The sequence below is a fragment of the Lacerta agilis genome, chromosome 6 (genome assembly GCF_009819535.1).
Source record: "Lacerta agilis isolate rLacAgi1 chromosome 6, rLacAgi1.pri, whole genome shotgun sequence".
Taxonomy (NCBI): domain Eukaryota; kingdom Metazoa; phylum Chordata; class Lepidosauria; order Squamata; family Lacertidae; genus Lacerta; species Lacerta agilis.
In genome coordinates, this window is record NC_046317.1 from 45,786,016 (window position 1) to 46,032,037 (window position 246,022).

At 45.7% G+C, this 246,022-nt stretch overlaps 9 protein-coding genes across 21 annotated transcripts in view; 4 read left to right on the forward strand and 5 right to left on the reverse strand.

Moving 5' to 3' along the window:
- Positions 1-4,756, forward strand: part of LOC117048480 (Krueppel-like factor 2) — a 5,105-nt gene extending 349 nt beyond the window's left edge. Inside the window, exons 2-4 of one of the 4 annotated variants that reach the window (XM_033152333.1) lie at positions 243-244; positions 1,528-2,507; positions 3,288-4,756. In XM_033152333.1, coding sequence (XP_033008224.1) covers positions 243-244; positions 1,528-2,507; positions 3,288-3,463 — 1,158 coding nt within the window. In that variant the 3' untranslated portion in view covers positions 3,464-4,756. The remainder of the gene's footprint in view (positions 1-242; positions 245-1,527; positions 2,508-3,287) is intronic. The other 3 variants (XM_033152337.1, XM_033152334.1, XM_033152335.1) reach the window with 3 other exon arrangements.
- Positions 4,757-48,884: 44,128 nt separating this feature from the next.
- On the forward strand, positions 48,885-106,103 carry SLC6A9 (solute carrier family 6 member 9). 2 transcript variants are annotated; one of them, XM_033152339.1, is made up of 14 exons: positions 48,885-49,175; positions 57,520-57,665; positions 92,480-92,636; positions 93,450-93,581; positions 94,811-95,066; positions 96,074-96,206; positions 96,913-97,047; positions 97,219-97,322; positions 98,058-98,295; positions 99,057-99,191; positions 99,303-99,402; positions 103,013-103,113; positions 103,456-103,626; positions 103,734-103,952. In XM_033152339.1, exons 2-14 carry the CDS (start codon positions 57,636-57,638, stop codon positions 103,950-103,952), a joined length of 1,911 nt encoding a protein of 636 aa, XP_033008230.1. In that variant the 5' UTR covers positions 48,885-49,175; positions 57,520-57,635. The 2 variants fall into 2 exon arrangements, with proteins under 2 accessions (XP_033008230.1, XP_033008229.1); XM_033152338.1 differs by lacking the exons at positions 48,885-49,175; positions 57,520-57,665 and adding an exon at positions 74,274-74,428 and having other exon boundaries at positions 103,734-106,103.
- Positions 106,054-120,235, reverse strand: CCDC24 (coiled-coil domain containing 24). 3 transcript variants are annotated; one of them, XM_033152340.1, is made up of 9 exons: positions 120,061-120,235; positions 118,728-118,916; positions 116,648-116,832; positions 114,225-114,332; positions 110,261-110,347; positions 109,223-109,277; positions 107,552-107,621; positions 107,216-107,336; positions 106,054-106,827 (listed from the first exon to the last, which is right to left on the reverse strand). In XM_033152340.1, the coding sequence occupies exons 2-9, from the start codon at positions 118,881-118,883 to the stop codon at positions 106,461-106,463; spliced, it is 1,149 nt and encodes a 382-aa protein (XP_033008231.1). In that variant the 5' UTR covers positions 118,884-118,916; positions 120,061-120,235; the 3' UTR covers positions 106,054-106,460. The 3 variants fall into 3 exon arrangements, with proteins under 3 accessions (XP_033008231.1, XP_033008232.1, XP_033008233.1); XM_033152341.1 differs by having other exon boundaries at positions 119,956-120,235; XM_033152342.1 differs by lacking the exon at positions 120,061-120,235 and having other exon boundaries at positions 118,727-118,869.
- A 373-nt stretch (positions 120,236-120,608) lies between these two features.
- On the forward strand, positions 120,609-125,188 carry LOC117048484 (von Willebrand factor C domain-containing protein 2-like). Its single transcript, XM_033152347.1, has 3 exons — positions 120,609-121,281; positions 123,801-123,930; positions 124,512-125,188. The coding sequence occupies exons 1-3, from the start codon at positions 120,928-120,930 to the stop codon at positions 124,694-124,696; spliced, it is 669 nt and encodes a 222-aa protein (XP_033008238.1). The 5' UTR covers positions 120,609-120,927; the 3' UTR covers positions 124,697-125,188.
- A 241-nt stretch (positions 125,189-125,429) lies between these two features.
- On the reverse strand, positions 125,430-140,658 carry B4GALT2 (beta-1,4-galactosyltransferase 2). 3 transcript variants are annotated; one of them, XM_033152343.1, is made up of 7 exons: positions 140,556-140,658; positions 132,796-133,172; positions 131,647-131,882; positions 130,495-130,685; positions 128,648-128,770; positions 128,134-128,238; positions 125,430-126,972 (listed from the first exon to the last, which is right to left on the reverse strand). In XM_033152343.1, exons 2-7 carry the CDS (start codon positions 133,103-133,105, stop codon positions 126,822-126,824), a joined length of 1,116 nt encoding a protein of 371 aa, XP_033008234.1. In that variant the 5' UTR covers positions 133,106-133,172; positions 140,556-140,658; the 3' UTR covers positions 125,430-126,821. The 3 variants fall into 3 exon arrangements, with proteins under 3 accessions (XP_033008234.1, XP_033008235.1, XP_033008236.1); XM_033152344.1 differs by lacking the exon at positions 140,556-140,658 and adding an exon at positions 136,119-136,139; XM_033152345.1 differs by lacking the exon at positions 128,648-128,770.
- A 6,932-nt stretch (positions 140,659-147,590) lies between these two features.
- ATP6V0B (ATPase H+ transporting V0 subunit b) lies at positions 147,591-162,355 on the reverse strand. The gene is made up of 8 exons (XM_033152349.1): positions 162,228-162,355; positions 153,380-153,428; positions 152,380-152,463; positions 151,607-151,684; positions 150,835-150,904; positions 150,186-150,237; positions 148,769-148,959; positions 147,591-147,945 (listed from the first exon to the last, which is right to left on the reverse strand). Exons 1-8 carry the CDS (start codon positions 162,292-162,294, stop codon positions 147,919-147,921), a joined length of 618 nt encoding a protein of 205 aa, XP_033008240.1. The 5' UTR covers positions 162,295-162,355; the 3' UTR covers positions 147,591-147,918.
- A 239-nt stretch (positions 162,356-162,594) lies between these two features.
- Positions 162,595-170,096, forward strand: DPH2 (diphthamide biosynthesis 2). Its single transcript, XM_033152348.1, has 7 exons — positions 162,595-162,717; positions 163,345-163,514; positions 164,619-164,731; positions 165,153-165,373; positions 166,238-166,870; positions 167,690-167,872; positions 168,248-170,096. The coding sequence occupies exons 2-7, from the start codon at positions 163,362-163,364 to the stop codon at positions 168,370-168,372; spliced, it is 1,428 nt and encodes a 475-aa protein (XP_033008239.1). The 5' UTR covers positions 162,595-162,717; positions 163,345-163,361; the 3' UTR covers positions 168,373-170,096.
- A 3,639-nt stretch (positions 170,097-173,735) lies between these two features.
- On the reverse strand, positions 173,736-215,484 carry IPO13 (importin 13). Of its 5 annotated transcripts, none has more exons than XM_033152351.1 (20): positions 215,159-215,484; positions 201,941-202,677; positions 192,843-192,983; positions 192,239-192,380; positions 190,116-190,282; positions 189,765-189,885; positions 187,852-187,999; positions 186,992-187,173; positions 185,995-186,021; positions 185,292-185,426; positions 184,771-184,914; positions 184,153-184,233; positions 183,636-183,773; positions 182,922-183,018; positions 181,380-181,432; positions 176,336-176,402; positions 175,998-176,056; positions 175,535-175,624; positions 174,981-175,162; positions 173,736-174,221 (listed from the first exon to the last, which is right to left on the reverse strand). In XM_033152351.1, exons 1-20 carry the CDS (start codon positions 215,231-215,233, stop codon positions 174,122-174,124), a joined length of 2,886 nt encoding a protein of 961 aa, XP_033008242.1. In that variant the 5' UTR covers positions 215,234-215,484; the 3' UTR covers positions 173,736-174,121. The 5 variants fall into 5 exon arrangements, with proteins under 5 accessions (XP_033008242.1, XP_033008244.1, XP_033008241.1 ...); XM_033152353.1 differs by having other exon boundaries at positions 173,736-174,218; positions 215,159-215,483; XM_033152350.1 differs by having other exon boundaries at positions 184,153-184,229; positions 184,767-184,914; positions 215,159-215,483.
- A 2,872-nt stretch (positions 215,485-218,356) lies between these two features.
- On the reverse strand, positions 218,357-226,405 carry ARTN (artemin). The gene is made up of 5 exons (XM_033152356.1): positions 225,929-226,405; positions 225,578-225,713; positions 221,523-221,613; positions 220,574-220,766; positions 218,357-220,259 (listed from the first exon to the last, which is right to left on the reverse strand). Exons 1-5 carry the CDS (start codon positions 226,275-226,277, stop codon positions 219,838-219,840), a joined length of 1,191 nt encoding a protein of 396 aa, XP_033008247.1. The 5' UTR covers positions 226,278-226,405; the 3' UTR covers positions 218,357-219,837.
- Between the last annotated feature and the right edge of the window lie 19,617 nt (positions 226,406-246,022).

The window sequence follows — 246,022 nt, forward strand, 5'->3', positions numbered from 1 at the left end:
CCCTTGGCCCCGGGGACAGTTTTCCCGTTCTTAATCGCCCCCCGTTGCTTCCCCTGCCGCCGCCAGGATCCAGATGTGTATTTTGGGTGGGGTGTTAGAAACTCTGTGCGGCGGCGCCTTGAGGCTGCACCCCACTTCTAATCTACCGGACTTTGCTGGGGAGGTTCCTGGTCTTTGCACTCGTAGGAGGATAAACTACCTTGGATCATATAAAAATGACACAGGTCCGGATCGGCTGCGAGCAATACGATTTTTCAACGATGTTAATTTAAAACTCTTGCCTGAGCTGTTTGGGGGCACCAACGTTATTGAGGTTTTCGCTTTAAAAAACAACAACAAACTTTCGAAATTGTCTTAGGAATTCTGGAGCGGCACATGCCTTAAAGTCAGCTCACAGCTGTGAGGCTAAAATACCGCACTCAGCCTCTTGGAGGACGGGCAGGATAAGAGAGAGTTTTATCCTGGTCCAGGAGTACGTGCAGAGAGTAAGGGTGGAGTTCCTGATCGGGCTGAATTGATGCCCGAATTGTTCGGTAGCAAAGTTAGCCCCTCACAGTTGGTGGAATTCCAACCAGCTTTGCGTCCCGATCCTGCACTGCGTTAGGCACCCCGAGGGGCAGTGGCGGCGCGTGCAAGCTCTGGTCGTTTAATAAAGAAACGTTGGGAGAGGGGCATTTTGAAGCCGAAAAGGGTGTCCCTACGAAAAAGGCTATTGGGGGAAGCGATTTTGAGCAGAAAAGCGTGGTAGTGGAGTAGGAAAGTGGTTAAGCATTGCTCTCCCCCCCTTTAAAATCTCCCTTTTCTTCTTAAAGGTCGTCACGGCTCCCTTATACGTATTTGCTTGTAAAACGTATTTTTGTCCCCACGGGAATTTCTGGGCGATCTAACAATTTAAAGGATAGCTAGAAACAAAAACACCTTGAGCATATTTTTGTGGGACTTTGAAAAGATGCAGGGATGAAGGTTTTTTTTTTTTTTTTTTTTTTGACGGCCGAGAAGTTTAAACTTAACTCTCCACGGGACGTTTTGGTAAAGACCGCCGTAATCTGCAAAGGACGGAGCGTACCAGTCATATTCCAGCGCGAGGGGCTTCTCGCTGAGCGGAACCAATCAAATATTGGGGCGGGGGCGGAGAGAGGGCGGGGCTAGTGGGGGTCAAGTCAATTAACTCCTCCATAATTAACTACATTCCAAGAGGAGATGGGTACATTTTGGAGAGATCAGGAAGCGATCCCGGCTCATTCCTGACTGGCGTACTAGACTGTGTAGACGCAGGATCCGCTCCTCCGAACCATAGCGAGGGGACCGGGTGGGATCCAGTGGAGCCTAGCAAAGTGGTATTAATTCGAAGTGATTTGAGTGCCAGGCGCGCCCTGCCCTTAAACTCATCGGAGAGGGAGGGTGAGCGCAACCCGTTTTTCAGGTTAGGGGGTGCTATAAATAGTGTCTGGATTTGGCTCCCCAGTAGCATGTTTGCGCCTGGCACGTTAACTCTTTTCCCGCCATAACCCCGCTGCTCCTATCCACGCAGCAGCAGAGGATCCCCACCCACGCGGAGGGCGCCGCGACCATCAAGAGGGAAGCGGACGAGCTGGGCAACTTCGTCGACCTGGAGTTCATCCTGGCGCACACCACGAACGGGCAGCCCACGGGGGTGGTGGCGCCCCCGCACCCCAACCCCAACTACCCGTTGCCCGAGACTCCCGAGAGCTGCGGCACCACCTACGACAGCGACAGCTCCAACTACCAGCAGCCCTCCAACAAGTTCGCCGCGTCCTACATGCCCAGCCCCGGTCACAGCTACATGGCCGAGCTCTTCACGCAGGACATGCAACAGCACCCGACGGCAGGGCCGGGCCCTTGCGAGCTGCAGCGGCGGGAATACACGGAGCTGCGCGCCCCTGGCTTGGCCCACGGTCACCCAGCCTTAGCTCGGGGCATATCCATGGAGCACCTGCGCGTCAAGCAGGAGCCGATGGACGGGCAGCCGTGCATGATGAGCGGCAGCCCGGATTGCCTGGGGCCCGCTCCTCTGGACCACAAGCCCCTTCTGATGCAGGCCATGATGCAGCACCAGCAGCCGCCCCTCCCGCAGCACGCGCCCTCCGGCTTCCCCAACGAGCAGATGAGCCCCGCGGCCCAGTGCCAGGTGGCTGGCGACGTGCACGCGCAGATGGGAGCCCCCCAGCATTACCCCCGGGGGCCCCACCTCTTTCCGCCCAACTTCGCCGGGCAGATGCAGCCCCAGTTCCGTGGACACTTCAGCGTCTTCCGGGAGTCCTTGAACGCGCACGCCCAGGGCCTGCACGGGCTGCTGGTCACGCCGCCCAATTCGCCCGTCTTGGATTACTATCCCCCGATGGGGCCCCCGGAGGAATGCAAGCCGAAGAGGGGCCGCAGGTCCTGGGCGCGCAAGCGCACGGCCACCCACAATTGCGAGTTCGCCGGCTGCGGCAAGACCTACACGAAGAGCTCACATCTCAAGGCGCACATGCGGACCCACACGGGTAAGGAGGGCGCAGGGCCCGGACAGGAGGGCGCGGGGTTGGGAGTGGAGTTAAGGGTCGCTGGGGGGTGGGGCGGGGATGCGGACCACCTCGGGTGGGTCGCTGGGGGGGGGGATGCCTCGGGTGGATGGATGTAGAGAAGCGGGCTCGCGGAGAAGGGCTCCTCAATAGGAGGAGCAGGGCGGGAGAAGCGCGGAGGTGTTTTGTCCCACCCCCCCAATGTGGGCGCACAGAGTGTAGCAATGTGGAGAATTGGACGCAGGGCAGACTCGCCGAGTGTGCGAAAACTGGCAGCAAACTCTGCCAGGCTGATCTTATATGACACTTGGGCGTGCTTTGGCTAATCGTGTGGCCCTGTCTTCCCGGGAATGTGCGGCTTGTGTACATGGGACGCTGCAGGAGCAGAGCTTGGCAGGACAGCGCCAGTGGGCTTTGTTGTTTTATTCCGCGAATTAAATTGTTTCTGGAAAGGCGCATGCAGTGCAATCCTGTGCATGTTGTTTGCCCGGAAGTTTGTTTGCAGAACTCTCCAGTTAAGAGCGCTGACTAGGTTGAACTAATGTTAATTTGATGTAAAGCGGTTATGTCCAATGTGGGACATCGTTGGGGCCAGTTTTCACTAGGGATGTGAGATCAGCGGAGAGCACATTCCCTGGAATAGACTCACTTGATCTTTTATTTGGGCGAGTGTTTGCCCCAGGGTGGGTGGAGACAGGGCCATTTGCACTCCTTTTCACCAGGCTAAAAAGTTCACCTTTCTCTCCTTTTCTGTTTTTCCAGGTGAGAAGCCTTATCACTGTAACTGGGAAGGCTGCGGCTGGAAATTTGCACGGTCAGATGAACTAACACGCCATTACCGCAAACACACTGGTGTCCGGCCCTTCCAGTGCCACCTATGTGACCGTGCCTTCTCCCGATCAGATCACCTGGCCCTGCACATGAAGAGGCATGTGTGAAGCATGGCCTGCTCCCTGGGGCACCTGGGTGGGATGTGGTAGGGATGAAGAAGAGGGGGATGGGACAGGACAACAGGGCAGGGATGCAAAGAGACTCTGAACTCTATTTATGAAGGGATGGAATATTTTCTTATTGGAAGAGGTAAATTATGTATATATTAGTAAAACATTTTAATATTTAAAGAGGAAACCCAGTTGGTTCTTCCATGAAAATATGGAAAACGTTTGTGTATTTAAGAGTGAATAGTTACACAGATCTAACTGCAGCAGAGTATATGAAAAATTGCACTGGAAATATTTGTGTGTGGGCACTATAATTGTGGCAGCATATCTCTGCCATTCCCATTCCAAATCTTCAGTGTGCACACAGCCATAGTACAAAGACTATGTCAATTGCCTCATGCGAGTTTAACTTTTTGATGTTTTGCTCTGTACAGTACAATGGTCTTTCTTTTTTATCTTCTAATGTAAAATGCTTGCTCTTGTCAAACTACCTTTTTATAGTAGGTATCCTTGAGGAAGAGAGGGACAAATTTTAACTTGCTGGCTCCTTTTGTTCAAAGGGATGGTGCCAAAAGGGACAGATCCAAAATGGTTGGCTTGAATTAAGTTACCCCAGTGAATTAAAACATCTGCATCTCATACCAAATTTTTTTTAATCAAATATAGATACTGGGGGGTGTTACCTCATGTTTTGCCAATGTATATAATGACCAGGGAAGGGACTAGAGGGAAGTCAACTTTTTTCTTTTTTCTAAAATGGTCACTTCTGGAACAGGCTGTAAAACCAAAATATAAACCCTGAACAAAAAGCAAAACTTATTCTGGAAGATTGCATGAGCTGAAGGGTTTCAAGGACCAATGTAGTGCAGGACAATCCTGCTGATACTTAACTCAGAAGCAAGTCCCATTTGAGTTTAATGGGACTAACAGCACAATCCATACATTCAAAAAAAGCCACATTGAGTTTAGCAAGTGTTCTAAGGTGGCCAAGCTGAAAATGAGGACAAGACTCCAGCACCTTTAATTAGTTGTATAGTTTAATAGTTGTAAGTTGTCACACAGGCTTACATCTTCTACACAGCTTTTATTAAGCAGAGGAATCCTGTCCTTTTTTTCAGCCAGTAACCCCAAAGTATACCTGGAGTTGCAATGTTATTTCCCCCCCCCCCCTTGTCCTGCTCAGGGATGCTGCTAAAGCATTGCCAAAAATGCCTTAACATTCAAATACATTTTTTCCCTGCAAAATTGAGATATCGCATACAGTGGTACCTTGGGTTACATACGCTTCAGGTTACATACGCTTCAGGTTACAAACTCCGCCAACCCAGAAATAACGCTTCAGGTTAAAAACTTTGCTTCAGGATAAGAACAGAAATTGTGCTCTGGCAGCACAACAGCAGCGGTAGGTCCCATTAGCTAAAGTGGTGCTTCAAGTTAAGAACAGTTTCAGGTTAAGAATGGACCTCCGGAACGAATTAAGTACTTAACCAGAGGTACCACTGTATTTATAGGCGAAACCTTGAAAAAGTTCCCATATAAAAGTATAAATGTGTACTACTTCGGTGCTGTCAACCAGCTAAATTTCTTGTGGATGCGATCTTTGCTTTCAAGGGAACAAGTCACACTGAATGCAGTGGGAGCCACTTTTAAATAAGTTTATATAGAATTGTGCTTTGGCTGGCTAACTGTACAATCCTATATGTTTACTGAAAAATAAATCCCACTTTTTCCCCCAGCAGGGCTTACTCCCATATAATCGTGCATAGTATTGCAACCAAACTGTTTTAGCTTTTAACTAACAAGAAGATGTCCATACATCTGCTTAGTTGCAATACCTCAAGGTGCTTTGTGAGAATGTAACATGATTTTCAACCTCTTGTCTTTGTAAATAGGAAAGAAAGCCATCTTTGCTTGCTTCTTAAACAAATGTGTAGGGCACGGAATGCTCCAAGACTCTTGTAGATTTATGAATTTAAGTAGTGACATTTTTTTGTAAAAGTACAACTGAAAACTATGGTTCTGTTCTTGCGGTCATTTGCCCTGAACGGCCTATTCCTTTGCTCAAACCAAAGATGCTGTTTGGATCATGAAAGCAATCTGTTCTACAAGGCTAATGATTTGGTTGATTAACTGATAACCTTTTAAAATCTGTTTTGGTGTCTCCTTCCAAAGGATGATCATGAAGCCAGGTACTGCTGCAGCTACAACCCCCCTCCTACAACTGCCACGGCAGCTTTTTTACTTTCGTTTTTTGTAAAGGGCATTTTTGTCCATTTCTGCTATACTTGAAACTTTCTTTCTGAAGAGAAAAGGACCCTCTCAATATGTAGCTCCTGCAAACAAGTTGTAATTCGTTTTTAAAAAATGCTGTACATGTAAATGTATTTTTTGTTTTTGTTGTTGTTTTTTATAGGCTGGGTAAATGACCTCAGCCCCTGGTATGTGCACTGCACCTCTCTGTATTATATTGTTAATTTTGTGTGTGTGTTTGGCTTGGGCCCATCGAGCAATCTACTGTGCAAAATGTTAGTTTTCTCTATATGCATACCTTTTAAAGATTGTTGATCTGATGCAAATAATAAAAAATCTGAACTAAAGTAGTTTATTTCGAACTTAACTGCAAAAAAAAAATGTGGGCAGGAGGACAGCATCTGAAATGGTGAGGTAGACATCTTTTAAAATAGGAAACTGCTCTTTGTTTCACAAGTTAGGTTTAAAAACAAGAGTGGGGGACCTATGGCCTTCCAGAAGTGGTTGGACTGAAACTCTTGTCATTCCCGATCCCTTGTGGCTGATAGGAGTTGGTAGTTCAATAACACTTGGACTAACAAAACCTGCAGATGTGCCAGTTTCAGTTTCCTCCCCATTTTGCTTGGGTGGCTAACACAGACGGAAATTGAGGTATGAAGTGGCCAGGTGCGAAGAGGGATAGGGTTCCTATGTCATTAATAGTTGTGTGGAAGTAAGTGGTGTTTATGTACCTGCAAAAATCCCCACTTTTACACACTTGTTAAAGGTGCAGGAGTCCCATCATTGCTTGCAGCTGGCCACTCTACTCAGGAACCAGGATTGTGTTTGCAGCTGTATTAAAAGGAAGCAAGGACTTCTGAGTCTCTGTGATGCCAGGTGGCTAGAGGACAGGTTCCTCCACAAATTCTATCAAGGCTGGGCATGGCCCATCCCTCTGGCTCAGCTGAGCTCCCCCACTGAATCTACTGGTAGTTTCACTCCTTGCTAGGCACAAAGGCTTCCTCTTTAAATTAATAAGGGTGACTAAGTTCTGGCAGGTCCCAAGCCCAACAAGCAGGTCTTTCTCCCTCCCTCCCACAGGCACTCATACTCATTTTAAGGGCTGGGCTTGTGCAAACTTGATGTGGAGCTATTAGCACAGGCAAAATGACTGTCCCAAACAAGATGGGTTTTATGAGCTGTGGCTGGAACTGGAGGCTACATCTGAACAGAGGAATCTGTAGGGATGATGGACTGTGGCTATCCACTCAGTCATGCTGGTGGAGGGAGCTTTTCTGTTGTAGATTACTTAGCTAGGTGCAGAATGGGAGGGTGTACATAGTGATCTGTCCTGAGAACTTTGCAGACTTGTAAGGGGTTTAAAATGAAGTAAGGGCAGCTATCCTGTGGGGGATATTCTAGGGCAGTGTTTTTCAACTACTGTTCCGCGGCACACAGATGTTGCCTGGTGTGCCGTGGGAAAAATTGAAAAATTACTTTATATATAGTCAATACAGGCACAGAGTTAATTTTTTTAACATTTTCTAATGGTGGTGTGCCTCGTGATTTTTTTCATGAAACAAGTGTGCCTTTGCCCAAAAAAGGTTGAAAAACACTGTTCTAGGGTAGCTGGTTGGTAGAGAGATCTGAAGAAAGCATGCAGTTAGTTGTGTGCATCTTACCAGCAAGGATAACCTTTACTCACTTCTTTGCTGTAACAAAGGGAGCTAGATTCTGCTCATGCTGATGGTGTAAATTTTATTTTGCCCTGCTGGAAGCATTTGAACTAGTTGTGACTCACTTAAATCTAGTGCTGACATGATTTTGGATTTGGTTAATCGCTAGCATATAACCTGATTTCAAACTAGCTAGTTTGGTGTGCAGATTGCTGGTTTTATACTTGTGTGCTGATAAACTAATTTGGTCCCTTGTGCGAAGCTTGGCCGCCTCTGCTTGAATTTTGAAATATGTTTGTCTGGCTGGATAAATGGAAGAAGATCTCGGCCTCAAATTAGATTTTCTAATAGATCCAGATTTGTGTGTGTGATACTTCTCCAAGGAGTGTCTTTGTTTACAGACCAGAGAAAGAGATGTGGGATAAGCTGAATACCTGATTAATCAGGCAAGTGTATGTGTGTGTGTTTGTGAAAGAGAGAGAGAGGGCACCACTGTTCTTGATATAGTTAAGCTTCTTGATTCCTACAAACATCCTGTAACACTTGAAGAGCTGGATTCAGAGTTTATCTCCCCTGCTCTCAGCAAATATCTGCAGCCTGCGATTATTGTTGGGGGAAAATTATGTGGAATGACAGATAATAGAATAAAAGAATCTTAGGGTTGGAAGGGACTCCAAGGGTCATCTAGTCCAATCCCCTGCAATGCAGGAATCTCATATAAAGCATCCATGACAGATGACCACCCAATCTCTGCTTAAAAGCCTCAAATGAAGGAGAGTCTACAACCTCCAGACGGAGACCACTCCAATGTCTAACAGCTCTTACTGTCAGAAAGTTCTTCCTGATGTTTAGTCGAAATACCCTCTTTTGTAACTTGAAGCTATTGGTTCGAGTCCTACCTTCCAGAGCAGGAGAAAAAAAGCTTGCTCCATCTTCCATGTGACAGCCCTTCAGATGCTTGAAGATGGCTATCATGTTTCCTCTCAGTATGCTCTTTTCCAGGCTAAACATTCCTAGCTCCTTCAGCCACTCCTCACAAGGCTTGGTTTCTAGACCCTTGATCATCTTGGTTGCTCTCCTCTGCACATGTTCCAGCTTGTCAACATCCTTCTGAAATTGTGCCCAAAATTGGACCCAGTGTTCCAGGTGTGGTCCAACCAAGGCAGAATAGAATGGAACTATTACTTCCCTTGATCTGGACACTATAGTTCTGTTGATGCAGCCTAGAATAACATTAGCCTTTTTTGTTTTTGTTTCTGCATCACATTGTTAAGCTAGTGATCTTTTTCACATGTACTACTGGCTAGCCAAGTGTTCCCCATCTTATAATTTGTGGCGCTGGTTCTTCCTGCCTAAGTGTAGAACCTTACATTTGTCCCTGTTGAAATTATTTTTGTTAGTTTTGGTTCAGTTCTCCCATCTGTTAAGGTAATCTTGAATTCTGATTCTGTCTTTAGCGGCACTGACTACCCCTCCCAGTTTGGTGTCAACTGCAGATTTGATAAGCATCCCTTGAATACCTTCATCTAAGTCATTTATAAAGATGTTGAACAACAACAGGCCCAGGACAACCTTGTGGCACCCCACTTGTCACTTTGCCCCCCAGGATGATGAGGAACCATTACTGAGCACTGTTTGGGTTTGGTCAGTCAACCAGCTACAAATCCACCTAACAATTACCTTGTTTAATCCACATTTACCAGCTTCTCCACAGGAATATCATGGGGGACTTTGTCAAAAGCCTTACTGAAATCTAGATACACTATGTCTACAGCATTCCTCTGATCCACCAAGCAAAAAAAGAAATGAGAGTCATCTGACACAGGGGCGTAGTCAGGATTTTTGTTGGGGGAAGAAAGCCTTTTTGTAGGGGAACCTTTTATATGTATTTTTTATTGATTTGGGGGGAGGGAAGCTACCCCTCCTTGCCCTGGCTTGACTATGCCCATGATCTGGCATGACTTGTTTTTGAGAAACCCACGTAAGTGTCAAGCTTACCGGTCGGTAGTTACCTGAGCTTTCTTCCCCCCCCCCCTTTTGAAGATGAGGACAACACCCTACTTTCCACAGCACTGTTACTTAGATCTTTGGTGGCATATTGCTCTGTTCATATATTTTGCAAGAGGGAATAAAGCATTTGTTCCCATAGTGTTTATAGCTTACTAGAGAGAAGGTGGTGTACCAAACAAAACTGAAAATGAGTGGGATACAAATATTTACTGTTTTAGGCAAGATGGTCAGGTGAAAACTCCCTAAGCTTCGGCTGCTGGAGCGTCTATTGTTCTGAAACTGCTTATACAGCTTCTAAAACTGAAATAGGCAGAGGTGTACCTAGGGTCCTTTGCACCTTTGGTAAGGAGCTGTATCAGCACTGGTGCCAGAAAAAACACTTTACCACAATAGCCACTGCAGAAATTACCAGTACTACATTTTACATGATTCAAGTACTCAAAGCATTCAGAGTGAGGGCAAGGTGAGTAGAAAGGGCAAATAATAATAATAATAATAATAATAATAATAATAATAATAATAATAAATAATGCACACCTTTGTGCCATGGTGCAACAAGGACAGGAAGCTTCTCTCGCATTTGATCTTGCACATATACATCATACACTCCATGATCTGATAAGTGATTCTTGTCCCACCCCTGGCTTGAGTCCCTGGTTGGGGCTGGTTTTGCCAACCCCTAGGTATGCCCCTGGAAATAGGACACAAGTCTAATGCTCAGATGGCATGATACTATCTAAAGAAAAAGCAGTACTAATGGGAATGTTATGTGTTGGGATGAAGGGGTGGTGGATTGAGTACAGCTATGCAAATTTGTGAAAGATTGGGGGGGGGGAGAAGACAGTACCAAGAGGAAGGGCCTACAGGCTTCTCATCTCCATCATCTTTGGTGATAATATAAGCTCCTGTTCTGTGGGGTAAGGGCAAATGAAAAAGCAACTAGCACGGCAATGCCCTAAGATGACAGAAAACATGAGTCACCTAGATATTGTGATGAGGCCTTGATCCTATAAACAGGGCAGAAAGAATCACAATACTTGGCCTCTGAGGTGTTGCTCGCTGAACTGGGGGGCGGGGATGTAATTCGAGTGGAACCAGCTCATCCTGCCCGCTTGCATACGTTACGTGATGGTCCAACAATTGCAAGCGAATGAGGCCCTTAGTGCAAATCATGAAGTGGCTGGTGTTCTCTGTGTTAGCTTTGTAAAAATCACAAACATGAGCTGCTTTGGGTGGAGTTAGTGTAGCAGTTCTGTATGCCTGCATGCAAGGTAGCCTCTAGGGAGCAGCACTTGTAGAACAAAAGCTAGAACTCAGTCGCTGGCAGGTCTTGATGCGAAGAGGCTGTACTATATCTTGTCTTAACTTCAATTACATTTCCAAAGTAGAATTATGCCCCCTTGTGATGCCTTTGTATAGTGTACTATCAACACAGTTTGATAAGAATGCTAGAATCGTATGCATTTCTTCTTTCCAAAAACAAGTCAGCAGTACACTACCCCAGTTGCCTGGGAGCAAGCCCTATTTAATTCTGACAGCCTTGGTTCTTCTGAGTAGTCATGTATAGGATTGCACTGTAAATAACTGTCCTGAGATGGAATAAGAAATTCACATAGGGGAGTTTGTTGGCATCCGCCTGTCTCAAGAGACCTTGGAGTGCACCTCTGGGGTTGAAGTCAAACCACTGCATTAGAAGCACTGGTGACCTCCCTGGGACGCAAGCCTGAGCAGTGTAGATGGAGGTCCTGGGCTGCACAGATGACAAGACCCCCCCCCTCAGTCTCACTGGTGTGGTCCAAAAGAAAGCAGAGCAGTACGTTTGGCATCAAGAGTTGCTAGAAGGAGGCATACAAGGCAACATCCAACCATCTTAGGGACTCTGCTTCAGATTTGTGTAGGCCTTTTCCTTAGCCTTTTCTTCTCCCGAAGATATCCCACAAGGCAGCGGAGGTTTAGGATCAGAGTTTTCCTCCTCCTAGATGGGTTACGTTCCGAGGTTGACGAGCCCCCTCTGCCCCTCGCTTCCCTCTACAGCATGTGCAGAAACCACCTTCTTGAGTGTTGGGCCCACTGTTGGTCTTGTCCACTCAATCTGCTGGAGCCTGTCTTCACATGCAGGGGTAATTCCCTTACTCACTGAGGGTTTAAGATCCATTGGCTACTGCTACCTGGTTTAGCCAGCCAGTCAAAACTGTTTACCAGGGTGTGGCTGATGTCACTTGCTGACAGCTTCCAGGACCCACAAGGTGAGAGCTGCGTTGGATGGGAACCAAAGGTGGAAAAACTACCCCAAAAGGAACATGACATGTCCCCCCACCCTTCCCCTAACACCCCATACACCCCAAGTAGGGGAGTAAAGAGACATAATTAACAATGGTTAGGCTGGATCATGCCAAAGGCCCATCTCCATCAGCATTCTGTTCCTACAAAGGTCAACCAGGTGCCTTTGAGAAGTCCACAAGCAGGACATGAGCACACCATAGCCATCTCCTGCTTGTGTTCCCCAGCAACACTGGGGATTCAGAGGCTTACGGACGCTGGTCCTGGAGGTAATACATAGTCATCACAATAGCCCTATCTTCCAAATTCCATGAGTCACCTGGCCACACAATTTCATCTTTGGCATCTCAATTTTCACATTATTCGGGATACTGAAAACACAAGCAGGCTACAAAGGATTCAAAAGACCTCTCCGGCTGGCTGAACTGAGCAGCAAGATGGCAAATGAGATTCAATTTAATAAAGTGATTTTTTTTGGGGGGGGGATAGCTTCACACATAGGCCAATGTGATCCAAAAAGGCAGTGGCTCACCATGAAAGGGAACTTGGTGGACAGCTCAAAGAAATGTTGACCCAGTGTGCTGTGGAGGTGGTGAATTCCATGCTAGGGATTATTAGGATGGGAATCAAAAACAAAACTGCCTGTAGCACAATGCCCTTATACAGATCTAAGCTGAGGGCACACTTGGAATACCGTGTACAGTTCTAGTTGCTGTAACTCAAAAGGGATATCTTAGAGTTTGGTGCAGGAATAGGCAACTAAAATTATCAGATGGTCAATCAAAGCACCTTGCATGGGAGGAAAGACTATGATGTCTGGAACTTTCTAACTTTTTTGGGGGGGGAGGTGACAAACAGCACAATCCTGACCATGTCAACTCAGAAGCAAGTCTTATTAACACTATGAAACACCTCACAAGTGGTGAATCACCGGGGGAACATGGGTTCACTAGCAACTTCTATAAAGCCACACCATGGCTCACTAAATTCAACAGCATGCTAGATGGAGGTACCATAGCTGATTCACGGCAGAAATAAAAAAATTGTGGCACTACGGACACCAGGTAAATGCCCTCTTCTAGTGGGCTCTTGCTGCCCAATAGAGAATATCAATCAGGACACTAAATTACTATCCTCAGTAATGGTTAACAGATTGCCCTCTAAAAGGACACCTATTTGACAGTGAAATTAGATCATGTATTTCTGTAAGTTCTGTGGGCTGTTACCTCAGACATTTCTTTATCTTTCCCTGACTCCTGTTAGACTCTGCATTGTGCAGCTGTTTAGACTGAAGTGTTGGCTCAGACAGTGGTGCCTGGTGCCTATTGGAACTGACAGGGCAAAAGGCCAATGGTACATGGAGCTGAAGTCAATGAGAGGTGGAACCAACTAATTCTCATTTTGCCTGCATTCCTATACGGACATCTATAATGGCAACACTGAGACTAAGGGCTCCTTTAGATGTCCTTTAGATGTCCATTAATGATTATGCGCACTCATGAAGGTCTTGGGATAGTTATGCACAAACCTGCTTTCAGCACAAGTTTTGTGGTGGACATACTATTTCATTTCCAGTCGGTGCCTGTCCTGTCCTTACCATGGAATCCTATACTTTTATTATGCCAAAGGTCCCAGGAAAAATATTTTTGTCTCACTTTTGTTGCACTATAGTGCAAGGGTGTCCTTCAAGATGTCAATAATGCAATAACATGGGGGAAGCACTGCAGAGCTACTAGTAAAGTGGAATGATATGCAGGTGGTCCAGTATAAATCTACCACTAATCTACTATTAATTATATGTTGTAGAATACACTCCCCCACACAGAGAAAACAGTCTGGAGAGACCCTATGAAGGAGGAAGCTAGCAGCTAGGTCCACCCCCTGGCCTGCTGGTAAGAAAACAGGCAGGTGGGGGCTGGGCAAGGGTAGGCTGAAGTTGTTGGAGCATTGCACTAGCTACCCTCACTGGACTCAAAGTATCTTCTTTCTCTGCTGAGGTCTTTAGCATGCCTCCCCAAGTTGAGACCTCTGCCCTGCTAGCAGAGGAGACTGGGTGCAAATTGTGATGTGACGCTAGCAAGGCAGAGGAAGGCTATGGAGTGACCATCCATAGGGCAATCTCTATTTGAGTGCAGCTTAGATCTGATAGCACCAAATGTGAACATCAGGCAGCAAGGGAGAGCTTGGAATTATCACTGCCCTGTGGACTCTGGTGCCCAAAGGCAAATGTTTCCTAAGGGTGAGGCCGGCCTGCTTCTCCATGTGCGTGCGTACGAGTGTGATACCCATGGCTTAATAATCTCAGCCTTCAATTTGTAATCTGATCAGAGCTGTAACACTGGGTAAATAGCAAAGGAAAAGCATGGCCACACACTCAAATTGTACAACTGGCATGTTTGTCCTACAGAGGTTTGCATTAAGGAATTAATTTCCATATACAGTTGTCTGGGAATTAGGGACCTTGGTATCGTAGACTGCATATGGGGGAACGGGAAGGTCAGCATTTTCTGTCCCTTGCAACCTTGAAACAGTTGCTGTGGAAGTATGCAACTATTTTAGATGTTTACTGTTTAATATGTTATTATTTTCAAAACTGTATGGCTTTAACACTGATGTATTGGCTGCCCTAGGCTCCTTTGAGAGGGAATAAGTTAAATTCAATCAAATCAAATCAAATCAAATCAATCAATTAATCAATCAATCAGTCAATAATTATTTGTCTTGATTTTCCAAGAACTGGCAACCAGAAGTGCTTTGATGAAGGGGCCCTGTTGACACCTCTCCTTGGATTCCCAGGTGCCTGAGGATTCCTGCAACAAGCTCCTTGTCCACATGAGCCTCTTCCTGCATTAAGGCTCCACTGGGTCCTGACACTTACATTACCCCGCCTTGCTCTCAGTCACCAGCCTCAGATCTGGCTGCATGGCCTTGTTGAGCATCTAGAAATGTACAGAAACGGTTGGGCAGAGAGGGAAGTGGAGGAGCACCAAAGGAGCTCAGCCTCTTGCTTAAATGCTCAGTTATCCAGAGCAACCACCAGAGGGCACTGTGCTCCTTTTGAGCCGACGCGGCTGGTAAGGCTGCCGGAGCGCGGAGTTACGTAACCCGGGAGCTCGCACTGCCCTCCCGCGTGGCTTTCAGCGCTTGCTAGGGAATGCCAGCTGGCGCAGGCTTCTGGTCAACCCCCCTCCCCTTGTGCTTTGCAGCCCCGTCCATTCCAGTTCAGTTTTTTAAAGTACATATTTTTATTGGTTTTCAATCCTGCGACAATGCAAGCCTACAAAATAAAATAAAATCCCAGCTCCGGCCTCCTGCAAACCTTTGCTCCTTGCTTTGACACAGTGTTACAGACAAACTGTAGTGGTTATTTTTCACAGGTGCTGGGAGACGCAGACATTTACGTGAAGACTTCTCTTACTCAAAGTTATAAGAAACTGCTCCATGTTTTATTGCAAGTGATGATCTAATTCGACTACAAGTCACATTTCATAAGCTGTTACTTCCACCCTGGGTATTACCCATTCTGCCCAGGTTGGACGGGGTGGTTTTTACCAGTGCTGTATGGCCCCAAACATAGGACCCAACTCCTTGGGGCGGAGGTCCCTTCGCTCACCACCTAAAATATTTGAGGGGGCCACTGCCTACAAAGTCAATGAACATTGCCATTCAAATGGTGTACATGCACCGTGTCGTGTGATCACTTGAGTTATACAATCAGAAGTTATTCTCAAATCAGCACCTCACAGGTAAACAAACTAGCGGCTACTATCAAGTTTTGTCTTACACACTTTGTTTTTGCAAATATAACAGGGGGCAAATAAACACTAATGACAGCAATTAAAAGCATTGCATCAATCCTAACTTAAACATACAGATTAACATAGGCAGTCTATGTGTTCAAAGAGGTGACAGAGTAAATCATAAGCTGAGTCCGACACCCCTCTGCCTCCATGGACGCAGAGACGCCAGTGATGGCATGAACAAGCTCACAGATCCAACCCACTCAAAGCGTGCCTGTTCCCTTGACCAGTTCTGGGAGTCTGCCTGCTTGCCACCCTAAGAGCTGGGCCTGTCCTGCTCTTCAAGCGGAAGGTGAACGGAGTGTGTTGCTTGTTGGATCAACGTCTTACTTTGCACTTAGCCACCTCTTGTGTACCTGCCACATTTTGTAACCCGTGTCTGGCCTGCGTACCCAATCTGATTTACTGATTAAAACCTGTGGTAAAACAACAACAACGCTGAGCTGGGAGTTCAAGTTCTTCATCTTGCAATGAGCACTAGGACACTTAGTCCTTAATTATTTTAGGCACTACAATACTTGCAAGCCTCAAATACTAGCTTTGCAGTGGCAGAAACTTTCTCTGCCCAACCCACTCTGATTCATTCTCTCCCTTGAAATGTTGGCCATACAGTCACTTTTCCCAGCTGGATGTCTTCTGTCCACCCTCCACCCTGATTTTCCCTGGGAGTTTGGGGTAACCAACTCAACATTTGTTGAAACTCTGCCTTACACTGGCCCAATTTGATAGAAAGGCATGAGGGGAAAGGCTGCGTTTCACCTCATGGCTGGCTCTTGGTACCATCTGGGGTGGGTGGGTGGGGGTATCATCCTGTAGGTGACACCCCCACCCACCCACCCCAAATTCTTGTGCAACCCACATCCCACTCAGCATTCACAATGGCCATGGATGCAATAGCTGGGGGGGAAACATGTTTTGCTAAGAACAATATGCTGCTGTTTGGATGCTTTGAAAATGTGGTATTTCTCCCACAACAGAAGTATTACCTTGAGGCAAGATGTCTGGACCATGCACAGCAAAGCAGCTAACTACTGTGAATATATTGTGCAGCAGTCCGATCATCTGGAAAAGCCCTGAATAATGCGAGAAGCTTGGGCAATTGTTCCACAAGCCCTGTCCTAAATAGTCTTGCTGAGAGCAGAGAGGGAAAACAGCATTTGAGTGAGGGGCTGATCTGGCTTTAATACTCAGTGGTGTGGATCCTGGAATGTGAGGATCGCGAAAGATGCTAGGAACAAAGGAAGCTGCCTTTTTATGAGTCAGGCCACTGGCCCATCTAGTTCAGGGTTGTCTACATGGACTGGCAGCAGCTCTCCAGGATTTCAGGCAGGGGACAGCCCTACTTGGAGATGCTGGGAATTGAACCTGGAACTCCCTGCATGCCAAACAGATGCTCTACCAATGAGCTATGGGCCTTCCTGAACATTGGAGGACTGCCAGGTACCGGAGAGAAGATACACATTGCAAAGGTTGCTAGGATCTCCTGGATCAAAAGAGTCATGAATTAAAGAGCTTAGTGAATGTGCCACAGATATGGACAGTGTAGCCAGGCATCCTTCACTCTTCCTGCTGCAGGACCCTCCTCTGCTTGGGCCACAGCATCTATGTTCTAAAAGCACAGCTGCAGCCATGTGCAGCTCACCCCTTGGGAACAGAGCCAGGGGGAGGGGACGGGTGCCAGCCCAGGAGAAAGCTGGAAACACATTTGTCCCGTGGGTTAATCCTGCCATTGCTAAATCATACCAATCTGCAAAAAGAAAGAAGTTGGAGGATGAGGAAAGTTCTTCAAGCAGAGTAGAAGGTGGAGGCGGTCTTTTTGAACTGCTGATTTCATAGGCAGTCAGAGGAGGAGAAAGTAGTAGTAGTAGTAGTAGTAGTAGTTATTTATTGAGTTTATATACCGCCCTATACCTGGAGGTCTCAGGGTGGTTCATAATCAGAATAAAAACAAACCAATAAAAACCCCACAGAAAAGAGCCACATTTTAAAAGGGTATAGGATGTTAAACAGATCAACCAAAGGCCTGGTTAAAAAGGAATGTTTTTGCCTGGCGCCTAAAGGTGTGCAGTGAAGGCACCAGGTGAACTTCCCTGGGGAGAGCATTCCACAAACGGGGAGCCACTGCAGATAAGGCCCATTCTTGTGTTGCCACCCTCCGGACCTCTCGAGGAGAAGGCACACAAAGGAAGGCCTCAGAAGATGATCTCAGGGCCCAGGTAGGTTCATATGGAAAGAGGCGGTCCTTGAGGTATTGCAGTCCTGAGCCGTTTAAGTTAGGAACTAAGATAAGGCAGATGGACCCTTGTCCAGGGAGGCACTGCTCAAATATCAACAGATAGATACAAATACAACAATGGAAATACAAAATACCGGTAATGCAAATACAAACAAAACAATTTATATAAATTCAGAACATTTCAACCATACTAAAAACCAAACACATGGCTCAGTGGGGATTTGAACCCAACTCCCCTTAGTCCTAGTTGGGTGACACGCTAATCACTACACCATGCTAGCTGTCTGAGTCTGATTCCTGGCCATCTCCTGTAAAAAGGACAAGGCTGCATGTAGTATGAAGCTTTACCGCCATCGTGAAGACAATGCTGAGCTGAATGTACAAGTGATCTGACCTGATAATATGACAGCTTCTTACAATTCATGTCCTTTCTGGTTAATACTGCTGGATCAGGCCCACTTTTGCACAGCCAACTGCACTTGTGCTTCTTCTGTTACAGAGAAAAGGCATGGGAACATGGAGACTTCAAAACTCAGAATCCCTCCCATCTCAGGGCCTGTTTGTCCCAGATGATTAAAGCTGCCTCCATTTTAAAAGAAACCGGGATATTCCTAAAATTAACCTGTCTGTATTTCACAGACAGTTCTTGTATTTGCTCCTCTGTGCCAAATGAAAGAGTCCTTGAGGCACCCAACTCTTCTGGCTTCCAGCCAAGTTCCTATGAGGTCTTCCTGAGCAGGCAGGTACTATGAGGGTAGCCAAATGCCAAGGACAAGGCTCCTGGGCCATTAATAGATGTAACAACAAAGACTCTTATAGCAGCTTAGAGACTAGCAGATTTATTGTGGCAAAGGTCTTGTGTCCTAAACCCACTTCATCAGATGCATGGTTCCTCAGTAGTGTACACATGTGGTACATGGGGGGATTAACAAACTATGTAACCAAAAGGCTGCAAAATGCAAGGAACACTATAACTGCTGTTGTAAATAATCACACTGCTATTTGAGTTTTGCATAGAAATGTTACAAACTATATATTTTTTATTCCATGGCCTTTTGGCTCCATGGTTTACAAGATTCTCCCCTCACCTCTATATATATGTGTGAGTGTGCACACGTAACATCTGGTGAAGTGGGCTCCTATAGACAAAACCTTATGCCACAATAAGTGTCTGAAGAAGTGTGCATGCACACGAAAGCTCATACCAAGAACAAACTTAGTTGGTCTCTAAGGTGCTACTGGAAGGAATTTTTTTTATTTTTTATTTTGTTTTCACAATAAATGTGTTAGTCTGAGGCACAATATTCCTGTTTTTCTTCTGACTGTAGCAGGCTGACACAGCTGCCTATCTTGGATTCAATACTAATTTAAAAGAGTGCCCTCAGTGTGCATAGTGCTTTACAGAGTGCAAGGGAACAAGTCCCTGCCCCAGAGACCTTACAGTCTAAAATCTGACACAGGTGAAGCTAACAGAGGAAGGAAATGGAGGCAGGTGTACTCAGGCAAGCAGTGGTTCCAGTTGTCTGTGTACTAGGCTGAGTTTCAGGAGGGCCTGGGAGCCTGTGGGTTATGCAAAAGGCTTCACAGCAAAGGTGGGTTTTGAAGAGGAATTTGATGGAAGGGAGAGGTGGCATCCCACAGAAAATCTGCGAGGCAGTTCCAAGCATACTGGGCAGCAAGGGAGAGTTGTGTAGACTGGCGATGCTTTTCTTATCCCTCCATGACAAGCTGAACATTCAAAACTTCCCCCTTCAACAAAGCTACTAAAATCACAGTCATTTTGTCCTCTTTTGCAATCTGTCAGTCATTTGTTCTGCAGGGAAAGGTTTGTAGCCTGCTATCTCTGTTGCGGTGTGTGGAGATACCTCCCCCTATTGGAGAGCAGTGATACTTCAGAGATCCAGCCTGATCTGATATACAGGTGTAAGATACCTGTATGTATGTTTGTGTGTGTCTCTGTGTGAAAGAAAGAATTTGCAAGGATTTTATAAGTATTAATGATCACAAGTATATTTTGATTGCCTTTCTGTTTGCACAATTAGAATAGTAAGACACTGGTTTTTGAAGTACTTAAAGGATGGGAGAGTGGTTTCAAACTGTTGCTTTCAGGACCATACTTGTGTCTTCATGAATCCTGAACTATATAACTTCTTATAGGTTTCTGGACAATTATCCCTTAACTGCTCCTTGAAGCAGTGGATTCATCTTTTTTTAAATCATCCTAACTAGATCATTAAAAACCGTTCAGTGTATGTTGAATTATCTTGAGAGCAGGTCCCTAAATGTGTGTGTGTAATCAGGGGCGTAGCTAGGTAAATTGGTACCCGGGGGCAAAAAAATTTTTGTCACCCCCCCCCCGCATCTCCATATGTAGCTAAAATAGTTTGATTTTGACCATTTACTGAACTGGATTGGGCTAGTACGTTGGCAACCTGAAATGCTCACATCCATTTCAGCAAGTCGGAAACACACCTTACTGTGTGGATTTCTGGCTGTTAGAAAAGGCAATGCAGCACATTTCCCTTCAGAATAGCCTATTCAGCTATTTTCCTTTCTACTTAAAAAAAAACAAAAAACTGTAATCTTTTGTAAGCAAACTATAACTTGAAACTTAGCCATAGGTTGTCTGCATTGCCCTGCAGAAGGTTTTCTCAATCCCTCTCCCTCCCCGCTCCACAGCCAGCGTTTGCTACAACCTGAGCCTTCTGGCTCCTTTGCTTGATGATCCGTGTTGTTGCTTGTGTCTTTTGCCGGGGCTGCTGAAACGGGTGGGGAGGGGAGAGAGAAAGACGCTGCACAACGGGGGGGGGGAGTTGATCTTCCGGAACTAGTAACTGTCACTCATGCATACCCTAAATTTTGGGAGGGGGGCGAGAGATTAAGGCAGCACTTTTCCTCCTGGTTTAATTGATAGCTATAAGATTAATAAGGCAAACCGCAGGAGGAGGCAAGCTGAACGTGATGAAAAAAGAAAGTATCGTGGAAGGAGACTTGCTGCAGAGCCGGTTTGAGACCTCTAATTCAGGAAAGAAAGGATCTCTAATTCAGGAAAGAAAGGATCTCTAATTCAGGAAAGAAAGGATCTCTCCTCCCCACCCCCCAGCACGCGTTACCCCGGCTTTGCTCCAAACAAATCCACCCCCTCCCCCCAAAAGTTGTCGTTTTACAAGCACCTGAAATCAGGTTTTGTTTTCGTTTTTTTTAAGAGAAACCTCTTAAATCGCCAGGGGTTTTTTTCTTTGTGGGGTGGGGGGGGGTTGAGAGGCAGTTGTGGGAAGGAGTTTGCAAAAGAGAAAAGTGGGAAAGTTGCCATTTGGGGATCTAGAGGGAACAGAAGCATGTAAAAGTAAAGACAGCAGCTTTGGGAGGAGAAACCTTCGAAATCTTTTTTTTAAAAAGGTTTGTGTGTGTTTCCTTTAAAGAAAGCCGGACGGGGTGGGGGGGGGGAGGGAGGCAACAGAAGAACCTCCATTCAGAGAGAAAAGGCAGGAAAGAAGTTGGATCTCTCTCGCAATGCTGCACAGAATGTTACCGAACAAAAGATCCTCTTCCCTGACTCCCTCACCTCTCGCTCGCTTTTGCATAGCTGAGTGCCTGGAAGGCATTTCTCATGCTTTTTTTGTCCCTCTTCTCTCCCCCCCCCCAAGTTGAACACTCTTTGCAAACACCGATCGGATACTCTCCATGCACACGAAAACACACACACACACACACACACACAAACCACCCGGTTCTCCACGAGGGCGCACCTTTCTCTGTTGAGAAAACAGACGGCAGTTTTACAAAAGAAAAAACCAAACCCCCGAGCAAAAAGAAAGAGAGGTTGGGGGGGGGGTGAGGACATATGCACCCCAGCAACTTCCCAGTTACTTTTCCTGGTCGCTTTCATTTTCTTCCTCGCAGCGTGGGCAGCCTCGGAAAAAGAAAAAATACAAAAGCAAGCTGCAGGCGCGCGGGACGAGGGGCGGGGCCAGCGAGGAGGCATCACGGGCCAGCCAGCCACTAGCGTGGCGCCGCGCTAGCCCGCCCCTCGCCTCCTCTCAGGGCCACCCCCCCCCCAGACCAGCAGCCTCGGAAGAAAAAGAAAAATACAAAAGAATACTGTAGGCGCGGGCTGGCTCTGGCTGCGTTGCTGATCGCGGGGGTGGGGCCAGCTCTGAGAGTGTCCCAGGGGAAAGCTAGCTGAGCCGGCTGAGAGGCTGAGAGAGCAGCGGCCGCCGGGCGATATAAAGCTAGCCACCGGTCGCACATTGGGCTCACGGATCGCGGCGAGGGTGGGGCTGGCCTCCCGCTTCACCCTCCCCAGGGGTTGAACTGGGGGCGTCCCGCCCCCATCGCCCCCCCATAGCGACGCCCCTGTGTGTAATAATAAAAAGCCATGTCAGCAAGAAGAGAACCAGAGAGTGGATTTGGGTGGTGGAGACAATCCTGTTTACTCTGCATCTTGTGTGCTCCCCCTGCTGGTTTGGGCAGTGGTGTACACACATCATATTAACCACAATATATATCAATCCTGTATCTATCCCGTCATTTCTTATGGAATTCTGCGTTTTGGTGTGCTTTCCCGCAAACCACCTTCAATGCAAATTGAGGAAAGGAACAACCTAGCAGCATTTGAAACTGGCAATGTGTACACAGCCTTATTCCGGGTTGTTTATTCTGATACAAAAGAACCGCCCAAGAGAGACCCAGGATGATCCAGCGGCAGGTGCTACCCACTGGGCCAAGGACTCCTTGCATGGGTGGAGCACCCCTCCCTATACTTAGCGCCGTGGACTCCATAAATCCTTCAAGGTAATTGGTGCCAGCTGCCAGCCCAGCTCAGATGCCTTCACCCCAGCTGCTGAGGCCCCCTTTGAGGCCCAGTCACATGATAGTGCTGCACTGGTTGGAGGTTATTTTGAGCAGCTGCAGAAAGCTCAGCTGTTGAGCTTCCCCACTGCAAGCAGGGCAAGGCAATGGATACAGACCCCTTGACTGGAAGCTCTTCATATTGTGCCCATCATAATGGGAAGGGGTTGCAAAGGATGGGCAAAGCCACCCAGGAGCAGAGAGGGTTAGGTTCTGTGCCCTCATCCAGGGGCTCCTTGGAATTGCTATGGAAATCACAGCACTTATTCAGTGTTCTAAAGCTAGTATTTTGAAGCTGCAAGAATGACAGTGCCTAGAATAATGAAGGACTGACTATCAAGAAGAAAACAATACAAGGATAAACTGTATGTATCTCAAGGAAAGGAAACTCGTAGCTCAATAGAAATATTATGCAATATTTCAGTGAATGCAATTGCTCAGATAACATGGTGGTTTCAGCCTCCCCAGATCTTGTATGACATAATCTCTGTAATTCTTACAACCTCCAAGTAGGCCAATGTTATTTTTCTCATAACGGTGGTGGGTGACTGAAAGGAACAGGAATTTGCCTAACAGCAGAATCCTATACATGTTTATTTAGAATCTTAGAACTATAGAGTTGGAAGGGACCCAATGGGTCATCTAGTCCAACCCCCTGCGATGAAGGATCACAGTTATTAAAAAAAAAAAACCCTGACAGATAGCCATCCAGCCTGTTAAAAAACCTCCAATGAAGGAGAACCCATCACCTTCCAAGGGAGTATATTCCACTCTCAAACAGCTCTGACTGCCAGAAAAAAATTCCCAATGTCTAGTCGGAATCTCCTTTCTTGTAATTTGAATCCATTGGTTCTGGTCCTACCCTCTGGAGCAGCAGAAAGCAAGCTTGCTCCACCTTCCATGTGACAGCCCTTTAGATACTTAGAGATAAGCTTCAGTGAGCTCTCATTGAGTCACTCCCAGGTACGCCAGTATAGAATTGCTGTGTAAGGCTCCCTAGTGATTTTGTGTCTAAAATGGAACCAAGGACACCCCAGTCATACCATCTCCTCATGTGAATGGTGTGTATCATTGCTGTGCTCACGTCCCTCATATGAGCAGCAGCACCCCACATATCTCTTTCCAAATGTATGGCACATTCCTGTGTGTGTTCATCTCCTTGCCCAACAAATGGTACCCACCCTTCCTGCCTCCAGAATAACTCCAGTTCACATCACACTTGAAGCTACTGCAGCTACTGTCCGGGACTCTTCAAATCAGTCTACAGAAAGACAAGAGATGGGATGCATTTCTGCTAACACAACTGCGGAACTGAAGGGGGAGGGAAATATGTGATGTGGTTGCTTCTGACCTCTGTTAGACCTGTTAGCCATTTTTCTTTCTGACAAGCTCCTTATGCCTTTAATATAGGGCTGGAGAACCTGTGTTGGTCCTCTAGGTATTGTTGGATTTCATCCCCAATCTTCCCCATCCAGCATGACTAATGGTGATCTCCAGCATCTGATAGGCCACAGATTCCCCAAACCTGTTCTAATAGCTGCAGAACTGCAGGATTCAGCAGGCAAAGCTGCTCTCGATGTTGAATCGCCATAGAGAGGGACAGTTTCACTTGTCCTTACTGGGGCTGGGCATGTTCCTGGTAAGTGCAAGATCTCTCACATTGCCTTCTTAGCACTTGTAGGATGACAGATCTTGTCATTCACTTCAGCACCAAAGCACACAAACATCCTGCACATGGTGTACAATTTTTCCTTTGTGGTAGTGTAGCTCCCTGCTTATGCTGAACACCAGCAGAACTTGCAACAGTTGGCAGGTTCACTATTCAATCCACATTTAAGAGGTGCTCTACAAACTGGAGAGGATTATGCTCATAGTACATGAAAAACGACAATTCATTTGATGGGAATAGAAAACTGCTACAAGCATAAGGGGGGAAAGGGGTTTCAGTTTCAGTTTTAAGTCTTTCAGTTTCAGTTTTAAGTCTTGCTACATAAACACAAGGCTAATACATTTTTAACAGACACAAGGCAAACAGCTTAACAGATAGAGATTTCCATGAAATGCTGCTGCGACTGCTGAGGGAGCAGTAGCTAAGCTAGCTACACTTGTTGATTTTGTGCTTGTTGTATACCTATTAGTAGCTGCAGGACCTTGTAGAAATCTAAAAGACAGTTCTAGACAAGACAAGGCTATCATGTGTGATGCCCCTTCACAACTGTCCATTCGGTGAAAAATGGACTGCCTCTGATTATAGATTCAGGTAGGTAGCCATGTTGGTTAGTCGTAGTCATAATAAATAACAAGATGAATGATCTTAAGACTGTCTTAAGATTCTTCTGAAAGATTCTTTTAAACACTGTCTTAAGACAAAAAGACTTGATTCTCTTAAGGGAGTTCTTTTTGGATCATCTTTTAATAATTGTTTTATTATCTTTCATCTTGTTAGTTCTTATGGCTCTGGTTATGACACTTAGCATATGGCTGCCATGCTTGAAAACGAGGGTGTGGTGGATCTTCTTGAATTATGGTTCCCAAATGGAAGCTCCCAATGGTGACCCCCATGCAGAGTGCTTATCTTCCGCTTTCTGAGCCAATAATTCTATTCACTTTGCCAGCAGAGGGCAGCAAAGAACATCAAGCCACAATTGAGCCTCTACCTGAGATCATGGGGTAAATAGGGTAGGCGTTTATAGGCATTGGTGCTTACAAAAAAGCTTGAGCAAGTAACACTGGAGGAATTTTGGTTGGGATACAGATTTTGTTCAAACTTCCCATAGCCATGTGCCTTCACCATGCTGACAAAATACAGCTATGATTGTCCTGTGACCACATGCATATCTTTACTCTAGCACCAGGATTATACTGATGTGTGCATGTGTATCTCAACAGCTTAAAACAGAGCGTTGTTCTGTGATGAAATACCGGTAGTATACCATCAGGACGTGCTCCTGTGCCTTTATCAGCTGCCTGGCAGGGAGAAATACAGCAGGGGGCATCTCCCCTAGGCACAGAGACAGGACAGAGGGGGCAAACTGCACATGTTAGATTTCTGCACAACATGCAGCAGTTAAAGGTCCAGGAGCCCTATCAGAAAAGAGGTGGCAATTTTACTATTCAACATATGGGGAAATGCTTTGCATTTGCTGGGTTAGGAAGGGCTCCAATAACAATGAAATCAGGGAAGTCTGCTTGCCACTGGCTAATCTAGCCCTGGGAAGTCAATGTGGTATGATGGTATCCTCCAACTTTTATCAGCCTCAGCCAGCAGGATTAGGGATGATGGGAGTGAATCGCCCACAATATCTGAAGGGCACCATGTTGGTTTCCTTCCTCTTCTCCAGGTGCCTATGCTAGCCATATAAACAAACTTCCCTGCTCCTTCTCACAGCTCTTCCTCCAAAGAGTCTCACAGCCTAAGAAGTGCTGCTGCAGTCCTTTCCCTGATGAAAGGAAAGGGCTGGGGGAGAGGAAGTATTATTGGGAAATATTTGTCTGGTATATTGCAAGAGTAGTAGGAGGAAACAAAGCCAACCTGCTGCTCATATATGAGCTTGTGAGTTGGGATTGATGTTTTCTTTGACTTAGATCTTATTGAGCCTGAGTTACACTATTCTGGTACCTCCAGTGGGAACAGAGCTTGAATTGTTCAACAACAAGTCTATGTCCACTGGGGCAATGGGGTTTTCTGCTCCTCTCATGAGGCCATGCTAAGTCATGCTGCCCAGATTCCTACTCCTATAAATTTTTACACCCTAGTAACCTCACCTAAATGACTGGTTTCATTTGGCTTGAGCCTACTGGCACCTTTGTTAGACCAGGTCTCATGACTCTCTATCTGCACGTAGCCTAAAGAAGTCTACTTGGCTAATTCAGTTTGCAATAGCTAGACCTTGCTTGTCTCCACTTTTTCCCAGTGCTTCACGGCACAATCCTATGCACATCTACTCATAAGTAAACCCCAGTGAGATTAATCAGGCTTACTCCCTGTGTAAGTGTGTATAGGATTTTTGCCTCCATCACCCACTCTGGAGTCTGTACCTCCCTTGTACTCCTTATGATACCAAGGCTGCAATCCTAGCATCTCCACTTACCTGGAACAGGAAGTAAGTCCCACTGAACTTGATGGGACTTAGACATGTAGTCTCCTGGCCATGCTCTTGACCAGGGATGGGAAGCCCCCCGGAAGATGCGGAGCTACAATTCCCATAATTCTTGGTCACTGGTCATGCTGGCTGGGGCTGATGGGAGTTAGAGCCCAGCAACATATGGATGGCTGTGTTTTCCCTATCCCCAGTCTTGGGTAACTTCCTGCTTCCTGACTGATTTATAGATACTTCTGGGCCCCTGACAGAATTAAGCAATCACTACTGGCATTCCATATTTCTGACGATGGTTAGCAGTCACAGCTGCAAGCAGAGAGAGAAGAGTGCAAAAATCTGTTACAGTAAAAAACAACAACCACAACTTGACATTTCTATTAAAACCAGTAGTTTAACAATCCACAATGCGGGGCTCCCAACAGAATGAAAGCTGGTAATTCTGTAGGGAAGCTGTAAAGTAGACTGTGTGGGGGAGCATGACTATGCCTAGTCAAGAAGGGGCAGTTCTGTCCTGTTCTGCATGCCTGTACTCCAAATAAGAAAGCCTCAAGTCTCTACATGAGAGACCATTAAAAGGATTGAGTGGTCTGAGACTTTAAAAAGAACTAAAGTTACGTAATTTCATTCAAACTGGCTGTTGCATCAGAAGGAATTTTGCTTTTTGTTGTTACTGTTTACTGTGGGCATGCCTGAGAGTTGCATCTCACAAAGCCTCCATTTAGGAACTAGTTCCAAAAGTAGAAACCAGCATATCTGATTTCTGATCAGGTTGGGGCGATGGGCACCAGCCACTAGGGTCTCTGCACAAAGCATTTTGATTGGTGGAGCACTGGAATTCCTGGCTCACAAATATTAAGGTGGGAGGCAAACCTAGGATCTCACCTGTACAGAAACATTCCCAAACACAGCTCTAGGGTGGCCAGGTTTAAAAAAGGAGACTAGGGCTCCTTCACCTTTAACTGTGCAGACATTTCAGCAGATGGAAGCTTGCAGGAGAAATTTCCTCTGCTACACAACTTTTGAAGGCGCAGGGACCCTGTCTGCCTTCTCACACAGATCCCATTCTGTTACAATGGAGCAGAGCCATTTTCCTGGGTAACAAAAGCCATAAGTTTCTGTTTTTTGCAGCAGCCACCATGATTCAGAAAGGAGTGTGGCTGAGCTAGGCAGATGATGGAAATGAGCTGAGATGGATAAAGCAGGGATGCAACGTCTGTGAGAGATAAATTTCAGAGGGACCTAAACAAGCTCAGGGAATGAGTTGTATGCTGACAAATGCAAATCAGTGTCAACTAATACAGAGTAAATGCACATTGGAGAGCATAATAAGAATTACTCGTGCGCATCACTGGGTCCTAAATTAATCAGAGCCAATCAGGGGGAAAGACCTGAGCATCTTTGTTTGCAGTTCAGTAATACAGAGATGCAGATGGAAATGAGGGGAGACAGTGGAAATACTTGTTAAGCCTAGAGCAGGCTTCCTCAACCTCGGCCCTCCAGATGTTTTGAGACTACAATTCCCATCATCCCTGACCACTGGTCCTGCTAGATAGGGATTGTAGAGGTTTGGAGCTTTTAGAGTTAACAAGCTCAACCAGATTGTCCCACCCACAGGAGGAAGAGCGTCACCGGATGCTCTGTGTACTGTTGTACTGTGTAATGTGATACTTTCTGTTTCTGTTGTCCGGAGAACGGAGAGAAGGGAGAAGCCACCAACATGGCTTGCGACTCTCCCGGAATGTAATGATTTATGCCTTGTAAAATAAAGCTTCTAGATTAGAAAGAAGCCGGACTCTGTTGTCTGTAATATGCTGGCATGCACACCCCCCGCTGCGTGAGAGAAGATAAGAAGATAACTCTGCTGATAGCACAGGTGAAGCAAGCAAGGAGAACGTACAGGAGAGGTACGTGCGCTGAAGGAAGCTTGCTGGACACCATTAGCGTGCAGAAGTTGGTTTGAAGCGTTTCCAACAATCAAAAACACTTCAGGTTATGGGAGTCCCATATTTGCGCTTGTTTATGATTCTGGACTGGTTCAGGAGCTGTTCTGAAGAGTTCCAGACTGTGTGTGCTTTGCCTCCCTGGTTTGGACTGTGATGGAGCATCCAGGGAAGTTTGCTTTGCCAGCAGGAGCATTCAGCAGTCTGCTGAATGGCTCAGGAGCCTAAAACCTGCTGCCAGAGGTTGGAGGGCAGCAGGGAAGCCCAGATCGAGGGCTGCAAAAGCAGTTGTACCTCTCTGGTGAAACCCCCATCTGTGGAGCCGGGTGAGAAGCTACAGATTCGTAAGTACGCTACCCCTGGGCAAGATGGAGGGAGCCATAGCATTCCCAGCAAGGAGGAGGGAAGCTTTTGTTTGCAAGCACCTCCAGCCTCACAGCTTCAATGCAGAGGGCTGTTCCCTGAGAGCGTTGATGTTTTGGCCAACGCCTGTGAGGAGGAAGGTCTGGCCAGTGCTTGTGAAGCCTGGAAGAAGACCCTAGCCCAGTTTCATGGGGCTGAGGGACTGGCTGCAGTGGCTTTGGAAGGCTTGCCCCCAGCTCGGCTTATGGCTGTTGAGAGGCAACAGTGCCATGGAAAGCAGGAGGGGGGCCAGATCGCCGTGGGCTTTGCTCCCAGAAAGGGAGGGGCTGTTTCCAAGTCTGAAGCCAGTGTAAAAAGTTTTGACTGTGGAGCTGTGTTTTGGCACGTAGCCTGCACCTGGTCTTTTGTTGACGTGCATGGCTGAAGATAAGGCCAAGGACATGACGTGTGGTACTGGCCATGAGAATCGCAACAGCTCTACCACAGCCCAGGCGGAAGAGGATGCCTACTGTTGTCGTGCAGTTACCGTGGCAACGAAAGCCAACCCTAGTGAGCTGCGTGTGGTGGTTGCCATCGTCATCGTCATCGTTCCTCCTGGTGGACATGTGAGGAACTGCGAGTCTCCTATAGAGCAGTTTGGAGAACTGACTGTTGGAGGCAAGAAAAGGCTTGACTTTTTGCTAACAGTCAAGGGACAGATCCAAGGGACAGAACTGGCGTTTTCTGTGGCTGTTGACATAACTCTGTATTTGTTTATGTCAAACCTTCTGTCCACTGTTTTTGCTGTTTGTTTTGTGCTTATCACCTGTTCTGCTTGCAGGGGCCAGAAGATGCTTCTACGCATGGAATGCAGCCAGGACGGGCTGTTTGCTGTCGAGGGGCCTCAAGCAAGAACAGCGGGAGGTGGCGCTGATGGAATGTTTGCTCAGCGCACCAGTGTGCCCGTGCACCACTTATGTTTGTGCCAGTGGTACCAAAGGCTGGCAAGTCGCCACTGGGACAGTGTGCTGAAGCAGCTTGAGTTCTCTGAAGGGTGCAAGTTAAGGGCATGTAACAGCTTTCTTGATTGCAGGGTTTGCAAGGTCGAGGAGTCGACATCCTGCTACCCCGCGTCTGAAAGGGAAACCACACGTCCCTTTTCCCTGGTTCATGTGGCTGTTTCTGAAGGGATGCCAGAAGCTAACCTGGGGGGAGCGTGTTGTTCTGAGTGTTTGGCTGATGCTTTCTCTCACCACATGTGGTCTGCGTTGCTCAAGGAGGCAACTGAGGCAGCACCACTGGTTGCAGTGGAACAGCAGGTTTCTACTGGAGTAGGCTGTTCCCAGGTCCTCAGTGAGAGGGGGAGTAAGCACAGTGTGACTAACCTGCTTTCTTCACAGGTATGTGGTCTTGCAGAGAGGCAGCAAAGGATGCTGCATGCTGCCACTGAAGACATGCTCTTGGATGCAGAGCTTCCACAAGGGTTCTGGGTGGAACTGGGTGGTACCAAGGTTCCGAAAGTGTTTTTCTGTGGGTACGAACCCAGCTTGCGTAGCTGGAGGTTAGTTAGCCCAGATAGTGACCAGACCCAGGTTCTAGTCAGCAGGAGTGCTGAATTCTTTGAGCAGAATGGATTGGAACACATCCCTAGAAGCCCTGATGTTCTGGATGGTCCTGTCAGTGATGGACAGGCAGATACGCCACCTGCTGGTGGCAGTGGTGGTCCAGGTGGATCAGCCCCAAGAGGGGGTATTGCTGTGGCTTTGGCACCTGCTAATGGCTCGGGCCGAGTTCCCGGCCATCACCAGGGTGCAGCGCAGCTAGTGGTGACTCCAAGGCAGCAGCCTGGGAGTGCACCCGCAACTCCTATGTCACGGACTAGGAGGCAGGCCACGCTTGGCGACTCTTTGTGTGGCAACTCTTCTCCAGGAGAGCCTGGCGCAGGTCTCGTCCCGGAGCAAGAGCAGGGTTCTTTGGCAGTGAAGCAGGAGCCCAAAGGCGCGTCAACGTCATCCTTAGGTGGTTCAGTTAGGATGCACGGGCGCAGCAAGTCTGTAGGTGAGATGCCTGACGTCAAGGATGTGCAGGTGGAATCCAGTGCAACTGGAGCAGAGGGAGAACCTGAGGTGGTATCACAGCAGTCTGCACGATCCACTGAAGGGATTCTGCCCGAAAGGTTCACGGCCACTAGCGTGAGTGCTTGTTTGGTTCAGTGTGAACCGGAGAGCCTTGTGAAGGTTCAATGGGTATCTCAAGGTGAGGCCCAGAAATGGCAGGATGCCATGGTAGAGCAGGTAAGCTCAATGAGGTCTTTGGGTGTGTGCACAACCACGACGCTGTCAGAAGGTCGTTGGGTGTACAGACTCAAGACGGCAGCAACTGGCGAGTTGCAGTGCGAGGCTAGGTCAGTACCCAGAGGTTTCACTCAGGAGGAGGGGGTCCATTGTTCTGAGGTACTGGACGCACCCTCTCTCAGAAGCGAAACCACGCGCATGCTGTTAGCGGTCGCGACTCAAAGCAGTTTTGAGGTAAGCCACTTTGGTTTGGATGCCTGTTTGGATTCCGACCTGGATGAGGAGAGGTACAAGGTACCTCCGCCAGGGTTCGAGGACAACGGGCCAAATCAGGTGTGGAGTTTGCACGAGGCAATCACTGGCTTGAAGGAGTCAGCCAGAGATTGGTCCTCAGGCGTGCAAGAAGCTTTGAGAAAGCTAGGTGTCAGCCAGAGTTGTGCTGATAGCTGCCTGTTTCTGGCAGGAGTAAGTCCAGAGCAGGAGCTAGTTCTGCAGTCCGGTGCGGACATGCTTTACCTGGTGGAGACCAGGGGACAGGTGCAACGGTTCGCAGAGGAGCTTGGTCAGTCTTTCCAGCTCAGGAACCTAAGCCCTGTTGGTGTTTACCTAGGTGTGCAGGTAGACAGAGCCGAAGACAGTAGTGTCTTGCTCAATCAGACTGGCAAGGTAGTGCAGTCGTTGAAGAAGTTCAGAGTGTCTGAATGTGCTAGTGTCAGAACACCCATGGAGACGTGTCTAGGTGAGGACAGTCAGACCGGGGAACGCTCTGAGTTCGAGAGCCCCGAGGTGTTTAGGTCAGCTCCTGGGAGGCTGTTGTTTCCTTCACAGTTGAGCAAAAACTGACATAGCAGTTGCTGTGGATCTGTTCAGCAAGGTGGCTGCAAATCCCAGCGTGCATGCCTGGAATGGCATGGTGAGAGTGCTCCAGAGTTTGCAGGAGACTAAGGAGTTTTGCCCGGAGTTGTCAGCTACCGGTGAGCCCCAGCTCACGCGCTGGTGCAACAGCGGTTGGGCAAATTCCGAGGACAGGAAATCTGTGTCTGAAATGGTTGTACAGTGTGGAGGAGCTCTAGGCGGGCTGAAGTCCCGGTGCCAGAGCCTCATTGCTCGTTCTCGTGCGGAAGCCAGGTACAGTGCGTTGTCAGTGCTTTGCAGGGAACTGGAGTTCTATAGGTGTTTGGTCCAAGAGATCTGCGTTCAGAGTTGCCTGCCCGTGATGGTTTGGGAGGACAACCAACTCTGTTTGTTAGTGGCAGAGTCTGGACAAGTCAAGGCCAGACCCAAACACCTAGACGTTCTCTTTCGAAACGTGTACGTTCAGACCGGCTTGGAGAAGCTGAAGTACTGTCCTGGTCAGGTGAACCAGAAGGTTGGGTTCACGAAGCCCCTGAGCTTCCAACGTCATGGGGAGTTCTGTGAGGGTTTGTGTGAGGTAAGCTGCAAGCTTACAACGCCCCTGTGTGCGGGACAAGAGGGGGTGTAGAGGTTTGGAGCTTTTAGAGTTAACAAGCTCAACCAGATTGTCCCACCCACAGGAGGAAGAGCGTCACCGGATGCTCTGTGTACTGTTGTACTGTGTAATGTGATACTTTCTGTTTCTGTTGTCCGGAGAACGGAGAGAAGGGAGAAGCCACCAACATGGCTTGCGACTCTCCCGGAATGTAATGATTTATGCCTTGTAAAATAAAGCTTCTAGATTAGAAAGAAGCCGGACTCTGTTGTCTGTAATATGCTGGCATGCACACCCCCCGCTGCGTGAGAGAAGATAAGAAGATAACTCTGCTGATAGCACAGGTGAAGCAAGCAAGGAGAACGTACAGGAGAGGTACGTGCGCTGAAGGAAGCTTGCTGGACACCATTAGCGTGCAGAAGTTGGTTTGAAGCGTTTCCAACAATCAAAAACACTTCAGGGATCATGGGAGTTGTAGGCCAAAAACATCTGGAGGGCAGAGTTTGAGGAAGCCTGGCCTAGAGGGTCAGTGTCAACTGGCCCTGCATTTCAGAACAGTAAGAGAGGAAATGGTACCCAGAGAGGCACTACCCCAATGGGGTCAGTATAAGAATCATGACTAGATGTTAACATTTCATAACGTTTTTGTTTGAACCCAAGTTCAAACCCAACAAGAAAGATTGGGGACCCATGGCATCAACTGGCAGGAATAGGGTGAGGTAGAATGAGCTTAGGTATTGAAAACATCTTCCCCCAAAATGACAGCAGCATAAAGGAATGTATTTCCACCTTTGATGGGAATGTGCTATGGTAGTCTCTTTTGAAGAACTGTGTTCATTGTGATTATCCAAATAACAGCATAGGCTTCATTGCCAGTGTCGTCACTGGCACTGTTAACCACCAGTAACAACTAGAACAGAGCTGGGAAAAAGAAGTTGAGCTGGATTTTTTCTTGATGTCTGCAAGATTATTACTCTCTAGGCACTGGAAATATTTGGAGGGTCTTTCTGCAAAGGCATGGTATCAAAGGCATGGTTTCTGCCAATTTTGCAGAAATCGACCCCTAAATTTAGGGGCCAAATAGCTTGCAAAATGTGTACATTAGTCAAAACTGCATATGAATCATCTACCGGTATTTAAAGGAGACATTTGCTCTAAAATGCTGCTGAATTTTTGTGAGGATTTTTTTTTTAAATCAGAAATTGCTGCAAGATGGTGGATTACTGAATTTAAGATTGGAAAAATGGGAAATGGAGAGGACAGAAATGGACAGATCCTTCTCTCCCTTGCACCCATCATGGCAGGAAACAGATACCAAGCAGGGTTACCTTATAGCATAAATCAGGTACCATATTAAAATGATTAAAAACAAACATTGGCCCAAAAGCAGCCATGGCAGCTTGCAGAGAAAAGCAACACAATTATGCTTTTGCAGCTCCTTCTTGCAGACAACAACCAGCCTGGCCCCTCTTGGAAATGATGTCTCTGAGCTCCCAGGTCTTCTCATTTTACAGAACGAAAATATCCTGGCAGGCACAAGTATATGTTTTCCAATATCTAACTGAAACACTTTTAATGAGCTCTGAATCATCTGTTATTCTACCCTAAATCTCCAGCTGTAACAAACTCTGTGATTTCACACCAATTAAAAGTGCTTCCGTCTCCAGAAGGGCGTGCCAATGGCTACTCTTTGGGTTCCGCTATGCATGCCTGTTGGATTGCAAAAACCGGATACAGCTGAAAGGTGCTTGTTTTGCTCTTCAGGTTGTGAATAGCTATGCATGCCTGGATATGTTTCAGTAATTCTTGGACTGGTAACTTCTCCATATCTTCCCATATGATCTTTCTCCTTCAAATGTGAGCTAGAACAGTATGTTAGGGCAGATGCATTTCACGTTTCCTTTATTTTCTTATAGATCTTAATTTTATGTTGTCCTCTGTTTTGAACAAACTTTCCCCTTTCAATATTGCGCCATTTTCTCCATTATTTAGAAACCCCAGCCTAGGCTAAACCCAAATAAACCTCAATCATCTTTATTTCTCTGCTATTTAGGACCAATGTAGATGATATATGAGAGGTCTTTAGCTGGATGTCAGTGTTATTTTTCAGCCCCCTTGAATCGCCCAATCTACTCTAAGCCCCAGAAAGGGTATTAACAGCTTTGTGGGCATGTGTGATTTCGCTCAAGGCAATGGTGTGTGCCACAGTCCTGATCCAATTTTGGGTAAGGCCAGGCTGTTTTTGAAAAAAGGTGTTGAGTTATCTGACCGTGGATTTACCAGTAGATTGGTCCCTACAGAACATTACAAAAGTAGAAGTTGGAGGCACGTGTTAAGCAAAATTAGGCTCAGAGCTAGCCTGATAATGGATAAAGTGAGATATGTACTCCTGTTGACAGACCGCAAGCAACACTCACCATAGACGGAATCCATGGTAGTTGCTTGCCTATCAAAAGAGGAGTGCATTCTTTGATTTAACTACAATACAGTGTATATACTAGTGAACTTTTGTAGCAACCTTTTTTGTACGGTTTCATTGGTGACAGGACTGTCATTGCACCATACCAATTGCTCCCCAGTTTAGATTGTTTGCCCTGTAATCTGGGAGAGCTAGTGTTGCTAAGGTCTGCTAGAATGAGTGGATGTAACTGTTCTCCAAATGCCTCTCTAGGAGAAGCAGAGCAGGAAAGGCAGCGGAACATGGAACCTAGTGTGGCTCGCACTCCAAATGCAATGCACATAAAGCGGGGGAAAGGCCACAGGTTCATGAAATGCATCCAGACCTTGCAGCCAACTTAACATTGGACCAACCAGCAAACTGGTTCTTCTGCATTCAGACCCTAGCTGCTGGCAGCTAGCATGTGCGGATTGGGTTGCACTGAGAAGAGAGAACTGCTCACATGCTCAGCACGTCAGCCACTGAGCTGTGGAGTTGGGTGTGAACCCCCTGCCCTAGCTGTTTAGTGAACTGGCAGTCAACACACAAAATCACAAGAGAAGCTGGCATGATACAGCCCCAATATGACATTCCAGTTAGAAAATTAGTTCCACCCAAAGCCCCCCCCCTCCGGGCGAGCAATTCTAGTGGGGGTGGGGCAGCTCAGTGAGCACCCAGCAGCCAGGTGTTCCAGTTTGCAGTGGGCCTTCTGGGCACACATAACTGGGGCCACAGCCAGCCACCTCTTCTGTTCACTAAAAATCTATAAAAATTCATAGCGAACTGAGGTTCTGTCTGCCCCTAACAAAAGGCCTGCCAGCGCTAACAAAAATCCTGGCCACGCCCATGGTTTACAGTACTCACTTTTCAGACATACCCTCCAACATTCCTCATATCATAGGCCCCAAATCATAGGCTGTCTTCTGAAGAACAATCAAACACAGGACTGAGTAGGAAAATCAAAGTAACCACAAGCACAGTCTGAGGGTGGAGTCCTTCGCTCCCAATACAGTGAAAACCTTAACGTTAACCCTGCAATTTCCCATCACAACTTTGCTCTCCTCTTAGGGCTCAGCAACACTTTTGCTTGACCTGTATTTTGATTATACTGAATACTCATTAATTCCACTGAGTCTGAGAGCTTTCCTCATTGTTCCATGGCTGGTTCCTTGAGAAAATCCTATCTTGCCTGCTGAATTGGATCTTATCAGATGCACAGAAAATCAGAAGAGAGATTTGGCTTAACTGAGCAGGCCAGGGTGGTATAGTGGTTAGAATGTCAGACTAGGGGGGGAGACCAGGGTTCAAATCCCCACATGGTCATGAAACTTGGGCCAGTCACTGCCTCTCAGCCTAACTTACCTCACAGGGTTGTTGTGGGGATTAAATGAGGAGGGGGAGAACCATGTACGCCACCTTGAGCTTCTTGGAGGAAAAGGTGGCATAGAATGCAATCAATAAATGCAATAAATAAGATTGGGATTTTGCAAGGCACAGTTGTGGAACAACGAGAAAAGCTTGCAGACATGGGGGAATTAATTGGTACAAAATATGATCAAAAGACCCCGATGTTGGGAAAGATGGAGGGCACAAGGAGAAGAGGACGACAGAGGATGAGATGGTTGGACAGTGTTCTTGAAGCTACTAACATGAGTTTGGCCAAACTGCGAGAGGCAGTGAAGGATAGGCGTGCCTGGCGTGCTCTGGTCCATGGGGTCACGAAGAGTCGGACACGACTGAACGACTGAACAACAACAACATGATCAAAATATGGGTCAAGCAAAAGTGTGGATGAGCCTTAAATTCACAACCTGAACATATTTCTACCCCCCCCCCCCCATAACTATGAGCTTTCCTTCCCTCACCCCCGGATAACACCCCTTCACAGAAGCAGACAACTTATCTGGTCTGAGGGGGTATCTGTCCATCACAGGGCCACTGGAAACTGGTGTTTCCTTATGGCATATTCTGCAACATGCATTGATGCAATAATAAGGCATTGGTGGTGGATTTATACTGGACCATCCATCCATCATTCTGCTTTGTTAGGTGTTTGGCAATGCTTCCCCAATGTTTACATATTGTTGTTGTCTGGAGGGACACTCTTATATCACAGCACAACAGAAAGGTGGTATACAAATTTAATAAATAAATAATAAATAAACAGAAGTGGGGTAAAAAATAAACCAGAACATTTCTGGTACAAAAATTTACAGAATTTCAGCAGAAAGCTATGGAACATGCATGGATTGGAAATGAAGCAATTTTCTAATCGTGTGACACAGATTTCCTAATCATTAAGTTCCTTGCTTTGTTTCAAGGCTCCCCCAAAATAACCACAGATTTGAATCAGAAAATGGAAGTAGCCACAAGAACAGTCTAATGGTGGAACCCTGTGATTCCAACCCAATTTTGTGACAACTTAAAATGTAATTCTGTATTTTCCTTTTACTATGTGTCATCTCTGTGTCTGCGTTGAAAGGAAGTGCAAGAAGGATCAATACGGACCAGCTGGGATGTTTGGGTGGTCGCAAGTTGTGTGGCTATGTTTGTATTTTCACATATATCAATATGACAACATTGAAGAGCTGCAGAATCTGGGAAACAAAGTGAAACAGAATGACAGGCAGAGCCCAATGGTAAAGACTTCCCTTTTTAGCAGTGAGCGCATTCATGCTTCTGCTTCTAATGCGGAAAGGAGCCATGTAAATGCCCAGTCATTGTGATTTTTCAAAAAGCCTGATCAATACAAACACGAAACAGAATGTTAGCAGAATGCTTCCAATGTTTTAACTCTGCTTTATAGAGTCAACACACAAGCTTACATTTTTGCTGTGCAGGTTTGACAGCATTGCAACACAGATCAAAGCGACACATTTCTGGTGTTCTGAAGAGGAAGGGGGAAAGAATCCCTGCCTCTTGTTACATGTATCATTTCAGGCACCCAGCACAAAAAGGTTACAAAGACGGGTTTGTGTCCTTATTTTGCATGCCATATTCTGCTTGCCAGCAGTACTGTCCAAGTCTTCCAGATTGTCAGCTTCACACTGCAGCAACCGTAAAAACATCCTGAGAATGCAGCAGGTGCTGGCCACAGGTTTCCAGTTCATTCTGGCAAGTAAGCAGTGTGTGAGAGAGTTTAACAGTATCAATACTGGTTACAAATCCGGGGTCACCAACCTTCTAGGTTCGGGGGCAAATTTGGATTTTGGAATAAGAGTCGTAGGTGACTCTTTGGGTCACTTCTCCATTCCACTCCCTCCCCCAGATCAGGACCCCTGCCCAAAATATAGTACATAGAATGAATCTGAACCTTGAAAAGCCCATAGAGCTGAAAGAAGAAATGAAAAAGAATGTCCCTATTCCAATTTCTCCCTTTCAAGGGAGAAAAAGGTATGGTTACTACCCTCCAATGGCATAGCAGTTGCCCTGGGTGCCAAATTCTTAGGGGTGCAAAATTTCAAAACAAAGAAAGAGAAAGTAGAAATAATAAATTTAAAATAGTGCACCCTCCCCATCACACAGAACATCTCCCAATGTTTGCTTGGGCAGATGGAGGAGCGGATTTGAGCAATGGCCAGTTCCCAAGGCACCCTCTGCATGGGCTTTAGAAAGATACCTGCTCCTAACCAATCCTCTGTCCCGCTCTCTGCCGTGCTTGATGCTCATGGGGCACCATGGCTGCCACTCGGTTAGGCTGCCAAGCTATTGCCCCATTGTTCTTATTGGTGGGTGGTGCTGAGGATACTTACCTTGCCCTGGGTGCTGACAACCCACATGACACCATTGCCACCCTCACACCTCATGACAAAGTGGGGCAATGAGTGGGAGAATGTGGACTAGAGATAGCCCTACTGATGCATTATTGAGTTTAAAATTTGAGTGTTTTCATATCTCATTTGTGAAGACGGAAGCAGAAAAGAATGCAATGAAACAAACAGTCTGGAAAGGGAGGGAGGGAGGGTGATTAACCACTGGCATAGATGGTTGCCTGTGCTTGGGCAGAGTCAGGTGCCATTGCCAGCCCTGTGGGGCTAATCCAGCCTTGCACAAAACTATCAGAACTGCCATGTGGTCACCAACTGGAAGCCTCCAATTTCCTCAGGTGCACTGAGAGATTTTTGAACTTACTCATTACAGAAAATGATCTACAGGAGTTCCCTACCTCAGACATTAATCGTTCTGCCCCGTTGTTCCTTCCGAAACCTCTCCTTTCAGGTGGCAACAATTGATCCATCCTAAGGACCAAATCTTCTACCTCGTTTCCTAGGCAACCAACAAGCTGCTTCTCTGGTAATATTAGAAGAGACAGCAATGACACTGAAGTAGTGACTGTTTTTATGGGAAATGTAGTGGCTGAGTTGCATTCATCATCATCTTAGCAGCATAAAAGAAGACACATCCCCAAACAAAACAGAACAGAAATGCAGGAACTAATAGACAATGAGGCAAGTAGCATGTGTGAAGGACTATGACTCAGAGGGCATCAATTCTTTCTTTGTTCCATATCCCCACGACATAATGGAGACACAAGTGGGAGTTGGCAGGGCATGCTAGCCTACCGTGTCCTTTCCTTTCAATATGCTGCCCCTCTTCACAAATGGACACATTAACAGTGGGCTTTTTTGTGCTGAATACAGCAATATGGCAGCCACTATTTCCACACACTGCATTTGCTACAGGCAAGCATCTCCTGCCATGAAAGCATTGGCCCTGCAAAATCTCTTAGTTCTGCCAGCCAGCATGGACTGTATCCTCAACGCTCTACAGGAGGAAATCCGTCAAGTGGATCTGGGAGTAATGAAAGCCTCATCAGCGGGAGGTCTGCACCAGCATGGTCACCCTGCAGGCTCTGTGAAAGACAAGATTATATCTGCCCCACTCCTTTAGAAATCTTACATACGGTAGTTCTGTGGGGTGTTGATCCCTAGCATCCAAATGTCACTGGAGATGAAGAGAGAGAGAGGGATGCACAAGGAGAGTTTGAACAGGGTAAAACAGATATGTCCTTGTTAGACACACATACAGATTTCTGTATATGGTTTTCCACTACAGTCTGGGGCTCTGCTGTCCATGTTAGGTGGGAGCATGCGGCTGCCTCAACAAAGCAGACTTCAGTAGTGTTCGATAGAGTTTTTGTTCTATTCCACAGGATCCGAAGGGGAAATCGTGCCCTGCTTAGTTGCAAACCTTTCCCCTCCTGCAGCACTCATTGTTATGGCAAGCACATGCACACCCAGTGGCAAACGCACAGCACTCAGGCTCTCTCCTGAGATATAGAGGCGATTGTCATCCCAGGGAGGATGGGCTTGCAGTCCTTTTGCTGGGAAGGCAGACACATGGCAGTGCTCCTGGGCATTGTGCTTGCAGCAGAGAGTGTGCCATGGCTGTCTCCGCACCGGCTGTCATTTCCAGAGGGTAGAGCTCAGCTCTGTCTGTGCAGCCTCAGCCTGGAGATCATTGCTGTGACAGGGCTGCCGATGGAAGACGTATGGGCAATTGGTGTGGGAGAAACCTTGAGCTCTCCAGGTTTGGGCTGTTTGTGCAGGAGAGTGCCAGCCAAGGGGAGACCAGAAAGGAGGGGCAGGGTCCCGAGAATGCTATAATTAGAGGAGGTAAGACAAGTACTTTTATTGGGATGAATTGCAAGAGTGTAGAAACCTCACAGTGCCCTTCCTCTGGAGGAATGGGAAGATGAAAGGCGAAGTTCAGGCCTTTCCATATGATGCAGTTAGCAAACTGAGCCCTTTAATCTTATCAAGTGGATCAGGTCCCCCTTGCTGCAAGATTAGAGAGCAACAAAACAAATGAAATACTTTTTATAAAGTGACTTCACACTTCCATCTTACATTTTACTGCTGTTTTAATTCATATTTTATTTAAAGTGTTTGATATTATTATTAGTATTTATTTATACTCTGCCTTTCCCCCCAACAGGGAAACTGTTTCAAGCCGATTGTCATGAGTGCTGCTAGTGGATTTGGAAGTTTTCTTTTCCCTGAAAGGTGAGATAGGGATGGTTTTTCAAACAAATAAATAAGATACCACCCACTCACAAGGAACACAGTCTAAACCAACAGGCCTGAGATGAAATACGTTCAGAACTACTCAAGGGCAAATGACATTTAGGCTGCAATATTATACACACTTACCTAGGAGTAAATCCCATTGGGGAAAACAGAGAAGACATGTACACAGCTGTGCTGTTTGAGTTCCTTCCTGCTTTATATGGCAAATATGTTTCTTTGGTGCAAGAGTGGATAGGAGGGTTCATAGAAACTTGAACAATATTGTGATACGAGCTCAGAAAGATAGAGTTATAAATGGTAAGGCACAGGTGAAACATATCTCATTTCCTGTCTCAGCTACAGGACCCAAGTGGTGCGAGTTGTTGTTGTTTGTTTTTTGTTTGCCTCTTTTTAAAGTGAATGATTTATAGCATATAAGTGTTTGGCTGTAAACTGGAAACCCCTCAATTAAAATCTTAATTTAGTCATGGTGCTCAGCTGCAGCTGTAAAGCACAGGACCTTCCCATCCTAGTTATAATATAATGATTAGAATTTACATAATGCTTTCCCTGAATGCTCAGTGTCATATCGGTACAAGAGACAGGGCCTTTTAAGTGGTAGCACCAATCTTTGGACCCACTGGGACCCCTCTCTTTATGCTTTAAGGTATGCAGAAAAACCTCTCTTATTACGTTTTGTGGGCTGCTGCTTTTATTTTGTTATGTGATTTTAGCGCTGTTATTATTCTACGTATTGTTCTTGTAACTTCTTGGTTGCATTATTTTTACAGTTTTTATGTTGTTTTTTAATACAAAATTGGAATATGAATGACACTTAAATAATGCTTAACTCTCTGGCTGGTGCTTATAATGAGGGGTTGAATGCAAGCAGCTTGCTATAAGCAGTAAATCCCTTCATTCTGCACCTTTATTTTAATCTACCCATCATCCTGTCTGAGTGCCCCAATACACTTTTCCCATTTCTCCAAAGCATTCTGTCTCTGCCCTCTTCCCTGCTGCCTCTCTAGACCAGGCATCAGCAAACTTTTTCAGCAGGGGGCCGGTCCACTGTCCCTCAGAACCCTATGAACGAATTCCTATGACCCACAAATAACCCAGAGATGCATTTTAAATAAAAGCACACATTCTACTCATGTAAAAACACCAGCCAGGCCCAACAAATAACCCAGAGATGCATTTTAAATAAAAGGACACATTCTACTCATGTAAAAACACGCTGGTTCCTGGACCGTCCGTGGGCCGGATTTAGAAGGTGATTGGGCCGCATCCGGCCCCCAGGCCTTAGTTTGGGGACCCCTGCTCTAGACCTTTCTGCCTTTTGTCCTTCAGTGAGACTTAACTCTCCTTTCCTGCTGCAGTCTCTGCTTGTCTTGTTTGGTATGTTTGCTATTTTATCCTCATAGGACTACAGCTAGGTTTATTTCCCAGAAATGGCAATTTACCTGGTGGGAGTGGCTTGAAAGAACAATATATGAGAAGGCACTTCTTAAGTATTTATGGTGGAGGGACACAGAATTACACACCCTGATAATGAAAAGCTGTTGTTGTTGCTTTTAAAAAAGAAACAATTGTTAATTTCTAGTGTACCGCAGCCCCATAGCTATGGGAGCAGGGGCAGACACTGACAATCTTTTGTAATTTGCCACCCTGTGTTCCAGGCCCCTTCCTTAATCTGGGGGAAAAGTAAGCTTCTAGTCCTTTTTATTTATAGAGATTTGCGGGAACATGTTTCAGAGAGTATTCTACCTAATTGCTCAGTATTGCACACTGAGATATTGCAGCTATCTCCAAGCTTAGAGAATGCCAAGAGAAATAGTCCTTTCATCACCATCATAAACAGCTTAACCTTAATTTGGGAGTGTGCTGCAAAGAAAACTAAACTAATTTCACCAGTAGCAAAGACATAAAGATCAGCCTCATTTGTATAGCAATACCTGTCAAATAATAAGTAAATCCCAGCCATATAAATATGCATCATCTAGTACTTTACAAGTGATCCATGATCGCTGTTCCTTGGACACCACATTAATTTCATTAATGTCAATCAGCATTTTGAAAAGTGGGGATAGTGATGACAATGTCTTAAAAGAACTATTTCCCCTGCTAGCACTGCTATTGTTCCGTGTGTGTGTGTGTGTGTGTGTGTGTGTGTGTTAATGGTTGAAATAAAAAAACAAATTAGTGATAACATGATGCCCTTTAACAGTACCCTAAACTTCCTTGACCCCGCTGTCATTCAGGCATTTGTCCAGCTGCCTGTCTGACTGACCGACCGTGTACTGCATGTCCAGTAGTGAATACGAAAGCATCTGAAGGAGGGATGTGTGTATACAAATATGTATCCTTTCAAACAGTGCAGCATTCATCACAAGGCATGCAATAGATACCCAAGAAACTTGTCTGCAACCATAAGTGTGAAACAGCCCTCAATCTCCCACAGCAGTATTTAACTGATGGCAATTAACACTCCATTTTTCTACCTGCAAATAGGGTGTATAATTTTGGAATGCATGTTTTGCTCTGTGTTAGAAAATTTTCCCCTAACAGGGAGAGACTTCTTGGCTTGGAGCTATCTCAGGCATTTCTGACAAGGAAATCACTGGATGCGCTATTGCACTAGTCTATTGGTGGTTTATTTTGGCGGTGCAAGTATGTCGGAGATATTCTATATAGTTCTGTTCCTGCCTTATGTGAGGTGAGGAGGAGAATGGACTCCCAAAAAACCAGTGCAAGGTTTCCTCCCCCACCCCTCCACATTTCCTTCTCTTAATCTTCTCATCCTGCTCTTTTTGTTTCCAGGGGAAACAGTTCCATACTTCTCCATCTCCCTTCACAAATGTTGCCCAAACCTTGCAAGGAGCAGTGTCATTCAGCTTGAACAAAGTAGTCCGGATGAGGACCATTCTGAACAATTCTGTTCTACTGAGCAGTACAAATGCAGGTTGCGATTGCTGAAATGGATCCCAAGTCTGTCCTTCAGCTTGTGTACTCACTGCATGGAAATCGGGGGGGGGGGGAACTGAATCTCCCTCCTGAAACGTCATGTCCTTTAAAGGAAAGCACACATTTCAGACAACGAGCTGCATTTTCCCCCTCCATTAGAAAAAAAATGTTATTCCAGCCCTATCTACCACTAGCACTTTTGCATCTGTTTGGAATGTTGTGGATATGCTACGGTTGTGCTACTGACATATACACCTATTAGCTGGCCTTCTGGACATCACTGATGCCCATTCATGCATGTCTCCTCCCCTGCAGGAATGCTCTGCTGTCTTGTGAAGTGTCTTTCTTCTTCTCACTCTTAATTTTTTGTTTTTCACTGCTCCCTCCCCTTCACCAGTGCTGCAGCTGTGTATGTTGTTGTTGTTGTTGTTGTTTGTTATTATTATTATTATTAAAAAGAAACTAAGAAGGACATTCACAGCAGAATGGTTAATTCCATTCCCCCAGCCCCACCATAAAAAATAACATATGAGGACAGGCTATTTCAAGTTAGCATTGCCTAGAGTGCATAGGTAAAGGTAAAGGGTAAATAGGTAAAGGGATGTAGGTGGCACTATGGTCTAAACCACTGAGCCTCTTGGGCCTGCCGATCAGAAGGTCGGCAGTTCAAATCCATGTGATGGGGTGAGCTCCCATTGCTCTGTCCCAGCTTCTGCCAACCTAGCAATTTGAAAGCACACCAGTGCAAGTACCGGTAGGTAAATATGTACTGGTGCAGCAGGAAGGTAAACAACGTTTCTGTGCACTCTGGCTTTCGTCACGGTGTTCCGTTGGGCCAGAAGTGGTTTAGCCATGCTGGCCACATGACCCGGAAAGCTGTCTGCGGAAAAAGGTGGCTCCCTTGGCCTGAAAGCAAGATGAGTGCTACACCCCATAGTCGCCTTTGACTAGACTTAACTGCCCAGGGGTCCTTTACCTTTACCTTTACCTAGCATGCTTAGTTAAATGATCACACAGATCCCTTGTTGGTCATCATGTGGAGATGCCCTGAGCCTTTAATCTTGCCTTCTAAAGAACTTCAAGTGTATGGCATAACCTGAAGCGCTGCAATGTTTGTTCCTATTTCTTTGTCAAATGCTTTTGATTGCCAGTCCTGCTAATACTGTATGTACCAAGCACCTGCTTCAACAGTTTCCTGAGATAAAGATCTAATCTTCTGCACTCATACAAACAGTCATTATATATCCCATTAGTTGTTCAGGAGCCAGTGGGGCTCCATTATTTGTGCTGCAGTGTGAGGTGTGCAAGCTTTAAGAGCTGGATCCTTTGGGGAGAGGTAGAAATCTGCCAACATGTGAGGTAAACACACTTCTTAAATATGATCTACTGCTATCCCAGAGGATAGCAGTAGATCATTTTCAAGAAGCAGTGGATTGTAACGTTCTGTTCTAAGAATGCAGGGAAAAGTATTATGAAATAGGCACTGATGTGGGAGCTGATCAGGAATGTGGGCTTGAAGCTGAGCAAAGGAAACAGTGGGGGCCACTCATGTGAAGGCTCCCTACCATGGGCATAGCCAGGATTTTTGTTAGGGGGGGGCAGAACCTCAGTTTGCTATGTATTTTTATTGACTTTTATTGATTAGGGGGCAGTTGATGCTCCCTGCCCCCCCCGGCTATGCCAATGCTCCCTACCACCATCAGGTCTGGAGGCCAAAGGACGCACACCCCCATACCCAACAAAGCTCTTTCACTTTCTGCAAATACCATCTTGGGGGGGGGGGAGTGAGAGATAAAGATCTGCTGTACTGAAAAAGGTAGATTGGGAAAAGTTCATCACTTCAAATACCTGCTTATGAGGGAGGGGGGATTTCTGGTGATTTCCATGATAAACTGAAATGTACGCTGCTCCTTCTTCCTTAATTTCCTCTTAGATAACGGGTGAAAAGCCTGCTTGTGTGCAAGCCCTACTCTTTTATTTATCTCAGAGATGGGAGATATGTGAATAAGCAGCTGCTACAAGTTTCTGCATGCAGTGTGTGCATGCTTATTCATTTATTCAGAAACCACAAGCTCAGTCGTAACTTTTATTTTCATGCTTCTTGCCCAGAAGGACAGGGTTAAAGGCCCTTTGCCTGCTCAGCAGTCTCATTATCCAGGTCAACAAACACAGAAAAAGTTTTTAAACCTCAACATGTATGTTCTCACATGCACAAACTGACTGCCAGTAGTGCCAGGGCTCCCTCTCCCCTCTCCCCCCCCGGCCCAACACTACTCTTTCTTTGCTCTTTGCTGCCCGTAGCAGCCATTTTGTGCTGGCACCCACAGCACATGTATCCTGGGCTGGCCCAAGACATTTTGCTGCTTGAGGCAAAACGGAAAATGGCGCCTCTGCCACAGCGGGCTCCTCCTCTTCCGCCAACCCTCTGCTGCCATGTCCCACCACAACCTGAGGCAATTGGAGGAGGCCCAGGCAAGCCCCAGAACACCAAAGGTGGAGAGAGAAAAGGAGGCCAGAGAGGAGAAGGTGGTGGCAGCCCCGCTCTTCCCAGGCTGTGCATGGGAGACAAGCACAGGAGGTGCGCTCCTAAGAGGTTTGGATCTGCTGCCCCTCCCAGCTGTCCCCAGCCTGCTGCCTGACCAAGGCTAATGGGTGGGTCAGTCTTCTTTGTCTCAATATATGAGTGCTGGCACCTCATTTTTTTAATACCAAAAAAGCACTGCATACTGCTGTGTCTGGCTGTTGGAACATACATGTCCCTGTCTAAACAGAGATTATGTATCTTTCAACATTGTGTTATACTTCTGCTGTGTGATTAAAAAGTGGCAAAAGGGTGGATTTTCCTACTTTCTCAACACACTTAAGCTGGGGTTCTTGTGAGTAGAGATGTAAAGTACTCTGCATAAGGTGCAAGAGCCACATGCCACATTGTACTCAAAACAGCCAATGGCTAAGCAGGAGTTGGCTACTTTGGAGTCTCCCTCTGAAATCCATCCCTGGTACAATTGTACAGCTGAGCCTTCAAACAGATTCTGCATAATAAAACAGAGGGACAGAAAGTAGTCTTCCTCCTCCCCTAAAGTGCTCATGATGTAAGGAAGAGATATGTTGACAGTGGTGGGGGAGGGAAGAGGCAGAGGTCAGTAGCAGGCGCTCTCTTGGTCAACAGGTTCCCCCCCCCCCTCCGTGACGCGAGGTGAAGCAGCACCAGCGACCTGTCACAGCGAGGATTGCTGGAATCCGTTACATTATTCACTGGCACTTGTGGCGCCTGTCCTATAAAAGAAATGCCACTTCAGTACAATGATGGCACCTGCATTTGCGGTGAGGGGGGTGGGAGAGGAAGCGTCACGAAACACTTCCTACTTGTTTTCTGGGGGACACTCTCACAGCCAGTTGCACCTTACTGCGGCTTAAGGGGGCTGGCAGGTGGGCGCCGAGAGTCAGGGGCGGAGGGAAGTCGACCCTGGGAACTTGTTTTGTTTTGTTTGGATCGATTAGCAGACTCTTTGGCTCAAAGCTGCGATCTTTGTCCTGGGATGGAGGCAGCTTTGCTTCCTGCCCCAAGCCCCCACCCGCAGGCCCGAGGGTGTGCCGGCAGGGGGCGGCAGCGCGCAAAATCCCTCGCTTCCTTGGCAAAGGAAAGAATCGCTGCCACGTAGCAACAGCACGCAAATCTCGAGCAAAATCTGTGGACCAATTTAACCGGGGGACGGGGGGACGGGGACGTTTCATACTCTGAGGCTAGGGTAGTGGGGGCTGCTCCATCCCTCCTCAAGTGGGCTCTTAACAGCACCTGGGGCAGTTCGTGCGTAGAAGGGAGCCCTGCGTATGTCTGAGGCGCAGACCAAGGCTGAGAAATGCGATCCTTTTGCTTGCAAGACCCAACAAGCCGGGTGCCCTCGGCCTTGGGCTGGAGAAGAAGATCGAGCACTCCTGGGAGAGCGGGCCCGAGATGATAGCGCAGGGCGGGGAAAACACGATGCTTCCAACAAGGCACGGCCAGCCGAGGCTGAGGAACCATCACTGGGATCATCAGGTAAGATGTGGCCCAAGACAACGAGGCTTTCCTAGAGAGCAACTTGAAGCCGGCTTAACATGTTTATTGTCGGCTTCGTCCGATGCATGACTGGAATGAGGACCTGAGGCACCTACAGCCGCTGTGCGGGGTCCATCTAAAGCACTTCGGGCGCGCGCGTTTTCTCTGGCATGTGCCTGTCCAAGGTGCTGCTCGGTGCGTGGGGGCTTCTCGGCTCTGCGAGCGGGAGCCCTAAGAGGGAGAGGCGCACATGTTGCCACGAGAAAATGTACGTGCCCCCAGCCGGCTCTCTGCGTTTATGTGTGTGTGAAAGAGAGAGCGCGGGTTGCGCCTGTGCCCCTTCGGAGTAGGCGCGTGGCCACGGCCATCTGTTTTGCTCTGCGCGATTCTTTTGTGCGTCCGCGCCCCCTGCGATCCGTGCGCGCCCGCCTGCGCGCCTCCAAGTCGGAGCAGGCCCTCGAGGTATATGTTTTCCCTGTCATGTGGTTGGCGGCGGTATTTATTGACACTGCGAGCGCGAGGAAGGGGGCCGCCTCTGGGGTCCCGCGGAACCGTCTCTCTCCGCCGCAACCAGGGCTCTGCACAGCCCCCTCCCCAGAGCCCCACGGCGCCGCGAGGCGGAGGCAGGGCGGGAGCGGGTCGGGGAAACAAATCGCCCCAATCAGCGAGCGGGGCGGGATCGGGCGGGGCGGAGCCGGCGAGGGAAGGCGGGACGTGCCTGCCGCTGTTGCTGCTGCTGCTGTTGCTGCTGCTGCTGCCGCCCCCTTGGAATCCTCTCCCAGAACTTTCATTAAAGTCTGCGTCCCCCCCGAGTCCGCGGCAGAAGAGGGACTGTTGGCTGCCACGCGCGGACACGCTGCTCCCTGGACGCGCGGCAGGCGAGCTCGCAGGGTGCGCGGCGGCGGCAGAGGGGGCGAGGCGAGGCCGAAGGAGTACGGTTCGGGCTGATGCAATTTTCTCAATAAGAGGATCCTCCACCTTGACAGCGCGCCTGAAGCCCGGGCGAGGCACCGGTGGGGAGCGGCGGGAGGAGACGGGAGCGGCATGGAGAGGGTAAGGCGCGAGCAGAGAGAAAGTGATCCTGGGGCTGGGTTTTGTTGAGACACGCGCGCCGGTGCGCGCGAGAGAAATGAAGGGGCGGGGAAAGCGTGGTAGAAAAACGTGGTGCCGCCGAGGAAACGCAGGCGAAGGTCCGGAGGCAGCGCAGCTTCCAGTGTGTTCCATCCGCCGCTGTCACTGGAGCTGCCTCGAGGCGAGACCGGTAGCGGGCAGACCTGCTCCGACCGCAGCCCCGGAGATGGGCTGTCAAAGGGTGTCCCGGACCCCTGAGCTTTACGGAAACCGCCACGCGGGAAGGGAGCGGGTGTGCGCGGCCTGTCTGAACGCCGCGGGTTTCTGGCCTGGGAGAGGTGAAGTTGCCGGGCGCTCCCGGGGGCGAGGGGATCCGCGCGCTGTAATTTTCCACCCCGGCATGTGCGGGGGCGGGGCGCGGAGCAGCTCCCACGTGGCAGCTGATGTAACCCCCCGTTTTCTTGCCCCCTCCGCTGCTTTTAAAGGGATCGCGCGCCCTCTCTGGGCCAGGTGTTTCGGACTTCTCTGGATTTCTTTTCACCCACTCTGTATGTGCCGGGGTGGTGGTCCTTCCTTCAACCGATGCTGTGGGTCAGTATTGTGTCATCATATAGAAAGTGGAGAATGGTGTGGATTTGGAGTTGAAGGAGTGACTTAATAGCACAGTTCCTTACATCAGCTTGGGGGTAGTATCAGTGAGAGGTTTTTGCCAGCATTTGTCAATGATGTGCCACCAGGATATTCTCTCCCCCTCTCTCTACCACACACACACACACACACACACCTGTCTCTGAGGGCTGATCATTATGCCGAAAAAGAACTTCCAGATTTTCACTCAACTTTGGGAGCCTAAACTTGCCTCACAGTAGATCCTGTGTCCTCTTTCTAGCTTGGCCACATGCCGACTTGTTGAATTACAAATCTGAACGTTAAAGGTGTTCAGGCAATAGGAAATCAATTAATGCAACAATGTACCAATGGTACATGGGGGGCGGAAATCCACACATAATTTACATATTGTTAATTGCAACAGGTTTGATGGCTGCAGACGACTTTGTTGAATGTGCTGCTAGCTTGCCACAATAAAGTGCGCCCAACTAAAACAAAGAGCCTAAATAATAGATTCAGTTTTAGGGATGGACTGAAAGGCACAAAGCTCACTTCACACTCAGAAATGGAGGGTGTTCAGTTACAAAGAGAGACTGAACAAACTTACAAAATTACTCCTTCTGAATAATCGAAACAACAAAGACCCTTGTGGCACCTTAAAGAATTACATGTTTATTGTGGGTCGGAGCTCACTTTGTCAAATGCCTGAAGTGAAATATATGTTGACCCTCCCTGAATACAGATGAAAGAAGAAAGCGGGGAATGAATGTATAATAATTTTTTGCTGTGAATTTTTTTTTTGTTTATGCTGCCCTGTGGAGTTCTAATTTTTACAAAAGAATCTGTAACAATGTTTTATTTCCAATTATGAGGAATAATGTTCCGCCAGATCTCATTGCACCCTCCATTTCAGCCCCTCAGCAAGACAGTACCAACACTCATGGGCTGGGATGTGGAAGAGTCACTAGCTTACATCCCAGATCAATGCTTCATTCTGAGACAGTCTCATCCATCCTTGAGATATAAGTGCAGGTTGCCCTGTTCTACATAACCATACTTGTGCTCACATGCGTGTCAGCACCAAGGTGTTTGCACCATTGAGATGTGGACGTTGCCAGTGTGGTTTGGATGCTCCTCAGTTTCCCAGCATCTGGGCTCAGCAGCTTGAATGGCCAGACACGTAATCCTAGGGCAATCTTCATTATTGTGTCGTGAATCAGTGGCAAGAGTAGAGATCTGATTACTGTTAAAATAACACTAGTTATTTTAAGTGTGATATAGTCCCGCCAGCTCTCAGAAGTTCCCTCCCACCAAAATCGTTGCTGACTCTTCCAAGGCAATTGACTTTCTTGCAGGACTTCTGATCCCCTTATAGTTGTGACGTACAGCTGCCGAAGGCTATTCAGTGAACCAAGACATGGTTGGCAGGAGTGTTCCCTCCACCAGGCCAAAATGCAGTGGGGGGGGGGGGAAGCTCCTTGTTCGGTCCCGTGGGCAGGGTGGGTCAGTCCACTTGAGAGAGAGAGAGAGAGAGAGAGAGAGAGAGAGTGGACAAAGTGGCTCTGAGAGAAAGTGCCATCCCTGGGCACAGCTTCCCTCGTGTCCCCTTTGTGAGATGTCCTGCTATTTTGCAGGGTTTCTTAATTGCACTTCCGTGCTTTTGGCATGGCAGAGCAGAAAAACTTTTCTGCATCCCAATTCGGTAGCTGCTTGTTGGCAGGACAAGAACTGCTCAAGTATGAAAAGGGAGCCATCGTTCCAGTGTCTATCTAGAGTGGGGGCAAGTTGCTCAAGCTTAGGAACAGGGTCGATTCCCTATCGCATAATGCCTTCTGTGTCACTTCATTCCTGTGCCTCCGCATAGAGCACACTTTTTTTTCCTTGTCTGATCCCTGACAGCTTGAGGGGTGTATCATTCACGTACTTCCTTATATTTAGGACACCGGAGCAGAAAGGGCCTCTGTTCCAGCTGCTCCTCAGGGTCCCTTTGGTTGCACAACGTCTCCTCTGGCCTCAAGAGTGTCCTTTGTTATGCTGCATTTTCACCTTGGGTCTTTGGCTAGTTCCTTGCTGCAAGCATAAGAGTGTGGTTATTATGGTGTCCTTCCTTGAAGTGAAATGAACATTTATTTGCAAGTGTGCACTGGGCAGGATCCTGAGGGCAATTTGTTTGCTAGGCTGGTGGTTTAAGCACCTTTCTGGTTGTGAGAGCCAGGCTGTGAAGCAGTAGAGAGGATTATCACTCATGCCTCATATTTTATGCTGGGCTTTGTTTCCTGGGTATAATGTTGTGGAGACTTCACCTTTTACCTGAAACAGGGCTGCTGAAAACTTATGTTTAGCAGCCACATATCCAAGACTGCATACTCTTGCATTTATTTATTTTTAAGAGAGAGATCTGCACCTGAGTTTGCCACAATTTGTGGTAGCAAGCATGTAAATAAGATTTGCACCTTTTGCATATCTCCATTTCCCTGATTTCCAAAGAGATTTGCAGTGCGCTGTCACGCTTCCTCCTGAACTCATAAAATCATGTGCTTATTTCCCTTCTGGTTTTGGGGACTTGGATGTTCAAGCTCATATTTGCCTTCAGAACTGCCAGAAATTTGCTTTCCACCCACCTCTTTATCAACAACAGCTAAAATTTGCAGGATGCTGAATTTTCTGGCTGCTTCTAAACTTACGTCTGTACATCTTATGTTGTATTTCTTCCTTCCTCCTCAGGAATTAATGATAATAATATGCCAACAAATTCAAACATCAAACAAGGGTTAGCCCAAGACATTTTGCTGCCTAAGTTGAAGAACATGAGAGCCTCAGTGCCACCTCTATCTGAAACTAACCAGATTGGTGACATATTAGCACCCTCCACTCTGCCTGGAGGTAGTTTAAGAGGTCTGGTGTGGGCTGTGTGGCACACGCAGAACTGCTGTCCAACCTTGCTGCTCCCCACATCCTAAATCTGCCACCTGAGGTGAACCCCTCTCTCTGCCTAACAGTATAGCTGGCCTTGTGTCCTGCCACTGCTACCTCTCTCTCCTCTTCCTCACTTGGCAGTTGTTCCCTCCCTGTGTTCTTCAGAAGCTCACTACTTGGAGGCCTAGAGATTGTATTGCACCATTTTTTTAAATGTTCCCTTTCCCAGCACACAAGATCACACCTTTATCATTTGCATTCAGCTGGAGTAATGATCACTCCTTCATTTAATGCTGCCAATCTCTAATACAAATTGAAACCCCACCTCATTGCAGCCAGCATGTTATAGTTATATGTTTAATGTACATCACATGCTGTGTTTGAATGCATTGTATTTAAAATGCTGTAAAGGGAAGTTTACCTTAGGCAAGAAGTTTCACTCCAGCAAAAGTGTCAGAGAAGGCTGATATTTTTGAATTGGTTCTTGTTAAAGATTGTCTTGTGTTGGAATACAAATAAATAAACAAGGAAAGTCTCCGCTTTCGATTCATGGACTTTTTCACATTTCATTTACATTTGGTATGAGACACTATTGTCATAGACACCGAATGGTTAGGGGAAAAGAGATGGAGGGAGATGGTGGGGGGGGGATAACGATCTTCCATTCTATTGCATAGTGTTTGCGCAAGGTTTTTGTGTCAGCATCACGTGTATAGGTCCTTTATTTATATATTTATTTGTATTGGCATTGTAGGAGATTAGAGGCTCCAGAGCTTGGTTGGTTGCAGTATGGTTTGTTTGTATCTGTGAGCAGTGTGTGTGTGTGTGTGTGTGTGTTGTTGGGTCAGATTAGCCATATTAGTTTGTATGCTGTTGGGGCAGGATAGGTTGTTGTCTTGTTGTGCTTTATATGTGATAAAGGGGAGCCACACCAGGGTGAAGGTGTCCTCGTTTGCTTGTCCACATACTTTGTTGTTGTTGTTCTTTTTTTATAAATGATTTTTATTATTTTAAACTATAACAACTACAAAAAATAAAAATAAATTCACATACATTCATCCGTTTTGGCTATTATAGCCGTGATTTCCCTCAGACCTTCCAAATGGCTTTCAAATTTCTATCTTAAATTCTATACTTCTTAAATCTATCATTGCTTAAAGTATCATTTACATATTAATCACTATACAATTCATAATTACAATAATATTTCTACATTTGTCTACAAAGCTTCTTGAAGTCCTATAAACGTATTCAATTGAGAATCATACTCTGGTTTCTCTTCAGATCGTATAAATCTTTCCCCTTTTACTTTGTTGTTGTTGTTCAGTCGTTCAGTCGTGTCTGACTCTTCGTGACCCCATGGACCAAAGCACGCCAGGCACCCCTATCCTTCACTGCCTCCCGCAGTCCACATACTACTTTAAGCTTAAGTCACTTACTCTAAGCAGTTAGAAATATTGTAACTAGACTGGAAGGACCTATAAGGAGTGAGCATAGACCACTGTTACAAAAATGTATGGGAAGCCACCCTACAAGAAGACTGATACTTCTTCATCCAATAAGGTAAACTACCGGTACCTGGTGATTCATCACAGAAGAGCTGCAGAGCTCTCACAGCAGGAAGCTGGAACTTGAGAAGCCAGCATGTGCTTCTTGGAGATAGCTGGCAGTAGCAGCAGTGGTTGCAAAGAAGCTCTGCAATGAAGAACAAGCATAGGATCTCTCTCTGAGTCCAGAGAGGGATAAGTTTTACTGAACTGCGTAAAGGACCAGTCCCCATTTCTTGTTTCCAATGTGTTACTTTTGTTATTTTGCAATGTTTATCTTATTTTAACTAGTATTTGAGATGGTTCTGCAGTAAAGCTTTGAAACTTATTCTTGTGGTGGAGAGAATTCATTTCTACACAAGTTCCAGGGCAGGGATTTCAATGACCAACTCCTAACACAGCACAGTGTGGTGACTAAATGACTAAGCTTTGAACCAGGAAGTCCCTTGTTAAATATGCCCTCTGCCATGGATTTGGTAGAGGATGTTGGACGAGGCATATTTTTCTCCAGTCTGCAGTACAGGGATAATAATACAGACTACCCTAGATGGCTGTTGTAAGGGCAACTGACAGCCGTGTATAAAGTGCTTTGAAAATTATACAATACTAAGTATGAATATAACCATGTCTCCAAAGAATGACATATTTTTGGGTGCCAGGCAAAAAACATTCCTCTTCTTTCAGGCCTTTCGCTAATTGTTTTTGGTCTGTCATTATGTTATATATTTTTGTGTTTTTATATTGTAAACCATCCTGTGATCTTTGGATGGAGGGTGGTGTTGAAATTTAATTAATAAAAATAAAATATGAATAAATGGGATGAGAGGCAAGTCCGTGTGCACATACTCACGAATCTTCTGTTCCAGTTCACTGTCTTTAACTATTCAGGAGCTTCACTTTAAAGTGTCCAGGAACCCAATGTGCCGTGTGGTATTGAGGTTGCCACCTCTGTCCTGGAGATTTTTTTTTGGGGGGGGGGAATGTGGCAGTGACCACCTCCTGTTTTTCTGTAGTGAATGTGCCAGCTGTTTAGTGGTTGTGTCACAATAAGATATCCAGGGCCCAGTTTTGTGTTCACAGTCCTGTTCACAGGAAGTGAAGCACAATTTGTTCAGCTTTATTGCTTGCTGAATACAATTAGCATCCATAGAATGTGAAGCAAAAGGATCTAGTCTTGTCCTGAAGCGGAAATGAAGCCCTGCCCCCTCCCATCCAACCCCATGGCTTGCTGCATTTCAACCAAACTAGTCAGTTCGCCATGTTGTTTATAAACACCTCTCTCTTTCGCCCTGCTCTACATTTGCAAAAACCCAAACCACACACATTAGCTTAATTATATTGGTTTTCATAATTTATATTTGATCGCAGATCCTGTGGTCCTGATGTTTTTTATTTAGTCGGTAGTGTTTCCGAATTTGGATTCTGAATTTTAATTCAATAATCTAGAGAGACTTAATGATAGTCTGTGTCTACTTTCTTGTTGCCGAGTTCTGCTTTCAGTGCCATTTTACCCTGGTACTCAGAGCCAAGTATATTAGGGAAGTGAAGAGAAGACCAGGACTCTGGTGTTCATGCTTACATGTGCACATTGCCCTAGCTGGAGCCCAGGTGAGGAGGATGAGGTGATGTTTCCTCCCTGGTGACCAGAAATGTCTGATGCAGCTAGGTCAGCCCCCTGGGGGGGGGAAGGGGCACCTGGGACCCACCATTGTAAGGCACAGGCAGAAGTGAATGCTCAGATAGGTCTGCTAGGAGCTGAGAAGACAGAATTACCAGGACTCTTTCCTTACAGTAGCTGTATCCTTGGAGTGATGGCTAAGTGCAGCGATAGTACATTAAAAAGAATTTTTGACACCACCCATCGCTGTGCGCATTTTTTTTGGGTGGTTGGTATTCAGTCTCCATGGGGTATTTGACCCCTGGCATTTAACATGAAGCTAGGCCATTGGAGTTGATTGTCTGAACAAAAGTCAATTCAGGTTTGCTTTCTCCAAGTCACCTTATCTGGAGTTGCATCACTGCAGAAGAGAGAAAAATGACTCGGAATTTGGGTCCCCTTTGTGTAAGACAGGAGATAAGAGCTTGCACACTTCATTCAGCTCCTTATCTCCCTGGCTCAGGCTCAGCCACCAGCAAGGTCCCTCAAAATACCCACCCTGTCCTCTCTCCATCCACCCTGTTCCCCATGTGCTACAGTTTATAGAGGCATCCTTTCATGCTCTGCCCCCTTCATGACCAACTACCAATTCAGTTTTGTTGCCGATATCTTACAAACTATCTTGGGCGATGCCTTTCCCTGCCACGGACAGACACACGGACACCATGGCTGTCCCTTTTTCGCTGCCTGGCAGTACCACCTGGTCTCTAGCACAATGGCAGAGCTGACCTGGCACGTGACTAGGTGCACCAGGGTGGAAGGCAATTGCCTCCCATCTGTGTCCTCAGTGGCAGCTGTGCCCCTGTGCGTGTTTGGTGCCCTGAAGACTTCCCCTGCCCTGAGCACTGGCTACGCTCTTTGCAGCCACGTGTGTGATTCTTGCAGCTTCTTCCCACTTCAGAGATGGCAATGGGCTGAAGGAACCAGGAATGACTGGGCAGATATATGTGCCTGCTAACACAAACTTGCATCCCCTCCCAGCCCTGCTCTCATTTTACCATCTTTGGGCATATGCTGAATGTAGACTGGGAAACGACAACGTAATTTTTGCTGTAAAAAGAGATGGTCCTTGCAAATGCACCAGTCTTGGTCACGTGTGTTTGTTCCCTTCATTGAAGATTTAGAGCAGGGGTAGCTACCCCTGGACCAGAGACCTGAGATCCAGCCATCTTCCCAAACCACCTTCCCCCCCCCCCTAATTTTGATGGCTGTTGCAAAAATGTAGTGCTGGTGGGGATGAAGTAAAGTAGACACAGAACTTGAGTGGTCAGGGAGGGTTCAAGCGCTCTGCTCAGCACCCTGATGGGGATGCAAATCTCTCTTTCTCTGGTCATCTGGTCAATCATTTGATGAGCAGAGATGGGCAATCACCCCCTCCTTCCACATTGATCATCTGGAGAAGGGAGCTCTGTGTGTGTGCATGTGAGAATGTGAGGTGACTGCAATTAGTATGTGGCCCCTACAGGACTGGCCAGGAGTGAATGGGACCCTCGAACCTCCTCCCCCCAAAAAAGTTTTGTCACCCCTAATTTAGAGGACAGGAGTCTTCTCTTGTTGTTTCATTTTCTCTAACCAGAGCCTGTTTTATTCTCCACAGCTTCCTGTCTCTTTGGTCTAATTTGCGCTTCTGTCTGAGCTCTCTGTGTAGCCTGGGAAGCCTAGCCATCAAGACGGACAGTTGGCAGCTGGGCGCTCACATCACGGCCCCCAACCATGGCAGAAAAATGCAGTGAGGGGTTGCTGGTGAGTTTGCGAGGAATATGTCAGGTTTGAGTTGACATATTCTGCCCCCTTGGAATGCGGGGGGGGGGGATCCATGGGTCTCGGTGGTCGGGGGGGGGGTGTCGGTGAGGAATTGTTACTTAATTTGTTTGCTGCTTTCCAAAGTGGCGCACTACATGAGAACGCAGGAATACACAGCACAGCAGCATTAGCGTAAACAGCTTAGTACCAATTCATTTCATTTCATAATACAGCAATCCCCACAAAAGGGGTCCGTTTCATTAATACTGTGCTGTTATAACATAGTACATTCATTTCAGAATAGGCGGTACAAATCATTAAAGCACAGTATCAATTTATATTATTTATCAGTTGTTAAAGCACCTTAAGCCAGAATTAGATAAAATAAAGCTTTCCAGTGCAGCCAGGTATTCATAAATAATATAGCCAGCAGGCAGTTCCTCAGATGTGTCAAGTGCAGGAAATCGCAGCCCTATATTTTACAGCTATCATATAAAAAAGTGTTAGGTGCAGATGCATCACAACAATCTTAAGCAGAAGGGCAGTGGTTATAGTCTGGGAATTTCCCAAACTAAGAAAGCACACTTGGCTGCCCTCAGATGTCTATGAAAAGTCATATAATTGTTTATCTCTTTGACATCTGACGGGAGGGCATTCCACAGGGCGGGCACAACTACGGAGAAGTCCTCATCCATCTGTCATATTTCCTCTTCCCCCAAATAGCTTGGGAAGTGGAAGGCAGGATGTGCCTTCCGCAGGTGTCTTTTACCAGAGCTAGGCTCTTCTCTTCTCTCATAGGTGGAGTGATGTTGCTTCCCTTAAAGCCCGCCCTCCCCCGCCCAAGTCATCAGACATTACCTGGGAAACATGTAGAGTTCAGCAGGTGGGAAATGTTAGCCCCCATCCACACTGCTGCGTTGTTTGTGTTTTGGATTTCTACATTTACTGAGAGCGAGGCTCCCAGGAGACGCCTGAAATAGCCTGCACCCCAGCCAGGGGGCACCGTGCCAGTTTCAGGCCTGGAACATGTGGGGGAAGGGGAGTTTGGATAGCTGCAACACACATACACCAAAGTCCCTTGCATTCCATCCATAGAGATTGCAGGTCTTCTCTTCTGCAGGATTTCACAGGCACGTTCATGCATTCCTTTACACATTCCCTCTCATGTGCTACTTTATATTAAAAACATTGTTTTGCAAACACGGAGCATTCGAACCCTGGCATTCATGCATACAGCACAGCACTGTATGATCTGTGACCCGCACACACTTATTTCCTCCCACAACTTTTTCATTCTACATGTCTGCATGTGTATTGGAATTGTTTTTACCGGTAGGTGTTTTAATTGTGCTATTGCTGCTCTGCTTGCTGACCTGCTGACTCTTTTTGGAGGAATGTCAAGATACACATGTAATAAATAATAATACACCAACGCATGCACAGACATCTATTCATACACACGTGTAAAGGAGTGTGCCCTTTGGATCATCTCTGTTCAACTGAATGTGATTCTGCTGATTAGAAACCAAGTCAGGTCAGCCAGCATTAATCAAAATGAAAGGAGATGATAAAGGGGAGAACCACCTGCCCAAGTGCTGTTCAGATTGGCTGGACCTGGACAGCAAAGGGTGTGTGCAAAAGTACTCAGATTCCCATATTTGCCTGGTTGTGGGACATTTTGGACCGTGCGCATTGTGTTAGAAAGCATCCCAGCAGGCCTGCAAATGTGTGCACATGCTTTCACATGCATAGGCACTAATAATGCTGCTCCTCTTTTGCTATATTGCAGTGCTCTTTGTGTGACATGGTATATAATGATTTGCACATCCTTGCCTTCTTCCCCTGACACAACTTTTATACTGTCGCTCAATGCTCTGGCTGCTACTTTTGTTTCTGGAGTCCTTTGTCAATCTTGTTTTGTGCCCTGGGGTGGGGAGAGGAGGGTGTGGTGGAGAGAGTCCAGCTTAGCTTTGGAGTATGACATATATTCCGAGTCAATCTTTAACCAATTCTGGGAGTCAATGTTGTCAAATGGGAAAGAGGATGTTTGCAGAGGCTACTAGGACAAGGGAAGGGGTTGGACTAGTAGATGATCCTTGGGATCCCTTCCAACTCTTATGATGGGAAGGTGAATCAGAAATGCCCCTGCATTTCACCCCTCCCAGTCACCTGGTGTTGAAGTTTCCTGCTTGCTCTCATGCAGTTCGTGTAGTGTCTCTAGGTCACTGGGGCAGCCACTCGGAGCATTCTGGCCACAGAGAAGAAGCTAATCCCCTCATTGAGCTGCCTAGACATAATTGAAATAGCAGCATAAACCCATCACCCACTAATCGCCTATCCCAAGACAGTAATAGTATCTCAGAGCCTGCAGCTTCTTTTTGAGGTCCAGGGAAAGAATGGGACAGCTCTCTCAGACACTTCTTTTTGATGGGGCTTGATTTGCTAATGTTCACATCCCCCAAAATACCAAATAAACATGACCTTGGCACAGGATGTCCCAGTCTGGGAACCACAAGCATTTCCAAGAAGAGACAAACAAGGGGTGGTAGTGGTGTCAATAGCACATAAAAACTCTGTTGGTCACCTCCCTCTCTCACCTCTTTGTGTCCTGTTCTCCACCCCCCCAGTTTGTCGTCTTGGGTAGTTCTCTTTCACCTGACGAGCGTTGGCATACTTGTGGTTGCATAGGATTTGCCCCCAGAAGAGAACATTTCCTAGCTTTTTCAAGGATTGTCTGTTACAAAGACGTAACTTTCATATCTCACAGCATTCAACAATTGTCATAATGCCTATTTCTGATAGGTAGTGCAGAGCAAGACAATGATGCAGTTGTGGGTGGGGGAATAGTTTTGGGCCACTTGCTTCTTTCGGGAGCCAGAGTAGCCAAGTCTTGTTCCCCATCTTGTTGCATGTTTACATGTGTCATGAAATTGGCTCTAGCAATAACTCTTGTTTGGGGCTCTTTGGGACAGAATCTTTGCAAAACGCCACTTATGCAGCTGCCCAATCCCTTTGCTCTATATTGGCTGTGGATTATCATAAAGGCAGTAGAGACTGGGAAGTGTTGTTGACACACAGTGAGATCCAGAAGTGCTAGTGATAATTAGCCTTGGATGGTCATTTCCATTCATTTGGCACTCTTTGCCGCCAACATCAGCTAGCAGTGCCTGGGGTTCTGATGTTTGGATGGATCAAATGCCCAGGTATGCCCAGAGGTGCCAACTTTGGTCTATTTACCTCTTACCCAAAGTGACATTGTGAGGATCAGTCTGACGCTGTGGAAAATTACAGTTTTTCAGCCTGTTGGGGAGATGGAGCAAGCTGGGCACAAAGCCACAAGTGAGATGATTGCCTGGGCCAGCGATGTCATTCACCCAAAGTGCTAGCATCTATTTTGTAGAATTGATCAGTGTTTCAAGAGCCAGGTTTACAGGTATCTGTGGTGCAATGGGGTTTCTCCATCTGGCCTCTGCCCAGTTCAATCAGCTACTAGGAAATCTGTGGGTACATAGTATTTCTGTCAATGGGGCTACAGTGTATTTCCTGCTTTCTAACGCTCTAGGACTAGGTGAAAGAAGGAACCATTCATTTTAAAACAGGGAGGAGGAGGAAGACAGGCCACTGAGAAGCATCTAGGTCTGCTCAGCTATTGAAGAACTGTGTGCTCATAGTTCTGTATGTGTATATAATGCTCCCCAAAGCTGGTGTGGATGTTTCTCCTCAAATTTCCTTGGTATTGGCGCTCTGACTCCAGCCCTTTTGAGTATGTGACTCTTAGTCCTGGACTAGCCTTGTTTTTTACTTTTCAGGGATGGCAGCAGTGCTTGCCTCAAACCCAGAGTTCTATACAATGTGTAAGAAAAAGTGAGGAACAGGATTGCAGCCTCATTCTATCTTTCTTTCTTTCAAAAAAAAACAAACCTTACAAAGTACCCATTGCTTTGTGACTTATAGTTTCCATACTCTCTAGAAAGATTGGACTTTTTCTGATAAGGAAAGTATGGGAAAATGCAAAGAAAATAAATCAGAATGAGCGCTCATTAAATAACCAATGTTGTCTGATTGCCCTACAAACATCAGGATGAATGTTCAGTGAGCAGGCTGTGTGGAAGCACCCAGCAATTACAGAAAAGAAGCAGAGATGGTAAGACAGGGAACGGTTATGGGTCAGGTGTTAACTCTACCTCTCAATGCTGTGCTGTGGAGCCAACTTATGGGGAATTTAATCAATCAAAGGGGTTAGGGGTGGGAATCTTGATACTGTATGGCATTCCTACCTCAAAGGGGTTGCTGCAGGCTGGGAAATGCTTTCAACTGCCTCAGGGAAAGGCAGTACAGTATCAACATTTTGGGAGTCCAATGCAGGGGTGAGGGCAAATGTGCCAGCAGGACATTTTTAGATCACTTGGTTCCTGCTCCCACTCCACAAGTTCTGCAAATGGGGCCATCATAGTACAGCTTGCAAACACCAGGATGTGGGCAGGACTTGGACCTGAGAAAAACAGCTCTGTCCTGCTGCTTCCTGAGTCCGGATGGACAAGACCTGGGCTCCAGCCAGCTACAGCATCCCTCCAGGCTGCCTGCAGGGGGATTGGGGCCCAGATAGTAAAGGGGGATGGCTAGTTATTGGGTTGGTGGAATCTGCAATAGTGTGTAATGGACTGCAGTACCTTTAATTCGGCTAGGAACCCTAATTCCCAGAGAGTGTCAGGAGACACAGTGAATCCTGGAGAGGGTACTAAGCAGAGTGAGAGAGAGGATGCCGAGCTCATGAGGCAGCTACCTTTTTCACTGGAACGGGGATCCATTCACAAATCCCCTTTGCTGCCCTGACACTGCCTGATGGGTGTGTGTGTGTGTGTGTGTTTTCTCCCATTGAGGGGGTGGCATTTCCCAACCCCCCAGCAGAAGTCAGTGCCAGACACTCTCTCACTTGCTCGTTTTTTAAGGACATTATGTTTTGTCCTTGGATTTGCCATTGCCTTTTGTTTGCACAGCAACCCCTGCCAGCGCCTCCTGACTCTTGGGCAGATTCCCTGGCTGCCTGGGGGCTTGCAGCATCTGCTGGGGGATTTTTGGGCAGCCGGGGTGGGTAAAGAGGGCAGGGGTGTCTGTGACATATACTGCAGTGATGACCCGGGTGGTTGTCTTCCACTTAGCTGTGGGGTTCAAGCCTAATGAGGGAATTTTACTTCTGGGTTTCAAGAGATTTAAGCCTGGCTCATGCCTGCCGGCCTCTGCCAAACCACCCCCGCTGTGGGTGCCGAGCCTTTACTAGGCTGCGGAAGCTCCTCTGGCTGGAATAATAAGGGGGGGAGCAGAAGGAGGGGGGGTTGGTGAGGATTTTCTGCCTGAGCAGCCCTGGAGAATTGAGGCCGGGCTGTCAGCGGGGCCTGAGAAAGTCGCCTGAGGATGTGTGTGTCTGGCACAGGCCTCTTTCTTTCCCTCCTTACCCACTTCCTTGCCCCATGTTCTTCCCCTACACCCATGACAGAGACGAGAGCTGCCACCTGTGAAAGAGGCAGCTGGACAGGACCCGGTCCCATCCTTTTGAAATGCACCTATCGTATCCTGAGGTGTTATATGTACCTGGCACGCCAGCCCTGTTGCTGATATTATTGTATTTTAATATTGTGTTGGAAGCCACCCAGAGTGGCTGGGGAGGCCCAGCTAGATGGGCGGAGTATAGATAATAAATTATTATTATTATTATTATTATTATTATTATTATTATTATTATTATTATTATTATTATTTTCAGTGTAATTGAGGGTGGATGAGGCTCAACTGCATCAAGTTGTCTGTCTGCTCAGGCAAAGGCTTCTGTCACCCAGTCCAACCCCTCAACCCCTCCAGCATGACCTGACACACATATTGAAGCCTTACACCACTCTTTTCAATGGGCTTCTAAGAGGTGCTCTGCTCTGCTTAATGGAATATTTGTGGGATCACCTTCTCTCTCTCTCTCTTTCCCCTGATCTGCATCAACTAAGTGGAAATTTAGAGAGAGTTGTTCGAAGCATTATCTGTGATGTGCCATAAGATTGCCTAGTCTCCCTAGTTACCACTTATCTATCTGTACTGTTGGTCAGTGTCCCACCAATGTATCTTCATCACACTGGCATTCCCTGGGGGTTCTGCAAATATGCTTGGCTGTTGTCATGCCATAGAACAAAGAATAAACATTTAATATGGAATACAATAGCTAAAATCCCAAGAATTCTAGTTTGCTTAAGAACGTGACCTAAGCACGCTTACTGGAAAAGAAGCTCCACTGAACATAATTGGATTTACTTTTGCGTAAGCATGCATATGATTGCACTGTTATTTTTTTAAAAATGGTGTTCAGGGAAGATGACCACTATATTTGAATTGCTAATAATAAAGAGTCTATGGTTTGAAATATACAGGGATTTCCACACATCTTGACTTTTAAATATTAGAAACTTTGTTAGAACTTTCCCCCCTTTCTTACTGGCAGGTTTTCCTCTGATAGATACCTGCTGCCATGCTGGTGGTGTTACTTTTCAGTAATGGCTTTTCAGCTTGCATGATTGCGGAGAGAAAAATTAAAAACATATGGTCCATATTTTAAAAAGCACAGAATACAGAACATACAGATGAGAACATTAGTGTTTAAGGATTCCAAAGGTCAAAACAACAATAAGCCTAACTTATCATACTCCTTACAGCTACACCCCACACCAAACTCCTGCATATATTCTCTCTCCCTCTTCACTTTTGTCTGAATCCCAACACTTCTTTACCATAAATAATTTAAGATAAAAAGCCAAGTTTTGCAAAAACCTTAAAAAATATTTTTCAGCCAAGTATGGACTCTGCTCACATAGGTTTATGCAAACTTTATTTTAATTAAGAAATTGTGGCATGTTGCTTGCAGAGTGTGGGAATTTTAGTGCACAGTTATCGATTACAACCATGCTCTCATCTCAGTTCTTGTTCCCCTCTGTTTGATGGTGATGATAGAGAATGGAGTATTTGCCAGTGCTGAAGAACCAGATGTTCCAGCACCACTATGCCTGAGTTTTCTTTCTTTCTTTCTTTCTTTCTTTCTTTCTTTCTTTCTTTCTTTCTTTCTTATTAGTTTATTAAAAGTTTGTTTGTGTTACAAAACAAACAGATAAAAAGGGACAGGTACATCTGTTGCCTCCAATTTCACTTTGTAGTCTTTTTCACAGTTGATTTACATTTAGTGAGAGACACTTTTGTCATAGACATATTCCTTTTGGGGGAAATGGGAGAGGGGATGCCTGCGTTTCCTGATGTTGCATGCTCAAGGTGTATTTAAGTGCAGAAAGCCAGCATCCTTGGTGCCCCTCCTTGCTTTGATATGCTTTTAATAAGCAAATACACATCCTCCTATCCCTGCAGTTACATTGATTTGGATAATAAATGGACTGCACTGGAATAGTAGTTTATATTAATGTTGGCCTCTCCATCCCCCAGGATAGAACACACACCCCAGCATTGAACACACACATTCTTCTTCTTTGAACTTCAGATTTTGAAGTTGTATGAAAACACTGGTAGCTTGAAGATACTACTTTCACACTTTTCTTCACATGGGAGACCTGGAACAGAAAAAAGTGAAGCTTTCCTTCCTGATTAAAGCAAAATAATTCTTTGGGATTAAGGGGGGAAAGCACCCTGGGCGTATTGAACAACTTCAAGCTGATCAGGGTTCCTAATGGTATGATATATGAGTGGAATATGGCTTATTTTGGCATAAATTTCCACTGCCAGGTTTCTCCCAGAGAATTTAAAGCATGTAAAAACAAATAAGGTGATTAGATCTGTTTCTATTGGTTTAGCAAGCTGCCCTTCGAATCATGCTAAAACTTTCATCTGCCTGAGAAGAGTGTTGTATTATTTCCAGTGGTTGCATATTTCTTTACCGCACAAAAGTTGGTCTAATAAAAGGTTTCACCTTTGGGCTATGCTCACTTCTAACTCCTAAGAAACTTGACTGAATATAGTTGCACATATGTGGATTATCTAATCTCCATATATACAATTTCAAATCAGCATATTTAATCTTCCTAAGATGCTTCATATATTGTCAACAGTATAGGATTGGATCCAGGCTCAATCCTGTTTAGAGTAGACCCATTTAAATCAATGGAACTAAATCTTCTAAAACTAACTGAATATGCAAACATCCTTCTTTGGATTTTTGCATTAATAGGGCTATTTCTTAGTGGGAGTTTTCCAATAAAGAACCAATGGATAAGTACAGGGGCTTATCCATTGGGGCTCTATTTTTAGTTATTTTCTAAAAGGCACTGTATAGCTCCTATTCCAAATGAATTTTTCCAGCTCTTGGATTTTGTTTTTTAAAAAATAATCTACAGTTGTAGCCACAATCATATCTTGTGAAAATTGTTTCTGTAAGTTATTTGTACATTAAGGCTGACATCCCATACCTCCCTAGGACTAAGCCCCATTGAACTGAGTAGAACTTACTTCTGAGTAAATATGCATAGGATTGCTCTGTAACTTGTACTTTCTGACGAACACTGCACAGAGCAAGTCCTTCTAATACACTTTGCCAAAAGTTTTGTATCTTGCAATGGCAATGAAATATCACTGAACCGAAATTGATCAAAGGTTTCTAATCTTCTAATCCTATCTTTGTCCACAAGAGGTTACACAGACAAAAGATTCCATAGCAGCCAAACTTGTTGACCAATTTGTATTTGCTTCTTACCATTGAATTCTATGTTGCTGTGTTGGGCGTGGGTTGAATGTTTGAGCATCTTCTGGTCTGACTTTCACAGTGGTTCAGGAAGGCTGCGATTCACAGGTTGGGAGTATGTTCGGGTTTTAAGTTTTGATCTTGCTGAGCATTGCTGGCTGCTTTACTAAAGCTACATGAGAAATGGGAAACTCTTCTTTTTCTTGAAGGGAAGTGTCCCAAGACCTGTCATCAACTGCTGTTGTGGGAGTTCCCATACATTCAGAAAAGCTGTTGCATAAGTTTATTCACTTATTTCAGTTGGTTTCACATCCACGAAGTGGTAACACTGACTGAATGTGTTGTTAGAGAATGAGATACAGTATATGCATGATGGGTTGGTGGGGCTCACCTCACCTCAGTCGCATTGTTGCTGCTTCCTGGGAGGTAGAGGGTGAGGGATGAGGTGATGAGCTTATTTTAAAATAGAAATGGCATGCCCCTCTACTGTCTCTCTCAGTGTTATAGGTGAAATTATCGCCCTACACATAAACAGTGAGGTATGTACCCATACCCCATCTGTCTGTAATGGAATATGTAGTACTTGTTTGCAGCTCCCCCATTCACACTGTACAACAGAAATGGCAGGACCCTTTACTGTCCCTTTTTCAGAAGATGGGTGAAGTTATGGCCAGATTTTCAGTTCACAGCATTCACCTGCATTCTGAGTAATTCATTGGAAGCCTGGCCGTAGAAAAATGTCAACTGAAGTTTAGATTGTTTTACTCAGTTGTGTGACCAATTTTTATTTTATTTGTTTTAAGATTTGTATCCATCTTTACCTTTACATGAAACACGTGATGGCTAATGTATTCAAAATATAAAACATATACATTTTTAAAATTGTGTAAAATTACAGAAACAATTTCTGGGGTGGGGAAGGCAAAACAAAAGCTCATAATAAGCATGGTGAAGGCTTCCTAGAACAAGAAAAGTATCTAAAAGAGTGGAAAATAAAAAAGAGGGTGAGTGAAATATCCTAGGGAACAGCAATCCACATTGTGGGTGCCACGGCAGAAAAGGCCCCTTCTTTTGTTTTCACCCGCTGTACTTCTGAAGATGAGAGGCCATGAGGAACAGGATCTCCCACTGAACATAGAAGCTGGGTGGGTTCTTATGGGAGGAGGCAGTCCATTAGGTATCTGCGAGTGCAGCCCAAATCCCCACCCCTCTGGCAGGGCTGTGCAGAGCAGCGGAGCCACAGCGGCATCTGCAGCCCAGCTGCTCACAGTGGTGGCAGTACACATATGGATGGGGGGGGCATGGAGGAGGATTGAGTCTGATGTCATCAGGTGGCGGCAGCAAGATCCAGCAGATTCTAGGCCAGTGCAGCTCCACTACCTCACTGCTCTTGGAACACCCAGGTTCTGGGGATTTCAATTGGCTGCTGCTGGTGCAGACACTGCCAGTGGGCAGTTACTCCAGTGGAAGGCTAAGCTGACATCAGTGCTGAGTCAAAAGGAGCTCCACTCTATCCAACCCCGCCATAGCCATGCCCAAGAGGGGTTTTGATTGCTGTCTAGCCCCAAACCATCAATGACTTTAAAGGCAATAGTCAGCCCTTTGGATTGTGCCTGGAAGCAAACTGGTACCCAGTGTACTTTGTACAAAAGAGGAGTTGCATGTCCCGAATAAACCAGCACTTGTTAAGTCTAGCTCCTGCATTTTGAACTACCAGCTGATGTCTCCAGGTAGCTCTGTGTATGCATTACATTTATCCAGTATAGATGCAACTAAGGTTGTGGCCAGATTTATTCCCTTCCTGTTGAACCTTTGGTCAGGGCCTGTTCTCTTCCTTCAGATGCTGAGCCTGAGAATAAATATGTGCCTAGGAATTTAAAACACCTCCAAAGCTTGCTCCCACTCTTCCTGGGTTCCTGCAGGGTGTATGTATCCTTGTCGTGGACACAACTGAAAAACTGGGAGTAAGAAGGGCATGCCAGAAACTCTGACCTGCTTTAAGGTGATATACCAGTGGGGGTCAGGAGAAGAGATGTGCAAATCCCTTGGTATGAAGGGGGGGGTGCTGTTGTGAATGCATGGAAACCAAAAGGTGCAAGCCGTGTGTGTGTGTGTGTGTGTGTACACAGGGGAATTGTTCTAAACAATTGAGCTAAGTCTGCAACTGAAAGAATCTTTTGTGGAGAGTTTCAGTATACATTCATTTAGTCTTTATACATGTTCATTGGCAGATAATACACCTGAGCACACCCCGTTGTACCTGTAGTAGGTCACTGCAACACCCACCAACACCCCAAAGATGTCCAGAGATAGGTACATGGCCCTGTAACACAGTTATTGAGATGTAGATTGACATAGTACATGATGTGACTTTAAGGAGATTATTGGACCACCGAGACTAGCAAAGAACACCATGGTCCTGAGCAGCGATAGTAGGTGACATGGACTTGTACACCATGATTCCTGCGCTGGATTTATCTCCAAGGGAAAGATAAGAAGTGACAGCAAAGGGACTCAAAGATGGAACCCCAAACCCAGTGTGAGGCTCTTCTGTGATATGACACAAATACTTGTGTGGTAGTTTTAAATGGAAAGTTGCTCTCTTTCCTGCTTTATAAGTTTGTTATTGTAAATGGTTTAAGGTAGAATACAGTAAAGTCTTTGTACATACTTCCAATTTAGAAGAATGACTAAGCTTCCATTCAGATCAAGATTTTTTAGCCAGGCTGGGTTTCCTGAGACTGACCCATCCAGGATTTATGTAGCCCTTGCAGAACACGGTTGTTCTAGTTTGAGATGTTTGAGCATGTTCCTTCTGTGTGCTGGTCATAAGTATCTCCCATTAAAAATAAGCCATCCCCAAGAGCACAATTTCACCCGGCAGTTTGGTGTCTGATTTCCTGAAATGTACGACATTTTTTATCTGCATGGAAAGCGTTTTCATTCTGCCAATTGTATTTTTCCTTCTTTGCATTAGAATGAATGTAACTAAAAAGAATGAATGTGTCTCCTTTGCCCTTTGCTTTTATATCTGACATAGGATTCCTATCCTGCCTAGCTCCACCTTCTGGCTGAATTAGACTCTGTTGCTGGCATGACCCTCAATCTGCCTTTTGCAGCTGTGGTGGCAAGTAGGTTTTGCGGAGTGGGACTTACTGGTTCTAAGCTAGTATTGCATGCCGACTGCCCCCACGCGTGGCAGCAAGTGACAGCTTATAACTGGACCATGCCTTGTCCATGTGTAGCAATGGCAGCCCCCCAGACCCCATCTGGTCTCTTCCCCCCCTTCTCCACACTTCCATGCCATGTTCTGCTGTCTCATTCATGCCTCATTGGGCTCCTTGGACGTTGATGCTCAGGAAACAGCTGGGGTGCTTGGAGCCATAGGAGGGGAGGTGGTGAGGCTTAGCATTCTATCAAAAGCAGCAAAGACAACAAGAGCGTCCCTAAAGAACAAGGCAGGTCAGACTGAGTCCAAAAGGGGGAGACTGAGAATCAAGTTCTTGGTGCCCCTATGAGGAGCCCAGGTTGGAGAAAATGGAAGACATTTGTTGTGCTATCTTAACTTCCCCTCTTTTCTGCTGCTCATTGTTGTCACCAGATGGTCAGCTCAGTGCATGATGACTTCATAAATGGTTACCATGGAGATGGGTTTGATGACATCAAGAGGAAGGGAGAGCAGCAGCAGGATGTGGCATGTGGTTCTTGGAGGAAAGGCAACCTGGGATGGCTCTGTGGGATCACATGTCCCTAAAGCAGTTTCGCCAATCTGGTGCCCTCCAGCCGATGGGATTTGTAGTCCAAAACATCTGGAAGGCACCAGGCTGGTGAGGTCTGCAGTGTTCTATAGGCTTCCCTTTCCACTTGGATAAGTTGTTGCTCTTTTCCCTTTGCATCTCAAGATAGTGGGATAAAGGTTCAGAAAGTTAATCTAAGCATATCTGGTTCATCCACCCAAAGAGCCAGAACCGACCTAAGATGAGGCATTGTTAAAACATGGTGGGGATTAGGATATATTTAGCAGCACTGCACATTTGCAGAGAGGATTGCACCCTGCCTTCCTGCACCCTGATACCACTGTGGTACAAAGTCAGAAGGTCTCAGTGAGGAGTGGAATGGTTTAAGGCAATGAGTGATAGCTAGTTTTACTCAGTGTCTACTCTGAGCAAAACCCAGACTCACATATAGGAAAGAGTTTTACACCAGGTCAGTCCATCTAGCTCAGTATGGTCAACAAGGATTGGCAGAGGTTCTCTAGGGTTTCAGGCAGAGATCTTTCTCTGCCTTGCCTGGAGAGGCCAGGAATTGAACCTGGGACTGTCAGCATGCAAAGCTTGGGCTTTGCCACTATGCTATAGCCCTTCTATACTGGAAGGAGAACCTGCAGGCAGGGGTATTGCTGAACCCCAGGTTTTTTGCAATGGGCTCTGGATCTCCTACTCCTTTGCCTCTTTTTTTTGGGGGGGGGGTCTTTTTAAAAACAAGTTTGCATATAGGACAGCTGGGCACACTGCAGAGTTCACTACCAGTGAACCCACTACCTTAGTCACCTGCTACCTTAGTTTCCCATAAATATCTATACATTTAAGTTAGCATATGGAGATTGAATGCAAATTTATGTCATGAACCCATGTCTCCAGCAATATGCCTGCATAAAGGTTTCCATTTATTTATTTATTTAAATTTGCATATTGCTCTATACCTGTAGGTCTCAGGGCAGTTCGCAACACAAAGTTACAATATACAAAGCAAAAAAATTGTAAGAAAAATAATTAAAGCACAAAATACATGATTAAAATAATCAAAACAATAAACAGCTGTGATGTATAGACACTAATAAACAATACACTCCCCTACAAAAGCCCCTAAACAATGCTCCAGCCCACCCACAAATACAAATAGAAAAATCCAAATTAACATATAACATTTAAAAACAATTTAAAACAACCCCAACTTCCCAGTAAAACAGCACCCATCCAAGTTAAAACCACACCTCCATGAACTTGAACACAAGGGGGCTGGCTCACACCCTCGTTCCACCCCCACAATGCTGTCACCAAAGGGATAACTCCCCACCCCTAGACAGGCAGGCTTCATAGGGCTGCCCCAGCACTGGTCTTCCACCTGCGACCTCGAACCTACCGTCTTGTCATAGTTCTCGGTATTCTCTGAGTGGCAGAGCTACCTGGCCAAGGCATGGCTACAGAACACATGCAAACATCCAAGGGTGGCAAGGAGAAAGAGGAACCTTGGCTCTCACAATCAAGCCTTCGACACCAGTCCAGGCCCTGTGCTAGATAGCTGTATCCTAAGCAGACTGTGGTGCTATATACAGGCCCCTGCAGTGGGGCAGGCGGCTGCATACATTTGCCATTGACCTTGGGGGGCTAAGCTGGCTGTGGGGCAGGACCTACACTGTCATGCCAAGAACTAGACTCAAGCCTGGCTACACACACACACACACACACACACACACACACACACACACACACAAGTCTCAGAGCTGTCTCTTTACAGCTCTGGCTTCTTCTCAGCTCTGTGACTGGCTGGGCTTTTTGGGATGCCCTACAACAGGTGGGTGCAGGCAGAAGTCCCTATAAGGCCAGGGGTGTGTGCCAAGCCAAGACTTAAATAGCTCAGCAAGGAATACTGTATGTGAGCACTGTGAATGAGTTGTTATGAAATCTGTTTGGGCCCAGGATGCCTACCTCTGCAAACTCCAGCAAGACTGTAATCCTGTGCCAGGTATTACTGCCTCCAAGGAGCCGGGCCAGGCTGAAAGCACAGGCGCTGAGCCCGCACTGGGCTTGGGGGGGGGCGGGGAGGCGGAAGCGGGTGGAGTCTCCCCCACTGCAGGAGTAAGAAAAACTTAAGCCTTTCCTGGCTGCCTTTCCCTCTTGGCGCCCGGCTGCTTGCCCAAGCGCTGTGGGGTCTGCACCCATCTGTGAGGCAGCCCCCCTTCTAGTGCTAGCTAATTGAAAGGGAGGGGCAGCCAACAGCTGGATGCTGCTAATGAGGCCTCATTAAGCCAAGGTCAGGCTGAGCTGGCTCTTTCACCACACTGAGTGCCTGCTGGGCAAATGGGAAAGGGTTGTGCCACTATTGGATGTAAAGCGGAGCAAGAGGCCCTACATGCACCTTCAGCCCTGCATCCCAGAGTTCTCTCCATTTCCAAATTGGGGGGGGGAGTTATTTGCATGTCAGAGTTGGGGATGTTGGGGAGGAGCTGTAGCTCAGTGGTAGAAAAATTGCTTTGCATTGCAGAAGGTCACAGGTTCAATCCCTGGGAAAGGCAGGAGGGGGATCTAGGTGGACCAATGGTCTGACTTGATCATAGGATTGTAGAGTTGCAAAGGACCCTAAGGATCATCGCAAGTTGATAAATAGGTACTGCTGCAGCAGTAAGGCAAATGGTGTTTCCATGCGCTCTGGCTTGTGTCACTGTGTTTCATTGCTGCAGAAGCGGTTTAGTCATGCTGGCCACATGACCTGGAAAACCATCTGTGGGCAAACGCCGGCTCCTTCGTCCTGAAAGTGAGATGAGCCATCGTCACCTTTGACTGGACTTAACTGTCCAGGGGTCCTGTAGTCCAACTCCCTGCAATGCAGCTGCCCCAAACAGGGATCGAACCTGCAACTTTGGCAGTATCAGCACCATGCTCTAACAACTGAGCTATCCAGATGTTGCTAAATGATATACGGCAGCTTTCCATGTTGCTGTGCATGCAAGACTCAGCTTCAGGTAAGCCAGATCCCTGCCCTGGAGCTGTTTGCTGCATCTCTACCTGAAGGTGCTTATAGCCCTGAGACTGCTGGCTCTACAGACAAGTGGATATAATGGGAAGCATTATATGGGAACCATTTGCATAGAAAAGGTACCCAGTTCAGTCCCCAGCATCTCCAGGTAGAGATGGAAAAGTGTTCTGGCTGAAACCTTAAAGAGTTGCTAATAGTTGAGTGTAGACACTACACAGCTAGATAGACCAATGGCCTGGCTTTGGTATATGGCAGCTTCCTAGGTCCTGGTTCAGTGGGATCTGAATACTGAATGCTGGGAAGGAATGAGCCACACTTGGAAGATGAAGTGCATCCATGCCTCTCAAGAGCAATTCCACATTGGACCCTTGGAAAGCAAATGGAAATGGGCTGTACGACCTCCAGGCTCATTTTGCTTGGTTTAGTCATGCTGGCCAAATATGTCCTGACACTGCCTTGCACCCTCCAGCTTCATTTGTTTGTAGCCTGAAAGCATGTGGAATTTGCTGGGATTCCACGCTCTTTTTTTTTTGTTTTTTTTGTTCCCTCTGAGTCTTTACCTCATTCATGTTTGTTCATCATTTACCAAGTACACTTTCTGCAGCGGGACAAATAGCCTAAGGGTGATTTAGATCAGGGGAAATGCTTTGAGCGAGAGGGGTTGCATGCTGCCTCTCACAGCAGTTCTGCCCTGATCCAATCTTAAATGAAAACCAAAGCACTGGAAGATCCAACTGCAGATCTCCCAGATAACACGACGAGCTTCCCCTGTCTAGGTTATCACTTGTTGGGGGGGGAGCCACCTTTTGTGCACGCCTTACATTTAAAGCACATTAAAAGTAGCTCATTAAGGGTGCTGGGAATCGCAGCTCTGTGAATGGATAAGCTATGGTTCCCAGGATTTGGTGTGTGTGTGTGTAGTGTTTTAAATGTGTGGTGTGTATGTTAATAGCAGAGGAAATGGGTGATCCTAGGTCCTTCTGGGAGTGTGGGTTCCTCTGTGTGTGTGAGAGAGACATGATTGCAGCAGTAGAGGAGGGCCATGTGGCTGGGTATGGAATGTTGGCGGGTGCTGGGCAGCGCGGTGCTGGGCACTGGGCAGGCGGGGGCAGCATGGTGCTGGGAGAACTGAGCTGAGAGTAATGCCAAGTTCATGAGGGAGAGGCAAGCACATTATCGCCCCAGTAGCAGCGGGGCTGGATGTGAAGGAGGCAGCAAATAGCCACAGCTCTAGCAACGCCCCAGGATACCGGGAATGAGCAGCCAAGGGGTTCCCTGCCCCCAAGAGCAGGTCAGTGGGGAATCTTCCCTAAAGCCCTAAAGTGAGGGGGAGGGGAGGGAAGGCATTTTCCAATGGGGGAGGAAGGGTGTGTGTGTGTGTGTGTGTGTGTGTTCCACAAAGAAGCGAGGGGGTCCTGTTGCTGCAGCTGCCACAGCAAGTTAAAAGAGGGGGTAAAGGGGAGAAGTTAATGCCGGAGACTCAATGAAAGCTGGTAACCACACACTCTCAAAGCCTCTTTGTGCTGGCTCCCGGGGAGACAGCGCAAAGAGGTGAGGAATTGCCAAGCTCAATGTGACTCAGGCATCACTGCCAGGCTGTTTCTCATGAGGGTGAAGATGCATAAAACAGTTTGGGGGCTCCAGCCCATAAACATACAGGAGAGTGGAGGTGGTGGGCTGCTGCTTGGCTGCCATTCCATCTGCTTTATGAAGCCAGAAAGTCTGCATTAAAGGTTGGTTATGGTTGTAGGTGTGAGTGAATAAACTTTTGTGGCTGCACGTGTGCATTATCCCCCCCGCTGTGGACTTCAGTAAGGTGGCCTTTTCCTTCTTGAGGGCTCTAGCCCTTGTTTTCTTGTAGTGATCCCTTCCGTCACCTTATGGTGTGTGTGTTGCCCGGTAGCAGGAAATGCTTTCCAGCACTTCTCAGGCCCTACACCTTTGGGGTCACCATTGTACCCTCACAGCTTATATACATTAAATTACATTTGCCAGCTGGAGGTGTGGGGAGCTGCTGTGTTTCCCCGTGGCCTCTAGAGAGAGCCAGAGAACAGCATTTACTGTATGAGGGGCTGTAAAGGCCATGTAGCTATTGGTAACTCCACTTCCTGCTCGCTTTAGCGCAGGGATGGAGAACCTCTGGCCCACGGACCAAACTTGGCTCACCAGAGGTTCCAATATGGCCAGCTGCCCCACATCTGATGTCATATATGATGTTAGGTGTGGGGCAGGTAAGATGCAGCTGCCAATGCACAGGAACCTTGAAGTGCACTCCTCATTGTGAATTAGCAAGGGAAACAGGCTTGCCCACCACCAATTTGTGGATCGGAAGCCTACTGGATTGGCTGCATGTGGTGCTTTGAAGTCATAGCTTTGAGACTTCAAAGCACCAAATCTCTTGTGCAGTCAGGTGATTGACAGGTGGGAAGCCTCACGCATCTGTCAAATTTGGCCTGTGAGGCTAGATCAGATCCTGCTAAGGATCTGGCCCATGGAGCCAAGATGTTTCCCATCACTTTTCTTAGTAACACCTGTCCAGAGCTTTTGATGCTCTGTGTGGAGTAAAGGGGAAGTTTAAACACTGAAGCACTAATTGCTCTGCTGGGACAGTGTCTGTGGTCAGGGGTTTGAACAAGGAATTTATCTGAGCCTTTGAACAGAGGCATTCCTGAAACAGATTGCAGGATCCATGCTCTCAGTAACTTTTTAAAAGTGAAAACAACTAAAAGCAAGAAGAAAAGGTGTCAACAAGGCCGGCCCTACCATTAGACAGAGTGAGGTGACTGTCTCAGTTACCAGGTGCTGGGGTGCAATGACAGCAGCCCCTTGGGTATTCCTCCTGGTGAGTTCCCAGGCCATACCATTTTGTTGACGACAATGCTGCATGTGCCTTGTGACCTGTCCTGCAACCACAGAAGTGGTCTGCTGCTCTCAGGTAAGGTGGACACTATATCATTGCTAGTATTGAAATAAGATTTAAATGCTAGTCTAGTTGGCTTCTGTACATGGAATGGTGAGACGCCATTTTGTCCTTTGCCTCAGGCAGCAAAATGTCTTGCATCAGCCACAAGCAAACAATACCTTTATATGCATGGCTTTCAACACAAAGTATAGTATACTGTAGGTTGAATAGTCATATTTTGGTTATTTGTCAGCAGCAAATTTAAAAGAGAGGAAATTGAACCTTTTAAAGAATGTATTAATACTGACTTGGTTATACTATCATTTTCACAAGAGATATCAATACTAGCAAGAAACTTCAAATACTGGAAGCCAGCTGCAATTTATAAGTTCTACAACTTGGTTTGCAGTAAGGGGAACACAGCATTTTTGCACTTCTAAAAGAAGTCCCACAGCCAGCAAGATTGACTTAAAAAAATGAAAATCACATTCAGTTCCCTTAGTTTTGGATGTACTAAGAAATATACTATGAAACTTTAAATGAAGTATCAGAATGACTACAAGTACAAAAGAAAAATAAACTCATTAATTAAGATTATTGGGGTTGGGACCCGTTACTGGTTTTTTCTTATAGCACCTCAGAACAGGTTTCACCTTTCTAGGAACTGTCTCTAAAAAATGGAACACCAACTTCACCAAATCTCAACACCTGCAAGCAAATGTATTGCTTGCATCACAACCAGAGCCATCGTGATTAGGATACCCCCTCCTCTCCCTTCGGCAAAGACTTTTGGGTTTCCATTGCTACTTTTGAATCGGTCTTGACTGCACCCTTCCAAAGGCAAGAGCCTAAACCAGGGATGGGGAACCCAGGAGTGGATCTGCTACAAAACTGATGATGTTTAAACTTCAGGGCCCCCAATCCCAGAGGGACCCCCAGAAGCGACTTTCATCCACATTGCTTTAAAAAAATGGGTCTAGTAGACTCAATTTGAGTCGCATGGCTCAAATTGACTATTTATTTGTTTTTGTATATATTTCTCAGAGTTTTGAGAGTCAGTAGCAAAGATATTGTAAAGATTGTAAACAACCCAACTGAAGAAGATAACAGTGGTTATCCAGACCTAATTGCTGGTTGCAAAGGGGCTCCCATAACAATTCAAGCTTCAGGGCCCTAAAAATTAAGGCCTGCCACTGGGCCCACCAAATAATTCCTGCACTGCAACTCATCCCTGACCATTGGATATGTTGTCTGGGGTTGATGGGAGTTGTAGTCCAGCATCTGGAGAGCCACAAATTGCCTGTACGTGGGCTAAACCTTGACTAAGTTAATCCCACCTGCCCAAAATCCCTGGATGGTCACAGTGTGTGTTATCTTCCAACCCGACTTGTGGGGCTCCGATACTGCAGTCGATTTCCCTGCTGTTGCACTGAAGGTGCTGTTCTATCCCATTTAAAGGAGGTCTCAGGCCAGATGGATTGTTGTTGCAGCTTGTGGATGGGTTGGAGTGAGGAGAGTTGAGTGCTGCGTCCCCGGCTCACTCCTTTATGCCTCTTTTAAAACCTCAGTTTGCCTTTTTATTTTTATCCTGCATTTGATGGGTTGATGCATAGATTTAATCAGGTCATATGTTTTACCCTCAGTTGCTTTCTGTAGCAATTTAAGGTTCAGCCTGGGTGCCAGATGGAGTCCAAACCGTTGTTATAGTCAGTGAAGCAGACAAATAATTTCTGTGATTAAAAAGAAGTTTGCTCATCAGTACATGAAGGGAGGGAGGGACATCACAATTGGTGACTTCTTTTGTAGTGTGGAGCAACATTTCCTTTCAAAGGTTTATCCAAAGTGAGATTTCTGATTTGATGAACTTGCTACAGATCATACAGGTGGTTCTGTAGCTGCTTTGGGGTCATGGGTTGCATAATGAATTCATCCTGCTCCTAGCTCAAAACTATGTTTGAATTGCACTGGGCCAAATGGAATTCAATGTCACCTTGTAGAGCTGTGTATGTATATAGAACTTGTGGTGGCATAACTCTTATTTTTGGATACACAACCTCAGTTCCTTATTCTTTTCTACCTATTTTGGCTATTCTTGGCATGCTGGACAGTGCTACTTTGACACAAGCCTTTGATTTGCTGCCTCTGTCCATTCAACAGGCTCCCTTTAGTTCAACATCCATTAAACCATACAGTATTTTGAATTAAGAGGGTGGTAATATAAGCAAGGGACCCAGGTGGCACTGTGGGTTAAACCACAGAGTCTAGGGCTTGCTGATCAGAAGGTCGGCGGTTTGAATCCCTGCCACGGGGTGAGCTCCCGTTGCTCGGTCCCAGCTCCTGCCCACCTAGCAGTTCGAAAGCATGTCAAAGTGCAAGTAAATAAATAGGGACTGCTGCAGTCGGAAGGTAAACGTCGTTTCCGTGCACTGCTCTGGTTCGTCAGAAGCGGCTTTGTCATGCTGGCCACATGACCCGGAAGCTGTCTGCGGACAAACGCCGGCTCCCTCTGCCTATAGAGCGAGATGAGCGCCGCAACCCCAGAGTCGGACACGACTGGACCTGATGGTCAGGGTTCCCTTTACCTTTACCTAATATAAGCAAATAATTTATGGAGGAAATATATAGAATAGTGTTGAGGTAAGCTTACAGAGAAGCACCAGAGTGACAGGAATCAATCTTGAGGCAAGATGAAAGCCCCATCACAGGGAGTGAATTTGAAGAGCAATTTAGGGGTGACAGATTTTCTCCAAAATATGCTGCCCCTGGACCCTAACTTTAAGAGCTCTAGCCCCTGAATGGGCAGGTGGGAAAGTGCCTCCAAGATGGCACCAATGATGCACATGGCAAGCACGTTTTGTTTTTTTAGTCATCCATCTAGGGCAACCTTCCCCAATCTGTAGCCCTCTGGATGTTAGTAGACAATAATGTCCACTCTCCTCACCATGGGCCATTCTGGCTGAGACTTATGGGAGTTACAGTCCCACACATCTAGAGGCTAGCAGGCTGAGGAAGGCTGATTGATCTATGTAATCTTTTTTCCAAAGTGCCGCCACCCTATAGCAATTCCAGAGAAGGATGAGGCAGAGAAAACATCCCTCCTAGGAAAGCAGCTTGTCTCTTCCATCCCCGCAATTCATTGCCTAGCACCGTTTTGGAAGTGCTGCTCCCTACGCCAGAAGGATTCAAGTTTGGGCGCAAATGAAATGAGAAGCCCCCCCCCCCCAGTGCTCATACTTGATATGTGTTGGAGAAGGAGAAAATCTATAGAATGATAGTGAATGCAGTCTAAAGGTTGTAGCAAAAGAAGGCTAAGAAAAGAAAAGATCAGCCCTGTCCATCAAACGCTGAATACTACAGTATTTAATTTGATGCTAGAATTCACTATTCTTAATGTTGACTTCTCACTGGCATAATAATCCACTCTTTCAACATCTCCTCCTGATTCAGGCATCTCCCTCCAATTAAAGATACTTTCACATATTGTGTGAATAGCATCTATTATGTTATTTTATTTTATTACACTTATATCCCTCCTTTCTTCTATCATGGGATCCAAGGAGGCATGCATGTAGTTCTCAGGCAATCCAGCCACAAACCTGTTTAGCATCAGCCAAGTGGTGCCCTCCTGTGCGTTCAGAACACACCAGGAGACCCATAGACTTCTGGGTAGCAGCACCTCTGCTGGGTGTCCCATGTGACTTTTACTAGAATGTTTGGGCTTCAGACTGAAACATAGAACCCTCAATAAGTTAAGAAAGGTCATCTCCCCTCTGTCCCATTGTATATTGAGTACAACACTGATTCAGTGCAATAAAGGTGAAGATGATCATGGGGGATCTTTGGCCAGCAAGGCTGGGGAAATTGGGAATAGTTTTTCTGGTAATATCTGCTGCTTTCTCTTTTCCTCCTGACTTTCACTAGAATATTTAGAAACACACACGTTGTGCAGCTCCTAGCCTAGGACGAACATTCTGTACCCAATCTCTACCCACTGGCACTCCAAAATGATCTTCCCTGTTCCCTTTGGTACTGAGGGCATCATGTTGTGAACAGTTTGAATCCAGCATGCTCTAGGCTTCTTGTTGTTGATATAAGCTGAGCAGCTAGTTGTCTTCTTGCCTGCACTGCCCCAGAGTTGGAGGCTTTGTGGGGTAATGAGTGGGGGTCAGGTGAGGCTCCAGTTGACTCAAGCAATGAGTGAGCTGGGATCAAAAGAGGGATTTCCCTTGGCTCCTAGCTAAGCCTTCCTTGCCACCTGGCTTCTAGCCCAGACCTGCTTCTCTTCCTTCACCACCGCAAGGGCAGCATGTCCCTTGGGAACCACTTGCCGGAAGGGGCTGTGCAGCTGACAGGAGCTTCTCTAGCATAAATCCTGATGCCTGATTGAAGCCTCCTTCTGGAAGCAGCCCAGTGGCCTTACAAGCTCAGCCATGAGGCCCATCAGTTGAGCCAACAGGTGAATTAGCATAAGAAAGGTAGCTCTTGCCAGGGAGTCCTGATGGATGAGCATGAGGTGGTATAAGAACTTCCTTCCCCTTCTCATGCCTATGAAATCCTGCTGTGTCTCTAGGAGAAACCATGGGTGATTCTCTGATCTGTGTCATCACTTGGGTCAAATTCAGTATGTATTTGTACCACATTTGCTATGCAACTGAGGACTCGTCTACACTTCCGCACTTCCGCTTGTCCCATGCCTGGAAAACATGGGTCTGAGTGGTTTTGCCTGTGCCCCACAACTTCCTGAAAGCCTGCTGTTTAGTGATAAATCGGAGCAAATGTCAATCTAGACAAAAACCCAACTGACGTTTGCTCCAATTCAGCAGTAAAGATTGGGTTTCCTCAAGGGCAAGCAGCAGGGCATGTGGAAGTGTGATTGAGTCCTGACTTGTAGGAGGATGCAAAATCATGCATATATGTGAATGTAGATGCACACACACCTTTTCTTGAATTCACCAGCATTGTAAGTAAAAAGTGAAGTTTGTGGTACTTTCCCCTTTTGTGCTTTGTTAGAGCAAGAAGAGAGAGAAGCAGGTTAATGGCATCCACGGGGATTCAGGGTAAATGGCTCCCCTAGTTCTGCCACCTCAAACTATTGCTCAGGATCAGTTCCAACATGGCTCTGGCTGAATATGAAAACATTTGCAGCATTTGCTTTTGTCCATTGAGGCATTGGTGTTTCCGCAATAATCACAAATAGTGAGGAAAGGTATAGTACCACACTCATATGGGGATAGTGGCAGCACCAGGAAGAATCTATATTCAGGAGCACACCAGGGATAAAGAGCCTTCCTTGAGAGGTGAAAATGCATTTCCCCCCCTCAAGTAACCACAACATTTCAGTAATGGGAGAGAGGCAAGCTAAATGTCTGGAGAATGGTGACTGTTTGCACCCACTCCTGGTGCCCTGCCTATGTGTGGGGCAGAAATCCAAACTTAACAAACAGCATTTAAAGAGTGCTCACAGTTCTGCCAGAGGTAGAATTTGGTAGTAACCTGTGCTTCCACAGAAGACCAAGAACTTGGTAGCTTTCAGCATGATTGTCTGGCACTTAAGGTGAACTTTGTGATACATTTATACCTGCACAAAAGCATCTTGCACCAATATAGTGTGATGAAATAACTGCACCATGTCATTACAGGAGGCCCCTGTGCATGCATACTGAAACCAACGACATCACAGAGCTTTAAAGAGAAATTGTAGTATAAAACCACCAAATTCATCAAGGGGTTCAGTGCTATAATTTGTTGACTGAATTGGAAATTTGGAACAATGTTTATTTGTTTATCACACTCTGTGTGCTACCTAGCTTACAAATGTCAGGGTTTCTGTGTTATCAGCAACAACTGTTTTGTAAATTACCACTGTTAATTACACAATTTATTACTACCTCTGGCATCAGCATTTGTAATTCTTCAAACTACCTCCCCCCGCCACCCCCAAATAAACATGTGAAGATATACAGTACCTGCAACTTTATGCACTTGATGAAATCAACTGTAGTCCACAAACGTTTATGCTGTAATTCTCTCTATTAATTTGTTGTCCTTTAAGATGCCACAAGACCCTTTTGTTATTGTTGCAATAGATTAAGACAGATCCCACTCTAGAACTGCCAAGTACAAAGTCAGAACAGAAGCTTGGAATCATATGATAATGAAAGTGTGTGTGTCTGCCTACCAGCTTGTTTTAGACTTTTCATTTTTATTCCACATGCATGTCCATATATATATATATTTCACACTGCTAGGTCATCTTAAAAGCCAACATTTCTCTGAGAATGGGAATTGCTGTTTTGCTTTGAGATTCCAGCAGTGGTATTTGGATGGGTGGCGTTTGTTTGTGTGTGCTTGTGTGCACATGTGAACTTGCATATGCATGGGTCTAGTAATTTTGTCTTCCCCCTAATATTAACAAGGGCCTTTTGATGGTCTGCGATAGGCAGATTTGTGTGCCCGATGCACATTTATAGACAGAACTCTGCTTTCTGAGAATTTGGCCTTGTTCAGATATTGTAATACTGTGCTTTTCAGGATTTCTCTCTCTCTCTCGCCTTCATGGTTGCAAAGAAAAGCATAGGAAAATATGTGCAAAATCAGGCATGCATGCATACATGCATCCTAGGATCTGTCGAGGGACCACGCTCATAGTACCATAGTGCCTTTCGTGTCGATTAGATGAGGGCACATGGCACACCAACCAGGTGGACCATGCAGTATCATATAGAAGACAATGGTTCAATTCAAATGTGAAAATCTGGGTCCAGTAAATCATGGTTTGTTGGAACAAGAATCAATCATGTGTCTGAATGCTTCCGCTTTCCTTCTCCTCCTCTTCGTTCTTCCCCCACCCCTCACTCATGGACTTTAATTCAGTACTACTTAAGTTATTAAATTGGTGGCATCCGAAGCATGATGTCCAAACTAAGAAACTGTGGTTTGAATAATCCCTACAAACCAGGATAGCAGTCCATGGTTTGTTATCCTGCTTGACAGGGATCGCTCAAATGATCATTTCCTAGTTCATATATTGTTGGAAACTCATTCAGAAAACAAGGAAATGTTGAATTAAGGAAGAGAAAAGGGAAGAGGCAGGAGTCTGTGTTCTCATAGCTTATTCTTTGGTTTGTTGGACCAGGGTTGTTGTTGTTGTTGCTGCTATTTTTTAATTTATGAATCACTTTCTTATGTCTGATCCAAGCCAGCAAATGGAATCCTCCTCCACAAGTATAGAAAGGTGTGTGGAACTTTCCCCCTAGAAGCTGGTATAGCTGTTCCTTCCCCTACTGGGTTAACCTCTTGCTGCCCCTAGGAATACCCAGCAACTCATTCTTCCCCAGGGTCCCATACATGGTTCTTCTCCTATGCGCCCCCCCCCCCCGGAGGTTCTTATACCCTTGGATCTGGAGGATGAATGAACTGCTGGATGCTTCCTGAGGAGGCTTGGCAGGCCTTGGATGGGAATGTATGAGCAGGCTGTATTGCTGCATGCCCTGGCAATGTGATGAGAGCCTGTTACAAGGGAGCCCGGCTGGCAAAATGGGGAAAAACAAAATAATGTTAAAAAACAAAATAAAATAACCATGGAGAAACAGTGCTCTTCTATACAGTAACTACCAGCCCTTGTTTCTGGAAAGTTCTGTATAAAAGTATTCAACTAAGTGATTTTACACATATGTATAGAAAGAATGTCAAACAGAATAATTAACTTCACCATTGAAAGCTGCATGACCATATATGCTCCTAGGTAGTATAAAGCTGAGGCAGAATTTACTATAAAATATATAGAATTTCATTGACTTTCATCTGTTTAGTATATATATACTTGCTGAGTAAATACATGAATTAGAAAGCTGGAAACTTTATTTAAAGCACTGATTTAAATCAGCCCTTGTCCTTGGAGGATATCATTATAAATCTTCCAAAACAGTGAAACATTCTGTCTGTATGGGACAGGTAAAATTGCTGACACCAATACAAGATTTGGCCAGACCCACCAAATACCTGTTTTCTTGCCAAGACAGTTTTCCTTCATGAAAAGTCCACTGATTTAATTTTTGACTCACTGTGGGAGCCAATTCACATGTCTTCCTCTAATAAGGGAATGTGTGGCCCATTCCTGCCCTGCTATAGCCACTGCTTGTCTTGGCTGCCCAAAAATGGCAGGGTTGGTAGTTTCTTCCAGTAGCTGACAGAAAGGCAGTGGTGACGGAGGATTAGCCTCGGTACTCACCTCCCCCTTAGAAGTAGTAGCTGAAGCAGTGGAGGACCGATTCCCTGTATTTCCTCCTCAGGGAGGTGAAATGAACTGGTCCAAAGTTTGCAGAGTGGCTTGATCCTAACATGCTAAGAAGCAGCATTGTATGCTGGGAGTTGCCCAAGTCAATAGGCTACTTCCATGAGTTTCACTCCAGCCTTCTCTTTGAGCTCCTGTTGGGAGTTCTCTGCCCAAGAGACCACCACGTGGCCAGAGTTAACTGAGCTCCCATTAATTAAGCAGAACAGAAGCCTCATTAGTGCTCGCTTTGCAATTCAAGTTGGATTAGGCTACTCAGAGTGAGCAGCATGCTTTAAGAAGTCAGCCATGGAGGATCTGACCTGCAGCCAACTATAGTGCTGCCCTTACTCTTGAGATGCTGTTCCTTTGGCCATGGAAAACTGTGTACCAGCTAGGACAGCTGAACTGGTAGGACAAACTAGGACCATTTTTCTTCATAGCCTGATGGTGTAGAGAGTCATTCTTTAATGTCAAGCTGGCACAAGTAGAATATAAAGGATAGCGGCAGTTGTGTTGTGTGATACCCTGGAGCTTCATGTTACAGTACTAGAACATCATAAACTGCCATCCTATTCAGAAACCACTGGGAGGATGAGAACACTTCAACCACCCAGATCACTGTTACTGACCTTCTTGAGCAAAGGAACTTCAGAGGGAGACTTCCAGCATGAAACTGCTGAACTGTAATTTATGAAAAGTTCAGTTCTCTCACCTGTGCCAGAATCGAGCAACAGTAGCTCATCTTACCACATTGTTAATTAGTTTACTAATTATTAGTGAGAGGATTTGTGTGTTGGCCATACACACCAATTTGTGCAGCGATTTGACAAAGTTTTAGTGTAAAAAAAAACAACAACCCGTATTCGTGGTATATTTATTTCCGGGCAGTTGTGAACAGGAGTCAACTTTCATTCTTGGCTTTACATTTTTGGTTTATTTCATGGAAACAAATCAGAACTCCACTCCCAACAGCATTATTGTGGCATGCAGACACAGCTGATATACATACATGCACTCTGAGAGAGGACCCCCCCCCCCCAGCAGCAAATGCAGGATAACGCTTCATGCATTTGATAAAGTGGACTCTATTCCACAGGTCTTTTTCTTGCTGTTTTTGCTGCAACAGCCTGACACAGCTACCGCACCACTACGACTCCTTATGGGGAAGGCTACCAGGCTGTGTATCTAACTCCTTGCAAAGTGCTGTGTAGCCAGGCTGGCAACCCCATTAACTGCGCCAGCGAACGTGCCACGCGGTCACATGTGGCTGCCGCCTGAACATCTCGTCCCAAGCCCATGCTCAGGGAACATGAATGGCCGCAAGCGCCCGGCAAGGACTCGATCAATGCAGAAGGAATGGGGGGCAGAGCGGGAGGGGAGCTGGGAACGCACTCGTTGCTTGATTTACAGCATCTGGACTCCCTGCTTCCGCGGGTGAGAGAAAGGGAGGGGGTGCTAGCACTTCCTCTCTCTGCCCCAGATTCCCTGCTGTGCCCTGGTGAAAGGCCTATTGGTCTAAGTGGAAAAGCACTGAGGAGCCTCTGCTGTCTATTGTGTCACACATCTTACAAAGCCAAAGAAAGAAGCTTCCTTCAGGTGGGTACAGACCCAGAACCTTAATAGGAAACTTGGCACGAAAGCCAGGAGCGGATAACCTGTTATTGCTCCAATATCCTCAGATTGTCTTTGTGGGGACTCTTTGAGATAAAATTACACATACACAATCATCCACGTGGGCTGGAGCTGCTAGCCCAGGTCTGATATGGTGAGATACCTGCCTTTTTATCAGAATCCAGTGAGCGAACATTTAGTTTTCCTGACATGCTCCACTGCTGACCTGGAAGCTGCTTCTCTTCAACATGAAAATGTTAAAGAGAGATGTCAGCAGCTGAAAGGACTGAATCAGAACTTATTAAGAAGTTTTCTTGTATCCGTTTGGGCGTAAATAGACACAGCAGTTCCTGTCCCAGTATAGTTTGCTAATTAACAATGCTAGGATGGTTGTATTTTTACTAGTTACTGGTGTTGTGAATGCTGCTGCTCTCCCCATCCCCATTTAAGTTCAATTCAATCTTTGCATATACTTTTTGCATTTTATTGCCATTCCACTCCACTGGTGGTTCTTCTTCTTCTTCTTTTTGCTATGCACAGTGTGAGTGTGTGGTGTATATACAGTACCAAATGAGGATAATACTTAGTGTCATAATAAATTGGTTCAGTCTTTAAGATGCCACAAGGCACTTTGTTGGTTTTGCTGCAACAGATTAACAGAACTGCCCCTCCGGAAGCTGCATTTATGCAGTAACAGCTTGACTGTATCTGGAGGGAGAAGGCTGTTTGGTTAAGAGTAGCCACCCATATTAAAGACCCCGTGTGGCAGGGCTGGTTTAGCCTTCAGCCAAAAGGCACCAAGGGGAAGTTGCTGGCAATGCTCAGGCCATCAACCTTATCCCTCTGTAAGGAAACCCTGCAAGGCTATTTGCACATACCTAGATGCATGTGTACACATGTATATGTGCAGGTATGTAACAGTTACACACATACTTTTCTGTAAACAAGCATGCAGAGAAACCTTGGGACAAATATGCATAAATACATGTATCTCACTGCTAGTCTTGGAACGCTCTGGGGCTCTGTTCATATTCTGTTTCTCATTTCAGAATTGGTGGAGGAGAGGCAACATCTGTTAAAGGTCATATTGTGCCACAGCTCTTTAAAAGTGCCATATTCTCTGCCCCTAAAACACAAACATCCCCCATAAGAGCAGCGCTTGGAACTGCTGGGTCAAACGTTGCCATGATGCAGGATTGTCACTTGGCCTGACTCCCTTGTCTTGCAACTATGGTTGGGATGCATTCTGTATGCGCAAAGTGTTTGCTGATCTTCCCTCTTTGCATTTGCTCCTCCAAGACTCCACTTATCATGAGAAAATGACTTCAAGCCTCTCTTGTGTCAAGGGTGGATGTGAAGAATACAGAAAAAAGATTGGGATAAGGATATTAGGATGTGGTCTTACTCCCTGCTTGCCACTGGGAAATGTATACCTTTGGCTGTGTACATACCATACTTTTAAAACACCCCCTAAGGATAATGGGAAGTGTAGTTTGCCCCTCATAGAGCTACACTTCTCAGTACCCTTAACCAACTACAGCTGCCAGGATTCTTTTGGGGTGCTATAAATGTATTGTGTGTGCGGTCTTTTCTTTGGAGACAGGTTGTGTGCAGGGTCTCCCTGTGCCCCATGGAGATCCTTGGAGGTGTTCCTGCAGGTTGCCACCGAGTCCCCATGATGCCACAACCCCCACTCTGGCTTCCATGGCCAGGGCTCACAGCAGAGGTCACTTCTAGCAGGCGTGGCTCTCCCATACCCTGCCAGTCCCCCCAGTTAGCGCAGCAGATGGCTCCTTGGCAGCTCTGTGCCAGAGCGGCTGCTGGCTCTAATTGAATGACACGGTTAGGTGCACAACTCGCCGGCTGCCAGCCCCCTCCCATCCCAGTGGCAGGAGGCAAAGCTGAAACGACGGCTTCCATTTGCTGAGTGCTCACAGCAATTGTTTGCGATCAGCGGGCAGCCACGTGCGCCTACGTGGAGTGTGCTGCGTGCACCAGGGGGAGAGCAAAGGAGGTGCATCCACAGGAGAGGCTCCTGCGAAATGCTCCTGCTGGCAGCCTGTTCATCTCGGAGCTCCCGAGAAGTAGTAGGGTTCCTCAGCAAAGCATCCTGGAACATGGGGCAGGGGCAGGCTTCTGGATCCTCAGCCATGAACAGGAGGGCCCAAGTACTCCTTTCCTAGGACACCCACTTTTTCTTTACAATACCCTCTTTTCTCCTTTCCTGTAGTAAAGCTGACCTTTCTCATAAGCACTGAAGTGTAGCACCCTCTTCCTAACACACCAGCAACTGGAGGGATCATTGGCTGGGTGTGAGGTGCAAACGACAGGAGCCAATGTGAGTTTCTCAGAAGATAAAAGGAAATGCTTTGGGCCCTCATGAGAAGCAGCAGCATTTGGTTGGGGAGGTTTAAACCCAGGGTTGGGGAAACCTGTGGCTAAACTACAAACCCCAGCGTCCCTGGTTGAGGATGGTGGGAATTGTGGCTCTGCAGTGTCTGCCCCTGGTTTAAACAGCGAAGATGCAAAAGCTGCTAGCACAGGGCTGATCATCCATCCATAAAACCAAGGGATTCTAGGATGTTCCAGCTGCATCACCCTGCTCCCAATCTTTGCTTATTGACAGATCACTCCTTCAACTGGAAAGAAAGAGCTCCGTCATGGTTTATTTAATTGCTTATGAATAATAAGTGAAATATATTTGCATTTAGAATGAGATTATACAGAATATAGTAGATTATTAATAATCATACCGTATATGTATTCGAACAATAATAATACTGATATATCTATGGTAGTGTAACGGATTATATTTAGTGTATCCTATGTCTCTTCTTATTATGTTTTAATTTTTTGGCTTTCTTTTTATTTGTACTTCTCTCTCTCTCTTCTCTTTTATCACTATATTTTCTCTATAACTGAAATTTTCTTAATAAGATGTTAATAATTTTACGAGTGGCAGTTGAAAGAGGAGTCTTCGCAAATTGCTGACCCAGCTTACTTCAAATTTTGATTTACCCCTCTAGCAAAAGGGATATATTACAAACCTTAAGAATCACGAATCCTGTAGGCTGTTTATGTTAGCTAGATTTAATATGTTCCCCTCCATGATGGTAAGAGGAAGGTATTTAGCTCTCCCAAAATCTGAATGTTTCTGTAAATGCAGTAAGAAGGAACCTGATACATTGGATCATATTTTCTTCTCTTGTAATTTTGGCACTAACTCTAGAAGTCAATTATTAGATGTCTTACAAATGGATAGACCGATCTCTACGCTTCCAGCTATTCAAACACTGTTGTCGGACAGTAATGATAAAATCACTTCAATAGTAGCCAAATTTTTAAGCTCAGTCCATACAGAAAGACTAATTCATTACAAAGAGGATTAGGAGATTTCAACTAAATAGTAATGCGGCATTATTATATTGTTGTATCATTTATATCAATTGATGTTTTAACTAAGGATTATTATGAGAAGTTTGAAGTTATTTTTTTTACGGACTAGTATTGAATTTTAGAGTTAAAGATTTAATTAATACAAGCCTTATTTTGTTGAGCTCATATTTTATACATTTTATACATAATATCTATTCGAAAAGGTTTGGTTTGTTATGCCTAATAGAGGTTATTGAATATTTACCCCTCAAGTACGTAGGCAAGCGAACTAACAATCACTTAAGTCTCATGCAGGAAAGCTTAACCCAGAAGCATTTCCAGGTGGTGTCCCATCTCTCAGTAGGAGGAGGGGGCAAGGTACAGGCAGTAGCCGGCAGAGAAATATTGCTCCAGAGCACAGCCAGATGTGCCCCATCTGCTCTAAGGGAAGAGAAGCCAGGCTTTGTTGTTGACACAGCACATCTCCCTTTCCTTTGATCTGAAGGCTGCCATTGTTATCCTTGGGCAGTACAGGGAACTGGTGGTGCCAGGATGGAGCTAGATGCACAAAAGCTCCATTTTTGTCTTGCGGAAAGCAGCTACGCTTGATGACAGCATCCTGTCCTCTTTGGTGCTTGGGCTTCTTCTGTGTGGGGCTGAGTGCTTCCAGCCAGACTTGGAAGTCGTACTGTTCCAGAGGTAGCTCAGACTGTGGCTCTGTCAATGCTGCTGCGGCAAGTAGCCTCTGTTCCTCCCCCTGCCCCTTAGGGGATAGAGAAATTGGGGGCATGTCTAAGGCTTGGGCTAGCATTGGACCCATTTGGAAGGGGAACTCTAGGGTGATGGGACAAGATTGTTTAGTATCATTTATTTTCTCTGACAGACCTTAAAGGACTCGGTATGATTAAGGAGGACTGAGGCTCCCTCTCCTGGCGATGTCCTTTTACTACAGCAATAACAGCCTTCCTGAGCCTGTCACAGATAGACACACCGTGGGCACTTCCTTCCAGATGACCTGTTTACTAAGCATTCGCCCTGATTTGTTTGCAGGGAGACAACAGCACAACATTGGCTATTTAATGACCATTGGTTCAGAATTGTTTTTGGGGAGATTAGATGACATTGCGTCAAAGCAAGTGTTTCTCTCTCCCCCCCCCCCACTCTCTAGTGCATTCTCCCCACCAGTTTCCAGTCTTACAGGGATGAAGCTGGCTTGTCACGCAAGTTATAACTGTGCAACCCAAATTTGCTGATGCACATGTTGTTTTTGGCCCCAGATGGGGGGTGGGGGTGGGGGGTGGAACGGGCTTACATGTGACTCAGTCCTCATGCAAACGGGGAATTGCCTGTAGTCCATGTACCATTATATGTTCTTAATAGAACAACTCTCACTTATGTGCTGAAAGGTCAGATATAGTCATTCCCCACTTTTATTGTGAGTACAAAAGGGAGTTAACATCTATAAAAAAGGCAATTTAGTGATGCCATGTAAACATCCATAGACTATACAGTGACATGGCAATTTAGTGATGCCATGTAAACATGGCATCACTAAATGCTCAGTGGGCATATTCTGAATTAGCTACCAAGAGTCAAAGAGAGGATCCAGTTTTCCTCTTGAGATTGCCAGGAACAAGCATGAGTATATTTCTGTTCCTTCTTCACACAAAACATAGTTAACATTGGGCATTCCCTATCACAGGATACAGTAATGGTCAGTGGCTTATAGGGCTTTGTAAAGGGCGATAAATTATTACAGGATGTGAAGTCTCAACAGCAGTCGTTCACAATGGCTTAGATCAGTGGTTTCTAACCAGTGTGCCGTGGCACCCAGGGGTGCCTTGAATGATGGCCAGGGGTGCTGCGGGCAACACTGGCCTCTGCCCCTCTTTCCTTCCCGCCCTCCTCTGATGCCCTCCCACATCTGCCTCCCAAAGGCTTGCACAGCTGTTTGTTGAGGCCCTGGCTACAAGCTGGTCAGGCAAATGGTGCCTCTGGGGCTGGCCAGGAGGTGCTGGTTGCCAGGAGCCTCAGAATAAACAAGCAAGTGGATGAGGGAGCCCAGCCAGCCAGTCTGCCAGCCCTTGCTGTTGGGAATGGACAGACAATTGGGAGGCCAGACTGGCAGGCAGGTGCTGCGCTGGCCTTTCTTGTGCTTGCTGTTTCCAAGGCCTGCCTGGGAGCCGAGTGCCCTGTGCTGAAGGGGAGCCTTTCTGCCATGCAGGCCCAGGGGCTCCCGCTGCTGCCACTGCTGCCTCCCAATGTAAGGTGCTGCCCAGAGGACTCCCAAGGAGAGGGGAGCACAGAGGAGGCTGAGGGAAAACTCCACAAGGGAGGGTGTTCAAAAAAGGGTGAGAGACTGCCAGCTCTGCAAGCATGGGGTGACATAACTGGGTTCCCCTGAGCCCCACAGAGGTGCCACAGAAGGAATGTAGTTGGTCAAGGGAGCCGTGCACTCAAGAAGGTTGAAAATGTCTGGCTTAAATGAAACCTCCACATGGAGAGTTCATTCATGAAGTAATGAAAGAAATCATTCAGATAAATCTGTAAGTATCAGGTGCCAGGGGCAAAACAACAGGTATCTTCATGAAGCCCCCTTCCTGGCTTGTGGGCTTCCCAAAGCAATTGGGCTGGCCACTGATGGAAGCAGTATACTGGGCTAGGTGGGGCTTTTCCTGATGCCCTGATGAGATTAGCTTCCCTGCCAGTGAGTAAAGGGATCTGCTTGCCTTTCCTGTGGCCTCTTGTGCTCCATCAGTAGGCAGGCAGAGGGAGCAGGCACAGAGGCTCCTTTGTGCTGACTCCTCTTATGCCTGCTTTGTATGGGCTGCAGCTGCCAGCTTCCCTACAGCCTGACCCAGGACTATTCATCTGGGCAGGCAGGGGGTAGCAGCCCCCTTAGCATAATCAAACTCTCCGCCCCCTGCCTGCTTTCCCTCCAGCTGGGGAAGGGGAGTGACTTTAAACCACCAGCAGCACAAGCACCCAGAGTTGAAGAAGGGTGTGTGTGGGTGTGTGGGTGTCCTGTTTTGTTATCTTCCTGTTGCCCGTTCTAAAGCTCCTCTCTTTGTGGGAAGACCTTACAGGACCGACAGTAGGGGAGACCCAGAAGGAGGGAAAAGGATAACTTACCTCCACCCACCCCCTGTCTGCAATAACTGACTGTCCTCTTCTGGCAGAATGGTGCTGTGCCTGGCGAGACGTCTAAGCGAGACGAGAACCTCAAGCGTGGCAACTGGGGCAACCAGATCGAGTTTATTCTCACGAGCGTTGGCTACGCTGTCGGGCTTGGCAATGTATGGCGCTTCCCTTACCTCTGCTATCGCAATGGGGGAGGTGAGTATTAGCCAGGGAAGGGTGCGTGCAGCACATGAGGAGAGATAGGACCCACTCTGCATTTCACTTGCTGACAGTCCTGACTCTGATGCTGTCTGGGGCTAGAGCATGTGCAGTGTTGCAAATAGCAGGGTAGGAGTGATTCCCTGCCCCCAGCCAGTACTAAACCCAGTGCTCTGGCATAGCACTGATGTGTGTGTGTTTGTGTGTGGTGGGAATTGCAGTGCTGTGTCCTGCTAGTTCCGGGATGCAACTTTGTCCCCACAGTCCAGGGTGTATCCTAGGAGCTTCATACACAACTATCTGGTGAGTATAGGGCTCCCCCTGCAGGAGAAGACAGGGATTCCTTGCCACAGTCTGGGCAGCTTTCTCCCCACACATAATATGACACCTGGGGCAAATCTCTGCATTTCTTAAGGGGTTTGAAGCTCCTTTTCCACTGGCTTGAAGCACAGGAAGTTGCCTTGTACTAAGTCCAACTATTTATCCATCTAGCCCAGTGTGCCAGGTAGAAGAGGTCTTTCCTCGGGTGTGACGTAGTGGTTCAGAGTGTCAGACTAGGACATGGGGAAACCAGGGCTCAAATCCCCACTTGACCATGAAGCTCACTGAGTGACCTTAGGCCAATCACTGCCTCTGAGCCTAACCTACTTCACGGGGGGGGAGGGGTTAAAAGAGGAAAAAGTGGGATATAAGTACAACAAATGAATATTACATCCCATCTTGAGCTTTTTCACATCGAGATGCTGAAGCATGTGCTCTTCCCCTAAGCTATGGTTCCTCTCCGGTGCTCATTTCCTCTTCTGTCTCCAGGTGCCTTCATGTTCCCCTACTTCATCATGTTGGTGTTCTGTGGGATCCCCCTCTTCTTCATGGAGCTCTCGTTCGGACAGTTTGCTAGCCAGGGCTGCCTTGGTGTCTGGAGAATTAGCCCCATGTTCAAAGGTGAGAGGCAGCACATTCAGTGCATACATTCTTTTTAAAAAATAGAATTTTATTAGATTTTCAACAATATAACAAAAACATAAAAATAACTGACACTACACACTATAACAATTTTTTTTACAAAAATACAAAATACAAAAATCAACAAAGAAAAAGAAAATAACGACAAAAAAAACAACTATAATCACTGTGATCATTCAATCCTTAACATTGTTAGCTGACTTCCTCATGTCCTCTCCTTCTGCGTTCATTGTATAACATTGTTAGTAATTTCTTAACATTATATAATCATCAGTAACACCTTATCTATTTTCCATAACTGTAGCCTAACATATCTTCTAGTTCAATTCTCAGATACTAATCTTAGCATGAATTTTCAAATAGTCTTTAAATTTCTTCCAATCTTTCTGTACCGCTTCGTCCCTCTGGTCTTGGAGTTTCCCAGTCAGTTCTGTCAGTGCATACATTCTGTCCGGTTATTGTGCTACAAACACATTTGCAGTCCGCATCCTCTGCTCCCCATGTGTGGGTAGAGATTCGTGCGCACATTTCCCTCTGAAATGCAGGCTCCTGCACAACAGCTTTACTTTGTTGGTAAAAGGCCTGATTAAAGGACGACTGGCAACCAAATTGGTACAGTATTTGCATTTCAACTGGAGTTGCTAGGAGCAAAATCGATTTAAAGACAAACAGATAATCAGTATTTTGGGGCAGTGGACCTTCGGCATCTCTGGGCAGGATTAGTTCAAAAGCAAAATTCAGAACATGTAATACTGCACATGTAATATTGCTTCATTTTCATCGTGCTTAGTCTAATCTGTTGTAGGTGCATGAGACCATGCAGGGCGTGGTGTAGTGTCTGTGCAGCCAGTGTGCTCCCTCCACCTGCATCCCACGTGCCTTATTGCAGTTGTGCCTAGTTGTGTTAGTGAACCAGGGAGGGCAGGCAGCAGCATGATGTGCGAAAGAGGTGGGCAGGCATGCAGGCCTGAGTGCTGACTAGGCAGAAAGCTGACATCTTGGTACGTTAAATAATAAATAAACAAATTGCCTAACCAGGCCCAAATTGTGCTGCAGTTTGTCAGCCTGTGCCTTACATCCGCAGCCTTGGTGTTTGTGTGTCCATACTTGCACAGGCCATGTACTTTATTTGGCTGCAAACTCCCATTCCTAGACACCTTAGAGCTCTCCCCCTTGCAACTTGTGCTCACGCTTTGCTTTCCCTCCAGGTGTTGGGTATGGTATGATGGTTGTGTCCAGCTACATTGGAATCTACTACAACGTTGTGATCTGCATCGCCTTCTATTATTTCTTCTCATCAATGACACGGGTGCTGCCCTGGACGTACTGCGGCAACTACTGGAACACACCTGATTGCGCTGGTGTGTTGGACGTTACCAATGGCTCAGATGGATCATCGCTCAACTTCACACAACTCTTTAACCAGACGGTCAAGCGCACGAGCCCCAGTGAGGAATATTGGAGGTGATGATGATGGAGGGGGGCAAATGGGTGTGGGATGAAGAGGGAACCAGCTTGTCAGTCGGGAACTGAGGGCCTGCCTCACAAGAGGACAAGCTAACCACCATGGACACATCTTAGTTCAAATATGGCAGATGGAGATCATGGCCTTATTTTTACCTTCCCTAAGTTGTTAAGGATGTTACCAAAACCTTCCGGGCCTGGGATCACTGGGTGGTTCTAGGGGAGGTTGCATATTGGAGAGATGTTGCCCCAAATAGGCACCAAGCACAGACGTTTTGAATGCAGCTGTCCTGAAAGTTTCATGGGTCATCAGAATGAATGTGGGGAAACCTCTTATTTGCTATTAATGACAGGAGAGTGTCTAAGGATTAGCAGCCAGAGGCAAGCACATCTGGAAAATTAGAAGGCAGGCTCGCTATTGCTGAGCCAAGGAATGGAGATAGTAGGTGTGAATATGAGCCTGCAGCATTTTCACTTTAAAAGTTCAAAACCATCCTGTGTATTTTGCCTCTTGAATTAGAAGATTGGAACAGAATATATGTTGAGGATTATTTTTATATTAATCTTCTGATTGACCTCAGCTGCAGTCGGGCCCTGAAATGTTTATTATATTGTGAGGAGGGTTATAAATGGACTGTTCCCATAGGAATCTGAGAGATGCTTGTGATATTTTTTTTTTTATGTCTCATGATGCAAGTGGTCTAGAAATAACCAAAACCTTGAGGCTAGTACTAAATTGTGTGCATTCATTCACCCACTCACTTGCTTGCTTCCTTATGCACAGGTTCCTATCTCCCATTTTCAACTGTTTGTTCAAAGCAGCTAATGTCATAAGGCCATTACGCCAGCATTTAACATAATAGGCTGTCACTCCTGGCATTGTGGGCAGCCCTGATGTCTGGGGTTGGACCTTTTGGTGGGGGCAGGTTGGGTAGGTGCAGATTGGTTGGGGTGTGTTTTCTGGAGCACATAAGAACTCTGGTTTGTGCTGCTGTCTTCTTCCCCAGGCGGTATGTGCTGAAGCTGTCGGATGACATTGGGAACCTGGGCGAGGTGCGACTCCCTCTTCTGGGTTGTCTGGGCGTCTCTTGGGTTGTCGTCTTCCTCTGCCTCATCAGGGGTGTCAAGTCCTCAGGAAAAGCAAGTAGTGTTCCTTCTCTTCTAACTTCTCCATGGAAACCCAAAGCATGACGACCTCTCCAGGCCTCCAACATGGCTTACCCAATGCCTGCAAACATTCTACCCCTCCTCTCTTATCCAAGCCTAACAACTTGCTTGTGAGAAATGTTTACTTCAGAACTGCCCTTCTAGATCCTTAGGAAGAGGCTGAGCTGTGTGCCCAGTGCTTAGACATTGACTAAGCAGGGTACACGAATTCATGATATAGGCAGAAAAATCATGCTGCCTAACAGACTGTTGGTACTAAAGCAGTGTTTCTCAAAGTGGGTCTCCAGCTGCTGTTGGCCTACAACTCCCGCCATCCCTAGCTAGCAGGACCAGTGGTCTGAGATGATGGGAGCTGTAGTCCAACAACAGCTGGAGATGCAAGTTTGAGAAACGTCGTACTAAAGCAACGTTCAACAATAGCAGTAGCAGTAAAAGTTAAGTTGCAAGCCTGTTGCGACTGACACTGTGATGGAACTAAGGTTTCAGGGGAAGAAGACGTCTTTGTCCAGTTGCTGGAAACCATCGGCAGATACAGTGCTCTTGTGCTCAGGTCCTACATGAGGGTTTCCCACAAGCATCTGAGTGGCCACAGTGACAACAGAATGCTGGGCAGGATGCCATTAGCCTGATCCAGCTGACTCCTCTAATGTTCTTATCCAACTTTCCTTTTGACTCCCAGGTTGTGTATTTCACGGCAACCTTCCCGTACGTGGTGCTGACAATCTTATTTGTGCGGGGGATAACCCTTGAAGGAGCCGTTACCGGGATCATGTACTATCTGACACCGCAGTGGGACAAAATTCTTGATGCAAAGGTACTTGTGTGGAATGCCGGATAGGCTCGAGCTGTTGCCCCCGGGACATGATCTCTGGGATTTCATGATCGCACCACCTCTTCCCCTCCCCTCCTTACCATAGGAGTTTGGGGGCTTGTGTAAACTAGGCAATGAGCTGTGCTGGTAATTCCCTTTCCTTGTCTTTGGTAGGTATGGGGAGATGCGGCTTCCCAGATCTTCTATTCATTGGGATGTGCCTGGGGTGGACTTATCACCATGGCATCGTATAACAAGTTCCACAACAACTGCTACAGGTAAGATTCATTCTATAAGCAATCCAGAAAGGATGCTCAAACTGTTGGCGTGGCATAGTTCTTGTCTCTGGAAGGTGTCTATAGGGAGGTGCAGGAATCACAGTGGATCTCTGGCCACTACCCCTTCCATTTTGAGGTGCTCGATTTTAGATGCTGCCCATTTTCAAGTTGTTGCATGAAACCATGAAGTCTAAGGACTTGACTTCTTCACCAGAGCCTTAACAAAACATATAGGGCAAGGGTGGCTAACCTGTGGTCCTCCAGACGTTGTTGACCGCCAGCTCCCATCAGCCCCAGCCAGCATGGCCAATGGTCAGGGATGGTTTACTCCAAGGGCCACAGATTAGCTACCCCTAATATAGGGCATGTGTTCAGAATTAAACATGGTGGACTAGTTACCTCTTACATATTTCAGCCACTTTTTTGTTAAGGGAAATAAGAGGTGATTTTCCCTACTCTTTTTAAAATTTAAATTTTTTGTTCCTCCAGAAATCAGAGCTGCTTACTTGGGGCTCTACAGGGGGTCTCTGGTGATACTGTTGAGAGTTAGAAGTGCTTAGCTTTAGAGAAGGCAAGGTACATGAGATACCTTGAATCCATTCACTTGACCTTTTCCTCATTCATTCAGTGATTTTTTTCATGGATGAAATAATCTCTCCTCTCCACCTTCAAGGCTCATTCTTTGAACCTTTTCCTGGTGTCTCATAATGTGGCATGTCCTCCCACTTCCAACAGGGACAGCATCATCATCAGCATCACCAACTGCGCCACAAGTGTCTATGCAGGCTTCGTCATCTTCTCCATCCTTGGCTTCATGGCCAATCATCTAGGTGTGGATGTTTCCAAGGTGGCTGACCATGGTCCTGGCTTGGCCTTCGTGGCATATCCAGAGGCACTGACACTACTTCCTATCTCGCCCCTTTGGTCTGTTCTCTTCTTCTTCATGCTCATCCTGCTGGGGCTGGGAACGCAGGTAATCATGGAAATCGACCCATCAGATATTGTAGGGTGGGAGAGAGGGTATAGGCACCTATGTAGAACAGACACACTTGCAATTGGGGCAGTTTAGTAATGGAGGGCTTGGTATGTGAGAGTGGGCACTGGTGTCAGAGGCATTGCAGAGCTGGGTGGTGGAGAGTTCAACAAAAATCACCTGGGGCACTGCATCAGAAATGAATTCTCCTTTTTCCAGACTGGGTAGAGCAAGCTGAGTCACATGCTTAGGGACTAGGGATAGGTAGCCAAGCTGGTTGCATCCAGATGTTTTGGACTACAAATTTCCCATGAGGCCCAGCTGACATGGCCAGTGGTCAACAATGGTAAGAATTGGAATCTTAACAACATCTGAAAGGCATCTCTTTGGCTATCCCTACTGCAGACAGAAAAGTTACATTATTATTATTTTTAAAAACTTATTATTATCATTATAATCATGTATTTATTTATATCACAGCTTTTACCCTGACTCAATGTGGCTTACAGATAAAATAAGAACAGATAAGAATGATGTTATATAAAATGTTATTCGTGCCCACGTTGTCCCAAAGAACAAAGAAAGCATATTTGATCTCAGGCTGTGGGCCTCTTCTCAAGCAGTCCAGATCCTCACCCTGAAAGTGTATTAGAACTGGTTCAGGTGGAGCAGGCCCCGTTGCTAAAGGGGATGGATGGAGAGGTTGAAGCCATCTCAACATTCCTCACGCCCTGTTTCTCCTTGTTCAATTCTCTCCTTAGTTCTGCCTCCTGGAGACTCTGGTCACAGCCATCGTGGATGAAATAGGGAATGAGTGGATCATCCGTCGGAAAACCTTTGTGACTCTAGGTGTGGCTATAGTGGGCTTTCTTCTAGGGATTCCACTCACTACACAGGTATGGGGCACAGGGAGAGGGGGCATTCTTAGTCTGGAAAATCAACCCTTACTGAGCTGAGGGCAATAGGACTTGCCGATACTGACAGCTTTCCTTCCCTCCATTCTCCAGGCTGGCATCTACTGGCTGTTGTTAATGGACAACTATGCAGCAAGCTTTTCACTTGTCGTTATTTCGTGCATCATGTGTGTCTCTATCATGTACATCTATGGTAAGTATCCTGAGAGTTGCCTGGAAGCTTCTTCTGGGGTAGCCAGTCAAGATGTGGGCCATTTGCACTTCATCCTTTTTAGAAGCTATGTCAGGAATAAGCTGGGCAGCGATTGGCATTCCAAATCAGAATTGGTCAGGGTATTCCACAGTCCAACAAAACCTTTCACTGGTAGTCAAGACTACCAAGACATCTTCCTTCTGTCTGCAGTGTGACTGACAGATAGGAACCCTAGAATTGTTAGGGAAATTGAATAAATTATATTCAACAAGAAAAAAGGGACACTAACAATATGGATTCTAATATCATAGCTATCCAAAGAGGCACCAAACAAGGATGCCCACTATCTCCCTTTTTATTCATCCTGGCTCTGGAACCTTTAGCAGTTCGAATCCGAGCAGCCACAGACATCAAGGGAGCAGAAATAAAAGGCAAAACCTACAAATTAGGGCTCTTTGCAGATGACCTAATGGTCACAACACCAGACCCCATAAACACAACAACCTCCCTAATCAGAGAACTCAACACATTTGCAATGGTGTCGGGCCTGCAGGTAAACTATGCAAAGTCAGAAGCTATGTGCTTCAATACCCCTCCCCACACCCAAAAGAACTAGCTAACATCACCAAGTTAAAACTTTGCTACACCAAGTTCAGATACCTAGGGGTACAAATAACCAGAAACCTCAATAAATTATACCTCCACAACTACAAGCCCCTGTGGTGACAAATAAACAAAGACCTAAAGAGATGGAACAACATGAACTTCACTCTCTGACAAAATAGCCATGATCAAAATGACCACCCTCCTGAAACTAACCTACCTATTCCAAACCCTCCCAATCTGGATTCCCCAAACCCAACTCCACAGATGGCAGAGAAAACTGCACTCTTTTATCTTCTCACACAAAAAACCAAGAATAAGCCCCAAATATCTGCACCTCCCCTCAGAGGGAGGATGGGGAATCCCCAACATAGAAGCATATTACATTGCCAACCAAGTACGCCACATAATCTCATATATACTAGAAGACAAAATAATGGGTACACCTGGAGAGGGACACAATTGAAAACACCTGCACCACAGCATACCCATTCCTCCCAAACAAACTAAGGAGAATTCCCACAACACTTAACAGGTACATACAGACCATGCTTAAAGCATGGAAAGCAGAAAGAGGCAAACTGTCCCCATTCCCATCCCCACTAACTCCCCTGGCACACCACCTACTATTCCATCATGTCGCACAAAACCTCCAGATAAAAACCTGGCAAACCAAAGGCTTACACCGCCTAACAGACTTCTATAAAAATAGCAAACCCCTGTCAACACAAGAAATACAAGACAAACTAGAAGACACCCAAATCCTCTGGTTAACACACCACCAATTACATGTCCTCTTAAACAACCCAGTAGTAAAATCAGCAGCAACTAGGCCCTGACAACCTTCAAAAACCTCTTCCTAACAACAAAGGGACATGGCAAAGGGATGGCATCTGCAATATACAAAATACTACTTCATAATCCCATGAACTCCCTAGACGTAATCAAAAAACAGTGGGAAGATGACATAGGCTATGAGATTAACCCCACTCGGTGGACCAGAATGTGGTCTAAACCCCCCTTTAAATCCATATCAACGAAAAGGAAATAACTCACTCTGAAACTCACTAACATGTGGTACCTAACACCAAGGAAACTAGTGCTAATACGCCCAGGAGCCTCACCAAAATGCTGGAGAGGGTGCACCTCCACAGGCACATACCTCCACATGTGGTGGGAGTGCCCCAAAATCCAACTATTCTGGGCAACAGTCATACGAGAAATATGTAAAATAACTAAGCAAGTATTAGAAATCACCCCAGAATTGGCCCTACTAAACATCTTCCAAGACAATAATGCCCACTTACACCACCAAGTACTCATAACCCACCTACTCTCAGCAACCAGAAACATCATAACCAGACACTGGAGAGACCTGTCAGGAGTAAGCATAGACCAATGGTACCAAATAGTATGGGAAACAGCCCTACTAGAAAAATTAACCAATAAACTGAACCTGACACAGGGACAAATAGAAGATGCCTTCACCCCTGCATGGCTCCCCTTTATCACATACACAGCCCAACAAGATAACGACCAGAATCCACCAAAAGCATACAAATCAATATGGCTAACCTGATTCAAAACTCCCACCCACCCCACTCACTCATGAAAACAAAGTTCACCACAGCCAGTCACAAACAAGCAACTACACCCTAGGCCAACCCCAACTTCTCTCACCAGCAAAGGAACACAAGCAAATAGCGAAGAGAACCTACATAAACGACGCTGACACAAAACCCCACACATACATTAAAATAGACCCCACCCCCACCCACCATGGCCCCCTCCACCTCTTCCCTCCTTTTTTCCCTAATGTAACATAGTCTCAACAAATGAAACTGACCTGTAGAAAATGTAACTTGAAAAAAAAGAGACATTGCACATACTTTTGTAAACTAAGAAATCTTTAATAAAAAAATACTTTTAAAAAACACACACATAAGAAAAAGCGACTGTGGTACCCCTGGGAGGGAAATCAGCAAACTCTCTGATCATTCTTGGCTTGTGAAACCTTCACCATAGATTAGTTTCTCCAGACTAACGATGAAGGCAATGTTTTCCCTAGTCTCCAAATCCATATAGGAGTAACGTCACTCAGGCAGGGCGATATGGATTCTGTTGAAGATAACATGTCCAACAAGGCTTGTACCAATGGTCAGTTTGGTGAGGCACTTGCTGAGGTCCAAGATGCTGGGCTGATCTCCCATTTGCCAGTGAGAGAAATGCTTGTTGCTAGGAAAATAAACTGTGCAAGAGCAGGCCTGGTGTCAGCTGAGGCCTCAGTATTATTTCTTGGCCCACCATTGCTGATGGCTGCTATGGATCCTCTATGCCTTTCAGCTGGGACTGCAGGCAGCAATATATCATCACCACAATTTATTGATCACCTTCTTAAACCACTGGGTCTTAAGGCAATGTACACTTAAAATAATTAAAAGCAATTAAAAACACAATGACAATACATACAATTAAAACCCTAAGGAGTGGACACTCTTGTAAACAGCTATTTATCCAGCTGGGAAAGTCTTTGCATTCTGCACTGTGCCCTAGAGCTACATCAGGCACCCAGGAGCATTGTGGGAAATTACAAGGGTGTCTCCTAGTCCTAGCTGTCTGTGGAAGTTGGCCAACTAGAGGGCCCAGTTCCCACTCACCCCCCACAAAAGAAACAAAACCCTGGAGCTGGCTGTATGCAAGGGTTGAGCTCCATTGTCTCATCCAGGTCCTCTCCCATGAAGGAGTTGGAAACTCTGGGGCAAACTCTGACTATCTGGTGCTCTGCTTCCTCTGTCAAAGCAGGGAGAGTCTGTGGAATCATGATGTGGGGTGAGGAGAGAGACCCATCACACTGGGAGAGAGTGCACAATCTACAATGTGGAGTCCCACAGACACCCTACTACACACAACAGGGCCCATGAAAACCTGCAGCTGGCCCTGGTGCCCAATTACAATGTCCCTTGTTCACACCACTCCTCTGACCACCCTTTGCCTCTGCTCCACACAGGGCACCGGAACTACTTCAAGGACATTGAGATGATGCTGGGCTTCCCACCACCCATGTTCTTCCAAATCTGCTGGAGATTCATCTCTCCTGTTATCATATTTGTGAGTGTGTGGCGAGAACACTGCCAGTGAGAGGGGGCTAGAATGGGAGGGAGAGGACTGTGAACAGCCACTCGCATATGAGGAGGGGGGAGACATTAAGTAGCACACCAGTACAGGAGAGAACAGTGCCAAAGAAGAAGACAAGGGAAATACCAACGAGGAAGAACTACATCTGCAAAGGAAAGAGGGGTTCCCAAAGATGCAGTGAGTGTAACATTGGGCATAAGCGTAACCAGTATGAAGGACAGGAGGGTGTGGAATTAGGGCAGTTGCCTGATGCCACCTCCCCCTTGCTCCCCTTGGGCTTTGTATCACTCAGTCTTCTTTCCCCTCTCTCCTCAGTTCATCCTCGTGTTCACAGTGATCCAGTACCGACCGATCTCCTACAATACCTATGTGTACCCCACCTGGGCCATCTCCATCGGTTTCCTTATGGCGCTCTCGTCGGTCATCTGCATCCCTATCTATGCCGTGTTCTGTGTGATGCGCTCAGAAGGGGACTCGCTGATGCAGGTGAGGCTGTCCGTGAGCAGGCTAACTGAGCGCCCCCTGCCTTGGATCCCAGTGGCCAAGGGCTTTGAATCCACTAACCTGCCCCCTTGCCTCCTGTCTACCTGCAGCGTTTGAAAAATGCTACCCGTCCCAGCCGCGAGTGGGGCCCAGCCCTTATGGAGCACCGGAAAGGTCGCTATGCGCCAGTACTCAGCTCCTCCACAGAGTCCCAGCTGGAGGTGCAGCTGCTGAACCCTGAGAAGCCCAAGAGCGACGAGGCTGGCGTGGCAGTTGCCATCACCGTGGGAACCAACGGCTCTACCCACAGCCAGGACTCCAAGATCTGAACATGAGCCTGGGAGGCAGGGCAGGGAGCCCTCCTTGCACCTCCCCTCTCCCACCTGCCCTGGTCCTCCCAACCCTACTCTGCTCAGATATATGACAGCGCCCCCCACTGGGTGGGGGAGCCCTGGCTCCAGGGCTGCACCGGACTCTGGGGGAGGGGATGTGAGTTCCAACCCCACCCACCTCATTAGTGCCCCCGTGCCATCTTGTAACCCTCATGTTTACAGTCATGTTTGGATGGCCCCAATTCGCAACCAGGACCAGGGTCAGGGGTGGGGAGGGTGTGCACTGGCTGAAACGTTGGGGGTGCCTTGGGAAACGGCACCAGGAGGAGGGTCGGTTGGAGCCTCGCTGGCTCAGCAACCCCTTTGGGGGTGGATTCTGGCAGCTGCACCTGGGCCCAGGGGGTCTGGTATCTATTGGGGGTGGTATGCCCCACACTGCCCTGGATCAGGGCCCTGGGGACTGGCCCCACAGATAAGTAAATGGGGGACTGGGGTGGGGGGAGGGCAAGAGGGTTGGTCGTAATTGTAAATGTTAATCTTGACATTCTAGGCATCGCTTGGCCACAGGCTAGGCAGCCTTCAGCTAGGCTGTTGCCCCTGCGAGGGCTCTTCCAGAGATGCACTTAAGACTGCACCTCTCCCCCCCCCCAACCAATGCACATACCTCCCCAGCTTCCCCACCTAGGAAAGGAAAGCTAGCTTCCCCAGCACTTACCAATTTGCACTTCTCACCATGGCCTCCCATGATAAGAAATGTTCCTGCTAGAAACTATGTATTGAATTTGGCAGGTTAATGATTGGCGTGGGTGGGTAGGGGTCAGGAGAGGGCATGGGAGGATCACAACTCAATGAACAAAAATATGCACTTGTCTCCCTCCTGATCTTAATATTGAGCCTTATTTGCACACCATCCAGAATCGCACACCTGTAGAGTGAAATGTAAGCAAACAGCATCTCTCATAAATAGAAAAAAGGGACAGCTGAGAGGCTGGATGCACCGTATTACCATGACAGACATCTCGGGCAACGCCACAGACTCTGGGCAGCACATGCAGCCCGCTGGACAGATTTTGCCCAGGTGTGCATTCTTGGTCTAGACAGCATCTTCTGGATGCTTCCCCCAAGCCTGTTATTCTGAAGCACTTTTCTACACTCTTCCCCGAAGAGGAATAAATTAATTTGAATGGGGTCTCCAAAAAGGAAAGAGACCATTTGGACCTAGCCCTGCCTCATCCCACAGGGAAAGGGACAGAGCCAACCATGGTGCTAAGAGCAGATGATGTGCCACGTCCTGCCCACACCATTGCAGGTGGGAAAGACACACACACACAAAGAAAAAGCACAAGCTTCCCTAAAGGCTATCCTGGCCAGGCCTGGGTTCCACGTGGCCCACTTCTCCACTAGTGGTGGGGGAAGAAACTGCTAGCTTCATGGTGAAGCTTTGGAGAAGTTGGCCATAGGCACCAGCCCCGTCTCCAGCTGCAAGGCTTTTCTCCCTAACACAAAGCAGGGCCTGTGCTGCCTCAGATGGGTAGGAGGTACTAATGGTTCCGTCTTCCGGCCTCACTGTCCCGTGTTTCCATTTCAGTGTTGCTGCCTGCACTTTACCCCCTAGAAACGCCTGGGTGGAGGAGACAGGAGACCCCGGCAGCCACAACCCTGTCTTTTACCCCAATGCCAATTCACTTAACCAATGCCAAACAGTGCATGTTGGGGGGCGCCCCTCAGCTCCCAGCCGTGCACGATTGCTGCGGTGTAGCCATGGTGCCAACAGCAAGGGCACACCTGGCTCCTACCCACGTGGTACCTGCTCCAGCCAGTGGCATGGGCATAGCAGCCAGCGTTCCAAGTGCCAAACGTCTGCATCGTGAGCAGCAGTTAAGAGGGAGAGGGGGGACAGATGGCTCCATGCCATGATGGTACTTTCACCCTAAGCCTCCAGCCCCTGGACCTTCCCTCCTCTGCGCCAAGGCTGCACTATTTAATGCATGGTTCCGTGTCTGTCCTTTCCTCCTGTGTCGAAGGCGGCAGCTAGCATTGCCGCCTCATCGTTCATAGCAATAATTGTGACGCGTCTCCCATACTGTGACTCTTCCAGTTGTAGATTTTTAAAGTCTGATAGATTTTAATGAAATTTATATTCCTGAACCTTGGGTGGTACAGTTCTTTGGCATGCGTGGAGGAATGGGGAAGGTGTGGGTTGGGTTCACAGCCTCACTGCCACAAGGCCCACTGCCCTGTGTTGTGGACAAGAAGGAGAAGAAGCATCTCACTGGCATGAGTCCCACTTGCAAGTAGTTTATCTGCATTCATGGGTTGGGGAGGTTGTATATATGCATTTCTTTGCCTTTTTGCTTTCCCTGGAATCCCATTGACCCTGTTCACAAGGATGAGCAAAAGGCAACAGCAGCAACTCTTGAGGCACAGGATGCTGCAGGGCTGGGTCCCCTGCAGCATGGGAGTGGGAAGTGACGTACTTAAGGGAAGGTGGCAGCTATCTGTTCCCTAGCTGGGTCCTTTGCATCGTAGCAGCCGAGTGCGAGGGCAGAAGCGGGGCACTGGGCATGGCTCTGTAGGAGGTTTGGGGTGGAAGACATCCAACCCTGCTACTGCCAACCCGCAGGCTGAAGCAATCCTGCCCCCTTTCAGAGGCACTGGCAGCACAGGTCTGGGCAGCAGAACATCATTGTCCTTCCTGGCTTGGTTGGGTTCCTCACCATCTCGCTGTGGCCATCCATAGGACCCTCGTGCTGAGTGGCCCCGCCGGGGTAGTGCCTGATGGCATAAAGAAGAAGTCTGGTCTCTGAGAGTTGGTGAAGAAGCAGGACTGATCTCTCCAAAGCTTGGTCCTTTTGCCACGCCTCTTAAACCACTGTGAAAGGAAAGGAAGGGGTTACTAAGAAGCAGGAGGTGTTGCCCAAGCATCTTTCTGTGTAAAGCATCGAGGACAGAAAAGCCTTAGTCACTGCAGCAGAACTAATGGGTCCCACACAAAACAAACTTCAGAATTTTTACTTAAAATATGGCAGGGATGCTAGAGACCATACAGCACAGCAAGCCAGCATGGTGCCCCCTCTAGATGTTAGACTCCCAACAGCCCCACCTGGAGGGCACACGTTGGTGACCCCTGCCATAGAATAATAAACCAACCCTGAACAATCCTTGTACCTCTCTGCTGCAGGTGCCAGTTTGAGAGCTGCCCCTCAGTTATAATATTATGCAGCTTCATGGTATCAAGGCTTTGGGGCTTGCAGGCTTACCTGAATTGCGGCTGGTAGCTGCTACTCCCAAGATGTTTCGACATCAGGGAAGGGCTGGTGCCTAGCTTAGGCTGGCTTAGCTGCAAATCCCGTTCCATGGCGCGCTTCTCCTCTTGTAATTCTGTGGAGAGAAGACCCTATTTCATGGGGATTGGGGGAGGCAACAATCATGAAGAGCATTGGGGCTGGCACTCACAAAGAGACCATGCCCCAATCCCATTGCAAACACCACTCCTTGGCAACACCAGCCTAAAGATGATGGCTATAGGCACCATGATGCTGCATCCCTTCCCCAATTCCCAGCCTGGCCTTATCTGACACTCGGTTTCTGCATACCAGCCATGGTGGGTTCATGTGTTGCCTCTAGCAGCTCTGTAGCATGCTGATGCGCCTCCTCCAGTTGGCACTGTGGAACATGAAAAATGCTATAGGAAACACAACACAGAAGAAAGAAGCTGCTCCTTTAACTATACCATTTCTTTTAAAGATGTACATGTCTCTGCTTAAAGGTTTTCCTCCTGATGGAAAGTCTTCCCGTATTAAATAACTTACTTTTCCTCCCAGCCTTCTGGTTGCCCCAGTCACTGCAGAAAGCTAATGGATAGGCACCAGCATATCCAGTCCCTTCAGCTGATGATGCTCTTTCATATTCTTCTGGAAAATAGTCTGTCAGGTTGCTGACTTAGAAACATAGTGGGCTGATTTAATAGGCTGTCATTTGTTAGAGGTTTATAAGCAGAGGCTAAATGGCCACTTCTCAGAGATGCTGTAGCAGTGGATAGCCTACATTGCCGGAGGTTGGAGTAGATCAGGGGTCAGAAAACTTTTTCGGCAGGGGGCCAGTCCACTGTCCCTCAGACCTTCTGGGGGGGCGGACTATATTTTGGGGGGGAAATGAACGAATTCCTATGCCCCACAAATGCATTTTAAATAAAAGGACACATTCTACTCATGCAAAAACACGCTGATTCCCGGACTGTCCGCGGGCTGGATTTAGAAGGCGATTGGGCCACATCCAGCCGCCGGGCCTTAGTTTGGGGACCCATGGAGTAGATGATCATTGGGACTAGATGATCATTCCAATTGCAGTTCTACGATTCTTTTGACCCCGATTCCGCAGTCACAAGTCACTGTGATTTCATAACTTGGCAGCTCTCAGCACTATGGGTGTACTGCCGCAAAGGTGTGTTTGTTACAACAACAACAACAACAACAACAACAACAACAACAACAACAACAACAACAACAAGACACTGGTGACAGGAAGTACTCTTGCAGCAGTCCTGCAGTCCAATGTGATGGTGTTTTCACATCCAAATCATCATAACAGTTTTCCTGGCACATCTTTCCTTAGCCCCTCCCTGTCTCTCAGATTTCGGAAGAAAACAAAAAGCTAGCTATTTGGGCAGTTGTAGAACTGGTATGGAAGCCAAAGACTCTTGTCACTCCTCTCTTGATGAACTCAAGAGTTCTGACCCAAGGCCTCCCCACACTCTGTTCTAACCCAGGCTGCCATAGCCATGGGAACAGCTTTGTAGATACATCTCTGAGACCAAGCTCCTGTGTACATGGGCAGGAGGAAAGACCTGGGAGCGGTTAATACTAGAACTTGGGTCCATCCAATGAAGACGATGGTTGCAAGATTCAGGACAAACAAAAGTAACTATGGAATTTGCCCCTATGAAATGTAGGGATGGGTGCCAACTTAGATGACTTGCCGTGGGGATGTCCTGCATGCAAGTTTCCTATAAGCATCTGTGAGAACAGGGTGCTAGACTAGATGGGGCTTTGGTCAGATCCCACAGAGCCTTGCCTCTGTTCTTACACAATAGTCTAGAAGAGCTGAGGAAATGTTGCCACAGATGCTCCACCCAAGCTGCAACACAAACCACTCTCACAGACCTATTGGCCAAAACTTGAAGCAGATGCTTGGAAGCGCATGGGAGAAACACTGCTTATGAGGAACTCTAGAGACCCTCCTTGAGATGAGAAGGGTTCGGTCCTTACCTGTAAATAAGGGATGTATCTTTCCAGATCACAGCACTCATCCTCTAGCAAGGTTCTAGGAAAAATAGTACAGCCAGTGAGACCCATAGAAGTTGACACATTTGGGAAAGAAAACAATTGCCAGCATTGCAGACTTGGTGTCTCCACATCTTCCTCACTTTTTGTTTACGTTCCCAATGTGGGAGCTGGCAGTTCAAATGAAAGTTAGATGTGAGGATAGCCACCATTTGCTTGCAGTGGCAACTCAGGTTGCTAGGGATGAGAAGAGAAAACCACGCTACTTTGAAGCAGTTCGTAACTAGGCACAAGTATCTCTAATGCCGACAGTGTTTCTAAACCTTGTTTTGTACTCTGCTGCTCTCCTTGTTCAGAGTTCCCCAAGTTCCTGGCTGGTGAACACTTCCTGGGATGTCTGGGGGTGGACTTCAGCAAGCTCCCTTCAATAACTATACATACTGCCTGGAATATGCAGGATGCCCAGTGACACAAGATGGAAGAATCTTCACAAAGCCCTTTGTGTGTTCCCCACTGGAGACTGCACTGGGAGCCAAGACTATGTATGGCTCAGACACCACACTCCTGTGTTGCTTCTTGACCTTCTCTTGAGGTTCCCACCTTTTTATGCTATGCCTTTCCCACCAAGTTCTGCTACAATTGTTGTTTGATCTGCTTCACTCTTTGCAATTACACAGAGCAAAATGTGCCATAAAAATTATATCTGCACCCAGAGAAAGTTTGGAAAAAGACTTTTGCCCCTCCTTGTCATCATGATTGTGGTATAGACCAGACTAGGAGACAGCTGGTGGGGAGGGTTAGATGGTCAAATACAAGCTGCTTGGGTCCATCTGCACACATTTTCACACAATGCCATCCCCAGCTTCCCTTCTGTCTCTGCAGTGAGTTTACTGTTCTCAGCCACAAGGTATTCTATTTTATCTGCCTTCCAGATACCTGCAACGGATACCTCTAACCCTCTTGTGCCTTCTTCCCTCTTACAACATTTGTGCAAATAAGAAGCCTAATAGAGCAAAAACTTACCGAAGTTGAGAGGCTACCTCACTGATATGGGCAATATTCAGTTTATTACAGAAGGATTCCAGATTAGCGGTTCTGGAGAATAATGGCCTAAGGAAACAGAAATTGGGTGAGACTTGCATTTTCCTGTGACCAGATGGGCTTGAAGCCTGCAACTGGGCATTCCTGCACTAAACAAAGCTTGAATGAGACACTGGCACAAGGATCATGTAACAAAATTTGGTTGGGGATGTCAGTCATTTTATTTCCAGGACCCCTAGTCTCTTTCAGTGAGTTTTACTCCCATCCTCTCTGTATGGCTGTCACAGGACAGGGATTGATCAAACTAAACTAGCATGCCTCTTGGAACTCAGACACAGAACATTAAAATCACAGACCACGCCCCAGTAGAAGCAACACTCATAATAGGAGAGGAAGCACAAACTACCCAATCATGGTCCTTCAGCCCCATCCTAACCACAAACGAACTACCTAGAGAGTCTCTTGAAAACTCTCCAAAACTACTTTAAGGACAATGATGGGGATGACATTGCAACCTCCCTCCTCTGGGACACAATGAAAGTGGTCATCAGAAGTGCCTACATAAAGGAGAGGGCATCCCTTAAAAAACAAACTTTCTCGAAAATTGGTAAATTAGAACAAGACATTTCAACCTTGTTATCACACTACAAGCTTTTACGAATATGGAGGGAAGAACTCCAGACTATTAGCAAACAGATGCAGGAAAAAATCACTCAAAACAAGTATACACTGTGTATGTCACTATAAAAGACAGTAGCGTTAACATCCTCCACCAAAGAAATAACCTCAGAATTTTACACCAACCTATACACCTCCCGCAGCCCACCTGAACAGGAAATCAGAAGATTCCTAACAGGGCTGACCATGCCAACCTTAACTGCAGAGGAACAAAAATTCATGGAGAGAGAGAAACACCATCGAAAACATCCCCACAACAACACACCCATTTCTCCAAAACAAACTAAAGAAAATCCCCACAACACTCACGCAATCAAAGAACAATGGGAGCATGACATAGGCTATGAAATTAACCCCACCCAATGGACTAGAATGTGGTCTATACCTCCCTTGAAGTCCATACCAGCCAAAAGAAGGGAACTCACTCTGAAACTCACCTACAGGTGGTACTTAACACCATGGAAACTGGAGCTGATATGCCCAGGAACCTCACCAAGATGTTTGAGAGGCTGCACCTCTGCAGGCACATACCTCCACACATGGTGGAAATGCCCTATAATCCAACCCTTCTGGACAGCACTCCTACAACAGATATGCAAAATAACTAAACAGGTGTTAGAACTCACCCCAGAACTGGCCCTACTGAACATCTTCCAAGATCATATTGGCCACTCACATTATAGAGATTTTATAAACCACCTACTCTCAGCAACCAGAAGCCTCATAGCCAGACACTGGAGAGACCTGTTGGGAGTAAACATGAACCAATGGTATCAAATTGTATGGGAAATGGCCTTGCTAGAAAAGCTAACCAATAAACTGAAACTGGCACGGGAAAAATAGAAGAAAACACCTTCACCCCAGTATGGTTCCCCTTTATCACAGCCCAACAAGACAATGACAAGAATCCACCAACAGCATACGAATCAACCTGGCTTACCTGACCCAACGAGCCCTACCCCACTTACAAATGCAAACAAACCCCACTGCAGACAACCAGACAACCAACCACACCCTGCTCCCCAATACATCTCACTACCAAGGAAATGTAATAATGAATAGAAAGAGAACCTACCCAGTTGATGCTGACACAGAACCCCACACATATACTACACAAAAGAATATAAGCCTCACCACACCACCCCTCCTCTCCCCCCTCTTCTTCCCCAACCTTATACTGTACTCAACACTAATGTCTCACAGCAAATGTAACTGACTTGTAATAAAGAATGTACAACCTGAAAATAGAGACAAGGCATTTTTTACTTTTGTAAACCAAGAAAATCTTTTTAAAAATAAATAAATTAAAAAAAAATAATAAGTCACAGCCCAGGAATTACAAGCCACAAGAACAGCATTACCAGCTTTAATGCAGGCACCTAAACTTGGAGTTGCTATCTTCATTTTGCCACAGATTTTGATCTAGGTAAGCAAGCGTACCTGGTGGATACATACTAGCTGAATAAGCAAATAGACCTGAGACTGCTATTAAGTCTCTGGGATCTTAATCTATGGGATACCCAAATGCATATCTAAACATTTTATCTAAAGCTATTATGGGGATTTAGGCCTAAACTCTTGAATCCTCAAGATAAGTATATTCTTAAACAAAAGGAAATGTGCATTTAGGAAAACAAAAGCAAGCTTAAAATCAGACATATAAGAAAAACAACACATGCTAACACATTACTGCCCTGGTTTTAGGTGTGATAGGGGTTGGTCAAGAGGATACTGCTGTGAAAAAGGTAAATTCTATGTTGTGGATCATTAGGAAATAAAAGTGATGATATCATAAAGCCATTATACAAATTGATTGTGAGACCACACTTGGAGTACTGTGTACAGTTCAGGCTGCCTCACCTCAAAAAGGAAAAGGTTCAGAAAAGAGTTACCAAAATGGTCAAAGGGGTGGAGCAACTCCCCTATGAGGAAAGGTTACAAGATTTGGGGCTTTTTAGTTAAGATGAAAGGCAAATAAATGGATATATGACAGTAGTGTAAGATTATGCATGGTATGGAGGAAGAGGATAGGGAGAAAAAATTGCCCCTCTCAAAATGCAGTACTAGAACCCAGGGCCATCCAATGAAACTGAATGTTGGAAGATTCAGCAAAAGACAAAAGAAAGTACTTCTTCACACAGCACACAGCTGAACTTATGGAATTCACTCCCACAAAATGTAGTGATGGCCACCAACTAAGTTGGCTCTAAAATATTATTACAAATCAGAAGTGCCAGCTTGGCCCCACAACCGTGGGTGTCCAGGGCTGTGGGTGCCATGCAGTGTGCATGGCCCTGGCACCAAAATTTGTGGGTGCCTGGCCACTTCATGAGGAATTTTGTGGGTGCTCTGGCACCCAGGGAGTTGGCACCTATAATACAAATTCATGGAAGATAAGGTTATCAGTGGCTACTTGCTGTGATGGCTATGTTCTGCCTCCACTGACAGAGGCAATGTGCCTCTGAATACCAGTTGCTGGTAATCACAAGTGAGAAGACCGCTGTTGCAGTAGGTCCAGATTATAGGCTTTCCATAGACACCTGGCTGGCCATTGTGAGAGCAGGATGCAGGAATAGATGGGCCTTTGGATTGATCCAGCACAGCTCTGTTGATGTTATTTTATGGTTAGCACAAGTTATTAGTCTATCTTTAGACTGCTCTTAGTTTCTTCAACTAGATATAAAAGGAAAACATACTAGGGGTGGGATTCACCTAACCATCTCTGTCAATGGAAGCCCTGCACAAAGATTTCTGCTTGCTCAATGGGTCTCCCCACCCAACCCCATTGATATTGCTCCATCTTTGCTGGCTGAGTCTGTAATTTCACAGCCTCTCTGACTTAACATTAAGGTTCTATCTAAAATGGAGACTTATAATTTAAGTGGGCACACCACTGCTAATTCTACATATGCATAATATGCATATCTATATAAATAATACAAGCACATTTCTAGATTAATACCACAATGGGACTGAAACCAGCATGGAGGCCAACTCATTGAAAGTACCCACTCCTGGAACTTGTATGAGGATCAAATGGGATAATAGTGATCAGCCCCAAATTGGCCATAGATGCAAAAAGAACCAATCACTGTTAGGTTTCTATGTCTATGGCATATGGCAGTCTGTGATGTTAGGCTTCCTACAGACAAAATCAGTCCTGGATTCTGAGACCTCCTGTGGTGATACAGTTCATGGTGTTCTGGGTAAGAACAAGTCACAGCCCAGAAGCTTATTGTGTGGAGGCTGCAGCTTCCTTCAGTCTTACCTGACTAGGGCACTGCTCCCAGATGAAGACTGACTATTGCCAGCATTTGCCTTCAGTGCAAAGGTGACCACATGAGGGCTGTATTTAGCGATAGCACAATCTTGGTTTCTGTGAAGCAGAAAAAGTACAGCCATAAGGCAATTGTTCATCCCCAGTCACTGGGCTGACAAGGACAAGAAAAGACCAGTTTGTGGCAGTGCTGGGTCACAAAACCACCCAGTAGCTGGAATGAATAGAACCCTACTTTCCATACCAAGTAGACCACAAAAGTACTTTGACACAGAACCAATAGAACACATACTGTATTATGTGGTAGGGAGACTGAGGCAAAAATTTGATGCCAGCCCCCAGTCCTTTCCCTGCCTTCCCGGAGCCAGCTACTGTAAGTAAAACAACAGGCTTTGGGAGGGTCCTAGAGCACTCCAGAGAAGCACTAATTAGGCTCTGGGCAGGAGACAGCAGGACTCTAGGACCCTGCCAGAGTCTTTACACCTCCTTCGCTAAGCCTTGCTTATCTGGCTTTGGGAAGGCAGCATGAGGACTGGGGAGGGTGTCAAGTGATGCATGCAGCCCTCGCGCCATGCATTGGACCACCCAGTTCTAGGCAGTACACAGGGAGCCAACCCTGTGCTCATGTCAATGTAGGGAAATTCAACAAGAGGGGAGCTTTTTGAAAGTAAGTAAACAAATGCAGAATTTCAGGTTGTGACTGAGAGATAGTAGAAAGGTTTGAAGGGTGTGAAGGGATTCTCCAATACGGCAACATGGTACAAACAACTCCAGCATGAGGAGTTTGAGAGCTCATCCCTTACTAGCCAGCCTGTTCTAATCCATACCTTCACTGAGCTATTCATTGGTTACACAGGGCTAAGGCAGGGAGCAAATCCTCAGGCAAGGGTTCCAGCAGGTGCTGATCCCAGTGCTCACTCGGATGAATGCTCACTTTGAACTTGGAGGTGAGACATAATCCCAGCCTCAGGCTATGGACTGAACACACCATAAAAAACAAACACACTAGCAGGACTGGCATTCTTGATAGAGGTGCTCAACAATGTGATTCCTACATGATGTAAGGGAGCTAAGTGGGAATGACAAATGCTACATGGTTGAGCCCCAAAGAATGGGAATGTAAGGCTGGAATTAATTCTACAGATAAAAAAGACTAGAGACACACACAAACTGGCAAGCTGCACTTGAATGGGGAGCGCAAGTTACAGATGGAGGTGTATGGTGCAAACATATGTTTGGCACAAGTTATTTTTGCTGGACATTGGCCATCTGAGTGACAATCATGTTGAAACTATACTGGAACTGCCAATTAAATTGCATTGGAACGGATATTTCCTAGTAGGCATTTCTGGAACAGTCACCCTTAGAAGGCAAAGGGAGATCCCAACAGTGGAAGAATGGCAGATGAAGTTAATGGATTACATGGAACTCGCAGAACTGACCGCTAGAATCCGAGACCAGAGGGAGGAGAAGGTGTCGCAGGATTGGAAAAAATTTAAGGACTATTTTGTTAAATCTGAAAAATTGAATATTTGAGCAGAATTAAGCAAAAGATTGGCTTTAGCAGGCTAATGTTAGATAAAATTGCATAGAAGAAACTTTTGGTGAATGATTTAATTGTTAAAGAATATTTTAAGATATTGTGTTTAAGTTATGATTTATATTGGATTAAGTATACTTAAGAGTATTAAGAAATACAGTAAATGTTAAGGGAAGAAGATATAAAGTTACCTATAACGTATATATGATTTTGAAGGCAGTGGAGGGAACAGGGGAAGTCCCCTAGTAGAGAAGCTAGAAACAAGAAAAATACAAAGATAGGTGTTTGTTAAGGTTTGTATGTTTTTCTTTATGCTTGTTGATATTGTTATTGTCTTTATTGTGTTTATATATTGTGTTTTTATTGTGTTTATGTTTATGTTTATGTTGTGTTTTTTCTTTGTTTTATTGGAAAATAATAAAAAATCTTTTAAAAAAAATAGAAGGCAAAGGGAGAAAGAATACTGCATCAATAGTGTAAATATATAGTTTAGTCACTAGGTGGCACTGGACTTATTTATATCTGAGTGGAATCAGAGGTTTTCCCCATCCTGTTCTTGTTGAAGAGAGACAATCAAGTTATTGTCTAGCCTCCTAATTGATTTGTCCCATGAAACTCTAAGCCTCTCATAACAAATAGTTATGGCTTCCTCAATCTAGACTGCTTTGGCCAAAAGATGATATAAAACTCACCCATTCCACACACATAAATACCACCAGCCACGTCAGTTGGAAACTAATGGGCTCTTATATCAAATAGGCTTCAGGTCTTAAGATATTCTGCTTGCTTTTTTTCTTTCCCTACTACCTGCTCCCCCTCAACTCAGCCCTTACCGGTAATTCTCTCAAGTCCCTTCTCTTCCAATCTCCAGTACCTGCCCTCCTGTGATGCCTTCTGCTGCAGGCCAATTAGAAGAAGGCGGATCTCCTCCCTCACCAGCTCCTTGAGATTGGGGGGAGCTGCCAGCAAGGCCCAGCTGTCAGCCGCTTGCAGTGGGCTTTGTTCCACTCCAAGGCAGCCTGACTGCAACTCCTGATGGAATTCCAACAGTGTCCGCACCTGTAAATAGGGAAGGAGTTGGACTGCATTAGGGACAGTGCATAGCCACATGCAGAAATTCACACATGTGCACATTGACACAAACTGCATAACTTTCACATAATCTTGCCTCCACCCTCCACCTCCTCAAATGATGAAGCACTGACATAACCTAAAAATACAAGTTGCACTCCCATTCCCAATATTGCTATTCTGCACATCTGGAAACCAAGCCAGGTGCCTGCCTGCCTGCCTGCCTGCCTGCAAGAAAAGAAAACCAATACCTAGCCATGGGTTAATTACTCACCTGATGGTAGACATTTCATAAAGGCCACAGTCAGGGAACTGACAACTTTTCAGAAGTATGTCATGTACCAAAGTATGTCATGTACCAAAGGAATAAAAGATGCCTCAAATGTGGAAAATGTGTGTGAGAGCACACTGAATTCAGTAAAATGTTGCATCTGCCCAAAGACTGGGAACAGACTATGAGGCTATTAGTTTATGTGAAGAATATTTTAAGGTTAAGAGTGAAGCTTTTAGGATATTTTTTTAAAAAAAAAACCTTTAGCAGAAAGCGGGCAAAGTTGCCTGCAGAAGGTAAGAACACCAGCCAGGACACTGTCATTCCAATGTAGTTGACAAGAGGGCACTGCATTGTTGCCATCTGTACACTCCATAAAAGGTGCAAAGCTGCAGACAGCCCACCCACAATCATTCCCTCCCTCCCCCCATGAGGAAAGTCAAGGTCATGCCGCAAAAATATCTGCAGGATATTTGTAAGGCAAGTGAGTGCCAGAACTCCCTTTCTGGCCCCACACATCCACAAGAGGAACGTTATGGTACAGCTGCTTCCCTGGCCGGCCTCTCGGATATCCAACTGGGGAGGGGAGTAGAGACACATACAAGAACACAGCAGGGAGACAGGCAGTACCTGAGCCACATTTATTGATGAAGCTGTAATAGATAGCCAGGTGAGAGACCCCATAAAGGCTGGGGAGGGGTTACTGGTCACAACATTGGGAGTGGGCGTGGGGGCTGGATCTCAAGCAAAGCTCTAACATCAAGAAGTGATAGAGAGAAAAAGGTGCCATCTGGTCAGGGTGTGCTGTGCTTGCTCTTCTGGTTTCAGGAGGAGGTAAGGCAATTACCATGTGAAAAGCCTCTGGGATGCTTACTGTTCTTCTCAGCTGCAGTCAGGGCCATGCTGAATAAAGAAAGGGCATGAATGGCTGGAGGAGAACAAAGGGCCTGGAATAGCATGGATTAGGGGCTCTGGCCAAGCATTAGGAACCAGCTGAGCTGGGAGCTGGCAAATGGGGACCTTGTCAAACAGGGAGGGGGTGGTTGCAACATTTTATCCCCTCCTTGCCGTGCCTTCTCAGATATGCTTTCCTTTCACTGATATTAAACAGCACTCAAAGCAGATGTAAGTGGCAAACCAGAGGCTTTCTCCATACAAGATTATTGTACACATGAATGCCACTCTATATGAAAATGCATGTATGCCAAAACTAGTGGCCAGTGCTCAGTGGAAGGGGGCTTAATACAATTTATAAGCCCTCCCTTAGCTCCAGTCAATTTTAGCACTCAGTCCACTCCACTAAATCTATAGACATTGTTATGGAAAAGTCCAGGTGTGAGGCTACTCAGCCACCTGGCTCGTGGGGCAGGAGCTGGCGGACTTTGCGGAGCAAAAGGAGCCCAGCCACCAGCAGAGCCCTTTCATCAGTCAAACCCCCTTACAAAATTTGTGCTGCCTCCTTAGCTGATGAGACCTAGATTTGATGCTTTATTCAGATACCCCTTTGTCACCAGCCACTTCTAAATTGTGTAGTAAGAGGGGTGGTTTGTTTGTTTGTTCTGCTCTTTTGTGAATCATTTTGAATAGGAGATCCAGTATTTCGGTACTTAACCTCAGCATGAAGTTCCAAGCTCCGTTCCACAAGGCCATGACCCAAGATAGCTTTCGCCTCAAGCCTCTCACTGGGTGCTAATTGTTCCTCTACCATTCTCCAGAGTGATGGTACCAACTGCAAAGGTTCCTCAGATACACCAGACAAGGGCAACATGGGTGCTGTAATTCAATTCCACGATAAATGAGGCTTTAAAGGGAAAAAAATGATTGTGCCAATGAGACAGTGAGTAGAAGCTCCACATCACAACTACTCGGTGCTACATGCAGTGGTGCACCTAGGTAATTTTAGACACTGAACTTAATGGTTTTACACATGGGCTGCTGCCCTCCCAAGATACACAAATATTATTGAAAAGCATTGAAAGTATTCAATTATCTGAGGTTCGGGGGGGGGCCAACAGAAGCCTGGCCCCCCGCAATGTCCTATTTATGAGGTATTTTTACCCATGATTTCCCAAGAAAAGCTCAACAACTTTGTCCCTCCCCAACATCCATGGTTTTACACCACTCTCCCATTAGACAGCCACACATACAGTACTACATTTGTCAGTTGTCAGTTGTAAGGTAAGCCATTCCCATGTTTTACAACTGCTCCTACATTCCTGATACATTAGCACAATAGATAAATGGTTGTGAAATACTCTGAGCATGTACAGTTTCACATTCTAAACTCACTTAAGTCATAGCACTAGCATTACAGGAATACAATGGAATTTGCTTCTGCTGCCCTGATGTTAAACACATTTATTGGGGGGGGGCACCAAGGGTAAAAGTAAAAAATAGAATCGAGTGCCATGTACATGCCTGGCTAACCACCCTCTGACTAAAACTGTTGTAGAAAATAAGGATGCCGCTGTGACTACCATCAGCCCCAATAGACCACAACATGCCCATGCCAGCCCAGGTGCTGCCACAGGTCGTTTGTTCCTGACTCTATCACCTGACACTCTCTAGATGGCCATTTGAGGCACCCCATTTTTGTGGGGCTCTGTACTTTCCCCCTGAGTTGCACTACTGTCTACAAATCATGTTACTTGCACTCACCTTTCTCCTACGTTGGCCACCAGAGAATAAGTGCATATAATTTTTCCTGCTCCCCATATACCAAATTCATCCCCTCACATTAACCTCCAGAGCCACACTAATTCCCGTTAATCGTTATAGCCCCAAATGTAACCTATTGCCCATTATCCCTCCCCATAGTTGCTCCCCAGTACTTAATTCACCTACGTCTCGTCCCACCGAGCCCACTTCCGCCCCAGACCTTTTACTCTTCCCACACTTCCTCACTCCCTACGGACTCACGGACATAACTCTGCGGTAGCCCTCACCTGCGACACCGGGCGGAGGGGCGGAGGGCCAGGCGTCTTGCCCTATCCGATCCCCCTCCACCCTCTGCCCCTTCCAACTCTCTGGAATATAAACTCGCCGTCTCCATGGAAACGCCCCACCGCGTTCCTCTGAAGCCTCGCCTCTTAAAGGAGCCGTGTCCAGGAGGCAGACAGGATGTCGGTCGAGCGCGGAGACGGGGATCCCGGGGGAAGGAAGCGTGTGTGTTGAAGCTCTTGGCGCGCCCGCGCATGCACCCAAGCAATCGGAGGTAAAGAGCCAGTTTTCATCCGGGAGGGGTCCCACTGGCTTTACGCCTTGGCAACAGTACAGTATTGAGAAACTTCTTTCTTTGCCCATTAATGTTCCTAGGAATGGGGCGGGGGGCGGGGAGAGAGAGAGAGAGAAAGAGATCCAGCGCTGCGCGTGTTTTGGAGGCCACGGAGACTGGGAACTGGGGAGACGCAGCATTCGCTCCCCGGACGAGTGTTCGAGGGGTTTGGAGGGGGAGCGAGCCGGACATGAAGAGGAGAGCACAGTGGACTTAGCAGGTTTTTCCTGAGGTGCAGATAGAGGGCAAGGTCCCTCCCACCGCCTCGGTCCCGCCCGCTCCGTTGGGGAGGGGGTGCTGTGCCCCTGGGCGGGCTCGGGTTGCAAGAAGGGGCGGGCCGGGCCGGGCGGCGGCTGCACAAAGGCCGAGGCACACCAGGGCGGTTCTTAGCCGCAGCTTCAGCAGGCAACCTCCCGGCGGGACCCCGCGGGCGGCGTTGGGGCGGATTGGATGCCCACTTTCCCCACCAGCTCTCCTCCGCTTCGCTCCCCTACTGCTGCTGCTGCTGCTGCTCTGCTCCACCCTCTCGCCAACTCCCATGCCCGGCACCTGTCCCTCGAGTTCAGCGATGCCCTTTCCGTTGGCACAGCTGAGCTTAGCGCTGCTGCTGCTGCTGACTCTGGTGCCCATCCCAGGACAGGCAGGGCCAGTGACCACGTGCGATGCCAACGGGAGCCTGTACTACGTTGGGGAGTGGTATTTCCTGGACAGTGACCACTGCACCCAGTGCGAGTGCACAGAGGAGGGGCCCGCCTGCGCCCGCACGGACTGCACCGCTCTGCCACCTGCCTGCATTCACGTCAGCCACTACCCCAGCGACTGCTGCCCACGCTGCGAAAGGGTTGGCTGTGAGCACCGTGGACAAGTGTATGAGCTGGGGCAGCATTTCCAGGTAAGGCATTCACGGGAGAATTAGGCAAAGGGGTGGGATGGGGGTGGCATGAGAAGGAATCTAGAGCCAGGTGGGCAGGGATGGATGGGTGATGGATGGGCAAAGTGAAGATATTCAAAAGCAGGAGAAAAGGCGAATGCTCCTGAAAAAGGCACTGTCTGAGAATCGCAAGTGGTCACTTCTGTTTCTTAAATCTTGTTCTGAAAGGGAAGCCTAGGCAGGAGAGTAAGAGACTGGAAGCAGGAATGCTGGCTGTGTCTTTATAGTTTGTTCAGGCTACTGGCTCAAGCAAAAGAAAATACAAACAAAACTAATAAATTACATTTTTCCAAAGTGGGTGAGAAGCACCAAATCAAAAGTGCTCTATGAAGCTGGAAGTGCTCTTAAGATGTTCCCATAAAATCAAAGCTTTGATAATTCAAAAGGCAATTTTATTGGCTGTAGCTGAGCATCCTTTGACTAAGTGAATTTCATTTTCATCCATTTCTTAGGCCTGACATTGACCAGTTCAGCACCTTGCTTCTGGCTATTGTCTGTTGCTGCCAAAAATGTGTGTAGTTTATTTTAGGACCTGAGTCAGACAAAACAATCTCTAGCATGGCTTACTTGGACAATTGAGGGTGGGTGGGGAAAGGAGTATTTTTGGCACTAAGCCTGCACTAGCCAAAGGGAGTCAAATTCTGGCCCTGAGGCTCCAGGTGGAAGATCAAAGCCCTCCATTCCTGGGCTCCATGCCTCTTTGGATAGCATGAATTGAGTGTTTGCAAAAATAAGTGTATTGATGAAGAAAGGACCAGTTGCTACATATAGTCAAAGGATGAGCAGTGGGGTCTTCCTAGGTGAATTGTCTGTTACCTAAACACCAAATTTACTATTGTGTGTCTGTTTGATGACTGATCTCTCTTAGCCTGTCCCATTTACCCAGACACAAAATTCTATTGAAAGGTACACAGAAAGTAAATGCTTTCTGCAAAGCCATATTGAGCCATAATTCCCCCCCCCCCATAGTAACTTTATTATGGCCAACCAAAATATCATAAAATAGCAAGCAAGCTTTTGATTATCCAGAACCATTCAGCTGGGGCCTAACTTGCCCTAAAATACTTTGCTCAGCCAAAGCTTCTCAGCTCTTTACTAGGGGTGGCCAGATTTTGCTCTAGGTCCAGAACATCTGGGTTGTGGATACAGTAATATAGGGCTGCTTTCCAGATCCTCCTGGAACTAGGTTATCTCGCATTTGCTTACAAGCAAGACAAGTGCTGTAGCTCGAGAGAGAGAAAAGTTAAATAATTAGGAAGTGTAAACACTTTCCTTTGTGCTGTAGGTTTATAGTAAGATTTGTAATAAGAACAAGATATCAACTTGCCAGTGAAGTTGGGCAGTCTCCTTCCCTGGAGTTATAAAGATGATCATGGACAATTATATCATTAAGATATGATTTCTGGGGTTAAATGTTGATGTCATCTTCCAGCTTTGTTATTTTAAAGTATTGTGACGAGTGACCTAGAGCAAGTGACCAATGTTTTTATTTGCAACCACTTGAAATTCAGTGGAGCCCAGTCTTTATCATCACTCACCCTGAAGGTGTGAAATCAGACAACCAACCTATTAGTTCAGGAGGGAGGGAATTTGACAGAAGGTAGAATCTTGGAACTTTCCCCTTAGGGCAGAGAACAAAGGCATATGGCTTGGCTAGAATTAGCTTCATGTTTTGCAAGTGAGAAGGCGAATGAGAGGTGAGGTGCTGCAATTGACTTCAGTATCCTTTGCTGGATATTTTAAGGAGGAGCTTGATTGGGTAAATGGGTTCCAAAACACATTCATGGGCCTTTTTAGCATATTGGGATCCCTGATGGTCCTGCACTACTGGGGACAATCTCTCACACACTCACTGTTTTCTCTATTCAACATTTTCTTATGACCAGTCAGTTTCCCAAGCAGCCAGTCGCATGATTATTTGAGAGTAATCTTGAGTTGGCCAGAGCTGACAAGATATACAAAGTCAAGGGAGATTGGGACAGAAGCTTTTTCTCTCTCGTTATCAATTCTTGGTTGATAGTGCCATCTGATGGTATAATCCCAGTACTGCCATGGCTATACATTCAGTTTGGAATGCTTCTTCACACATTACAAAAAAAGAAGATAATGGTGGGCCTTATAAAGGTGAAACTCGAAAAATTAGAATATCGTGGAAAAGTCCATAGCTACTGGAGTTTAATATATGAGATAGACTCATGACATGCAAAGCGAGATATGTCAAGCCTTTGTTTGTTATAATTATCCACTGTAAAGGGGGAGGGAAAGAGGGTAGCAGAGGAGGTGCCCTACCCACTTTGACTCTGGACCAGCACACCACTGGCATGCAATTCTCAAGGGAATGCAATTCTCAGAAAAGAATAAGCTTCTGCACCACTGATGCAAAATAGTTCTGGAGCTGCATCATCATCATAACCGTGTGCTCCGTGCTGCTGTCCGCGTAAAGCTGCCTTGCTTTATTGACCAATATTTGTCTCTCACAGCCCTCAGAGTGCGAGCAGTGTACCTGTGACCTAGATGGCATCGCTCGTTGCCTAGTGGCAGACTGTGCCCCTCCACCCTGCGTCAATCCCGTCTACGAGAAGGGCCACTGCTGCCCCACCTGCGAGGATGGTGAGAAAGACACACCTTCACAGCAAGGGACAAATGTTCCACTTTAAGCTGTCCAGAAGGGGGAGAGAACTTTGTCCGTCTTGCTGTTCAGGGCCCCTGTCCTAATGGAGCTGGGAAGTGAGAGGAATTGGGCCAAGCTGACCAAGACACAAGCTTGCTTAACTGAACAGGAAGCCTCCTACTTAGAAATGATGGGGGGGACCTGGTAGCCCCCACCTCATCTTGAAGGATTTGGCAGGTGTTTGGCCTTAGTGTTAGAGGAGAGGCTCCCCCCAAAATGAAAAATGTCCTCCTCGTACAAAAGCAGCTTCTAGCACAGAACCTGTGGACGAACAGGCACTAGGTGAGCTCCCGGGAGAGGATAGGGGTGCAAGGCTGGAGTAATAATAATAATAATAAATAATAATAATAATAATTTTATTATTTATACTCCACCCACCTGGCTGGGTTGCCCCAGCTACTAGGGACTCCCCCGCCTACACATGTACTCTTAAACTGCTTGCCATTTCTGCTTCTAAGATTCATGATGAGACTTCTGCAAACAATGGCAGACTCTAATACACGGACATGTCTCTCCACAGGGCCCAACTGCTACGTGGATGGGAGCCAGCGACGCGTAATTCCTGCTGGGGAGAGCATATGGGTGGGGCCCTGCACCCGTTGCCGCTGTCATGACGGCCAGGATGCCGGTTACTGGGAAGGAAACCGCTTAGCTAAATGCGAGCGGCTACGGGGATGCCGGGCTACAGGTGCACATCACACCTGAGCTGCTCCAAACACCAAACAATTCCTGGGCCAGCCATTCTTCAGCACCTGCAAGGCTTCTGCTTATGCAGACAAGCCCTAGTGTGCCCTTACACCCGGCTCTGGCCCAACTCCTTCAACCATACACATAAGCAATTGCCAGTCGCAGCCCCCTTTCCAGATCTACCCCCTTTCCCTTGACAATGTCTAGAGTTATTACGCAGGGGAGTAGCTGATATGAGAAAGCCTGTTTTATTTAGGATGGGTGGGCAACCTGTGGCCATTCAGATACAGTTGGACTCTCAGCTCCCATCAGCTGTAGCCAGCATGGCTAATGGTCAGGAATAATTCAGCCACATCTAGAGAGCCAGAGGTTCCCCATATGATTTAGGGAATCACCCCTCAACTACCACCACATTCCCACTCCAGCTTCAACTAAACATAGCATCTTTTGCTACTATTTAACAGTTTTTCTGTGCGTGTGAGAGCATCAATAAAAGAACCTTGTAGAATAGATCTCTCTTGTCTTCTGGGCTGAGTAACTATGTCCAGAGTTTCCCGGGCCAGAACACCCAGTCCCTGCTTTAAACAAACATGTTGGGGAAGCACAATGAGGTGCCATTCGTTTGGAATCTAATTTAATTCTTCATTTTGTATCTTGCCAAGATGAGCACAAGGAGGGGAGGCTGCAGATAGCATAAACCTGCAGTGTTGCCCCTATCCACAGACCCCACCTGAATCCCATAGGCAAGGAGTCTCCCAAGTTTTGAAACTTTATTGAATACAAAAGTCTGATCATAGTGACCAGTGCTGCATTCACCATAGGCTTGAAAAGGGATCAAAACATTCAAATGTACAAAAGTCACCAACACCTGGGCTGTGCAACACGCTGATGCCTGGCTTCAAGCCTGGCCCAGCTGCCACCCCAAAGTGGACCAGTGCAGGAGATTCTACCTGCCAGGCACCATAACCAGAGATGAGGGACACCAGCAGCTTCCTAGCTCCAGGAATTAGGCACACGGCCACCATGTGTCATGAGCAGACAGTCAGAACCAAGGGCCTGGCCTCAGGTGGTGGCAGCTTGACAAAGAGGGCACGATGAGTGGTCAACGGCAGGTTGCCTGGCAGATGGCGGGAAGGTTGATTGGTGAGTGGGGGTTGGTATGGGGTAAGTGGGTTGGATGTGAGAGGTAGGGGACAGGCAGCAAGAAGCCAACTTAACCTTCCTCTGTTCTGTAGCTATGGCCATAAGCCCATCGGTGCCTGTAAAAAAAGAGAAGCCAGCCCACACCAGAGGGTAGGCTAAACCATGCCATTTTGATTCCACCCTTGCTGAGAAGTGAAGCACACACCGCCCAACCAATATTCCCCATTCACAGACAGAAGAGCAAACACTGCTAGGAAGAATGACCTGTTGTCCCTTGACAGACAGGCTACCTGTCACACTAACCCAGGAAGCACTCAAGTATTCTAATGAGGGTTTTGTATAAAACGCCCCTGTGTTACTGGAGCCAGAAGTGACACCCAGGGCCCAGCAGGGGGACAGCACCAAGCTATGAATGGAGGTGGGCAGTGGCCAGGCCCATTAGAGCTTCTCCTTTGGAAGAGCTTCTCAGCTGGGTACGAGTGAACCACCTGGACACCTTGCGAGCTGGCGTTTGTCGTAAGGCCAGGCCACCCCCTGGAAGGAAGGCTCAAACGGCACTCCTGCGCACTGAGGGGAAAGGAAAACAACTACCTGTACTGTACTTCCGGGATCCTTAAGGGATGCCACTCTGTGAAAAGTTCTGGGAGAGGATAGGGAGGTTCAAGAACCTGCACAAGGTTTCTCTGCTCTCGGTGCCTTCCAACCAGGAGTGGGGCTTGGCTGTGCCCAGGACCCCTAAGCGCTGCGCCAGGCACCATGACACACTCACACTTCCTCCCCAACCTGTGAAGGGCACTGTGGAGAACTGACTAGTGATCAGGAGATGGGCTTCAGCCAAAGGCTGGGGCAAGGCAAAGATGTATTCTTGGCCTTTCCCGCATCCCCACAAAGGAGACAGACAGCTCCTCCAAGCCAGGACACAGTCCTCTGAACCAGTCAGGGCTGGGATCCGCACAGCTCCTCATGCATGGGGCCATGGGCAGAGCCAGGCAGCAAAGAGTCAGCCCCGAGGGGGGCGTGGTGGTGGGCGGCCAATCTCCACGGTTACATTGGTGTACATGGGACGACGAACCACCTCCACCAGGCGGTACTGAAGCGAGCCAATGCCATCGCGTTTCATGGTCACCTTGGTATTCTGGATTTTGGTGAACCTGCCAGGAGAACCAGAGAGAAACTCATCTTACACATGAAAGTAGGCAGTTAGATTAATTCAAGTTAAACCTACAAGCCATTCCTTGATGTATGGAATAGAGCAGGCTTCCTCAACCTCAGCCCTCCAGATGTTTCAAGACTACAATTCCCATCATCCCTGACCCCTGGTCCTGCTAGCTAGCGATTATGGGAGTTGTAGGCCAAAAACATCTGGAGGGCTGAGTTTGAGGAAGCCTGGAATAGAGAGTCTAATGACAGCTCAGGCCACTTGGAAGGATTTTGGGTAGAGCCTTACGTGACATTATCCACGCACAATAAAGCAATTTCTTATGTCAGATTTCCAGCATACAAAGCACTGTGGGACTTCCAAAATGAAATTGTGTCTTCTGAACATATGAACAGACAGTCACCATGCACAGCCCTTCCAGATTGAAAGTCCCAAGTAACAAAGTTAGCTTCTCCACCCAGAGCTCAGCTGTAAAACAACAGTCCCTATCAAATGGTATAGCAAGGTTGCAAAGTGTGATGGTGTCATAGGATCCTGGAGGGCCATGGATGGTGACTGCATTTAGTTCTCATGATGGGTGATTACTACCACTACACAACCACCTCAAGTGGAATGTTAGGGTCTCATGAAAGAAGGTTTAGTGTATTGCCCTGGAACCATGCCAGCTGTGGCTTTTCTCTGGTTCCAGACAATAAATATTAGGGCACAGGACAGGAGTCCCTTTCTCTTTCCTTGCCTAGCACTAGCAGAACATAGATTTAACCAAACACACCTGGTGCATGGTTGGGACTCTGATTCATGTCTGTGTCTCTTAGAAGTAAGAGGCAGAGAATGGAATTAAAACGGGGGGTGGGGTCAGAAAGAGAGGAATGCACACGCAGTAACAGAAAACACTCTCTGGAGGAAGGCTAAGGCTCATGGACATTCTACAGGGCGGCAAACAAATGTGGTCCCTCTCTCCTCGTGAGGTGTACTGAGTAGTATGCTATAAAAGGGAAGAGGCGTCTGGAAGATTATTTTCCATTGGAAATCAGGCTTGAAAGCCATTATGTGCCCTGGAAAATGGTGCAGAAATTTTGTGGGAGCTTTCCATCTCCTTATGTAGCTTGCAATGGACTAGGTAGGGAGCTAGCAAGCACATTGACTCTCTCACCGCTGGGGATTGGGCTCGTTGTGTCGGTCACGCTCGTGCTTGATCATGCGGTAGCGCCCAATGCGGGCATCAGGACGTGACACTTTCATGCCGTTAAGCGAGATCCTGTGCAAAGAAAAAGTGCAGCTCAAAGATCAGCAGACAGGTGGGGGGCAAACTCTAAATAAAGCAGGAGTTAGTCCTCACCCTCCAGTCCTCAGCACCCCCAACCCCATCTGGCTTTCAGGGTATTGGCTCCCCAGGCCTTCTATTTGGCCCTGCCTGTTATGTGCTGGGGAATACCTACCTGCCTATGTCCCCCTCTCTCAGATTTGGGAGCATTGTTACAGAAAAGGCAGGTGTTGCATACTGCCAACTGCCATTTGCACAGCTATCTAACCCCAGAAGAGAATGCTGTTCCCTGCCACTCAGCACATTCCCAGGACACACCACATGGAAAAACAGACTACATGGCTACTACAACCAACTTGCAGAGAACAAGTTCTGGCTAGGCTTGGCCCAGCCTCTCACGCACCGGTTAAAGATGTCGTCATCTTCCCCACCCCAGCCCCAGTACTCGTTAGGGAAGCCATTGATCTTCAGAAACTGTGTCTTGCTCAGGCCAGAGACACCTCCGAAGTAGCCAGAGTATGGCAGCCTGCAGAGGACAAGCAGGAGAGATGGGAATCAGTCAAGCCACGAATGGGTTCAGGAGCACAGAACCTGGGTGGTCCAAGCTACACCTGACACAGTCTAAATCCCAGTTTCCAAATCAGCCATGTGATGTCACCCATTGTTCCCACTGCATCAGGTCTCTCCTAAATCCTTCCCATTTCCCTTCTCCTTAGCTGGAATGCAGGATTCCATTTTATACACACTGTTCCTCCTCCGTCTCCTTTTGCCCAGTTTGGCAGTTAAGAATATAGTCAACACAGAACGTTCACGTGTGGATCCTGTCTGCTTGTTTACATCACCTTCATACAGGTTTTGCAAGTGCCCATTCCATAATGTAGTATCACAAGGACTTCCCTGGAGTATTTCATCTAGTCATATAAGAGGCAGCAAAGTTTAAATTAGGGGTGTGCACCAAACAGAAGATTCAGTTTGGACCTTGAGTCAGTACTTCAGAAAACAACATACCTCAGTCCCAAGTGCTTCAGAGTCTGAGTTGGGAAAAACAAGATTTCATTTCCCCTCATTCACTATTGGGTTGTTGTTGTTTTTTAAGCTATACCTTCCCCCCTTTTTACAGTGGATAAAATTTGCGGCACATTAGCCACTCCACAGTGGATTCAGCCAGCCAAATAGTTCCAGGGTGGGGCTTTTTCTGTCAGGTACCTTTGAAATTTGATGGGTTTTTTTTTTTAAAGGAAACTTTCCCCCCTCCCCCACTATTGGATGAAATTTGCAGGCACCAGAGCCTCCAAGGAAGATAAATCCTGTCAAATTTCTGAATGATAGCTTCATTGGTTTTCCCACAAGGACAGCCTTCACAGTTTGGGGATGGGTAAAAAGTGTCCACTTAAACTTCCCATGTCTTTTGAGCGCAATTGTTCGGAAAGCAGACATGAAAGAGGTTTCCCTAGGTATGAAACTTGCCAATGGCAGACAAATTGGTTCAATTTTTTGTGAACTAGGTACTTTTAAAGTTAATCTTGGGAGTCAGGGGACAAAACTAAAAGGGATTCCCTTTTCCTCCCAACAAAGCACTGGGGTTGAAGACTCCAGGTGAACTCATTCCCTCTCTGGTTACAAGCTTGACCTGTCAGTCACAACAGAATCCTCACCCCCTCCCCCTTACCCTGGCATTTGTTCTACTTCAGCCATTCCACCACCCTTGTGTTTTCCTTATACACTAAGGTTAGCTACATTAGTTTTGCTTTCAGCAGACAATTGTCAGAGTAGTCACGGTGCCATGAGGCACTTTGGGAAATCCCCACTTTGTCTCTGGATCCCTGAAGAGGTTCCACTTTGTCTCGGACAATCCGAGAATCCCTGCAAAGCACCCTGCTTTGGCTTGGGATTCATCCAAAGCTGTTGTATATCCCTACTTTTAAGTACAAAAACCCTGCAAATGATGAAGAAATGTGGCATGGTAGTCTTAAGAATGGGGGAGGTTCCTGTACTGCAATCTAGATAAGAAACACATTTCACAGCTTGCAGGTCCCCACAAGGTCCAAGCCACACAGAATGAGAGCACACACTGCAGGATATTTCTCCCCATACGGTCTCCAACAAGGCAGTTTCAATCATGCTACATTGGCAAGGTAAATTATGTGTGCAATAAAGTCATATATTCCTCCTTCCATTTTGCCTCTGACACTCTGAACAATTTCAAGGGGCCACTGGCATCTCAAAAAAGATCAAAGTGCACAAACTCACCGGAAGCCAAACTTATCCATGGCAACAGCAAAGTGCCGGGGTTGGTCATAGCAGCGATAGAGATTCCGGTCATCCATGGGCACCAGGTCAACATCGCTGAAGATGAAGCAGTCATAGCTCTCATCATCTCGAAGGGCTTCTAGGAAGCCCACATTCAACAGCTTAGCTCGGTTAAAGGTGTCTTCACCAAACTGTATGGAAAGATAATGAAGGACAGGGTCACATCAACTGCCACGACCCTGCCAGCGTGGTGTAGTGGTTAAGAGCGGTAGATTCGTAATCTGGGGAACCGGGTTCGTGTCTACACTCCTCCACATGCAGCTGCTGGGTGACCTTGGGCTAGTCACACTTCTCTGAAGTCTCTCAGCCCCACTCACCTCACAGAGTGTTTGTTGTGGGGGAGGAAGGGAAAGGAGAATGTTAGCCGCTTTGAGACTCCTTCGGGTAGTGAAAAGCGGGATATCAAATCCAAACTCTTCTTCTTCTTCTTCTTCTTCTTCTTCTTCTTCTTCTTCTTCTTCTTCTTCCTCTTACCTGATGCAGCTGGCCGACCTCTCTTTCGTTACATTTCATTGTGAATAACATTCTATTTTTTCCCTATTTTTTCCTAGAACTGTTCTATCTCCCTTTATAGATCTTGCAAAGTCCCACCAACTGTATTTCAGGTTTATTGTCATGTCAGAGAGCAGGCCTGGTTGGTTTTTTTTTAAAACGAGAAGCAAGTGAGAAGCATCTACATCACATTCCACAATTACCATAGGTGCAAAGTTCATGGTGCATTGTAAGGCCCACACTCTGCTTCCCCCACAAAGCTGGAAACATTTGCTTCCAATCAGAACAGAGAGGCATATATTCATGAAAACTAACTTACCGCTTTCCCTTATCAGGTTCCTCTCAAGGGAACCAGACAGCACTATGTTCTAAACCCAACCATCTTGCTCTCTTCTGCACCTGTGGTGCTATTAGGACAGAACTCTGGGTCAGATATCCAGGCCCCCTACCCCTTCTGCTTTGGAGCACAGCAGGGCTGGAACACCATATTTTGAAGTAATGCACATTACCATCTGAAGGGGATGCCCATGAGACCATTCAGTCCAGAATGCACAATGAGCCAACTGCACCACTGCCCCCACATTATCATTCCCTACGCACCTGGTTAATTATATAGATGCCGTAAGACACCTTCTGGCGCCGTAGAATCGGGTGCAGGTAGTGCAGCCAGTACTTGAGGTGGTGCTCCCGGTGCCGGAACGGAATAAGGATGGCCACCTTCTGGCGAGGCACACAGTCTGGGGGAGAGTACTTGCCGCCCTCCCGCACATCTGGGTTTTCCCGTTGCACCCGCTCCATGCTCATGGGAGTGCTGAACTCGATAAGGAGCCGGCCCACTGCAGGAGAAAGGACTCCATTATCTATGCACCAGCCACAGCCTTATGACTTACCCAAACAGCTCATGTCCCTTTCACTAGCCAATTTGGCAGGGCACTGCCCAGAAAAAAATCAGCAAAGAAACCGAAAAACCAAAACATTTATCAAGCACAGAGACAGCAAACAGTCAAAGCAGAGTTAACTCAAATACCCAGCTAAGTGATTCAGAGTTAACAGGAAAGGTTGCTGCTTGTTGCAGATTGCATTGTTTAATAAAAGTTTTAGCCCCAGTTAAATATCAGTACCAAAGCTTGTGCTTCAACTCTTTATTCACCTGTCAGGAATAAGGGTATTAAGTTCTCTATACCTTAAATGTTTTGCCCCCTAGGGTGAGGAGATGGTCTACTTTGGTCTTCACCAACCAGGTGCTCTCCAGATGTTTTTGCGCTACAAGTTTCATCAGCCACAGCCATGTTGTAGTCCAATACAACTGGAGGGCATCAGGTGAGCGAAAGCTGGTCTACTTCATGGATTCATTAGAAGAGATCAGCATAAGAAGGAGCTAACCCTTGTAGCCCCTACTAAGCCATGTCTGTGCAGAAGCTGAGCCCTTTCCCCAATTACTTGTAGCCCACTTGCAGAAAGGCACCAGCTAGGTACAGTGGGCCTGGGAAAGAGACAAGGATGTTAAGAGGCCATTGGGGCCCACAATTTGCAATACCATGCCTGTTCTGCAGATTCCTAGATCTTCTAGTTCCTATTATCAGGAGCCAAAGCCACTTGACATATTTGCATTGACAGGCAGCAGAGATAGGGAAACAGCAGGTGGCAAGCATGGCACAAATAAACCCAATAACTGCAATACAGTTTCACCACTAAAGGGCCTTCTGCAGGACACGGCATGAGGCAGATAGAGCTGATCTGTAATCTTACCTAGGCCAGGAGGCATCTCTGGGCAAGGTGGTAAGGGCTTCTCGGTGACAGTGCTGTTGATACTGACGGACTTCACACTCGGGGCCAGGAGCTCAGGGCCCAGAGGCCCGGCGGTCCCATTAGGCCGAGAAACGTTGACGTAGGGCAGAGTGCGGGAGGAGTTGCGCATATTGAAGCGGCTGAAAAAGTCCAGGCGCTGGGCGTAGACATCAAAGTAGAGGATCATGATGATGAGAAAGTGCAGTAAACATAAGAGCAGCACAGCTTTGCAGATCCTCTCCAGGGTCACTCCCACCAGCAATCTGCTCATCTTCTGGGCACAGGCCAGCCAGCATCAGGGGGGCACAGTGTAGGGGACTCTGGCCCAGGCACCAAGCCTGTTTGGGAAAGATGGAGGAGTGAGGAAATACATCTTCCCTACCAGCAGCACCCACCAAACACTCTAAGATTCATGGCTTCATAAGAGTACAGTGTGTTAAAGGCAAGCAAGTACTACCCTTTCTGTCTTCCCCACAAATTTTGGGCATGTTTCATGGGGAAAGGGTGGCTATCCTATCACTACCATCACCCACAACCTGCAGAATGACTATGCATGCTTACACTATGGCACTGATTCCAGTCTAAGTAGATGAGCTTTTTCAATCTAATAACTCTCCTGACATTCTATCTCCCCCTATAAAGAAATGTTGGCAAATGGGCAAGAAGCAGCCCAGCCAAAGAAACAAAAACAAAAGAGATGAAAGGCTGGCACTCAACAAGGGGTTATTAAGAAGGAAGGAGAGGGCTTTCCACTTGCCAGCACTGATATCCTCCTGCCCTTAACATCAGAAATGAAAGAAGGGCAGATGTCCCTTGAGCTTTGGGGAGGGCAGACATAGGAATCAAGAGGTGAATGATCCAAGTTAGGCACTGCATCCCTTTCCAGGGATCAGGGCCTGTCTTATCTCTCCAACAGCAACTCAGATACCAGCTCTGGAATTAGACCTTTACCACACCACACCAGCACCCCACCACGCCTCCTTCAATTATCCTTTGCTCCCTCAAAGATCTACAGCCTGCACATACAGACATGACAGATAACACAGATCAATCATCCTCTTATCAGAAAAAGGCACCAGTTCCACAGCATTTGGAAGGGAACAATTCTCAACAGGAGCTTTATTTAAGAGGGGCTGTTCCACTTTCACTTGGAAGTCCTGCTGTCCCATGCTGGAGTCCCTTTTTTATGTGTAGGGGATAAAAAAGGCAAGCTAAGGCACAATTGCACACATGTAAAGAGTATCTGATCTTATCCTTATCAGCAGGATCCCCCCGGATCTATGACAACGAATTTGTAGGATTATAGCAGAAAGCAGGCAGAAAGAATAGAACGCAGAGCAGGGCTGCAGTCCTAGCCCCACTTATCTGGGAGTAAGCCCCACTGTGTTTAATAGGACTTACTTCTGAATAGAGGGACGCGGGTAGCGCTGTGGTCTAAACCACTGAGCCGAGGGCTTGCCAATCGGAAGGTCGGCAGTTTGAAAGCACATCAAAGTGCAAGTAGATAAATAGGTACCGCTCCGTGCGCTGCTCTGGTTCACCAGAAGCGGCTTAGTCATGCTGGCCACATGATCCAGAAGCTGTCTGCGGACAAACGCCGGCTCCCTCAGCCTATAGAGTAAGGTGAGCACACAACCCCAGAGTCATCCGCAACTGGACCTAACAATCAGGGATACCTATACCTTTACCTCTGAATAGGAATGGTTAGGATGGCACTCTTAGGATTCCCAAGGAGTCTGAAGTCTAACCAGAGAAGTAAATTTTCGGGAAATATTGAAGCCATGATGGAAAAACCCAGGGTTTTTTTCCACCACTACCTCAAAACAGACATTTCTGGGGACCCTGAAACATTTGCAATACTTTTTAAATGCACTATGCACATTGAGGGGTGTTAGGGGAGGAGGAGTACCTCTGGCAGGGGACTCGTAATGCTCTTTCTGGGAAAGTTTGTCCACCTTTGGTTCCCACCCTGTGCTCAGCTCTCACCTGTGGCTCCTATATAGGCTGTCAGAATGTGACAGTGGCACACTCCGGGAAATGGCTTCAACTGGCCGGCTAAACCCAGGTAAGGGTGGCCAATGGATTCAATTCAATTTCTCGGTAAGTTAAGGACTTCCCCTGCATGCAAAGACAGGCTCTGATATGTTCAGCAGAAGAGACCAATAGTGGGCCAAATGGTCAAGAAGGCTGTAAGGAACCTAGCATCTTTTTGGTTCTGCCAGTTTATGAGGAGCAGGCAAAACACTATACAGAGAGAATAAATCATCAACATTATAGCAAAACAAAGAATATTATTGTCTCTTCCAGTCCTCCACAGTGTCAAGCAGACATAAGCACTCAATTCCATAAAAAGAACTCAGAGGGGAAAGGGGGATGACCAAGACTCAATGGATACTACATGGAATTTAATCAGTCTCATTTTCAGAGCTATTGTCATCAGTTTCTGCTTCTTAATATCTGTTATCCTATTTATCAGAGACTTCTAAAACCTCTACTTTCTCCACTCACACCCACAGTCCTTTGAAGCCCAGGCAAGAGGACAGAAACAAACCCAACAACTATGCCAACAAGAGGAAGCCCACAAGCAAAGTAATTGAATCCTTCTCATGTCAATTGCAGTGCCTCACAGAGGTAGCAATGCAACTTGCTTTTGCACTTGAGAATTGTACTTTCAGTGTTCAACTCATGACTTGCTTATTCCAATATTGTATGGATCTTGTACTGTAGAAAGTCTTACATAAAAGTCTTCCTATTATGTAGTTTTTAGAAATCATTTTGGGGAGTAAAACTCTATCCACCATTCCAAAAGAAAATGTTTCCTAAGCCTATTTTTTCAATTTTGGGGCGCAGGGGAAGGCTTTTTGGTGTGGAACTGTTTCCCCGCCCAGACCTTCACAATCCCTGTCAGGGAAAAGTGCAGGGTATAAATATATCATCATCATCATCATCATCATCATCATCTCAAGTTACTGTATGTGAAATATCAGCTTACAAATAATAATAAACCTGCTCCTTTAATTAATTTTAGCAGTTTGAAATGTTAGGAAGTACTGAACACGGGACTGTGAGTAAGTAGGTTTTGTTAGAACAGGGGTGGAGAACTTTTGGCCCTCCTGATGTTGCTGAAATACAATTCCCATAATCCCTGTCCACTGTCCATTTCTGTGCTGGAGCTGATGGGACTGGTAGTTCAGAAACATCTGGAGGGCCAGGGGTTCTGCATCCCTGTGTTAGAAGAAGAATAAAGTCTCTATAACAATAGATTTATTTATTTGGAGTCTTACCTTATGCCAAAGTCAAACATTTCACTGCACTCACTGCCATTGATGGAAGGAAATAGGAGTTTTCAAGTAACTACTTCAGGCACCACGACAAAGCATCTGGCTCTCAGCTTAATACAGAGGAAAGTTATAATAAGCTGTTTCATTCAGGCAAATGCTGGGCTAATCACAAAGCATTTAGCACGTCAGACAGCTGCATATTCAGTACATTCACCCACATACCTTAATCCCATAAAACCTCTTTCATCCTTTGTGACTGAAACAGCAGACTTTCTATGCCTTACTACTGTATTATAGAGTTCTATGACCCTCACAAAAAGGGAAGAAGCCAATAGCTCTCTCCTTACATGGGGTAGGCAGTGAATAACAGAATCACAGAACTGTAGAGTTGGAAGGGACCACAAGGATCATCTATTCTAGTCCAACCACCTGCAATGCAGGAATCTTTCACCCAACGTGGGGCTCGAACCCTTGACCCTGACTCTGAGATGAGTCTCATGCTCCTCCAATTGAGCTGTCAGAATAAATTTTGGTAGTGGGTGTGGGAGTGGTCACTCTTTCCAAAATATGTATGCACAAGAAAACACTTATGTATTCATTTTACAACAATCAGTTGATCATCACTACTTCCCTTCTGCCTCCAAATTCACAATAACTGTGGGCAGTGTCCAACGCTCTGTTCCACTGGTACAAAAGACCTTGTGCTAATGGAATGGAACCTCCTCTCCCATTCAGCTCCACATGCACTCTCAAAATCAGCTCTGGAGGATTGGAGAACCCTCTGGAGAAGATTTTGGGGGCACACCAGGAGTAGGAGAAGAAACAGAAGTGCCACTGTGCCAGCAGGACTCTGTTGATGCTGCTTTGGATGCAACCCTAACAGATAGGAATCTTCACTTCATCCAGGTCTAGGTCACACAAACAACAGATTAAATTGTAAAACTCTTCCTAAAGATCTGTCATCTGACCTGAAGGTTTGGAGAGAGGCTGAATGCTTTCCCATGGGGAAAAATGCACCCACAAAGTAACATAAATGTCAGGGAAAGCATGGACTTCTCCCAAACATCCACATTTCTATGTACAGGGAGTTTTTATATCAGCTGTGAACTACGGGTTGAAAAGAGTTGAACTAAAACAACAGCGTTCACACAAACCACAGCTTTTCACAACTTCTGAAAACATGCTGGGACATTATTAGGGGGTAGAACAGAAGTATTGAGTCCTGGATCTTTTGCACTAGGCCCTAGATCTCTTGTGTCTCCCCCTTTTTTCAAAATCATTTTGCTTGCAGGGTGGCTTTCCCTTTGAAAGAGAGCCTAAATTTACACCTACACATGAATGGAAATTAACATATGCAAATATATATCATGGGCATGTCCACTGAGTATTTTAAGGTCCTAGCAATGCCCCTAAGTATGTTTATTGTGAATGCAGCAGAGTGGAAAAAGGATTTATAAGGCACTCTCATTTAAATTTAACCTTGCATGTCCCAAACATCCTACTTACTTGCTCCAGGACACAGTGAGGAAAGTGCAATGAGAGGAACAATATAAACAACTGAGCTGAAGCAACAATTCCCATTCCAGAGATTTACACATCTCATCTGCCACTACAGTACACCCAACAAAGCATACACTAAGGAGAGCTCAAGAGCAGAAGACAACATAGCCAGGGGAATTCTGATGGTGCAGGAGATGAATGAAGCCCCATACAAATTTGCATATTCCTTGCCAAACCAACCGACACCAGCACCACTGCTGTATATGGGTCATGCTCCAAGTAGAAGCGGGCTGCAGAGCACATCACACTGGTCTCAGGGCCATGTAGCTTCCTAACAGTTCGCAATGGGCTGGGTGCACTTGCTCTACTCAACCACATTGCAGAGCTGGAATCTCAAAAGTAGCCATTTCTCAGAACGTGTGCCAGGATGGCATCCCAGTGCCTTGCTGAGTCTGCTGGAGGAATAAACTCACCAGAGTTTGCTCTATTTGTGGTGAAGATAACAAGGCCTTGCTTAAGTGGAAGGGTGTGGGGAACCTCAGAGGCAGTTTTATGGTAGCGCAACCAGTTTGGCCACACTAGGCACTGGCACCGCAGGGGGCGCCACAACAGTGATGTAGAACGGGGCACGAGAGGTGGGGGGCACCAAAGTTTAGCATCACACGGTGCCACTGAAATTTGGGGATCCAAAGTCTGCCACTAGGAACCTGAAGATTAAGAAAACCAGTCCAGACACATCCTTGTTCACATTAAGATGGCTCCTCTTAAGGAACAAAATAACTCAAAACAGAATATGTGGATACACATTGGCATCATAGAACCACCATGTTCTACCTGTTAACCAGATGTCTCTTGTCCTAAAGCAGCCCTCGTCGAGCTAGCACCCTCCAAAGTTCTGAACTATAACTCCCAAACAGCTCTAGATGGCACATGCTAGCTGGACCTGGTGGAAGTTGTAGTCCATAATGCAATTCCTTCAAAATTATGGCTTTGCTGCACTCTGGCTAGTGGAGTGGGTGACAAAGGAATATAATTATCTCCTCCCAGGAGCTTTGCTGGTCTCCGAGTTCATCCTCAGATACTTCCTTTGCCAACCTACATCCACTGCATTCAAGAAAACCCCTGGCCTTCTCTCACACAAGAGGATGAGAAACAGAGGCAGAAGTCAGAAACTGCTTAAGTTGGCAACTTGGCCCATGTGTCAGAGACAGCTCATCTCAGGGGCAAGAAAGACTATTTGTGAAGCTAGTACACATTGCAGGAGCCCATTAGCCACCATCTTATTCCTAGGATATTATCTTCAGCAGCCTCTTGAATGAGATGGCATCCCAGGTCTGCCTGTGTTTTCCCTCACAGGAGTCTCTCCATTCCTTTCCCCTCGATTAAGTATGTAGCTGGATATCCCATTGTACAAACAAAGTGCAGGCAAGCTGTGCAAAATACAAGTTAGCAAAGCTGGAGAGATGGGCTTTTGCAATGTTAACAATCCACTAATGGAGCCAGACTGCAGCTGGGCTGCTCCTTGGCTGTGAATAATTTATCTGGAAATTCAGTCTTGTCTTCTGCCTGATGATCACCAGAGAGCAGACACCAATGTTTATACAATTTGTGGGCATAAAAAAATATCCAGGTTTTAACTGGAGTCAGAAAACATAGCCTCGGGTCAATAATGTTCCTTGCTGACCTGACTTGGCATAAGCATCCCTAACAGTTACCTGTTTTGGAAAGTTACTATCTGTAAAAACAGGAAAGTGAAACATTCGTAAATGGTGCCTGCAGGAAGGCACAGGCAGCACAGAGCCCCCTGCTTCCCAGGCTATATATAGTGCTAGCCCCTAGTCCCATATGGGCTCCCAAGGGGCAACAAAACCAGTTGGCTGAAGAGAAGCCCATGGGGAAGCTCTGGGAAAGGTAAGTGGATGCCAGCCAAGGGTTGCTGTTGTGTGTGTGTTTATTCCAGCTCTTCCTTTTTTGCAAAACTGATCCAAAAGACAGCAACAAGGCCATTCTGTTCCACACAGAGCACACAGCCTGGTAAACATATACAAGCTCCATTATTTTTCCCCTGGGCTGCCTTGGCTGTGAGGTCCCTCGTTCCTAAAAGCAGCTGCCCCTTTCCTTTTCCTAAGAGAAAGGCTACATTGTTTCTTCATGGACCCCCCTGCCTGGAACAGGAAATCCCCCGTCTTGTCAGGAACCTAAAACGGGTAGAAGAACCTCAAAAGCGACCCGGCCCAGAGGCGGAGGGGCTGAGAACAAGCTTGTGCAGCAGGTGCCAGAGCGCCCCCCTCCCCAATTCCCAGGCGGCCCAGACACAGCCCCAGCCTTTCTCTGCTCGAAGAAGCGCCTTGGGGATTGTGCAGGAGCCATCTTGGGGGAGGGGGAGCGAGGTTGGCTGGGGGAGGGGCTCAAGTGCCAGAATCCTAGAGATACGCGCAGACAGACATTCAGAGGCACACCTTTACTCTCGCCCACGTACCTGCTTGTAAACAGACATTCGTGCAACAATGTTATCTAGCGACACGCATCTACGCTGCACCCCCCCCTCGAGAACTGGTACACGCGAGTCTGAGAGCATCCATCCGCGCCTCTCAACACACCTATGCCCAAGCCCATCGGTCCACACAATGCCCAGTTTGCTCAGGGGTGGGTGATCAGACGAAACATGGCTGAGGTGCCGGAGGAAGTGCCCCGCCTGGGGATGCGCCCCTGAACCCCAGGGGTTGGTGCAGGTGATGGAGGCGCCGAGAGGAGCCGTGTGAGGAGGACCACGAAGACAGCAGACCTGCTGGAAACACACCCAGCCCCTTCTCCGACAACAAAAGGAGGCTGCCGTCTCTCTCTTCGCCCACCCGCCCGTGATGGGTGCAGCCCCTCTCGGCTCCCCGCGCCCGAACAGCGGACTCCCTTCCCTGCTCGGCCCCGCTCGCTCCAGCTCACCGCCTGCTCGTTCCCGGCCGCGCCGTGCGCTCGTGGTGCCGCTGTCTCTCGGCGCCCGGGCCGGGCGGCTCAGGGGACGGCGCGGCGGCTCCCCCGGCCCCAGCCCAGCCCGGCCCGGCCTCAGAGCGGGCGGCTGCCCGGCCAGCTGCAACAGCGGCTCCTGCGCCCCATCCCGGGCAGCACAGCGGAGCCCAGGCAGGACGACGAGCAGGAGCCCACACCCGGGAGCGGATCAGGCCTGCTTGGGTGCGCCGGCAGCTCCGCCTCCTGCGCGCTCAGCGCCGCCCCTGCCAGCTCCGGCCAGCCATTCCCAGCCAGCCCGCTCCCCAGGCCGCCGTCTCCGCCGCCGCCGCCGCCCTCATCAGCCCCGTTTAGTGCAACAGGACGGGGGGCTGCTCTCCAAGAAGTCACGTGGGAGATTAGGGAACGCGGAGAGAACGTCTTCGGGATTGGTGGAGATCACAGGTTCCTCGCCGGCTCTCAGTCCCGATCAGAGAAGAAGATCCTAGGGAGTGGGGAGTACCCATTCGTCACACATGCACTCCAGCCAAGGCATGAATCCCACCACCCAGGGGTGATGATACTCACCTGAAGAGTGAACCAGCGATGTATTGACCTCCTCTGCCGATCTTTGATGTATTTCGTACTTGTTTTGTGAATCTCATGTTATTGTTGATTTTATGCTGTTCGTCGCCATGATATTTTCCCATAATGTCAACTGTACACACCATATTGCAAATAAAATAAATAGAATCGCATATATTAAATGTTGTGGGCTCAGCTCCATGGGACACACACATTTTTAGTCGTGGGTGCAACAAGGGAACGGGTTTGACTGCATACATAATGCATCTCCCTCCCTTCTAAATACCTCCCTCCTTTTTCTCACTTTTGAACTGAGCAGCAGGGCTCCCAGGTAGATGCAGGGTCCAGGCACGCAGAATGCTAGGCCCCTCACTTACAAAGGTACACTGAACATGAGGAGTCAGGTTGCCACATCTAAAAAAAGAAGGGACATTTAGTTGGTATTCCAAAATTAATGATGTTTTGTGTGGTTGTGAGTTTTTGACATGCGAGATAGAGTGGTGGCCGGCCCATCTGTTCTTTCCACAGAGCTCGCCACCCTGACCCATTTTCTGTAGCACTGTGGTTCATCGTAGGCCACTTACTAGTCCTGCCCACCATGTTTTAAGCTAGAATAGGGTGTTACTTAGGTTAACCAAAACCAGCAGGGAGCCTGAGCCCAACTGACGAAATGCAGCAAACAAGGAAGTTTGGGCCTCCTTCCAATCTGCAGCTCTCTAGAATTTTTTTTAATTTTTTTTAAATCTCGCTTTTAAGATTCCTTTCAAGTCTGGGGTACTGCAAAAGCAAAGGGGAAGGTCATTCCATTCCCTGTTGCTTCTCCACTCTTCTCTGAATTTGGCATATAAATGGTCAGGTGGCAAGTTGCTAAGCACATCTGTTGAGGCCCTGTGATAGTGCTAACTGAATATTTCCACTAAATGTGGCTTCACATGACCTGCCTCTCAGCAGGGTTTTATAGCCAGAAATGTAAGATGTGTCTGTCACCATGTTGGTGCTTGGTTAGGCAACTTGGAAACGAAGTGGAGATGCAAGGAAAATTCATGCTGCCGAAGGCATGATAGGTTGGTGCCAATGCTCCCCACAGAAGCGGCACACAGAAGTCACACTTCTAGGCATGCTGGAGTAGAACAAAACCCAGCAAGAGGCAGTTGCCTCTCCCTGAAGCAATCTCTGTATTAATAAGAATTTTGGGCTATCACTTGGGTAAGGGGGTGCATAATCAGACCCATGGAGTTTGGGTAGGGGATAGATAGATAGACAGACAGACAGCCCAAAAGATTTTCAGTCATCCTCTTCCATCTTTGGACGAACTTTATACCTCCTGTTGTCTCAAAAAAGCAAACAACATTTTACAGGATTCATCCCATCCTGGATATAGTCTGTTTGCACGGTTGCATTCGGGCAAGAGATACAGAACAATTAAATCAAGAACGAATATGACTAAAAAACATTTTTATCCAAGAGCTATAACTATTTTAAATGCTGTAACCAAATGATATGATCTTTGGGGAGTCGTGATAGATGGTATGTATGTGTATGTGTGGTTGTAAATGTATAAATGTCTCTGTGTGGCTGTAAATGTGGGATGGCATTCAATTTTGTTGTACTACGTACAATGACAATAAAGTATCTATCTATCTATCTATCTATCTATCTATCTATCTATCTATCTATCTATCTATCTATCTATCTATCTCTATGTGTTTAGGAGACTGTTATCCAACACTGTGTCCGCTAGTGCACTGTCACCTTCCTACCTGGCATGGACCATTCAAACGTTCTCTGCCTTTGTCTGTCTGTCTGCCCCCCCCCCACCAGTTCTGTTCCATTTGTGACTCCTTCCTCCCAAAGTTTATCTTTCCAGCTGTGCTATAGAATGCTTTTCGGATACAAGTGGAGATACATTTCCAGGTAACTGTGAAATGAACAGAACCTTCATCATAAAGGACATTCTAGGAGAGAAGGAGCTCATTAAATGAGAATATGGTTTGGAAGAGATGCTACATGTTAACAGTGGTGAGAGGCCCAGGAAATCTGAATGATGAACTTGTCATAGTTACATATATTTATTACAAATGCATCTTTCTTTTTATTTCATCTCTGTATCCTTTTTTTTTTTTAAAGGATTGAACTTTAACTTGGGTAAACTATGACAGAGCTAATGGAACATCACCCTTCCTGAACATTTTTGAGCTGAGACAAGCAAATAAATGCCACTTGTTTGTATGTTAAGCTTCAGAATGGCTATTCTTGCAACTACACAGGTAGGCCTTGGGAAGAACTCACAATAAACAGCACTAACTTAGCAGTGGCAGTCCAAGGTTCTTATTTTTCTCTAATTGGTATCTTTTCAGTTGGAAATGCTAATTATTGAACCTGGGACATTCTGCATGCAAAACACAGTTTTCCTCCAGGGAACTATAACCTCTGCCAATAGGGCCATGCTGCTGTTGCCAACACAGTGCCATTAAAACTAGCCTCCAAAATCTCCACACCCTAATACCCTCAAGAATCATCAGGAAGTATTGTCTGTTCCTCACTAGAATTTGGAGCACCCTGTAAGTTCTGAACAAAGGGCTTCTTTTGTTTTTCTCCCCTCTGAGCCACCCAGCCCCGCCCAGGCTTCCCCTCCAACTATCATGTAACGTAACCTGATGAGCTCGGTGCTTCCAGGCACTCTGCAAGCCATGCCAACATTCTTGCCCAAGCACATCTGAGCTCCTTCAGTCCCAGTGCAATATTGCGGGGCTCATGTGTTTTATTATTCTCTCTCTGTGTGAGAGCTGTCAAGCTCCCCAGCTCTTCTTTACAGCTTTGCATGCCAGCCTAGTGCCTCGATCTGATAATCTTTACCTTCCTACCACACCCAGCAACTTGCATACTCATTAAGTGGGAGCCAGGATACAAATATCCTGGAAGACTCTCCCCGCAACACCCACCCACGATGCTACAAGGATCCCTGCCAGTTCATTAGTCTGATGAGCCAGCTTGGCTCCTTATGCCGGGCACTCTACAAACATCCAAAGTGAGTGGATTTTCTGCATCTTACAGCAGATTTGCAGGGATGTGGCAGACTCACCCAGGGAGCCAACACTAAGCCAGCAAAAGCACTGTGGTTGTACTTAAGCCTCCTAGAGAGGAAAAATGGAGGACTTCACTTTCACTCCTTGTGCAGGCTCAGGCCCAGTGTGCACCACCTCAGAGGTCATCCACATGACACACAGGACCTCATGGCACTAAGGAAAGAAACCCCCTCAGAAAAGTGGTGTGGCAAGATTCCTGAGGACAACAGCTCCTAACATAGTGCTAGGAAGCAACACAATTTCAGTGTAGGAAAAAACACAGCAGGTGGCAGGTGGGGACTACAGAAAGGGCCTTCACCATTTTAGCACATCACTGGAATGCTTTCCCAAGAAAGCACACCTAGCGCCAACTACAATGCCTTTTTGATATGACCCACATAGCCTTTTAATTTCCTAGACTTTTTATTTTCCTAGCCTTTTAAATATCAGTTGAAGTGTTTTGTAGTTTGCTGCTGTTTTTATTTTCAAGCATTTGATTGTGCTGCCACTTCCATTGTTCACTAGTCGGAATCTGTTCTTCTTTTAAGCTGCTTTTATTACCATCAGCCTGGCACATAGCAGACAATGCAGGAGACACGTTTGTTAAATAGAGAGAATTATCTGCAGCACAGAAAGCAATGGGTGTGCCAGGGTTATGCATCTGCAAGATAAGCCACCCCAAGGCAGTAGCTGCAACATGTTTTGAGGGGGTAAATGTGGAGCTGCAGGGTAGCAGGCCCTATCCATGCCACATAACAGCAACCTGTCCTGATCTGAATCTGAAGGAAGCCTCACAACTTCTCCGGCATATTTCCAATGAGAATAAAGCCAAACTAGCCCATTTCTTGGAAAACTCACAGTTACTATGATTTCGCATATGGCAATCAGAATGTAGGTGGTTTGGATCAAGAGTCATCTTGTGATACTTACTGCTCACCCAATGACTGTATTTAAATACACAGAAGTGGGGTATGCAAAATCAAGGACCAGAGGTTACATGTACAGGTCAAATTTTGAGTTATTATCTATGTAAAGCAAGGTTCCCTGAGCTGCAATTACAACAAGAACAACATTAAGAGTATGAATTGCAGGCAAACAAAGCCATCACAAGTAACTGGGATGCAGACCTTGAAGAGACTTGTTATACATATCTCAGTGCTTAAGAAATGTTGTGCAGGGACCATCGGGCTGCATTCGAAAGCAGGTAAGTCTCGTGGCGCAGCTTAAAGGTTAGAACAATAAATCCATCATCCCCACCTATAGCATCTCCAGTTCATGTTAAGGCTATTCTTAACATTGTTTTGTGATTTGTCTAGTGTTTGTCTTTTGAAATCCGTTTTGCCCCACAGCAAGATGTTAGGCTTGTCAGTTATCAAGCTGAACTGAAATTTGAGGCTCTATGTCCTCTAAATTTACACAAGCCATCACATCTAGCTATCAAAACATGTACAGATCTGAACTGAAGGAAACGTCCTTGACAGAGCCATTTACTGGAGGGCTTCTTCCACCACCTGACCTACATCATTTTTAAAACACTAAATGAATCAATCTCAGTCAGCCTATGAGAGAGCATCGGGGTATCATCAACATAAAGATGATGTTCTCTATCTTTTGATGCCTTTTATAACCACATGCTGATAAAGCTAGTTTGACAATCAAATTATGGATAGCAAGGGAACACGCAACCCCATCTGGTAGCCCTGCTCCAGCTTATATGGGTCAGAACTTGCCCCACTAGCAATGTTCTTAAAAGCTTTATTTAGATGAACACCTGTTATGTCATTGAGAAGTGCCGAGAGTGTCCCACAGGAGCATCTTTGCCTTCAGAACAAACAGCAGAATGGCTCACACATGTAAATTCAAGTGTTTTTACTCAGAGTAGTGGGAAACGTGGAAAAGAGGCTAAATATACAGTTGTCAAAAGTGTTTCAGGAAATCTCCCGGGGGGGGGGGGGCTCTGTCCCAGCAAGAAACCCAAAAGGTGACACTAAACACCATGCCACATATTTTTTTAGTTCCTGTAGAAAAATAAGCACAGCTCTGTTGCTCTCCAAATCAGAACTGTTCTGAGCCAATCAGAACATTGAAGACTTGCTGTAAATAATGAAATAACAAACAAACAGAATGTTTTCTTTTTTTATATATTCCTTAAAACAAGAATATATCACAATACCCCCCTCCCATTTGACTATCTAAACTTTGCAGGGAAAATAACAAATTTTGCTGCCTCTTTCCTCCCACCCTTACAGTTTCCAGGTAAGGCTGGCATGGGATTGGATTACAGATGGAAAATCCTTCTCAGGGCTTAAGCTATAAGATCTTTAGATTCATCCTACCATAAGAAGTGTTTCCCCTTCTGCAATGTGACTCTCTGGCTTCCAATTTTCAGCTAAGTTTTGCTTTAACTGAAAACTGCCTTTGGCAACTCCCAAGATAGGATACAAATACAGTTTTGTAAATCAATAAGCTTCATGATTCTAGGACTGCAAAACTACCCACCCCTGGGAAGAGGTAGCAGAAATACTCTTTACCCTGGCAGAGGGAACCTCCAACCCATGGGGGTCCAGTGTTAGAAACTCAGATATATAATTTCATTTCTATACTACATTCTAAAGGAAAAAAAACCCTTAAAGTTTACAACACTTCAAAACATCAGGGTTCAAATCCCCAATCAAGTCATGAAGCTCACTGGTTGACCTTGGGGCCAGTTACAGCCTTTGCATCTACCTCACAGGCTCTATCAAACCTCTGAGTGATTTGCAGTCACTCAGCAGGGCTTTTCAACTATCAGTTGTCTAAAGGAAATAACAAAATGACCTTTCCCATCTAAATTTGGCCACTGAAATGATTAAAGTTACGCAGGAGAAGATCTGGGCAAAAGGACTATGAGCTCCGTTCTAGTACTAAAAACCAATTCCTAGGATTCAAAATGGGCTCAGAGGAACCTCTTCAAAAAAAATATCTATATTTTGCCCCTGGTTAGTAGATTTTGGATTCCAGTTAAAAAAACAAAGACAATCAGATAAGCCTGAAGTTTGCCCACCCCTGCACTGAGCAGTTTGATGAACAGCGGGCACACTACAGAGAAACAGCAACTATTAATCACAGTACAAGACATTTCCCATAATTAGTTTTAATTAACCAATCATTTGTGAAGTTTCAGGGAACAAAAAAAAAAAAAAAAAACCAACCACAACTTTTAGCTCCTATGCACCCCTTCAGTATGGAACAAATGTGCCTAGGAGGGCACCTCCCATAGCCTGCAGAGCCAAAGCTTCAGCCAGTACCACTGGCTGTTCCAGAAAATGTGGACTGTCAGAGGCAGCAGGAGCTGGGGTAGCAGGAGGGGCACAGCAGCACGGGGCGCACAAGGAAGGGAAACTACTTGGGACACGGATGAGTTTATTTCACAGAACATGGCATTGCTGTTGGCAGTGATTGCCATAAAGAGTACAAGGGCTGGAAGACTCTAGGCTCCTTCTCCTAGGTCCATCCAGCCCCATTCTTCAGGGGAAGTGGAGCAGGAAAGGATGGAAGGAAAGGAGGACAGATTCTTTCTCACACACACATCAATTGGTCAGGTTCTTCCATGGCATCGCAGGGTAAGATCACGGGAATAAATTTATACACCAAGCTCCATCCCAAGCCAACAGAAGACATTAAATAAATATGTACAGAGTCTGCAGCTGGCAGACAGGCTGGTGGCAAAGGGCTTAGTCGCCCATTTTCACTTTAGACACCTGCAAAAGACAAAAAGGAAAGAAGGTAAGAACACACACGCGCCATGAATTAAGCTCCCCTACGTACCCCCACTATCGCCAAGAATAGTGCCAGGATTTGTTCTTGGCTTAAGAGTGTTTGGAGTGAAACAAACAGCAACCCCTAGGCCAGGAATGGTGGTTTGTTGCTCCTGCTGACTAGAAGGGAGGAGCAAATTGTGAGCCTTCTGTGCCTTCACAGTAAACCATTAACTACCAATTACGGACTGTGAAATGCAAACTGGGCATGCTATCATATTTGTCGCATGTTGTACCTTTTAAACACTGCAAATGCATCCACCTGAGTGTACATGATCATGAGGAAATATGGCTGTTCAGGACAAGTGCACAGAGCAGCAGACAAAAGCCAGGGGCAATAGTTGTGGAGAGGGAGGCTGAAGAGACAGGGCCACAGTGGATCTTATGTGACCTGGAAGCTCATTGTCATTGAAGAAGGCTGAAGGTTGAGCCAAACACACACATTAAAGACCTTGCCTCTTCCTTGCCCTGAAGTAGGGTTGGCTTGGGGGTTTCCTAAAGCAACACCAGCACCATTAGATAACTACCTAACCTACCAAACTAGTAAATACTGGGTGCAACACAACTTAAGAGTAGATGAGAGCCCATTTGAAAGAACAAATCAGTTTTGAAATTCTTTTTTGTTTTGCTAATCTGCAGAGAACAGTCTAGGCATGACTACTGGCATTTCCAAACCTTCATCCTCTCTAAATTTTTCCTTCTACCTCTGCTTAGGAGGTGGGAATGGGCAAGACTGTCTGGGGATAGCAAGGCCGTAGGGACTCACCTGCAGGATAGCCACGATGACTCCAAAGAGTCCGATGGCACTGCCAAAGATTTCCACGATGAGGATCTTGACAAAGAGGCTGGCATTCTGGGCATCTGCCAATGCTGCACCACTGCCCACAATGCCCACACATATACCACAGAAGAGATTGGAGAGGCCCACAGTCAAGCCTGCCCCAAACATGGAGTAACCTATGGGAGGAAAGAGTATTAGGAATGGGCGGCACCCAGTTATATTTTCAGTTGATGATCACTGCAGGCCTGACAGACTGGCCTCTGAGACTGACTGTTAGGATGAAGGCCCTTATGTTTTCTTCTAAGCCTGTCCTTGTTATGCATATACCTGTGCTAGGCCTGAAATTATCTGCAGATGGAAATAAGGTAACAAGAAATTGTAACTATTCCCCCCCCCCAAACTCACACACAAAATGATTTTTCCTTCTGCCCTTGCTTATGAAGAAAAGGTGCATGTTATGTATATTATCCCTTGTTTTCTATATGCAAACCTTTTAATCCACAAATAAAATAAACCAGTTCTTAGGAATTTAGTGGAACTCTGGTGCAAGGGCTCCTTATTTATTGGAGAAAGCTTTCCCTGTCACCCTCCCTCACCATACCTTAATCATGAACCAGACTACTGTGTTCAGATTTACAAAGTTTAAAGGTCACTCAGGGGAAATGCAGCAGAGCAAAGAGTGGTGACAGTAACACCACCTAACCAGAACAATGGCTATATGGTATTTATTGATTGATTGAGCACTAGAAAGCCTCCCAGGCCACAGGGTGGTATTAGATGCCACAATTCTAAAGACTTTGGGACAGGATACAGACAAAGACAGCATCTTGGCGCAGCTCACACCTCACTCAGGCTTGCATCTGTGGCATGCCACAAGAATAGCATCGCAACTATAGGCATCCAAGAGGACAGCTACTGCCAGAAAACATGTCAAGATGTGTCGGTCTCTTCTGTGATGACAAAAGACGATATACCCACCACCCCAGGGTGACAGCACAGATATAGTTGGCACATCAGATACTGCAACATGGCAGTAGGGAGCTTTGCAAAGCCAGAAAACCAACTAGAGATAATACATATACCCCCTGCTTATCAGACAATGTTTGGTGGCCTATGAAAAAAGCTATCCTACTGCAGCTGAACTTGTGCCGAGACACAATTCAACTAGGGAAGGGCTGCAGCTCAGAGGTAGAGCAGGTTCCAGGTTCAATATTTGATGCATCTAAGTAGGGCTGGCAGCCCCTGAGAAGCTGCTGCCAGTCAGTGTCAAGAACACTGGCCTTGATGGACTTGCTATAAGGCAGCTTCCTAGGTCTCCTACGTAACAAGGGGCGCCTGATGATATCGCAAGGGCAAGAACCATTCTGCCTGCCTATCCCCAGTCCCCACAAACCCAGCCTACCTGCATGGTAGTTCTGGGGGCCAATCTCCTTAGGGGTTCTGCCCGTAAATTGCTGTAAGGAAAGGAAGGATTTTAATAAGCAACTCTCTGACAAAGACATTAGATGTGGCATTAAGGCACGTCACTGTAGATAGGAACTATCCAGACTTGAGTTGAAAGAAACTCGTACCCTTTTCAGAATTACTGCAGGGGAAGAGGGAGCTGAGAGGACTGCGGCCCACTGAGGTGCCTCATTCCTCATGAGCTCATAACTCTAAACATCTGCCAGGGGCAGGTTAACCTTGCTCCAAGGTCTTGGGCAATCTATGGCTCAGTAGTGGGATTTATCCCAGGTGAAAATAACTCCTCTTTCTCCCTATTGCTCTGTGTCAATACTAGCCCCTGCTTCAAGAGCAATTAGTCAGGTCTTGTTCTCCCCTACAAGGATAGAAAACTTTTGCTCAAAGGCATGAGCCAGGATTGCCTCCTGCAACTGGGCTTCTACCCAGCATAGCACTTGGCTCCACAGTTGCCTGGACTCCATCAATACCTCTCTGATTACCTTCTTTGCCCTCCTCTGTTTGGCAACAGCTCAGCTCCCTTCAAATCAGACACCGTGGAGCATGGCCAAGAGCTAGACTTGGCACACAACCGTGCCCCCCCCCATTACCTCAGCCATGTTGGTGATAACGATGGCCATGATGATTCCATAGATGGCCACAGCTTCACAAAAGATGATGCTGCCAGGAGAAAACATAGATTAGCAGCTGCAACTTCTCAAGGCTGACAATGTGGGCATGGGACCAGGGAACGAGAGAGGGAGGAATGGGCTGGCCTCCAACGGCACATCTACCTCTGGGCACCCTTCTTGGCTTCCCAACCACCTCCTTCCTTCCCCTGGCTAACTAGGAACGAGGTGGTAACCTTGCAGATGAGGCAGCAGCCTGAGAAGGACCAGACAACCAAGGAAGCAGCAAGTTTCAAAGCACACCTTGTTCCCCCAAAAGGAAAGCTGATTCATTTGTTTAAAGTCTTTGCTTGACACTTGTTTCTGAGCATAGGCAAAGCCTGGCCCAAAGCAGATCCTTCCACAAGGTCCTCACACTCCTATTCTCACACCCCACCCATTAAGCCAGGGGTGAGGAACAGGTAATGTACTGCACTAGAGGGGATTTTATTTATTTGCTTTTCCTTTGTATTTTGCTGTGCCCAGTTCATCTTTTGCCCTGCAAGCATTGAGGGTCCCCACACCTGTGCTAGATCAAACTCAATGCCTAGCTCTCACAAGGATTTTAGGGTACATAGAAGCCAATTCAGGGATGTACAATTTTTAAAATCTGTGCAGCAGGAAACAAGGCATATCAAGGATGGACGAGTGAGCTCTTGGACTTTTGTAGTACCTATACCTGTGGAATATATGCTGAACAAGGGGGTCCTCTCACCTGACCAGATTTTTGGTTTTGATCCTAGGTGCTTTGACACCACCGCCGAGGATGCTGGATCCAGTAATGTAAATGCCCCTGAAAAAATAGTTACAGAAGCAGTTAGAGGAGTGGTACTTCATAGGCAGCAAAGGGGAGGAATGGCTTGCTTAGATTGCACCCTGCCAAAATCATTTTATTTATTCATTAATGCCCAGCACTACATTTATTTAAGTACACTTATATCCTGATTTTCTTCCATCATAGAAGTCAAGGTGGTGTACGTGAAGCTAGGTGAGGTTTATTGAATCCCAAAAGTCCCAGGGTGATTTACATCAATAATAGAATACAGTAATGAAACCACACAAGCATATTAAAAATGCAGGCAGAGTAAGGGGAATATCCAATCATTGGTGCTTCCCAAATGCCCAGGGAAACAAAATTGTATCTGTCTGGTACTTGAACTATGACAGAATTGCTGCCATGCTCCATAGATGGGGAGCTACAATAAAAAAGCCATTTTCTCTCATCACCACTCTTTGAGTCTGCCTTTGATGCATCAGGCAGAAAAGGGTCTCAGATGACAATCCCAGGGTTCAGGCAGAGTCTGGGGATCTCCCTCCAGGCACCGACCAGACACAGACCTTTGGTGAAGTGGCTGCATCATGTGCCCTCAGATTGTGCCTTGGGACTAACCCCCAAAAATGGAAGCCCAAAGTAGGGCTCAGCAGTATTGGCTAAGGAATAATGTCCATTAACAGATTGCTAGGGGCTGGGAGAGATGAAGTACTCACCAGGCAGCACCCACCACTGACAATGAGATGGCCAGCCCAATGCCCAGGTTGGACCACAAGAACGGCGAGGTCTCTGTCAGGAACCTGTACATAGAGGAATTACCTTATGAATACTCTATTCCTTTCTCCATCATAGCATCAAGTCATAGCTCCCGCAGGGAAGAAGCAGCCCTAGTCAAACCAATCCATCCCATTTCTGGACAGAACTTGGTCAGGTCAGTCTACCCATCCTACACAATTGGTAAGTGGTAAAAGAGAGCTAACATCTGCTGCCCAGGGTGGCAGCCAGAAGGCCTTGCCTCTTCAACAGTAACTAGGAGACTTCATAACCCATTAGAAAAGGTGTTATTTGTTATAATTTGGGTTACAAAATAACACTGTAGAAAAGTTGTGCTGAACCCAAGCAACACTAGGAAAGGAGGTCCATGAAAGCAGGGTGAGCTAGAGACTTGCTTAAGATGCTGTTCAATACAGCACTCTTCGGGCAGCTCTAGGACTAGCAAAGCAGGATATGGGTCACGGCAAGTCCTCTAATCCTATACCATACTACTAATCCTATACCATTAAGACTGGTGGGTGCATGAAGAAGCATCCATTTTCAGGCCCAAGCAATAGTCCAGGAACACAGAAAAAAGTGCTCAAAAAAACGTTCAAGATGCGTGTACGGATGTGCCAACAGAATCTGAGCAGCACAGGGCCTGTAACCTAGCTAAGCACAGGGACAAGTGGCTTGCAGGGGAAGAGGAGAGGCAGCCAGCTGACCTGCAGGCAAAATGAGGCAATTAGCAGCATCGACTAGTGAAATGGGACACTGCCATCAATACTGGAGCAGAGCACTGTTGGGCTTTCAGTAGTAATTCACACGCATGGAAAAGAAAACGCGAAGGCAAATTACTGCTTTTCCTCATGCTCTCTTCCCCAAATATTGCTGAAAACACCAATAAGCCACTGTTCCCCATGCTACTCCAACCCCAGCCTCTAGGAAAAAGTGCCATCTTACCATGCTATATCGAAACGGAAGCCAAGGTCAAATATTGTGTAGCAGATTCCTGAAAAACAAAAGAAACACAGAATGATTCCGCCTTTTGTCTTGGACTCCTCAAAGCTCAATCTGTGATGCTCACACCTTGCCAGCGGTGCTGAACCCCCCACAGGGAGAGCAGAAAGGGGGTGGGCTTTATATAGTCTTCATACAGCTTACACCACAAATTGCCCCTTTCCAAATCACCTCTTTCATGGGGAAACTATCACTTATGCCTTTCTGTTGTGCTCTGTTTAACAAGACCCAAAAGGTCACTACATACTAGAAATAAGAGACAGTGCTAGAAAAGGACTCCTATCCTACAGGCTTCCTTCTAGCAAACTTTTTTTTTAATCCTTTCAGCACTAACAGGAAGTCTTGCCCCTCTCTGTTCCAGGGTAGCCAATGCGAGCATCCTCTAGATGCTGCACAACTCCAGTTCTCATCATCTCCAGTCAGTAGTGCAAAAATAACACGTGAGGTACCATACTGGCTACCTCACTTTTTATCTTCTGAGTGCTGCAGCACTGACCCACATAGGAATACAACACCTTGGATCTCAAACAATCACTTTTGACTTCTGCCAGCCCCATGCAGAAGCCAGGCTCAGTCAAAGGCGAGATAACAGCCACCAATGTATGGGCAGGATGTTCTGTGTAGCTATGATGGAAACTTCCTAATGGCACAATTGGCAGTTATAGAAAAACTCAAAAGAGAGATGCAGCCATTCCACCTATCATTAAAGTATCATTGTCTATATCTATCCTCAAAATCCAAACAACAGCTGCTGATATAACACACTGGCTTGGGTAGCAAGTTATTCAGATCTTTATCTTTCTCAATATTTAGAAAGTTTCAGTTTACTGGAAAATTATAAGGTAGATCTCCTATGATAGCCTATAAAGAAGTCACAGGTATTTTGGAGGCAGAGAATATGGCCTTTTATCCCTATATTCATAATTTGACTCTACTGTACAAAAAGAAAATGCAATGTTCAGAGAGATAATGGCTGTGAACTCAGGTTAAAAAACCAACTACCCTAGTATCATCTTTCATTAGTGCATATAGTCAAATTATTTTATGACAAACTGAAAAAGAAACTTACAAAAATTCTGTGGAAGTACAGACATTTTTATTTACAAAAAGGTCAGTGTTTTCGTTGAATTTAAGGGGAAACTGCTATAACATGGCAATTCAGTGGCATCTTATGCCACAGAAATGTGTAAACCAGATACTGGGGACCTTTTAGCATCAGAAAAAAAACATTTTCTCTGCAGGTAGTGGAATTGTATAAGAACTAGAGGATTTGGGAAATGCTAGTGGGACTGATAAAATGAAATATAGCTGCTATTTGATCCTCCTTCTTTTGAATTTTGTAACAGAAGAATATGTGAAAGATTGCATGAGCTGATTTCAAATTTATTGGTTGCTGCACAGTTGATTTATGCCAAACAATGGGAAGCACAATCTACTGGTATATCATCAGGGAAGGATCAGTGACAGACTGGGAACCATCTTATCTAGCCAAAATGTTGGCTTTCAGGAGAAACAATATAATTTCTAAAATAAATATGGAGCAGGGTGATTTAATATAATGCTTAATGAATCTATAAATCTATAGATTTTCCAATTTTACTGTGTGCAGTAATGGAAACGCTTTTCTGCCCCACTACAATTTTTCTGTAGGTATAAATGAAAATCTTTCTTAGTTTAATATTCATTGAAATATTAAGTTTATGTATAAAAAATAAAATGCCCATGTTCACACAGCTAACTGGAAGGGCATAGCCCCTTTGTGGTAGCCCTAATGGACATTGCTATGAAAAAAAGTTATCTAATTGCTGCAGTCTGAAGCACATCCATCTGTGACACTACTCGTGACCAACCCAAATAAGCAAAGTTATTCATGAAGTCTTTGTATAATCAGTCACTCTTTTATGTGATGTTCCCTACCACCTCACCTGTGGAATGCTCTTTTTAGGGAGATGCGCCTGTCACCATCTTTGTCAGTTTTTAGGCCTAGCAAGCCAAGACCTTTGGTTAATTAATGTTGCCTCCTATGGTGGTGCCCATCTTTTAATGGGGTGGATAGGACTTGGTCCTTATTAATTTGTTGATGAATGTTCATTTTATGTACTATATATTCTCGCTGTTTAAAACTTTTCTGGCTTTAAATGGTTTTTATGTGTTGTAATTTACTTTGTCAAGTTGCTTTGAGACTTTTTATTGCATAAAGTGACCGATAAATGAAATGTTATTATTATTATTCATCATCATCATTCTTTATTCGACCGTTAGTCAGAAAAAAACATTTATCCATACAAAATTAAAACAGTTATTATTATTATTATTATTATTATTATTAATAACAATACCAAAAGGATCCCCAGCAGCTTTCATTCTTAGATAAGCAACAATGCTATACCTTCACATCCATAGCAATCCTGGCTCTAGGAGCCTTTTTTCATCCAAAAACTATTTCCTCCTTTTAAAGGGCCAGATGAAGAACACGCATGGGGAAGAAAACCAGCTGTGAAAAAGTTAGCAGCACCACATACTACAGACAAGAAGGGAAAATCACCTGCACAACCTCAGACTGGGAAGCAGAGTGGAAGAAGATGAGTCAATGACATGTTGATGGGAACTGTATTTCAGGATATATGAATAGAATATGATGGGGCAGTCACAGGATGCAAATGTTCCACTTGCCAGGTCCAGGCAGAACTATCCTACTGTGAGCCTGACAATTTGAAAAAAGACACAGACAGACACAGAGGTGGGAAGGAGCTGAGAAAGAAAGAGCAAGGCTGCAGAAACAGAGCATCATGGGGCTGGATAGAGAACAAGTGAGCCACAGAACTGGGGAAGAAAGGATAGACTGGCTCCCATGGAGAATAACTAAAGAGAGAATGCAAGTACAGTACGTGACCCTTTGATCTATTTTTAAAAAATAGCGTTGACATTAGGAAGTGTTAGACAACAAGGCAGTTCAACAGAGGGTGTGAAGTCCCTATCAGTAGACATTGTAGATATAATACACCACCCAAAAACAAGTCTGGTAGAATTAACCATGTATGGGGAAGCGGAAGAAAGTGGGTCAGGCAACTGGAGACTCTATTCAATGGCTCAGAGCTCATCAGGGTCATATTCACATCCCCGTGACCAGAAGCCTATCTGCTCACAGGTGTGCAGCCTGCTCCAAGCAACAGCTTTAAGCCCCAGGCACTGCCAGCTCCAGACCCTTCACTCAGTAGCAGCAGACTCTGATCTCAGAAAAAATTGGCACCAGGAGCCGACAGCCTGCTGCCTTTCCCTGCAAATGCAGGCTTTGAAAGCAACACTGGAGATAGAGATAATGGGCATATACACCCTACACCCAGGGAGAGTTACACTCTTCCTGACACTTAGGTAAGAACTAGGAGCAGAAAATATTCAAATCTGTATGCTGTGCAAGTTAATAGACTATGCACAAGGGGTGGGGAGCGGGGCTCCATGAAGGCAAAGTGTTCTTTTGGGGCAACCCAAGTGAAGGTTGGAAAAGAGGGGAGTGAGGCATAGCACCCTTCCTCGCCAAGCCATGCCACCAACACTGAGAGAGTTAACATAAGGTATAACCCGTTGCCATTTTGAAAGAGGTGGCATTTTGTATTAACTGCACTATGCAGTCTTCTTTACAAAAAGTAGTCAAACCCAGCAGTTACAAACCAAGATGTGGAATGGAAAATTTACCAGTGATTTATTTTTCCGTCAAACCCCTGCCCCCATTTTGTAAGTTGGATGCAAACTGTAAACACAGGCAGGCTTGCCAATGCCCAAGTTTTTTTTGCTTTGTTTACAAAATATTAGAAAAATGAACATGCTAAATTGGGAGTGTAATAAAAGTTTCCAACACAAACTGAATTATCTCCAGTGTAAATTAGCCTAATAGCATAAGAAAGTTTTCCAGAAAGGTATCTAATTCAAAAATTTCTGGAAGATCCACACTACAGTACTGGTTACAAAATATCAAAAAGCATAGCTAGAGCCTTCCTCTCCAGAAAAACCTGCCTGTCGAAAAATAAGACAGGGTTTAAGGGTACTTTTAGACACCTAGCGGTAACTAGTTTGATGCAGTGACTGTCACTCCTGTCTAATAGAGGTAGGGCTGCCCCACATAGTAGCACCTGTTCATTTAGTTAACAACATATACAGCTTGGTGTTGTGTTAATAACATCACTGCCCAAAGCTCCACATTATATTCAGTTCAATATATTTTAAGAAAAGACACCACAAACATCAAATTATATTCTACTATTCACCAAACATATAACCCAAGACACAACAAGGTGTTAGTGGAATATGTTGGAAATGTGGGGAAACAGTTGCGGGCTATATTAATGTCTATGAGACAAAATTAGGAATTTGGTGGGAAAGACCACTAGATGCATTTATATTATTATATTTGCATATTACATACTTATAAACCTGCTAATAATTTTTCTGGAATATCCTAATGAAGATGTGAGATTAGAACATGGAAATTTATTTGGGTTTTATTAGCTGCTGCCAAAATATATATTTTGGAAGTGAAATGGTATATTCCAATCATTTCAACAGAATGAGAATGGTTTGATAGAATTTGGTATCATGCTACAGTAATGAAATTAAAGAGAAATAGTACAATTAAGCAAAAGTAGACAAAGAAATGGGACAATTTGAGAACTTATGGTCCCCCTTTGGTAATGTAGAAAATTAGATCAACTAGCATTAAGTAAAGCTTTTTCTCTGGTTATAATAATTTATTGCATAAAATATAGCTATTTTTTATTTTATTATATCAATGCTATATTTTAATGCATACTGATTTACAAGTAAATTTTAAATCTGGCAAATATTAGCTCAAAATTCTCTTTACCAATGGCTTCATGCTAAGCAGCATTAATTCAAACATCCTAGGGATGGTGGGCAACCTTGGCATATCCCACTGAGTGCAAGAACCCTACTAAAACAGAGGAATTCTTGTAATCCATCCCAAGTCTTTACAACATGGTAGGAATTAGGAAAACATATCAGTAATTCTAGCTGCCCTCATTTACTACAAGAGCATCATTCAGAAACAGTAGACAATGTGAACTTTGAAGTCAGCAATCCGGTATTTGAAGGCATCCCAACAATGGAGGAATACAGGAATGGAAAGGCACAATAAGACAAAGCACAGCTGAATGGTAGTTTACTCACACTGCTTCAAGGATCTTCTTTACATGCTGCAGGAGAACCCAAGGGCCAAAAATGAACCCCAAGGACACCTCTACTTTTCTTCACAAGAAAAGTGTGCAGTAAACTGGCAAAAGAAGCTTCCTGTCCTTATGCGGATTTGTTCATTGCTTTCTCAGTGGATACTGGCTAGGACAATCCCTCTCTATATTCCAAATCAATTTGTACTATAAGCAGTAGAAAATACACTCAGTAGACTGGAGAGTCTCTTTCTATACTTTCAGAAGGGGAGAAAATTCCATGGCACCCTGTGAGGCCTAACAGGAAGTGGGCGAAAGATTCCCACCCAGAGTTCTGGTCTCTACTTTTCAGATCCACAATGCTGATCTTGATATGTTACTTCCAATAGGACCAGCTCCAGATTTTTGTCTCTTGCTTGAAGTGTCACAATTAATGTTTTTTACCCTTGCAATAGTAGTCATTCACTTTCCCCCTCCTTGCTTTCTATTACAAGCATGTAACACATAGCAAGAATGGAATATGCAATTGCAAAGAAAGGAAGCAAACTACCGGTACCACTTTCAGGCCCAATCCTATTTTGGAATGCGTTATTTCAGGATACTGGTAGCATTTTTTCAGAGTTGTTTTACCCAATGCAGTGCTGCAGCAAATTGATGAAAATACACTACTTTCTGTAAAACTCCTAGAGGTACAGGAGCCCTCTTAAAATTTGGGCCAGATAGTATAAAAAGCAACACAAACCTTGGAAATATTCATTGTCTATCCTACCTCTGTAAGTCCAAGACCAAATGGTTCATCATCTTGCCAGAAGACATGAGTGACACCCTTGTATGCAGTGCATGTAAAAGGTTTTTAAAGCTAAATTTGGGGGAAATTAACTCCCCCCCCTGACAACCCATACAAAGTCCCAAAATTGTTAGGGGACACTATGGAAAACCAGGTTAAGTGTAGTTTATTACACAAAGTAGAGTTGGCACAACAGCAAACTGACCAATGAAGCCATGATTCTGCTGATGCTTTGAGAACTGGCCTGTACAACTGATATTATTAATCGTTTAACAATGATTAAAAAAGAAAAATGTAATGGTGTTTTGTGCATAAAACCTAGAGAATAATTTTTCAGTAAATCCTTCACATTTAAGATTGTGATCCTAAAGGTTAAGATCCGAAACCTTTAAGACTCTTCAAAGTTATTAATCATTTGATCACATTTGAGAAGTTAAGTGACTGTTTTGCAACAGTTGCCCAAAGCTACCATAAAAAAGAAGAGACAGCACAGTGAATAAACCTCCTTTCATCACACTGCTTCTTCCCTATAGTAGCAAGGTCAAATGACCCCCCCCCCCCCTGAGTACGGTTACATACATCATTTATTCATTCAAGTGGTGCTCTGCTCTGCTTCCTCTCCAATAAGTTTAGTCATGAGGCAGAACACTAAAGTACTGTTATAGGAAAGAGATCTTCACTGTCCCTTCCAGATATATATTGGGATGGGGTAAGATATTTCTACCTCTGTAGCCCATCTATAGGTCAAATAACTTCTCACATTATGGGACAGACGTCTTATGACTTGGAGCACATTCCTTTCTGCCCACAGTCCCCAGCCACCAGTCTGACAAACCCTAGCTCAGATGCATGAATGTCCCAAAGTTATAACAGAATCATGCTTGGTTCAGGGTCCACAGAGGCCAAGACAGGCAGATACTCAGGGACCCACCATGAGGAATCTATGCTCACATCCTACTGAAAAGAAAGGAAAATGTTAACTTCCTCCCTGGTACAGCTGTAGTAATCATGGCTAGAAAAGGAGAAGTTCTGTTCTTCTCATCCATGCTGATCTGAAAGAGGAAACAAGAGTCACACTTACCACTGGAAAAGTAGCCAAAAAAGGGGGGGGGGGCAGAAGAACCCTGGCTGCAAATAAGATATAAGGAAGAAGGAGAAAAGGAAATGGAGTACTGTTTAAGTAGAGTGGGACACCTGAGCAAACTGCTTAGTCCCTACAGGAACCAGTAAGAAACTCTCTGCTTCTAAGCACAGTCTGTGTCCAGCTGGTAAAATGACCTTAAAGGAACTGAGTTTGAATCAGAAGGTCAGAGCTTAGTTTGCTGTTTGTCATTCCTCAACCCTGACTGGTGAAGTCTTAACCAAATCAGCTGGGCTAATCCAGTTGAAGCCACCAACAGCTTCCAGAGAGCTGGGACAGGACTGTTGTAGGACAACTGCTCCAAAGCTTGTGGACAAAACAAACCGAAGGGGGCGGGGAAGAGTCCACTGAACACCCTTTGCATGGTTTATCATGTTTTCCCCAACAGTGTTAATGCTTTTTTGGTTCCCAATAAATTGCAACCACACAACACAAGAACAAATATATGATTCAACTCATATGATGGAGGACTTTCTGAACTGCTCCTTGTTTAGAATAAGGATGCAGCATACCTGCATGGGCTCACCAAGAACAAATGTATCACCTGAACAAATGTAGAGACTACCAGAAAATGCAAAGATCTCTCCAGCAAGAATGAATCCAGGCTATTGGTGAGCCAAGTCTCCTTCATAGATCTGCACATGCAGAACTTCTTACCAACGCTAGGATGGTTAACAACGAAACCATGATTAACAATGAAACCAATGTTTGGTGGTGAGGGAAAAGATATATATCAACATTAAGACCCAGTAATCCTGCAAATGTATAAACATTTACGCAGCTAGTCAGGAGTTCATTAAAGTGCAATTGCTTTTATACCAAAGATAACCAAGGGACAGCAGCTTCAGACTCTGCCACAGGTCCCCTGGTTCCAAGGCTACACCCTCTAGTAAGAGGAAGTCCATGCTCAAACTTCACCATGCAAGAAAAGGAAACGACACTGCACTTTTAGAAAGTTCCTCCAAATGCACTTCTTTTGATTTACTTTCAGACATCAAAATGCCATTGGTGTGCACAGCATCAAAATTCACAGCAAGCACTGAGCAGCCATTAAGAAAGCCTTTCCCCACCCCTCGCCTTTTCACTGCTTTCACAGATCAGGAAGCAAACTGAGCACCACCGAGCCCAATACTGTATGGTGGAAGTGTGGAGTCGTCTCTTAAACTATTTTTATTTTTGAGACGAAGGATGTGGAGAACAAGAGGTGGGCCTGCCGTGGGAAACCCACATGCGCGGGCCCCTCCGGAAACCTTCCCTATGAGAAGGTCAAGGACAAGGAGAACAAAGTACAGTATCTTCCGGACCACCCCCTGAAGACAAAACGGGTCTCCCCGCGCAAGCAGGAGGATGCGAGTCTCCCCTCTGTAGGGATGTCGCCTCGCCCCCCAGCTCAGATAACAGTCTGACGGACCAACTAGGGTAGGGCAAGGCAGCACCGCGGATCAAGAAGCACCCAAAAACATTCGCTGAGCCTGGAGGGCGGCATCCCACCCCAGCGCCCCAGGTGTGCTCTCTCCCGCCCTGCGCCCCGCGCCTGCCCACGACAAGCCATTTCCCACAGGCCACAGCCATTTCCTTTGCGTATAACCGCACACAGCCCCGGCGAAGGGAGGGGAGACGAGGAGTTCGGCAAAGCGGCGTTGGCCCTCGCAGCGGCGCTCCCAATTCCCCGTTCAAAGCACTAACCGATGCCGGTGATGGTGGCGGCCGCGGTCAGCCCCAGTCCCGAATACAGCAGCGCGAGCCCGGACATGGCGGCGGCGGCGGCGGCGGCGAGTCCTCAGCACCGACCAAACGCGACCGGGAATCACCTGACCTACAGAATGACTGGAACTACCCTCCACGTGATCAAACCAAGTTTATCTGACGCCTCTCGCCGGCTGGTTAATTGGTCGGATCGGAAGAGGGCGAAACTCCAGCCCCTACAATGCACCGCGCTGATAGGCTTCCCGTTTATTCTACTTTTCCGAGGGCCTTGCTATGTCGGGATCTTTTATTGGCTGCAAAGCTTCCCGCTAATGACGTAGGAGAGCGAGAGAGAAAAAGAGAAGCGTAGCGATAGGAAAAAAGACGCGTCCCGATAGGGGAAAGGAGCGTGGCGTTCTCATTGGGTGCCTTTAACCCCACCCAGGAAGTGTATTGGTGGCCATGTGGTGGATGTTGGGGGTTCCTCTAGGTGAGTAGAGTGACAGTAACGGGGCACAGTAGTTAATGTTTCTTATGGCGGGCGGGCAGGGGGATACAACTGTTTTGTATGCAAAGGGATTCCAGATTTAATTCCTGGCATTTCCAGGTAAGGTTGAGAAATGCTTCTGCCCGAAATGCCAGTCAGTCTTCTTGAGGACATGGAGCTAGAGCAGGCATAGGCAAACTCGGCACTCCAGATGTTTTGGGACTACAACTCCCATCATCCCTAGCTAACAGGACCAGTGGTCAGGGGTGATGGAAATTGTAGTTTCAAAACATCTGGAGAGCCGAGTTTGCCTATGCCTGAACTAGAGAGACCGGTGGTCTTTGTGTAAGGAGCCTTCCTGAGTTCTGCTGTTTCCCAGGCCATTTTCTGGTCTCTCTCCAAACCCATTTCAGTGCATGTTTCTGAACGAAGGAGGCATTCTAGTCAGTGTTAGTGATTAGAGGCACAGATACAAAGGGTTTTAGGTATGTCGGTTCCCTACTGATTCATACAGAATCTGATCCTGTAAATGTGACCTTGGAGAAGTGAAGCTCAGGACCATTCTCATTCAGCATATTGCTAGTAGTGGGATATTGCTATGTGGACAAGCATCACCTTGTATTTTTGTAGTTTGGATATAGGCCACCATGGCAACAGCATTCAGCAGTGATGGTGCTGAGGTTATGCAGCGGGCCGTGATTCCTGCTGAAGCAAGTGGACGTCCCCCAAGCACCAGGCTGGAAGAGTTCTATGAACTGGAGAGAGCAGCTGCATTTGTATCTGATAATGGCTTCACTAAGGTGAGATGGTAGTTTGCCCTCTGCCAGAAAGCTGCAGGCTTGAATGTCAGTTCTTCCCCTAGAGTTAGTGGACATTCCCCCCCCCCCACCAATAATCAAGTATTGGGGCACTAAATATGGGGGACTTTTAAAAAGTTTTGTTTACTAAGTATGTCAAACAAATAAATATGTAGAAGTAGCTCACACACTACAGTATTTAAGGCAGAGATGTGGAATCCTCCCCCAAGGGCCACATCTCCCAGGGGGAACATGCCAGCGATGGGAGAGCTGAGGCCGCCCAACACACATCTCTTCTCCCCCCACCTTTTCCTTTTCACCAGTGATGTGAAGTGGACTTTTTGGTGCTTTATTTTTCCACAAGGAAACAATATGTTTCATAAGGTCACAATCAACAATGAATGGATGCTAGTTGCAAATACAGCATTAGGCAAACTTGGCAGTTTCAAGTTTTTAGCTCTTGTTTGCTAAATACAAGTAAAATAAAAATACCAAATTAGACCATTCTCTAGGGCAGGTATTCTTCAACCTTTTCAGACCTAAGACCCACTTTTAACACCAACATACATATGGAAACCTATTTCTTAATCTTTTATCATATATTTGCATGGTGGTCATGCTTCTGTTGTGACCCATATTGGATCAGGCCGTGACCCACCAGTGGGTCCAAGTCCACCTGTTGAAGGCCAGTGTTCTAGGGCATCACATATTGCCCTATTCACACTGTCCTAATTTTCGAAGAATTTTTTTCCAGTTCAGAATTGACTGGCAAACCCCCACTACTGCTTACACATGTATGTCCATCCATTCTATTCTCTCTCCCCACATATTCTTTTTTTGCTTTTGCTCTTTGCCCTTCCCTGCTGCAATTAAGCTTAGAAGAAATTCATTTCACTAAGTATGCACGTTTTTGAGGGATTCACAATGCAGATGGGGTAAATTAACCCTTTCCCCAGTGCTGCCACCCTCACCCTTCAAACCCCTCCCCCCATGGCAATTGTAGATGGGACCTTTTTCTTGGAAGCCTAATTCCCCAGGAAACCCACAGCACTGCTAGCTGTGTACAGTGGACATGTCCTGAATAATTATCTTGGATTTGTTTTGTAGGTTGCTCTTCAGTTCCCCGATGAACTCTTGCCAGATTCAGCAAGCCTTGCTAGCAAGATGGAAGCAGCAACTGGCGCCAAAATGTACATTCTGGGGGACACGTCATACGGCAGGTGAGGTCACAGAAGGAACCTCATTCCACATAAACACACGATAGAAGCTCAGGCCGTAGTCCTATAGACACTTGGGAGTAAGCTTCATTGAAAACATGGAACTTAGTGCTGAGAACATGCATAGGACTGTACTGCAGGCTTGCATTTTCAAGGGGTTCTGTAGTAATATGTCAGAGAGTAGGACTTTGGGATCATTAGTTGCACCCCAGTTCCTGCATCTTGGGTGTTGGTAACAGAGTATTTTTCCCATCGGCTGTCAGGCCTAGGGCTCCTTGCACGCTGAGTGAGCTGGTGACAGGGGAAATCCAGTCACTACAATGGCAACCCATTTACTACAAAGGAAGCATTTTTCTGCATGCTAGAGGTGGTAGGTGTTTTGAGGAAAGCCGCCCTCCACAGCTAATGCTGTTGCTTTCTTTAGCTGTTGCGTGGATGAAGTGGCAGCAGAGCACGTGGGCGCTGAGGCTGTGGTGCACTACGGCCCTGCCTGCTTGAGTCCCTGCCGCAAGCTGCCCGTGCTCCATGTGTTTGGCCGCAAACAGCTAGACGTGGCACGCTGCACAGAAGTCTTCCGGGAGTTGCATCCAGACCCTCTAGCTCATGTGGTTGTGCTGAATGAAGTGGCCTATTTTCATTCTCTTGGTGAGACCATGGGGATCACAATGTGGGTGGTGGGTGGTATTCAAGAGATACATTAGGCCAGGATGGGAAAAAGCTACAGTGGGCATCCTCTAACCTCAAACAGTACTCCCCATGCCAGTCCTGCCTTTTATGCCTTATCTGCCTTTCCAATGTTACCCAGTCCCAGCTTTTAACACTCCTCTACTATCCTCAGGGCTGGATTAACCAGGAAATGCCTATTTCTCTCCATGCTCCCCACCTCATTTGCCACTAGGATACTAGTTTGTAGTTTCCTCAACAATAACATTCTTCACAGCAAAGCTAATAGACCTGCATGCTAATGTTCAAAGGCAAAACCACATAAATTAATTAGTGCAGTTTACTCCTTTGTAGTTTGAATGAACTAGGAATGTGGTCAGTTAATGCATAAATACCCAGGAGGAATTACAGATACCTGCCAAAGAGGCTTTTATAAGTTCTATGATTCTATGAAAGTGAGAAAAGTCAAAACAATACTCCTGTGAATGTTCCAATTTATATTTCTAATTTGGGGGCTGGAGTGGTTGTTCTCTTTTAAAGGACCACAGAAGTAATCTTTCCTTGTAATATTAGCTTTCAGTTAACTCCTCTCTGTTTACATCCTTTAAATCAGGGATGGGGAACCTATTGCTCTCCAGATGTTGTTGGACTAGAACTCTCATTATCCCTGACCACTGGCTATGCTGCATGAAGCTGATAGTTCCCCATCACAGCTTTAAACTTAGTGTCTAGCACAAGGCCCCTTTCCTGTCCATGGAAGAGGCCTGCTGAGTATTTGGAACAGTGAGAAGTGTGTGACTGTTACTGTCTCTAAACTGAATGACTTTTCATCACTTTTCCCCACAGATAACCTGGTCTCTCAGCTGCACCCCATTTATCCCAATGTAGTTTTCTCTCAACTGGATAACAAGGAACTTCAGCCAGTTCCTGGGCTGGTGCAGAAATTTGGGCGGCACTTTGTAGTGGACAGTCAGCATGGTCTTGACAACTACGCCATGTTCTACGTGGGTTGTGAAGGCCCAGAACTCACAAACTTCATGCTGAGCTGGAACCGGTGCCCCTTCAGCTCCTTTAATCCTCAGACAGGACAAGGCCGACGGGAAACATTGGATGTGAACCGGGCTCTGAGGCGACGCCTCTATCTAGTGGAGCGGGCACGGGATGCTCAAGTAGTGGGCATTGTGGTGGGCACTCTTGGTGTGGCAGACTACTTGTCTGTTCTGGAGCATCTGCGAGGAATCATTCAGCAGGCAGGCAAACGGGCCTATACCTTGGCTGTGGGTAAACCCAACCCTGCAAAGCTGGCAAACTTTCTAGAGGTGGACATTTTTGTGTTGGTAGCCTGCCCACAGAACTCTTTGCTTGATTCAGCTGACTTCTACCGGCCTGTGGTCACACCCTACGAGCTGGAGATGGCATGCAATCCAGCACGGACCTGGACAGGCAGCTATGTCACAGATTTCCGTCACCTCCTACCAGGTAATACTAGGTTTCAAAACTGGAGAAATGAGTAGAGGCAGCAACCAGTGAGCTCCTTTCACACCAGACTCTTGAAGCTGCTGCCTCTGAGCACTGGAAATTATGTTTGGTCACACACTTCCAAAATTCTCTCTGCAGGCATAAGGGTTTGAAAGTTGCTTTATTATAATGATAACTTGAGTCTCATGATGAATTGCAATTTCAGACTCATAAAAGCTGCACAGCTCTACCAATGCTCTTGGGCCTGCCCTGAAGGCATAGTCTGCTGCAGCAGCAATGACCATAAAGTTCCCTACACCCACACAAAGACAGACTAGCGGCAGGGAATAATTTCTACATTGGGGAGAATTCAAATACATAGGGTTGTATCCAAAATAGTAACACGTCCTGTCAGTGCAGTGGAGAAGTTCCATTGTGCAACCAATTGGGCTATGCGTACCTCCCATAGTCCTCTCCACATCTGCCATATGAAATGGTGGCCAATGAAGGGTTGCACCTCACAGTGGCCAGTGGGGGTGATGTTGCTCACCTGGCTTCCCCATGCCATGCATTGCTGCCAGTGACCAAGAGGGGAAAGGGCAAGGCAGTGGGGAGCTCAGCAAGGTATAGGTGCAGGAGAGGAAGCATCAGAGTAGGTATGCTCTTATCAAGTTTCCCAACCTCTCAGTAACAAGCAGCATGTTGGGAAGCCAGGTGAGCAATGCCAACCCCACCCACTGCTGTTTTTCCATGTGCTAATTCTGCACCTCTTGATCATCCTTAGGTGATTCTGGATGGGCCAAGCTTAGCTCTTACTCTTTCCCTTGCTGTTGCCTGCAGGAGCATGTGAGCACACCCCTTTCCCAGACAAGGTTTCAGAGGCTGACAGTGAACCCAGCATTTCACTCATCACCGGCGAGCTACGCTCAACTTGTCTTTATACAGCACCGGACCCAGAGCTAAGCTCTAGCACTTCTGTGACCTGCCGCAGCTATATGCATATGGCTGAGAGTAGCCCAGCAGGTATGTGTCTGAGGGGTTGGGAACGGATTATGTTAACGGTCCACACAAATGCTGGCAAATCTCATCTGATATGACCTTTCTTGTGACTAATGGTTGTTCTTGGGAGATGAAAATGGCCGTTTTGAAGTCTGTTATGTGATGAATGTTTCAAAGGTTTATGCTAGTGTCAGAATAGCAATTAGCAGCCTAGTCGCCTTCCTCCATTTACAGTTGTAGTAATGAGTGGGGCAGTGGGCCCCATGGGCTCTCTCATCCATAACCTTGAATATACTGTAAGCTCTGTTCCTTTCCAGAGTGATGTCTGGAATTCAGTTTGGAGAAATCATTTATGCCATGATCATTGCTCTTCTGTTTTTTGTTTGTTTTTTGTCTTAGCCTCATTTTTGGAGTCACGAAGCTGGCGGGGGCTGGAGCAGCAGCTGGGGCAGTCAGCAGTCACAAAAGCTGTGGCTGGACGACGAGGGATTGCCATTGCATATGAAGATGAGCCTTCTGGATGACAGTACCAGCCGGGCCATGCTGAGAAAAAGCTGCCTTCCCTTTCTGCATCTAGATGAGATAACCAAACATGGCTTTTATCACAACCTTCTTCCTCTTACCCACAACTAGACACATGTGTAAGGCAAGGAATATCACTTTCCCTGGCCTGGACATTTCTCTTGGTGGATGGACAGATCAACATTTTAACTGGCTGACATCTACAATACAGTAGTTCCCCCAAATGGTGTTTTTTGTTAAGAAGCTAAGTAAACCTGTTCTTCTCATGGTGCTCTGAATTGTGCTGGTGTTTATCTGTGCACATAAAGCAGCCCTAGGCTAAGAGTGACAGCACAGTAGACTTGGGATTCTGTTGGGGGAACAGGGGTGTGTAGCATTGCAGCTTAATTCACATGTGAAATTATACCACAGATCCCTATTTATCCAACTTCCACTGGCAAGTGGAAGTTACAGTTAGCTATAACTTAGGGCGCTCTTGGAAGCCAATCGTGCCCCTACATGCCCAGGCTCTGCCATATTCTCTTACTACATGGGAAAAGCAGATAGAGTGTGATTGAGGAGGGAGGGCAGGTTTCTATACTCTGGTTGAACCTTGAGCTAATCCACACCATCCAGTGTTAAAGGTGTAACTAGAAGTCAGGAAAAGTTTTCCTATCGAGGATAGGATTTTGTATCCTCGAGGAGTAAGATTTGCTGATAGCATTAGGAATTGAATTTTAGGACTCAGAAGCAAGAACCAGGCTTTGAATAGCTGGGGTATAATAAGAATCATATGATAAAGAGTCAGTATAGTGGGTAGAGTGCTGAACAGGACTTGGGAGACCAGGGTTCATATCCCCACTCAGCCATGAAGCTCACTGGGTGATCTTGGGCCACTCAACTCACTACAACCCTGTAAGGTAGGTTGAAGGTAAAATGGGGAGAAGTATATATACCTCCTTGATATCTCTTTGGAGGAAAGGCAGGATACAAATATAATAAATAAATAAGAACAGCCTTGCTGCATTAAACCAAAGGCCCATCTAGTCTAGGATCCTGTTTCCCACAGTGGGCAACCACATACCCACACCTATGGGAAGCACACAAGAACATGAGAGGCAATGGCATCCTACAGAAACAAGTAGAAATGGAGTCCAATAGTTCTCCATAGAGTTATGCTCCTACAAAATATGCATTATCTGCTGAACTAGAGGTTACATATTTTGCAGCTCTTTGGAGTTTAAAAGCACAGAATGAAAAAAGGGGTGGGTGTTGATCTGTGTTAGAGAAAGAGTTTTGTACTAGCACCTTTCCTCCCAGCAGCAGGATAGGGTATGTTTATCCACTCGTCATTTCCAACCCACAAGCATAAGTCATTGACATCCTTAGATGTGTACCATCCAATATAATGCTCAAAAGTTATTTCTGTTGAACATGACTATATGGTATTACCTATCAAGCTGAAAGGAGAAACATCATTCCAGATCCTAATAGAGAAGAAAAATATAACACAGCTGGCACTGTGTTGTGTAGACATCTGCCATCCAATTAGGAATCAAAACAGCATTGAGCACAAGGTACAAGATGTACCAGGTAAGGGATATATGCATCCCTTAAGTCAAGAACCTACTTCAGTTAAAGCTAGTAACATTTTTAAGACTTAGAATAATTTGCCAATTAAAAAAAAACATTTTTAAACACTACTTGTAGACCTTGCTATGCCAAATAAAGTTCTATTTTAAATCCATTGGCATCCTTCCTTTCTCCTTATTTGGGCCACTTTTCTGAAGCTTTAATACACCCAAATCAACTTCTTGTTTATCAGATAATAGGAGAGCCAATGTATGCTGTGCACATTACAGCCCACCTGGCCAATGCTTTTAGTATCTGGCTGTGTACGTATGATCCCTGGGGTGGGGGCTTGTGATACATACCAGCAAAAAAGAAAAGTCATAGGAGTGGGAGAGATAGTAACTGGGAGAATGGGAACCTCCAGAAATGAGCACAGTCAGCTAGCATAAAACAGCACAGGGTAGTACAGAGAAGTAAGACTAGCTTATACCCAGTGTTCAAAACTCCCATTGTTCTAGGCACATTTTGTGACAGGGAATTCCATTAGTGCAAGTAGCTTCTGAGCTCTGGGTGCAGTACTGCGCCTAAGATTTCAGATTAAAACTGCAGAGTGGAAGGAAAGGAGGACCTTTTTCTGCCTCCCCACTTCCAGCTACTCTCTGAAGACTGGAGAAGAGACCCTCTTAAGAATATTAGTGGGGTAGGCAGTGGAAGGACTAGACCATGTGAAAAATGAATATAATATTTTAGCTCCAGTTCATTCATTTTCAGCTTTGCATTCTTGTTACAAAAAAAGTGCACCTAGACATTCCGTTGTTGCGCCATACCCTAAGTTTAAGGTGCCATTTAGCTCCTACCTTTCATATTTCGGTTTCTAACACTGCTTATACCATGTCATAGCTGCTTTCCTGGTGCTCCTGCTCACCTGCTGCTGCTGTTATAAGAGTTTGCTGAAATGATGAGCATCCTGTAGCAGGCCAAGGCCCTAGAAGCTGCTAGGTGAATTGTTTTACACCAGGGTGGCTAACCATTGGCCCTTCAGGTGTTGTTGAACTACAATTCCCACAAGCCCCAGCCAGCATGGCCATTAGTCAGGTGTAATGGTAGCCCATCATAATTAGGAGGGCACCACATTGGCTATTCCTGTTTTACGCAGCCACCCGCTATGTAGAGAAGTCACACAACACCTATACCCTTCACACATAGTCCAAAAAGTGAAGAAAGAGACCATTGCATAGCAATAGCTTAAGAATTATAGACAGAAAGGCTAAGATAGACAGGAGTGGGACAAACAAGAATACTGAATAACCAAGGAAGTATGCAACTCCATAAGCCATACTACAAAATGCAGCATAACTGCAGAGAAGCCATGTTTAGACATGACCACTGCTCCGAATCTCCATAAGTTTGTTTCCTCTGAACACTAGTAGATACTATTGTGTTCAGAGGAAACAAACATCACCTCAACGTTCCATTCTCCAACTGCCATGCCATACCAGACCAAAGAAAGAAAGAAAGAAAAGCACAAGAAAGGTATAACGGGCAGTCTTTTGCACAAGCTAGAAATGATTATGTTGCTTTTTGCTCCATGCTGCAAAGTAAAATTCAGTTCCATGGCCTCTTACAGTCTCTTGCTTGTACCTTCTATTCTACTTATACCACCTATGAAGACGTGGGTCAAGTGCTGTGCACAATGCAAGCTCATCAGTCAAGGTTCTGGGCAGCAGTTGCATAGGTATCAGGTTCCAGAAAGCAGCAACATCATATGCTAAGCCCTGTAGCAGCCCATCACAACACTTACCAGTGATCGATACCTTTCCTAATAAGGCAAAGTGTGGAGTGCTTAGATAAGCAGCATGGAAGTAAGAGCTTCAAATAAATAACTGAAAGGTACAGCACACAGCCTCAAAGTGCTACTTTTTAAAGGAATGTTTCAGTGCAAAGAACACCAAGCAGAAACACTGAAATCAGTGGAGAAAGAGAAGGCGCAGCAAAGCACCACATGCCCAAACCTAGAAGGCACATTCTCTGCCAAGCACTGCTTATTTTGTGCATTAATGTAGATACTTCTCTTTACTGGGGTGTAATCATGGCCACTGCTATAGAACATAGCTGTCAACCTTTCTCTTTTTTTTGCGGGAAATTCCCTTGCATTGGGAAATAGCAGGGAGGGTTGACAGCTATGTATATAGAAATACCAGAGTACTGCTTTTTCCCTAAAATAGCCAACTGTACTTTGTTCTTTCCATGAGCATTTTGAAGGTTTCACAGTTATTCAAGATAAGCCACCAAGCCATCTTATAGATTACTTAATTACAGATCACTACTCCAATTTCTGATCAAAACACATAAACTACTTGGTTGCATTGATTAGTTTAACATTAAGTCCACATTTCATGTGAAGATTTCTGATGTAATTTGACTTTTTTAACCAGTGAAAGCAGTTACTTAACAAGCCAGGATTACACAAAATGCTTATCTTGTTTCCAGATTCAAAGTACGGTACTTCATCTGCCTGAACTGGAACAACCCTTACTTGGAAAAAAATACGGTATGCCCTATTCACTTTTCAAGACTTAACCTAGAACAGTGCATTGTCAGTATGCTACTTTTTGCATTTACTTAAAATGCCTGATTTTGTTTCGGTTTCTGTTGTCCCATAAGCATATTCTTCTCCAAGAACATGTTTTGCCTTAGAAATGCAGAAGCTCCAGCTGATGTCTGCATAAACCTCTAGTACAGCAGTTCTCAAACTTTTTTTTTCACAGACCACTTGGAAAATGCTGTGGAGGGTGCAGGGCTCAGCCAGCTACTTTTTTGTTTTATAACTCATACTCTAAATAACTGCAGTCTTTTATTTCTAATGCGATGGATATGCCTGTTTTTTGTGAGCAAAGTTCTGTGAAGTCCACCTCCATCATCAGAAAATATAAAGTGCAGGGCCAAGTACAGATACTTTTGACCACTCCACAAATCACCTCAATGGAGCCTGCAAATGTGTTTGAGAACTTCTGCTCCAGTACTTACCACACTGGTATCTGCTATTGTTATTTAGATGGTTCAGTGGTTACTTTGGTAAGCTCTTGTTAAATAGAAAAGATTGACTAAGGTTCAAGCCATTTCAACCTGCTCTTATGTAAACTGAGCTTCACTACCTAGGGTTAGGAAACATTACAGCAAGTCCCAAGTTAGGAACCTCCTCATGTCGTATGGAGAGGTAAGACTGAAACTAGCCCTGGAGTCATTCTGAATTGCACATTTGCTCAACCTGGTTAGTCTCCAAACCTGCAATACCAACAGTCTCCCATATGAAAATGATTTGCTCCTCTTCCATCCTTCCACCATAAACAGTAGCACACTCTCAGATCCATTGTCACATCTTGATCTTCAGCTGCAGAAGCAACCAGGGACATTTTTCATCAGAGTGCGTAAAGGTGGCTGCAACCCTTTTAAATGAACCTAGAAACTATCATTCATATTATAGGCTAGTATGATGATATGCCTTCCACGGGATGCTCCTATAGATTGTTGCCTGCAACAAGAAAATTTGAACTGGTTATGCAATTTTGCCAGCACACCAAGAAATGTAAAAGCTGGCAGGTATGCTTGCTTCTGAGAAGCTAACTTTGATTCTTTCCAATACTTTGTTACAGAATTTGGATTTCTTCTTTGTCCAAAACGACATCATACTCTTCTTTATTACCCGGCTAGGGCAGCTAGAAGTGCAACTGCAGCTGCTACAGCTTTTTACCCTCCCCTGCCCAATATTGTCCAAAAGTTACGTTTCCTCCCCCAATTCACCAAACACCACAGCTTAGAAATAGCCTTAATATAATTCAAGGCTGCAGGGCCTTCCACTTCAGTCAGACACAAGCTGCCTCATGCAGGGCAAAGGCAGACTCTTTAGGAACAGACAATACCACAGATATGTCTACAGGAGTGTGCCGGGAAAACAAGGGGCAATCATTGCACCAGTCTAGCAGGGGGAGGAAATCTCCTCAGCTCCAGCCTGTGCTCCAAGTCCTTGTAGCCTGCTGCCTCTGAACATGCAGGAGGGATGGACAAACAGCTCATTCTTGAGAGGAGCAGCCTCAGCAGGTTAGTTGCAGTTATTGTCCTATGAGCTGGTTCAATAGCAGCGTTAGGCAGGGGCAGGTAGCCAGCAGATCTGTTCATGCTCCTGTTTTGCTACATGGCCCCTCAGTAGTCTGCTGTGTATTCGGTACCATGCAGTCCTCGGCACAGCAGCGTGAACTCCTTTACCATCTCCTTCACACGCCGTTTGTTCACACGCTCTCTGCTAACACAGAAAAAGAATGATGAAAGGCTGGTATACTGTATAAGAGTGGTGAATGAGTCACTTAAAAAAAAATCCAGAGCTGAGTCAGATGTTCGCATACACAAGGGCACCACCCAGTGCCAAACCCATGGAATCCTTAGCACTGAGAGCTGGGCACTGCATACATGCTCTGCACAGCTACTATAATCATTGCTACCCTCCATTAAGACATCCTCTTTTAAACAACTCATGTTCCTGTTCTGCAAATTATCATTCACCAATGCATCTCAGTTAATCGGTGGCTGGATTAATCTAGTGAATCCTGCTCTTCCAGCCGTAAGAATACAAGAAGAGCCTGGCGGAACAGGCCAATGGCCCAATACAGCAGGCTCTGTTTATGTTCCTGTTATAATAATTATTAAATGCTGGTGAATTCATGGGTGTTTACATGGAGTAGCAGTGGCTTAAAGGAGAAACCAAAGCAACACCAAGATAGGTAGCATGTTAACATGTTACCCTTTTCTATTTACCTCTACTTTATATAAATACCTTGAACCTTTCTGAAAATCTTAATTAATTTACTAAAAAATAAAAAAATAAGCAAGCTCTTTAATGTAGAAGATTCTGGGGAGGACTGTTGAACCTGAGGAAATGCTCAGTATCTATCATGATCACTCATGACAATTTGGGGGCATAGACAGAAAGCTGAAGAGCCAAGAAACCCCCTCACACATCTTCCCCAACTCGGTCTTCCAGAAAAGTCTTGAAGAGAAAGTTCACCTGAGAATTTGCTGGCTGAAGATTTCCTTTTGTTCAGGGCTGACACGGGCTGATGGAAAACCATCCTGTTGCATCACTTCCTTTATCCAGACACTCAAGTAACTGAAGCAGTGCTTGTTGAGAGCAAAGAGGATCTCAGCAAAGTGATCCATCAAGTTGCGTGCGGCTTGGCCACCTACACCCTGCAGATGGAGCAAATCCAGTTAACACCAGACAATAATCCTCCCAGGAGACTGCACTGCAGGAGGGAGCATTACATTACAGACCTAAGAAGGCTCCAGCAGATTGCATCAAGGGCTTCAGCATTTTTAAAAAGGAAGTGGCCAAGGTGGCACACTTGCTTGGGAGTAAGCGCCACTGAACTTAGTGGAACACACTTCCAAGTAAGACACGAAATACTAGATCAGGCTGCAAATCATTCAGGGATATTCTGGTTAGAAGGGAGCTAAATTAATAAAACATACTGGAATAAGTCAGCTTATCTGTGAGCATGGCTCCTTCCAGTTATTCCTTCTAATTGTCCCTGACTTAGCTTGAAAAGCCCCACTCCTTACCTCAAGCACAGCCTGCAGCAGCATTTTGCCATTCTCATGTACCACTTGTCCCACCGGTGGAATCTCGCCACAACGTGGCAATAACTCAGTCTGTAAGAAACAGTGAGAAGGAGTTGATGCAAACTGTATTGCTATAACTCAGATATATAGCCATCTATCTCCAGTCCCATGTGAGAGACTAGCACATTCCTGTATACATGTCCAAACAGAGTGGAGGCATATACAGTTAGGAGAAATTGCCTCCATACAAAAAATCCCAACTGCAAAAGAAAATAAAAAGGCCCAAGTGGCAACTTATGAAAGGAGAAGCTCCTTTCTGGAATTTGGAGGAGGCTCCCTCTCACCAGTTCTTTGGTGCTTCTCCATCCTGTCCAAGCACAAGTGCTTCCAAGCCACTTGGCCCAAACACAACTCTGCCTGTACCATTGGCCAATGGCAGATCCAGCAAAAGCAAAACACTCACAAAAAAGCCACAGGCAGCTTTCACAGTTGGTGCTTCAGGGAACTTCAAGGAGATCACACCTAGAGAGAAAGCAACACTTCAGGACTCAGCTAACACAATTCAAATCTTTCCACGGGAGCAGGGAAGGAAAGGAGCCTTCCCTTCTCCAAGCACAAGGACTTTACATGGAGCTTCAGCTGGTCTGATTTGAGGGGTGTTTCTACATCAAACATGCAGGCTATTGTCATACATCTGAACCTTTAAGGAACACTGCCTCATTTGGTTAAATCAGCTTTCCCAATTGCATCAAGGGAGCTCATTTTTTTTATAGCTTAGGCTTACGGGGCCTGCCTACTCACCACAATGGAATACTGCTTTGACATCCAGGCTGCTACACAGGAACAGGTCAGGTTTCCGTTTGAGTGCCTGCAAGGTACACACACATACACAGACAATAAACACAGCTCTGGCAAGCCAGGGGCAAAAAATGCCACAGAATAGCTCCCTGGCCAAGACCCCCATGTGCACTTACCTGGCCATCAGCCATGGTGCACAGTAAGTCAGATATGGCAGGAAGGGAAAGAACATAAGTAGGACACTTCTGAAGTCAAGGGCATCAAGGACTCCAGGTAATTAAGAGCCTCTGAAGACACATGTAATTGAAACATTACCTAGAAACAACCTACTAGGATTCCTACTTTGCTACAAATGAAGAAAGCCAGAGATGTGGGAATTCCTTTCTACACCTTCAGGAAAGGGGGCTCATCTAGTTTCAGTATTCCTGTTAAACTACAAAAAGGCTGATTTTACTTGTGACTTAATATAAATATTGCTGCCAGGCAGCTTATTTCAGCACCATAGACAGCAAGCACAGGCAAGAATTTTGCAAGCTTATCCATTTCAGCACCATGGACAGCAGTTTCTCCACTGTTACTTCCATTCCTAAGGGACCTAAACATCTGCTCCGCCATGGCATTCACAAAAGAAGGTGAGACCTATTAACAAACAGGGCCCTAAACAACTTATACTCCCACATAGCTATGTGAAGTATGTGCTTTGTCAATGAAGCACAATCTTCCAGGGCTTCAGAAGTATTGCTTGTTGTACCTGCAACTTGATACCGATCGTTGCAATGACTAGCTTCCAAAGCTTTGCATTCTCAGTTTCCACTCTACATGCCTTGATTGTCCACTTGTTCATCACCCAGGTGGAAGGAACAAAGAGAGTTAAGGACAGGGCTGTAATTCAGTGGCAGAGCATCTGCCTTGCACACTGAAGCTCTCAGGTACAATTTCTGACATCTGCAGGTAGGGCTAGGGGTGTCCCCTGCCTGAAACCTGGGAGAGCCACTACCAGTCAGTGTAGACAATACTGAGCTACATGGACCAATTGTTTGACTTGGTGTAAGGCATCTTCCTAAGATCCAATGTTATGTCCCTTTCTGGCACGCAATGGTAAATATCTGTCTGATGCTAATCTGCAGGGTTTTCAATGGCTCTGTATTGCAAAGGCTACTGTTAAAACTGCTACGGAATATTGCTAATACTCTAAAGTTTTAAAAATGATTTTTATTCCATCACCATCCTTCCAAGTACATTTTTACATATTGAGGGACAGATTCAACTAATGAGCCCCACTAGTGGAACTAGCACAATGGGGCTTCCCCTCTTTCCTCTCCCTGCACCCAAATTGGCTGGAGAGGGGCCAGGAGACCCTCCAAAACAGCCTGCAGGAGGAAGAGAGGGGCATCATTCCATATGGCAAGATGAAATGCTTGCTTTAACAGAATGATTGCCATAGTGCTATGTTGAATTCCTCCCACAATGTGTTACAGCCAACTAAGTGGAAACAGATTTGCTTAGTACACAGTGCATTGTGAGCCATCAGTATAGAAACAGATAAAAAGGCCAATTAAATCAAATGTCTGAGCCCACACATCTTTGTATTCCATTACTGAAACATTTGCTCATATCCAAAGTGATGCAAATTTAACCACACAGAATAAATTATATTAATACCTATACAGGTTTCAATAAACAATTTAGCTGATATACCACATAATGACAGCCAGTTAACGGAAACTCAGTGCTAGCTCACAATATGCTCATGACTTGACACTAACCCTTTGTCTCTCTCAACAACTACCTTTGTATCAAAGCAACCTTATGGTGGTGCGCTAAAACTAGGACCTCTAAGAACATATTTAAAATTTTCATCTAAACACCTATGCTAGAGGAATGACTCTAGTGTTCTGACATTTTAAGCAATTAAAATTGTTCCACCAAAAGATCATTCTTTTGCTTCTCCCTTTCCTCTTCACTTCATTTTTTCTTCTACATGGTAGTACACAAACACAATTTCAGGGAAGTTCAAATGTATATTTAAGCCTAGGCTGCCAGTCTTCTGATTTAGGGATAATGTAGGCATTAGTAGGGCAATACTTGCAAATCAAGATGATTTGATTTTTGAACAAAGAAAGGAAAATTGTATATATTCTTGCATAATTCTGCCCACAGACACAACATTATGTTTCACAATGTACTAGTCCACGTGAATGGACAAGCAGTGTTGTTACATACTCAATGGTCTTCTCATTTTAGCAAACTGACCCTTCTGCTAGGCCTGAATTCTAGTCTCACTAGATGGCTTCAAAGAAAATGCATGCCTGATGCTGATGTTGTGAAGAATTTTCCTACTGATTTGTCTCCACACTAAGCGTGAGGGGAGAACATTCCCCTGGTATTTCAGACTTCTCACATACTCCTATATCCAGGGTCTTTTAACTTGGTTTATGGGACAGAACAAGCCTGGACATGGGCCACCAGTTGGAAAGGTTAAACAAACAGCAAATGTTAACATAGGTCTTCTAGGGCATTGCCAATTTAGGCATACTCCAAGAGAGAAGGGTATAGGGGACATTCTGCCAACGAGACACCGTCAGCAAATTATAGGAAACTGGCAGGCTGCAGAAGTTTCACTTTCAAATGCAACCCAGTCCTCTTTGCCTCATACAGAATCCAGAACCATGTGTAGTTTGGAACCATGTTACCTCAAGGGTCATATTCTCCCATATGAATCCACTCTGCCTCTTTTGTTTTAATTATTATAGTTGAGTTCTTGCTCCAAGTACTACAGGTGTATGTAGGCTGGTAGCCACAAAGAGTATGACTCTTTGGGTGATGGCATCCTGTCCTTGGAAGTATCTCTCTAGAGAGTCAGCTAAGATGCATTTTGGTGTATGGCCCAAACATCTTTTTAGCAAGGCAGTTGGAAGATGAAGAGTTTCAAATGCTGGACCACCGTAATTAATCTTTTAGTTACAAGTGTTTCAAATATTGCTTCAGAATTTTATTGTATCTTATTGTAAGCTGTTTTGTGGGTCTGGCGGACCAGGAGGTAGTATTTTATTTTTTACTCAAAGAATGAATGAAAGTGCTAATGACTATTTGGGGAGTAACCAGTATATCAGCTGCCTCTCTCTCCTCTTTTTTTTGGGGGGGGGGGTGTTAAGCTTTAATGTGAACGCTGAGAGATAGCAAAAGTGCAATGGGACTTAGGCTCACAGATGAAGTAGAATAAGAGACAATGAGAATGCAAGTGACCCCAAGATGCAGGGTGCAGTGTCTCCAGACCACCAGCTTTCACATCTCCAAAAGAAGTGGTGAAAAACATACTGGGCACTAGTAGCTAAATCAGCCCAAACCCAGGCAACTTCTAATTTGAGCTTCTCTCAAATTATATGGAGGGCAAACAAACAATATTTATTCAACCAAGGGAGGAAAGCGTGTGTATGTGTGTATATATGCAAGAGAGGAAGACATACAATATAAAAAGGTATTAATAGCATTGTTTTGAGTCCACTGAAACACTACTGCTTTAATTTCCAGCGTGGGCCAAACTATGGCACCCACTGTCCCAGCCACAGTGCTGTATTTTTTTTTAACTCTTCAGGATGAATATTGGCTAGTGATTAGGTCTCATCTGGATGCAGTCCGACAGAAGATCTGGGGATCCCAAGTTGTTCCATGTCTAACTGCTGGAAGCATGAGCTACTGTAGGGCTTTCAACTGTGTCTGTGGATGCTCCAGGGGCTTCTCCTAGTCCCCTCTCTTCACATCTCCCATTCCAACTACATTTTCCTTCATCTGGCTAAAGCTACTCCCTACCCCCATCCCAGGATGAAATTGTTCTAACCCTCTCCTGAGAACATGGTTCCACCATAGGAACCCACCTATATAACTAATTTCAGTATTTGATATTTAACTGTACATTGATAGCTGACATCCCCTTAACATGATGACAAAACAAGAATAAGAACTTTAAAGGGTGGCATTTTAATTTTGCAGTTTGCTGTTGTCAAATTTCAGAATTTTCTGGAAGTTTGTTACTGTGTTACTGAAAAGAAGTGTGAGATTTACAGTAACATATTACCGTAGCAACATTGCGTCCCATATTTGCATCTGTATTAACTGCCACAAGGGGGAGCTGAGCACTCAGACACTTCCCCCATCACAGTATACAGAAACTCCATTAGGCAACAATAAACCAGAGCCAAAGAGAGAGCATCTTACTACAGTCAGGAGATCAATACCTAAGATCCCACCCCATTCTGCTCCATCAGTTCTTAGTGCTGCAGCTTATTTTCAGTCTAGGGATTGCTCATTCAAATCCACTTGCTGGGGGTGCTTCATCCTTCACTTACTCCAGGGAATGATACCCACCAGCCCCTGCTGTTTGTATTCCACCACCACTGCTCTGCCCTGCCCTGTGCATGATGTCATTACAGCATTAGAGACAGAGCTCTATGAAAGATTCACAATCTGGGGGAAAAACAAAACACCAGACACAGGAAGCCTTGGCAGAAATGTTGGAGTGCAGAAGGGTTTGGGGGTCAAACATGGGAGACAAGGCTCATCTGCTATTCTTGCCCATTAGATCAGCTGCCCCTCCCAGATCCACCAAGTTACTGAATACATCACTCCTACCTAATAAACAGAAACTATGGACTTGCCAGCATTTGTTAAGAAGTCAGAGTCACTTCAGACAAGCACACAGATCTGTACCAGGACTGGAATGCTGCTGCCAGAGCACTTGAACTACATTTACCATTTTTCAGCAGCCCCCTCCTGGGCAAGGCCACACCACATGACCTGAAAACAAACCCAACCTACAAGCCTTGTTGCATCACTAGGTATTGCCCCTTGGGGAATGGAAAGGGCAAACTCACACCTATGAAAAAGGAGAATGTTTTGTTTTCAACTTCCACGGAAACAGATGGAGAAACTCGATATTCAACTAAAAGGAAAAAACGTTGTCAACAGAAAGCTAAAAATAGGTTTAAATTGAATTAAAAAAGAGAAAGAGAGAGAACAGAAAGTGAATGAATAAGAAACTAAAACACACCTGTGCCAGGAGTTGCATAAATGAATCAACAATATCAGGATGATCCCTGGGCCCTAAAAATATAATAAAGATGTAACTGAAGAGAAAAATCATACAAACAGCAACTCAACATCATATAGTTATGTGATACAGAAAGAATTTACAAGTGAAAACAGGAGTAAGGGAAGGAAGGGGAGGGTGCAAGGGGGTGGGTTGAGGAGGGCAGGCACATGAGCAGCTTGAAGCAAGTTAAAGAAACAAAACATACAAAAATCATGGAGCTTGGAAACCCAAGAACAGAAAGAAAGTGCAAAGGAATAGGCCTGTGCCCAGAGTCCCCTGCCAAGCACCAAGGATAGGAAGGGGAGAGCTCATTGCACCCTAGCAGGGGAAGAGAGAAGCAGGAGCTAACTGGACACCAGCTTCATGTGGAGAACGAACACATTTGAACTGGATACATGTTATCATGATTTACTTGGTCCTGAAAGACAACTCCAGAGTCAAACAACAAATCCAGTATTGACATGGAGTAGGCACAAAGTCTTGGAAATCCACTAGAGTGCCGGATGGACAGTCCCAACACAGTATTTTCCTAACAACCATGTCCACATGCCTGCCTAGTTGGGAGGAACCCAACTTTCTGGCATTTTCTGCAGGGAAAGGCCAGCGTGGTTGCTGGTAAGCATACTTCCATTCCACAAAACAGAAAGCCTTGTGGCATTATAAATTTAACAAATTTATCATCACATAAGCTTTCCCGGATCTGTGAGAATTCTCTTCCTCCATGTTGGCTATTGCCTGACCCAGTCAGGCAGTAACAGGGCATCACTCCAAGTACTAGTTGCTCCCCATCAATTCTGAGTTCAAACAAGGACCTGGAGAAGGAAGCAGATACCCCACCAACCATGCTGACTGGATCTGTACATGTATTCCAAGCTTTTCATCTTAGCTGGGGTCAACATGGAGTCAATATGGCAGTTCCATGCAAAGACAAGTCCGAACACTTGCTGGGAATTTCACAGAGCTGTAAAAGGAATCCTTTGAGCCGGAGAACCAGGGAGATAGGATACAGAGTCCACATGACAAATGTTTTATTTAGGCCACAGGAAAAAAAAACCCTGATGAATATGGTTGACTCCATAAGGAGTAGTGATGGGGTTAACTGAAAGACATTACAACACACTCCTGAGTGATTCTTGCTTTCTACTCAGAGCCGACTGCTCTCATCTTCCTCTGGGGGCCCTAACCCAGGAATCTGACAGGGGGAGGGCACATTTCCCATCATGAAGGACAGGAGAAGGGGGGGAAATGGCAGCACTACTGTCCACTCAGGCACTGATACCTGAGGAGAAGCAAGCCAGAGAGTCCACCTCAGCAAGAGCTTTTCATCTTCATCTGTACCAGCTAAAAGCTTCTGGAACTGAACGAGCACGGCCATGACCTGAGGAAGATGCCCCCCCCCACCTGCACACACCTTATAGTCGAGTCTGAACAGCTGAAACCAGGAACAGCAGTTTTCAACGTGGCAGCCTCACAAGAGTGAAGGTGCCCAAGCACACGTACCTTGCTGAAACAGTGTTAGCGTAACTGATGTGACGAGCAGAAAGAGCGCCTTGATGGGTGGGAAATGGGCAGGCTCATGGGCAAAGATGTGAACCAGCTGGGGATATAAAATACAAAGGAGACTGAAGCCAGAGCAGTCTGGTACGCCCCATTCCATCCCATATTTGTAGCCCCTAGCTATGCCCCTTGTAAGTCCAGGTGCCTGTTCTCTGTCTGAAAACATCAACAAGACCCTTGCTGCTAACACAGCAAAAGAGACAGAGACCAGCTGGCATAGGAACACTACAGTAGCTTCTCAGATATATGCACACACATGCAAGTACAGTGGTACCTCTGGTTACATACTTAATTCGTTCCGGAGGTCCGTTCTTAACCTGAAACTGTTCTTAACCTGAAGCATCACTTTAGCTAATGGGACCTCCTGCTGCCGCTGCGCAGCCAGAGCACAATTTCTGTTCTTATCCTGAAGCAAAGTTCTTAACCTGAAGCATTATTTCTGGGTTAGCGGAGTATGTAACCTGAAGCGTATGTAACCTGAGGTACCACTGTACACAATTCGTGTGTATGGAGGATAACACATTTTGAGCAATATCTGTGCTTGAACAAAACAAAGGAGACAAGCTAAAGATACTAAGTGGGTAGGAATTACTCAACAGATTATCAGCCTCCATTGTAAACTTAGTAGCTTCCAGGAATTCTAGTACTTAGACTTACCTGTCGAGTGAGATCAATGGCAGATGCCTGAGGAATGGTGCTATACATCTGGCCCAGCATCTCACACAGTTGAGGCACCATGGGTGCAAAGTCATCCAGGAGGGTCTTCACAGACTTTTCAAAAATGGAGCACACAGACTGTGGGAAGAGGAAGGGCTGCGTCAAGGGAGGAATGGTTAAATAACTTGTTCCTCAGCTAAATATCTATTGATTCTGTACTTCGCCTTTCCTCAAAGAAGCCTGAGGTACCATATAGTTTCCTCCACGCACCTCCAATTCAGTTCTGTGAGTTAAGTTTGGCATGTTCGGCCAAACTCCTAAGCCTAAAATTAGAATACCAAATTGAACAGAATGTGGAAATCAACTGAAAAGAGAGACTTATCCAACATCACAAACATACCTTCTTCAAGTTCTGCCAACAACCACCAGTGCTAACCTGCGAATCTCCTATCTAACTATAGCTATGTGGGCAAAGTGTGTGTGGTTTGCTTGTTTTTTAACCTAGAAGATGCATTACCTCCACAACCTGGGCATCATTCAGCCACTTGCTGAGCACTTTCTGGATAAGCTGGAAGACTTGCTGCAGCACCATCACTACCTAGAGGAAGAAGATAGAAGATAATTACAAAACTGACTTGGTCTACCACAGTTTGAGGAGGAGGAGAGAGCTCATGACCATTCAGATCCAGGGATGAAAAGATGTTATTAGAGGCCTCTCTAGAGACTGCTCCACAACTCATATTATGCCAGAGTAGTTTTCAAAAGTCTCACAATACCAGATGTGCAGCTGCCCTCACTTCTTTTTAAAAGCGAACACCAAGAAAATATACACAATTGAAAGGACATTCTGACCTCTCTTCTGATCACTCAGTAGTCACGTCAAACAGCTCACAATCTGCGGTGATGAAATAGCTAATCTACGCAGGCTCATTCCAATAGTTAAGGGAACACACACACAGTGCTATGTTATACACCATCCATTTTCACAACCCTTCAACCATTCTATGCTACTGCCCATCAAGAGTTAGAAGAAGCTGCCTACAGTTACATGGCAGGGAAGAGGCACAGCCATCTAAATGTGGAGTTGTATGCCCTAATGTATAAAAAGATATACAGAGACACATGTGACACCCACCGGATTGGGGCCCTGAGGCACTGGCAGCTTCTTGACCTCTGAGCTCTCATGATCATCATCATGATGACTGATGTCCAATGTGGTGAAGAGGTTGGAGAGCAAGCCCAGGATGTGGATGATGGCCAGCTTGTTGGAGGGGTTTGGCTGCAAGGCAAGGCATCACTATAGCGGTTACAGTAGACCCAAGATATGGGCCACTCACATCAGATGTCCCAGGCTGGCAGCAAGAACGGACAGCACAACTGTGAAGCATAGTCTAGTGATTGATTCCCCACCCCCAGCCAATTCTCACCCACTCCGTTCTTGACTCCAGAAGCAAAATGGAAAACAGGGCAGGGGGGAGGAATTTAAAAACTAGAGGACAGAGAGAAACAATGATAGGCTTGCAAGACCAGGTAGGTACAGTTAAAACAAGGCACAACTTGCAACAAAGAAGAGTAGAGTTTTACACACAACAGGCTCTATTCTTTCTTAAAAGAAGGTTGGCAAACAGCCACCACCAGGCAAGTGAAGTAGCTCACCGTTTCATCAGCCAGCTTCTCCAGCTGCTGGATGTAAGGAGTAATCAGTGAGTGCAGATTCTTCAAGATCTCCTCCACTTGGAGGGCAGACAGCAAGAAGCCCAGAGCTTGCATCAGCCACATGCACTGACTTGTCTGAGGGCAGAACAAGATGGACAACATTCTTAGCTTCTCCTATTATCCTCAGAAAGTCATGCTACACTACATCTCAGTTGGAGTTTATTCTCCCTCTATTCTTCGTCAACTCCAAGGTTTAAGTCTTAGCTATGCCTTCTGGAAGTCTCAACACAGAAACCTGTGTTTAGTGCCAGAACTTAGCACCAAAATAGCCATTGTCAGAGCCCTGAGTCACAGATAAACACAAATAAGACTCTTTCATGCAGCTTTGGAATGCTTGGAATCATAACAGATGTCTATCTAAACTAGGAAAGAGAAACATGTGACTCTACAGATGCTGTTGGATTCTGACTCCTAACAGCCCTTGCCTGCAAGGTCAATGGCCAGCAACTTCTGGTGGGTCACAGGTTCCCCACTCCTAATCAAAATTCTGTTTGGGAGACATGCACCCAATTTCACCAATCCCTCTAATCCTCCTCTCATTGACTGGAATGCTCAATACTTCGGAAATAATAACTTGATAGGTAACCATATATTCCGTGCACTCTTTGACCCTCTGTACCAAGGAGGAGTATAAGTATCTTACCTTGTGAATCTGCTTCATTAGCACATCCTACAGAAGGAAAGATGTGAGAAAGTGAATACTCGTCCCACAACAGAAACATTTAACAATGCTCCAACCACAATATCAACTGACAACTCTGGGAGGCAAACACTGATCTGGAGCATGGGCACTGTGACATTTCAAGGAAAAGTGGATAAGCAAGAGAAGGCTAACTCCCTTCTGATTAACTTAAGCTTGGCCCCTTCCATACATGCATTTAAGAGGGCCTTGAAAAGCTCTCTACTGCTTTTCCTGAAGAGTGTTAAAGACTTGTATGATTCAGAGCAGCTTTCTCATAGTAGTTGTACACCTGTCTGATGTACCTATTGTTATCTTACATCAATCTTTTTACATACTGGTGAGGCCTTGACCTTAAAATGCAGCTTATAAATATCCGAATAAATAATCAATAAGCACCCTCTCCCTCCTACAGTGAAAGCCAACCCTTCTCAAGGATGCTTCATAATGGATAAGTAGTCATCAGTGATTCATTATAGGCAGTGGTTTCATATAGCTTGTCTTCCAAGCTCCATAATGTGAGCAACAAGGGTCAACAGTTCTGCTTCCTCCACACACCCTGCAAGCATAATTTTTCCTCTTCTAGCAGGAAATGTGAAGGGGAAACCAAAGACTGCATTTAGTTAAGCAGAAAGCTGAGCTGAATCTTGACCAAATTTCCACTGCAGAAGTAGCTCAAAGTCAATCCACCTTGCTAGCTGCCTAGACAGATGAACACATATCTTCAAACTGATATTCGTTATTTTAATTGATACATGCAATCAGAATTCCCATTCTAACAATGTGCAATAAATATTTACCCCACTAAATCTCTCTCTCACACACAGATATCCTGCTCAGAATGTTCCTACTGCTCTAAGCCCTGTTGAATGACCTCTCCTTTATGTACAGCTCAAAACTAGTCAGTCATTTAACCATGTTCTCATAGAACCGTGTATCCTTAGACCATTATTTCAGTTACCTGAGAGACAGCAACTATGTTGGCAGCATAGGGAGGCAAGTCATACTTGCATTCACGGCAGATTTTCTTAAGGGTTGAGACACTAGAGATGGACAACTCAGGATTGCCCAGAGCCTGTAGCACCAGGGGTAAGACGTTGTTGATCATGACAGGGTGGTCAGCCAGCCACTCTGAAAGTGCTCCTAGAAAGACAGAAAATGCAGAGTCAGGAGCTGCTCTGTGTAATGTGCCAAATGCTATCAGTACAGCCCGCAAAAAGCAAAGAAGCACCCCATCAGTATTTAGTTATTTAAAAGCATTACTAAACCACTTCAGTAAAGGTCTAAGCAACGTACAAAAATACAGCAATAAACAGGATCATAAAAACAGCTAGTGCAGTTCCCTCAGCACAGGTGCACTATGCGCACGTCAAGGTGCTCCATTCAAAAAACTGGCTGTAACATTCTTCACCAGATAGAGCTTCTAAACCATCTCAAGGAAGCCCCACATGGACTACTGTAATTTCAGGCATTAGGAATCTATTCAGTCCAAGGGCCACATTTCCTCGCTGCCAACCTTCCAGGAGCTACATGCTGGGGTGGGGGACTAAAAAAAATAAATTGCCCCATTCTGTTTTGGCCACACTCAAAGCTGGCACACATATACACATAGCAGAGACAATACAAGGCTTTTTGCAGCCTAATTGTAGCATAGGCTTGGGCAAGGAGAGGGTTCTGTGGACTGGATGAAGAGGCGCCACAGGCCACATCCAGCCTATGGACTGCTGGTTCCATAGTGTTGTAAGACCTCAACAGCCTGAGGTTCTTTGGGTTAACCTTCCTTTTCAGCACCCATTCCCTTCCCATACCCAGTCTTCTTACCAATAGTGAACATAACCGTATCTGCAAGCTGCACATTGCTGATGCTGATGTGAGGAATGAGCCCAATAAGGCCAGGCACTACATCCGAGTAGTTTACATCTATTGTTTCTGCGATGGACTGGAACCCATAAAGCAAAGCTTCTGTGTGCTGCCAGAGAAAAAGATTTCATTCTTGAGCCCAGGCCGAACTCTAATGGCATAGATATTTATTATTTATTTATTAAATATATATACCTCCCTTCATCCGATTTGCAACATGGACTCAGGTTGGTCCTGAATTTTACAAAGGGTGGTTCAAACACCACTACCCAAATGAACAGTGATATATAAATATTTTAAATTTAATCAAACTTGAAGGCAATGAAGGCAGAGACACAGTATGTTGAAAAAGTCCCCAACCTAGATTTCATTTTTACAAAAAATAGGCAGGGCTAACTTCCATAGAAAGTTATGATGAGTTGTTGATCCTTTACACTTAGTAGCACAAAATAATAATTGTTTCACCAGTAAGCTTTTTGCAGGGGCATCGTATCTAGTGAGTCAAATTCTTCAGGTCAAGGAACCCCTTTGCCCAGCAACATAAAGCACCTGCTATCCTTCAGTGCAACCCCAACTAGACATCCTGAAAGCGCTTGGCTATATAACACACAGGGCTCATCCACACTTCCACTTGTCCCATGCCTTGAAAGCATGGGTCCAAGAGGTTTTCCACTTGTCCCATTTGTCTCACCACTTTCCATGGGAACAAACACCAATCTGCAGAAAAATCGATTGGCGTCTGCTGATTCAGCAGTAAAAAGTGGGATTCCTGGGGAGAAAGGGGCGGGGCAAGTGCAAGTGTGGATGAGCTCATTGTGTAGTCTCTCCCCTTCCTGCACCTGCAAGAGGAGGCAGGATACACCTGCATCCATGCTTCCTCTCACCAAGGGCTATTCTAGCAAGATATGTACTGCTGAGGCTGCAACATACTTAGTATGCTGGAGTGCTGGTATGTTTGCTACTGTTTTAAGGCTTCCAGGTACGTGGACTGTAAATCATGGCTAGGCTGGGTGTTTGCTTGACTGTCACATTGATGAACGAGGAGCCCCTGCGGTCACTGGTCCTTGACGCCCATCACTGTTTGCTGTGCCAGTAACACACTGTCAACATGTCAAGGTGAACAGATACATTCTGATTAGCTGCCACACAGAGACCTCTAGCCTGGCATTACCACCCATCATGGTACAGGAGACATATCTAAGAATCATTCAGCATCTTTCAGCAAACCGTAAAGGCAGATTTTCTTTGTAACACTGGAGGTAGTGGGACAACTATACTCTCAATTTTCCCAGTACAGAAACCTAACTTGTAAACTATATAAAAACATGTGGTAACACAAACCCTATGGTAAGGAAAAATAGATGTAATTGAGCATGCATTTGTGGATTCTGCAATCCTGCTGTCAGATATCTTGCATAATTTGGTCGCTGCCACACAGTGATGAGAGGTGTGCCAGAATGCTTGCAAAAACCACCAGCAGTGTCTAACACTAGGAGAGAAATCAGCAAGCTGGAAGTTGGGGCATCAAAGCAATCCTTCAGTCCCAATTTTATAAGTCACCAACTCAGATGTACACTACAAGGAAGAGGTTGACACATTTCAGACCCATTCAACACTTCTAACAACGTTTTGGAGTTTTGTGACTTTGGATTGCCCTTCCACACAAACTGCTCTGAGATTAAACAGTTGGCTCTTCTAACCAAGACACTCTGCACCTTCACTTTACCTTAGCACCTCTCTTCCCCAATGCTCTCTCCCCAGGTCTAACCAGGACTAGTACCATCCTTTCTTAAAAATCTGTAGCATCTTCAGCCTCTGTGCTTGCTGCATTCCTCTAGCTTGTGTTCCTTTTGAGGGTGGAGCTCTCCACTCACCTGCCATGAAGATGGCTGCTCTGTGTTGGTCAAGAGGCGACCTAGCTTGTCATATAAGCTGCTCAACAGCTCTGCTCCAAGCATTTCATACACATACATCAAGGTGTCAGAGATGTCCACTCTGAGGAAATTAGCAAATGAGCAATAGAAAAAAAGAGTTACAAAACACTCCCACATTACCAAACAGCAACTAGATAGAAATTGTTGAAACAGTTATAGCCCATAGCCAAATCAGGGCAAGTTCAATGTTTACTCCCATTAATGAAGCATGATCAACTTCCCCTTTCTGCAGATTAAAAGCATTGCACAACAACTGAATGCTAAGGGATATGATTAGGCAAAAGGTCATACCGGTATATCCGAAATTGCTCCTTTTCATCAGAGGACCAGCAGCTGTACTCTTCATCAGAGGGAAACTGTGCCTTGTGCAGGAGCACATCCACCAGCTGGAAATAGACAGGCCGATAAACCTGCTGATACATGGCCTGTTTTTCTGGATCAAAAGAGAGGATGTCATCCTGCAAAGAAAAAGATCATTCATCAAGTGGAGGTTGGAAAAATCAGCCCTGAACTCCAGCAATCATGTTGATGTTAACACAATCAGTCCCCCAAGCATTTTGATGTGATGGGGGGGGGAATCACCTCTCATTGCTGTTGAATCTCTATATGGGAAACCCAGAAATGACATTTTAGAGTCAAGTTACTCCACTCAAATATTCTCCTTATGTCAGGTCACTTTCTCTGTAGTATCATTCCTTCTCAACACATTGACATCAACTAGACAAGTACAGAAGCCATCACAGGCTGGTAAAGCAGCTGACCATGTCTGCCTTCTTCTACTTTTAGTGACCAACACCTTGTTCTTTCCTTTAGAGACAGTTTTAGCCAGGTAAGGAATAAATCCATCCCCTACAGTATAGCAATGTCTGCTCCAAGAAGAAAGCTGAGTATTCCTATGCTGCTCATGGCTGGCATGGACAAGGTTACCTTATAAGCTAGGCTGATGCAAAAACAGATGTAAAGAAAAGAAAAGAAAAGAAAAGTAAGAAGGGGTTCTGGGTTACTGAATACAATCCTGGAGCTTCACTAAACCTCTGATTCAAGATTCTTCCACTAGGCAGAGCTTATGAAGGAAATAGAAAAGGATGATCCTGGGTTGCCTGGCACAAAATTACCAAAGGTTTTGGGAACCCACTGGAAACTGCAAAGGTGTGTACTGGTGTGGGTTAGACCATGCAGAAAAAGTCTTCTGCTGTCTCTCTGCTCTGCTCTTGAGCAGCCTATAAAAGATGCTGCTTCAGTTTTGTTCCCTTCATTAGGAACAATGTGCCTGTGGACTCAAGCACTGCACCAGTCACACACTGAGACAATGCATGACCTCATCTCATTTCAAGCTGGCACCCAGAGAAGCAGCAGCTCAACAGCTAGCCTTGCTCTTGGGCAGTGCAGGAGTATGTCAGGCTAATTTGCCATGCTAATGAAGCTTCTGGGCTCCAAGGAAGTGTGGGGGTGGGGAGGGCAAGTCAGACCAGGCTGCACTGCTTCAAGGACTGTGTCTCAGCATAGCAGCAAGCATACACAACAACAGACAAATCTGCATCTGCATTAATTGTGCTTGGAACTGGGAATAGCAGCACTTTGCCTGTCAAGACAGAGAACAAACTTGGTCTTCTTCCATAGCTGAACAAAGCTATTATCTGTAAGGCTCTTCCAATAAGGCCACTGATGCACTATTGGTTACTCTAGTAAAGAAACACCTTGCCACCACTAGACAGCAAACTAAATGGAGCTCTCTTCCTGTCAAAACAGGGTACTCACAGTCAAGTTGTTCTCTAGCAGAAAGAGAGGAAGATGATAAATCTGCCTCATAGCGAATAATTTGATTCGTGTAATGAAGTGTTTAGTTTACACACTTCTTGAAGAAGGTGGAGTCTGAGCTGCAAATAAATACCTGCAGCACCTAAAAGGAGTTTAAGGCTCACAAGTATATCTGAGCATCTTCTCTGTTGCCACAGGACATATTACTGGAGCACAACCATGTTTATACACCATGTTTATACAGTGAAACATGGACAGAGATTTAAGTGAGCAGAATTACTTTACATCATTGTCACTCACTCTAGCCTTCAATATATACATGCAAGAATGCAAGAATTTCCACTTTATTAAGCACAGAGCATACATCAAGTTTGGCCTCGGAGCTTCTAGTGGACAATTCCAGAACATTCCATTATACTCAATCCAGAGCCAATATCTATATAGTCTACATCACAAGTGCTTGCATATGCAGAACAATTAGTGTAATTGTCATCAACAACTTTAGTGTGCTAGCTATTAGCCTTGCCAACTTTTTCATGTAGAGACATGCAGAACCGCTAGTACAAGCACATGCCTGGCACCAAGTACAAGGCAGAGAACAAACCTATAAAGATGGCACTGAAGAAGTCCACTTCATGAAGGTGGCTAACACTTACCTGAAGTGTATACCAGAAAGTGAGTGTAAGTGAACTCGTGGTCTCATTGACAGGATAGTGTCCTGGGATCCCAGTGCAGAACATGATCATGTTAACCAGTGCTAGGAAGCTCTGCCAGTGGTCCACTTGGTCCAAGAGAGCTCTGTGGGAGATAGTAGGCACACTGCATCAGGAATTGGCTCTGCCATTGCAGGTGCATAGAAACAGCAGACACCCCACATTTTGGGAAAATACAGTACAACACTATATGCACTATACCCTCTACAGCGGGCACCCCCAAACTCGGTCCTCCAGCTGTTTTGGGACTACAACTCCCATCATCCCTAGCTAACAGGACCAGTGGTCAGGGATGATGGGAACTGTAGTCCCAAAACAGCTGGAGGGCCAAGTCTGGCCACGCCTGGCATAGTATCTCTACTATCATGCACAGATACATTAGCATCCATATGACGCTTTGGATCTTTGAGCTGCTTTAGAATGAGGTTTGGGAGACTTATAGGCTGCTTAGCTACAAAGAAACCTAGTAGGGCAGAGGGAACTCTCCCCAAAATAGCTCCGCTTTCTACTGATCATTGCTATCAGATTCCATCACCATGCTCCTCACCTGGAATGATTCTCCCCCAGGGCAACTGCAATGCGGCAGATCCCATGAGATGTCTCCATATCCCTGCTCTGAACTGCTTGACGTAGTTGTTCCTGGAGTCCCAGAACAGGTGGGATGAGCTTCAGAAGAGTATTCACATACCTGCCAAGGGAGAGAGGAGATGGGAGGCTTTATGCCTATATAGTCTCCTAAAATAATGAACCTTCAATCACAAATGTAAGATGACTGCTGCTGAATCAAGCCAGATATCAGTTTTGCCCAGCCTTCCATTTCCCATGCTGCCCAACCAGATGCTTCAGGAAGCTCATAAGCAAGGGATGAAGGTAACAGTCCTGTTCTGCAATTTGCTCTGGAGCAACTGTACTCAGAGTTATATTATCTGTGAACCTGGAGTTTCTGTTAAATACTATTGCTACTGACCTTTCATAGACCATTTCCCCCCATGAAGGTGGCCTCTCTCTTGCACCAGTGAATTCCACAAGTTAGTTGTGCACTGTGTCTATCCTCAATTTGCCAATCAATAGTGAGTGACCCTGAGTGTTGGGAGGAAGAAAAAAAATTCTCCACCACACAACTCATGATTTTATTTTATTTTTTGAAGCTCTATCATCCTCTTCTTGTCTTTTATCTAAATACAAAAGTCCCAAACACCAAGGGCATCTTACACAGACCCCTCCCCCACAACTCTGAAAGTGCCTACATCAGTCAGAAAACCCAAGCCAACTGTAAAGAGTGTATTTTGTTATCTCTAGGCTTGTCACATGCAAACTACTGTCACATTAACCAACACATCAATCCCCATTTTGCCTCTTGGATGTGCAATTTTTCAGATAAGAGATTTGCTATACCTCTTAAATGATTCTTCCTGGGACAGAAAACTGATAACTTACATTAAATGGCCTTCTCTTCCACAACAAACCTTTCAAAATTCCTGATCTACAGGTCTTGTAAGCTAACAAACACTGCTGAGAGAACTTTCATGATGAAGAGTCCTGTAGCACCTTAAAGACTAACTCATGACACGAGCCTACATGAAATACCTGAAGGTGGCCCAGATAGGAAGTAGGTTTGTATACCCCATGGAAGAGAAAGTATTGTACAGTAAGGCCAAGACAACAGAATATAACATATCCTGGTCCCAATAAAGCCTAAGCACAGTAATATCTGCTGAGCGCAGATGAACACATAACCAAGTTAGATGCATTCTTTTCCCCTGATGAATGCCAAAGGAACCAGCTCACACTAAGTTGTGTCCTGTCTGCTCAAGATGAAACCATGATTGTAAAACGTCATGGGAGGCAGTGAGGTAGCCATCAACAATCCCTTTTCATACCAAAAGATAATGGAAAGTGTAAAATTCGCTAACAAACATCACGTCCTAGCCATCTTTTGAATCCTGTTAGTAGGACAATTGTCCCAGAACACTGAAACATTTACTCACTAGTTCTGAAGGTTGCCATTTTAATTTTTTTTGTTTGAAGCCACTTATTTTCTACATAGGATAACATACACAGATTTGTAGGCAGATGACAGAACATATCTCATGGAAGTTGAACAAGTGAAACAATGTTGTGAGAGGTAGGCTTCACAATATCAGTCTACTTTGTTAAGTTCTAACATGATTCTGGTGATGATATCATCATCATCATTATACTGCATGCTAGAAGAGTAACTGATTGTTTAGGACACATGCTAAAACCTAGAAAATAGGGTGCTGAAAAGGGCTGGAGCAACATTAATTTTCTGAGGCCATTTCAAATTAGTTTCCAGCTTGGTTTTGGAACTGAAACTGTCTTAGTCTCCCTTATGTGTGATCTATGCCAAGGGAATGAGACCCTGCTAATTCAACTATACACCTCATGACTTTCAACACTATTGACATTGCTATCCTTCTAGACTGGCTGCACTGGGGGGGGGGGTATCAGGGGAACCACACTTTGGCGATTCCATACCAACCTGAATCATCAGTTCTAGAAGGTCATGGTGCTGGACTGTTGCTGTGACCAATGACAGTCATGCCACATTGTTCCACAGAACTCTAGTCTGCCCTTCCCATGTTATACCAACATCTATTTGGGAATGGGGAACCAGTGGTTCTCCAGATGTTGAAGTACAGCTCCCATCACCCCTGACCATTACACACACTGGCTGGGACTGATGTGAGTTGGGAGCCCACCAACATCAGAAGGGCCATGTGTTCTTTATTCCTGATCTACATGAAACTACTGAGTGAGATTTGAGAATTTAGGGCACACTTGACACCCACCTCTATCATTTTTTCTTCTAATTCAGCTGGTGCTGTGGCCTGTAAAAGTGCTGAATTGGTGCCTGGAACCAGTAATCGGCTGCATGAGGACCAATGTACTGAAGCTCAATCATGACAAGTTAGAAATTCTATTGGTAGGTGGTTTGCCTGCCTTAATAGATTGGATCCACAGCCTGGAGGTGCTATGAGATCTAGCCTTATTTCTGGATGCCCAAGTAACCTCAGTGGTACCAAATACCTTTTACTACTCTAGGCTGGTACAACCAAGCTACCGGTAATCACAATTATTCTTGCTCTAGGAAAATCCCATCCAGATTAGTGCAATATATTGTATGGGCTGACCTTGAAGAGTTTGGAAGTCAGTTAGTAACCTAGTTGCCATATTTTGCACTACTTGGGATGAGATACATGGAACACATCTTGCCAGTCTTAAAACAACTGCACTGGCGCCTGCATTGATTTCCAGAGCAAATTCACTGTGCTATTTAAAGATCTAAACAGCTTGGGATGAAGATACCTCAGTAACTACTTCCTCCCACATGAACCAGCCAGGGTTTTAAGATCCTCTGAGGCTTTTTGTGCCCTCCCCCATCTGAAGCAAGATGGATGGTGATGCACAACGGGGCCTTTTCTACTGTGATGCCCTGTCTCTGTAATGCTCTCCCCAGGAGGTCAGCCTGGGCTAATTTTACTTTCCATACCAAATGAGGATCTTTTCATTCAGCCATACACTTTAGTGTCTTTTAGTCTCAAATGATGGTTTTATCTGGCTTTTGTTTTCCCCCTGCTGTTTATGTTCATTGTCATTGTACTTTAATTGAAGCATGTTATTTTAAATGATTTATACAAACTGCTTTCTGAGGGTTATCTAAACACTTAAAATAATGAGCACACACTAGATACCAGGATCAAAAAATATAACTCTGGTGGAGATGCAGCTGTGCATTTCCCTCTCACCACACACACCACTAAATATACGAGGTGGGTGCCCATACATGCACAAGCCCAATTGCACAGGCAGGAGCATAGGAAACTGCCTTATACCAAGTCAGACCACTGGCCCATCTAGCTCAGTACTGTCTACACTGACTAGCAGCAGCTCTCGAAGGTTTGAGCAAGGAGACATTTCTGGCTCTAGCTGGAAATGTCTGGGATTGAACCTGGGACCTTTTTGATAACAACAATAATTTCATTATTTATTATTTATTCCCCAGCCACTCTGGGTGGCTTCCAGCACATATAAAACATAGTAAAGCATTAAACATTATAAACTTCCTGATACAGGGCTGCCTTCAGATGTCTTTTAAAAGTTCTGTAGTTCTTTATGCAAGGCAGATGCTCTGCCACTGAGATATGGCCCTTAAACCTCAACCAATACACAAATGTAAAGGACTTTTTGTTTTTGCTGCAAAAATTCAACATCACTACTCTTCTGGAATTAACCAGCTACAGGTGAATCTAAAATTTGAAGTCAGATTTTAAGGGTGAGTGGGTTCTGCTCAAACTTCAGGGGAAAATAATCTGGATATGGTTTCCCTGTTCTGGCTTCCCTGGTCTACCCACAGTGCTCAGTGCTTGTCCTTCATTCTGTATAGTTCTATTACCCCATAACATTTCACAAAGTCAACATTTTCATGCATTCAGGATGAAACATATTCTGATATGGAATACAAATTTAAAGCTGTATGCCATTCACAGAATTTATTCCATCTGAAGAATCTGTTGGTAAGGGGGAGGGGGGAGGCTGAAAGAGTCAAGACCCTTGAATATCCATTTCCTAAAATCAAAAGTACAATGCTCGCACAGTGGTCTCCTGGGGGCATCCAGGCAGCTACTGCCTCCTTGAGCACAGCAGCATTCCAGCACCATATAAGCAATTTCATGCCTGTCAATCTCCCTGCTGCTGCCAATAAGTGATTGTAACCATGACAACAAGCACAGAGGAAATGGAGGGGAAGAGCAAAGGATGGCCCCCAGAGAGAGGCTGTGCTGGCGGCTAATCGGCCAGCTGTCAGTTACCTGGCTACTGAGGCATATTATCTGGAGACACAGCTATTCTGCACTCGCATACCTGCCCCCACCGCACATGCAGCCCATAGATACAGGTGGAAGAACACACCAATGTGCATGCATGCAGCACTAAACAGTTCAAAGGCCATCCATATGCTAACATCACCTTCAAGGCCGAGTTCTGCACTGGAGACCCAATTCCTCCATCATTTTTTAAAGCTCTCAGGACAATTAGGACCACCCTCATATCAATTTACTTGGGACATATCACGGAATGCCAGGTTTTAGTTGGAAAGCAGCCTAAGCGAGTAGACAGATGCCCATCTACCCACAGTCAGTAGGCATATAATATCCTGCAAAGGGGAAAGTATGTGGTCAAATCACTGGTGTTTAGAAGCCTGGGGTAGAGAGGTCAGGCTTCTCAATAAGCTGCAAATGTAGGAAGAAGGCAGTATTTATGCCCCGAGGGGCAACTCAAATAAATCCAGTTCTGCATTGCTGTGTGCAAAAACTGAAGTGGATGGAGGAGGGGAAGTGCGCCAGCTCCAGTGGTTGCTGACAACAGAAAAGCATGTGCATCAAGGCTGCCAGCAAGCATCCACAGACAATGCAATGGGGGGGGAGGGGGCAGCAGCACACTCCAAGCAACTGCCATAAAAAGAGAGAGGTCAAGGAAGATTCTTAGGAGCAACAGAGACTGAAAGGAGAAACAGAGCTTAATCCTGTTGATCCAGCCAGAATTATATTGCTATTCAGCTTCCTCTCATTTCTCACTGCTCTCTACTGAAAACAATGACACAGCATGCACACACACAAGCCTTGTTGCTCCCACCCTAGAAAGCTTATACAAGCACCTAATGGCACCCAGTGTCTATCATTTTGAGCTTCTACACACAAGCTTACTTATTCCCAAAGGTAGTGAGTGCTTCTGTTGTAACCTATGGTTAAAACATTAAAGACTGAATGACTGAGAGTGAGTGCCAGTGCTATTCTGTGGCCTGTATTCTGATCCCTGAAATGCATAGTTATGATGCAAACAGTGAAAGAGCAATGGAATGGTATATTTGCTAGTGATGTGTTTTAAGTTTCTTTTGAACTTGCTTAAGCTCTTATTTTGGGGACGGATAGACAGGGAGAAAACCTTCTCAAGGCACAATGCAAAAATTATAAGAATGCTTCATAAAAGCTAGTCTATTTAAAAAATAATGAACATTCAGCCAACCCAAAGCTAAACAGACTCCCTCAGAAGGTGGTAGACCTTCCTTCACTGAAGGTTTGTAAGCAGAAGCTGGATGGTCATATGTCATGGATGCTTCAGTTGAGATTCCTGGATTGCAGGGGGTTGGACTAGATGATCTTCAGGGTCCCTTCTAACTCTACACTTGTATGATTCTATAAAATAACTAAAATACAGTCTAAAATAACCAGCTATAGCATGAAGCAAAACAGAGTCTCAAGCAAAGGCCAGTGAGAACAGATTGCCTTTTAGTGCTCTCCTAATTGCTTATAGGGTTGATGATTTATGAACCCTGACAAGGAAATATTCCAGAAGTGCAGAGCCACCACAAAAGGCCCCCCCCCCATCTCTCTCATGTAGTGGCTGCTACAGGCAACATGGCACCTATGAAGGCTTCCAGTGATGCCACTGGGCAGGTGCCCTAAACTCAGCTTTCATAAATAAATAAAAAAGTCTCTATGAGCAAAATGTGCAGATACCTTCTAAGTGATTTCAGTGAAATAAGAGTGGTATGACTACCTTGTATATTTTTCCTGGTACTAAAGAATGCTCCTTGTCGTCATTACACAGAAATTACATCTGTGTATGTGTGATCTCCATAATTCCTCATGGTAAGTATAAGGTAAAGGTAAAGGGACCCCTGACCATTAGGTCTAGTTGTGGACAACTCTGGGGTTGCGGTGCTCATCTCGCTTTAGTGGCCGAGGGAGCCGGCGTACAGCTTCCGGGTCATGTGGCCAGCATGACTAAGCTGCTTCTGGCAAACCAGAGCAGCACATGGAAATGTCATTTACCTTCCCGCCGGTGCGGTACCTATTTATCTACTTGCACTTTGACGTGCTTTCGAACTGCTAGGTTGGCAGGAGCTGGGACCGAGCAACAGGAGCTCACCCTATCGCAGGGATTCGAACCGCCGACCTTCTGATCGGCAAGTCCTAGGCTCTGTGATTTAGACCACAGCACCACCCATGTCCCAAGTATAAGGTAGTTGGGGTATTTGTCTTTCTGTATGTACCACTTTGGTGTATCTAGTAGTGGCTGAACCGCTTCAAATCATGTAACTAGGACATAGATTCCTTGCCACATCTAAATTAGTCCTTGCTAGTGGTTTCTAAGTCATTCAGCAGATTGAGTTTAAATAAATGATGGATGGTAACAGTAAGCATAATTCAGAATTTAATATTACTGCTAAAGAGGATTAACAAATTCCTTTTCTGGTCCATTTTGAATAGGTTGCAATCAACTTAGTGCTAAGGGAATTGTTCCATCAGCACAAGCATTTATGCTTATCTGACAAACAATCTTCCCCCCCCCCCACACTGTTGTGGGGGTTCTTCTAACCCTCTGAAGTAGATCTGGGGATGGTACAAGGGTATATGATGGGGGAGGGGAGAAGGGAGAAGTTTCATTGTACTTGTTGCACTGGCTCCTGCTGGAGCAACGGTTTAGTTGAATATGGCCCAGTGTCACAACACACTTGAATACAAGTGAAATAATTACTTTACTATACACCTGGCTTTATAATTCTAATTTGGCAACCACTAAGAAAATGCAAGAGACTATAAAGGTGATTACCGGTATCCAATGTTAGCCATACTCATTGAGTAGACCCACTGAAATCAATGGGCTTGTCCACTGATTTCAATGGGTCTATTAAGAGTATGGCTAAATTGAATCACCACTCTAAGATCTAAACTCATGCACATGCAACCAATACTCATCCAGATCTCTCATAAGAACTGCATAGAATGAGGCATTACAGCAGGGATGGGAAAACTTCCTCAGCCCAAAGGCCATATCTCTCATAGGCAACCTTCCAGGGGTTGCATGCCAGTAGTAAATAGGGTCAGAGGCAAAAGTGAACAAAGCAACAGCTGTGACTTTGTACAATAGACCATATTCCAGCTATGCAAAAGTCAGGTTTTTACACATCCACACCCATTTCTCCATTCCCCATCCAGGCAAAAGACATTATCAATCACAGTTCAAGGACACATTTCAGCCCCCGCAAAAAGCACTTGAGGAGGGAGCGGAGTACAGCTGATGAGAGGTGTGGCCTGGGGAAGGAGTCTGGCCTGAGCAGCATCTTGAGGGCCAGATAGAGAGACCTGGAGGGTCTCATTTGGCCTCCGGGTTTAAGATCCCAACTCCTGCTCTACTTCAACCATGGGGAAATTGTTCTATTGCACCTTTATTCTTATGAAAAATGTATTTTTGAAATCTAACCCAAGTCTATTCTATTACCACTTACGGCCAATGTTTCTCTTTTTTCCAGCAGCACTGGTAAATAGTGGTTTACTCTGCCATCCTTTTAGATATTTGAACACTGGTATCATGTTCCCTATAATTTTCTTTTATCTAAATTGAGCATGTTATACATTTCCAAGCCTATAATATCTGTTGTCATGAATAGTTCTGCCACCTGAAGAACCACAGCACTCATTTCCTTAAAAACAAAACAAAAAAACAACATTTGTTGATGAGCCTGTGGGCAAGGCCTCTAGCTCCCAGACATCAAGGATGTAATCTGTACTATGAACAAATACAGTCAGGGAAGGAGGGGTGTTGGGAGTAGGGAAGGAAAGAGAGGAGAGGAAAGGAGATAGGAAGCAAACTACTTGTATATCACAGGCTCTGCCTGCTAACAAAAACTTCCCAATTATGTTTGCACCCAGAACCACACCCAGAACCACACCAATATTCTAGCTCTGCAAGTGATTAACAGATTTTGAAACAGACAGATAGTCCTGGACAACTCCCCTACTCACTTAGATTCCATACTGTGCCCAGAGGGGTTACTGAATTAATGCACACCAGTGATCCTCTACAGAAAAAGGTGATTTCCTCCATTCATGACCACCTTTCATATCACACAAGAAAAAGAACTACAACCAACAGCTACATCAAATGAATTAACAGAGAGGTGATTTAAGACCTGGATGAAGGCACAATGCAAGATTCTAATGGGTAGAGGCCCAAAGCTGAGCTGTCTGGCCACTCCATGAACCCTCTTAAAGCTTATGAGAGGATGCATGACATCCTTCCCTAGTTGAAATTAGAACAGAACCAAGAGATGCTCTTGTAGATTGGCTGTGGCTACAGAATGTGTTTTGAAGCTTGGTAGAATTCTGTCTCACAAGAATCAACCACTTGTGATTATTTAAAAGTTAGTAAGACTAGTTTTAGCTTAATTTCGGTTCTGGTAATTCTGTTCTTATTGGTTGGTTTTAGCTTAATTTCAGCACTAGGTAATTCTGTTTTTATTGGTTGATATGTAGTAACTAAAAACAGAAGTCCACAAAAGGTTGGTGCTTGCTTGCCAATGGTTGCGCCAATTCAAGAGTTCCTCGATCTCCTCCCTCGCACCCCATCTTCAAGAAGACCTGCAAAATTTATGTACTGTCCATGGATATGAAACTCTACACAAGTGCACTATATAACCTCTTTGTTGGAATCAGAGTGTGGTTGAGAAAGCTGATTGAAAGTTCTGTCAATATAGGTTCTCCCCTTGATTGCTGCATGTGGAAACAGTCAGCTTACAGGGGAGGCTGCACAACTGACCCACAATGTGGAACCAAAACTTACCTCTGAGCATCAGGCTGGGAAATGGCATTGACAATGGCCTCCACAGCTGTATCAAAGAGTTCTGGATCACGCAAGGAGGTGAAGGCTGCCTGGATCAAGTTCTCACACTCCATCAGGGGAATCTCTAGCTGTACCCAGCTTGAGAAGCACTTCAGCACCTTCTGTTTAATGAAGCTGGGAGAGTCTTGTTGCTGTAGTAATTGCTCTAGCAGGGGGAAGACAGAACTGCACTCCTGTGCCAAGACACTACGCACCTGCCCCTTACGGTACTGAGGCAGGCGGCTGGTTTGGAACTCCTCAGGCAGAACAGTCAGCAGCTCTAAGAGTGCCAGGCAGCGTGCTCGCCCATCAACATTAGAGTCCTCTGCCTGAAACATGCGCACCATGTCAGCAACAGCACATGGCCAGGCCTCTGGCATCATGTTTAGTGCCAACGAAGCCAATGCCACACAAAGCCGGGTAAGCACAATCTTGGAACCACTAGCAAAACGAGTTATTTGGCTGAAGAGCTGTGACTTGAGGCTTTCGTACTGGTCAGCTGGGATGTCATTCCAGTAGCGTGAAATCTTGATGTGGAGGGCACTGGCCCCAAAGTACTGGATCTCAGGCACCTTGTCCATATCGAGAAGTAGCCAACTGAAGTGCCAGGCTTGTGGTGAGACTTGGGCTTGCATCAACCATTTCTGAGCCAGATTCTTGTTTTCAATGTTGGGGTCATAATACAACTGGTGGAGTGCCTAGAAGGCAGAAAATAACAACTTAGCCACTATTTTATATATGCTTGTATGACAGTAAAAAGCCAAATCCAGATCCCTTACTGTTAGGTACCTGGTTAATGAAATGTTAACTCTCCATATTACAAAAAGAGTAACACCCCTGCTTTCTCATTCTTTAGATCAGAAGAGGGCAAATATGGTTGGGTGGGGACAATACTACAAATAGCCATACAATCAGGCACAACACAGCAGTTGGGGACTGGTAAAAGTCTCAATTGCCCTCAACAGAAGAAATTCAGGATAAGGGGATTCTAAGTCAGTGAACAGAAAGTGTTAATTACTATTTCAGACCTTTAATGCTGTAATAATATCCTTCCACAATGAAGAACTAACTAGATGTGAAAGCAGCAGCCTCATGTTTTAGAACTAGGAATGGTGGAGAACAAATATAAGGGAGCAGCAATTTAATGAGGAAAAGAGGGAAATAGAAGAAGTTGCTGAACACTTCCTCTGCCCTAGCTGCTTATTTCTAAGTTGGGTTCCAAAACATGAAGAGAGAAAAGTACTTGGGTGGCAATTCTGAGACAGAAGATTCAGAACCCCCTTTCTATTATCTGCTTCTTTACGTTAGAATCACCTCCACTCCATCCCTTGCTTAATACCTGTTCATCATGGTGCTGTCACAACTAGGTGAACCCAGTTTTTGGTGCCACTTTGCTGAACACACAATGCAATATTCCCCACCAAGCAAACCCTTTTATTTCTGTATTTTACATATGGGAATAACAGTCTGGTCCACCTTGGTAGTGGATGTTTCCTGGATATATTGAGTTATAGCTAAGGGCTACTCCACACTTGTCCAATGCCTAGAAAGCACAGGTCTGAAAGGTTTTCCACTTGTCCCATGCTTTCTAAGCATGTGTCCAGGCGGTTTTCCATTTGCCCTACCACTTTCTCTGGGAAAACCCACTCTTCACTGCTGAATCAGAGCAAACGTCAATCTGCGGAAAACTCGACTGACATCTGCTCCAATGCAGTGGCAATGAGAGGGTTTCCCCCAGAGGAAGCAGAGGGGCAAATGGAAGTGTGAACGAGCCCTGAAGTTCACTTTCTTTACATAGCCAGTAAATTCTTCCCTACATAGCTACTGGCAGTAAATTCTTTTCTGTCTCTCACTCAGAAAAGCTGTGCACCTGCCCATCAGAGGCAAGCTGTAGCAGTCACTCAAAACAACTCCTTGTACCTTGTGGCAGACTGCCAGTACCGGTAAGTTAACAGTTAAGCCAAGGGTGGTTTGATTTGTCCACTAGTTTTCTGCTGAAGAAACAGAGAGGTTTGAATGGGTGCAAAACCTATTTGCAACTCATGTCACAAACCTGTCTTTGTGAAAAAGGAACAACTCAATAGGCCCTCAAAGATACATTTTTGGAAGTGAGGTTATCTGAATTTTGGGTTCAGGTTACCAAAATTACTCAGCTACTATTGAGTATCCTGAGCTTGCCAATGAAGCAAAATCTGTGCTGCTGCCATTTGATGGTGCATATATTTGCAAGACAGGTTTTTCAGCAATAACTACTATGAAGACAGTATAAATACAGTATACATACTATAAATACAGTAGCCATCTATGTATCAATAACGATGAGACTATGTTTGACAACCATCAATCCCCACATTGATCTACTCATTAGCGAAGTGGAAGCTCAGCCATCACACTTATACTTTCCAAAATGGACTTTATTGTGAATAAAGTTATTTAAAATATTCCTAGTTCAAAATATCTAATACTGCTTGCGTAATAGAATATTTTAAAATATTTTTAATAGCTCATGAAGCAATATTCTGTAATCAGGTGACTGGTGGTTACATTCCCATAAAAAACTGAGTATCTCTGTAAGAATTATAAATATTTCAACAAGTTCCATATTAATAGGGGCATTAAGTAAATTTTTGCTTGGATGCCTCAAATAATGGTTATAAAATAGGCAAACGTGCAGTTAAAATGCATGAAACCGACAGCTGTTGAAGACCTAAGGTACAAAACTCATGTGACACTAATTCAGTGGATCACCATACCAAATAAATAGTGGATCATCATACTAAAAAGGTTGGGAACCATTGCTTTGAACAAAACAAAATGCTGAAAAACAGAGACCACAAAACTGATTAGTTTTATCAAATGTAAAAGCAAGAAGTCTCTAAACATAAATGCAAATATTTTAATGGGTAAGTATAGCAAAGGAAAAAATACAATATGAAGTCATATAGCTACAGATGTTTTAAGCAGCGCCTACAAAGAAAAGCTTCAGGCTGCTGATCAACGAATGCATTGTACAGCCATGGCCTGACCTTCTGTCAGGTTCTCCACAAATTGCAGAGTAATCAGTGATATTTCTCAAGATGTGGCACGGACTGCACTCAGTCCTTGTACAAATATGTAGCAGACTACAAACACACATAAAATTCCTATTAACTACTGAACTTTATACTAGGTTCCCATGCAGCCAGAATCTATTGAAATATAAGGGTTAAAATTATTTATATTTTTGATCAAGGAGTGTCGTTAGGTAAGATTCTTAGGAGCCTCAAACACCAAAACAGAAAGCAGAGTTTGACAGCTTTCATGAAGGAGGACAGTAAACTATGCCCATTTGTATTTGGATTGGTGCTATATAAGTTGTCCATTGTGGTCTGGAGTAAGATGTAAACTGAGAGACAACCAAATTTGTAGATGATGCCAAATTATTCAGGATGGTGAAATCTCAGCAAAACTGAAGAGCTCCAGGATGCTGTCCCTAGCTGGATGAATTGGCAACAAAATGGCAGCTAAAATCCAACATTAATAAGTACATGAATAAACATTACACCACTTGGGCTTTCAGTTTGCTCACACACTTACTGTATGTAGTCAGCACATAACTAAGACAGTCACAGAAACACACATGAGCTCAATTGCTGAATAAACTAAACCATATTACAGTCTCCCTACACAAGTGTCTCATGACTTGACCTGCTGAGACTTCAAAACCTCCAGATAATGCATCTGAAAGTAACAGCATGCGTATGTCCCTGCCTCTAGACAACAGAAGCAAGGGCATTGTAGGGATCTTTCAAAGGAGCATTTTAAAAGTGGCAATAATGGTTTCTCAAGCCTCAGACCAGCTTTATGGGTTCAACACCATAAGGAGTTGGCATACAGCATTCAATCCTGTGACTAAAGAAATGGATGCAGAATGGAGTGTTGTAAGAAAGCCTGAAATACTGTGCTATTCTTGGGCCAATAGAAATGACAAAGTTTGTAACGTTATATCTTGTAAGCAGCCCAGCATGCACAGAACTTTCAGTGCAACAGAGTGAGGTCTCGCCAACAAATGAACACTGCTGGGAAAGAACTCGCCTAATGAACACCACACAACATGGTATACTAATAGTTCAACTGATGAGACAACACTATTGACACCCTGAACCTTAACCAGAGATCTGAAACAGGATTCATTTCTTTCCTCTGACCTCTCAAGCAGATTGCACTGGGTGTATCCCCAGTTTGCTTTATTAAAGGAGCATGAATGAAAATGTAACATATCAGGTTTTGATGTTTAAGTAGCAGCAGCAACTGCCACGAGCTCAGTGTCCCTGGTGCAGTGCTTCCTCCTTCCAGGCCTCCTCTGAGCTTTTGAAGAGTAAGAAAATAGCAGTTTGTCTCCTTGACAGCACCATGTAAATAACAGCAAGCTGAATTCTCAAAGTCCCAGAGACTAAGTGAGAAGAGGAGTTCCAGCAGATATCAACAATTAAAGATAGCATGAGTACATGAGGCCACTCCAGGTTAGTGAACACACAAAACCCATCCCGTGTTCCTATACAATATTTCTCCCTGGAATTGCATCAAAATGTGATGCCATTGTTTGAGACATACTTCTTGCTCCATCAAACTGAAGTGAATAGAGACCAAAATGATGACACTGTGCACACTCAGAGGATATGACCTCATAATCCAATGACCTACCCCTAGCAACCCCAATGGCTGCTGACTCTGCAGTGACTACCACTCCTCACCTCCTGGAAGGCATTCTGGGTTGCTTTCCTTTCAGTCCTGTCCAAAGCACCCAATACCTTGATCTCCTGAACAGCACAGCCAATTGCCACCAAGCAACAGGAACCATAGCAACCAGAGCATCATCTGTTCATTCAAGCAAAGTCCTAGCCCTCTCCACTATGGCGTAGAGGGCACAGGCAATCTACATAGGAGGCGGAAAGGTTGCTGAGCATTGCCCTGGTTCTGCAGTACTGAGCGCAGTCAGCTGCAACCACAGTCTCAGTTCTGTCACAATGCAGGCATGAACATAACTGGCATTTTCCTCCCACCCACTTGAGCCAAATATTGATGGGCCCATATTATAGAGTTCTGTGCCAACCAAGCCGCCAGACATGTTTGCCAGCAGCCAATAACATCCTTCAACACGTCAAAAACATTGCTAGCATTACCCACTGCCTTCAACCCCCACAGTATGCAACATACTGTCACCCCAAAGACAGTAAAGTACATAACAGAGGAAGATGGGCCAGCCTTCAGCACCAACAGACCAACAGCTTAGAAGACTAGATGGTAGTGATGGTATTACTTAGAATGTTTGTACCCAGTCTTCACAGAAAAGGCTTGCAGAACAGCTTACATACAGTACAATTAATTAAAACAAGACAGAAAACAAGTTTATTTAAAAAGCTAATTCAGTAACAAAAGAGCAGCTTCTAGCAATAGCTCTTGCTACCGTGAGTATGCCACTACTACTGACTAGAACTAGGGAAGGGGCATGAGTTCTAGGGCTCAAGCTGCAACGTGACTGAAGCTTGAGACTGAGGAGTGACAGAAGAAGAGTGATGACCCAGGGCTGATCTTCGGAACAGAAGAGTGTTCAAAGAATGCAGATTCTGAGAGAAAGAAAGCCTACAGTTAGAGCAGCAGCTGAAGTTCCAGACAAAGGAACACATAAGGATTCACATTCTTCACCTCTAGTACACTAGAGTCTGCTTCCTTACAAGAGGAAAGTACTGCAGACACTTGGTGTGGGTGTAGACACACACACACAAATTTACAAGAAGAAGGGGATCATATGGCCAGTTAATGTTAACCCTACAATAGAATCAAGACTACAAAAGTCACAGAAATATGCAGTCCATGTCAGAGATTGCTTCTTGCTAGCAAATTGCTTTAAAAAATAAACTCTCAAACTGAAACATCACAAACTGCCCCTTTCACTTACTTTCTAAAATGGGCTTTAGACAAGGGCTAGCATGATTGGCCATCTGTTGTCATGAAGGAAACAACTATTACTTGCTGTTAACTAGGAGGTATACAAGAACATCAGAATATATCAAACATATCAGAACAACATCAAACATACCATCTCAGGACTATTTAATTGCTCATCTTCTAACATTGTGTATGCCATCAAATGCCAACAGCGCCCTTCAGCTCTCTATATTGGACAAACAGGCCAAACCCTATGCCAAAGGATAAAGGGACATAAATCTGATATCAGGAATCACAAGACAGAGAAACCAGTAGGAGAACACTTAGGTCTCCCAGGACATTCTATACAAGATCTCAAAGTAGCTGTCTTACTACAAAGGAATGTCAGAAATAGACTGGAAAGAGAAGTTGCTGAATTGCAACTAATTACCAAACTTAAAACCATGGAGAGACCTGGTCTGAACAAAGACATTGGATTCTTATCTCATTATACATGACAAAGCTATCTTTAGCCATCTCACCCCTTGCTTTTTCCTGTAAAACCAATTGCAGTCGTTTACAGTCATCAACAGGTTTTCCACACCTATCAGCCAATCACCCATTTCCACCACCCTTCTGAGTAATACCCCTTCCCACTCTCTCACTATATATAAGGATCTGGTGACTTCTGTTTCAGTGTATCTGAAGAAGTGTGCATGCACACGAAAGCTTATACCAAGAACAAACTCAAGGTGCTACTGGAAGGAAGTTTTTTATTTTTTATTTTGATCAGAATATATGGTTGATTCTTTGCTTGGCACAAGAGACCAGCACTGATCACAGTTGCAACCATGAAACCAGGCGACACAATACCGCAGGCTACACAATCTCCTTTGTAAGCAAATTCAAACATACCCTTAAAAAACAGAAGCCCCATTGTCTATGAGCAATGACATCTTGTAACGCAGGAACAAAAAACTTCTTTCTAACATGCACAGCACCAATACCTTCTGCAACACAATTCATAATGAGCAGTGTAAAGCAACCTAAGAAGCCACAATAGTGGTTTGCTCTGTTCCAAATACTCCAGCATCCTATCCCTGGAAATCAAGCAGAGGCATGTCCTTGGGGAAGTCACTTTTGGCTGATGCCAGCACAGGGTTGTGCCAGGCAACCTAAAACTGTTAAAGCTAAAGACACCCTTAAGATGGTGTGTTCCTGGACCTGTTGCTTTGCTGCTCTCAACAGCAGCACTTCCAGGGCTAGCTCTGTGCAAGTGGAGAGGCCATGTGCTGGTACTATCAACAGAAGTATAGTGTCCAGATCAAGGGAAGCAATATTACCACTCTATTCTGCTTTGGTAAGACCCCACCTAAAGTATTGTGTCCAGTTCTGGGCACCACAATTTAAGAAAGATAATGGCAAGCTGGAACATGTGCATAGGAAGGCAACCAAATGATCAAAGGTCTGGAAACCCAGCCTTATGAGGAATGGTTGAAGGAGTCGGGTATGTAAAGGTGAGAAAGACAACCATCTTTAAATATCTAAAGGGCTGTCACATAGAAGATGCAGCAAGCTTGTTTTCTCCTGTTTTGGAGGCTAGGACCCAAACCAATAGATTCAAGTTACAAGAAATGAGATTCCAATTAAACATTAGGAAAAACTTTTTGACAGTAAGAGCTGCTTGACAACTGGAACAGACTCCATCAGAAGGTGGTGGATTCTCCTTCACTGGAAGTTTTCATGCATAAGTTGGAAAGCCATCCGTCATTAATGCTTTAGTTGAGATTTCTGCATTACAGGATGTCAGACTAGCGATGACTCTGAGGGTCCCATCCAACTCTACAATTCTATAATTCTAACTAAACATGGCCAGCCTGTGAAACTTGAGCTAAGGCTTGCACTTGCGACCATTATCATTCTGCAGACTTCCATTTGAAATGAAATGCTACTATACCCTGAAAGTCCAATGAAATCCTCAACAGTACTATGGAAATTTACTGGGAAAGGAGCAGGTCAGGAAAGCTACTCCCAGTTGCATACAAGGAAAGGGCTCTTCAGACTACTTTGACAACAGTAAATCAGCAACAGCATTTTTAAAGAGTCAAAGAGGCAGATTCACTTGTATTTCTATTCCCCAATATCTAGGTCTGAAGGCAGCTGTCTCAGCTGTCACATCACACAGTCCTGCAGCTCACCACCTCAAATTAGAAGTGATGGAAACCAAAACCTTTTTATCCAGGGCGAGAGCCTAGATGATACAGCCCTCACCTCAAATACACACACATGCCCACAAGGGGTATAGCAGGGAACGTGGAAGGATTTGATTTATTAATTTCATTTATAAATTTCATTTGTAGGTGTGGGGGTTGGGTTTGTGTTATTTTGTGAAAATGTCAATAAATTCTGTTTAAAAAAAAAAAAAATTCATTTATATATCACCTTTTTCCTTTGAGGAGCTCAGCATGATCTACATGGCTCTCCCCTCCCCAGTTTATCCCCACATCAACCCTGTGAGGTAGTTTGGCTGAGAAGTCCAGTGAGCTTCATGGCTGACTAGAGATTCGAATTCTGATCTCCCAAGTCATAGCCCAACACTTTAACCATTAAAATACACTGGATTGAGAACAAACACAAACACGCAAATGCAGAAGAAGAAGAAAGAGTTTGGATTTGATATCCCGCTTTATCACTACCCAAAGGAGTCTCAAAGCAGCTAACATTCTGCTTTCCCTTCCTCCCCCACAACAAACACTCTGTGAGGTGAGTGGGGCTGAGAGACATCAGAGAAGTGTGACTAGCCTAAGGTCACCCAGCAGCTGCATGTGGAGGAGCGGAGACACGAACCCGGGCCACCAGATTACAAGTCTACCACTCTTAACCACTACACCACACGTGTCTGATGTTGAAGCCATAAAGTTAACAGGAACTGCTGCCTAAAGTACCATCAAGATGGCTATAGGAAGAGTGGAGTGCATGTGTGTACAGATTCAATCCAATGTCTTCCAGTGGTGGAAATGAGGTGTTTCCCAGGAGTTTCCATCTTCAGATTCGTTTTTTCTATTTTTTACCAACTTGTTGAAGTCAGAGAAATATGCATTTTTTTACAAATCTCTTATTGAAAGTGCAACCATTTTTTTTCTGTACCCCAAACAATTGTTGCACTACACACAGCATAAGATAATTCCTCTATACATATTCATATCCCTTGGCTTCTGCTGGAAGACAAGTCACCTCCTTAGGGTCACCCTATAAAAAGCGCAAAATGACAACTGACACCCTTGCCTCTGACCTGAAGAATACTTCACTCTAAGCCAAATGGGCCTGTGTTATCACAAGACCTTTCCCAAAAAACAAAAACAAAAAATGTTTTGAACACTGTAACATAAATATATAATGCCTTGTTCCTTAAGGTTAAAATCTAAGCTGTACTTTAATTGGTATAACTGTTTTAACTTCCTTTTCCTTTGTGTTGCTTTTCCCAAGCTTCCCCTGCTCACTTTGTTTAAACCCGTTCTGAAGTTTTTAACTGGATAATTCAAACACTCAGAACCAATTAAGCTTCTTCATTCATAGACTACCGTAATGTGTGAGGTTAGGTAGCTCTGCACTGAATACAAAAAAGTGCCTAGTATTAGTTCAACCCCTGCCTGTGACAGCCAGATAACATTAACTACTTTGGTCTAAATGTCTGATACAGTGATAACTACAAACCAAATCTAGGAGCTCCTGCAAAAGCTGGTTAGCCTACTCAGTCACCTCAAGGCTGAACTGGAGCATGAGCATATTGGTTTGGTTAGATGCTGACTCCCTGGATCTATGGCACCTGCCATGAAGAGGCAGCCTCAAGACCAGAGATGATTGTTATTACAAAAATACACCACTTGCGTAAGAAGGCAGTCTGAATCTACCCTGGCAGAGTACCACCTTCTGCCACTTGCAGAAAAAAAAAGCCTTGGGCTGATGAGACAAACGCATGGCAGATTTGGCCCTACTCAAAAACCTGTATCTTGACCCCAATAGTCAATGCTTCCTGCAGCATAAACTGGCACTAAATACAGACTATTTGGCACAATCTCCTGCTTACACCCTTCCTCCTCAGTCAGCCAACCAATCTCCACTGTTATAGCCTAACAGTTGTATCTTACAGGAAAGCTTGATGCAAACAGTGCTAGGCAGTGAAGCAAAGAAGGCTTGAGACAGACTGGGGTGGGGGGTGGGGAGCCGAAGCATCCTTGAGAGCCTGCTGCAGCCCTTCCCAGCCAGTGCGGGAGCCATTCTGGCACACCCCGATGGCTCCAACTTCTACCCCAGCACTTGCTGAGCTAATCACCACCTGGGGTGTACTGACCTTTCTTGATGTCAACATTTGCTCTATTGTCAGCTCGCACAAAGACACTGCCTGTGCGTTCCTTCCAGAGGGAATTATAAAGCAGCACTACCCAGTAACAGATTAGGCCACAAAAGCTAGCGCTGCTACATAACTTTGCAGAAAGGCACAAACCCTTATTCCGTATGGAGGTTTTTAACATCATGGCCTAAAACCTTGGACTAGGAGTCTGCCATTCCTGGATATGGATCTAATTAACAAAGAAAGGGAAGCAAGTCAGGTTCCATATCCAGCTGAAGATATACCTTGGTGAGTTGTCACTATCTGGACTTTGCTAGGAAGAGGGCTAAATGTCATAATCACTACTAGTGAGCTGCCTGGAACCTGTGTGACAGTTTTACATGAACAGAATGACAGAATTCAGGATGCAATAGGGAGTGGCTGCTCCAGTGCTTCTGAAAACACAATGGGCAGCAAAGGCTGGTTAAAGCTGCCTGAATAGTGGCATGTGCACAACAGAGCACTCTACAAAGCCACAATGGAAGATGTGTGTTGTTTAACAAAAATAACAATTTCCATCCTGCAGAACTTTATTCAACAGAAGGGGAGAAAAACAAACTGTTCAGGACTAACCCTAAACTGCTTTTTAATTTCTTTCAGGCCAAAGTATCCCAGTTTCAAGCAGGAAAAGAAAATTTCTGCAGTATGTATAACTTATTCAAACTTATTCTGCTTTTCCTAGTCATGGAGCTATGCAGGGCACAGAGCTGAAGTTCAATGGCCCATAGGAAACTTACAAGGTATCCCTGGCTTTCAATATTTCATCATATATTGCTCACACATTTTCAAGCCCACCTTCAAAAAACTGGAAGCTAGAAATGTTCCTTTTCATTTAAAGATAAACTATATTCATCATAATGTATGATAATGAATTATACATATGCCCAATGTGGGAAACAGGAGCAGATTGGAGTCCTACTTACACTTGAGTGAAATCTCCAAACTCACATGGGCCTGCTATGTAGATACAGATATAGATATTTGTAAGTATCATTCCTGAACAACTTCTCAAAATCAGCTCCAAACTCATGCTTTTCTATATTGTAAGTGTAGAATTTTATTCTTACAAACAGGCAGCAATAGTTAAGACAACAATCACTTGGCAAAGTGAAATCTTCACTATTATCATAACACAGACTGCCCCACAATTTAAGATGGAGCCTCAAGAAATATGGTGCACTTTCAGTAATTAGTACCACAGCATCCATTCTTCCTCCTTCTCCTTGTTAATGCCCATTATACAGCACATCACAGTCCAGAGATGATTATAGCGATAGTTTACCTGGATACAGATAAAGAGCTGGTTTAGTGCAAGGTAGTGACTATGAGTGTGAGCTTTGACTGGGGAGTCCCTCTTCAATGCAGTCATAAACTCACTAGATAGTATTGAACAAGCTACTATTCATCAGCTTCAACATTCAATCTACAACATGGAGACAAAAATACTTGTCTACAGTATATGGTTGTTTCTGATCTCTCAAAAATGCATTGTGTAAATCTGAAGCACAATTGTATTTTAATTAGCAGCCTGCCTTCCACAAGGCCACCACAAAGAATTTTGAGAAATAGTTGCAAAAGCATTACAGTGGAGGAATGTGGAACAATTACATAGGTAAGATCCTCTTTAGCCTTGAACCAAGTGGTGGCACTCACTCTAGTCTAGTAGTCTAGCATATCTGCCGGTGAAGTTGTGGTATGCCTATAGCAGAGGTGGGCCACCTGCTAACCAATTTTTTTAAAACCACAGCAAACCATCTCTGGCAAGAGTGATCTCCCTCTGCCCCCAGCCTACTGGCCAGGGAGGAGGAGGAGGAGGAGGAGGGAGAAAGAAAAGTAAGGAGTGGCAGAAAAGAGAAAGGAAAGCTGGTGGCAGCCCCACCCATGATCAGCATGCAGTCCCTGACAGATTACTGCCAAGGGAATGAGGCCCTCAAAAATAAAAGGTTACTCTCATTACAAAATTCATGTAAATATAGGAAGCTGCCTTATACTAGGACAGACTACTCTAAGTGGAAGGAGCTCTCCAGGGTCTGAGACAGAGGTATTTCCCATCACCTGCCATCAGAACCTTTCACATGGAGATGCCAGGAGTCATAGCCAGTATCACAATACCATTTAAATAACTCCCGTGAATTAGGGTACATTTATGCCTACATCTAAAAGAGAACAGAGGCAGGTGATTACACAACTGCCAAAAGAATAAAGCAGTCACCAGACAACTGTTCATCTTCCAGGTGTGTAAAGGCCACTTTGCTTTCTACAACTAGAGGGTATCTCCTGAGGAGTGAAGCTAAAGGAGAAAGCCCAAAGTACCATGAGTTCTGACTATGACATGCTAAGGATTCAAGTGAGGAACAGGATACCCCCTGGGTATGCTGTCAGGGCAGAGCATCACTTCTGCAAATGCCACCTCAAGCCAGCAGCAGTAGAGTCACCCCCCTGCCAGGCTCATCATGATACTCTCTCAGAAGGAGGTAAGCGGAGGAAAGGTTCCCAGATCATAACGTAAGGACCAATATTACTGCCACTCCAAAGAGTGTGTGTGCACGCGACTCAATGGGATTCAGAGGCTACAGTAGTGCAAATTAAACTGTGAAGCCAATGTCAGAGACCAATAACATGCCAAGGGCACTCTCAGTCCCTTGAAGAAGATCAAGATGGGAGCAGCTGTGCCCACCGAATAGGTGAAGTACAGCACAAAACTACTGGAACTCAAGACAGAATTGCCTGAGACAAATGTACACTGAAAGCCTGAGCACATTGAAAGCTCCTAATCCCGTGTATGGAAATTAACTGGGGTGTAGGATGAGGCACTTCCACCCAACCCACCCTGCAACCCCAACACAGGTACCCTAAAGCGGCCCCTCCTCCCCACCTCTCACCTTCTCCACGTTCTCCACGGTGAAGTCCAGGGTCTGCGGGAGGGCAGCAGCGGCAGCCTCCCCTCGGCGCTCCATGGCGCCGGCACGCCGACGGTCTGAGCCTCGCCCTGCACTGGGGCTCAGCTACAGGGGGGTAGGCGGCGGCGGCGACAGCGGCAGCAGCATCTTGGGGTGGAAGGACGGGCGAAAGAAGAGAAGAGCAGCCCCCCAACCAAGAGAAAAAGGGCAATTCTCTCTTGCCTGTGTCTCGCCCGAAGGAAAGGGGAGTGCTACGTGTGCTCAGCCTGTCAATGGGAGGGGTTTTTTATTTAAAAAAGTGGGGGCTGCCGGATTCTTTCCCAAAATTCTTCTTTTTTAAAGGCGCGATGTCTTATCAGCTTCTCTGCAAGAGGGATACAAGCCTAGCTGCCCCCCACACAGGGCATCAAAGGGTGATGGGGGGGACGACTCTCGGCAGGGATATAAGGGGAGAATATCCCGCCTGTTCCAACAAGATTCAGAGTGAATGGAAGCTACCTGCCTCCGCCCCAGTGAAGCGCACGGACTATCTGCGCCCCGCCTTGAGCGGGATTATTGGGAGGGAGCACAGAAAAGGCTTGATAAACTGACGCAAATTTCCTGGGGAAGCGGGGAATCTGTCCTTCTGCCCTTAATGGCGGAGGAGGTGCCTGCCTATCGCCCGCCAGAGACAGACAGACAGAAGGGCGTCTGCCGGTCTCGTACTCGCCCGGCCCCTCCCGCTCAACGCCCCCCGAGGAGGGTCGCTCTATCTGCCTGAGGCGGCAACCGCTGCCGCCACCGCCGCCGAGACGCCTCCCTGGCCGCTCAGTCGGACTAATTGACTGGCAGTTGGGCCGGGCACCCAGTGGGGCACCCAGTGAGAGCGGAGGGAGGGAGGGCCTCACGCGCTGCCGGGTTGTCCACGCCAAAAGCCCTCTTGCCAGCTCCCTCGCTCGCTTCCAGTCAGGCGCCAAGAACAGCCGCTTCCCGCTGAGGACCAAGCTTGTGGCGGAAGGATCATGGGAGTTGTAGTTCCCAGCTCCGGAAACGCGAGATACATTGGCCCAAGGGTGCTCATGGGAGTTGTAGTTCTTGCAGTGTGGCGAGTCTCTGCCTACTGCACCCCCTGGTGGCGGGGGGGGGGGAATAATGACTCTCAGATAAGCAATGGGATTCTGCGAGATTGGGGCGGACGAAGTTGGAAGTAAGGGCGTCTGGTCCAGATACCTCGGAGCAGCAGCAAAATTGCAGGTGGTATAGAAATAGAATGTTATGGAAACAGTTAGGTAACCCATAAATCACTCAAAGCAAGTTACACAAACATTCCCAATCCCGGTAGACAACCTTTCAAGTGGCATTGGTGGGTGGGGTCAGAACATCGGGTGTGACTCACCTTTGTGTAGTGGGCTACTATTTACAGGGCTACTTTTGTTCTGGTCAGATAAAAAAGCTGAAGGGGGGACAGAGCAGCGTCAGTGACAATGCTGGATTAAACCCTGTGGAGGCCTCTAGGCAGTCAAAATATTGGGGGGGGGGGAAGCTCACAAATTATCTCCTAATACATTTTTTTGTAATTTTCTTTAAAGACCAGGTCAGTATTATTTTGATGCATCGACGAGGGGCCCCTGAAAGGCATAGATCCATAGACCAGTCAGTGAAGAATGTGGCCTGGGAAGTCTCAGGGCCAGAAAGAGAATTTGGAGAGCTACAATCAGCCCCCTGCCCTGAGGCTGCTCTGCCCTGCTTTAAACGTTAAAAAAAAAACCACACACACACCCCTAAGACCACACCAGTCCCAGCAACATAAAAAACAAAACTAGGTTAAGGTTACCAGATTTTTTTCAATGAACCCAGGGACACTTTTCAAATTCAATGGATTTTGTATGGGGACTGATTTGTAAATCCGGGGACTGTCCCCGGGAAATGGGGATGTCTGGTAATCTTAAACTAGATGTCTTTATGAACCTGGGCAGGAAGTGGGGGCAGCTACTTTACAGATGCACTCCTACACACTCTTCAACAGAGTAAGTCACCAGGACTAACTTCTAAGTAAACTGCACAACAGGCACCAGTATAAACACTGCTTAAACTACTTGTGTGGTAGGCACTAGTCCAGGATTTAGTAATGTGTGAAACGTGTTTGCATAACTAACCGCTCGAGTATATGCAGTTATGCATGCCTAATTTGTTATTAGCATCACTTGTGTTTAAAGATTCTTTATTATTTGTTTATCCAATCCTGATCGGTAGTTGGATTTGTTCTTTTTAATGATTGGTGTAGACGGCGGGTTGTAAATATTTTAATTAATAAATAAAATAGCTTACCACTAATAATTACTACCTGCTAAGTTTGAAAACATCTCAGATCGTTCTGACCAGTGTTGGAGATGTGACTTGTACAGTGTTTATCCAACAATAAATATGCATGCATCATGCACTAAGGGTATCATAAAGGACATTGTATTTTTTACCAAATGGAGGAGTAGCCATGTTGTCTCTAGTTTTAATGGGGTCTTACTTTTCATAATTTTTGTTTTCAGTGTGGAAAAGTCACTCCAACAGAACTCCCTTTTTCCTTTCAGGAATGTGTTGATAGATGCCAGCTTAATCTTGGCTCAAATTGGAGAAGCTCAGCAGCACAATCTATTCTTTACCACCTGTGCTGTTGTTAGAAATGAATAAAATAACATATTCTAAGCATTTCAGGGGTTTCTAGAGCTTATTTTTATAATATCTGGTAACCATTTACCAACACTGGATGTCAGTGGATCCAGTTTTGAATAAAGGAACATCAACTGCCATGTTAAGATGGACTAGTCTGTAATACTTTTCACAAAGTTACTTAACATTTGTTGCCCAAAGCCCTCTTTTTACCCTGAAACTGAGGTGAGAGGACTCCCAGGATTTGCAGGTTTTTACTTAGAAAGGAAGCAGCTCTTAGGGCACTGCTGGCCAGAGTTCAATTTGCTGGCCTTTTAACTCGCTTTCAACCAAGCATGTATAAACAAGAGGTTTGGCACATGGGTGATAAACTTTGAGATGACAAGGCACATTATTATAAAAAAATAAAATTATTATTATTATTATAGTCAAATGCTTGTCTGGGCCCACACTTGCTTCAGAAACTATATTTATGAATTGAGCTGGTTTGCATATTTGTTGTTTCCCCCCCTCCTACACAGATACACACGAAGCCAATTCTCACTGCCTTAACAGGCTTTATTGCTACAGGAAGTTGCTGCTGTACAAAAATAGAGTTTATTCAAATGCAAATAAAGGGTAGAGAATATAAAAATCAGGAAAGGAAAAAGAGGAAATGCCTTTGATCAGGCCAAGAAGGGAAGAGGGAGTAGGAACTGCTGGTCACAGGCTGGGACATAACATCAGCACCCGTTTTCAATGGTACACCAGGCCTGACTCTCAGCATCATAAATAGGTGCCACTGGGTGGGGAGTGGGGTTCAAACAAATAAATAAATAAGTTAGAGAATAAATAACTTTGTTCAGAAAGTGTCACTTCTAGGACAGAGAGTTCCCCACCCTGCTGGCACCAAGTGATGGCTGACTCAGGGATTGGCAGGGGCTATTGCTGCTTCCAGTGTTGGCCTGGCAACTGTAGTGGCCAAACTCCAAGCTGCTGGTAGTGTGTTAGGGAATGTTGCAAACCAGGATGTTAACACCATCATTGGTTTTATAGGATAAGACCATTTTCTATAGCTATAGGTGCCTTAACTACACTGTGGAAACATAACACTTCCATCAGCTGTGCTTCTTGATCCCCTCCACAAGGTCCAGCCACCAGCCTCCCATCTGCCAAGCGCTTGTTCTCACCAGGAGAAGCTCCCCAAACCAGGTCAAGGACTCTAAGAATTACCACCATCTTAGTACAAAACCAGGAAGGTGCTCCATTCAGTCCTCAACAACTGTGCCGACCATCCCAGCACAAGACTGACAGCAGTAGCAATCGCTGGACCGTCAGAGCACAAGCTCACCAGTTGTAGGTTGACCCTGAAGCTGCTGCTAAGCATTGTGACTCTGTCCTTCGTGTTCAACTACATCTGCTCCCTGATGGAGCAAACCAAGTCGCTCAGGGAAAGGTTTGGGGGCTTAAAGTGGGAGAGAACATGAGCCTTGCAATTGACAGGGCCAAGTGACCTGAGTGAGCAGCCAATTCTTTCCACTGCCTGACAAAGTGGTAAGGAGTGATGCTCAAGAACCTACCCATTTGCACCACAGGTCTTTCAGGCTACATCCCTGTCCTTCATCCCTTGAGTAAAGGTATGGGAAATCCCAGTGCTGCTTCTCTGCTGGAGGGTGCAACTTGATGGGTGAGCAAATGCACGACACGGTTGACGGACCAAACCCTAAAGGGGAGAATTCCTTCCAGTGTGGGTTTGCAGCCCTCAAAGGCTTGGCTGGCCTCCATCTCACCATCTTGCTGCTGTGAGGAAAGTACCCTATGAAGATGTTCCACAGATGTGGAGATGAAGGCCCAGGCACCTTCAAGCCATGGCCATCATGCTCTCCTCCTGCTTATTGTCCATGTGCTGCTTCTGCCTGACCTGGAAAGCCCTACCACAGACCGTGTCTCTCCGCGTCTCATGCCCCACCAATGGAGCAAGGCCCTAGGCATGGCTGCAGCCTCAGTTACACACTGTGAGCTCGGAGTAGGGAGCCCCCTCAGCCCACGCAGCCACACTCTGCTGCTGATACATTGTCCACAGTCCGCCAGGCATTGCGCACATTCATAAAGGAGAAGTCCTCATACCGGGTGGGGCGGCAGCAGGGGTGGGAGGAAGGGTGGTCATGAGGCCCAGGCACGATGGTGCGTTGCTGTAGCAGGCTACTCAAGGCCAGGTCATAGTTGGTGCGGGCGCGCTGGCACGACCCACTGCAGTACTTGAACCGCACAATCTCCTCCGACTCAAAGCCCAGCCCAAGGTCCCGCACCTTCACCAGGCGGCTGTGCAGGCGGCAGTAGCGGCTGTTTTTGCTGCGACCGGCTTTCTTGGATCCTTTCTTGGCCTTGCTGGAGCTGGCTGGGGAGCGCTCAGCCCTGAGCAGTTCCGAGGAGCTCAGCCTGTCTATGGTCACGTTTCCCCCTGAAGGAAAAAAATAAGAGGGGCATGGGGAGAATGTTAGACTCTGGGAATCAAGGAAAAGGACCTGGGGCTCAATCTGCCCAAAAGATAACAGGAAGAAACATACCTATTTCCATTTGCGCTGCAAATGGACTGCCTGTTTCAATGGACATGGGGGGGGCAAATGATTTAAAGAGAGGCAAAGCATCACAGCAGTGCCTGGGACAAAGGAAGCTGGGGACCACTGTGTGGCTGAGGATCCAACTGGGAAAAGTTCAGATCCTCACTATCCCAGACCCTCACCCACTTCCCCTAGAGACATGCCAGGTTCCTACCGTGCCAATAGCTCCATGTGCCCAGTGATGACGCTTCCCTGCTGTTTTCCTCCAGAGGGGTAGGGCTGGCAGTGCCCATGCTTCCATCAGAGGCAGCTCCCAATGTCTGGTTGTTGTGCCAGGTCTGCGGGGTTGCCATGACTGCACCAGCAAACAATGATAGCAGGGTGATTGTACCCCACAAACCCCGCTCCTACGAAAGAGATAATGGCACACCTCAGTAAGCATACCCCATGGAAACAAGGGCACAGAGAATGCAGCAAGGCTGTCCTACAGAGGAGGGTGTGGTGAGGAGGCAATGTGTTGTGCTGGAGTCTCGAGGCTACTTCACCTTCTAATGTGGGTGTCACTTCTGTGCTGGAAAACACATGCTGGCCACGTATATGTGCCATAATTGCACCATTATGTGAAAAGATAAAGGTGCCCAGGAATCCATTTCATCACATGCATGCCAAGTGAGAAGCTACAGTTATAGACGCATGCAGCAAAGAAGACATATGCAAGTTCACATGAGCAATGGACAAGCTTTGGCCTACATAAAAATGAAACCTATGTAAGAAAACTGCTATGTACAATGCAGCCATCCAAGACAAGGTTCCCACAAGGGGAGAGGCCAGTGTTTCTCAAACTTGGGTCTCTAGCTGTTGTTGGACTACAACTCCCATCATCCCTGACCACTGGTTCTGCTAACTTGGGATGATGGGAGTTGTAGTCCAACAACAGCTAGAGACCCAAGTTTGAGAAACACTGGGCTAAGCTAACACAGAGCAGCAAAAAAACAGATTCATGCATTGGAAACCCAAGGCAAGTGATGTACCAAGGAGCCATTCCATCTCTCATACATTGGGAGAGCTGAGATCCTCCTGCAGACAAGGGCCTTTCTACCAACCCATTGTTACTGTAGCTCCTGCTCCCATGTTGAAAACACCTTCTGGCGAGGCTAACTCACCCTGTATCGGTCTTGTCGGACAGGCAAACTCCTGTAGGCAGAGGGAGATCTGTCTGATCTGTGCCTTGGCCCCTCCACTCTCCACTCCATCCTACCTGCAACACAAAGACACAGTTCAGGAACCAGACCTTTCTTTCCTAATTGAATAGCCTAATTTCTACATCTTCAGCCTTACTTGCCTAGATCTACACTTCTCCTTACTTCACTGCAAGCCTGAATAGATAAGTGAGTCAGTTCAGCTAAATAAAAGCAGTTCAGATGACCTTTGCAAGAGATAGTTGACCTGAAAGTTTGCAGTTTAGGATCTGGTATGAGTCTGTAACAGGAATGGGGTTGGGCTAGGAGACATTCCCATGGCTCTGTCCCAATAACGTATCTTGACGGCCAATGAAAAATTAAAACAAGCCATTTCCTTAGCATCAGCTAAGACCACCAATATCCACAGCAAGCAACTATTTTGTGGATGCTGGTGCTGAAATAAATAAAACAGGCATGAGTCTTGTATTGAGTCATTTCATCATCATCTCTAGAAGGGTACCGTGGAGAGATCAGGCACCCACCCAGGACTGGGACAAAAGGGGTTTCTGGCTGGTTCCAACTCTGATGAGACCTCGCTTGATAATTTCTGAAGGTTTTATGCTAGTTCATGTTTATGGTGACATGCACACAAATGGCTTGGGGTTTGTAAGGGCTGCCACCAGGCATGCAACCACGAAAGGCTCACATGGAAGAGTCTATTATGACAGTAAGCACTTCCAACATGGGTACTTTATTATGCCACTGCTATGATTTGTGGGATATGAGCACACCTGTTCCACAACGGCAGACAATTTTACCCCAGTGTAAAATTTTGGATTGTAGGCTCATTGTTAGAACTAACCCACTGAAGCACCAGATTTTATCAGAGGCACAGTCTGCCCTCACACTACTTTCTGCCCTGCAACTACAGAGAGCGGTTCCCCAGAGTATTACACAGCTGAGCCTTTTTAAAAGATGCAAAGGTAAACCCTTTTGGTTCTTGATTATCCTTCCATCTGAAGTTGCCACCACCTTAATTAGCTTGCTTTAATATTAGACTACCTTCAACTGGCATCAATCTGACCTGACCAGACAGGATTCATCTCCTGCATGAGGGAACATTTGGAAAATCTGCTCAAGTTTGCAGAGATGTGCACTTTATCAGATTCCCACAAGGTGGCAACAGAGAACCAGAGTTTTGCTGCGTTTTTTTACACTGCCCATACCACACACAGAGGGGAACCCTTTATCTCATCTCAGTGGCTAAGACAGAAAACCTAGCTCTGATTCTCCAGACTGGGAAACAGAGAGTTCCAAAATGATTTAAAGACGCAGCAGTGTGGGTAGCTGTGAGAAAGACAGGCTTCCTGGGATCTTCCTGGGATAGCTCAGTCAGTAGAGCAGGAGACTCAGGGCCATGGGTTCGAACTTCACATTGGGCAAAGAATTCCTGCATCACAGGAGCCTGAACTAGATGACCCTTGTGGCCCCTCCCAACACTACAATTCTATAGTCTATGAGCCTTCCACTGAAACAGACACGTCTCTATCTTTAAGCCCTGCACAGAATATCCATGTCTGTCCTGGAAGGTGGGGAGGTCCTACCAGTGATTTTGTACAGAAAAAAGTAACTTCTGAAGATCAACCTGTGAAATGTGGAAATTATATCCTCTGGGTCCAATGTCCAAGCACATCCTAATAGATACTGGTGATCTTCAGCATTCAGACTTCTGTTAATTCTCTGCCATCCAGGCAACCATACCTAGTATGCAGAGTCCGCAGACATTGAGGCCCAGTGGAAATCTGCCTCCATATCTTGCCAGACCCAGCACAGAGTAATAACCACACTGATTGCAGAGCTTCTGGCAGTCATCAGCTTCCAGCAACAACTCTGGAAGCTTCAAATACATCTTTCCGCTTTCCCAAGACCTTTGGGTGGAAAAGCCATGCCTCCTCTGATGCAGAGGCCTGAATTTGACTCATGTGCATTAATGCAAGTCTTGCACAGACCTGGATCAGAATTATGGGGATGGGAAACCAACTTCAATTCCCAGGGAAACCCAAGAGGACTGAGAAGAACGAAGGGGAGGGGAGGCTTATCCATTGAATTTTGGCTGCAAAATGAATTCAGAAGCTGCTTCAGAAGGATGACACAAACCCTTTGAAATGTATTCCTGAAGACTCCTGCCTGGTATGTGCCACCTGGCAGCACCCAGGGTCAAGGACATTATCAAAACAGCATCTTCCCCTGTCATGCAACTGTTTCGTTTAAGAAATGAAGGGCTGCTTGTGCTGCATTTCGCAAATCAGGGAGGAGTGTTTGGAACTGGTTCTGGGAGAGCCAAATAGGCAGACAGAGCACATAGGACAACAGAGTCTGTTTGTGGACAATTAGGGAAATATACAAAACAATGGCTAGTAAGAAAGGAATGGGTTAGTATACGGGGCGGGGAGAACAGAATATTATCTCTCTGGTGCCTCAAACTGTCATAACAAGCAGAAGTGACTATAAGGCGCTCCGTTGCAGAGCTGCAGGAGTTTTTGAAGGAAGCTGGTTTGAAGATTTATGTTTACTTTCCAAAACAAAGAGATGTTGGCAGCAAAATCTTCCTTGAAGCTGATGAGCAGCCAATATACACCCCCCCTCCTTCTCCTGCTGCTGCTCCTCCACCACCACCCGCCACAACTCTGAACATCCTGCTCACTTTGTAAAGCATCCATGCATATGCTATCCTGGACCCCTTGTGGCTGGAACTGCATGCCAAAGTGTCATTTTTGGAGCCTCACCTCTGGACACTAAGCGACCGGAGCAGCCCAACATGTCCCTGGTGTCTACAACGAACACAGTCAAAAGACTAAGTGAGCAAGCAAGCTAATGCAGGACTCGCAACCTGACGCCACATTCCCTTGAACAGTAACCAAAACCAGCAGGAATTATATCTGTTAGGAAGCAACAGAGAAGTCACGCCAGGATTGGAACCACAGCAGAAAAGAAGAGTGGGCCGCCTGACACCGGTGCTGATGGGGAGTGGAAAACAGACCTGCAGTGCAATCCTCGGCAAGTTTACTCAGAGTAAGTCCTGCTGCTCTCAGGTAAGTCTGCATAGCATTGTAGGCTCAGCGACTGAGGTGGAAGAACTGAGTTTCTCAAGTTTTGAAGATGTAGAAACTGTGTCCAATTCTTCTCTCTCTTTCCTTTGAATGCTGGTGGAAATATGTTCTGGAAGTGCCTGAGGAAACCAGAGAGGTCCTTCCTGATAGGCCTCGGCTAACAGCCCCAGAGAGCTCCCTAGAAGTTGTTAGGCTCTGTAGGGTCAATGCATCTGGCTGTGTTGGTGGGTCAAGCCCACCCAGGTACCGTGAGCAGGATTCCTGCATTGCAAGGGGTTGGACTAGATTACCCTCGACGTCCCTTCCTTGCAACCCTATGATTCTGTGATTCTATGACTCCTCAGTCCCATCCAACATTACCAATGGTCAGGAATGATGATAGTTGTAGTCCAGCAATATCTGGAGGGCTAAAGGTTAGCCACTCTTGGACTAGAGGAAACGCAGAGAAATGCCAGAGAAATTCTAGAAGAGAAGAGGACCGTGGACCACCTCGGAAAAGGCAAAGAGACACCCTGCATCAGGCTCTCTTGTCTTTCTCTGTCTCTCTCACATACAACACACCCAACCATCGATTCTCTCCAGAGGAGCTGCCTGGAAAACTTAAGACTGGAGCCACGAGGCAGACCTGAGCTGTGGGGTGCGGGGAACCGAGAGAGAGAGAGAGAGAGCGTGCGGTCCGACTCCGAGCAAGCGGCCCTCTGGAGAACGAAGGCACTCGAAGTCCGCCAAGAGTTACCCGGGTCGGCGGGGGAGAAGCAGCCCTGCCGCGACAAGCGCCAGCTCCCCTTCCGAACAGCCTATCTACTTGCTCCGCTCCAGAGTATCGCTTCTCCACCCGCCACCCCCGCCGCGCATTTGCCCCGCTCTCTCCTCCCCGCCCCAGTCTAGGGGGCGCTGCGCTCGCGCTTTCCCGCCCGCCGCACTCACCGCGCGCTCCGTCTTGGCAGATCGGGCGCCTCCTGCTGCGCGCGGCTCTCCGGGGACCATACTCCGAGGATCCGGGCCGGGAAGCGCCTCCCTCTGCCCTCGGGTACCGGCCCTTCCAGGGCATCGAATCCGCTCCCTGCACGGGAGATACACGGTCACCGGCGGCCTGGTCAGAGCCACGGGGAATACCTACACCGGGATCGGCCGGGGAGGGAGGGAGGAGGGGCCCCCGCGCCCCTTCCCTCTTCCCGACGACCAGAGATTTCGCCTCTCCCCGCTCTGGGACAGAACTGCACACACCCACAGCCCTTTCCCGCGAGGGACCACGAGCTCGGCAGCCCCGCTTCTTACCTCCCGGCGGCGGCGGCAGCGGCTCCTCGGCAGCTCCTGCGCTCACCCGGCCCCGGGGGCCATAGCCCGGCCCCGCCGGGATCGCTCCCTCGGGCGCCCGACGTTCACGTCGCCTGCATGGCCGGCAGGTGCCCGGTGGGCTCAGCGCCCCCCTGCGGGGAAAGATCGGGTTAGAGCGGCTGGCGTCCGGGCAGCCCCGATCCCGGGATTCCCCTCCACGCCGGGCCGGACTCACCGCACACGGCGAGGCAGGGAGCCGGCGGGGCGCTCGGCCCTCGGGAAGTGGACCTGCGGCCGGCCGGGCTCCGGGACAGGCGGCCTCTGGCAGGGAGAAAAGCACCGGCTCCATCTCCGCGGCTGGCAGAGTCTGGTGTCAAATTCCAGCCTCCGCTGTCACCTGATCCCCAGGGCGGGGCTCGGCCCGAGAGACAAGAGAAAGAGCCACGGGTGGGACCTCACCGCACCCCACCCCGGCCGCCGAGCGGAGCAGCCTGCGCAGACGCCGCCCCTGGGACCAGCGCGGAGGCCCCCGGGACCCCCGGGCAGCTGGCGCTTCTATCCCTGGCGACGATCATGGGGCACTTCTCTGCCTTCGGGCCCCCGGCGGTAGCCTCCTAGTCCTCGCTGCCACTAGAGAGTGGGGGGATTTGAGGCTGCGGGCACTTTCGCTCTCTGGACAACATGGTGGAGAGGGTTGGGCCCAAGGAGAGCAAGAGTAAGGTGCTGCATCTGCCGGCTTGCTCTCTCTCTCTCTCTGGGAGGGGCAGCAGGGAGGGTGCAGGTGAGCAGAGGCAGCTGCTCATGCAAAACGTGGGCCACCCACATACTCTCTTCACCTGCATCCTCCCTCCTGGTGGCACAGTATTGGGCATGAAGTTTGCTTGCACTCTCAAGCTGGGCAGTCCTTACTACCACATCACCCGGAGGCAGAGCTGCCCAGGGCAAGAGAGAGCAGATGAGTGGCTGGAAGCCATGGCAGTTGCTCCTTACATCCATTGCTAGGGGAGGTACAGAGCAGTCCTTGACCACCCAAACTTCTCAAGGATGTTGTGCCACAGCAGGAAATGGTCTGTAGTCCATGCCAGTACAGAGCTGGTGTCTCAGCAGCTTGGCAGTGCTGATCCCTGACCTCAGTAGTTGCCTTTCTCTGGTCAGAATGGCAGATGCACAGTGCTGTTCTGCCAAGTTATGCTCTTGCCTCATCAAGCTCCCCCAGTCCCTACTTCCAGGTGCTCAGTCGCAGTCACTCTGGATTTAACTGTCTTCTATCCCCCACCCCCTTCATCCTTAGACAGTAATAATTCGTATGGCTTTGGTCATTTATAAAGTCATGCATTGGGGGTCCTTCATCATTTTGCTGCATGGGACCCTTGACTTCTGCCCCCAGATCCTGGCCTGAGGTCACTGCTGCCCAGGAGCATGTGCTAGGGCCCTGGGCCCTGGGAGATTCTGGGTTATAGGGTACAGTGGTCTTGTTGGAGAGCAGCTAAGCCACGCTGGAAAGTCTTCCTTTTTCTGATTCCATGGAATAGAGGCAAGGCACCACCCAGTGTAACAAGCACGCCCCCTTTCCCCAGCTATTCAAGCGCACATGCAACTCCCCTCTCTCCTTAGGCTAGGCTGGTGCCTGTGACCACTCTGCTTTTGCTTGGGGACTCAACACAAATGTAAGCAAATATGGCACACTGGTTTTCATATGCACCTTCTGAAGTCTCAGTTACTCTGATTAACACTTCCTCATTCAAAACATAAAAGACTGCTTTGCTATCATATAGAGCAGAATTCCACCACCATCACCCCACACCCTCCAGATATTTTGGACTACATCTCCCATGAGTCCTGCCCAGCTTGGCTGCTTCAGCTTGGGCTGATGGGAGTTGAAGTCTAAAGCATTTGGAGCGCACCAAGTTTGGAAAGGCTGGTCTACGCATAGATTGGCAGAAGTTCTCCAGTATTGACCTTCCTCAGCAATATTTGGAGATGCTGGGGGCTAGATGAGGGACTTTCGGCTCTGAACCACAGTCCTTCCTTGCCGGCTGCAAGGAGCTGCAAGGAGAATCCTGGATCTTTTCTGGAAATCGCCACTGGCGTTGCTCACATGTCCCACGAACCCCCTCCCCACGCCAAGTGGATCATGGATTAACTCCCACATAGCTGCCGAGGGTATACCTTGCTAATCTGTTTGTGGGCAGACAGCCCAGTTCTTACCTCCAACTCTTATGTTCTTCTCCGGACCTCAGCAGAGGGACTGATATGGCTCAGCAGAACCACCACACTATCCCTTGGAGGCCTTGGAAGGGAATGTGTTCCCTGCACCTTCCCGGCTCCCCTGGCACCAGGCAGCTCTCAAGGGCACTAGCTTGCATCCAGTTCTCACATCCCGTCCCCTTCCCTGCCTGCTGCCGCTGCTGTACATCGATCGTAAGCCCCTTTGCTCCGTTTCTCTGCTGGCTGCACTTGCCCTCAGCTGCTCTCTCTTGCCTCTAATTAGCTATTCCAATGGAGTGAGCCAAATGGGGCGCTTGCTGTTGGCACAGGATCTAAACTGGGATCGCTTGATAAATTGCCAACCCAATCTCTCTGGGCTTATATAATAATTCTTTGCTCCAGAGAGGAACCGCACGCTCATTAGTGGTTTCCACTGCTGGCCAGAGAATGGGCCTGGGGGATGCCTCTGCACCTGGCCCTTCCCCCCCCCCCACCTCCTGCCCTGGGCCAGCTATATATAGGCCAAGCATTATTTACTCTTAGCTACATAGGGTCTTACCCCTGAGCACATTTGCTTAAATCCGTTAGGATTATCCTGTATGACAGCTCTGTTTCGTTAAAGTGTAGCCACTCCTCCCTTACTTACACTTGCTGTGCAGTGATCTTAATAAGCATTATAGTGTCAAGTAAACCTACTGCTAAAACTGCCCTGCTCAAGGCAGTCTCAGCAGGATAACGCTTTAGAGAACCAGCATCAGCTTTACACCCAACCAGGGTGTCGTGCTAAATCTACTAGTGTGGACCCAAGATCCTTGACAAACTGGGTTTTTAGGGAGGAGGAGATTTGAGTTTTTGTTTTCCCTGCACCAGCATAAAGCATGCTTCTCTCTATGCTTAGTTGAAAAATGTGCAAAGGGCCGAGGTATCCCTTTTCCTCCTTCTTTTTGCTGCATTCATTGAAAGGGGGCTGTTCAGTCATAATCCATTGTGTGGCCCACTGGCAGCTTAATTTAGTCCTCATACTGTTGCCCATGAGGCCAATTTACCATGCAACCTGATGTGTGTTTACTTGGAAGTAATTCCCACAGTTTTGGGGGATCTTCCCCTCTCTGAGCTATTTCCATTCATAGAATCATAGAGTTGGAAGGGAGACCAAACCCCTCCAATGCGGGAATATGCAGCTGTCCCATCAGGGAATCAAATCTGCAATCTTGGAGTTATCAGCACCATGCTCTAACCAATGGAGCTATCCAGGCCTGGCTGGTCATCGCAGCTACAGCACATGAGATGGGGCTCTGCCACTGCACACCCTTGTGGCAGTCCTGCTGTTCACCAGGGCTGGGATAGGGCATCAGGTGGGGTACAGCAGTGTTTCCCAACCTTTTTCCAACCGTGGCGCCCTTCTGACCTTGTTTCCTTCCTGTGCCAAACCCCCATGGGTGTAGCCAAGGGGGGGGCGAGGGGGCAGCTGCCCCCCATAAGTAAAAATCAATACAGATCAATACAAATCTGAGGTTCTGTCCCCCTTAACAAAAACCCTGGCTGCGCCCATGCCCCCTCCCATTCTACTAGTAGGGAAGGGGAAGCACCAGGTTGGTGGCAGTCAGCACAAGTGTGTGTGCCTTTGTACTCATCACCAACCTGTGCTACCCCACCCATCCTGGCCCCAGCAAGCAGCAGTGCCAACACCACCCCCTCACTTGATGTGCTGCAACTGGGTAATATAAGAACAAGAACTGGTGCCAGAGTTTGTTTGTTTTGCTCTTTCCACCCCACCCCTTTTTGGGTCCTGCCTTTTAGATTGTAAGCCTGCGAGCAGGGACTGTCTTGTTTTTAATCTGTGCAGTGTTTATTTAAAATGGAGGCACTTTGTAAATGAGAAAGCATAACAATCGAAATCAAAAGGGAAGGGGGCATCCAATGAATGTTGGGAAATTCAGGACAGATGAAAGGAAGTACTGTACCTCTTCCCACACTGCATAGTGAAACTATGGCATTTGCTCCCACAAGGTGTAGGGGTGGTCACCAACTTAGATGGCTTTAAACGAGGATTAGACAAATGCACAGGGGATAAGGCTGTCAATGGATACTAACCATCCTATGTTCTACCTTCACGGTCGGAGGCAGTATGCACCTGATTACCAATTGCTGGGGAAAGGTGTTTTTGGCACTCAAGTCCTACTTGCAGGCTTTTTACAAGCATCTGGCTGGCCACTGTGAGAGCTCAGTGTTGGACAAAATGGGCCTTTTGTCTGATCCAACAGTTCTCTTCATATAAGCTTTCCATAGACATACCTGGGGACCCTTGGTGACATGAATACTGTCTCACAAGTACTTCTCTGGGAGCATTGCAGCACTTATACCACACCTCAGATGACCTTTGTCTGGATTTAGGAATGTAGCGTAACAGAGTTTTCATGTTCGCTTTTATCAGCATCACACTTTTAGGTTCTTTTTGAACTATATGCTTTTTGTGGGGCTATGCTGCCATTTTTGCTCCATTTTAATATCAACATTGATTTGTTGTTGCTATGTATTTTTAAATTAGTTTGCCATAAGCTGCCTTGTGGGGTCTAGAAATGGAGAGGCTGGGAAGAATCCCTCTTGATAAATAACACATATACAGATGGTAAAGACTGAGCCTGATTACAGCGAGACCCAAAAGTGAATGCAAGAGCTATTTAAAGAAGAAGGTATATTTCTCCCTGTTTTTGTAGCAGAAAGCTGGTTGCCTGCAGAATGTATGGTCTGTGCTAAATCTTGGATCATCTTTTCTGTTGCACACACACACACACACACACACACACACACACACACACAGTATATATATATGTGCCGTATACATATGTCTCTCTCTCTCTCTCTCTCTCTCTCTCTCTCACACACACACACACACACACTGTGTGTGTGTGTGTGTGTGTGTGTGTGTGTGTGTGTGTGTGATATATATATAAACTGCTGCTGACACCCTGCTATGGGTGGGTGTGAGCAGGTGAGATGGGGTTAGCTTTTATTGACACCTTGAAGCATAAAAGGTAAAGGGACCCCTGACTATTAGGTCCAGTCGCGAACGACTCTGGGGTTGCGGTGCTCATCTCGCTTTATTGGCCGAGGGAGCCGGCGTACAGCTTCTGGGTCATGTGGCCAGCATGACTAAGCTGCTTCTGGCAAACCAGAGCAGCGCACGGAAATGCCGTTTACCTTCCCACTGGAGCGGTACCTATTTATCGACTTGCACTTTGACATGCTTTCGAACTGCTAGGTGGGCAGGAGCTGGGACCGAGCAATGGGAGCTCACCCCGTCACAGGGATTCGAACCACCAACCTAGGCAAGCCCTAGGCTCTGTGGATTAACCCACAGCGCCACCCGCATCCCTTACCTTGAAGCATACTAGTGTTCAAATTATTATTAGTAGTATTATTATTCTCCACCACTGCCCCCCAACAACCCTAAGCCATTTGTATCAATTTCCTATGCCTTCAAGGATGGGGATATGCCTGTCATTTTTTGATAAAATGATTGTTTCCTGCCCTGACCCCATGAGATAAGATGGACTATAAATAAAATGAAGCAAATTGCTTGCAATCAGCTAGCTTGACCTTCTGAAGAAATAAAAGTCACATCTCAAATAAGCCTCAAGTGTAGCTATGTTAACCATTTAAATATCTATTTTAGCAATTGGAGCAGACACATTTAAAATCACCCACTGCCTTCCACTGCCAAATCTAAGCAGTACAACCAGTCCACAATGCTGGTGACAAAGGCCCTAATTGGGATAATTTTTCCACATGAGTTGGACCTGTGGAACGGTTAATAGTTTTTGGTTAAAAGTTTTACTGTAAAAGTTCAACAGATATATTGAACTTTCCATTGAACAAGCTGGAGCCTGTTGTCTTTGATGGCAGAAAGTGAGGAGGAATTAAAAAACCTTTTAATGAGGGTAAAAGAGGAAAGCGCAAAATATGGTTTGAAGCTCAACATCAAAAAAACTAAGATCATGGCCACTAGTCCCATCACCTCCTGGCAAATAGAAGGGGAAGAAATGGAGGAATTGAGAGATTTTACTTTCTTGGGTTCCATGATCACTGCACATGGTGAAAGCAGTCATGAAATTAAAAGACGCCTGCTTCTTGGGAGGAAAGCAATGACAAACCTAGACAGCATCTTAAAAAGCAGAGACATCACCTTGCTGACAAAGGTACATATACGGTAGTTAAAGCTATGGTTTTCCCAGTAGTGATGTATGGAAGTGAGAGCTGGACCATAAAGAAGGCTGATCGCCGAAGAATTGATGCTTTTGAATTATGGTGCTGGAGGAGACTCTTGAGAGTCCCATGGACTGCAAGAAGATCAAACCTATCCATTCTGAAGGAAATCAGCTCTGAGTGCTCACTGGAAGGACAGATCCTGAAGCTGAGGCTCCAATACTTCGGCCACCTCATGAGAAGAGAAGACTCCCTAGAAAAGACCCTGATGTTGGGAAAGATTGAGGGAACAAGAAGAAGGGGACGACAGAGGACGAGATGCTTGGACAGTGTTCTTGAAGCTATCAACATGAATCTGACCAAACTGCGGGAGGCAGTGAAAGACAGGAGTGCCTGGCGTGATCTGGTCCACGGGGTCACGAAGAGTTGGACACAACTAAACGACTAAACAACAACAACAAAGCTGGAGCTGATCTCATTATTGGATGAACAAAACAAAGACTTGCTATACAAAGAATTCTGTTATTTGTGATAGTGGCAGCCATGCAAATATAACCTAAGAATTAACACAGAGAAATAACATGATTGGACAATGGGTAGAGCAAAGTGTGCAACACTCACTTGGTAAAAAAAAAAAACCCTAACCAACCAAGTAAAAGCTGCTAAAGGGAAAACACATGGGTCAAATTACTGTACTGTTTTCTTACTTCTGGAAATGAAATAGTTCGATATAGGCTTCAGATACATACAGCAAACACTGGACAGATGTTCTAAGTTAATATAAAGAAAATGTTCCTGCACAATTTTCCTTTCTCTGTACTTACATTGTATAGCTGAGTAAACTGTATAGAATTGGGAGGGGGGCAATCTGGATGATATCCATGGGTCCCCTTCCAGGCCTGAGATCTTGTATCTGTGGGGTTAGAACAGGGGTCAGCAACCTTTTTCAGTCGTGGGTCAGTCCACCGTCTCTCAGACCATGTGGTGGGGCAGAGTATTTTTTTTTGGGGGGGGATGAACCAATTCCTATGCCCCACAAATAACCCAGAGATGCTTTTTAAATAAAAGGACACATTCTACTCATGTAAAAACACGCTGATTCCTGGACCATCCATGGGCCAGATTGAGAAGGCGATTGGGCTGCATCTGCCCCCCCCCCGGGCCTTAAGTTGCCTACCCCTGGGTTAGAATATGTAAGATGAAACCTGTTGAACCAGTTAAACCAGTTCCTTTGTTAGCTCAGCCAAATGTTAATCACCAGCATCTTAAAGAGTGAGTCCTGTTGTCATAGAGACAAATGGGTGGGTCTTTTCCCACCTCACCTGACTGGATGCCACATTGAAAACAATAGGCCAAGAGGGGCTGTGAGAGAGATAGTTTTGGCTAACGCTGGAAGCTGGAGACACAGAGGCTTGGTCTGTGCTGGACTCAAAAGTTGTGGCTTGGAGATCCCCCTGGGAACCTAATGAGGAGGCAAGATCTGTTGGTGTGTTTATGCAGTGAGCCCATCCTATGCTCAGGTTGTATATATGTGTGTAAATAAAGACATGACAGTCTCCATTGAGGTTCTTTCCTGAAACTGGAAACCTGCGTAAGCATAGGGTAAGGTTCTTGCCGTTTGGAGATTGGGGTGAACAATACCAATACCAATTGCAAATGTAACACCTCCTCCTACTTAGTTTTTGAAAACAGTAAACCTATTTTATTTTTAAAAGTGGGGTAGAATGGAATCTACTTAGGATACAGGGAAAGAGTAAAGAGTTAAACCATGACAGGTGCCACTTGGCCTACACAGCATCAAAAGCATATTTGTTCCTTAAAATACTGTAGCACAGGAAAAATGTTCTGTTTGTGGGAATCAATTGTCCTCCTTGCCAGAATAGAAATTCTAATATTTTTCTAGAATAGTTTCAGAGGAGATTGGTTGAGGTACAACTATAGCAGCCTTTGCCAACTTGGTGGCCTCCAGAGGTGTTAGATCAGGGGTCCCCAAACTAAGGCCCAGGGGCCAGATGCGGCCCAATTGCCTTCTAAATCCAGCCCGCGGACAGTCTGGGAATCACCGTGTTCTTACATGAGTAGAATGTGTCCTTTTATTTAAAACCAGGGCCGTCTTAAGGAGATCGGCCGCCGTGGCGCGGTGATCCCTCCGGCGCCCCCGCCGTGCCACCTCTCCGCCGCCTCCCTCCCGCGCTTGCCGCCACCAGCCCCAATGGATGAGACGGCCCTGTTTAAAATGCATCTCTGGGTTATTTGTGGGGCATAGTCCAGATTTCTTTTTATGTGCAGGTAAAGAATCTTGTAGATTATTGGTAAAGTCCCAGCATATTGTATAGAAGTGCTCTGCAGAATCTTTGCTTTTAATTGCAAATTTTTTGTTGGTTATTTTTTCAGGGATCACCAGTCTGCAAATCTTTGTACCATATTGCAAGAGTCAACTATAATGTCTTCCATTTTTGTGCTGCAGAAATTCTGGCAGCTGCCAGCATCCAAGTAATACTGGTAGTTGTTTTGAAGGAAACTGCTTTGTATTATTATCCCACACATTAAACAAACAAACAAACAAACAAATGTGTGGGGTTGCTTGAATCTGAAACTTAAATATGTTTGACATTTCTGCAAATATCTCTTTCATGGACATTCCCACCATAAAGGGGGGAAAGTTCCCTTTTGAGCACACCCTTCTCCAACAGAATTGGGAAGGTTGAGAGTTTATGTGTGAGATCTGAACAGGAGTTTGGTGCCATCTATGTAATATTGTACTTTCAAAGAGTATTCTTGGATATAAGCAGATATTGACTTGAAGGGTTTACTTAAGCAAATACCATTCCACATAGTCTTCATTGTTGAAATTAAGGTCTCTCTCCTTTGCAGTTTTCAGGCCATCTAATTGGCCTGTAGTTGTGTAATAATTCATTATACTATACATGGTAGAGATCAAGCCTCTTCCTACATGCCCTTGGTTTAAGAGTATAAATTCAAATTTAGTTAATGGTCTGGTGGCTTGTGCAATTAAAGCATTATCTGCTAAATAAGTGGGAGAACTGTATTTATTGTAATCAGGAGAGCCCCAAGTCACCTGTATTTATTGTTAGTTGTTCTTTGGATATCGGTTTATCATTAGCATAAAAACCACAAAGTCTAAATAAATGTTTTTTCTTCCATAATAGGATGAGATTTCATGGAACTGGATCTTGGACTTGGGTGTGAAAGCCAAGTGATATTAATGGTGAACACAGAGGAGATAGACATCGCTGCCACCTTTTCCATATTGTGTTCTGTGTATATGGGTTGTGGAATTTTAGCTAAAATTGTTTTGGAAATTTGGGAGTACCTATATTTTATTTTACATCATTTAGTCTTTAGTCCATTTCTTATTTGTTTTAGTGGTGATAAAATTACATTGACATCGTTGGAATGCATCGTGAGATAAGGCTAGCTGTGGTAGCCCTTATCCACTCCCTTGATTTCCTATAAAAAAATAAATAATAGCCAGCCTGGACCTGTTTTTTTTTAAACAAACAAACAAACAAACAAACAAACACAAACTTTCAAAGCATCATTTACCATTTCTTGAGTCAATTGGGTGGAAGTGAAATTAGAAGCAATTGGGAAGGATATAAAATTTTAGGTATTATCATTATTTGAATAAACAGAGTTATTAAGTTGAGAAATGTAGTTTATCCCATCAACCCAAGTCTCTCCAAACTTCGTGTAAGATTATAATTTAAAATGTGTAATTTATTCAATTTATATGGAATTTTTACCTCTAAAAATTAGTCCTACAATGTGGAATAGGTGCTTGCTGAAGCTTAATTTGCTCCATTGGGCCTATATTATAGTACATGATCCATGATTTATTGAGATTAGTTTTAAGGCCTGCCATTTTTTCAAACTGACCTAATTCTGATTTTAGCATTGGTGAGGGGTCCAATGGATTAGTTAACATGCAAATCATGTCATCAGCATAAAAGCTCTTCATCCTTTCCTCAATCACCGCTAATATGAAGGTTGAATTGCAGTGAAATTCCTAAAGGTTCTAGAGAAAGGGGAAAGAACATTGAGAACAGAATATACTGTATCATTTATCTTATATCTCAGGTACGTCCAACAGGTAGATCGTGATCTACCAGAAGATCACTGGACGTCTTGTGGTAGATCACTGGTAGATCACTGGCTCCCCCCAAAGAAGCTCAACAACTTTGGCTCCCCTAAAAAAAGCTCAACATTTTTGCCTTGCACCCCAAAAAGTGGGGCTTTCCTCCTCCGTCAAACAAGCTCAACTTCTTTGACCTGAACCCCTAAAAATGGGCCTTCCTCCTTCCTAAAAGAAGCTCAACAACTTTTACCTGAACCCCCAAAAAGGGGGTAGGTCACTGCCAGTTTTTAACTCGGTGAGTAGATCGCAGTCTCTTAGGAGTTGGCCACCCCTGTTATATCTGATGGACAACGTGGTTCACAGCATCTGGAGGGCACTAGGATGGTAAAGGCTGGGCTATAGTATCAATGTCGAAACCATCTTCTGCCCCTTGCCTGGTCAGAGAACGTTGTAGGGCCTTTTAACCATTCTGGTAGGTTTTATTCCTTTCTATGCTAGGAATGTGCTGCTCTTTTTCAGCCAGCGTGCCTAGGATTTGGGAATCATTCTGAAATGTCGGCCAAATTATCACTTGTTTTGTGGGGGAAATAACATTTTCCCAGCAATAAATAGCTTTTCTTGTTGTTGCTGGTAAAGAAAAAAAGAAAGGAAAGTGTTTCTTCTTCCAGACAGCATGTCAATTGCAGCAGTGTGCTTGGTGTGGAATGTGGTTCTGGCATATCAGAAGCACTTTTTGGTTAATGTCAGTGATGTCACTGGTGAAAAGCACCACTCTTCCCCACCCCCTGGTGTTATTTTTAAAGTTTTTTTAAAAAACAAAAACATGTTTATTTTGAAAAAATCTTTTCAGGAATTAAAGGTCTTTAATGAGCTTTCCTTCTGTAGCATAACAGCAGGAGTGCCAACTGCAGCCTTGTTAAATGTGTAACGAGCTGGGTGAACCCCATCAAGACTATTTCCTCCCCTGCAATATTGTCCTGACATTTCCTAATAAATTATGAGCATAATAATATTCCCTCTAGACTGTATGTTCCTCACCAATGCTGGAGTGCACAAACTTTGCTAAGTAAGTCAAAGAAAAACCCAAAATACAATACTCAAAAGTTGCAATCCAAAACACACTGCAGAGTAAACACCATTGAACATATTTATTTATATTTATATCCCACATTTTTTCCAAGGAGCTCAAGGTGGTACACACACTCCAGTTTATCCTCACAGCAATCCTGTTAATTAGGTTAGGCTGAAAGACTGTGACTGGCCCAAGGTCAGCCAGTAAGCTTCATGACTGAATGAGAATTCAAACAGTGGTCTCCCATGTCTTACCTAGTCCAACACTTGAGGTGCCACACCACATTATTAGGACATTCTTTTGAGTCAATACATAATATATAGGGTTGTACCTAGAGACCTAGATGAAGAAGGGCATTAAGGACATCAATTCTTGACAGTACGTGATATGCAATTTGCATTAAAAGGGCCTCTCTGCATTCTTATAAAAAGGAAAAGAAAGAAAAAAACAACCAACCTCAACAACTTACTTTGGCCCAAAACAATTAACAGCAAATTCTGAAAATGCTTGCAACCTAGTTTATTTCCCACCCCCCATGTTTACTTTGTTCAAATATTGAGTTATTCTGTGGCTTATTTGATAGGTCTTGTATTAAAGCCTATCTTATATATTAAATAGTGGGTGGACATAGCAGACGACACAGTGATTCTCCAAGCAGCTCTTTATTCTCAGGCTGGAACAGAACTGAACTGAAGGGCTGAGCCAGCCTGCTTATATAGTACTCAGTAACATGCAACAGTAACAACTCTCTCTAGCTACCCAATCCGTGAACGGCACTCTCACAGTAAGCTGAAGGGAGGGCAGGGTTGTGAGAGGGGAAGCCATGGGAAATGGAGGCTGATTAACATATGCCACACATCACCAACTTGTATACTGGTAATTGGGAAGGGGCGAGGGGAATTCTTTTAAACAAACAGTAAAGGATGGATACAGGGATGCGGGTGGTGCTGTGGTCTAAACCTTGCCAATCAGAAGGTCGGCAGTTCGAATCCCTGCAATGGGGTGAGCTCCCGTTGCTCAGTTCCAGCTCCTGCCAACCTAGCAGTTCGAAAGCATGTCAAAGTGCAAGTAGATAAATAGGTACCGCTCTGGTGGGAAGGTGAAGTGTTTCCTTGCGCTGTTCTGGTTTCGCCAGAAGCGGCTTAGTCATGCTGACCGCATGACCCAGAAAAAACTGCCTGCGGACAAACAGCTCCCTCGGCCAGTAAAGTGAGATTAGCGCCACAACCCCAGAGTCGTTCGCAACTGGACTTAACTGTCAGGGGTCCTTTACCTTTACCTTTTTAAAAGGTGGATGGGACTAAAGTATTTTGTCATTTTCGTTTTTATAAATCTCGCCCATGTCTGAGCTCTGGTGTCTTTCTTGACAGGTCAGTGGTCTGCGTACTTTTCTTCAGTGCTTAAATGCAGAACTCACCCAAGGCAAAACAGAGATGGTGTCCCTCCCTCCCCCAGTACCCAAGGCTGGTCGAGTTATTTTGACACCTGAGGCAGAAAATCTCACAAAACACTTCTCCTCAGGAATAATATAAAGTAACAATAAATTAAATAATTAATTGTCCTTTCGTGACACTCAAAATCGGCTGCCTGAGGTGGCTGCTTCACTCTGGCCTGCTGGAATGCAGAAACACATATTGATGAGCTAGTTTCTTCTTCCCCCTAGCAGGTCTATGGCTTTTTCTATAACATGTATATTGTACAAAGGAGGATTTGCATGGGTGACACACAGTTAGAAGCTATAGGATTACATTATAGAAAATGCCTTAAAAGCATTTGAAGACCTTGATGTTCCTGCCATAACTTCTTCCTTCCTTAGGGACAATCAGGTTTGACTTTTATGACCATTGTCTCAGTCCTGTCAACATCCTGATTCGCTTAAGGCCACAGGGCCAATTTCACAGGCAAGTCTCTGTAAATGCTTAGCCAAGCCCCTGGTAATTATTTTTAAGAATCATGATGTTTTTATGTTTGTAGCACCCCAGCAAATCTCTTAATAAAGTATTGTGTGAATTGGGTGCTGAAGTTCTATTTGGTTCTTGTAACACGGGTGGGGCATGCCTTGCATTGACTGATCAACAGGATAAACTTGTAGTGCTTGATAAGAGTCCAAAATTATTATTCAAGACCAACCTTCTTCTTATGCAATATTTATCTCAAGTTTATTCTCTTCTGTTACTTAACTGACACAATGGATGTTTCCCCTAACATTTTAAGCTGTCCTAAAATTTACATTATGTGGCCTATCCAGATGCAAATGGTATGTCAGGAAGCATTCTGCTTAGACAAAGCCTCAGTGTCCCATTTATCTTATGTAAAAACAACAAAAAGGACTAAAAATAAAATAAAATAAATAGTGAACACTCTGGGCTAATCAAGAACAGCAAGTAGCTTCTTCTTTCTTAGTGTCGCTTCTGATCCAGACCCATGTGCATATAATACTTGGCAGAAAACACCAAATGCTCCACATGTAAAACTGAAAGTTCCATGATGTTTTCCTTTTAAGCATGCTGGGAACATGCTTTTTGTCATGTCAGACAATTTGTCCATCTAGCCTAGCATTGCCTACTCTGGCAATGGCTCTCCAGGGCAGATTCTTCCACATCACTTCCTACCTGACCTTTTCAATGCAAGACACCAGGAATTGAACCAGGGACTTTCCCCACACAAAACTTGTGTTCTGCCACTGAGCTATGGTCCCTTCCCAAGTAGCGTTACAGTCCTACAGCTTCTCTTCTCCCCAGTATGTACGTCAGCTGGAAGTGTGGAAGCTGACCTCAACAGACATCTCAAAGGTACTTGTTTCCAGTAGGGATTTCTCAGTACTGAAAAGGAGGACTACTGTGTGTTGCTTTAAGCTATGTTTAAATCCTTTTTTCTGTTGACGGCATGGGCATAGCTTTCTCTGTTCCACCTCCTTGTTTTCTCTGTGCATCTCCTCCTCCATCGCTCCATCCACTTGCAGCTTTCTCCTCTCCTCTCATGATCACTTGCAGGTTTCTCTTTATTTCATATCCATATCATTTTTTTTAAACTCTCTCTAGGGCTGCCTCAATCCCAGGCTCAGTGAAATAGCTGTCCACTTTCCATCCAAATACACAGGGAGAACACTATCTTCTTACCTTTATATGTTGCTTTTCTTCCATCATGGAATTCATCATGTAATTCCTAGGTGGCTACCCATCCAAGCACTGACCAGACCCAGACATGCTTAGCTTCAACAAAGTGGTTGCCCAGTGTGCCTTCAGAACATACCTTGGTTCCATGACCACATTCTCCTCCCCCTCCAGCATAACCCTATTTGTCTCCAAAATTCATCAACTGGTTGAGTAAATGGGGTATTTGGATGCAGAAAAGGATATAGATAGATGGGAAACATTTAAACTAGTTAATGTCTGTAAGGCAAGCTTCTGTTATAGAGGAGCAGACTGATAGCAAGGTGGCAATCCTATACCAAAACCGTTCCTGTGGCTGCATATTGTAAAGGGAGGTTGCAGAAACTTGTCCATCACTATGAATATTTGCATCAAAGTACTGTCAATAAGCTTTCAAGAAACCAGACTTTTCCAGAACACAGTTCTGCTTTTCAAAAAAAATATATTTACATCTCGTATTTTCAGGATGTTCCATGCAGCTAAGCATTATAATAAACAAATATCTCTCCAGTTGAGAGGAACTACAGTATCATGTCCCTAGTCTTACCCACCCCTGGCTTTCAGGGGAGCCTCCCTGGAATGATCTAGTTATTAAGAGTCAGTCTCAGAACTGTTGAGGAAATGGGTGTGTGCCTCCATTCTAAACAGCAAAACTTTCCCCTAGCTTACAGGAAAAGAGACCATTTTACCTGCTTTGTGGCCCAACATGTTCTGCTCCACTTTACCCTACACCCTTCAAAGATGCAAGAAACAGCTGGATAGCTCAGTTGGCTAGAGTGTGGTGCTGATAACGCCAATGTTGCGGGTTCAATCCCTGTAAGGGACAGCTGCATATTTCTGCATTCTAGGGGGCTGGAATAGATGATCCCTAGGGTCTCTTCCAACTCAATGATTCTAAGAAAGCAAAATGAAAGCAGATTTCATGGAAGGCTACCAAGTTTCCACTCTGTGGGCACATCATTACAGTACCTGTTCATGTTGCTGGTTCAGTACTACTTTATGCAACTCAAAGTGTAGCTGGTGTGCCCTCAGCAATGGTAGCAGTTTTCCCCCACATGGCATTCCTACAGCACTAATAGGAACTCTGCTGTGCAAACTGCACAACTCATTCTGGCTCACTCACACCCCTGTCAATTGCAGTTAGTGATGTGTTTGTATCAGATGAAGCCTCATGAGCTTGTGGTTTGCAGGGATTGAGTACACTGCACAATAAAATATGATATTCTCCAAATAATCCCAGGATGGATATTATGTAAGGTATCTGTCTGCACATAGATACCAGATAGTAGCAACAACAAAAACACACCCAGCTGTGGCATGGCACCATTGGGATCTGTATAGATAAGCTGCAACTTCCTCAGATGACAACAGGTGGCCTCTTGTGAGTTTCTGTGAAAGAATGGTACCTAAAGCCCAGGATACAGATATGTCTGCACATTAAACTATGAAAGCACACCATGTGCTGAGGTTAGCTAGTCCATAGCTGCCCAATGCGGTTAAAAATAAGGTTATATACACAAGGCATAGAGTATCTATTTCTACCCATTTGACTTTTTATGTGGAAATACGGTATAAAGATGCTCCAGTTTCCTTTTCTCACAGGAACAGCTCCTTATAAATCTAGGAGCTGATTTTTCTGTATGATTTCACCAGTAGCTGTTTGCTAACTGTGGAAGCGACTCCAGGAACAAGTTGCAGCAATCTGTAAGCATCCCTCTGCCTTTTCACATGAGGGGAAGGGAGGGCAGGGAGGGAAACACAGACACGGAAATCCAGACAGCGTCTTTTACAGTTTTATTGCTTCCATGATATGAATAAGTCACAAGTGACTTGGAGGCTCATACATCACACCACCTCTTTCTTAGCTAAAAAGAAAATTCAAACAATAGAAACTGCACAATTTAATAAAACTATGCATGTTTCAAGCACATTAACAGGGTGGGCCCCTTCACCATCCACCGCAATGCGGTTCAGTCCCTCTGTAGGATGGGCCAGCAAAGACCCAGAGCTCCCTCTAGTACTTTGTACTCATTGAATGATATAGAAAGACTGTGTTTCTAAACTGTTGATGCCAGGGCAGGTGACTGATACTGAATGGCATGAACAAGGGTCTCTCTTGCTGAGGCTCTGTGGGATCTGTAAAACACTTCCCCAGCCTCTGTCCATAACAGCTGCAGGCTCACTAGGTTAGCAAAGTTACCTAGGAAGGATTTGCCATATTCCCATTGAAGCCTACAAAACAATTTGTAAAGTGAAGTTTCTGACATTTAAGAAATAGTCACAAAAATGGAACAGGCATTTAGTAATTGTCACAAACAATTAAGTTTTCGCATAATTTCTGTAGGAAATGCCTGAAGGCAACTGTAAAGCGCCCAGCCGTGATGATCCGACAAATGGTAGACAGCAGTGGGTAATTCCAGTATAAATCACATTCCTTCAGAGTCCAAGGCTAAGGAAAAGTCAGGGATCAACAGAAGATCCTGCTATTTATGTCCTGTGCAACATCTTCCCCATCCCAATGTATGCTATTGCTGGGTTACATTGGGTAAATTACTCTCTCCCTGTTTCAGTTCAGCTATCTGCAAATTATAGAACTGCAACATTTAATCTATTAACTGGTTTGATTACTCAGTTAAAACACTGAAGAAGTGTCCAGATTAATTTGGCAGATTTTTTTTTAAAAAAAGTATTACATTTAATACAAATCCTTGTAAGAACTAGTGATGCCAAGCATAATCTTAACAGAGGCATCATCCTTTCCCATCAGACAAGAGGGAATGCCTCTTCTAAGATGATTTCAGCAATGACATACATGTGCACTGAGCAACGGAAGCATGGTTTTATTTTATTTTTTGCTTCTGAACTATATACAAATCTGATTAATTGACTTACTCATATAATAAGCTTTCTTCTTAACTGGGTGACAGCCCTACTAAAATTGGAATAATTGCTAATTTTACATGATTATTATGAAGTTGAAAGAATAAGATTTGTAAAATATTAGGAATACTCAGTTTTACCCTTTTGCACGTGCAGTTGAGTTAACGTTTGCCAATGAGCAATGTCTGTTTTTCTCCTCTGGGTAGCAACCTTAGCTCAGAATGGAGGTGGATTGAGGGCATAAGCCTCTGTGCATCAGTGATCCTTTCCTGACAAATGTTCCTCTTTTGCACATGTTGTAGGAATGGTACATGACTAATGGGATAGAAAGTGCATGCACTTAGGGGCAGCAAATGCACTCAAATAGCATAGATTGGCAGGAAAGAGAGTTCAACCCACCTCTTATCACTCTACCATTACATCCAGAAAAGTGGCAGTGGCTCCATTTCCACTCTGAGAATCCACAAGTGTAGCTCTCTGGCCAGGACCCTGAGATCCAGGGCAGGATAATAAAATGGACTCAACACAGAGCATAGGAACTGACAGCATTATCATCTTAATACTTTTTCAGCACATCACTCTTGATGGACTAATGCTATAGCCTTGCTTTCTGTGTGGCTTGATTGCCAATAGGAGACTTAGCACTGGTCAATATGGTGGAGGCCTGCTCCCCAATTCTACAACTCATTCACACTCTTTGGGCCTATCAGAACACACACACACATCCCATCCAGGCTATGCACAGTGATGAATTAATGAATGACATATTTTTCAGAAACTTCTACAATCTTGGAAATTTCTCATTGATTCATGTAGCTGAAACAGCTCTCCCGGGAACGCTGCAAACCCAGCTGCAGAAACTACGGAAGTGGAAGTTAACATGATTTGAGTACCAGTTCAAAGTGAACCAGTGTGACTTGGGGAAAACAGAGCATTTGGGGGCAATTATGCTCCACTCTTCTGGCCTGGGCAGCAATTCCAATTCAGTTTTGAATCTCACAAGAGAGCATTCAAGTAGGCAAAATTTGAATGGATATATATTTTTGCCCAGCTGTGTTGCTAGATGCTTAGCAAACCAGGTGTGACATTTTTGAAAACAATCAGGAGGTTAGTGGAGCAGATAAACAAATAATAGAGATGTATTCAAATGTGCTAATTCCAATACAAGAAGGGCTGGCTACAAATTCAATACCCCACACTCCACTTCATTACTCTCAACCAAGACAAGAGCCAACAAACAAAGCAGCCATCCTCCCCTATGAGGAGCTGCCATTCAAGCCAGACACACTTTGATGCACATGCAAGGAAAATTGCACACTTGGGAAGCTCTGCCAGGCTCAATTCAACTCCTGCCCAGAGTATGTCAGCTTGTGCGTTTTGGGTCAGTAAAAGTTAAAAATGCCAACATTCAGTAAATGTTTTTACCTTAAGTATTCCTACAGAGGTACAGGGTCAGTGGAGGCAGAGATTAACTAGCCTGGGGACTTAAGTTAGCTCTTGTATCATTAACTAATTCCATAACTATGCTCTTACCTTTCCAAATGACCCTGAAAAACAATTATGGAAATGCACATTCACATTGCAGAATACAGGGTAACACCATTGGCATACACAGAATAAACATTCTTCATGTCTATCTGCATAACAAGAGTTGTTCAGATTCTCCTATCCGCTCTGTGCTAGGAAAGGCAAGCCAATCATTTTAATGCACTGTTGAACCTCACGCCAATGCAAAATATATTCATATTTTAGAAGAGGAGGGGTAAGAGCCCCTGAGAAAGCTTCTTGGGTACACAGATCCCCAGACAAATTATGCCATTCGACCCTTCCCACTGTTTGGTCACTTTGCACAATATATTTCTAACCTTTCCAACACAAATGGAACACACTTGTGCAAATAGTGCATCTGACACTTAGGGCACAGGAATACAAATACACCTCTCTGTCCCCTTTAAAAGGATGCAGAAGGATTTGGAAACAGACTGAGTTAAACACCTGACACATGGAAGCTAAAAATGGGGTAATTGCAGGCCAGGCAATTTCTATCAGTATCTCCAGAGGAGCTTAAACACTATCAAGGTAGTAACCACTTAAAATACAATACAACTGAATGAGTGTAAAATTTCTGGCACCATTAGTTGCTGAACACTGGTGAAACTTCATACTTTAGGACAATTTCTGACCTGATCCAAAAATAAATTATTTTGCAAAAAAACCCAAAAAAAGTACAGAACACTTCAGAACCATGAAGCAGTTGCCACAGAAAACAAATATTTTGGGGTTTCTTCCAGCATGGCCTGTGTCTAACCTACCAAACAGGTAGAAATCCTCCAACACATTGAAATGAGTTCTGTGAACAATGGCTAAAAATGCAGCCTGGTGAATGTTGGCAGCAGTGGCTGCTGCATGAGAAGCAGGGAGTCTGAAGATCCAATAGACCTCTCAGTTGCTCCATCTAGGGCAAAGTGAGGCCACAA

Bases quoted from the DNA above. Each gene is read 5' to 3' on its own strand.
- SLC6A9 (XM_033152338.1), top strand. From the start codon at position 74,393: ATGAGCAGCCAAGGGGTTCCCTGCCCCCAAGAGCAG. The intron at 93,582-94,810 runs GTGAGAGGCAGC...CTTTCCCTCCAG, and splicing joins AATTAGCCCCATGTTCAAAG to GTGTTGGGTATGGTATGATG. The intron at 96,207-96,912 runs GCAAGTAGTGTT...TTTGACTCCCAG, and splicing joins GTGTCAAGTCCTCAGGAAAA to GTTGTGTATTTCACGGCAAC.
- CCDC24 (XM_033152340.1), bottom strand. From the start codon at position 118,883: ATGTTGCCCTTGTCTGGTGTATCTGAGGAACCTTTGCAGTTGGTACCA. The intron at 116,833-118,727 runs GTTAAGTACCGA...CCCTATTTACAG, and splicing joins GCTTGGAACTTCATGCTGAG to GTGCGGACACTGTTGGAATT. The intron at 109,278-110,260 runs GTAAGTTTTTGC...TATTTTTCCTAG, and splicing joins GAGGTAGCCTCTCAACTTCG to AACCTTGCTAGAGGATGAGT.
- LOC117048484 (XM_033152347.1), top strand. From the start codon at position 120,928: ATGCCCGGCACCTGTCCCTCGAGTTCAGCGATGCCCTTTCCGTTGGCA. The intron at 121,282-123,800 runs GTAAGGCATTCA...TGTCTCTCACAG, and splicing joins AGCTGGGGCAGCATTTCCAG to CCCTCAGAGTGCGAGCAGTG. The intron at 123,931-124,511 runs GTGAGAAAGACA...GTCTCTCCACAG, and splicing joins CTGCCCCACCTGCGAGGATG to GGCCCAACTGCTACGTGGAT.
- B4GALT2 (XM_033152343.1), bottom strand. From the start codon at position 133,105: ATGAGCAGATTGCTGGTGGGAGTGACCCTGGAGAGGATCTGCAAAGCT. The intron at 131,883-132,795 runs GTAAGATTACAG...TTTCTCCTGCAG, and splicing joins AGAGATGCCTCCTGGCCTAG to TGGGCCGGCTCCTTATCGAG. The intron at 130,686-131,646 runs GTGCGTAGGGAA...CTTTCCATACAG, and splicing joins GCATCTATATAATTAACCAG to TTTGGTGAAGACACCTTTAA.
- ATP6V0B (XM_033152349.1), bottom strand. From the start codon at position 162,294: ATGTCCGGGCTCGCGCTGCTGTATTCGGGACTGGGGCTGACCGCGGCC. The intron at 150,905-151,606 runs GTGAGAGGACCC...TTCTCCTGGCAG, and splicing joins AAAACCAAAAATCTGGTCAG to CATCATCTTTTGTGAAGCTG. The intron at 147,946-148,768 runs GTGAGTCCCTAC...TGTCTTTTGCAG, and splicing joins TCATCGTGGCTATCCTGCAG to GTGTCTAAAGTGAAAATGGG.
- DPH2 (XM_033152348.1), top strand. From the start codon at position 163,362: ATGGCAACAGCATTCAGCAGTGATGGTGCTGAGGTTATGCAGCGGGCC. The intron at 165,374-166,237 runs GTGAGACCATGG...TTTTCCCCACAG, and splicing joins GGCCTATTTTCATTCTCTTG to ATAACCTGGTCTCTCAGCTG. The intron at 167,873-168,247 runs GTATGTGTCTGA...TTTTTGTCTTAG, and splicing joins GGCTGAGAGTAGCCCAGCAG to CCTCATTTTTGGAGTCACGA.
- IPO13 (XM_033152351.1), bottom strand. From the start codon at position 215,233: ATGGAGCGCCGAGGGGAGGCTGCCGCTGCTGCCCTCCCGCAGACCCTG. The intron at 189,886-190,115 runs GTATGACCTTTT...TAATTTCCTCAG, and splicing joins GAGCAATTTCGGATATACCG to AGTGGACATCTCTGACACCT. The intron at 181,433-182,921 runs GTACGTGTGCTT...TTATATTTTTAG, and splicing joins GCTAACACTGTTTCAGCAAG to GGCCCAGGGATCATCCTGAT.
- ARTN (XM_033152356.1), bottom strand. From the start codon at position 226,277: ATGGAGCCGGTGCTTTTCTCCCTGCCAGAGGCCGCCTGTCCCGGAGCC. The intron at 221,614-225,577 runs GTGAGTGCGGCG...TGTTGCAGGTAG, and splicing joins CTGCCAAGACGGAGCGCGCG to GATGGAGTGGAGAGTGGAGG. The intron at 220,260-220,573 runs GTAGGAACCTGG...TTTTTCCTTCAG, and splicing joins CACATGGAGCTATTGGCACG to GGGGAAACGTGACCATAGAC.